The 264,620-nt window shown below is 39.4% G+C and overlaps 3 protein-coding genes, 1 long non-coding RNA gene and 1 other non-coding gene across 17 annotated transcripts; 3 read left to right on the top strand and 2 right to left on the bottom strand.

Moving 5' to 3' along the window:
* The first annotated feature begins 8,246 nt into the window (after positions 1–8,246).
* On the top strand, positions 8,247–8,385 carry LOC123628983. Its single transcript, XR_006731858.1, has one exon. It is a non-coding gene; the product is annotated as a small nucleolar RNA SNORA7 (small nucleolar RNA).
* A 21,355-nt stretch (positions 8,386–29,740) lies between these two features.
* On the top strand, positions 29,741–64,594 carry CA5B (carbonic anhydrase 5B). 3 transcript variants are annotated; one of them, XM_045538330.1, is made up of 8 exons: positions 29,741–29,801; positions 40,579–40,770; positions 49,170–49,367; positions 56,195–56,313; positions 57,512–57,607; positions 58,143–58,205; positions 59,358–59,513; positions 63,546–64,594. In XM_045538330.1, the coding sequence occupies exons 2-8, from the start codon at positions 40,638–40,640 to the stop codon at positions 63,723–63,725; spliced, it is 945 nt and encodes a 314-aa protein (XP_045394286.1). In that variant the 5' UTR covers positions 29,741–29,801; positions 40,579–40,637; the 3' UTR covers positions 63,726–64,594. The 3 variants fall into 3 exon arrangements, with proteins under 3 accessions (XP_045394286.1, XP_045394285.1, XP_045394287.1); XM_045538329.1 differs by lacking the exon at positions 29,741–29,801 and adding an exon at positions 29,860–29,943; XM_045538331.1 differs by lacking the exons at positions 29,741–29,801; positions 40,579–40,770 and adding an exon at positions 46,271–46,319.
* LOC123628557 lies at positions 38,727–56,453 on the bottom strand. The gene is made up of 3 exons (XR_006731696.1): positions 56,424–56,453; positions 54,553–54,677; positions 38,727–38,858 (listed from the first exon to the last, which is right to left on the bottom strand). It is a non-coding gene; the product is annotated as an uncharacterized LOC123628557 (long non-coding RNA).
* Positions 64,595–69,274: 4,680 nt separating the features above from the next.
* ZRSR2 (zinc finger CCCH-type, RNA binding motif and serine/arginine rich 2) lies at positions 69,275–95,884 on the top strand. Of its 4 annotated transcripts, none has more exons than XM_045538325.1 (11): positions 69,275–69,438; positions 70,100–70,179; positions 74,596–74,677; positions 77,818–77,926; positions 78,141–78,227; positions 81,796–81,834; positions 82,727–82,845; positions 88,290–88,503; positions 91,540–91,595; positions 92,731–92,840; positions 95,358–95,884. In XM_045538325.1, the coding sequence occupies exons 1-11, from the start codon at positions 69,368–69,370 to the stop codon at positions 95,864–95,866; spliced, it is 1,476 nt and encodes a 491-aa protein (XP_045394281.1). In that variant the 5' UTR covers positions 69,275–69,367; the 3' UTR covers positions 95,867–95,884. The 4 variants fall into 4 exon arrangements, with proteins under 4 accessions (XP_045394281.1, XP_045394283.1, XP_045394282.1 ...); XM_045538326.1 differs by lacking the exon at positions 69,275–69,438 and adding an exon at positions 69,623–69,693; XM_045538328.1 differs by lacking the exon at positions 69,275–69,438 and adding an exon at positions 69,700–69,944.
* Positions 95,885–98,485: 2,601 nt separating this feature from the next.
* AP1S2 (adaptor related protein complex 1 subunit sigma 2) lies at positions 98,486–140,015 on the bottom strand. Of its 8 annotated transcripts, none has more exons than XM_045538318.1 (5): positions 139,679–140,006; positions 124,352–124,530; positions 117,274–117,382; positions 116,506–116,643; positions 98,486–99,816 (listed from the first exon to the last, which is right to left on the bottom strand). In XM_045538318.1, exons 1-5 carry the CDS (start codon positions 139,763–139,765, stop codon positions 99,769–99,771), a joined length of 561 nt encoding a protein of 186 aa, XP_045394274.1. In that variant the 5' UTR covers positions 139,766–140,006; the 3' UTR covers positions 98,486–99,768. The 8 variants fall into 8 exon arrangements, with proteins under 8 accessions (XP_045394274.1, XP_045394278.1, XP_045394276.1 ...); XM_045538322.1 differs by lacking the exon at positions 139,679–140,006 and adding an exon at positions 126,609–126,875; XM_045538320.1 differs by lacking the exon at positions 98,486–99,816 and adding an exon at positions 102,662–104,205 and having other exon boundaries at positions 139,679–140,011.
* Between the last annotated feature and the right edge of the window lie 124,605 nt (positions 140,016–264,620).

Genomic DNA, 264,620 nt, shown 5'->3' with positions numbered 1-264,620 from the left:
CTGAGCTCAAGGAATCCTCCAATCTTAGCCTCCCAAATATCTGGGATTACAGGCTCACACCACCACACCTGGCTTCAAAAATTTTATATCTAACAACCATATATAATTACTTTAAGCAAAAGTTGGTAATAATTCATCCATTTATTTGGACTTTGTATTACTTTCTTCTTGCAAATTATTTTACCTTTAGAACTGTTATTCTTTGTATAGCTTTAGAGTTTACAAAACGATTAGTTCTTTGAAATGCTGTCCTGTTTATTGGATGTTGGTTTTTGCAGGCATTAACCCCAAAGCTACTTTCCACAAGACTTACATCTCAGCTGTCAATTAATACTATCCAGTTGTATTAAAATGTAATTGTGTGATAACATAGGTCCACAAATTGTTTGACACTCCTCCCTCCAGGAGTGAAGCTTAATTTCCATCCCCTGAATGTAAGGGTTCAGAGTATTGATTCCAACAGCCGCAATTGGGAAAGGGAAGCTTGACATATGCCACCTGATCCAAGGGATCAAGGTAAACATACAGTGATGTCATGTGCACATCATGCACCCCGACATCATATGCTAAGAAGGGCACTTCACCTCTCATTTCCTTCTCCAACAATCCCTATGCTCTGGCTAAATTATGAGAAAACATCAAATAATATCAAATTGAGGACTTTTACAAGCATCAAGGTCATGAAAAACAAGGAAAGAGTGAGAAACTCTCAGAGTAGGGGAGACTAAGGAGGAGTAGATAGATACTGGGGCAGAAAAAGGACATTAGCAGAAAAACTGGGGAAATCTGAAGAAAGGCTGATGTTTAGTATTGATCCAACATTATTAATCTTAGTTTTGATGACTGCATCCTGGTTAGATAATAGTATTAGGGGAGCTGAGGGGAAGGATCCAGAGCAGGCTTTCTCAACCTCGGCACTGTTGACATTTGGGGCCAGATCGTTGCTGTGGGAACATCCTGTGCTCTTAGAAAGTTTATAAGCATCCCTGGCCTCTACCCACCACATGCCAGCAGCACCTCCCTTTCACTGTACCCTCCTACCTTCCTAAGTATTGAAACCCAACAATGCCTTCATACAGTTCCAAATGTTCTAGGGTGGGGAGTGGGGCACAAAATTGCTCCAGGTTTTGAGAACTGTTGTTACACAGGAACTCCCTGTATCTCTGCAACGTTTTTTAAAATCTAAAATTATTTCAAACATATGTATGTATATGTAACTATGTATAAATAGTTACATGGATGCATTTTAGCAAGAGCTAAGCAGTTATTGAAAAAGTTGCGAGGGCACTGTAAAATGAACTACATATATGATACAAAACAAAGCATTGGATGAATTACAAGTTTTGATAGGCATCACTGATAACAACATAACAGATAGAAATGTACTTTGAAAATAGTAATGAGATGTATTCAAATGCAAGATATTGACACTCACACATTTTAAGAGTGATCTTAATTCAAAATTTTGAAAACAGCTTTTTTTCTATATTCACATGTATCATATGTTTATTGTTTGCCACACACTGTACTAGTATCTTAAATAGCACCATTTCCATCATTTCTTGTAGGATTGATATTAGGAAAAAGGTAAAAGTTTTAGTTGCTTAGGGTTTTCTTTAACAGAATACTAACTATCCCTCCTACATTATGGTGTTGCCAAGAGAAGTGAAGTATAAAATTTCAAGCAAACAAAAAAGTAAACTTGTGCTCAATAAATATCAACCATAGAATGTAACTGTAGAGATGTGTTTATGTTTTCTTCACACACATAGGCAGTTGAACTAAGAATTAATAAGCCCACTATCTAAAGTAGCAATATGGTGGAAAAGCACACCCCTGCTCTGAAGATAGACAAGGCAAAGGCTGTATATGAACATGGAGACTCACTCATGGGCTGGGCTTCTTACTTGCTCAGATGATACTTTGAGAAATTAACCGATGTCTTGGCCTCCCCAAGGGTAAGAAACTGAGGTCCAACAAGAGCTAAAACCCAGGCAATGGGGAGCTACTTCTACCATGGCCATTGTGTGCCACGTCCAGCATGGGAGCATCCTCCCCCAGGACTAAGGTGGAAGAAGAGGAAGAAATGGGTGGGTGAGGGCACTGCTTCCTCGCGTCCACTGCACCTCAACAGACAGGCCTCTGGCTTAAGAGCCAGGATGTTAAACATGCTTCATTCACTCAGTTATTTACGAAGCACTAACCTTGGTTAGCCAATATGGTTAGGGATGGTTAGGAAGAGAGTTCCTACTGCAAGGGCATTTAGATTCCATGACTTTTCCCATAGTAATGGATGCAGGAATTTAGTGAGGTCAGTCAGTGTCTTGAGAACATTAAAAACCAAAGCAGAAGCCAATAACTCCCAAGATGCCAGAATGTGCACATAGTTTCATTCTCTGTCCAAGAATAGACCTAGGACATGGGGACTTTGCTTTGTTTACAGCTGTATTCTCTGACTCTAATGGGGAATACTATGATACACATTTCATGTGGCTTGTCTGCAATCTTTGTCAGGAGGATCTCTAATCCCTGCCCTGATTTGAACTTCATGGTCTCCAAGCACAGAACACCTGTTTTAATTCTATCAGTTGTAGGGTCACTAGGGACACTATCAAATTCTTTGTCCGTCTGCAACAAGTAGATTTCTCTGAGCTCTGGGATATGAGGACAAGGCCCAAGTCTGTCCTATGCTGTGAGTCCCTATATTCCTGAAGCATGATCCACGTGGGGCATTCAGTAAGTGATTGTGAAACAAATGGATGGATGAAAGAAGGTTAATCTATCTCTAACTGTTTCTGGAATTTTTCCCTGAAAGACCCTGTGAAAAATTAAACTGGATAGGAGCTGCAATAATAAATTGGGGGAGAGGGGAAGGAGGGAGAGAGATTACTTCTCTTTAACTTTGCCTACCCAGATACAAATATTGAGAGACACAGTATAACACACACACACACACACACACACACACACACACACTAACAAAACCATAGTGAAAGAAGAATCCTGAATACACTGTAGATGGGAGTAGCAAAAAGGAATTGTAAATGTAAGGAGAAATAGTTGGTGCTTAAAAGGAAGTAACATGAAAAATAATTGTGCAAAATTCAGTGGTTAATTTATATAGCAGCCAAAGGACACAAGTTTCTTCTAATTACAGATCTTGTACAACTAGTGTGGCTTTTCCATGGTCTTTCTTCCAAATGTGACTACCCTGAATGTCCAAGATTTGCACAGAATAGAAAACTAATCAGCCAACAAGCATTTACTAAGCTAACCATGTCTTTTTAAAGTATGTTTTGATGTAATAAATAAACAAATGGCATTAGCACAACTAAATAGAAATCCTACATTTTCAAGATGGTAAATGTAGATGGGTCTGATGAATTCACTTCAGTAATCATTTTGATCAGTTGTTCTTACCAAGAAATTGTATTAACACATGCACAAGTGGCTCCTTTAAGCAAATCACTAAAAATAGGTAAAACTGTTTATTCCCTTTCCTCAAGGGTAGGAAGCCATGGTCTGAAAGTAATTCTCTAAGAATTGGCTCCACTGTGATTTTTTGTTAGTGGCACCAGACAGCCAACTGCTTCCAAGGGGTGGTAAGAATCAGACTGTTGTTTCTGGAAATCAAAAGGACTAAATGGGAGCTGGGCTGCTGTTTTACAAGCACAAGACCGTTAATCCCCTTGCCATGGATACAACAGCACCTTGTTCCTTTTTAGATCACACAATTCATCCTTGAATAATTAGGCAGAGGAAGAAATCGTTACACACTCTATGCCATTTAACGCCATTTAATGCAGAAAGAGAAAGCCATGCCTGAATTAGACTTCTACCACTCTTGCTAGAAATGATAAGTTATCTGAAAGCTGATATTTGAGTAAACATGACAGATGAATTTTCCAGTTGACCTGGGAAATAGGGCCTGTAATAATAAATAAGGGAGGAAAGGAGGGAGAGAACTTCCCAGTTGATCTGGGAAATTAAAGTTTAAAGTTAGATTTTCGCTTGCTTAGAAACTACTTTCAACATTTTAAAAGTCCTAGAACATCATTTTAGTAGATCTGGCCTAAATTTTACTGTAATTAGTTGAAAACACCTGATTGACATTTTCAGTCCAAATCCTAAGAAAACCTCAAGTAGCCATGACCTATAGAAGTCAGAGCCTTCTGTCAACTAAGTTTTTTCATCCACCTTCCATTCTGCTCTTAAGAAAAACCAGGAAATAACAAGAAAGCCATTTGATATCAAGATGTGTAAATAACTACTTCAAAGGAATTGCCTTGTTTCTGTCATGTTTATTCCATCTTCCTATAATTTCCATCTGGACCAATTTCTTGGGCTTGGGACCTGTACTCACACAAGCCTCTGTCCTCAAGAGGGTCCTACCCTTGGTTTAATGTTCTGCTTTTGCAGTCCTGAAATTCTTAATCATTTTTGAGCAAGGGGCCCTCTGTTTTCTTTTTGCACTGGGCCCTAAAACTTACATAGCCCATGCTGCCTTCTAGCTTTACAACTATAGAATAGCACAGTGGGAATTCCGTACAAATTAATAATATATGGCACTCATGGTTTTTTCTATATGCTTCAAAGTACTTCACATATATTACTTAATTTCATTTGATGGCAGAATTCATAGATGCTTAGCTTTTGATGAAAGACAAATTCAGATTCACTCTAAGGACTAAAAAATATATAATATTACATTTTAGATTTTCAAAAGTACATTACAATTTGTTGTGGAAGTGAATTATTTTCATGAGGTATACCCTCAATAGACTGACTTCCTTTAGGATCCGAGGCCATGGTCTTCTGTAGGGGTCAGCAAGCTTTTCTGAAAGGGCCAGGTAGTAAACATCCCAGGCTTTGCAGGCATGCAGCATCTGTCAGTACTACCCAACTCTGCCATTGTAGCAGGAAAGCAGCCTGCAGACACTAGATACACAAATGACCAAGGCTGTATTCCCATGAAACTTGATGTGCGGACTCTGAAATTGGAATTTCAGATAATTTTCAGGCATAACACATCTTCTTTTTCATTTTCCAACCCTTTAAAAAATGCAAAAATCATTGTTAGCTTGTGACCCATATGAAAGGAGGCATCAGGCTGCATTTGGCCCACAGGCCGTGATTTGCCGAGCGCTGGCCTTATACCTCATTTTAATCTCAGTGCCCAACACACAGCAGGCTTTCAGAAGAGGTCACTTAATTCTGTGGACCCAGCCACAGCAATGCAGCTCCTCCGGCTGGCCTCGTGGACCGCAATGAAGGGAGAGGCTGCTGTTTCTCACGCCATTGCCTTTGGGCACTGGGTCAGCTGCTTCTTCCTCGCCTCCTGGCAGCACCTGGAGTGGATGGTGTAGCTTTCCTGTAGCTTTCCTGCCGCTTCCCTCAAGGAAAGCGTCCCAGCCAGTCTAACCCAAACTGCCCTCCTGCCTCTAATCTACGTCTGTGCTCCTTCCAGCAAGTCTGGCAGGAGCAGAGGCCCTGAGTGGGGGCTCCAGCCCTTTCCCCCCAGGCTCCCCTCCCTCCATGCATGTGCTCCCCACCCCCAGGCTTCATTCTCCTCGTTTAGGGGCAAGAAAGGGAGATGGGGATGAGGTAGATAAGAAAAGGCAAAGTTCTCTTTCCTGGACCAGGGTCCTCTGTGGTTCCTGCTGCTGTCAGTGGTCCACTGCCCTGGCTGCTCTCCCGTCACACCATCTTCCCCTGACATGGGCAAGGGGCTCTGAACGACTTCTTACACACACACACACACACACACACGCACGCACGCACGCACGCACAGGCTCTGCTTCCAGTGGTCCACCTACAGCCTCGCTCACTGCCTTGTGCTGCCCTGCAGTTGGTTCTGGGCCAATAGGCAGTGACTCCATCCTGTTCCTTGGCCCCAGGAATGTATTCAGGTTGCTGTCCCAGGTATGAGCTCAGTGACTGAGGACACCATCCTATTCTCTAGAACTCCCTGAGAATGTCTGCAAGTTGGGGAGCATCCAGCCAGGAAATAGTATGCCAGTCTCCCCTCTTACAGACAGCTCCACCCTCTAAGAGCAGTTCTCCACGTGACTTGAGGTAGGCAGGGAAACAAGCAAGACTATTACTCCAAACCCATCACTAGCGTGGAGTGGCATTCTGATCAGAATGGAGCCAGTTGTCAACACCTCGAGGGGCTGCACTGGTGAATCTGCACGGGAACAACTTCCACCCCCGTCCTATGGGGAAGGGGGTGGACATGCCACAGCCCTCTCCGCAGGGCCACACCCTCTGCCGGTCTGACCCTCTCAGGGAATCCCTGCCTCCTCCTCCACTGCCCACCTGGGCAACGGCCACTGGACCAGAGCAGCTCTCCAGTAAGTCCTGCGTGGAGGCAGCCAGGACCTCTCTTTAGAAATCACATCCTCTACCGTAGCCAGTGAGGGTCACACTGTCAGTGTGTGCCAACGGCAGCTTCCAGATATGAAGAGGCATCCTCAGGAAATAATGAGCTCTGTATCACTGGTGGTGGCCAGACTTGATATAAGAGATATTATAGTAAGGAGCGGGTAAAAGGTGGGATGAAAGTGAGTGTATTCGTCATTCTGTTAATCACTGGAATGTCTTTATTTTCAGTTCATGTGATTTGTTTTATTCTTTGTGCTTCACAATATCTTCAACATCTTCGCAATCTTAGTGGATAAACAATGAGAGGGAAAAAAACAACAAACAGCCAATGCCCAAGATTTGGATCCTGAAGCCATCTCGGAAAGGGATACTTGCCATGCTCCAGAATTCATTCTGCCCACATTGGCACCCAAAGACCTCTGGAAGGCGGAAGGTTTAAAACTGACTCATTTGCCACGCTACTAGTGTCTTCCATCCCCCTGCCACACTGGAGAGGGGCAGCCCCTCTGCGAAGCTGTGTGGTGCCCTTTCCCATAGGAGAAGGCTGTTCACGTAGGGATGCAGCCTTCTTTGTGGCAGTGCGTGTAGAATCCGGCACAGCACGTGGATTGCATCTTAAACACATGCCGCTTCATTAAGCCGCCCTCATCACTCACCTCCCTGACAGCAGTATTGCTGGGACCCCTGCCGCCTGGCAGAAAGATCAGCATGTCCTTCCATGCAGGGCACCCGGCCAAGAGCCAACTCTTCCTGCCTGGAACATTCCCCCGCCCCTGCCATTCGCAGGCTCCTCTTAGTTAATCCAGTCTCAGCTTAAATGGCTTTTCCTCAGAGAGGTCTTCCTCTGACCACCCAAAGTAAAGAAGCCTCCACCGCATCCCACCATATCATATCATATCATTATCAAGGTAGTTAGTCATTCATTTCCTCTGTAACACATACCACCAATATCCCCATTGTTCTATAGACACCATGAACAGCATTTCCTAAGGGCACCCACAGTGGTCAACCATGTGTCCCAATTTTGATTTGGGAAATTTTTCACACCATAGCATCAGCTGCCATTTATACCGCTGTGCCTTATGCAGTTTGTTGCTGCTTTTTTGTGCAACTTCGCACAAGTAAAGGTGCAAGTATGTAGACAGTGGTGGCCCCAAGGGATGGTTTGGGGAGAATTCAGCCCACGATAATTTCCATCAGTACTTCTCTCACAGCACTCTGTATAAATGTGAGATCTCAGTGAAACGAGAGCTTGCTGTCAAAATGGAATTTTAACGCAAGTCCCCCATAGGCTTTCCACCTGGCGACAGAGAAAATCTTAAGTCACCACTGTCTCTGAGGCTGGGCATGCTCATTGACTACTGAAAACTAGAAGGAATGTTGCATATGTCATTAATGACTATTTTGCTCTGAGGATGGATTCTTAAAACTAATTTACATTGCAGTAAAACAACTCCCTTGAGCATGAAGGAAGAGCTAGCTTTAGACAGGCCCCCTTGTACTATCTGTAATAACTTCAGAGAGGAAAAGAATGACTTGCTGAAATACAAATAAAATCCAAATCCTCATTTTGGTGAATAAATTTATGGTTCTTTTTCCTCAAAGCTACTTTCATAAATATAAGGAAAAATAAGTTTGAGTTTCATTCTCCTCTTGGTTCCTTTCCCTGCTAAAGTAGCAGAAGTGCAGAAAGACCTCAGATCTACAAACTTGAAAATAAGAAAGATCATTGTTGACCAGGGGTTGGCACACACTATTAAGGCAGGGAAGGCTTCTTAACACAATGCAGAGATGGGGGCTGAGCCCGCTCCAGTGTAGATGAGAATGACAAGCTCAGTGCAGCAGATAAAAAGGAAGACACTCCCCTCCAGAATCACGTCTGGAGAGTGGCTTGTATTCTGGCGGCTTTGGAAATGGGAGGGCAAGCAAGCCTGGCAAAGGCACCCATTCCATTCCCAGCTTGCTCAGCAGCTGGCAATTGGGAGACACTCTGCAACTGTGTTCAATCCCGGGACAGGAAACCCTCCCTCCAGGATTCTCCTTTAGCTTGGATCTGAGAAAAAGAGAAATAAAATAAAATTTAAAAAAGAAGATGCTAAGGCCGGGCGCGGTGGCTCACGCCTGTAATCCTAGCACTCTGGGAGGCCGAGGCGGGTGGATCGCTCGAGGTCAGGAGTTCAAGACCAGCCTGAGCAAGAGCGAGACCCCATCTCTACTAAAAATAGAAAGAAATTATCTGGCCAACTAAAATATATATAGAGAAAAAATTAGCCGGGCATGGTGGCACATGCCTGTAGTCCCAGCTACTGGGGAGGCTGAGGCAGTAGGATCGCTTAAGCCCAGGAGTTTGAGGTTGCTGTGAGCTAGGCTGATGCCACAGCACTCACTCTAGCCAGGGCAACACAGCGAGATTCTGTCTCAAAAAAAAAAAAAAAAAAAAAAAAAGATGCTAGCCAGCTCTCACCAGAACATGAATTTAAATTGTTTTTCAAATCTAGGGGATGATTTGACCTGATCTCCTGTCCTTGCATTGGTTCCTCTTAAAACCTAAACCGTGAGCTGGCTGGGTAGGGGTTCAGTTTTGGTCACAGAACAAAGCCCCAAGCTATTTAGATCAGAACAGGATTGACACAGTTCTACATTGGGTTGGCTATCCTGCCAGTTGAATCAACTTATCTTGGGTAATTATGGAAAGATTGAAAGCTTGTGCATTTGACGTAGCATATTTTAGCTATGGCACTCAAAACATTTCAAAGAGACAGGCTTCACTCATATAAGGAATTGAGCACATGTAGTAATGGGATAACGTACAACTTAAGAGAAGATAAGGAAAGAGATACTAAAGCTAAATGTATGTATACTTTGTGACCCGAATTTTTACTCTTGGGTAAATACTCAAGAAAAAGCATATGGAAAATACATGTACAAGAGTGTTCATAGCAGCTTAGCTGCCTGCTGTGCTTATACCTGACATATAATAGGTGCTCAATAAATCTGTAAAATTGAATTGAACATATCTTTATATCCCACATGTGGCTTCACAGGCCAAGTGACATATATTAGTTGTGTCGTCACTTAAAATTTCTAGCATATACTATAGATTAAGCAAAACCATTTTATTAATAATTTCCATTGTAATCTATACTTAGATGCTAAATTAATAAAATATAATATTAATAAAATAATCAGATTGAGGTCTTTAGGAATAATTTATTCAAGCTGAAGATAACTATGCAAAAGTGCCCATTAACAAAGAAAGCACAGAGTTATAAGAAAATAAATTTTAAAAATGAACACTCAGCTGCTCCACTTACTGCCTTAGCTCCCAGAGCTGTTCTGATACTGTCTCACTTTAAAAGCACTTTCTTGCAAAGGTATTGGTTTTGGTCAGCCCAAAGTCTGGTAGTTGTGAAAATGAAGTTAATGATATAGAACAGCCCTCTCCAATGGAACATTCTGTGATGATGGAAATGTTCTATATCTGCGCTGTCCAACGTGGCAGCCAACAGACATAGGTGGCTATTGAGCACTTGAAAAAGCAGCAGATGATGACAAAATGTGCCCAACAGAGCCCAGTAAGTCCTAATATTTCATGCAACTGGAAGGAACAGAAAACAGATCTACAATTAAATGGCCCCAAATATTCCTGAACGTTTGCCCTCAGTCATTTTAGGTGGTCTAATATTTTCTTTCAAAACTCGTAAAGCAGTCAGAGGCTCAAATTTCAAACCTCAACACGTCTGCAGATTTAGAGAAGTAACAAGTCCTTTAAGCCAAAGACTGTACTCAAACAACAGAAAACTATGTTTTTGTGTTTGTTTTTTCTTTTTCCTTAGAACAGAGCTGGGCACAAAATTAGGTTTTTTATTGCTGTTTCACAATGGTTATTGTCCAGACTTTTCTTACTGGCCCCATGTTAACCTATTTTTAAGTTTCAAGGCTACATACCGTGTTGACAGAGTTCAGCATGAATAGCAGTCACCAGGAAAAGAGGTCACAACATTCTTTCAGAGTGGAAAACAAAAGACAAACAAAAAGAAAAAAATCCACCCTGCACTTAAAGCTGCCTTAGCCATTCTGTGACCCAGATTAGAATATAAGAGAAACAAGTGAGCCACCACCTAAAAGATTTAATGATTAACACCCATCAATTGGGCTAATACTTTCATAGTAGCCGCCCATCTCCTGTCAGTTATTTATGGAAATCTACAGAGTAGTTGTTTTTTCCCAGACTCTACCTCAAAAGAATGTTTCCTCTGCTGTCTCAAAGTTGGAATCCTCCCCCCACCCCTTCTGTGGTTGTCTGGTTAAGCGCACGGTGGAAAGCACTGAGTCCTTTCTGGAAGTTTTCCTCGGCATGAACTTTCCACCTTTTCGGGGCTAAAATATCTGGTTCATAGATAGGCTATCTTAATTTAGGAAACAAACGTGACTCCTTCCTGTCTCTGGGAAACAAAGGATGTCTTCCAAGAAGGGCCTCACCTGACTCTCACCACAGCAGGTAAACATCCAGGAGAGCTTCCACTTCAAACAAAGGGAATGGTTTTGTTCAGTGCTAAGGTCTGGCACTTGTGTAAATCAAAGCTAATGATATAGAGCAGTGCTGTCCAATGCAACATTCTGTGATGATGGGAATGTTCTATGTCTGTGCTATCCAATATGGTAGCCACTAGATACAGGTGGCTATTGAGCACTTGAAATGGGACTAGTGCTACTGAGAAACTGAATTTTTGTTTAGTTTAATTTACTTTACTTTAAGTAGGCACGCGTGGCTAGTGACCACATTGGTCAGTGCAGCAATACAACGGCGATTAAGGGCTACCTACCCTGAACTAGGCTCACACTGGATTATTTCTCTAATCCTCAAAACAACACTTCACAGTCGTTGTTGTTACAATCACCTCACATGGGAGGGAACTGAGGCTCGCGGGTTGAAGTCTTTGGCAGCAATGGCTGAGTGGAACGGGTGTCACTTTACCAGTCAGCTGACTTACACTTCAGCCCTGTCTCCACCACACCAAACTGCGTGATGTCTCTGGTCATCATTGGTAAAAACTGAAATCTCAACAAAACCTCAGAGGTGCTCTGAGGATTAAGCTGATGAGTGTAAAAGAATCTTCCTCCTGCTGGGCATTCCACAGATGCCAATAGACACCCCCCTCCAGAAGGTGGGTGTCAGGGCTTTGCTCACTACCATGCTGCCTCTTCATGAATTCAGTCCCCAGATTCCACCTGGTTCCTGGAAAATCATGAATGCCAGAATTACACTGGGTGAGCCTGATGTTACATATTTAATAGAAAAATTGGATATTTTAAGCGACCATGAGGAGAATATCAACAATGACACTTCTGCAGCACTTTGAGAGACATCATTTCCCCTTCCTAGTAAAGATGGTATTTTGTGGTAAAGGACCCATTTCTGTTAGCTAAATCCACCTATGGAACCTTTTTCTCATCTCCTTTACATTGGTTGTAAAAACACCGAGTCAGGAAAAGCTGTACTAGAGGGAGAGGCAGCCAGAAGTTAGCCCAGCCATTCTAGCAATTTCACTATTAGGTGAATGGAAATTTCCAGAAGAGAGAGCTCACTTAACTAACCCCTAAAAAAACTGTCAGACTAGATCTTCATGGGAAGGAAAAGCCAATACATGTAGAGATAGAGATTGTAACAAAGTATTTTATTTGCCTTAAGGAACAAAGGCACAGAAATCTGATTCAGCATTTTTTTAGCCTTACACTTTGCAAAAGTATCAAATGTCTCTCTCTTGCATTTACTTATTTATTTATGTGACAAAGATCAAAGACAATAAATTTTGGTCAGTGTAAACCATTCATTTGAGAAGAGAAGAAAATCTCTTCTCTTTTGAATTATGATTTTTTAATGTTTGTTGTATCATCTTTTTAAAAAGAACAATGGAAATTCTGTATAAAAAAAAAATACAAAAGGGCCGGGCGTGGTAGCTCAGGCCTGTAATCCTAGCACTCTGGGAGGCCAAGGCAGGCCGATCATTTGAGCTCAGGAGTTCGAGACCAGCCTGAGCAAGAGTGAGACCCCCCCCCATCTCTACTGAAAAAATAGAAAGAAATTAACAGGACAACTAAAAACATATATATATAAAAAAATTAGCTGGGCATGGTGGCACATGCTTGTAGTCCCAGGTACTTGGGAGGCTGAGGCAGTAGGATTGCTTGAGCCCAGGAGTTTGAGGTTGCTGTGAGCTAGGCTAACACCATGGCACTCTAGTCCGGGCAACAGAGTGAGACTCTGTCTCAAAAAAAAAAAAATACACAGGAACAAAAAGAGAAAAGTAGAAATCACCTGTAATTCCACCAGCATCAATGAATGACCAATATTAGTGTTTTCTAAATATTTAGAACATACCATTCTTAGCCTTGTGTTTTCTTTTGTGTATATGTGTGTAAATACCAATACATTTCTTCTTAAAAAAAAAACTGGGATCATACTAGTATGCAGCTTTGTCATCTTATTTCTTGAACTTAATGTATTTTGAATGTGTTTCCACCTCTTCCTCTATAATATAGTTTTTAATGATTGTCTAATATTACATTCATTTTATGGAATCTATCATATGCTTTTAAATTTAATTTCTTATTTTCTTTACTGTAACAAGCAATGCTATAATAAATATTCTGGGACCTAACAATTTTTATTCATTTTCATTAATATCTTTGGTATAAACGTAGATTTTAGAGTCAAAGGGTATGCAAAAATGTAAGGTTTTAATACATGTTCATTTCCTTTCAAAGAGGTTATGTCAGTGTACATACTTTTTGCAGTATATGAGTGTCTGTTTTCCAGAATCCTGCACCAGATATTATTGGTTCTGAAAACTCTTTTGGCAAAGCAAATGGTACAGCAGTATATAAATACTGCTTTGTTGTTTTGTTTCATGGTAAAGCTGGCTGTTTGTATTTTGTGTTTTTGTAAATTGCTTATTTGATCCTTTGCCCTTTTCTCTGCCTTGAAGTGTTCATTGTTCTCAAATTTGTGTGTGCACATTCTTTGCCAGTTTATAGTTCTCCTTTCAATTTGATAAATGATTATTCTCTTGCATTTTCCCGGAAAGCAATCCTGTATTTCATGTCATCTATACATAATTATAAGTTTATCTCCTACTTTTCAACAGTAATACCTAGCTGTTGCTGTTGTTTTGTCTCATTGTAGTGGCACTGTCAGAACAGGGTGACATAATGGTGGAATAACATGGACATTTGTCTTCTTCCTTACTCTAATGAGAAGGTTTCTACTCTACAGAATCTGGTGAGTCACTATAAAATATGGTGTGTTTTGTGATAAAAGTATCCTTCTATTCCTAGTTTTATTATTTTTTTAAGAGAAAAAATTTTTATCAATTATTGATTTGAAATTTAACTATCTTGTCAATATCTATTACTGTGATCATTGGGGTTTTATATCATTTGGTGCTTTATACTAATCAACTTCTTTACATTGATCCAACTCTTAGATAAACTATTTTTATTTTGATTATTCTTTATTTTTATTTTGGCTATTTTGATTATTTTATATTATTTTTAACAAGTTACTGGACTTATTTTGCCACTTTTTTCCCTAGAATTTTTAGATCTTTCTTCCTTCCTTCCTTTCTTTCTTTTCTCTCTCTCTCTTTCTTTCTTTCCTTTTATTTATTTTTTTGAGACGGTCTCGCTCTGTCACCTGGGCTAGAATGCAGTGGCATTATCATAGCTCACTCCAACCTCAAAATCCTGGGCTCCAGCCATCCTCTTGCTTCAGCCTCCCAAGTAGCTGGGACTACAGGCACGTGCTACCATGCCCGGCTAATTTTTCTATTTTTAGTAGAGATGGGGTCTCACTCTTGCTCAGGCAGGTCTCGAACTCCTGAGCTCAAGCAAACCTCCCACCTTGGCCTCCCAGAGTGCTAGGATTACTAGTATTACAGGCTTGAGCCACCGCACTCTGGCTTTTTTTTTTCTTTTTAGCTCACTGTAGCTTCAAACTCTTGGGCTCAAGAGATACTCCTGCCTCAGCCTCCCAAAGTGCTGGGATTACAGGTGTGAGCCACCATGCTCAGTTAGATCTATTAATACTTTCATTTGAAGAATTGCATGTAGGTTTCTTTTCAGGAGCTAAATCTTGAAGTTTTTTTTTCCATTATATTACCTTAAACATGGTATAGAAATATTTCTAGCATTTTCTGTTTTGAAATACTTTAGAAAGCATAAGAAATAAAAACTTTATACGTAAATAATCTGGACCATGCATATTTGGGGAGAAGATTTCTCTGAAAACTTTCCGTTTCTTCCACTGTTATTGATTTCAGATTTCATGTTTCTTTCTAAACCCATTTAGACTCTTTACAGTTTCTAAGAGAATCATTTAATTCATTCATATTTTCCAGTATTCTCATGAGCATTATAGAATATCTCCCATAAAATACTTACAGTTGTTGCTATGTTCTCTTTATATTTCCTAGTGAGTACATTAATTTTTTTCGTTTTCCATTTTTCAGAGAACATGCTCTTGGATTAATTTTCATTCCTATTCTTTCTATTTTCTGATTCATCTATCTTAGTTACATGTAGTAAGTCCTTTTTACAGTTGTTGTTATACTTGTTTTCCTGGTCTTTTTATAATTCTTGAGTTGACTAAGGAGCTCATTTATAAAATTCTTAATAGTGAAAACATCTGTGGCTATGAATTTTCTTCTGGGTACCACTCTAGCCACATGACATGAGAAATATAGATATACAATGATCTCATTATCATTAATTTTCAGGTAGTGTATAATTACAGTTTTCATTTTTTTCTATAACCCAATAATTACTTTAAAAAGTATTTTCTAAATTTCTAAGTCCTTTTCAGATTTAACTATAAATATATATGTATACATCATACTTTAAGTAGTATTCTTGTTAATCTCAAGCACATTAATGTGTTTTTAGTCTTAGAATTTATAAGAGGAAGTTTATACAGTTTACCCATTAATCTCCAAATATATTTTATAAATAACTTCGAATAAGCATCTGACAATACTCTTTTTAAAGGAATTATGAAAGTATACTGAACTGTCAAATTTCTGTTTTTATAATAAAAGTATTATCTGTGACTTTCATATTGTTTTAAAGCAGATATAGCATACTATTAAAAGGTATGAAATAGAAACCTTCTTAAGGTAATAAGATTTTGATATCAGGATACAGTAAATTCCTGCCCTTGGGTTGATGTGCTCATATGTTTACATGTGTTTGACAACAGCAAAAGAAATTGCTTAATGTGCTGCCCAAAGTGGCAAGATTCAAAATAATGACTTTTTATAAGTCCTGTCAGGTGAATAAAAAGACAAAAGCTGAAATAACAAAGATGAGACACTGCCAACAACTTGACTTCAAATATGAAGACGCCACAAGTCTCATGTCACATAGAAGGTGCTGAAAATGAGGCCGGGCACAGTGGCTCACGCCTGTAATCCTCAATCCTAGCAGTCTTTGAGGCTGAGGCGGGAGGATTGCTTGAGCTCAGGAGTTCGAGACCAGCCTGAGCAAGAGTGAGACCCCATCTCCACTAAAAAAGAAAAAATATATAAAAAATTAGCCGGGCGTCGTGGCACATTCCTGTAGTCCTGGCTGCTTGGGAGGCTGAGACAGGAGGATGGCTTGAGCCCAGGAGTTTGAGGTTGCTGTGAGCCATGATGAAGCTACTACACTCTAGCCAGGGTGACAGAGGAAGGCTCTGTCTCAAAAAAGAAAAGAAAAAAAGGGTTCTGAAAACGAATTCATTGTTGAATAGCTTGATGGAGATCTCAATAAAATAGATGGAAAACAGAACTAGATACAAGGGTTCTTGCCTCTCAACATGTTATCTTTATTTTCTCACACTTTTCAAAATCTTGCACAAATTTAGCGTTTGTCTTGATGTGCAAGTTTTAAGTAGTAAACTTCCAGAGGGTTTATATCCATGTAACTTGCTTCATAAACTGCTCATTTCAGCAGTTTCACATATGGGGAGCTTAATAACTTATTAGTAACCATGGTAATGATGACAAATAAAGCAGTTTCAATCATTGTGAATATGTTACTATTTACTTCCAAATGTTCAGAGTTTAGAGAATGTAGATAAAAAGTTCAGATTACTGTTGCCATGAGCAACACAAAAGGGCACCAAGTCTCCTGAGACAGAAAAAAGAAAGTGATTTCTTTGTGTTTTTTATACTCCGCGACACTTTTGAAAAGCAGTTTCTGGGCACATAGTTATTGATCTACTGCTATGGAGTAAATAAAATACAAGATCACATGAAAAGAAAACACATGTGTTGTTCTTTTGATTCATGCAAGATGCCTTTTAAAGTTCATCAGAGTCATAAAAGCATATGAGGATATGTAGGCTCCATTTATCTGCAATAAAGCATGAGGTAGAGAAGGTGGATGTTCCTTTTAAATTTTTATCCCGATTATTGTTTGATTGTCACAAACAGGAATTTAGTAAACATATAGCACCTGTAAGTAGTATAGTAAACCATGAAACCAGTTCAAATGTGACATTACTCTGTACATTTTTATTGGGTTTTGGGAAATGTATCTGGCTGTGACACATTAAAAGAAATCAAATAAAACCTTTAATGGCTGAATATGGAAACCTTTTATAAGATTGAAAACCTTGCACTTTTAAAACTAGCATCTAAATTATTTAGCACTACTCAGTAATTTTCCAGAATAGAAGTTGTAGATTTTTAATCAAATGTGACCCTTCATAGTTTAATTTGAATGAAATTGATATGTCTACAGAATAAACAACTTCAAGAGGTTTATAATAATTAGCCCAATATTTTCTGAATAATTAAGAGGTAAAGAAATGGTTCTACTCTCTTTAAGCTATCATCAGGTTAAGATATATATGGAGATAAAAGATTTTTACCTCATTTGCAAATCTATTCTATTTTAACCCAGTGGTTCTCAATCAGGGGCAATTTTGCCCCCCAGAGAACATTTGGCAATGTCTGGAGACATTTTTGGTTGTCAAAACTACAGTGGGCAGGGATGGGGTGCTACAGGCATCTAGTGGGTAGACACCAGAGAAGCTGCTAAACATCCTGCAATGTACAGGACAGCGCCCATGACAAAAAGTTACCCAGCCCCAAACGTCAATAGTGCTGAGGTGGAGAAACCCTGTTTTACCTAATGGTGCCACTTTCATTGTGTAGATTGTTTTGGATAACGGAGACAATGTATTCCTTCCTAGCTTCCCAAAAATAGTTGTTAGAAATAACAACTTAGGATCTGGTATATTTGGTGCTGACACCATGGTTAATTGGGATCACTACTTTTATTGTTCACATGTATAAATAAATAAGTCATATTCTGAGGAAAACTTCTTAACTGTAGGTGTAGTGAGTTTTCTCTGCTTAGTGAGTTTTCTACCTGCTTAGGTGACAATGATCAAGTTCAGTCTTGACTGCTGCATTGAAGCTTCTCGTCTCAGGACTGCACAGTCTACCTTGAAGAGTTCTCAACTTGGACATTTTTGGCTTACATTGAAGAGAATGCAGAGTTTGCTTTTAACCTTTTACACTGCTCATACAAAATGAGGTTTACTTTTTTTTGGTGACAGTCTTGCTCTGTCACCCCAGGTAGAGTGCAATGGCACCATCATAGCTCACTGCAACCTCAAATGCCTGGGCTCAAGCAATTGTCCTGTCTCAGCCTTCCGAGTAGCTGGGACTACAGGCGTGTGCCACCATGCCTGGCTAATTTTTCTATGTTTACTAGAGATGGGGGTCTCGCCCTTGCTCAGGCTGGTCTCGAACTCCTGAGCTCAAGTGATCCTCCCGCCTCCACCTTCCAGAATACTAGGATTACAGGCGTGAGCCACTGCGCCCGGCCTGAAGTTTTACTTTGATTTGAGTCTTTTCTCTTTTAAAACTCTCTTTTCCTCTATGGTTAGCACAGCATTTTGGTATATTCTTATGAAGCTTCTCCCAGTATTATCACCATCAGCCTAACTTATCAATTTACAAATTTCCTCTCTTTTTGTCTCCTTTTATTAACTTCCATTCTTTTTATTTGGGGTTATTTCTGTTAATGCAACTAATAAAGAGGAAGAAATTGCTAGTTAAAGGCCTAGATAATCTTTCTCTAGAGATTATTATTTAATAAACTCATGGGATACTGGTTAAAATGAGAGATCAGCCTAATATATATAATATATATCATAAGATTATAATTTATCATTTGCTCTCTATTCTGAATTTACCGTTACAAAAAGCTCCTTTATCTTCTTTTTTTTTTTTTTTTTTTTTTTTTTGAGACAGAGTTTCGCTTTGTTGCCTGGGCTAGAGTGAGTGCCATGGCGTTAGCCTAGCTCACAGCAACCTCAGACTCCTGGGCTCAAGTGATCCTCCTGCCTCAGCCTCCCGAGTAGCTGGGACTACAGGCATGAGCCACCATGCCCAGCTAATTTTTTCTATATATATTTTTAGTTGGCCAGATAATTTCTTTCTATTTTTAGTAGAGACAGGGTCTTGCTCTTGCTCAGGCTGGTCTCAAACTCCTGACCTCGAGCGATCCACCCGCCTCGGCCTCCCAGAGGGCTAGGATTACAGGCGTGAGCCACCACGCCCGGCCTCCTTTATCTTCTTAAGATGGCTAATGAGAAAGTAGAATAATCAAACCTATGATACCTGTTTCCAATCAAATTTCAATTAATGCCATCGTTACTATAACTGATTGACTTTACCCTCTCTCATCTACTTTATCTGACTTGCGTAATCAAAATTTCATTTTCTTTGTCTCCTTAAGGCTAGTGAGGAAAGATCTATCTTGCCTCAATTTTTAATAGAAAATTTTTAATATAAATTTTGTACTTAGATTTTATGCTCTAAATATCCCCTTGTTATGTGAATACTTAACTGTTAGTATTGAGTAACAAGGTGGAATTTTTTTTTTTTTTTTGAGACAGAGTCTCACTTTGTTGCCTGGGCTAGAGTGAGTGCCGTGGCGTCAGCCTAGCTCACAGCAACCTCAAACTCCTGGGCTTAAGCGATCCTACTGCCTCAGCCTCCCGAGTAGCTGGGACTACAGGCATGCACCACCATGCCCGGCTAATTTTTTCTATATATATATTTTTAGTTGTCCAGATAATTTATTTCTATTTTTAGTAGAGACGGGGTCTCGCTCAGGCTGGTCTCGAACTCCTGACCTCGAGCAATCCACCCGCCTCGGCCTCCCAGAGTGCTAGGATTACAGGCGTGAGCCACTGCGCCCGGCCAAGGTGGAAAATTTTTTATGAGAAGAGTCTACATGTTTGCGGTACCTTCCTCTTGAGACCAGCGGGTTGATGCCCACAAATGCTGTTTGGGGAGGAAGCCACCTCTCCCCTCCTAATTTCACCATTAGGGTCCTGTCGGCCCTCAACATCCTCCCATTTATTACAGTGGGGCTGTTTGAAAACACCTTTAACTAAAATGCATGGGTCCTGCCAGGATCACCATGCATTGCACTCACCATCTTGCACTAGTACCTATTATTTGGTCCTTTCATGTGACAAGTGCTCAAAGGTTGTTTATAATAATAATGTTAAGTTACAGATTTTTGATGAAAAATTGGAGTTTGTGTAGCTTTGGATGTATTACATGGTTCCAAAAGGTCTAGCTGGAAAATAATAATAACTGATTCTGGGCTTTAAAAAATTCTTAGTAAGAATTAGGATCTTCTTAACCACTTTTTATTTTAAATGAGATTTGAGCAGTAGCAACATTTATTAAATTTATTAAGGGCTAGATGACATAATCAAAGTAAAAGGCATGGGTGTGCTATGTAAGAGCTGTCACAATAACTTCAAGGGTTAGTAGCATCTGGGCACAGAACTGGTCATCTCAGCCTCATCCTGGTGAGCTGAGGACTAGCCCTTCTTGCAAAATCTCACTGAGTGTTACTCTACCTGTAATATTGGGCTAATGACAATAGCTACCTCATCAGATTTTGTGAGTATCAAATGAGGTCTGTATGCTATGTGATAGTTCCTGGCACATCGTAGGCATTCAGTGAAAGCCAATTATAATAATATTATTAATAAATTATATCACATGTTCCCAGTTTGAGGAAAAAATGGAGCACATGTTGGTGAGGAGTAGAATTCAAAGGCAGACCAGTGAAAGTGAAATTTCTAATCTGCATGTAAACCATCGAGGCAGAGCAGTCTGGGCTGAAGATCCGGATATGTGTAAGGAAACCAGCCCAGGGCAGGGTGACCCCCAAGAGCAAACTTCGGTTAGCCCACCACAGGTAACGTGCTCCTGCCAGAACCCAAGGGCTGGCAGCCTTCTCTTCTGCAGTGATACTCCTGGGACTGGGGTATGGGCTAGTCATGGGCTGTGTCCTTTTCAGTTTTGGCTGCTTCTGTGAGGGCAGGAAGCTATTCACAATGCAAGAAATATTCTGCTGCATGTGGGGGGAAAAGTTTAGGGATACAGATGACACACAGTAACTACAGACAGGCTTCTCCTTAGATAAACTGTCCTGATGACGGTGACTTGTTCATTGTGTCCTTAGGCTTCTACTACTTAAAGTTTCACTCTAAGGCCAAAGGTTCACGCTGAGCCTCCATTATTAAGTCTCTGACGCGGTGTCTTGTACTTACCAGGGATATTACACAGGTTAGCTGAATTGGATCTGAAATATCCATCGAGTGTCTACTATATGGTCAGCACCATTGTAGCCAGGGGCCCACGTGTCCTTGAGAAGTACAATGTATGAAACTCACAAATAGATAAGCACAGTACAATGCTTTATTTTTAACAATCTGCGAAGGGTTAAAGGGACACAGAAAATGTAGCGACTACATTGGTTTCTGGAGCATAGGTGAGAGTTTCTGGAGGAAGTGCTGCCCAGACTGGGTCTTGCAAGACAGACCAACATGGGAGAGGAGAAAGACAACCCCAGGAAGAGCCTGTATGGAGACACAAAGCAGAAAGTCTGTATATTGTTTGGGGGTGGCCATGGGGTGGGACTGGAGTGAAGGGATGGAGAGAAGCTGGAGAAGCAGGTTGAGACCAGACAGTAAGAGCTTTCACAGGCTCTGCTAAGGAGTTCGGACTTCATCTGGAGACCCGAGACAGGCCAGTTGAGATTTCTACGTAAAGACACTCAGGTTTGCTTGTAGGACCCTGACAGTGCATGGGTGTGGGAGACACGCCAAGATGCCAGCCGTGACCACTTGTGGGGAGTCAGGGAGGAGACTGGTGCCTCAGTCATGGCAGTGGCAGGTGACGAAGGGAGGACAGACTGGAGAAACCTTCAGGAGGCAGAACCCACAGGGCTTCCCAGCCACTGCTCACGGAGAGGAAGAGAGAGCAGTTGAGGGCCATCGAGGCTTCCAGCCCGGAAACTGAGCGGCCAGAGACACTCGTGCTCTGTTGGCGGGATGCAGAAGCAGGGGCGGGAGGGAAAGGGCTGCGCCGAGGTCAGCTGGACACACGCGAAGCCGAGGGACCCGCAGGACAGCGCGGTGGAGGGAGGCAGCTGAGTGCTCACTGCTTCCCGCGGCCCTCGGATCCGCTCATCTGTTCCACGTCAAAGCTTGTTCCAGGGTCCCCTGCATTTAAGACCCCCTGGGTCTAATCTACTGCCGCTTCCGCCACCTCGTTCTCACCCCATCCCAAGACAGCTTTCCTTCTCAGCGCTTTTTCCGTCACTTCACCCCTGAGGTTTTCTTTTTCTCCCAACTCTCTGGCATCCGTCCGGCCAGGAGCTGCTTTTGAGGTCCCCGCGTGCCCACGTCCAGCCCCGGGGTTCTTCCCTCTCGTTTGCTCGTGATTTGAGACTCCACAGAGCAGCGTGTGATTGGTAACCCCGAAAGAAACCTGCCGGGCCCTCCGGTCCAGGGTGTCACTTTACACGCGGAAACAACCGAGGGCCAGAAAGGGCGGCAAGAAGTCCACGTGGCCTGTCGCCTGACTTTATTTCCCGGCCTCTTCTCCGGCTCTCATTCACTCGTTTTAGGACTTCCCTGTCCCCTTGGTGCCTCCAGAGCCGTCCTGGCCCTGCCCCGGTAGGTCGAAGCCCCTGTGGGCGGCCAGTGCAACGGCCCTAGATCGGGAAGGACAGGACACGGGAAACTCACTGTCACGGATGCCCTTCCTGCCTCCCACCGCCCTTCTCCTTGTCGTTTACACGGAAGCCATTTCCATGTAGAAATTGTCATTAGCCACCACCAGGGTCAATGTCAGAGAATCCAAACTCTCTGTCCTCTAAGATCTGAACCCAACTTGGCTTCTCAGATGCGGCTACACGGACGCTTTCTCCCCCCTTCGCCTGAGCCGTTCCTCCAGCCAGGCCCTGCAGTCACCCTGTCCTTCCTCTGTCCTTTGTGTTTGTTTTCATGCGATTTCCTGAACTAGAATCCTGTGAGCTTTCATGGTTTACCTTTAAATGTCTTAGCCATTGTTCCAGGTCTATCTTGATCATCACCTCCTTTGAGAATCCTTTCCTTTCTTCTGCTTTTGTTGGAGAGTTTTAGGATTGACTTGTCCAATCTACTTACTTTTCATTCTCTCCTCCTGTGTTCCCATAGGATTTTGTTCACATTCATCCACACTTTTATTGCCAACATGATTTACTTTTGTGTCCTACAAAATTGTAAGTTTCTGAAGCACAGAACTATATTTGGTTCATTTTGTATTTCCCATGGCCCAAGAATGTAACTGTTGAATAAAACTAAATTGACCAATTGCAATCACAAACTGGAGTTCTAAGAAGCGCAAAAGTGTTGGGAATGAAATGTCCTGAAGTATATTACATTTTCCCCCCTCATTCCTAGTCAAGAAAAAAACAAAAACTAAAAGAATAAGAACAACAAAAAAAAAAAAACCAACTTCCAGGATCTATCATAAACAAAGAATCCTAGTTGTTGGAATATTTTTGTCTCCATCCTGATATTTTATGCCCTATTTTAAGATGAGAAAATCTTATGAAACTAGCATATTCAAAAGGCTCATCAAATTTTGTAGGTTAATTAACAGCCATAACTATTATGAACTTTGACTTATTTTTCACAGGCTATCATTTTCTTTTTACTTCAGGGAATGTTATTTACTACTGTTTGAAAATAAAAATTAACTGAGACAATCTGAGTGAATGTAATTTTGCCAATATTATATTTCTAAAGTGGGAATTTATTCTTTTAAATTATTTTTAATTTCAAAAAATTTAAGGGGTACAAATGTTTTTTGTTACATGCATGAACTGTATCATGCTGAAGTCAGGGCTTTCAGTGTACCCATCACCAGAATAGGTACATTGTACCCAATAGGTAGATTTTTATCCCTCACCCCCCTCCCAGTTTCCTTGCTTCCAGTTCCCCCCTTCTTAGTTTTCAATGTTCATTACCCCTCTTTGTGACCATATATATCCCTCATTTAGCTCCCACTGATAAGTGAGAGCACATGGTATTTGTTTTTCCTTTCCTGAGATACTTTCCTTAGGATAATGGTCTCTAGTTCCATCCAAGTTGCTGCAAAAGACATTATTTCATTCCTTTTTATGACTGAGTAGTACTCCATGGTGTGTGTGTGTGTGTGTGTGTGTGTGTGTATATGTATATATATGTATACATATATATATATATCACATTTTCTTTATCCACTCATCAGTTGATGAGCACTTAGGTTGGTTCTGTATCTTTGCAATTGTGAATTGTGCTGCAATAAATATTCAGGTGCAGGGTTTCTTTTTTTAATAAAATGACTTCTTTTCCTTTGGGTAGATACTCAGTAGTGGGATTGCTGAATCTAATGGTAGATCTACTTCTAGTCCTTTGAGGAATCTCTGTACTGCTTTCCATAGCAGTTGTACCAGTTTACATTCCCACCAACAGTGTTTAAGTATTCCCTTTTCACCACATCCATGCCAACATTTGTTGTTTTTTTACTTTTTAATAATGGCTATTCTGACAGAGGTAAGATAGCATCTCATCGTGTTTTTAATTTGCATTTCCCTGATGATTAGTGATGTACATTTTTTAATATATTTCTTGCCCATTTGTTTGCTTCTTTTCAGAAAAATTTGTGTCTTTTGCCCACTTTTTGATGGGGTTATTTGGGTTTTTTTTTCTTGCTGGTTCCTATGAGTTCTTTATAGATTCTGAATATTAGCCCTTGGTTGGATGTATAGTTTGTAAATATTTTCTTCCATTCTGTAGGATGTCTATTTACTCTGTTGATTACTTCCTTTACTGTGCAGAAACTCTTTAGTTTAATTAAGTCCGATTTATTTATTTTTGTTTGTATATTTACTTTTGGGGTCTTACTCATAAATTCTTTGCCTAGGCCAATGTCTAGAAGAGTTTTTCCTATGTTTTCTTCTAGAATTTTTATGGTTTCAGGTCTTACGTTTAAATCTTTAATCCATTTTGAGTTAATTTTTTGTATATGGTAAAAGACAGAGATCCAGTTTCATTCTTCTGCATGTGGCTATCCAGTTTTCCCAGCACTATTTATCAAATAGGGTGTCCTTTCCCCAGTGTACATTTTTGTCTGCTTTGTCAAAAATCAGTTGGTCATAGCTATGTGATTTTATTTCTGGGTTCTCTATTCTGTTCCAATGGTCTGTGTGTCTACCTTTATACCAGTACCATGCCGTTTTGATTACTATAGCCTTGTAATATAATTTGAAGTCAGGAAATGTGATGTCTCTGGATTTGCTCTTTTTGCTTAAGATTGCTTTGGCTATTTAGGCTCTTTTTTTGGTTCCATATGAAATTTAGGATTATTTTTTCTAGATCTGTAAAAAATGACATTGGTATTTTGATGGGAATTGCATTGAATCAGTAAATCACTCTGGGCAGTATGAATATTTTACCAGTGTTGATTCTTCTTCCAATCCATGAACATGGGATGTTTTTCCATTTTTTTGTGTCATCTATGATTTCTTTCATCAGTGTTTTATAGTTATTTTTGTAGCGATTTTTTACCTCCTTGGAAAAGTATATTCCTAGGTATTTTATTTTCTTTGCAGCTATTATAAATGATATTGAGTTCTTGATTTGACTCTCAGCTTGACCATTATTAATATATAGAAATGTTACTGATTTGTGTACATTGATTTTGTAACCTGAGACTTTACTGAATTTATTTATCAATTCTAGGAATCTTTTGGTGGAGTCTTTAGTGTTTTCTAGATACAAGATTATATTGTCAGCACACAGGGATAGTTTGGTCTTTTCTTTCTTGATTTGGATGCCCTTTATTTCTTTCTCTTGCTTGATTGCTCTGGCTAGGACTTCCAGCACTATGCTGAAGAAAAGTGGTGACAGCCGGCATCCTTGTTTTGTTCCAGTTCTTAGTGGGAATGCTTTCAGCTTTTCCCCATTAAGTATGATGTTGGCTGTGGGTTTGTCATATATGGATTTTATAATATTATTTTGAGGTATATTCCTTCTGTGTCTAGTTTGTTGAGGGTTTTTATCATGAAAGGGTACTAGATTTCATTGAATGTTTTTTTCTGCATTTATTGAGATGATCATATGGTTTTGTTTTTATTAATAATTATGTTTATGTGGTGTATCATATTTTTTGATTTGCATATGTTGAATCATCCTTGCATCCCTACGAGGCAGTGGCAATTGTTGGCTGCCTGGCTTGAGCACAGCCCTGCTCATGTCCACCAGTGTCAGGGATTATTGGCCTGCAGGGGCTGGAGAGTGCACCCAGCCCAGATCCCCTAGTGGCAGTGGGAGTACATGGCTCCTGCCCACGTGTTTGTGAGAGTGCCTGGTCTCCCCACTGCCTCCCTGGTCCAGCAGGGGTGATGAGGAGGCAGTAGCAACTGATCTGATCCCTGGATAGACGCCGTGCTCTGGGGCTTGGATCTCAAAATGGCATCAGCCAATCACAGCACCCAGGGTTCCTCTTGCCTCAGCTTCCCGAGTAGCTGGGACTACAGGCGAGCACCACCCACCACACCCAGCTAATTTATTCTATTTTTAGTAGAGATGGGGTCTCGCTCTTGCTCAGGCTGGTCTCGAACTCCTGAGCTCAAGTGATCCTCCCACCTCGGCCTCCCAGAGTGCTAGGATTACAGGTGTGAGCCACTGCCTCCCACCTGTAATTATTCTCTTAAATATATGTTTCTCTTACCTGCCTATGAGTTTTCTGAAGATGGAAAATATATCTTATTAAGCTTTCTAGTCTCTATATCAGTGCTACTCAAAATGTGTCACACCAGAGGGGCCCAGTTCATACACTCATCAGTCTAGGATTAGAAGACGACCCTTCCTCAGAAAGGGAAGCAACTCATTGCTTCCTTCGTCTCTAGGAAGCCTTGCTATGAAAAAAGAAAGTCATCCTAAATAAGCATTGTGCTTAGTGAAATATCAGATTTACATTCTAGTTCAAGCTTCTTATCTCAGCTTGTACCAATAACTAGCAGTTCACAGACTGGCACTTGAGTGGCACTGCCTTCTATCATTTATAGTAAGCAGGCACTGAAGGGATAACAGAATTAATCTTGAACAACATCATTCATTCAACAATGATTACAGAGCATCTACTGATGTGCCAGGTACTGTGTTCAGTGCTGAGAATACAAAGTTGGACAAACTGGTCAAAATCCCTGCTCTTAGGGAATTTACATTCTAGTAAACAACCAACCAACAATCCAATACACTAATAATTTCAAATAGTGAGAAACACCATGAAGAAGATGAAACAGGTGACAGAGATGGAGAGGTGAAGCTATTACTCAGAGTCTTTTATGGAACATTAGGTTTTCATCTCCTGGGAGCTTGCTTAAAATTCAGAGTCTCAGGCCACATCCCAGAACAGCTGAGTCAGAGTGTGCATTGGAACATGGTCCTCAGGTGATCCTTATGCACAGATACAACTTCACATATGGTTGTCAGGAAAGATGTCTCTAAATAGGTGACATTTTAGCTGAGAACTGAATGATGAGAAAAAACAGCCATGTAACATGTGGGAAAAGAGTGGTCCAAACAATGGGAACAGCAAAGAAAAATGTTCTGAGACAGGAATGAACAGGGGAAGGCCAGTGTGGGTGGAACAGAGTGAGAAAGGGACCTTGAATCCTCTACTGTTAGACATTTATCAAAAACCCTATAATGAGGATTGATGATTTAGAGTGACTGCACGGAAGTCCTGCATGTAAAGACCTCTATTTCTACAAAACAGAGGTACCAGATAAGTTTTTGCACTGACAACATTAATCGATCACAGAACTTTTTCCTTCTGAGCATGGACAAAGCCCCAAACCTTCTCAACAGAGTTATTCAGGCAGCTACTACGAATAGTTCAGAGTTGATATGTGAGTTGAAACCTCTTTGCCATCTGGATAAAGACTATCTAAATGCTACCCTGAATCAAGCCAGACCATTGAGGGCCTGTGTACTCCAATGAACGAAAAAGTTTTGATGGTTCATAGAATTAATTTAGTGTACTGTGCTTTGTGACTGTGCCCATTGTTTCCATTGAGGGGATCTGGAAGTAACTCCTCATGACACTTGGTTCCCACTCAGCTCACTACATCATCTTCACAAGAAAATGGGATTCCTCTCAGGACTAAAATTCAAGAAAAACTGTGCTTCTATAAAAGCAAAACAGAGAAAACCAGTTTTTGTCATGTGAATACTGGAAACCTAAAAATGATTGCTACTTCCTCTTTTCTTTGGCTACTCAAAAGCTTAGGGTCAGATTTCTGGCTTGCCTCTGACAACTGTTCTGGATGTAATGGATTGCATCCTTGAATGTTAATCTTATCATTAGCCACATTATTCTCTGTCCATTAAGCTCTCCTTTCCCTTGTTCATTTTACTATTTCTTTTATCTAGTAATGTCTGTATTTTAGTAAGCTGCCTCGAATCATTTGGGGAAGAAGGTGAGGTAGAACTACCTGCATAAAAATTAACTCAGTAATTTCTACAGGCTGAATTTGAACCAATTTCTTTGAGTTTATTTTTCAGGCAAAAAAAAAATGACTGACAGTTGAAACATTTTATAAATGAGGCAGAGTTCTCAGGGTCGGGGGAGCTTAATAAAATTGTTCTGTTGAAACTTGTTCTTTTCTCTGTGTTCCTTCTAGCGCAACATTTTGAATATTCTCACTGTCTTCGAGCCAGCAATGGAATGGAGGGTGGGAAGAGAAGAAAAAAGAACTAATATGTAATCATAAAATCTTTATCATTGGCATACAAAGAAATAATGTAAGTAGCAAATATAAGTAGCAAATTTTACCGCTCCAAAGGGAGGAAATGATATCTTTCTATACATGAGGAAAGGGTAGATATTCAGTGAAGATTTATTGAGAATGTATTGTGTAAAGAAGTGTACTAAATACTATAGAAGTGGCTTCCTATGTGTGCTACCCTAATATTCCTACTAGTGGGATCAAGAAGACCTGTGATTACCAAGTCCTTTTCCACCCTTACCATATCTTCCCTAACTTCCTTGTCATTTCTTGTCACATCCAAACCCAGGTTGGGGCAACTTCAGACTGTAAGTTCCTTGAGGTTTGTTTTATTTGTCAGAAGAGCATATACTCAATAAATGAGACTCGAATGAATGGGCCAGAGATTTATGTACAGGGGAAGAAAACTGGTTATAACCTCTTTGCATGTTTCACGTGGAGCCAGAGTTGTAAATGGAAGGAGCAAGGACAGCAGAGCAATCTCAGAGCACAGGACTGCAACCGGAGTTTCAGGCTAAGTGGGGGCAATGTCGCGACAGGCCCTAGACAGCAAGAGGGCATTGGGTGCCCAGGAAATGTCATGGAGAGGAGGCATCAGGAAGTGGAGGGATTCTGTTTACTCCTCTCATCTGCCTAGCATTTCAGGTCAGCTAAAGGGCTAGAAGAAGTCCATCCACGGTTCTGGTTTAGAGGGTATGAAAACTGGCTGGAAGGAACATGGGTCCATAGCTCGAGTTCAGAGAACACAAAAACTAGCTCGAAGAAACTGGGGTAAATTGGACATGAAAACTACCAGGAAAAGGACACATCCAGTGTTTGTTTCCCTGCTGAGTGTAACTGTTCTCAGAACATCAAGTCGTGGTGTTTGGAAGTGGGAGAATCCTGAGGAAAGTAATTTTTTAGATGAGGCTCTTAAGCCTGCAGTCTGATTTCACTCCACCAATGCCGCCAGCTTCGGGCGCGGGGACAAAGAGGGGGTTGCACCGGGGAAGCGGTGGCGGCGGGACCACAGCGGAGCAAAGCTGTGGCCCAGGAGGGTGGGGAGAGCAGAGGCGGAGCGCAAAGGCGTGGCTACGACGGAGAAAGGGGCGAGGCCCGGATGGAAGGGGCGTGGCTGTGGCGAAAGGGGTGTGGCCAGGATGGAGGGCAGAGTCTGGCGCTGTGCTGTGGGGCGTGACCAGGGCGGTGGTACGTACAGACCCGGACGTACGGCAGGGCACGGATGCCAGGTGGGGGCGTGGCTTCAAACGGGGGCGTGGTCTGGGTTGTGGTCCGGGGCGTGAAGGGGCGGGGCTGCGATGGCCGGGCGCGTGGGCAGCGGGTCCGGAGAGGGGAGCTAGCGGCTGGTTTGTGATCTGAGGAAACTCTCAGGTAAGGACCAGCGGCCGAATGGGGTGGGGGCGACAGTAGGGGTGGGCCGACCCAGAGAGTCCAGGCCCTCCCAAGACCCGCCGCCCCGGGTTCTGGAGTCCGGACAGCTGTTAGTCTTGCGAGCGCTGCCTGGGTCCCCGCGGGGCGCCCCGGAGGACTGGGTGGGGCCCAAATGGGGCATTGGCCTCTCTTACCCCACCCCTATTCCTCCACTATGGGAGTCAGACGGATGCACCTCCTTTAGGGTTTTTTGCACTTGACGGGAGAACAGCTGTTCCAGACAGTTTGTCTGGGGCGGGAGGGGGTGTTGGCAGGGTTGGTTGAATCTAAATGAAGTCAAGGAAGTCCAGCCTGTTGTGAAATAGCTGGAGACAGGAGTAAGGGCTACAAACCTAAGGTTGTAGTTCCAGAAACCGAGGTGCAGTAAACTGGAACTCCCTCGGATCTACATCATATCTCTCCCCACCCCTCTAACTATGCCTAGGGCTGTGGACAGACTCACAGCCACTCGCAGGGCAGGGTATCAGCATCGTAGCTGTGCCGTGTAGACAAATGTGAGCCTTCACTTCGCAATTCCTTATTCTGGCATTCTTGTTTTGTGCTCCGCCCTAAAGCTGGAGGAAAGTAGCCTCGAATACAATGTGGATGGCTGTGATTCTTTGTGGCATTTATTGTTAAATGCTTCTGTCCTGAGGCTGGTGGCAGCTTGTTAGTATTAATGTTAGTGCCCTCCCTTCCGGTGCATTTTCACTGGGAAAGTTTGAGAAATAGGGGGAGTTAATGTTACACCTTCCCTTGGCTAGAACCTGTTCTCTCAGCCACTGAAAACCACATTGCTTTCTGCTTCCCTCTTCCTTTACTGGTAATCTGGGCCCATCTCCACTCAGCTGTTTAAAAACCTTGTTGGAGGCCAGGCTTGATGGCTCACGCCTGTAATCCTAGCACTCTGGGAGGCCGAGGCAGGAGGATCGCTCGAGGTCAGGAGCTCGAGACGAGCCAGAGCAAGAGCAAGAGCGAGACCCCGTCTCTACTAAAATTAGAAAGAAATTAGCTGGACAACTAAAAATATATAGAAAAAATTAGCCAGGCATGATGGTGCATGCCTGTAGTCCCAGCTACTCGGGAGGCTGAGGCAGAAGAATTGCTTAAGCCCAGGAGTTTGAGGGTGCTGTGAGCTAGGCTGACGCCACGGCACTCTAGCCCGGGCAACAGACCGAGACTCTGTCTCAAAAAAACAAACAAACAAAAAGCCTTGCTGGAATATGGAGAGGAGAAGCCCATTCTCTGGCTAGAGAAACTGCCTACCCTACCCCTGAGCTGTCCCTGCACATCTCTTAAAGTGACCACTGTTCTCAGATATGTTGGAAATGGAAAACCTTTCAGCTTTCTAGGATTTTCCACTTTTACTGAGTTATTTTTTTACCTCAGTACCTGAGAGACCCAAAGCAGGAAGGGCACCATTCTTTGTGCCTGTACATACCTACCCTGTTCTCCTTGGAGCCGCTCAGGCAAAAGGCTACAATCACTCACAGTAGGAAGGAAATAAAAGTTGAGTGAATTGTGAGGGAATGAATGAATATGAATAATTTGGAAATCTAATGGAAAGGAGAAAATGCATTTCAACTCATTGGCCACACTAGGCGATTGATTAGTTGCAGCACACAAAGCAGTTATTAGAAATAAATTTTGAAACCTTTGGCTACATCAGATTGGGATCATGCTCCCAGGGAAGAAGTGGGTGAGAGGAGGAAGCTAAGTTTTCTCAGTCAAGATATGGCAACCTAACCTCTAATTTAGATTTCAGGGAATTGCAAAAGTCTTGTTTCCTTTTGAAATCAGAGAAAACAAAGGGTCAATCTGTTGAGAATCAAAGAGTTTTTTTCAATATAATTGTAACCTTTGGTCAAAGTACATTTTTTTGCTCTCTATTTCACATAAATATAAATGGCTTAGTCAGGCAGAGTTCAAACTCCTTGCCATTTAATAAATATGTGATTTATGAATAATTCATTAAGGGTTTTTCAGAATCTTTTCTTTTTCCACACATTTCTAAGTCTGCAAAAGAGCAGATAAGGGGCGTGTTAATAAAATCCAAGGATATACATAAATAATCAGTGAGAGCAAAGGACATATAGCACAGAAAGCTCTGCTTTGGCCCATGGAGCCCATGGACCCATCTCTATGGAAAACTTAAGTATGGACAGATTCCCAAGGAAATACAGTAATGTAGTATTTCATCATTGTGTGCTGTGTTTGATGGTTAAACATTATTTTTGGTTTCACAAGCTTGGATTTTGTGAATTCAGTGAGTAAGTTTAAATAACCAACTCTTAACAAATTATTTACTTGTAATTTAACACAGGGAATTGGCCTTAGGCCTGAGCATAAATAACCTCATGTATTGTTAGAGATAGCATAGCCTAGCATTAGCTAAAGTGAGTTTCCATTTATTCGAATTTTCCTGGAACCCTCCTCACCTCACCTTCCATGCGCCTTCCTTCCTTCCTTCCTTGATTGCCTTTGACTGTTCTTCTCCGTCTTTTGGGATCCTAATTGCTCCTTTTGGTCAGCCTCCTTCCATACACCTGTAACTCCTTGGGGGAGGGGATTTTCCTTCTGTCTCTAGCTTCCTAACTGCTCCTGAGCACCAGAGCTACATTTCCACCTTTCTTTTAGACAGGTTCTCTGAGTTGTCCCATTGCCACCTCACATCCAATATGATTAGCGGTAAGACTGCCATCTTTCCCCTTCCTGTTTCTCATGCTGGGTTCTGTTTCTCTGTTCAGGGATTCATCCCCATTCTGCCACCAGTATCACTCCAGCCATAAAATCATGACTCCTTCTTCCACTTCTTCTTTTTTACTCCTTTGGTCGAGTGCTAAACCCTATGTTTTTTTTTTAAATCAAAATGGCTATCTCTTGTAAAAAATGGCTATTTCTTGAAGACAAAATACCCTATCCATCTCTACTGTTCCTGCCAGTTCAGCGATTCATATTCTCTCACTTAGATTATTGGATTTCATTTCAAACTCCACATGGCCAAAACTGAGCTACTGATTTCCCACCTAAAAACCTGTTTTACCCACTGTCTTCGCTATCTCAGTTCATGACAACTCTATTTGTCTCGTTGCTTAGGCCAAGAATCTTCCAGTAATCCTTAACTCCTTTCACTTCTTACTGGCTGTATCTCCAAGATATCCAAATCCAACCACTTCTTACCAGCTACACTGTGACATCCTTAGTTCAAGTCCCTGGATTATCCTGAAGGATCTGCCTACTTCTTTCCTGTCTCTCCCCCTCTATACTCCTCAAGGTGATTTTTCAATAGGACAAGTTGAGTGATCATTTAAAAATATAAATCAGATTGTTATCCTCTGCTCAAAAATCCCCATTGTCTCCCCATTGCACTTTAAGCAGTGGTTCTCAACCTGGGACAACCCTCCCCCTTCTCCCTCAGAGGACCGCTAGCAATGTCTGGAGACATTTTTTGTTATCACAGATCTTATATAGGGTGCTACTGGCATTTTATGGATGCCAGCCAGTAGGGATGCTGCTAAATACCCTACAGTGCACAGGACAGCTCCCCAACAACCAAGAATCATCTGGGCAAAAATGTCAATAGTGCCAAGGTTGAGAAACTGACTTAGAGAAAGAACTCTTATAATAGCCTAGAAGTCTACTCGATCTGGCACCCGTTACCCCTGGACTTCATCTCCTACTCCCTTCTACCTGGTTCACTCCACTTCTGACATATTGGCCTTATTATCCCTTGAATGTGCCAGACATGCTCCCACTTCGGAGTCTTTGCCCAGCCAGTTGCCCCACCTGGAATGTCCTTCCTCCAGATAGCCATGTAACTAACTAATTCCCTACCTCCTTCAATCCTTTGCTCAGATTTCACCTTCTCAATGAAGCCTCCCCTGAGCAACATATTTCAAAATACAATACCCTTTCTCCAGTGGCACTCCAAATTCACCTTATCCTCCTCTAATTTTCACTGGACATATTCTAATTGTCTCTGCAACTAACTTATTTATTGTATTTGTTGTATATTATCTGTATCCCCCTACTAGAATGTAAACTCCACAAGGGTAGGGACTGTTCCCCAGTGAGCCTAGAACAGTATCTGGTATTTAACAGATGTTCAATTGATATCTTGATGAAAGAAAGAATAAAAGAGTGATGGATTGAATGAAGGGTGGTTGAAGGAATCACCTTCTCCTTGACTTCCCTGGCTTCATTTTTTGCCCATTCCCATCCATCCCGTGCTCTGCTCTCAGTCATCAGAAACCATCAGTGCTTCTTCCTGCACAAATGGAATAATAGCTGAAAGCCTTCTAGTCTCTTGGAAATTCATATTCCCCAAATTAATCTCAAATCCTCATCCACCCCCACCTTCCACTGCATCCCCTGGGCATGTGCATTGACAAATATTAATAGCAGACTTGGCATGATGGGAAGTTCAGACATACTCTTGGCCTTGTTTCAAAAAATAGGTTTGGGCCAGCATTGTGGCTGATGCCTCTAGTCCCAGCTATTTGGGAGGCTGAGACAGGAGGATTGTTGGAGACCGGGAGTTCAAAACCAGCCTGGGGCCACATAGTAAGACCCCATCTCTAAAAAAAATAGGTTTGGGATTTTTTTGTTTGTTTATCTAAGGGACACAAAGGAAATCTTCAGAGTCAGGGTCCCCTGCAGTGAGATCAGCAACATTCTTGGGGACAGACAGAGGTTCAGACTTCTGGACCACTGCAGGCAGTCCACCACGAGTGATGGGGGCTTTGTGGAGGACAGTGACCGAGAGGGTGAGGGTAAAGTCAGGCCCTCTGGAGCCCTCCTGATCCTTAGGCCTAGAGAGCCAATCTGGCTGTGTACAGAAGAAAATTCCTCTGGGCCAGGTGTTATTGGCCGCCAGCCTCCGTGTTGTGCACAAACAGTATGACTGCAGAGTGTAAGGCAGTCCCCAAGGCATGGCCATGACCCTGGCAGTCAGGCCCCAGCCTGTCTAACCTCAGTGCTTTCCTGATGGCTTTCTGTGGAACAAAGCCTAGGGTCACTTCCCAGACTTCTCTGGGTGCCATGCTAACAGGTCTCAGACCGTCACATAGCCTTTTGTGCAGGACCCTGTGCCCTGGCCCTGTGCGTGTCTGCTCATCTGTTGGTACAACTCTCCTGGATGGTGGGCATGCTCTGGGCCTTGTCTTATCACAACCTTCCCTTTGAAGGCCAAGCCAGCACATCCTTTCTGTTGAGAGTACATTGTACTTGGCATCATCTTCCTGAAAATTACTAAGTCTCTCTTTCAACTAGATTGTAAGCAAGAAAGGAGGCCTTTTCCACTTGTTTGCCCATATTTCCCTGACACTGGAACTGTTAATTGAGTAAACCTAAGATTCTGCCCATTTCCACCCCAATTGTACTCTATAAGCTTGAGGCCTAATCATTGCCCCCTCTGTGCTCATCATCCCTAAAGTTTCCCCATCCATCCCTCTGCCTCTGACCCCCATTGAAATTGTCTCTCTCCTGTGACACATGGGTCAGATATCACCCCTTCCTGAAACTTAGAGCCTCTGCCCCATATGTTCTCATTACTAAATCAAAGCTGTCATCGCATCCGGCTTTGATTAAGAAATACATGTTTAATTATGCTATGTAAAATAAGCCAGCCACAGAAAGACAAATATTGTATGATTCCATTTATATGAGATACCTAGAATAGGCAAATGCACAGAGACATAAAGTAGAGGAGAGGTTACCAGGGCCTGGGGGGGATGGAGGAGGAGTTGTTAGAGTACAGAGTTTATACTGGGGAGGATGGAAAATTTCGGGTATAGATGGTGATGATAGTTATACAACACTATGACTATATTTAATGCCACCGAATTTGTACGCTTACAATTGGTTAAAATAGTAACTATTATGTATATTTTACCACAACTTTAAAAAGGTAACAAGAAGAGAGAGAAAGAGAGGTATTTGTTTAAATAGTTTTTCCTTGTAGATTTTGAGCTTGTGGGAATGGGGAAAGAGCGTGACTTTTTCATCTTTACACAAGCAAGTGCTTGACATGAGATAATCATGCACTATTGCTTCAATTCAGGAATGGAAGCCAGTGGAAAGGAAACACCAGTTATGGCAAAGTGTCCCCATATCAGTTAGCAGTTTTTAAAATTTCATTTTAGCTCAAATCAGTTTTATCAGGGGGAATGTTGATTAGTTGCAATTGTTTGATGCTATTGGCTTTTAAATAAAAAGGAAAAAAAAAGATATTAAAAGTCATCCAAAACTACTTTCTGTTTTCTTAGTTTTTTTTTTTTTTTTTTTTGCATTTATATCTTGGGTAGCATTTTAGCAAATTCAATTTGAGTAATAATAACTTGCATGTATATAACACTTATTGGCTTTTTAAGAGAGTTTTGTCATAGTCTGCACCATTTGAAGTCACAGTTAATTTCTTGTACAGTGTTCCTGAACAACTATTTTTCCTGCTCCTCAGGTTCTATATTCTTGCATAAATTTAAGGGTGTACATTAAGCTTTAATCTTAAATATTTCAGTTCATATAATCCTTTTACTCTGTTGAACTGCAGTTATAAATGATGCAGTTTTATGCTGAACGTGGTCTTCCACATTAGAAAGAACATAAAGTTCCTAATCTGAGCTCTCATCTAAGATGAGGGTGGACATATCAGGAGAGAAGTATCTAAATGTTTATGTTAAAGGTTTGATTGATACCGAGAAAGTTTATTGGGTTACTGGGCTTTTTTGCTATTTTTTTAATTTTGAAAAGTTGATAGTTTTCATATTCTGTAATACACTATCACCAAAGGCTATTTAGTACAGATAATTTTTATGGAGAAAAAGCTATGAATTAGTAGACTATTTTTTCTGTGAAAAATACAATCATGGATAAGTTGATAGGGTGTCTGGGGTTTGCTTCAAAATAATCAGGGGAGGGAAAGAAGTCGGGTGGGGAGGAACAGTAGAAATAAAACATGATTGACCATGAATAGACAATTGTTGAAGTTAAATATTGGAGACATAGGTGGTTTTATGATAGTATTCTCACTATATTTGTGTAAATTTAAAGTTTTTTCATACTAAAAAGTTAAGAAAAACCAAGCAGAATCAGATTTTGAATTGAGGTCATTGATGGTATATTATTCTAGAAGCCTGCTCAGTTAATTCAGTTAAGAAAGGCATTTGAAAACAAGGTGCTATTATTGGCTCAAGGCACTACGAAGATAATCCCTTGAAAGTTTGTTACTAGTCTATGTTTGAAATTGAGTCAAACTTTTGCATATCTTAAATAAGATACCTTTTGATTACAAGCCCCCTTAAAAAATGTATATACACAAACACACAAAACTATAAACAAAACTGATTTTAACTTTGGTTTGAGAATTTCAAACACCTTTGGGCAATGCAGATGACTTTAGATGTCACTAGCCTAAAGACCCCAGGTAGGGAGTCAGGCCTGGAGGTGAGGAGCCTCATGGTAATCACTGACTTCCTCCCCTTTCTTGTGATTTCAGTTCATTGCATACATTGGCAAAGTGACGCATTAGCAAAGTGATACATACCACAATACTTGTCTGGGCAGATGGCTTGTTGATAACTCTGCCTGGAGCCCTCCATGGTTTCTTGAAGAATAGTGACAGGAAATAACTCTGCTTCCTGCTTTCATTGGACATGGCTTGCCAGGTGTGATTTTTCTCTCCTTTCACCTACACATAGCCTTCTCCCCTCTAGCTCAGACAGAGCAGGGCCAAGGACAGCAGTGCAGAGGAGAGGAACGAGTTCCCTGGCCAATTACTAGCAGAGGTGTGCACAGAGAGGGGAGGATGAAAGCACAATGTTGCCTCTTAGCTCAGAATCACTGGGATCACGATGTGGGTGTTGTATCTTACAGTCTTCTCGGAAAGATGGTATGAAGAAATAAAGTTCAGGTGTGTAAGTGAACTGTATCAAAGTCAAAATGAAAATGTAGAGAAGAATGTAAATTCAATGTTTTATCTGGGAAGCAAGAATTGCAATTCAGGGCATACACACAGACTGGGTGGTCTTCAGCATGTCCAAAGAACAAAGAGAAGGTTGCAGGTTTTATAAAAATGAGAAATGTATTGCTTTGAAAGAAAGTTCATTGGCACTAGTAAAGTTTTGGGGAGCTTGCAAGCTCAGATTGGTGTATGATGGCCGTGGGTAAAACTAGTCTTAGAATTGCAGCAGGTTGTTTCGGTAGTTATTAGAAAAACTGGTTTCAGGTTACAGCAGGCAGTTTCAGCAACTGGGCTTGTGGAACAATTCTTGGAGCAGGTGCTATGTGTTCTGAGTGCTCGAGTACTTTTCCCCAGCCCTTGACTCTAATTTATTTGGGTGTGACAAGAATGACCCAATCTGTATAATCAGCTTTCACAAATGTGTCTTTTGTGCCCCTCAATTTCTCTTTTTTGTGCCTTTTGGCACCCTTCCCCTTTCTGTGAGCATGGCCATACTGCCGAATGCCCTACTTTGAACTGGTTTGCTCAAGTAAAATTCACATAATATAAAATTAACCTTTGTTAAGTGTGCAATTCAGTGGCATTTACAACATTACAATGTTGTGCCACCACCACTTCCATCTAGTTCCAAAACTTTTTCATCACCCCGAAAAGAAACCCCGTACCCAGTAGGGAGTCACTCCCCATTTTCACCTTCTCTCAACTCCTAGCAACCACGAATCTGCCTTCTGTCTCTATAGATTTCCCTATTCTGAGTATTTCATGTGAATGGAATCATGTACTATGTGACTTTTGTGTCTGGCTTCTTTCACTTAGCACCATGTTTTCAAGGCACATTCACATTATAGCATGTGACAGGACTTCACTCCTTTTTATGCTCTTGGTCACCTTTGCACCACAGCACCCAAAACAGTTCCTGGAGTAATGGAAATGACAAGAAATGTTGAAATGAAAATGCTTACTGGCAGAGTCCCAGCCCTATAAGACTAGGTAAGGCTCATATTCAGGCAGGTTCCTCTTTAGAACAGGCAGGACTTTGAGGGTCTTTTCAGATCTTACAGGTAGGGATATGAGACCCTCTTCTTAAAGGATAAGCATTGAAAAATGTTTTGAAAGTATAAATAACCTTACAAATGGGTGATGGTGGCATTTGAGAAAAGGAAAGTCCCTTAGTACTGTCCCAGAACATGCTGGCAGTCATGGCACAGTTGTGGGTTCTTGAAATTAGATCAACATCTTTTTTGTCACCAAGGGAGCCTACTGAGGTTATTCAACTTACTCCCCCAACACCCATCAGGAGCCGGGTGCTGTGTTCCTTAGAGATGCAGCTCTGACAGGGACAGACATGGTCCCTGCCACCGTGGGGCTTAGATGCTGGGGAGGATGGTGTCGGGAAGGACATTCCTGGTTAGGTATTTTATTCCACTGTGATAAGCACTGTAGCCAGGAAGAGGGTGCTGGGCTGACCTGGTGAGCACATGGTCAGGGGAGCTTTGAGGAAGAGACACAGGACTCAGTCACCTGGAGGGAGGGTAGGAATTCACCAGACCCAGATGGAGGGAGAGGGGTCCTGGGAAGGAAGCACATCTGCACAGGCGCGAGGGAGGCCGGAGTTGGAAGAAGTAAAGTCCACGTGGCTGGCGGGCAGGCAGGAGTGCAAATAGACATGAGGCTGAGACCTCAGCAGAGCCAGGGCACATGGCCTGGCAGCCACTCCTCAGTCACAGTTGCTCAAATGGTGTCCCCAACAGCTGCCTGCATGCCTCTAAAGTACAGTACACATTTCGAAATCTATAGTGAAATGAATGTGTAATTAAGAAAAAAGGTGTTTTCTTCATTTCAGAATGTGTTTGTTCACTTGGTACAGGGATGGGAGTTTTCAGGGAATGTGGATGAAGCAATTTAGGCATGGGGGTGGAGGGGGGGAGTGTTCAAAGTTAGTATTACAGTATTTCAGAACACTGTAGTGAATACCTTGAAATCATCACCTCAGTCTCAGAAGAGACTTTCACTGTGAACATGTGAGAGGTGAAAGAGAATTCAGGATTAATTAAGTGTCCATTTTTCCCATATTCAAGGGCCTTTGCCAGTTTTAGTGTTATTGGCAAAGAATCACAGATTACATTTAAGCTTAGATTTCAAAACCGCCCGGGACTATTTTGGCAGGATGCATCTTGGGTTCTTTTTAAGCAATCCAGACACAAACGATTGTTTTTATTCGGGCTGCCTGTAGACAGCTTTAATCTTGGGCTTCTTCCTACATGTAAGTACCATGCTGGATAACTAGTCGAGAATTCAGGGAGCAAATTTTTTTATTTTTTAATTTTAAGAAGCTGTACAGGAAACAGTTTTTTCTTTCCTGTGGCTAAAGAAAATCTTTTCTCTGGACCTGTAGTATTTGCCAACCCTGAGGGAAAGGCAGAGCACATGAGTCAGTGGGCAGGATCCTCACTTCCCTCCACTGAGGGGACCAATGAGTTTAGGGAACAAGAGTGAATAAACTATTGACTTCCATTCGCCCTCCCCCACCTCAGGGTGTGTACTATGAGTCTGAATGTTGTCCTACTTAGAGGTTTCCCCAAGATCTTAACTCTCTATTGTTTATAGCTTTTCCTCCTCTGCCCTCCTCCCTCTAGGTTATTAGGTTCCTGCAAGTTATTTGGGGACTGATCAAGATTTCAAGCTAAAGGTGGTGATGAACAACCTGAGGGTCATTCTTCAAGCGGCTCCATATAAATTGCTGTGGAGAAAGTTCCAGATTCCGAGGTCCATGCCAGCAAGGCCCTGCAGCCTGTATACTTGCACTTTTAAAACTCGGAACCGAACCTGTGAGTACACCACTTCTTTAAAGAGAGTGAAAGGCTTCTTGGCTTTATAACAATCATGTGTGTTAAGAATTTATAGCTGTGGTGTCATTGGCATCTCAGCATGGGATTATATATGCCTTATGAGCTGTGAGAATAACTGTTTCTCTGAGAAGATGGGAAAGGATAATGTGTGTATTTGTGGAGAGATAAGTTTGAGTTTATGGAGTGACGAAGTGGCCAAGTGTATCATTAAAGAGGAATCTTTCATGTTTTCTATTATTTAAAAGACATTGACAGAGAGTTTTCAAATTTGGGGCCATTTGAAGTCTGTTTCTCCACTTTTTGTGTTTACTGTCTTTGATCCCATATGCACATAATAAAAAGAATGTGTAAGAATGGAATGCTTATAAATTAGTAATGCTAATCTAGCTAAATCCAAGGGCTTGAAACTGCTCTATAAATATATTTTTATTGTAAGTTTATTTTGTTTCCTTAAACATTGACTGTGTTGTTATTAAAATAAACTAGCCAGAGACATAATGATTTCTGGTTGCTGGGTGTGACTTCCTACATGCAGGCCCACATCCTATCAGGACTGGCTTATTCTGAACACTGGTACATTGTGGTCTAAGGTTTAAACTGGAAAATATTAGTCATATCTATCTAGTTATTAAAGTTTTGCTTTTTTTTAACAAAGTTGAAATTAAGCATCCAGTATGCTTATGTTATTAGGATAGTTTTGCTGCTTTTAGTGCTGACAATAAAACAAACAATAGTGGCTTGTGGAGGCTGAAGCTTCAGTTAATGAATTTCCCTCATCATATGACATGTTCTTGTTTCTCAGTTACTGGGAAAAGCAGGTGACAGTTACCATTTGATTTTGCTTCTGGCATATTGCACTGTCCTCCTGACCTGCTTTCACTCAGGAGAATATTATGGTCTCTGGTGCCCTGGGCCATTGAACATGTCCTATTCCTATATCTTGGACCCTCATCTGATCAATTATAAAAACAATATTCATTGTTTCTGGCACCTTATTACCCCAGCAGAAGGCCCAGTGTGCACTTGTGACCAAGAATGACCTGAGATTCTTAAGAGTTAGAAAAGATAACTTGTTAGCTGAGGGTGGCACATGCCTGTAGTCCCAGCTACTTGGGAGGCTGAGGCAGGATGATCACTTGAGCCTAGGAGTTTGAGGATGCAGTGAGCTATAATGACACCACTGCACTCTAGCCTTGGCACCAGAGCAAGACTCTGTCTCAACATCCCCCCACAACCACCAAAAAAGAAACCAAAAAAGAAAAGATAATGTGCAAAGTCCTTAGCTAGTGCCTGCCACACAGTGGACTCAGTGTTGGCAGCTACTTCTACTAAGATGATTGTTTTCATCATCATCATCTTTATCATCATTATAGGCTCAGTGCCTGCCTCAGATGTTTAAATCTGACTGCTTTTAAGATGAGGTGGAGCAGAATGAATGAATGAAAGTAGGAGGTTGTAGGAAATTCAGAAAGCAGCATTTCAGGACATTCCTTTGCTCCGTGCTCCTACCTTTGCTCTTAGTGCTCCTCCCAGGTCATCTGTGGCTGTCAACGCAGATTGCTGTTTGCTATTATCTCAAGCAGCAGACAGCAACTTAACAGTCCTAACTTTGGGGACCTGTAGGCTATTCATCTGTTACCCAAGATGAAAATAAAATCAATTTCAGTTAGTGTATCATCTAGTGAAATTTAGCCTAATTGTCACATAATAAGATTTAGGCATGAGATCTTAGACAATAGGAAAATGAATTTAATAATTCTTAATTTAATGAAATGTAAGGAATATCATCTAGAATGGAAATGGTACAGGTTTGTTATTCCAATGATTCTTAATGTTCATGATCTCCCTACTTTTAGAAGGAATATAAACCTTTTAGGATAACTGGGACTAGAATGGCAACGTATAAAATGTAGCCACTAGCTCCATGTGGATGTTTACATGTAAATTTAAATTCATTAACATTTTATAGCCACATGTGCCTACCACTTACTATACTGGACATCAGTATAGTAATGTCCATCATCAGAGAAAGTTCTATTTGATAGCATCAATCTATGTTCTAACTGAACTGTGTTAGAAAGTTGTTCTGTTATTTTTCCAGTTAATTTTGACCAATACAAATAAAGCCTGTGATAATGGAAAAAAATCTAAATTCTATAAAATAATTTAAAGAGGTTTATTTTAAGTCGAACATGAGTGACCATGGCCTAGGGATATAGCCTCAAGAGGTCTTGAGAAAAAGTGTCTGAGGTGGCCAAGTTATAGTTTGGTTTTATATATTTATGGAGACAGGTATTATAGGTAAAATCATAAATCAATATATAGAAGGTTTGGTACAAAAAGGCAGGACATTTTGAAGTAGGGGCTTATAGGTTATAGGAGGGTTTAAAGATGTTTTGATTTGTAATTGGTTAAAGAAATAAAGCTTTGTCTAAAGGCTTAGAATGTTTTAAGTTAAGGAAGTCTGTTAATTAGAGACAAGTCACACTATACAGACTCAAGTGATCTGTCAAGCAAATTGGTGGCCTGTAGATGTGATTTAACTTTTGTTTTCTATGGCCTTAGGTCTTGTTAATAATTTAGTATTTTATTGTCACAAAGAGTCTGGTCAGTCTTATGATTTTTGTTTTAATATTAATGTTGCTCAGACAGTGGGTGTGAGGTAAGCGTAGAGAGCCTTGATGTCAACTTGTTTGGTTTTCTCTATCAGCAAAATAAGTCTTTAGTGCCGTCTCTGTGCCTGGTACCACATTTAGCCCTGGAAGCTGTAGAAAAAAATGTAGGACACAGGCCTCATGAACTTGGAGTTGACATAGGCCCTTTGAGCAGATAAACCAAATACACACTACATGAGGAATGGTAAAGTACTAAATGGTGTGAAAGTGAATTCAGGGTGAGTTCAGAGAAAGTAAAGATCAGAGTGGGTGGAGAAAATGTCATCAGAGAGATAAGACTTGAGCTGGAAAAGATGTCCATAAGTGGTAGGAGAACAAATGACATTCAAGCACAAGCAAAAACGGGGATAAGTCTGTGTGAGTGGGCAATTGTAAGAAGAGTAGCAAGCTAAGAAAAGCAGCATGAGAAGACCAAAATTTGAGAAGAATGAGAAATGGGATTAGATAAGTGAGGTGGGTACTAATAGGAAAACCAGGCACTTGGACACAGAAGTTACAACTTGATGTACAATTTTTAGCACAGGAGCAACAAGATGGAGGTGATAATGTAGGAGAACTGCCGAGTGGCAGAACTCAGCAGTAGAGGGGAGTGAGAGAGGAGGAAAAGCCACAGAGGCTTTGTATGAAGTCTGGGGTGTAGGGGCCTGAACTAGGCTGGTGGTCACAGGCAAGCTGAGAAAGACATAAACCTGAACAATTCTTAAAGAAAAAATCATGTGATTAGTGGGGTAATAGGACATAAAGCAAAAGGAGAGGCAAACTGTCTTAATCCATTCAGGCTGCTATAACAAACTACCTTAGACTGGGTAATTTATAAACAACAAAAATTTATTGCTTGCAGTTCTGGAGGCTGGGAAGTTCAAAATCAAGGTGCTGGCAGATTCAGCTCTCTGCTTCAAAGATGGTGCCTTGTTCCTGCATCCTCACATGGCAGAAGGAGCTGGGGAGCTTTCTCAAGCCTCTTTTATAAGGGAACTAATCCCCTTCATGAAGGCTCCAGCTTCATGACCTAGTTCACCTCGCAAAGGCCTCACCTCTTAATACCATCACCTTGGGGTTAGGATTTCAACATATGAATTTTGGGGAGACACATACATTCACACCATAGCACAAACCTTCCCAGCGAGGCTCTTTATCGTACTCATTCCATCCACAATAGTGATTGAAAGCCAGCTGGCTTGTAGAGCAATGGGGGAGGCAGACATTTAAGCACATATGCATATAATTAGAACTATACCCATGTAAAGTGCTGTGATTAAAAAATTATAATACAAGGGGATCATAAGAGAGTAGCCAGAGAAAATTTTGCTGAGGAGGTGGCAGTTAGGCCCAAGACCTAAAGATAATGGGAGCCAGCCCTGAGCTGAATGAGGGGGAACTGATTTTCATGGAGGAGGAGAAGCAGGAACAAAGGGGCTAAGGCAGGAATGAGCTTTCCATGTTTCAAGAGCTGAAACAACACTCGAGGCTGGAGAAATAGGTGGTGGCAATGAACTGAATGTTTTATGTCCCCCTAAAATTCATGTTGAAATCCTAACCCTCAAGATGATGTGGTATTAAAGAGGTAGGGCTTTTAAGAGGTGATTAGGTCATAAGGGCAGAGCCCTCAAGAATAGGATTAGTTTCCAATATATTAATAATAAAAGAGACCCCAAAGAGCTCCCTCGAACCTCCCACCATGTGAAGACATTGAGAAGAAGGCTGAACATGAACAAGAAACCTAGCCCTTGCCAGACACCAAATCTGTTGTTGCCTTGATCTTGGACTTCCCAGACTCCAGAACTGTGAGAAATGAATTTCTCTTTGTGTATAAGCCACCTAGTCTATGGTAAAGCCTGACCAGACTAAGATAGTGCTAAAACACAAAATAAATCAAACCTAAGATTACTCATATAAATAAGAACTAAAACCAAGCTTGTTTTCAACGGAGAATCTCCTAAAGGACTTTTATTGCTCATCCGCTAGGAGATTAATGACAGCTTCTTAATGGCAGTGTGACTTCGCTCACATAAACCATGGTTGACACCATCACTATCTTCATTTATTTTGTTTTCCCTGTACAAGAAAAACCTCAAAATGAAGCCTCTGTTAGGCAGAACACTTATTTGGCTTCTTATTTTTGAAGGAAAATATGAGCAATTATGAGGAATTATTTTAATCTGCTTTTTGCTTAAATAGAGGAAGAGGAGGGGAGAGCAGAACAAAAGTGTGAGTTTATCTTTAGCAAGCAAGTCTTTGGCAAAAGGCTGGCTTCACTAAGAGAACAGTGACCAGCACTGATCCCCCACCCCACCCCTGCCATGGGAGGTTGGATGGTCTGGGTTAATAAAGGAATAGGTGAGTAGGGGGGAAAAAAAACCTTCTGAAAGCTGAACTTGTAAATTGAAGGGCATACATTGAACGTGGCATGATGGTCCTAAAAGAGTAATTAGGGGCCGGGCATGGCATGGTGGCTCACGCCTGTAATCCTAGCATTCTGGAATGCCAAGGCGGGAGGCTTGCTTGAGGTCAGGAGTTCAAGAGTAATGGAAGGAATACAAGGCTGTCCAGAAAGTAGCCAGCCATGTAGCCGTTATCATTATATTAACAATGGCTGGCTACCTTCCGGACAGCCCAGGTAGGCCCATTTTTCTTGGGCTGGTATTTGCATGGATGTGAGAGTTGAGACTTTCCATTTCCTAAATGAAATGGGGGACAATTAAGGCTGGCCGAGGGCTTGAGGGCATGGTCTTTAGGGACCTAACCATCATTCCAGCTCTTCCCTCCTATTCACAGGAGACCCTCATTAATTGGCTTTGAAGAGTGTGAATTCTCAAATGATCACCCACAGTCTGAGTATCTCAGAGGAGAAAGGTATGGTCTCTTTGTGCCAGGAATCTTTTAAACTGAATGAGGGCTATTCTAGGGTTTTATAGAAGTTTAAAAATTAACACAATTTGAATAAAGTATAGCTTCCCCCCCAACAATGGCAGTTGGATAATCAATATTCACTGGGCATATTTTTTTTGTTATTATTTTTGAGACAGAGTGTCGCTTTGTTGCCCTGGCTAGAGTGAGTGCTGTGGCATCATCCTAGCTCACAGCAACCTCAAACTCCTGGGCTTAAGCGATCCTACTGCCTCAGCCTCCCGAGTAGCTGGGACTACAGGCATGCGCCACCATGCCCGGCTAAATTTTTTTTTTCTATATATATTTTAGTTGGCTAGATAATTTCTTTCTATTTTTAATAGAGACGGGGTCTTGCTCTTGCTCAGGCTGGTCTTGAACTCCTGACCTCGAGCGATCCATTTGCCTCGGCCTCCCAGAGTGCTAGGATTACAGGTGTGAGCCACCGCTCCTGGCCTTGGGCATATGTTTAATAAGACACCACAGGGCAACAAAAAAGGGGGAAGACGTGACTCCTGCCCATAAGGAATTTGCATTCTAATCAGATTATAATATAATGATATTGTGCTACTTCATATGCATTTTCCCTTTTAGATTTCTGAAACAGAAAGTTCTTGTTCTTAAAGTTCTTGTTCATCACAAGTTCTTTTGTACTTAAGGAAAAAAAAAAAAAACATTGGGTTGAGACCTCTCCCAAGATGAGAGTGCTGCATTATAGGAAAAAATAGGAAAAAATACGTGATTTTGCATACACCTTTTATCTCCAGACCCAGATTTCTCAACTTTGGCACTATTGACATTTTGGGCGAGATAATTCTTTATGTCCGGGGCTGTCCTCTGCATGGTAGGATGTTTAACAGCAATCCTGGCCTCTATCCACTAGATGTCAGTAGCATCCTCCCCCAGTTTTGCCATCCCAAAATGTCTCCAGACGTTGCCAAATGTTTTGGGGGGCTGAGTCCCTCCTTCTGTTGAGACTCACTGATCTGGACGCTCTCAGGAGAACTCTGTGTCTAAATTGCTGGGGCACTTTTGCAAAAAAACAAACCAAAAAACACCAAGGCTAAGATCTTGACTTCCAGCTTTGGACAACTACCAAAGGAAGAGTAATGTCTCCTCTGTCAGAGTAAAACAGAGGCAGATTTCTGTTTTTTATGGAAATAGGAAGATGACCCTTCCATACATGGGGGATTTGACTGGATAATGAGACAGCTACCTTAGTCAAATCCTTAGACTCATTCTTAGCTGTGGGCCAAGATGCAGAGGGTTGTTGGTAGTGATTTCTCTCAGTGCATGTTTCTCCTGGTTTTCATTTTGATCTTGATTCTACCCATCCATGGTGCTTCTAAAGGTCAGAGAACTGGACCACACCAAACTGATACATGGGGTTCTGTTCATCATGCATGGCTGTCTCAACAGGTCTATCTGTGTTAGCAGGAAGTCTGCTGATACTTATCAGGGACTTGCTACAAAGACCCAGCGCTTGACTCTGTAGAAGAAAATCAGCATCAGTGATGTCATCAGTGCCTCTGTGGGACAGACTATATGTATACACATTAATAGATAATGTCCACATTTACCTGACATACTGTGAACTGCAGGGACCTTGGCAATGCTGATGTTCTACGCAGGTTTGCAGGACGGCTGCCTAGTCCTCGGTTTGCTTACATAAGAGGTGAACTCAGCATGCACATTTATGTGGGGTGAGCATTTTACAGGATGCAGGCCACACAAGCCTTTCTGTCTACCAGCCAACCGTTAAAAACTGACAATATTTGACTAAAAGTTTGCTTTCCAAAAATTCTTCCCTATTCTTTTTATTGAGAATAAGTCTGTCATTGAAAACTAAATTACTTTGTCTTTGTATTTAAAGCTAGTTTTGGGGGTTGGGGCTCAGGAAATTATCAGTGAAGAAAAGAAACTCATTTGTGAATACCGTATTTCCACCTGACACTGATCTCTATGCGTTTTACTGTCATCACAGGACTGATTGCTCTTGGTTTAGGTGAACTTAGTAGCAGACTGAGATGTGTTGGTTTTTCCAGATGGCAGAGTGCCGTTCCTCTGCAAGATGCTCTCTGACCTGCCTTTATCCTCTGCTTTAGTCACTCGATTAAGGCCCTAAGTGGCTAACATTATTTAGGATTCTCCAGGGAGACAGAATCAATAGGATGTATAGATATATGAGAGCGGATTTATTAGGGGAATTGACTCACGCAATCATACAGGATGAGAAGTCTCACGACAGGTTGTCTGCAAGTTGGAGACTCTGGGATACTGGCGGTGTGGCTCACTCCAAGTCTGAAGGCATCAGAATCATGGAAGCTGATGGTATAAGCCTGAGTTCTAAGGCCAAAGGCCTGAGAGCCCTGGGGGCCACTCGTGTGAGTCCTGGAGTCCAAAGGCCAGGGAGCCTGGAGTTGTCCAAGGACAGGAGTGGAAGAGTGTATCCTAGCTCCAGCAGTTAGATGGATATATTCGCCTTTCCTCTGTTTTGGTTCTCCCTGGGCCACCAGCAGATTGGACAATGCCTGCCCACATTGAGGGCAGATCTTCCCCACCTAGTCCAGTCAGACTCACATGCTAATCTCCTCTGGAAACACCCTCACAAACATACCCCAAAATATTGCTTTGCCCGATTTCTAGGTATTCCTTAATCCAGTCAAGTTGACACCTAAAATTAACCATCGCAGTGGCTAATTCCTAAGACTTTAAGTTTCCATTAGCCTCGACAGGTTCTCCAGAAGTGGGATTGCCTCATGTGTGATGCTAGGTAGTGGATGGTCTTGATAATATCCCCGGCCTGCTTTCTCCTAGTGCACCCACTCTGGGAGAGTGTGGACCTGGCTCCGGCAGGCGATCGACAGTCGCCCATCAACATCCGGTGGAGAGACAGTGTTTATGACCCTGGCTTAAAACCGCTCACCATCTCTTATGACCCGACCACCTGCCTCCACGTCTGGAATAATGGGTACTCTTTCCTCGTGGAATTTGAAGATTCTACAGATAAATCAGGTGAGGGAAAGATCTGGTGTTGTTGGTCTTGTCTGAAGTTAAAGAAACAGTGCCATGACAACACAGGCCACATCAAACTCCCTCCATGAGAGTATTGAGCTCTGTTAACAATGGCATGGAACTCATTGATCTTACTTTTTGAATGTATGAAAAAAGTCCCTTCTAGTTTTTATTTACATTTTATTGAACTAATATGGGTAGTATTTTTATTAATAAATACATATCTCTATGTGTAGATTCTACAACTGGTATAGAAGATAGAGTATGAAACTGAAGTTTTGCCAGAAATTCATTTTGTATGTGTATATTGAGTATGTACTATTTTTTCCTCTGCTTGCTGACTTTACAAAAACTTTTATATTAAATAGTTACACCATTTAATCAGATTTAACTTACCAGATTGTGATACATTGTCAGAAATGGAAACTTCCATTAATTTTGTTAAATAAACAATGTTACCTAGTTTAAAAGAAACACAGTTTAGAAGAATTTCTTAAAGCCAAATATTATATTGCTTTTTGAATCTTCTTCTCCTTTTTTTTAACCTACCTGGATATAAACTAATGGGAATGATTTCAAAGTTTACCTGAAACTTTTGGTGTCTATAGAAGACAGAATGTGAGTAATTCCATGCAGGTTTCTTCTTTTTCTTTCTTTACTGAATTTTATGGTATCAAATAGTCCTAATTAGTCTGAAATAATTATTATTTGAAATAGCATATCTAAAGTAGTTCCCAATCAATGGCAATTCTGCCACCTGTCTTCCTGCCACCACCCCATGCCAGGACTGCAGACATTTGGCACCATCTGGATGTAGTTTTTGGTTGTCACAACTGGGGTAGGGGAGTGAAACTGACATCTAGTGGGTCAAGGATGCTGCCAAAGATCCTATAGTGCACAGAACAGCTTTAAGGAAGAGTTATCTAGCCTCAAATATTAATAGAGCTGAGGTTGAGCAATCTTGATCTAAAAGAAGTTTGTTTTCTCTCATGAATATTAGGAAACGAGTCCATAAAAATGATAATGAATGGAGTAAAAAGGGTAACTTAAAGCATAAATAGAAATGGTCATGACTGTATTTATCCTGGCTCTGGGATTCTTAATCGTGTCTTTGTTTTCTTTGCATTTTCCTTAGTGATGCTCAGATACTTAGGCATGGCCCTCTGGCCCAGCTACAAACAGATTGCTCCTTCAATGGTCTTAATCTCTCTCCGGTTCTCTTCCCTCTGACATACTTCTCTGCTGTGATTCAATAAGTATTTGAGTCTTTCCTTAAGGGCTTAAGAGTTTCCACGTCTCCCATTTTCCTCTTTCTCCCCTATGGTATGACATAGCCCCCAGATCCTGAACATCTTACTTACATATCTCAAACTAAGAAGGAATAGCTCTTTTCCTCCAAGATTCATGGGCATCTTTCTTAATTTTCCCAAAACTCTGCAGTGTGCCCCCATCTCAACTGGAATCCCATAATGTTACATTGCATATAAGGATTGCAGAAATCTTCAAAACAGAGAGCTAAATTTATGTGTTTCAGATGACTCTCTTGCACTCTGATGAGCTCTGCTTGCCCCACTTAAAGCTCTACCATTATCCCTGCCAGAACTAAACTAATGGACAGACCCAATCTTTAGGGCACCAACTCTCACCCATTCATTCTGGATGCATAGAAGTTCTTTCAAGACTCAATCCCATCAAGGTTCCTGGCAACCTTCTTTCTTCTGAGGATTCTAGGTGTTGGTCAGCTTTCTAAAGCCCTTGACAGTCTAGGGACTGTTTGTTGCCAATATAATATTATTGCTTCATTGAGCTATAAGTCTTAGAAAGTTGCTTAATGGGTTTCTTAAGCCCAAGATTTTTCAGGACAAATAGCTGTTTGTTTTATTTTTTAGTCATCTATTTTTCTTTTGAACAATAGATTCAAGAATTCTTATCCTTCCATTTTGCATGGGTAATCTCAGATGGAAAACAAACAACCCATGTTTTCATCATAATAGCTCTTTAGGTACCTACAAACCCAACTGACTAAATCATCCCTTGATCCTGTCTTCCCAAGGTGAGTCAGTCTCACACTGTTTTTACAAAATACAGAAGAAAAATTGTAGAAAGGCTGTTAATTTTGCACTTGTTTGGTTGGGAATAACTAAAACTGATAGCTACTTTTTCATTACGCTTTAACAATTATTTTCTTTAAGAGACCATTAATATTTAATAAGTACCTAACTTTCTCTGTCTCTCTCTCTTTCCACATTTTAGTGACTGCCTCTTATTTCCTGCTTATTCTTCACTGCTATTTCTCCATGCTGTTGCAAAATAATCACTAGCATTCAAAGAGGAAAAAAACAGTAAGTGAACATAAAAAAGAAAAAGTAAAAGAAAGCAAAGATATCATAGAAATGAAGAAAGGCAAGAATCAATTCTAGAAAAGTAATGATCTTATTAATAGCAATGTCTAGATATTTTAAAATACAAAAAAAAGAAAACCAAGGAATGCTACTACATGGTGCTTTATAGAGATCTGGAGTAAAGTGCAAGGCAAAGGAGCTGGGGAAGGTATGTGACAAAAAAATCATAACAAACCTTATGGAATATAGCTAAAGCAGTGCTTAAAGGGAAATTCATAGATGAAAATGCCTTTAATAAAGAAGGACTTTCTCAAATCAATAACCTAGCTTTCCACCTTAAGAAACTAGAAAGAGAAGAGCAAACTAAACCCACAGCTAGCAACAAGAAGGACATAATAAAGAACAGAGCAGAAATCAATGAAATCAAGGTTGGTTCTTTGGGAAGATCAACAAAGTTGACAAACTTTTAATTAGGGAGACCAAGAAAAAAATAAGAGAAGACTCAAATGGCTAAAATCTGGAATGAAAGAGGAGACATCATGACACACGTTACAGAAATTAAAAGAGATGTGTGAGCATCTCATCCCACCATCCTCTGCTGGATGTCGTTTTGTTACTGGGTTCCCCTGAGTAGCACACAGTGACTGAGTTTAATGAGTGCATGTGAGAGATAGGAACTATTGTGGGGAAGGGCACTAAATTATCCCTGGGCTGACATGGATAGTCCCTTTAAATTATTGCCTTCTCTGGCTGGAATTCCGCTTTTTGGCAATGTCAACAGGCATTAAAGAAAAGGAGAGGTAAGTCCTTTGTTCTCCTCCTCAGGGTGCTTCCTGCCCCATCCTGCTTCACTTTAAGCTTTCATGGGGCAGCACCAGCGAACCCAGTAAGAATGCTTTCACAAACATTTGAAGTTTTCCTTCCCTATTTGTAGTCCTACATTTACTTCTTTAAAAAAAAAATTTTTAAAGAATTTTTAGGAAATTTACAGAGTTGCACAACCATCAGTGCAATCCAATTTTAGAATGTTTCCATCACCCCAGAGAAATTGCTCATGCCCACTTCCTGCATTTACTTTTTTAGTGTGCGTTCTGTGTGTTACCTTTCTCTTCATCATCCTTTTCTCTGCTAGTGCCTTCATTTTTACATTGAAAAGCAAAAGAAAGGAGTGAATATTACAGAGATTGCTTACTGTAAGCCAAACTCTATGCTAGATGTTTTATATTTGTTGTCTAATTTTCTACAAGTTTAATCCTTTCTTGTCTTAGAGCACAGAAGGAACAAAATATCAGCAACCTCAAATACATAAGTATATATTTATTTGCTATATCTTATGATTGTTCTGCAATCTAATTTACTATCTCCTTTCTCCCTTCTCTGCCCCATTTCTTGAGGACTGTACTTCCTTCTACCCTCTATTCATTTGCCCCACCCAACCCCACCCTTTTCCTTTAGTCTTGCTGAGGTTACCAGTTACATCCCTGTTAACTAATCGGACAGCCACTTGGCAGTCTGTTTCTTTAGTTCCTGGTTTCACTGCAGATCTACTAAGTGCCAGGCACCATGCTGGGTGCTCAGAATAGAAAGAGGAAGAAGGAATGGTCTCTGCCTTTAAGGAGCTTAGAGTGTGGTGGGGAGACAGACCCTAGAAGAGATAAGAGATGATGCTAATACAGAGTATGTACATAGCGCTGGTGGGAGAAGGCTTCCTGGTGGAGGTGACACCTGGGCCATCTATGCGGAGGTTGGAGGAGTGAGGCAGTGTGATGCTTGTGTTAGGTATTACTGTGTATAAAATGTAAGAAGGTAGCATAGAAGCAAGTCCAGAGGTAAGCAAGAGCTGATTCATGGAGAGTTTTGCAGAGCATGCTCAAGGACTGGGAATTTGGGTACAGCTTAGCTGGGCCCTGTGGCTCTGGGTCTCTCAAAAGACGGTGATCAAGGTGTCAGTCTCATCTCAAGGCTCCTTTGGCAAAGGATCCTCTTCCAAACTCAAGTGGCTGTTAGCAGGATTCAGTTTCTCTGGGGGCCTTCATTCCTGGGTAGCTGATGGCCAGAGGCCACCCTTGTTTCCTTGCCATGGGCCTCTCCATAGGGCAGCTCATGCATGGCAGCTGGCTGCATCAGACCAAGCAAGTGAGTGGACTCAGAGAGGGCAAGCAGGGTAGAAGCCAGTGTCTCTTTGTATCCTAATCCCAAAAGTGACATCCCATCACTTTGCCTCAGGGGAGGGGATTATACAAGTTTTTTGAACACCAGGAGATGGCAATCATTGGGTACCAACTTAGAAGCCGCCAGCACACATGGCTAATGACATGTAGTCAGTTGATTCAAACTGAGGGCCTTTTCCTACAAAGTATAGTGCATGCTCTTAATCACATTTTACAGTAGAATACCTCCCCGTCTCACCTCTCCCCATGTACGACTTATATACGTATGGTGCCCAGCACATGGTAGGGAATTAATGATTTTCCAGCTAGCAAGCACCCAAGTCAGATTCCTGGGCCTCTAACCTCTTCTCTCCCAGGGGTCAAAAAGGGAGATGCACCTATAGGCCGGGGAGGTAATGAGAGTGAGGCTAGGGGTATTTGAGGGGAATGGCAGCAGTGGCAATGGTGAAGAACTGGCATGCCCCTCTAAAGGGGGCAGCCATTTCTCCCACGCAGCCTGTTGTCACCCAGTGGGACTGTGCACCCATCGTAGCCAGGGTGTCTCATTTTCACAAGTTAAGTTGGAAATGTAGATTTTTATATGAAATTGTCTAGCTTTAAGTGTTGACAACTAATTCAAAAATGTGTTTAGTATTATGTGAATCAATGGAGTATGGGTGAATCAAAACATACCTGAAGACCAATTCTGCATCCCCCTTCCCTTGCATCCACCTATGGCTGACATCTCCTTCCTGCTGTGCTCATCATCTTTGGAGGAGACATACAATAAGCGTCCAGGAAATGTTGCCAGTGTTGTTCTAGGGATAGGAGAGAAAAGTTGGCTTTTTCCTCTGTCATGATCACTTAACTTGGGACCAGAGCTTCAATTTCCTTCAAAAGACTGTATTTAGCATTTGGCAAAATCATGCTATAATATGGAGCTGGCATAGAAAAATAAGATTTTTTGGAAGATATTTTTATTTCTGTGCATTTTAGTACCTTCCTCCTATTAACTTAGCAAATCAGGTAGTATTATTCTCTGAACCTCCCCTGTCCCCCAAAGAGAAGTGGTCATTGGTTTCTTCATTCACCTTTTACAAAACTTTTACTGGAGGAAATTATGTAAGAATTTCTCAAAAGTTGGTAAAATACATAGCAGACCATTGCATGATGTATGTCCAGTATATTTGGTTTTGGGGATTGCTGTATTCCATCATTGTACACACAAAATTCAACTAATGATGCAATAAACTCTAAAGATTGTTAAGATGGATGAGATGGATGGATTTAGTGTTACTATATTGACGTGACCATGTATAGGCATCGCCAGGGCTGATCAGATAGAAGAAAAGACAAATTAATATGCCCCAGCAAATTCAAGGAAAAAAAGTCAACACAACTCAAAACCTGAAAAAAGGGTGACTGTAAAAACTTTCCTTATCTGAATATTTTGCCTATAATGTATTGATTTCACTAGTACCAGAGAAGTCTAGTCTAAACAAAAGGTATTTATTATCCAACATGGCGAGACCGGAGGTAAAGTGTGTGGATGGCTCATGTTATTCATTCTTCCCAAAGAGAGGTGATAATTTTTGCATTATTAAATTGGCAATAATTGTATATATTTATGGGGTATAATGTGATGTTTTGATATATGTATACATTCCAGAATGATTATATCAAGCAATTCACATATCCGTCACCTCACATACCATTCTTTCGTAGTGAGAACATTTAAAATCTACTCTTTTAGCAATTTTGAAATATGGAATATGTTTTTATTAACTATGATCACCATGTTGTGTAATAAATCTGGAAAACTTATTTCCCTTGTCTAAGTGAAACTTTGTGCCCTTTGGCCAATATCTCCCAGGTGGTAATTTTTGACTTGCAAATTTCCTATTCCATTTCAATGAAAGGGAAAGAAACCACTAGTATCGTTAAAAATTGAAAAGCAAAGTGTCCATGTATAAAAAAGAAAGAATCGTTTGCACCCATATTTTAGTATTATGCAACTGGCTTGGGTAAATATGCTGAGAGAAATTTGCATTTAATTGCACACAAAAGAAAACTGGACATAATAAATATGGAATATAAAAATAAGTCAAGAATTGTCCTTTAACAATTGCATGTAGCTTGGTATGTGTTTAAATCTTGGTGTCATTCACTCTTGCCCTTATACATGCATTGACCACATGGAAATCAAATTTATAAACACTCATATGTAATACAGCATACTCCATTTAAGACAGTTCACATAGAGATTTGGCCTTTCACTCACATTCCCCCACAGTATAAATAACCATGCCCTGAATTGTTGGATGTGCCATTTTAGTGATCGAGGGAGGACCCCTGGAACACAACTACCGATTGAAGCAGTTCCATTTTCACTGGGGGGCCATTGATGCCTGGGGCTCCGAGCACACCGTGGACAGCAAATGTTACCCAGCAGAGGTATGTTGAGAAGGTCAGGAACAGCAACAACTGTACAGAAGTAGAGATAATTCTGAGGTTTTCTAGTTGTAAGAAATTACCAGGAAGAGACTGGATGCGGTGGCTCACACCTGTAATCCCAGCGCTTTGGAATGCCAAGGTGGGAGGGTCACTTGAGGCAAGGAGTTCAAGACGAGCCTGAGCAACATAGCAAGACCTCATCTCTACAAAAAATTGAAAAATAAAAAAACAAGGAAATTATCAGGAAGAATCCAGTGATTCCTATAAATGCTAAATAGCTCTCTCAGGGGTGTATTTGATCATTCTCGGCTTAGACATGTAAAAATGATAACGTCTGTCATCTCAAATAATATAGCTGAAATGAACCTTGAGATTCTGAAACTGACTCTTCCAGAATTCTAAGGTAGACTCAAATGATAGCCTAAGGTAATAATGCAGGGCCACGGGTCGGATTAACCCAAGTGAGAGATGGTGGGAGCCGGAATAAAGGTTATGGCAATAGAAATAGAGAAAAAGAATAAGATATATTAAGCATTTCTGAAATTAAAGCAACAAGACTTGGAGGTAGGATCCCCCTGCAGGAGAGGAGAAGGCAAAATTAACCATGACCTTTAAGTGTCTCACTCGGAAGGCTGGGTGATAATGCATTCATGAATGATGGATGAGGAATGATTTGTGGGGAAATAGAATTCCTGCTTACAACATTTTCTCTAATTTAGTTTTAAATGTTATGTTAAAAATAAAAGCACGTTTTAAGTGATTATTCCTTAAAGAAGAAATTTATCTTTAACTCCTACCTGATTTCCATAGGGAGAATCTATTTCTCTCGGTATAAATATATTCTCTCCTTCAGATACAAATAGTTTTGGATGTTAGTATTTTATGCAAATCAGGAAGGGAATGGACAAACATTGATCCCTCACTGAAATGCTACTCACTTTGTTACGTGCATTTTCTTTTATTTTCCTCCCAAGTAAAACCCTCTGTTCCAAAGTAATATTAATTGCTGCTCTTGCATAAATTTCTTCCTGTTCTTTATTTCTATCTCATTTGGCACCAGATTGTCCTGTGCTTTTCTCAGTGGCTTTATTTTGAGTGAGAAAATGTGTTTAAATATCATAGGATGAATAAAGCTGTCATTTTGTTTTGGCACAATCCCACATGGTCATGTGTTAACCCTCTGTTAATGGTGTTTCAGCTGCACTTGGTGCATTGGAATGCAGTCAAATTTGAAAGCTTCGAGGATGCAGCACTGGAAGAAAATGGTTTGGCTGTGATAGGAGTATTTTTAAAGGTAAAAACAAATCTCAACAACTTTAAATGATGCGTTGTATGCATTACAATATTATTTACTTTAAGAATGTTGGGATCAATAGAATCAATACATTGGTAAGATCAACAATGCTTGAAATACAAGACTGTTAAGAATACATTTTAAATGGTATAAAAATGCACAGTCCAAAAGAGTAGTCACAGGCCACATGTGGCAATTGAGCACTTGAAATGTGGCTACTGCAATAACCATTTTTAATTTTATTTAAATTTTAATTAATTTTAATTCAGTTTAAGAACTGATGCTTAAGTGGAGCAGGGACACCTTTTCCTGCAGGCATGCTGACCTTGTCAGCCAACAGCCTACTCTTTTGTTCTCTGTCTGATTTAATTCAGTGATGTTTATAAAATTCTAAATTACCACTTTAAGTGTAGTTTCACTCTTGTGGTTTGTTTTTATGTAACCACCGGGTGGTTAATTTTAATTCATATTCTGTTACAGTTTCTACAGTGAGATGTCCATTGTTTATAATATGTTCTCATTGATTGCTCTTTAGCTAGGCAAACATCATAAAGAGCTACAGAAATTGGTGAATACTCTGCCATCAATTAAGCACAAGGTAATATATTTGTTTTCCTAAATCACTTGAAATATATTTTATGCTTCAATCTCCGAGTGGAGACATTACCAAGGCACTTTGAATCAGGAGGTGTAATTAGGTGAAATGTATTCAGGTTCTCTTTGAAACGTTGCCTTAGAAAGAAAGAAAGTTGTCATTTATGATGCTTGTGTTAAGAGAACCGCTACAGCCTGGTGCACTGGCATATACCTGTAGTCCCAGCTACTCTAGAGGCTGAGGCAGGAGGATCGCATAAGCCCAGGAGTTTAAGTCCAGCCTGGGCAACAGAATGAGATTGTCATCTCTTAAAAAAAAAAAAAAAACAACCTCTGGGTCACATTACAGGGGACAGAAGCGATTGCATTGGTGGGCACTGAGCTTTCTGGTTTTGCTTACATGTTGCTGAGGACTCGGGGACTCAGGAACATACTGCTGTCCCCTCTTCTCTCCCCAACACTGGCTCCTTCTAGGTCCTGTGAACACACTCAGAGCAGCCTTCTTTTCTCCAGCTACCCTCTGCAGGGAGCAGAGAAAAGTTTTACAGAAACTTGTCCAGCAGTAAAGAGCAATGACCCATATCCTTCAGGTTGGATACCTTTGTCCTGCCCCCAAGAGCAATCCCTCAATATTCCGAATCCCCAAGGGGCTGCTCCCTGGAGGTCCATGTATTCTCCCCTCACCCCCACTCTATCCCTCTGCACCCACCTCTTTCCATCTCCTTGCCTCCCCGTTTCCCTGTCTCCCCTTTTAGTCCAGGATTCTGGCTCCTTCTGATTTGCGTTTCCTTTTCAAAGGACAGTTCTATGTCAGTCTGTCTTGAAAAGGGAAGCCTCCTTCTTTATGTGCCAGCCACTAAGGCCTCCCAACAATGCCAGAGACCACTTGCTGTAAACTCACTAGAATTGAAGGAGAAAATAGTTTTGGCCGTTTTCCCACTGAGGAGTATCAAAAATACACAGTTAATTGCAGAAACAAAGCCTGGCATGGTTCTGTCCTAAGCAGTGATGCTTCAGGCAGCTGCCCAGAGGTACCTGGAGCTCCCCTGGGACACTGCTGTCCCCGGATACCCCCTGAGAAGCATCACCTCGTCATCAGATTCCACAATGGGTTTCACCACTAAATAATGACTCACTGACCCCTTCTCTTGGCCAGGACGCCCTTGTGGAATTTGGGTCATTTGACCCTTCCTGTCTGATGCCCACCTGCCCGGATTACTGGACCTACTCGGGCTCTCTGACTACCCCGCCCCTCTCCGAGTCCGTCACCTGGATCATTAAGAAGCAGCCAGTAGAGGTTGATCATGATCAGGTAGGTTCTTTCCACTTTCCTTCTGAGGAAATCTAGTCTGCCCGTTTAAAACAAGTCTGAGCTCAAACTGTGGTGTCAGTTTTAACATCTTGTAATGCCTATACCTTTTCATTGAAGAGTGTTAATGTCTGTCTCAGTTTGGACATGAATTTGGGGATGCTTCACAGTAACTAGAAAGAAGAGTTCAAAACACAGAAGGATGTAAGCTTTTTACTTCCATACTTGACAATGGCATATGTTTTATTATACATGCATTGTGTAGATTTTCTGTAACAATTAAGACCCCTTTAAAGGGAAGAATGAAGGCTGGAAATGGATGTGTTCAGAACGCTTTAACATCCTAAAGAATGTTTCATTGTAGAATCTCAGGATAAAGACAATCCAACAATGTCTGTCCAGAAATTTTAATATAAGTCAGTTGTTTTGAACTTGAGGTTTATTTTTCCCTTAGAAGCTAAGTCTAGATGGTGATTACTATGTCAATATGCAAAATCTTATTTAATTTATAATATAACTAAACTATAATAATATTTGCTCATACTTGTTTTATGGGATTTTTATTGCTCATAAAGCATTTTCACAAGAACAGAAGCTTCCAAATTCTTTTTATGAAGCCAGGATAACTGATGCCAACACCCATCAAAGAGTGAAACCCCCCAAAAAAGTAAACTATAGACTGATAGCTGTGAAGAGAATAAAAGGAAAAAAAGCTAAAAGAAAATCTTAGAAACAGAATCCAGCAGTACCTTAGAAGAAATGTATACTTTGTCCAGTAATGCAAGGATGGTTCATTGTTAAGAATGATGTTAATGTTATTCATTATATCAGCAGACCTAAATAGAAAAATCATATAATCATTTCCATAGATTCCTAAAAGACATTTGCAAAACTTAACATTCAGGTCTTACACATTTTTAATAAAAGAGAGATGAATACCCTAACTTGGTAGAAAAGATTGATCTTAGTACAAAAGTAAATAGTATGCTTAATATGGAAAGCATTATTATCATTTTAATTTTATATTAAATTATATTCTGGAAGTAGCCAATACAATTAGACTAGAAAACAGAAAATAAATTAGAGAAACCATAAAAAGCTGCTACAAAAACAAGGTAATTTGCTAATCAGTGGAGTACAATATTAATTTACAAAAATCAATATATTTGACATATATAAATCACAATTAGTTTAAAGATATAATGATGTAAATGTATAATAGAAGAAAGAACCCTATTTATAAAGGAAACAAAAATATAAAATACTTTGGTATAAATTTAACAAGAAAAGATAGTAAGAAAACTGAAAATGTTTCTGAAGGACAGAAAAGAAGACTTGAATTAATAAAATTAATAACATATTATTTGATAGGAACACATCATAATGACACCTTTGATTGTCAATTCTCCTTAGTTTGTTATTTTCCATGAATTGTGTATTCTCCACATATTTATTGTGGTCCCAATACATATACCAACAGGATGTTTAAATAGGTATGCTACTTCTAAACTCATGAGAAAAAAAAAAACAAATGTAAATAGCCAGGGAAAATTCTAAAATGGAAAAATGAGGATATGATTAGACTCACAAGGTTATAAAGCCTCAATAATGAAGTAGCATGGTGCTGGACCATGAATAAAGAGATCAATCAAGGGAAATGCATTAGTTAGGGTTCTCCTGAGAAACAGCCAATAGGATAGATAATGCTTAGATGTAGAAAAAGATTTATTATAAGGTATTGGCTCACACAGTTATGGATGGTGTAGTTCAAAGGCCCGAGAGCCGGAGAGCCAGTGGTATAGGTTCCAGTCATAGTCTGAACGCCTGAGAACCAAGAGCTCTGAAGGCAAGGGAAGATCCATGTCCCCACTCAAGCAGTCAGGCAGAGAGCAGATTCACTCTTCCTCTGCCTTTCTCTTCTATTCAGGCCCTCAATGGATTGGATGATGCCCACTTGCTTTGGGGAGGGCCATTGGTTTTACTCAGTCCACCATTCAAATGCTAATCTCTTCCAGAAACCCCCTGACAGACACATCCAGAAATAGTGTTTAACCATCTATGTGGGCATCCCATGGCCCCATCAGGTTGACACATAAAATTAACCATCACAGGAAGAAAACAGTAAGTTCAGAAATATGTCCAAATACATATGAGAATTTATTTTATGATAAAGGTAGCATCTCAGCTCAGTGGGGGGAAAAGATAGAATATTTAGTACATGCTATTGGGGAACAACTGAGCAGATGTTTGGGGGAACATATTGGACCCACCATTCAAACCTTACACAAGGATATATTCCAGATATATTAATTGTAAAAACTACCACCATAAAAGTACTAGGATAAGCATAGGAAAATCCTTTCATACTTCCATATGGAGGAAGCTTTTCTAACTATAAATCAAAACCAGAAGTCTTAAAGAAAGCAACTAGTAAATTAGATTACATAATTTTTTTAAATCAGTATGATGAAAACCACTATAAACAGTAACAAAATACAGAGCTTGACGGCTCATAAGACTGGGCTTTGTGACCATACATTTAGTCTGCCACTATCCTTCATATTAAAAAATTGACATAACACTGAAACATAAATAAATAAATAAATAAATCAGAAGGTCAGTGGCCTGTGTGAAGACTTAGCAAATAAAATTTCAACACACAAAATTTAGTAAGAAAAAAATGCAACCTGTCATCTATAATCCTAGTCACCTATAATCTTACCACTTGGTGTTAATCATTGTTTGGGTAAATCCTTGTTTTTTAATCTATATAAATATGCATAATTTTGTAACAAAGTAGAATCATTCTGTATATTTTGTTGCTCTTTTCACTCAGTGATGCATGGAATGTTCTGTAGATAATAAACATTATATTCAGTATTATTTTTAAGGACAATATACTAGTTCATTTCATAGCTCTAATGTCATTTATTATTGGTCTGGGGCTATTTCTAATCTTTTGCAATTAGCTGAATAAAAATACACATTAACTACTTGTGCAGCTTCCTAATTGGGGAGGGCATATGTATCATTTGCAAGTACAGCCCTGCGTCTGGTGCTTGCCTCCCATCCTAGTCCTGCCTTTTCAGCGCCACTTTGTCTGATGTCTTTGTTCCAGACAATTCTTCCCATGCTTGCCTGCCGCACCCCAGGCTGTCTTCTGAGCTCCAGTGAGCCGGATTGACTCAGGGGAGATGTCGTGAACAGTTTTCCGGCTGGCTTGAAGTGAAATGTCGCATAACATGGTTGCTCAGAAAGCCAAGGGGCTATGATTGATGCTCTCTCGCCACGTCAGAGAAAAAGCTCTTGGTGCTCTGGGTTGCTCCTTTTGCATTGAGCCACACTGTCCAATACGTTAGTCTCTAGCCATACGTGAGCATTTAAATAAATAAAAGTAAATTTAAATTTAATTAAATTAAAAATACAGTTCCTCAGTCTCACTGCCACATTTCAAGTGCTCAGTAGGCATATGTAGCTTTTGGTTACTATAGTGGACTGTGCAGAGGACATTTCCATCAGTGCAGAAAGTTCTGTTGGACAGCATCAGCATGGAGCATCCCACTGCCAGCTAAAACAGCTATTTGCATTGCTTTGCCCACAATGCCCAGGCACAGTGAGCAATCAATAATATACTTTTTATGTTAATAATTTAGTTAAAGAAAAACACACATTTTTCGTGCTGTTACTTCCTGCATCAGGCCTTCCCTTGATTATCCTACAAGCTGGCTATTTTTCTCATCTTGAGAACCAAAGTGAAGAAGTAACTTATCCTTGCTGAATGGCCAGTATGTGAGGAACAGGGCCTTTGCCCCTAGTCTTTGGATGCCACGTGCCCCGTTGGTTTCACCACCTGCTGCAACCACCGGGCATTTTATTCCCTGTCAAGTGGTGAAGGCATTTTGACTCAGAAATAAGTTCTCCTTCTATATCCAACTTGTGATGAGTGTTTCAGAACTGTAAAAATGAAAGGCATTTATTCTCAAGGGAAGCTGGTTCTCTATTGAACTAATTTATGCTTTCTGTTTCTATTTCTAGCTTGAGCAATTTCGGACCCTGCTTTTCACTTCTGAGGGAGAGAAAGAGAAAAGAATGGTGGACAACTTCCGGCCCCTTCAGCCCCTGATGAATCGCACTGTCCGCTCATCCTTCCGTCACGATTATGTGCTGAATATACAAGTAAAACCCAAGCCTGCAACCAGCCAAGCAACCCCCTGAAACATTCATATCTAGGCAGTATTTTGCTTTAATACATACTAGCTTTTAAAAAAATTGTTAACTAGACTATTCTAAATGCCTGCATTCATGCCAATGTTTATAGATGTGCATTTCTTGGTATGGGAGTGCTTCAGCAGTCTTTGCGGAGAGCTATTTGGTAAACAAATTCTTACTTTGGCTGATAATGATGTTTATCAGTAAAGTACTAGCAAGAGACACAAGTTTCTCTTACAGCAACCTGTTGGTAATTGTAATGTCTTTTCATGTCTGACATTCTTGAGCTATCTTTTTATGTTTATATCAATTAGCAGTTCTATAGAGTTATAAGCAGGGATTATAAACGAAATGTTTAGCAGCTGGTAAGGCACAAACACTGACAATCCAGAACTCAGGCCTTTCAGAAACTGCCGCAGGGTCCAGACTGGTACTTCCTGACTGAACATAGGCATGTTTTGAAATAAAATATACTTATTTTATTTCAAAACATGACTGTATATTCTTTTATAAGGGCTTCTCAATGAGTATGTTCGCCCTAGTCTTTAGTTGTCATTACTAGTATATGATATGCTTACTATCAATTTATGATATAGAAAATATATTTTATAGTCATAAGAAAACAAAGATTTTTACTATATCTAGAAATTCTTTTGCATTTCTGAAGATCAAATATTTTACTTAATGGCTTGATCATATAGAAAGCATATGCAGAACATTTTAAGGAATATGTTTAAAGGGCCTAGAACTTAGAATTCATTCATATTCTTTAAGAAATATTGTTCAAAGGACTAATAATCTAATAGTCTATAGTTTATAGTATTATTTTGCATTATTTGTATACCATTACATATAATAAAATAACATTTTCTACACTGACAGAGCTATTTTGGCTTCCCTTTACAACTGTCTGAACTTTATTTTATTTACTCATTAGTCAAGGTTTTTTGCAAAACAGGTGGTCAACTTAAATCTCCCAACTTATACAGTGGTTTAGAAGACATTTGTTATGGTAATAGGGAGAGAAACTTGTCAGATAAGCTAAAATCTAAACTCTAGATAATTCTACATACTCTGCTGAATCTGTGCCACTATTGCTCTTGCTTTTAAATATCTTGGAGCGTATCCAAATGCCTCTAAGCCTATGTTGAAACTCAACGTTGCATCGATAACTGGTAGTATTTCTTTCATTAATATACCGGTCATCTGGTTGTCAAGATAGGATTGAATATACTTAACGCTACTGAATGTGCACTTAAAGATGGTTAAGATGGAAATGGGACTACTTCACACTTAAAAACTTCTGTGTATCAAAGGAAGCAATTAACAAAATGAAAAGGCAGCCTATAGAATGGGAAAAAATACTCACAAATTGCATATCTGATAAGGAGTTCATATCCAGAATATATAAGGACCTTCTATAACTCAACAACAACAAAAAACAAATAACCTGATTAAAAAATGAGCAAGGACTTGCATAGACATTTCTCAAAAGAAGATATGCAAATGACCAATAAGAACATGAAAAGATGCTCAACATAACTAATTATTAGGGAAAGGAAAATCAAAACCACAATGAGATATCACCTCACACACATCATGATGGCCACTATCAAAAGAACAAACAATAACAAGTGTTGGGGAGGGTGCAGAGGAGTTGGAACCCTTGTGCACTATTGGTAAGAATGTAAAATAATGGAGTTGTTATGGAAAACAGTACAGAGCTTCCTTGAAGAACTGCAAAAAATTACCATATGATCCCGCAATCTAACTTCAGGGTATATATCCAGCAGAATTCAAAGCAGGATCTTGAAGAGATATTTGTACATCTATGTTCACAGCAGCATTATTTGCAATAGTCAGGAGGTAGAAGCAACCCAAATGTCCATCAGCATATGAATAGATAAAGAAAATGTGGTATATACATATGATGGAATATTATACAGCCTTTAAAAAGAAGGAAATCCTGTCAAATGTACAATGTGGATGAACCTTGACATCATGCTAAGCAAAATAAGCCAGTCACAAAAGAACAAATAATGTACGATTCCTCTCATGTGAAGTATCTACAGTAGTAAAATTCATAAAACAGAAAGTAGAAAGGTGGTTGCCAATGGCTGGAGGGAGGTGGGGGGAAGTTTTGTTTAGTGGATACAGTTTCTTTGTTTTTTTTTTTTTTCTTTTGAGACAGTTTCACTCTGTTCCCCGGGCTAGAGTGCCGTGGCATCAGCCTAGCTCACAGCAACCTCAAACTCCTGGGCTCAAGTGATCCTTCTGCCTCAGCCTCCCAAGTAGCTGGGACTACAGGCATGCGCTACCATGCCCGGCTAATTTTTTCTATGTATATTTTTAGTTGTCCATCTAATTTCTTTCTATTTTTAGTAGATACGGGGTCTCACTCTTGCTCAGGCTGGTCTCGAACTCCTGACCTCGAGCGATCCACCCGCCTCAGCCTCTCAGAGTGCTAGGATTACAGGCGTGAGCCACCGCGCCTAGCCTGGTGTAATTATTAAGAGCACCCTCTTTTACTCTCAGCCATGTCCTGGTTTGCATAATAAATTCTTGGTCACCTTCCCTGCAAAGGTTATGGAAACTGCCTTAGTCATATGACCCTCAAAGGGGCACTGTAGATTCCCTGGCTACTGATATACCTTAACAAGAATTTTTTGTTGTTGTCTTTTATGCCCTCAAAAGTGTTTTACTTGTACTTTCCTAGACATGAAGGTGGAAAATGGGTTTAAGGTCTATCAAAGGTCTTGGGAAAGAAGTTTGTAGTAAAATTGATGCTCATCTTCATTAAATAATACTAGACCAATAAAACTCTTTATGTGCAATATTGATGGTTGGTGAAAGACTTTCCTTCCTCTTGTTTTGGTATATAAGATGTCTGTAAAATTAGTGAGACACATCCTTTAACATACAGATCATAAAGCATCTAGAAAACTCCTAAGTCATTTACTATAAATGCAGTAGTGGGAAGAAGCAGCCAATCCTCCTCAGCTCACCTCTTTCAGTCGCACTGATATCACCATGTAGGGCAAGCTGCAAGCCCCTTTCTCCTTTCCTGGGGCTACATGGTATGAAGCAGGTTCACTGTGCACTGGTTACCAACTTGTCTAAGTCCAGTGAGACAGAACACACCCAATATGTTACATGAAGCAGGTTTATTACTTGCAGACAGGCAGCAAGGGACAAAAGCAGCTAAGGATCCATTGTGAGTTGGAAACCCAACACTCAAGAAAGCTGCCTTGGGTGGTGGGGTAGATGGAGTCTCGACTGCACGTGCCCCACTTGCACTACAGCTGAGGGAACACAAAAGTTATATACCCCAGTGGCCACACATAACTCACTGGGCAAAGCTTTGAAGGACATCCTGCTTCCAGAGGAAAGAGGAACCAAAGCCTGGGCTGTGCTAGGCAGTTCTTCCCTAACTCAAGATGTTACATTTCCTAGGAGGGACAGAAACAAGGCCCAGCTGTTTCAGGTAATTCCTCCCTATCTCAGGATATTGCATTCCCAGTGCAGTCTACAGTTAAGAATGACAAGCAAGAAAGGGGGAGAGAACTGGGTTGGTCCAAGGCCACCTGGAGAACTGTCTTGGACATGGGTTAGGGTAAAGTTGCCTGCTTTAAAACCAGGCATCCACCCAAAAAAAAGTCTAGGAAGATGTCTTTCTCTATTAAATTAAAATGATGATAATTATAGTTTGGAAGTGGAATTGGCTTTTAGAGTTACTTCTGTAATGAAATTAAGCAATTCAAGCCTGTTCCTGAAAATGAATTCAGTGGTTAATTGTTGAAAATAAATGTCTAACTCCTATAAAAGAAAATTTACATTCACTTCTGACTCATAATAAAACAAAATCTACATCTGTATCTTTTTTATAATTAGCAGTATCTTCCTAGAAGATATTCTTACTTATTGTTCTGAAGTGAAAGTCTGGTCTGATTCATAAGAAATGTTATAGCAACTCAAACACTGATGTTTTCAGAATGGCAGCAATTCTTAGCATAAGTTCTGATTATAGGGACCAGCAAAATTGATGACTTGCACAGCAACCACATTCTGTGCCATCCAGGACATCCTCTAGTTTGGGGGTACAACTGCCAAATCTCTGCCTTCAAAGAGTTTAAGATTTAGTGCAAGAAGCTAACAGGCGAAGGCACAAAGTGCAGTATACGGTGATAGGTGTTACAAAAGGTAAAATAGTTACGCTGGGAGCACATGCAGTACCTAACCCAGTCGAGGGGGTTGGGAAGTTTTCTCACCAATGATGATGATGATGGTGATGATGATATAACAGCTAAAGTTTGGGGGATATTCAGTATTGCCAGACACTGTGCTAACATATAGTATGTGTTATCTTATTCAGTATTCACAATAAAAGCCTTCTAAGATGAAAACTATTACTACTATCTTGATTCTTACAAATGAGAAAACAGGACTAGACATGAAGGAATTTACTCAAGATCAGAGAGTCAACTGATGCACTGAACTGGAAAAGGTCAACTTGGAGGTGAAGGGAAACGTGTTGCTCCAAGTGTCTCGGTAAGAGGTAGTAGGGCGAGGCTTTATGCAGGGTTTGGGCTTCAGCTGAATGATTCTGATGAGGGATTAGGGGAAGCAGGAGAAGTGTAGTAATTGGGTATCTCGGCAATTTTAATTTGGAGAAGAAAGGAAGAAAGGGAGGCCAGGGAAGTTATTAAGTCACTCAAAAGATAGAGGCTGTTAGTCATTTTGCAGGTGTACTGTGTCCTCGAAAGAAACATCTTTTTCTTGGCCTTGTTGTTGGCCTTGTATGAGTATATCACAGTCTGATTATTAGCAGGGACGATTTTTACGTTCTCAATCCCTACTGTCATTGCCCCAACCTAATTCCTCATCACGTCTCACCTAGATTATTGTGATAGTCTAGCTTTATCTTTTAATCCTTTATATTGCGAACCAGAGTGATTTACCTAAAACGAAAATATGACTGCAACAAGCCTCTATTTGAAGGCTTTCAATGGTTTCACCATTGCCTATAGAACGTAATTTTAGAGTCTTAGCATGGCGTACCAGGCCCTCCTCCATAACCTAGCCCCCGCAGCCCGCTACTGCCACTGTATTCCGTGATACTCTCGAATTACACTTTAAATTCGATCGCCAAAATTCTTGCTGTGCCAGACGCATTCCAATTTCACCTCTCAGTGCCTTTGCTTATGCTGATCTGGCTGTAATTCCATTCCCACCCTCTCCCTCTAGGTAAATGTCATCTCCCTTCAAAACTCAACTCAAGCATCAGAAAGCTCTCTCTGAATACCCAGTTGGACTATGTTAAGAAAACTTTCTCTTTCCCTGCACCATTATTATCTTATTTATGGATTGGTCCTTCTCTGCCTCTCAACTGTAAAGTCCTCAGGGGCAGATGACACACCTTTACAGCCCCAGGAGTTAGGTTCCCTTATGAAGCCCAGACGAGCGAGAACGGCAGGGGGCGGAGTCCGGAGCTTTGTCTGAGGCGCTGATAGGTGGAGCCGCGGAAGGAGGCGGAGCCTGGAGAAGTTGGAAGGGCAGCGAGGCGCGCAGCTGTGTGTCATTAGCCTTCCTGTGGACGAGACAAGGGGGAGAAGTCTGACTTTAACCTCCCGGCCACAAGACGTCCCAGCATGGCGTGGAGAGAGATAGTGATAATGCACGGGGGAAGCGCTGAGGCGGGAAGTATTACTTTCAGGGCGGGGTAAGAGCCACCAAAAGGATTTTTCAGGAAGGAGACGACTAGCTTGTCAGAGGGAACCTCCCGCCTTGTGGTTTTGGTATGGCTCGGGTGGGGCCCGCGGGACACTTGCGCCTGCGCGCGCCCGCCCTTTCCGGCCGGATCCTGGGGGGAGGAGGGGGAGGAGGGGGGAGGAGAGGGGAGGGGAGGGGTGGGGCGGTAGAGCAGCGCCGCTGAGATGGCGGCGCCCGAGAGGCTGGTGTTTCAAGAGAAACCGAGGTAAGCTCCGCTGAGGGAGATGGGCAGGCGAGAAGAGGGCACGGGGCGGTCCGATCCTGGGCATGCAGGATGTGCAGGAAGGGAAGGGAAAGGAACCGGGGCCAAGCACGTGAGCCACCGCGGCAGCTCGAGCCCTTCCCAGTGCGCGCCCACAGGCTGTCACCGGCGGCTGTGGGCTGAGGGAGGCGAGGAGAGGAACAGGTGGCCAGCGAAGAATACCTGCCGTCTGGACGTGGAAAGATGAGGCCACGGTAGATGCATGTCTTGTATTTAAGACAAGGGAGGCAAGGTATCTCTCCCGAGCACTTGAGCGATTTCCTGTCACTGGGCGCTGAGGAGAGGGGAGCTCGGGCAGCGCTGCAGGTGGAGCCGCTGACGCCGGTGTGTCTGTGTCTTCATCTTCCAGCCACAAAAAGTACCGGGCCGCCCTGAAGAAGGAGAAACGAAAGAAACGTCGGCAGGAACTCGCTCGATTGAGGGACGCGGGTAATGGATTACTCATCCTGTTTTCTGTGTACGAAATTGCTCCCTCCACTCCCGCGCTAACGGGAGGCCCCAGTGTCAGGAGGAAGTTAAGTACTGTATGGGGTGACTTGCTGTGGCCGCTGCCTCCCGAGTCAAGTTATGTCAGATCGATGTCAGAAACAATGTTAAATGTTGCAAAAGAAGTAAAAAGCAGTCTTGAATAATCGGAACCCTTCTGCCAGATTAGCTAATGTCAGTTTGTTTTCTGGCACTGCTACTTCTACATCTTCTTTCTCATCATCTGGCACTGGTTCTAAAGCACATATTTCCATCAAGTTGTCTTCTGTTAATTCCTCTGGTGTGGTGTCTGTTAGCTCTTGAATTTTTCCAAGATCCATATGTTGAAACCTTTCACCCCCTACCTATTTTTTTCCCCCTATCTACAATCTCTTTCATGATTTCCTTGACTGGTTCTGTTGTAAATTCTGTGCAGTTATGCACAACATCTGGACACAATTTTCTCCAGCAGGAATTTTGGTGGCTTTCATGGCTTTTTCTGTAACAATGATGAGATCCAGACTTTCATGATGCCCTATCAGGATTCTCTGTGTAATGAGCCTTAAAGGTCCTTATGACCCCTTGATCTAGAGGTTGAATTAGAGATGTTGTGTTTGGGGGCAAACAGACCACTTTGATGCCTTTAGTGTTGAACTCATGGGGTTCTGGGTGGCAGGGGCATTGTGCAATATCAAAACCTTAAAAGGCAGTCCCTTCCTGGCAAAGTACTTCCAGACTTCAGGGACAAAGCATCAATGAAATCAGTCCAGAAAAAGAGTTTTCATTGTGCAGGCCCTCTTGTTGTACAACCAAAAGACTGGCAGCTGGTGTGTCTTTTCCCTTTAAGGCTTGAGGTTAGCAGCTTTATAGATAAGGGCAGTCCTGATCATAAACCCAACTTCATTTGCACAAAACAATAGAGTTAGCCTATCCTTTCCTGCCTTAAATCTTGGTGCTCACTTTTCTTTCTTACTACTAAATGTCCTTTGTGGCAAATTTTTCCAGAATGAGACAATTTTGTCTAGAGACCTGTTCAGGCAGATATCCTTTCTTCTCGGTGATTTTCTTAGTAGCATCTGGGAACTCATCTGCTGCCTCTTGGTCAACAGAAGCTGCTTCTCCTGTTATCTTGACATTTTTTAAGCCAAACCTCTTTCTAAAATTATCAAATAATTCTTTGCTGGCATTAAATTCTCCAGCTTTAGACCCTTCATCTTCCTTTTGTTTTACATTGTCATATAATGATTTCACTTTTTCTTGACTCATAGCAGAGTCTATAGATGTGCTTTCTTTTTTTTTTTTTTTTTTTTTGAGACAGAGTCTCGCTCTGTTGCCCGGGCTAGAGTGAGTGCCGTGGCGTCAGCCTAGCTCACAGCAACCTCAAACTCCTGGGCTCAAGCGATCCTCCTGCCTCAGCCTCCCGAGTAGCTGGGACTACAGGCATGTGCCACCATGCCCGGCTAACTTTATATATTTTTAGTTGTCCAGCTAATTTCTTTCTATTTTTAGTAGAAACGGGGGGTCTCGCTCTTGCTCAGGCTGGTCTCGAACTCCTGACCTGAGCGATCTGCCCGCCTCGGCCTCCCAGAGTGCTAGGATTACAGGCGTGAGGGATTACAGGCGTGAGCACCGCGCCCGGCCTAGATATGCTTTCTTATAGCAATCTTGCACTGACATAAAAACTACATTTTCAATATGAGATAAAAGGTACTTTGCAAAAAGTGCAAGGTTTTCACTTCTGCAGGAATAGCTGCAGTAACTTCATAAATTTCCTTTTTTTTTTTAAACAATGGTCCTTACACTGGATTTGTTTATCTTGAAATGGCAGCTACCTGCAGCAGCAGACCTCAATCTATGGTACATATCAAACGATTCAACTTTTTCTTGTAATGTCATGACTTTGCTTCTTGTGAGCACTTCCAGCATCACTAGTGGGACTTTGTATAGGTCCCATGGTGTTGGTCAGGGTTTACAGTATCACACTAAATACAACGCAAAATACTCCAGAAATCACTTTTTACTGCAATACACAATTTACTGGAAAGGCAAACTGCTCCCATGGAGTTCATGTGACATTTTAAGCGGATACTCGCAACATTTGAACTCACCACAATAGCAGCAGGAGGTGGCTATGATACTGTTAACGATATGTCTAGTATGTACTATACTAGACTGTTAATTTTATGCAGTTACAATTTAATACTGCATGTTTACATTTGTTTACATTTCTCTTGACTGTGAGTGGCACCATGTGCTGTCTACAAAGTGTAATTAAAATTTTAACTTCTTATAATAGATTTGTGTATATTTGATGGTAGTAAATGATAAAATAGACTATTATCTACATATATTTTGTGCATTCATGACATACCTAAATTTTTCTTAATTTTTTCGATGCTCCTAGCCTGCAAGCTTCATCTGTGAGTGTTTTCAAATTGTCACAAATCTCCAGAAACTTTTGTAATATACTTATTGGAAAAAATCTACATAGACCCATGTGGTTCAAACCTGTGTTGTTCAGGGATCAACTGTATTGTATTTGTGAATATCAGCTGTGTCCGTGCCATGTCTAATCTATGGCATAACTCTAAGTTAGTCATATCCTCTGTTCTAGGTTTATGGGCCTTTATGTATATTAGATCATTTAATTATCTGAGTAATTAGATATTATTTTATATGACTTTGAACTTATCCCAAATTTTTGCCTATTTTAACTTTAGGTGTTGAAATAATAAAGTTTACTTAGTTAAGAAAAGTAAACTATTATAATTATCTAGGACTAGATGAGCCTTTGGTTAGTGCCATACTCGATATATGTGACAGACATGAATCTTTTTCCTTTAAGCCTGAGATCTTATATCTCCTTGGGATCACTTCAGTTGTCCCCGATTTCACTTCCACTTTCACTGCTTTTTTTCCCCTCAAATTTAAATTTTGAAGAGGATATAATATAAATTTCTAGTCTATTAAAAGTTATTTTACCATGTTTTTATTTTGAAAATGTTCCAATCTACATGAAGTTGGAAAAAATAGTACTATAAGTCCGGGCATGGTGGCTCATACCTGTAATCCTAGCATTTTGGGAGGCTGAGGCAGGAGGATCGCTTAAGGCCAGGAGTTGGAGACCAGCCTGGACAACATAGCAAGACCGCATCTCTACAAAAAAATTAAAAAATTATCCTGTGTAGCAGGCCATAACAGAAAAAAAAAATTATCTGGGTATGGTGGTGTGTGCCTGTAGTCCCAGTTACTTGGGAGGCTGAGGCGGGAGGATTGCTTGAACGTAGGAGTTTGAGGTTGCAATGAGTTATGATGAGCCACTATACTCTAGCCCAGGCAACAGAGCAAAACCCTGTCTCCAAAAAAAAAAAAAGTACAATAGATATCCATGAACCCTTGAGCTAGATTTGCCAGTTGCCAACATTTGCCCTTACTTTCTTTCTCTCTCTTTATATAGAAAGATACATACATACAAAATTTTTTCTGAACCCTTTGCACATCAGTTGCAGATATCAGTCACAGCACCTCACCCCTAAATCCTTCAGCCTGTGACTCCTAAGAATGAGGAAATTCTCCTGCAGAACCACAATACCAAACATGCACCTGAGTAAACAAATAGTAATTCAATAGTATGATATACAGGCTGTATTTAAACTTCCTCAAACCAGGATTGATTGTTTTAAAAAGCTCAAGCCAGTTATCTTGTGGAATGCCCTGCATTCTGCATTAGTCTATCATCTCATGATTAGCTTCAGATGACACTTTCTATGAAAAAAGATTACAGAGTGGATGTTGTAAATTTCTTAATTGCATACATCACAAGACCTATCCTATCAGGTTGTTCCACTCCTAATGATGCTAAGTGTGGTTAAAATGTTACTCATTAGATTGTTCCATTGTAAAGGTACATTTTTCCCCATTTGTAATTAGTCCTCATCTGTGGAGTGATATTTTGAAATAGTATAAATGTCCTCTTCCCAACAAGCTTTCATCCGGTGTTTTTAACATCTTTGTCTAAGTTTTTACAGTGAGGGATTACAAAAGTGATGATTTCGCTACAATAAGTGTTTCTACATTTTTAAGTTACCATGCTTCTGTAAAGATAGATGTTCCTTCCCATACCTCCACCACCTTTTTGTGTGTCTTTGAAACCATTGATTAATTTTTTAGTTTAATATGTTGTCCACTACCATTATTGTACTTTTTGATGCTTACATTGTACCAAATAAGGTTGGTTAGAGCTCTTAATATTAGAAAGTTTTAGAAATGGGTTTTTAACCATAATAGTAAAGATTAAAGATTGTATGTATTTTTTTCCTGAATTTTTGACCAAGGATTTGCAATGCTCAGATAGTTTAATAACCATCTTAATTTCCTCAGTACTCTCACAGAAGGAGGAGGAGGAGGATGCTTTCACTGAAGAACAGCAACTGGAAGAAGAGAAATTGTTGGAGAGAGAGAGGTCAGTGCTAATTGAGACACTTAAAGTGAATAAAGTTATTTTGGAATATTATCAACCTTTACTAACTAGTTATGGGTTTTCTGTATAAAGTCTTGTACAAAATAGGTCTTATAAAATATCATGTGTAAACTATTTAAATCCCTAGCTGATGGGCTAAAACTAGGTGTTATCATTTTTTAAGGGAAATATTCTTCACTGTTTTTGCTAATTTGTAAATGTTTTTGAAATAGAAAAACCCAAATAATTAACAAGTGTAAAAAACAAAAGGGCTGTAATAAATGCAACACACCCAAAGACAGCCACTCTTAAGAAAGAAAGAAAGAAAGTGTAAATGTACATGTGTATTTCTATAATGGGATGATATTTATACATATGTTTCTATGAATTGCTTTCTTGCTAAGTATATGGTGCATATATCTCAGTGTTGATGCTGAGATCTAATTCAACCATTTTAATGGCAGTATGGTATCCACTGTATGGATCTAGCATAATTTATTCTTTATTCATAATTCATTCATTCATAATTTATTCTCTACTGATGGACTTTTGGGTTATAATGATTTTTTAGTTTTATATAAGAAGTTGCAGTGAGCATCCATGCTTATATATCCTTGATAATTGTCCTATTATTTCCTTAGGAAAATGACTAGAAATAAAATTGGTAGGATCAAAGGATAAGTCCATGTAAAATGTTGATGGCCATGTAGAAAGGGCATCCCAGTTTGCAGTTTGCAGCCCTTATGGCAGTGAATAAAAGTGCCTCTCCCTGTACCTTCACTCACACTAGGCATTATCAAATTTTGAAACTCATATAGTGAAAAGCTATATTTCATTGTTTCAAACATACATTTCTGAACTAGTAAGGTTGAGTATCTTTTTATGTGTTTTATTACCTATTAATAGATTGCTTAAGTCTTACACCTTTCTCTTTTTGGATACATGTTTTTTAATTTGTTTTGTAAGCAATTTTATTACTTGATTAAGGGTGTTAATTCTTTATCTGTCATATATGTGATGCATATTTTTCTTATTTGTCATTCATCCTAACTTGGCTTACAGCATTATTTACTGTGATTTGATTTTCATGATATCTTTTTTCATGATATCTGGCCTTGGTGTCTGACTGAAAAGGTCTCCCCTATCCCAAGATGATGAAAATATTCTGCTGTTTTTTCTGTTAATATTTTTTCAGGGGGTAGTTTCTTTCTTTTTTTTAATGTGGCACATACCAATGTGAATATATTTAATGCCACTCAACTATATACTTAAAAATGGTAAAACTAGTAAATTTTGTGCTATGTCTATTTTACCATAATTAAAATTTTTAAAAAAGGAGAAAAAAACTTTATAGACATTCTCTAGCTATTTACTATGTTCACTGGAAATGTTGCTTCTTTTCTTGTAATTGATTCTTGTTATCTACCTAAGCACATAAATAGGTAGAATTATCAAAATGCCAAAAAATTAAAAGAGCAGTAGTGATTGAGAATATGGAATTGGATTCAGCTAGACCTGAGTTCCAGACCTGGCCCTGCTACTTACTAGCTGTGTTCCAGTTTCTTAATCTCTCTAAGCTTCAATTTCCTTGTCTTTAAAGTGGAGGTAAAATCAATCATAGTGTCTACCTCATAGAATTGTGGAGATTAAATGAGGTGATACATGTATAGTGCTTAAAACAGTGTCAGCAGATAGGTGTTGTAATAACTCTAATTATTATAGATTTCTGTTAGGATGCAGATGATGTATATGGTAAGAAATAGGGAAGTAATTTTTGTTTTCCCATTGTTTTAGATCACATACATGTATCTTTGTGTATTTTTATCTTTATTTTATATTACTGTGAGTTCCATACTGCTTTATTAAAAAACAGGAAAATTACTTATGTGAAAATACTGTATGGCTTTATGTCCTATTTTAAAACAGATGTATAATACATTCAAGTTATTAATTTTTAAAGTTCATAGCATTTTACTTTTTTGTGGTCTTAAGTTATATACCATTTGGTTCAGTTATATACAATTAATATGTTCCTCAAATGATTTGTAAGTCAGAGTTCTGAACACTGAAACATCTATATAGTACCCTCAAACATGCATAGGAACATTGATGTATGTAATACATCAGCCTCTACCATGGCTAAAATATGTGTTCCTGGAATCTGGGGTTGGAAATGTAATATATTTTCTCGTAGAATATTTAAAATTGTGGTTAGGTCCCTAGGCTAGACACAAAACCTTATTTAACTCCTAATGTTATAGAATAATTTAGTAATATAGAATAATTTCTCATATTTCATTTTCCTTTTACAAATTCAGTGGAAAAATGAAATCTAGGTTCTAAGAACTTGATTGGCAAATAAACTTGGGAAATCTGACCCCCCTTTAAATTAGCAACTTGTTATGTTGGATGTCTGAGGCACTTGCCACTTTAAGATAACATCACTCTTTATAATTGGTCAATTTAAAGAATAGACTAGATGCTTGCTAATTTATTTTTATAACTTTATCTTTTCTTAAAACCTATAGCTTTCTTCTCTCCTCTGGAGTGTTCAGAATTAAAAAAAAAAAAAAACTCTGTAGCTTCCTTTATTTTAAAGACATAATCACAATGTAGCTTTATTTTCCATCATTCAGCAGTTTAGGTGTTTAGAGGCAACTGTGTGGAGTAGTACTCCAAAGGTTTATGGCAGAAGTTGCTGGGTTTTCAGAGTGCGACTGTCATGGAATTGCCACTTCTAAATGCATAGAATAGGAAGGGTAATTCTTTCTGAGTGTAAAAAGCTAGATGTTACTTTGAAACTTGCTACCCACTTTATTGGCACCCAAAATAACTGTGATCAGCATAGAGGGAATGTCATAGTGTCCTTTTTTTTTTTTGTAAAAGATGTCACAGCCATACACACCTATGAAATGTAAAACAAGTAGGATTTTAAGTTATTACCATGTAGGAAGATATTTGCTAACACTTAGTGCTTTTCTAGAAGCTCTACTCTTCTCATTCTCTTACCCACACTTGACTGCTTTATCCTTCATGGTATTTTAATGAGTCCCAAAACATGTCATTTTGCTACCATATGTGTATGTATGTATTTGTAAATTAATGCCCATTCCTTTTAATTGATTGTGTCATTATATTCATAGGCAAAAGTTGCATGAGGAGTGGTTGCTGAGGGAGCAGAAGGCACAAGAAGAATTCAGAATAAAGAAGGAAAAGGAAGAGGCAGCTAAGAAACGGCAGGAAGAGCAAGAGGTATAGTATTAATCACATAACCAGTGAACCAATTAATTAGTTAACCAAAATAACCCTCATTAAGAGTTCCTCACCTGGAACTTAAAAAAAAACTGTTATTCATTTTACCAAGGCTTTTAAAGTTTTTTTATTTATTTTCCCTGTATATTAAATATTTTTAAAAAGTGAGTCCTAAAAAAAATGACCTTTCCTTCTCTGTTTTTTTCCTTTAAAGAGAAAGTTAAAGGAAGAATGGGAAGAACAGCAGAGAAAAGAGAGAGAAGAGGAGGAGCAGAAACTACAAGAGAAGAAAGAAAGAGAGGTGATTCCTGCTGTGGGAGGATAGAGGCACAGCATATCCTCTGAGTGTGCACATGTGCTGTGTGATGCGATTGAAGAATAAGCTGTAGTCATGTCTGGGTTTGGGTTTGCTTTCCTTTTTTGTTGTTGCTTCATTTGTTTGTTTGAAAACAGTCATATTTTCAGTCTATATGTACCCTGGAGTTGCCTTATGATGCTCTTCTTTGGGTCTGTGCAGAAGCATATTCCTTAAATTAAGGTTTTCTTCAACTTCACCCAATTTACCTTTTATACCAGGGATTGGCAAACTTTGTCTAGAAAGTGCCAGGTAATATTTTTATGCTTTGTGGTTTGTCTGATCTCTGTGGCAAACATCTATCTCTGCCAGTATACCCTGAAAGCAGCCGTAGATGATATGTAAATGAATGGTGGTGGCCATGTACCAATAAAACTTTATTTATAAAACAGGCAGCTGGCCCTTGCTTTACACTCTCTACTACTCTATAGCAAGTGATGTTTTTCTGAGGTTCTGCTGTATGTGGGTTGACTTCTTTAGAAAATAATATTTTGTTTGGTTTCTACATTTATTTAGTTCATAAGAGATCTAACTGCTTGTGATATGTCAGCAAGAATTAGTGGATTTAAAGAAATCAGGTACTTAATATTGAGGAATTAGGAAATACTTTTTGTTTTTATTAAATCTCGACTTCCTTTCCAACTTGAGCTATAAAGGCAATTGTAGCTAACACAGTTGCTCACTAAGAAAAAAAAATATATAAGGTATATGTTTATATCTTCTGTATCTTCCAGGATTCTTTTTAAAAGATTGATTTGATATATTTTGCTGCTATTCCTTAATAGTATATTAATTTCAAAGATATCACCTTTCATCTTTCCTTGACTGATTCATCAGGATGTATCTTTTCTATAATATTGCTAAATTTGATTAGCACAAAATTGGGTAGTTAATTACTTATAATGGGGAAGAATGCATGTGTTTACATCCTAGTCATGATGGGGTAGAAGCAGCCTCCACAACCTTTGTTTTCTGTGTCTCAGGCCATCAGTCAGTTTCAATGTCAATTCTAGACGCCCTTATTTAAGCACTGCTTTCCAAATGAGGCAAGATCACACTAGCTCACTAGATTTTTAGGGGACAGAAAAATTGTTTGGAGCTTGTCATTTTTATAGAGAGGAATCCAGTCCCATTCTAACAATAGAGTGTTCTTCAACTGAGGTCTTTTAGGAATCAGGTAAAAGGTAAAGCTTCTTTTTATTTATTTATTTATTTATTTATTTATTTATTTATTTATTTATTTATATTTTTTTGAGACAGAGTTTCACTCTGTTGCCCGGGCTAGAGTGCCGTGGCATCAGCCTAGCTCACAGCAACCTCAAACTCCTGGGCTCAAGCGATCCTCCTGCCTCAGCCTCCTGAGTAGCAGGGACTACAGGCATGCGCCACCATGCCCGGCTAATTTTTCTATATATATATATTTTTAGTTGTCCATATGATTTCTTTCTATTTTTAGTAGAAACAGGGTCTCGCTCTTGCTCAGGCTGGCCTCGAACTCCTAAGCTCAAACAATCCGCCCGCCTCGACTTCCCAGAGTGCTAGGATTACAGGCGTGAGCCACCGCACCCGGCCTAAGGCTTGTTTTAAATGCTTTTTATTCAAAAGAAGTCTGGTGAGATATTAAGGAGAAGTGGGTAAAATGAAATAGAATCTAAGCATATATAAAGGAATATGCAATATGTGTTTCTGCTGTGTGCTAGACACTTCTATAGTGGACAGAGATAGAACAGTGAAAAGCACAGTCCCTGTTCTCATTGAGTTATTTTTTTAGATAGGAGTCTCAGACCATAAATAAAAACAATCATTTTAAATGTTATAAGATAATATTAAGTGCTATAAAGAAATAAAGGAGATAATGATGTAATAGAGTAATGGTGATAGAGGAGTACTTCTTTCAATCTCCCAGTCAAGGAAATCTCTGAGGAGTTGATATTTGAGCTGACACCTGAATACAGAGATCTCAGGGAGAAGAGGCCTGAAGCCTGGAGGCTGAAAGAAGACCAGAGTGCCTGCAACCTACAGACCGAAGGAGAGGGACAGGGGAGGAGGTCAGGAGGATAGACGGTGTCAGATCATACAGGGCCTCCTGGATATGAAGGAGGAGTTTGGATTTTATGTTGCATGTAATGGGAAGCCACTGAAGGGTATTTAAGCAAGGAGTGACCTCATCTTATTTATATCTTTACCTTTTTCTTTTTTTTTTTGAGACAAGGTCTCACTTTGTTGCCCGGGCTAGAGTGCAGTGGCATCATCATAGCTCACTACAACCTCAAACTCTTGGTATCAAACAATCCTCCTGCCTCAGCCTCCTGAGTAGCTGGGACTACAGGCACATGCCACCATGCCTGGCTAATTTTTCTATTTTTTTGTAGGAGACGGGGTCTCACTATTAGCAATCCTTCCGCCTTGGCCTCCCAAAATGCTAGGATTACAGTTGTGAGCCACAGTTGTGGTCCCCAGCCTTTTGGCACCAGGGACTGGTTTCATGGAAGACAATTTTTCCTCGGATGCAGGGTAGGGGGTGGGGAGATGGTGAGCTATGGGGAATGGACCGGTACTGGCAGACCGGCCTGGGGCTTGGGGATCGCAGCTATATAGAATGGGGGATAGGAAGCAGTGACCAAGGAGGCCAGAGTGGAAATACGGTGACCAGTTAGAAGGCTGCTGTTCCAGGCAGGAGATGATGGTGGTCTGGATGAGGGTAGTGCTTAATAAAGATAAGTCACACATTTGGGGTATGTTGAGCAGAGTCAGTGGGACTCTAGCTAGTAGATTGAATGGGAGGGAGGGGAAGGAAAGGGAGGGGAATTCAAGTCATACTTTCAGGTTTTTAGTTCCAACAGGCAGACAAATGGCAGCACTATTTACTGAGAGGGGTGTTTATATGTGTTGGGGTCGGGGAGGGGTTTGAGCACATTAAATTACTGAGGACTCTACATGACAAGGTGGAGTTATCAAACAGCTAGACATATGAGTCTTATGTGATGCTTTAAGGGGCTGGGGAAGAGAAGTCTGTGGTACACAATTTAAAACTTGTTCAAATGCCAGTAAAGCACAAATTTACTGGAATATTGCAGAACTTCCTTTGACTTATTAAAAAGTTTGAAATTTCTCCTAAGTGCTAATTACTACTGGTCATGTCATATTTAGCTTCTGTTAAATGTTTATGTTTCAGCTAGCATTGTGTTTTATATTCATGAACAGCTCCTCTTAAAAACTAGAATATGGTATATATATGCTCAAATATACTAAATATTACTGTTAATGAAATTATTATGACTACTTGAAGTATTTTGCAATGTGATTTATTAAATTTTCTATTTGAATAGAAAGTCTCAGCTATATATCCTTTGAAAGCTTTTCAGAAGATCTATACTTAGAAAGAAAATAAGAACCTGAAGTACGCACTTATGTGTGTTTTAATTGTTACACGTGAGATTCTTAACCAGAGAAACCAGATGTGACTTACCTGACTTCTAGGTTTTCATTAGTCCTATGTTTACACCATTTGTAGGAAGCTGTGCAGAAGATGCTGGATCAGGCTGAAAATGAGGTATTTTCAAAACCTTTCATTAAGAATTTGAGACCAAGTATTGTTTCACTAGAAACAATAGTTCCAGTGATGTCAGTTTTGCGGTAAGCTATTTAGATCACATCTGGATACCTGGAATCACCTTTGTAGCTCTTTTTTCTTTTTTTTTTGAGACAGTCTCACTCTGTCACCCAGGCTAGAGTGCAGTGGCATCATCATAGCTCACTGCAGCCTCCAGCTCCTGGGCTCAAACAATCCTGCTGTCTCAGCCTCCTGAGTAGCTGGGACTACAGGTGCGTGCCACCATGCCCGGCTAATTTTTCTATTTTTGGTAGAGATGGAGTCTCGCTCTTGTTCAAGCTGGTCTCGAACTCCTGACCTCAAGTGATCCTTCTGCCTCGGCCTACCAGAGTGCTAGGATTACAGGCGTGAACCACCACACCCAGCCCATGGCTCTACTATTTACACAGCAACAACAAAAGTTTATTGATGAACAAAAACAAATGGTGTGGAGTCACCCTCGTGGACTGTACTTGTCTAGAGTCCTTTCAGTGTGTGTAAGCAACACCACATGGACAGTTTACCTTGATTCAGAGTAACTTCTATTTCTGTCTGTGATGGTTCTCTAATAAGTCCTTGGACCCTTTTCAGAATGGCTGGAGACCTTGATGACTGCCCTGGTAGCAGTAGTGATGCCAAATAAAGGAAAGTGACTGGGAGCTAAGAGGGAAATAGAGCTCATTCCAGCATAATTGTTTGTGAAGTTTTCATTGGCTACTGTAATACATTGTAAATGTTTGTGTTCTTAAATGAAACAGTTTTCTTTTTGAGGAGAAGATTGTGATACATTTTGAAACATTTAGTCTTTCATGGGTTTTTACACTGCCAGTAAAGGTATGGTTATTTTCAACAGTTGGAAAATGGTGCTACATGGCAAAACCCAGAACCACCCTTGGATTTAAGAATAATGGAGAAGGATCGAGCTAATTGTCCGTTCTACAGTAAAACAGGAGCTTGCAGATTTGGAGATAGGTAACTGACTTTGTTTTATAATGTCAGAATGAAGTGATTCAAAATGTTGAAGTCTTTGAGTTCTGCTTTTGGGAGAGGCCCGGGCTTCAATTTAGAATGTTTGTCATCAGGTGTCTGCTGTGTTCTTGTTGCTACTCTGTTTCCCCAGCTTGTCTTCCTCTGCTTCTACCATTCTTGTTTCCTCCATCCTTGTACCCTGGGTAGGCTTAGCCTAGTTCTCTTCCTGTGCATTCCACAGCTTTAGGAAGACCTTTTGCTTGTGGCTTGTCTTGTGCTGGTATTAGTCCACAATGGCTAACTGGGATGGGGAAGTAATATATTTGAAGAGATTGGAGCAGCCTGACTTTATTTTTTGAATCACAAACACTGTGCCCCAAACAGGCTTTTAAAATGTGGCATGTGTAAAGGGATATCTGTGAAAGACAGGATCCCAGTGAGTAGAGGAAAAGCATTTTAATTCCCATCATCAGTGTGCGCAGACTCAGGAACACACCCCTGGGTTCAAAATCTGCCTTCAGTGGCTATCACTTTGGGAAAGTTACTTGCGCTGTGTGTCTTAATTCTCTCATGTGTGAAATGGGATTAAACATAGCCGCATCTCTCTGAGGAGGCTAAGAGGCTGAAATGAGCCAATGCCTGGGAAGCCTGTAATGGGGCCAGGTGCACAGGGAATGCTATCTGGTTTGCTGGTGTTTTCATTATTGTTATTGTCACCGTTATTCTCTGAGACACTCTTGTCCCCTGCCTCTTTTGGATTAATGTTTTTGAAACAGGACATTCATGTGGAAACCTAGTGCTGATCCCTTTAGTCATTTAGCAAACATTTGAACACCTACTACATACCAGGTAATGGTGATTTTTATAATTTGGCTTGTTTATGAATGAACAACTTAAAGTAGGTAAATAATTCCTAATGGCGAATGAATCCATTTGAGGCAAAAGTTAATTATCACTGTATATTCTGCAGAAGAGAAGATCTAATCATAATCTTAATGTGCTATTTATCCTAAAAAGGGATATGAATAGGAAAATTCATGTGTATTTAATGAGAAACCATATGTCTTTCAGGTTTATTTTATTCATAAACTATCCATGCTGTGAGTTTTTTTCTTTATTTGAAAATATAGCCTTTTCTCTCTTTCTCTTGTTTTTCTTTTTTAATTTAAGCCTTCTTACCATTTTTTATTTTTTAAGAACAGTGGTTCTCAACCCTAGATGCACATTAGAATCATCTAGAAAGGCTTAAAAAAATTATGTTCCACCTCAAATTGAATAAGTCAAAATCATGGGGACTTGGTTGTCTTAGTTTTGAAATGTCCTCAGGTGTTTCTAATGTGCCCCAGTATTGAGAATCACTAATGTAGAGTATTTATCCTCCTTTTGTATTTCTTATTTCTTTCTGGGATTGTAGATGCTCAGAGTATCTGTGAAAGCATTTGCAGGATCTGGTAACTAGTAGAAAGCCTCCTCTTGAGGAATTAGGAACTAAGGGAAGAAAGGAGACTTCATTCCCTTTGGTACCTTTAGAAGTGCTTTTCAAATGTACACTCAGTCTCAGCAAGAAGCAGTAATTAGTTGATTGTTGTAAAACACTCACCACCAAAGAAAAATGCACCAGAAACTACCTTTCAGGGACAACTGAGACTCAATATGAGTTCTCATTTGCCTGGATAGTTGAACCAAATTGCATTTAAGGTTTTCCGGCTGTGGGATCCCTCGTGTATGGTGCATCTCGAACATTTCCTTGAAATTTAAGACTTGGGGTAGCCTGATTCTGGATTCTCCTTCTGTTGGGCATAAGAGAGAGAGGGGGAGATGTCCTAAATGGTTTCAAAAACTTGGTAGACAGGCACTGGCTTCTGGGAAGGAGAGTGGCCCATCAGGCTCTGAGACCCCATCTCCAAGAATCATTTCAAGGAAATATGGACAGCGGTCAAAGCAGTTTGTGAACATTTCTTGCTGTTTTTATAGGCATATGAAATTTCACCATCACAACTATCGAACTATGAGAGTAGTTTCATCATTCAAGTGATAAATTGTGACATAAAATACTGTGAAATTAGCAGTTAGGAAATCCAGCCCCATCCCTTCAGACAAGTGTGCTGTTCTGTTCTCCTTTTATGGAAAGCCTTGGTGACTTGCTCCAGATTGTACAGCTATTCTGTTGTTAATGTTTGTCAGGTCATTAGAGAAACACTTCCCTAACCTAAGCATTTCCTCGGTTGTTTATTTTTGTAATTAATACAGAGTTCAATTCTAGAGCCTTTCTGGAATTGGTATTTCTTAGAATCACAGCTTTGAGTAAGGTTCTATTTTTTTCCTCTGAAAGATCATAATTACTGATGGAAGGTAAAACTTATTTGTCTGAGTATCTATTTATACCTCACCTACTTCCAAAAGTGATTTAAAGAATGCTCACAATCTACTGCATTAAGTTAAATAAAATAGAGGAAATTGAAAGCAAGCAAAGGAAGAGAAAGTGAATTATTGTGAATGTGCAATACTTTTGATTCTAAATTTTAATGTATTCCAAGCAGACAATAAGCTATTGTTCTTACCAAAAAGGAAGAATGAGTGCTATCTCTGGAAAGACAAAAGATTTTCCTGGCACTAGATTCTAAAGGTTTCTCCCATGGAATGTTATATAATAAGACCATTTAAATAGGAAGGTGGACAAGAACTTTGATAGGTATTTTATAACAGTCACATATATAATTTTCATGAGAATGTTTCTTATAGTGACCTTTGATAAATGCAGCCTAACTTTAGCATGTAATGCAGGGATTCTATGTAGAACAAAGACAGTGGGTACCAGGAGTGCTCCTTTGAGGAGATGACAAAGAGGAGTAGTCAGTTAGCTATACCTAAGGGGGCATTTGGATACTCACACCATTTATTGGCCATCCTCAGTCGAAGGTAATGTCTACCAATGTGTTTCTGTAGCAGCCTGCCTTGATTCAAGTATTAGAGTAATGGGCAACTGGTATGCCCTAAATCAGTGGTTCCCAAACACAGCAGATCTTCAGGACCACGTAGGGAACTACTTTGAGAACATGGGTCTCCCATCCCTTGAGGTCTGCTCAGATGATTTGGGGCAGGACTGAGAAATCTCCATTCTTCCCAGGTAATTCTGATACCCACACAGCTTTAGACTGATACCCACAGCTTTAGACTGCCTTCCTAAGTATTACTTCTTTTAGCTGACTTTTCAGTAGGAGCTGTAGGGCTGGCCTTTTGTATACATGCAGATTGTAAGGATGGTCTCCAGGTCAAGTAGGGTTTTCCCCTAAACAGGGACGTGGGCTTTATTCCAAAATTGACAAATACTCATTTGATACCCTTGGCAACTAGGGCCAAGTTCATTCAGATCTAAGAATCCTGTGAGCAGAATTTTAACCTCAATAAATTAATTCCTCATTTAATTCTGTATGTTCTTCTTATTTGTAAAGTTTTGATTTGCTGCTAATGTTGCCAGCCAGGTTGAATCCTCACTCTTTATTCTTTTTTTTTTTTTTTTCTTTTTTGAGACAGAGTCTTGCTCTGTTGCCTGGGCTAGAGTGAGTGCCGTGGGGTCAGCCTAGCTCACAGCAACCTCAAACTCCTGGGCTTAAGCAATCCTCCTGCCTCAGCCTCCCGAGCAGCTGGGACTACAGGCATGCGCTACCATGCCCAGCTAAATTTTTCTATATATATTTTTAATTGTCCAGCTAATTTCTTTCTATTTTTAGTAGAGATGGGGTCTCACTCTTGCTCAGGCTGGTCTCGAACTCCTGAGCTCAAACGATCCTCCTGGCTCGGCCTCCCAGAATGCTAGGATTACAGCCGTGAGCCACCGCGCCCGGCCCTCACTCTTTGTTCTGTTGGTAGTTGGGAAGATGGAGCTAATTATAAGGTCTCTAACTGAATAATCTAGGAGATCATTTGGAAAATAGAAACTTTTACATTAGTGAACATTGATTGAACATTTTTGAGCTGGCCACAGTGTATGCTGGGCATTCTGTTTGCATGATCTCAATATGTGCCTGTGTGTATATTACAGACATAGAAGGTAAGTATGATTAAACATTTAGTCATTTCAGGGCCATGTTTTTTTTCCAACACATGTCCTGTTGTTCAACTTTCTTTTTCCCTAAGTTCTGTGGATTTGTTTTTTTCCTTAAAAATTTTGCCTTACTATCCTAGCACTCTGGGATGCCGAGGCGGGTGGATCGTTTGAGCTCAGGAGTTCAAGACCAGCCTGAGCAAGAGTGAGACCCCGTCTCTACTAAAAATAGAAAGAAATTATCTGGCCAACTAAAATATATATATAGAAAAAATTAGCCGGGCATGGTGGCACATGCCTGTAGTCCCAGCTACTCGGGAGGCTGAGGCAGTAGGATCGCTTGAGCCCAGGAGTTTGAGGTTGCTGTGAGCTAGGCTAATGCCACGGCACTCACTCTAGCCTGGGCAACAGAGTGAGACTCTGTCTCCAAAAAAAAAAAAATTTTTGCCTTACTGATTTTTAACTAAGAACTAACCAGGGAAATTTATTTATTTGGAACCTCAAACTACATTTTTTTTTCTCATTTTATTTTAGGAGAAGGAAGTAAATAAGAAAGTAAACTCATATAAAGGATTTTTGAAACATTACTCAGGCACAGTTTGGTCGGATTAGCCTTGGCCCAATTTAAACAATGAAAAGAAAATTGTTCTTCATAATGGTTAGCCACCTTCATTAAATGACAACTGAAGTATATTTATTATGCCCTATAATGAACAGGCACCAGATTGTAGGTTAATGCAGATCTCTTGGGTCCATCTCTTTCTTCCCAGCTGCATGGCTTGGGCAAGTGTGCTTCTCTAGGCCTCAGCTTCCTTCTTTGCAAAGTGGGTAAAATACTAGCACCAACTGTCCTGACAGGTTACAAGGATTAGAAGGAAAAAAATATAAAAATGACATGAGCACTATAAAATGCTGTACATAGCTGAGACTGAAATACTCCATTAACTGGAAATTCTTAAATGACCCTATTCTCTAAGCATTTGAGTTCATCGAAGATTGCACAGAACCAGGATTGCATTGTGACTTCCCGTCTTCCTCTCAGGAGTCCCATGTGTGGCATCTTCGTGCCTTGTCACCACACCCTGTCACGCCAATGGGCCTTCTTTTGCCCCCATGGCTTAACATATATAAGGCTTCCTGAACTTCATTCAAAGGCAACTGAATGGCATATTAACTTAGAAATCATTCCCAACTTGACATTTTAATGAGAGCCAATATATTGGTCAGTCTTAAACCAGTTTTCTTAAGTGCTGAAACTTGGCATTTGAGTGGGATTTATTATCTTACAGTTAAGTCAAAACAACTAAGTTACTTGAATCTTTATCTCAAAGTTTAGAGCACATTTTTTATGTGTAATTTTTAACATTGGACTAGTGAATTCAAGTTTTTCTTTCATATGCAGGTGTTCACGTAAACACAATTTCCCAGCATCGAGTCCCACCCTGCTTATTAAAAGCATGTTTACAACATTTGGAATGGAGCAGTGCAGGAGAGACGACTATGACCCCGACTCAAGCCTGGAGTACAGCGAAGAGGAAACCTACCAGCAGTTCCTAGATTTCTATCATGATGTGCTCCCCGAGTTTAAGAATGTGGGGAAGGTGATTCAGTTCAAGGTGGGCATGCATGTAGAGGAGGGGACTGGTTTGCTTCAGCCTGCAGCACTCAATGGCATGAGAGAGCCAGGCCATAGGCTGTTCGCCTGGGTGGTGCCATGTGCAATAGTACGTGCCTGGCCCGGGGTTGGGCACCCAGGCACTTGGAAATGTGACTTTCCTCTCTCCCTTTCCACCCCACCCCCACCCCCACCCCATTATTTCCTGAATGCTAGGGTCTAGACTGAAAAGGACCTTTCATTTATTTGATACCTTTGTGTTCCAGCTCTTTTCCATCAGATGAATTCTCTGCAGCAGGTCCTCTGCACATAGCCATCCAACCTTTCACTTAAAGGCCGCATGTGATGGACGGTGCACTCCGTTCCTTCTTCTGCAGGCGTCTCCCCTGCAGCTGCAGTGTACACAGTGTGACACAACTCCACTCACTGAGTCTGTTGGTGCACTGAGTCGGCAGTGCCTGCTTGCAGTGTTTACCAAGGTGCATGTTCTTTCTTCTGGAGCTGCACAAGAGCATAAAGCTAGATTCCTTTTTTTTTAACCTTTTTTTTTATTCATTGGATACTTTCAGTACTGAACATCGTACCTTTTTTTTTTTAAACCTTGTTTTTATTCATTGGATACTTTTTTAACCTTGTTTTTATTCATTGGATACTTTCAGTACTGAACATCGTACCTTTTTTTTTTTAACCTTGTTTTTATTCATTGGATACTTTTTTTTTTAACCTTGTTGTTATTCATTGGATACTTTCAGTACTGAACATCATATGCCAAAAACCATGGTTTGTGATGCACCATACTGGGCTAAAAAAAGCATTAAGATGACAAATAATTTTTTAAAAAATATTCCTTAAGGTGAGAAGGGTAAGGCCAGATGTAATCCCTGCTGCTCCCGGGATCCATTAATTGAATCCTAGCATAGTGAAGCTTTCTACCTTGTCTGTGATTTCATCAGATCTGAACCTGAATGACCTTATGTTAGGAAAGGGAAAATGTGTCCCATAATTTGGGACAAGACAGGAATAAATCTATATATTTTTTCTGCTAGTTGGAAATGGCAGTGGAGAGTTCCTTCCAAGGAACAGAGATATTCATGAAATTCAAGGCTATACTTTTAGCAACTGATTTCAAGATTTTTAAAAATGCTTTTTAAATTTCTTTCCCCCCTTAACCTTTTGTTTCTGTGGTGTGTACCTTCCTGTCTTTGCACTACTCAGCACAAGCACTAACCACTAAAGTGGAAATGCTTGGTCACACCCACACAATCCACATTGGCAGTGCTGGCTTGCCAGGGGGGCAGCGTGGTTTGACTAGCCCTATGCTCTCGAACATGGCACTTTACCTCTTCAGGCTTTTTCCTTATCCCCAAAATGAGGGGACTAGATCACAACAGTGGTTTCCCTCACAGGGTCCTTGGATTATACTGCTTCTGTGAAGGGGTAGCAGTGGAGAAGCTTCTAAAACTTCAGACTGGTTAATGGAAATGGCACTGTTACCTGCAACAAGCTGCACCCACTAACCACAAACTAATTTGTGTAGAATTCTATCAGCCAAGCTCATGCTAGTCACACTGGCAGTTACAAATGGAAAGCTATTTAGTAAATTTTTAGTAGGAAACTTTTCAGAGCATCAAATTCATCATGGAAAATGAATGAGTCTTTGGGAACCACTGGATTAAATGATCTGTAAGGTCCCTTGCACACTGACATGGACTCCCAAGGCCTTTTATTCTTCCTTCTAAGGATGGTGATACAAACTGTCATTGAGTCTGGATCCTGTCCCTTTTTAGACACCCTAATAAAAATACTCTGGAACAAATTCGTAAAAGTATAGATTCATTTTGAAGATAAAAGCTAAACACTAGCATGCATGTTTGAGGACCTTCTTGTATACTATCATATGAAAACAAATCAGGTCTCATTTTTGTAAGCAAATGATCAAGTAGTCAACTAGTAATAGGAACATTGCATATGAAAATGAGATATTATTCACACCTATCAGGCAAAAAATTATAAATTCTATTAATACCAAGAATAGGTGAGGATGCGTACATTAGAAAAACCACTTCAGAGAGCAGTTCATCAATATCTAGTAAAGTAGAAGGCACACCTAACATACGGATCGGCATGCTCCTCCTGGGTCTGCACATTTGAGAGATCTTTACACCCACAGAGACCTGTCCAAGAATGCTGACCACAGCACTATTTGTGGTTGAAAAATTGGAAGCACTTTGGACAGCCATCATTAGAAGAGTGGAAAAATAAATTTGATAACGATATATCTAGTATACAAAGGTTAAGATGAGTCATTAAGTTTTCGTGATTACATTTTGAAAAAAAATGTGGAATACTATTTATATAAAATTTTAAAACACGCAAAGCAATACTGTATGTTGCTTATCAATACATATGTGTTTCTTTGCATGTGTATACACAAATATGTATATACCCATTCTACATGATAGACATACACTTATATGTATGATATATATATGTTTTGGGCATGCATATGATACATGTGTATATGCCTGTGTGTCTACATTTGCATCTGTAGATCTCGGTACGTATATGTGCGTATGTATTTGTGTTTGGAATGTGAAGGCTCCACTCAGCATCTGGATAGTGCTCACCTGTGTGATAGAGAGTGGTAAAGAATAGGATGGAAGGGCTTCAACTGGGTCTTTAATATTTTACTTATTTAAACATTCTCAGCCAAAAATAGAAAATGCTAGTGTTAAATCTGGATAGTATATATACAGGCTGATTGATAGTCTCTGTATTGTTATCCATATGTGAAACATTTCATATTTGTGAAAAAAAAAGCAACCCTGGATTAACAGAGATGAGATGATTAGGGCCTGCAGCACTGCTGTGTGCTGAAGTATGCCTTAAATAGATGCAAGAGTGGGCTAGTATCCCTATTTTGGAATCATTGATTGGTAACTACTTCTGGGAGTGTTAGTCTGGACAGAGTGCATTTGATAGCTGACTGATTTCTTTTCCTGAGTTTTTTATGACAGCATTCTTCACTGCTCCTTAGGTCAGCTGCAACTTGGAGCCTCACCTGAGGGGTAACGTGTATGTTCAGTACCAGTCGTAAGTATTCTGAACAGGAACGTCTTCCTGTCTTGTCATAGCATGGTGTTTTCTTTCTGTTGACATCTGGAATTTTTCCACTGGGTATATAGCTTTCATATGCATGGTATATTAAAAAATGTAAGTATTAAGAGTTGATGGGCGGGGCAGGGGGAAAAAAGTTGATGCAGAAATATAGAAGGGATATGAAAGTAGTACATTTGTATTCCATTCTTTATATACTTACATAGTTTTGAATCTTTTAAAGTATGGTTATATTATTATATAATTTTAATAATTAAAATACAAACTGAAAAGTGATAACTAGAGTAGAGAATATAAAAGTATAAATCAAAAGAGCCAGAGATTGATGTGCAAAAATCATCCTAGTGTACCTTTGAGCAGCTAAGAGAGCAGTTACTGAGTCATTTCTGTGTGTTGTACAGTTTGCCTAGACTGTACCGTGGCTAATGGGTTAAGTTAACCATTTTACAGAAGAACAGCAATCCTAGCTGGGAAACAATGGAAGACACTTCTGCATTTTTAAGGGTCCAATCTTTTAGATTAAGAAGCTTTGACCCAAGCCAATTTGCATGTATCAAAACCCCTCAAAAGGCCGGGCGCGGTGGCTCACGCCTGTAATCCTAGCACTCTGGGAGGCCGAGGCCAGTGGATCGCTGGAGGTCAGGAGTTCGAGACCAGCCTGAGCAAGAGCAAGACCCCGTCTCTACTAAAAATAGAAAGAAATTATATGGACAGCTAAAAATATATATATAGAAAAATTAGCCGGGCATGGTGGCGCATGCCTGTAGTCCCAGCTACTCGGGAGGCTGAGGCAGGAGGATCTCTTGAGCCCAGGAGTTTGAGGTTGCTGTGAGCTAGGCTGATGCCACGGCACTCTAGCCTGGGCAACAGAGTGAGACTCTTGTCTCAAAAAAAAAAAAAACCCTCAAAGTGTTAGCAAAAAGGGTTCCTAAATAAATTGTGAGCTTTGGGAGCTAGAATACTCTAATGAGGACTCCCTAGGTAATACAAAAACAGTGAACTTGGTGGTCTTACAATAAAGTAATAAAAGGGTTAATTGATAATAAGGTTAATCTAGGAATAATACTAAGAAGTAACTGGAAAGCACATCCTTTGATTTTTTTGTTTAAAGGGAAGAAGAATGCCAAGCAGCCCTTTCTCTGTTTAATGGGCGTTGGTATGCAGGACGACAGCTTCAGTGCGAATTCTGCCCAGTGACCCGGTGGAAAATGGCAATTTGTGGTAAGACAATGTGATTATTTTTTTCCCCAGTTGTTCCACTGTTTATATAAAGGGATATTCTTCAGGAAAAAACAATCTTTTAAACGGGTGAAGCATAGCTTTTGCCTCATGCAGTAAGTAGGTGAGCAGAGATTTTTATATAAAGAACACCACACTTTAGATCTGTAACTGACTTTGTGGGTCATTTTATGGATGAGGTGACTGAGGTCACAACATATCAGCGACAGAGTTGGGACTAGAATTCCAGTCTTCTGATCCTCAGTCCTGGGCTCTGTGTCTGACAGTTCAGGAAGCCTGAGAAGTTGTGTCTATAGGAAGCCACATTTTCCTTGTCGCAGTTGCGTGGTGTTTTCCATTCCTTGGCTCTCCTCACTTGAGCTGTATTTGTTTCTTTCTTTTTGCCTTTATTCCTAATGAATCTTCTGCCATCATTGCCACCTACGTTACCTTACCTATAGCATTTCCCGCCTTACTTGAAAATACATGCTTTTGTGCGTTGGGGGCTGACCGTAGGCATGGGATCAGTTACACGTGCATTCAGTCAGACTGACTCATTGGACGGTGGCAGCCAAATCAGGAAATGATTCAGTCCTGTGTGGAGAGTAGCCAGCAGCTTTGAAGGCTTGGTTATTTTTTGATTTCTACCACTGGGCTTAGCTAAACTGTTGTGGAAGTTCCCCAAGTAAAGAGATGAACCTCTAAATGCCTCAGTGGAACACTTACCTTAGCCTTTACTTGTGTTTCTTTGCTCTACGCTCACCTGCTTAAAACCATCTACTAAAGAACATAATTTATCAAGTCTGAATCTTTGGCAGCCTTGTCTCCATGAATGTTGACATTTTAAAGGAAGATTTTAGGATTCCTGCTTAGAAAAATCAGAAGAATCATTGTACTTTAAGTTTAAAGGCTTGGGGGATGAGAGAGATAGCTTTTTTTTTTCTCCATAAAAGCAGTTACTTTTGTCAGTTCCTGACAATTTAGTGTGATTTCAGTGAGGTGCTTCTGAGTATGGCTTTGACTTCCCCAAAGCAGGAGACTATTTCATGTTTTTAAAAAAAATTTACAGCTTTGTTAATTTCCTTAGCAACTAATGAGCATCTTTCCATATTCTTATTATTAGCTATTTGTATATCTTCCTTGGAGAGATATCTATTCAGATCCTTTGCCCATTTCTTAAGTTATTTGTCTTTTTATTGAGTTGTAAGAGTTCTTGATATATGCTGCATGCAAGAACGTGATCACAAACGTGACCTGCAAAATATTTTCTCCTATTTTGTGGGTTGTCTTTTCACTTTGTGTCCTTTGAAGCACAAGTTTTAAATTTTGATAAAGTCCAATTTACCTTTTTTGGGTTTTTTTGCTTGTGCTTTTGGTATCACATCTAGGATGCCATTGCTTAGCCCAGTGTCATGACGATTTACTTACATGTTTTCTTCAGAGTTATAGTTTCATCTCATACATTTAGGTCTCTGATCCAGTTTGAGTTAATTTTTGTATATACTGTTTGTTATGGAGGTATTTTACTTTTAACTGTTATACATATTTGGGGAATTTATTGCTTTAAAAAAAAGGAGTTTGAAAACCCCAAAAAGATTTCAAAGTTGTTGAATGAGATTTCACGTTTGACAAGAATCTTCCATATTAAAAGCACTTGGTAAATTTAAGGCATTAGGCCAATGTTTATCATCTTATTCACAAAGTATAAAGAAAATACAAAGGCTGGGCGCGGTGGCTCATGCCTGCAATCCTAGCACTCGGGGAGGCTGAGGCGGGCAGATGGTTTGAGCTCAGGAGTTCGAGACCAGCCTGAGCAAGAGCCAGACCCCGTCTCTACTAAAAATAGAAAGAAATTAGCTGGACAACTAAAAATATATAGAAAAAATCAGCCGGGCATGGTGGCGCATGCCTGTAGTCCCAGCTACTGGGGAGGCTGAGGCAGGACGATCACTTGAGCCCAGGAGTTTGAGGTTGCTGTGAGCTAGGCTAATGCCATGGCACTCTAGCCCGGGCAACAGAGTGTGACTCTGTCTCAAAAAAAAAAAAAACAAGAAAATACAGGCTTCTCCAGCTATAATGGGCCTTCTCTTTTGACCAATGGTTCCATCCTGCCACCACCATATCTCAAAGCACACGACCACAGGGACCCCAGAGGCTGGCTCTTCAATGTTAATTAGGGGTCCTAAATTGGCAGTCAGTGGGATAGTGAAACCTTAGGAAAGACAATGTGGTCACCATTTGTCCAGTTTCACTCTGCGCCATAATCCAATAGGGGCACGGGATAGTCTGGTTAATTAAAACTTCTGAATTGTTGCCTTTCAGAGTGCCATTTGTTGGAGCATTTTTGAAATTCTGGAAACAAAACCGTAACATCAATTTATATAAGCCCCTTTTAAATAATACACAGTGGGAAATAGTTCTAGCACATCCAAACATCAGAAATGTACCTTCCGAAAAGGATAAAGAACCATCTTCACAGTACACAGTAATAAGTGCTGTTTCATCACTGTGCCATTGCAGGTTTATTTGAGATACAGCAATGTCCAAGAGGAAAACACTGCAACTTTCTTCATGTGTTCAGAAATCCCAATAATGAATTTTGGGAAGCTAATAGAGACAAGTACCTGTCTCCAGATCAGACTAGCTCCTCGTTTGGTAAGAACTTGGAGAGGAGAGAGAGGATGGGCCACCGCGACGAATACTACGGCAGGCTGAGGAGGAGGAGGAGCCCCAGTCCAGACCACCCCTATAAGAGAAATGGGGAATCGGAGAGGAAAAGGAGAAGTAGTCACAGGGGGAAGAAATCTCACAAACACACGTCAAAGAGTCGTGAGAGGCGCAGTTCACGAAGTAGAGGAAGAAAAAGGGGCCGGAGCCGGGACTGGGACAGCCGGAGCCAGAGTCGCAGGAGCCGCAGGAGCCGGAGCCGGAGCCAGAGCCGGAGCCAGAGCTCATCTAGGTCCAGGAGTCGTGGCAGGAGGAGGTCAGACAGTAGAGACAGAACTACTCAGAGTCCCAAATCCAAATAAACCTGTTTTGTTCTTAAATGATTGTATATCTTATTTATTGTGCTTGCTACATACTCTGATAAAGGGCTATGACTTCAAATGGGTTCTCAAGTCTGGCTGAACCCTATATAGCCTTGAAATCTGTTCAAAAATACTTCTATTCTCTGATAATCAGAAAGTATGGTTAGAATAGAAAACCTAGAAAACATAAAATATATAAATAACAACCTTAAAATGACTTGTGATTGTAGCCCTGAGAGAGAACCACTTAACACTGGAGCATTGCTTTAATCTTTTCTTTTTTGCTTGTGGCTGTATATACATTTTTTTTACACAAAGGTCATATGACTGCAGTTGAATATGCTTTTTTCCACAAGAAACATTGTCATATTTCAGCAAGCCCTGTTCTTATTTTTACTCACTGCATAGTGTGGATCTACCAATTTATTCAACCATATCCTTACTGGTGAATTTTAAATTTTGTACTATTAAAGAATACTGTACTGAAAACAATTCTTTGATGGATTTCCTTAAGTATTTCCACATATTTCTGATCATTTCCTTAGGATAAATTACATCGAGGGAGATGAATACTATTTGCAAATTGCTCTCTGGAAGATTACAGAAAATTTGCTATATCAATAATAAACTTTGCTGCTCTCATGATACAAAGTTATTTTAATCTTTGCCAATTTCATAAATTTTATGTGTTTGTATATTTAATGGCCATTGATTCTTGTTTCCCTATTTTTTTTTTTTTTCATTTAAGAGACAGGGCCTCACTATGTTACCCAGGCTACAGCACAGTGGCTATTCACAGGTGCAGTCATAGCACACTATAGCCTTGAACCCCTGGGCTCAAGTGATTCTCCTGGCTCAGCCTCCCAAGTAGCTGTGGGACTATGGGTGTGTACCACTGCACCCAGCTTATATGTACTTAACAATATATTGGATTTTTCTACATGCAATAGCTGAAGAGTTTTCACTTTAAAATTCATTTTCTGTTTTAAAATACTAAAGGATAGAGTCAATTTTTTTCCACTTACCCTCTATCTACAGTACCCCTTGAGCTGGGAGCTGTCGTGGTGTACCTTTTTTAGCTTGGTAGAAAGTTTTCTATATGGGGTAAAGATAACTTGTCATGTCCAGGAAGATTAGGATCATTGCCACTGAATATGCCTAGTGTTAAAGCAATTCTGGTATAAAAATCATAGAAGAGTGGTTAGAGAATAAAACATAACGTAGAAAAAGTTTCAGGCAAAATATCATCCCCAGATTTCAGATCATAAATAAGATGTTCCCCAGCTTTCCTATACATTTTTTATACTTTTCTTTCCATTGACATACTTGGGCTCTTGAATTTCGGAGTATGTGACATTTGTCAATTGAGATTTGGGAACATAAGGACTTAAAGATTTACAAAATACTGAAAACTTAATAAAAATGAAATAGGAAAAAAATTTCCTAAAGATTGAGATTTCTGTGTGATACCAGTTAAAGTTCTTTAATCTGTAGTCAATAAAAGAAATGAAGTATGTGATTCAGAATAATTGTACTTTAAAAATTCTGATTTGTTTCCAGACTCTAAATGCCTGCTTCACCCTAAAAATGGTTGAAAATTTCTGGAACGATCTACTGGGTTCACTAATGCTGAATTATTATCACTAAGTTTTTTCCAATACTTTTCTAATACAGTCAAACATGCAATTAAATGTGGTATGCAAAGCTGAACAGTCTTAATGGATCAGGGATAACAAAACCACTATCTTGAGCTCAGGACAATTGAGATATTGATGATTTTTCCCTCGAATGTTAATAGGCAGAGGTAGGGAGGGAGGGCAGGAAGTTTTTGAACCACCGACTGGTTCATTATCATGATAAATATCCATTTTGAACTTAAATTTATTAATGTGTCTTTATACATATTGCCTGATTACTATTTATGATTCAAAAATTCCATCTCTACATTGCTATTAGAAGCCCACAGGCCCACAGCCCACAGGCTGTTTTCAGTGAATAGCTGCACGTCCAAGGCTCTTTAAGCCTATAAATTACTTTTTTTTCTTTTCGTAGGTCAGCAACTTGATGGTAGTCCTTTCCTCATTGTTAAATATCCCAGTTTTAGAATGTAACATTTCCTATCTGTAGTAATAGGAGGCCCCTTAATATGATAACCAGAGTGTTGATTTGTTGTACATTGAGCAGTATAGTGTGCAAATATTAGTCCATTTCCGTTGCATATGCTAGCACCTCTAGTTGATGGTGGATAGGGGGGAGAGGAATCCAGTTGATTTGGAATACCTTTTGGTTACCTAGGATAATCTGAGTTGTTCATCCAGAAAGAGTAGAAAAGTCAACTGCATCAAGGTTTTTAAAGCGGCATTTATTGAGTGAAAAATAAATGTGTAGATAAGCTCTCAGTAGCATGAAATCCACGTTATCTTTTAATGAACGTGAAGTACATGAAGACTCCTTAGATTCTTCCACCATTTATCTTGTGTGTGCTTATATAATAACAACCACCATATTTGAATGGAGGGGAATTTTCAACATTTTACTGAAAACAATTAAAAATTCTTCCTTCAGCAGCTTTCCATAGTTCGACAAACTTTTGGAAAGAGAGATAAGAACACACTCCAGTGTTTGTACATTGAACGTTTATTACAACTAATTGGCGATGTGGTAAGACAGTGCTCACGTGGCCTGAATATTGGTCACAATCACAACAAAGCTTAATCCAGCCCAGCATGTACAAGTGAAAGTATAAACTATGAAGACATGTTTAGATATGTATAAGGACTTAGAAAAGGTGATGCTGAATAATTGTGTAGCTTTAAAAAATATAGGGCCAACTAATGCCATTTTACCTCATTCAACTCTCACTTTTTTATATGAAAGGTGTCTTTTTATATTCTTATAAGACTTCTGTTAACTAGGCAGTGCCATGGAAAGAAAGGAAGCTGCCGGAGAGTTTGCAGCACTTTTAAGTGGAGGGAAGCAAAATAAATTTGGTTTTAACAACCACCTCAGAAGGAACATTCGTGCTTTAAACCAATGACTTTACTTAAACACAATACTGTGACAAGAACAACATGTTTTCTGTAAGATACTGTTATGAAGAATTCCTGGTAAAATTAATATTCCCACTTTAGTTTGGGGCATCAAAAACAATCCAACTCAATAAATGATTATGACCATAAAGAATTCATCTCAGGAGTCAAATGTGCCAAGGCCTTAAAAATTATGTGCTCACTATTACGAAACAATCTCTGTTCCTCATCCCAGGTTCAGAATGCCTAAGAAATAATTTTTAGTGTAAAACAGCATCATTTCAATTTAGTCATTTAAATTTTGTATTCCCTTTATTTTAAGCTATGTAGTTTCCAATAGGAGTCTTTGGTATAAATTTGGTTGTTTGTTTTTTTAAGTTTTAATAGAGTTAAATTTCCATTCATTTGCTATGTGACACATCAATTCCCTTTATTCTTATATATACTGAAATGCTGAACTAGTCTTTGGTTTCATAAAACCGGGTTTCACCTTATAATTCAGTTTCCTTTGTCAAATACAGTAATTAATAAATGTATATTGCCTGATTATTTGATTTTACATGTATATAGATGTGTCATTTTCATATATGCCATAATCAGATTAAGGGAAACTAACCTATAAACTTTAGAATATCCAGAAAAGTTATCTTTCTGTATCATTCTATTACTAATTCATATTTAAGTCCCTTACTTTATCACTTGATTAAGCAAAGTTCCCTTTAAAAAAAATCGTGTAGGCCTGAATGAAGCAGCTTAGCAAAACAGTAATACTGACAAGACATCATCTTACACCATTAGCTAACATGGACATGAAGGCAGTGACCATCTACAGTGTGTGAAATGCCACAAGAAGTCATCAACAAGGGAGGAGAGTTATGTCAGTCCAATTTCTTCAAGAACACTACGTGGGGTTTCAGCTTCCTGTGGAGGGAAAATGTGAGACTCTGGTAAGCAGATCCAGGGAGTCTTGAGAATGTGAAAAATTGACATGGAAGGACATGCTCGTTTTAGAGAATAAAGGAAGCAATTTAGTGTCATAGGTACATTCTACTAGTGACAGCCAGTGGTTATTTAGGGGTTTGTGCCCAAAACTTTGGAGACCACAGAAGGACGTTTTCAGCATTCATTAAACACATACTGATTACCTACCGATGTGCTGGATATCTGTGCTGTAACACAAAAAGCAGTCAGGCCCAATGCAATTTCACTGGCAGTTTATGAAATCACTGCTACTCAATTATATGTAGGAAAGATAAGTTATCTTAGTGGTTAAATTCAAAACCTCTTCCAGATAAAAAGCAGGAAGCCACCACCACCACCACCCACCAAGTTCCCAAATGTTTTCCATGCTCCTTTTTGTCACATGCATTTACAGAGATGTCTTCCCTCTTGAAGTTTCTACTTGACTGTCCACAGTGACAAGGATTCAGAAACAGCCAGCCACCTTCCCAGACCTCCCCAGGGCAACCGGTAGTGCCAGTGGAGGCCACATATAGAAAGAATGCTCTGCAACAAAAGGCATTTTTGTCCTATCTAGGAACCGATACTTGTTTTTAAGTGTCAAAGGAAGACAAAACAAAGCAGGCATATCTAGAAAAAATTGTTTTAAAATTTTCCAAAGTGGCTGATATTGTATATCACAAAATAAAAAAAGTCAACTTCCAGGTATTACTAGCAACAATTCTGTAATTAAATGGCACACTATATTTTAATGAGGGAAACAATGTAAATTTTTGGTATCCAATAATAAACTTACTTTTGCATCCTAATTGTGGTACAGCACAAAACAAGAAGAAAAATCGTATTAAACCATAAATCCTTAGAACATTAGATTTAATTGTATGTAAAGCACTTCATGGTGTAATCTTAAATAAATTGCTGAAACTCTATGGTCTGTTTCCTTATTCGGAAAACAAGGATAAAAGTACTTACCGTCATAGGTTCAGATTAAGTGAGTTAAGATTCAGTGCCTGATTTATAGAAAGTGCTCAAAAAATGTTAGCTGATATATAATAGTTACACAAGTGAAATCTAAATGAAGGTATTTAGCATTTAGTACTAAATTGAAGTACTACTAAACCAACTCTACAGTTTATATGATGACCTTTTAGTATGTTTGTGTAGTAATGAAAATAGGTAAAGATAAGCTTTAGTGAAAAAAGACATTTTTTAAAAGACAGTCTAATCTATGAATTTTTTCCCCTCAAACTGGACCTCAGTCTAGTTAGGTTACAGATCTAAATACAGATGGAGGATAAAAGAGCAAGCTAAACATTGCCACAAGAATACAATCAGCCAAATACATAATGTAGGATATTCTATAACATAAAACTTGGTTTAAAAAAAATGGCAAGGGGGGAAAAAGCAGACAACTTGTTAAAGATTAAGAGAGAACTTAAGAGACACATCAACCAGATACAATGTGGGCCTTGTTTGGAAACCAATTCTAACAAACCAAATAGAAAAAGGCATTTTTCAGATAATTAGGGAAAACTGAGCAAGGCATAAGATATTAATAAGGAATTAATTAGTGTTAATTTTGTTGGGCATAGTACTTATCTATTAGGGATACATGCTTAAGTATTAAAAATAAAATGACAAGATTTCTAGGGCTTGCTCTAAAGTAATGAGGCAAAAATGGGGGTGGGGTGGTTGGGGAAACAGGTAGGTAAGTTGACGGTTGTTCAAGCTGAGTGATGTGTACATGAAGGTTTTTTTATACTATTCTCTATATTTGTGTATCTTGAAGTTTTTATATTAAATTAAAAAATTTTTTATTTATTTTTATTTTTAAAAATTGAGATGGGGCCTCACTATGTATGCTGCCTAGGCTGGACATGAACTCCTAGGCTCAAGGGAGCCTCCCAAGTAGCTGGGACTACAGGTGCATGCCACCACGCCCAGCTTCATGATAAAGTTTTTTAAGAAAGTCTAATGGAAATGATGCAACACTCCCAAGAGTGATGTAAGCCAATCTCTTTCATCTATAATGTTTAGCCTTAAACATTAAATACATTGAGAGGATGACATCTGAATCACATAAATATTAAATAAAACAATTTTTAAATATTTCCATTTAATGTTAGTTTTTTAAAACTTCACGCAACCTTTAATGTATTAAAGGATGGCTACATCTTTACACTCTCAGTTTATCCATGTAAAAATGTCCCACAACTACTCCCTGGAGCTCGTCAGATGTCCCCTGTGTGCTCACTGCCTGCAATCTTATATATCATTTCCTGAAAAGAATCATGTTGCTTATCAAACAGGCATTATTTAAAATATTTGTCCTTTCTAAAAGGCCTAGTTTCAAAGACTCATTCACATGTTTTATTCCTTGAGACTTGTATGAATATTTTTTTACAGATTGTATTGATAAAAATAAAATGTACCTTTCACGTTTGCACTGAAATCATAGCTCAAAATTACCCAGAAAAACTATTATCTAAAGTAGTCAAATTCATAGAAACAGAAAATAGAATGGTGGCTACCAGTGGCTGAGGGAGAGGAGGAAATGGAGAGTTGCTGATTAATGAGTATAGAGTTTCAGTTTTACAAGATGAAAAACTTCTGGAGATCTGTTACAACACTGTGAATATACTTAACACTACTGAACTGTCCACTTAAAATTGGTTAAGATGGTGAATTCTGTGTTATGTGTTTTTTACCACAACTAAAAAAATATTTACCTGGAAAAATGAAAATATAAAACGTTATTTTATGAGGGATGGAGAAGAAAAAAGTCATTCACATGAGACAAAGGAAGTACATGCAATACTTTTATTTTAGACATGCAAGGAAAGCTATTTCAGAATCTATTAACTTAAAGCAAGCAGCTGTATACAGATAACAAAAGAAGCAACATTTGGTTACAGCTCAGCACACAGCATCCAAAGCAGAACAGGCATGAGACAATGCATATTTGTGTAGCATTAAAACCAGATGGATAACATATTGTGGGGCAGAGGAAGGGATGGAGGAAACAAATGGAAATGAAAGACCAATGTTTCTCAACGCTTCAAATGTATAATGCTAAATTTCTCATTTGATAGCACATCCAGGTGCTTCAAATGTAGTACATTACAGCAAGAATGGTTAGAATGGAAATAACTCATCCACCTGCCCAGCACTAAGTTTAGTCAAAACACATTTTCATAGGTCTTCTTTCAGTGGTAAACCCATTTGATCCTGTTCTGAAGTTATTGTTTAATAACTTACTAAACTCAGGCTTTAAGCTCTCTGGATATAAACAATGAATTATTTGGTATTTTTCCTTTTATAATAAAACATGCTATATGTTTTATTAAAATATACAATAGAGATCAATATTAAAAGTTTTAATATTCAGAAATATAAAGCCATAGTTAATAAAGCATTAAGTATTTAAATGCAGACTTAATATATTAGAAAGCCATAACTAGTAAAATGTCTTTAGGTATTAAAACTTAACATTAGGATGTTTTCTTTTTCCTTTTTTTTAAGAATAGATTCCTTTCAAAATAGGATTTTTTAACTATAAAATAAACTCAGCATTAATATTTTGGAAAAGCTACTATTAAGCCATAGATATTGCAGAAGAGACTTTTCAGACATAGCTTTCTATAAATTCTTAAAGGGATTGTTTGATATTATTACATAGCAGAAATGTGATTCAATAAATGTGGTGCTCAAAGTTTCCTAAAAACTGAAAGTTTTAACTTTAAATATTATACAATAGTACAGATTAATTTTGCTTTCTTATTTCCACATACACTTTTATATGATACATTAGAACACATTAGCTCATACAGATTGTAAGATAGTCACACAAAATCATTCCCCCTTGCCTCTCAATATTTGAAGACCAAACTACACTATATATTATGGCACTGCTTATTTTGAACTAGCACTTCAGCTATATTTTCTTTGGTAAACATTTTAATGATTGTCAGGTTTTCTTCCTATAAGATTAGTCACAGATGGTTCATTAATGATAACATGCAGATGTTTAAAATGAAATATTACTCAAAACACTCATAGGCCATATTTTGTCAAAATGAGATAAAATCAGTTTCAGACAGGAATAAGCTATATCAAGATCACATATAGAATGAAAATAAAATGGAAAAGAATTAGGAATGAGAATAGGAAAAAAAAATACAATCATAAAGGTACTGGTTCTGAAATATTCTGTTATACAAGATAATCAGTCACCAAGCTGAGGACATTTTCTTTCATATGTACATCAGCACTCTATTTCCTCTGTGAAATTCTGCATACTCGATGAGTAGTCATTTAGTACACAGGGACATTAAAATATTCATGACGTGGCTACAAAAGAAATACATATATTCTTATACACAGTGTACAAACTGACATAGATACAATCAGATTTCTAGAACATTTAGTTCACAGTACCTAAAGTTACCAAAAGCTTAAGTTTTTGTTTGCTTTTGTTCTTTGGTTTATAACTGAATATTTAACTTCTAGACATTGCCCAGGAGTTCAGATTTATCTTTTATAATTTTACTGTATATGATGGTAAACAAAATGATGACCCATGTCCTCCAAAAATCCTACAAAATCCTGAAACACTGTATTTACTAAAAATATTCTGAAAAGATTTTCAGTGCAAAAAAAGAAAAAAAAATCCTCCAGATAGATTTTAAAGAACTCTCCAGATTTGTCAAATGTATATGCCTACAAATATATCTAACAAGATGTTTCTCACATCCACATGGAAGAAAATGTAACCTGAGGTGAGGTTTGTAAAGTCACCCTAGAGTGTCTACAGATGGACTTCTATGGGCTCCAAGAATTCCCTGAAATCTGAGGCAAAATTACATACAAATTTTCCTGGGGAGAGGGCTCATCACCCTTGAGACTCTCAAAGGGATTATTGCCCCACCAGAAGGTTTGTGACTCCAAAAGTTTAAAACTGCTTATTTGAGTGTTTTAAAAGTATCCTCATTTTAATATTTATTCAAGTTGGAACTTTTAAATTTTGAGCTACAAAATCATATAAACTGTTCCAAAAAAAAAATCTAATAGATCCCTAAACTTATACAACCATTAAATACAAAAGTATCCGAGGAGGAAAGTCAGTTAAATTTTAATCCTCAGATAACTGTTAGGGTGAGTACCCTTTCAATAATTCCCAAACATTTTAAAGAGACAGTTGCCCTTTTTCTTCCCTACTCAGAATAAATTATAGTGGAATGAAGAAGCAAATTTAAATAATACTATTAATAATAAATTAAACTCCCAAATGCTTCATTTTCTTACAGAAGCTCTCATTTTCATAGGAAAATTCTACTTCTGTACCAATGGTATTAGCAATTCACAGTATTTAATGAGTACTTTTTTGTCAATGAACCTCTGAACATATTTCAATATTGCGTGCAAAAAATAAATTATAAGCCCTGATGATGGATCATTATCAGAGCAAAATTCCCTATGAAAATATCAGTTTAATGATGTAATTGGGACAATCCCTTGGAATTTAATATAATTATAGACTTTCCAGGTAATGCTAAAACATAAATAACAAACTTGACAAAATAATAATTACAAACTGAATTCACATATCCTACTACATTTTGATGCATGTCAGTACTCCAGCACGTATTCTAGTACGCTTTCTTAGACCCAATGAAACTCTTGCTGTGAAACATATTCTCTGTTTTCTGGAGAGAGAACAAGAAAAGTTTAAGTCTGTCAAATAACCTTTCACCTAAATAACACCAGTTCTTTGAGCTTTTATATTACAGTTTCTAATCTTTTTGTTTTCTCTCTTAATTTTATATCGCACCATGTAAAAAGCAACCATGGAAAGCTTATGCTCATTAAAAGAAAAGAGAAAGGTGGTGTCCCAAATAGAGCTGGGTATGCAGCCTTTCCTCCCAGAAGACTTATTATGAACCAGAACAAACAATTCTACAGGAACAATTCTCAAATGTGATCGCCCCAGGTATTTCCACCACTCTTTATCTGACAGACCTTTTATGACCTTCAGGAAAGGAAAGAGCTGATGGTAGGCCAAACTATTCTTTACAGGCAATGATCCATATTACTGTACTTAAACAAGAAATTAGCATTCATCAATTGTGAACAATACTCTTCATAGGGAGAAAACCCCCTTCATTGGGAAAATATCCTTCAAGAAGAAAAGAAATCCTAAAATTCATGAAAGTAAATGTATTCTTTTACCACTTTTAAGTTGCTATAACATGTTTTAAATAATTTCCCAGCTAGGACTGCTAGGGTCTGAAAAATTTCTGCTATAAATAAATGCCTTAAGGACCATTTAACATTTAAGGCTGATTTTTAGCTAAATGACAGAGATTTACCCATAATTAACTAAGATATTTTTCTCTCATATACAAAGAAAATACAGTGATTCAACATAAACTCCAGTATTCCGAGCCCTCATTAACACCAGTACATTTTGTGAGTTATAAGAAAATTATATTAATTAAGAATTAGGGAGGGTAAGAATAAAGTCTGTCACAGCATACAAGGGACCCTGTGCAGGCCTAGGCCTCCTATCTTGCTTTTCCCCTGGGCGCCTGTTGGAAACAATCATATATAGAACTCAGCAATCTATTAGTTTCTTAATACACTGAAATGCCTGTCATTTAAATTAAGTGGGAATAAAGGCCAAAATGAAAATAATAAGAAAAAACACTTTCTAATCTAGTTGTATTACACAAATATAAGCCACATGGTGCCCTCAGTACAGATTCTTTGGAGACCTATTCTTTGAATAAAGATTACAACGTATTGTTTTCAACCTGAAATGGACCTTCCATCCTGGGCAAGCCTTTCTGCTCGTAACTAATTTGCTCCCCACTAAGTCTATTGCCAAATCTTCACCACACTGTCCTCAGTTATACACCCCTCTGCTCCTCCTCAGGCCCCAATGGTTCTTTTCTCTAGATGATGTCATTTCCCAGGGCAAAAAAATGACAACTCAATTTTGCTCATCTAACTCACGAAGAAAAGAAAAAAAGATCTACAGCTTTACCCCATTATCGCCTCATAACAAAGGAGAGAGACTCTTACCCAAGACCAATTTTTTTTTTTTGCTTTCCTTTTTTTCAGAGACTAAGACTGGGTCTTGCTCTGTCTGTCACCTAGGCAGGAGCACAGGGATGCAATCATAGCTCACTGCAGCCTCCAACTCCTGGCCTCAAGTGATCCTCCCACCTCTGCCTCCCAAAGTGCTGGGATTACAGGCGTGAGCCACTGCGCCGGCCAAGGCCAATGCTTTTGATTCCATTTCCATTCTCCCTTCTAATATGCTTTTCCCTTTATCCTATTTCTGATTGTCATTACTCTCTACATTACTTAACTTTCCCCTTAGAACACATGCGTCTTCACCTTTCCTCTGCATTAACAATAATTTTGTTCTCAATCTCCTACAAAAAGGCCCAGATGTAGTGGGAAGAAGTGTAGGATGACAATTAACACACAGTAGAGACAAGTCAAGCTACACCTGTTCTCAAAACCACCTACCTTCCTAAGAAAAGACAAACCTTATTACCATAAAATTTCCTAGATATTCACCATACTGGGCTTATGTTTCACAAGAGCAAAACCAACTGGGGAGTTATGACAAACACTGGTAAACTAACAATTATCTCTGGGCTTTAAGTCTTGTTGAAATAAGAAGTGCTTAAGTAAATGGTATTGTATATCCAAGACTGACCGCCTGTCTCCTGATTCTCTATTAATAGTAGTACACAATGTGGTAAAAGAAGATAATTTTCATTTAATGAAAAGTAAGTATAAATAAGTGTCATTTCAAGTTACTACTCTATTGCAATTTTTCTTGTAAAGGGGCTTCTTCACTTATTCTTTGCACTATAAAGTAGTATGCTTTGTCTTTCATGTTCTAGAACACAATGGTCCTTTTCATTGCCCCAAATTGAATTCTGTGACAAAGGATGCAAAGTCCTTACTCTCAACTCTGGAACCCTATTCCTTGTGTTAGAGACCAAGTGGGTCTGAGAGCATCTAATCTCATTAAGATCTATTTTGAGCAATGAATAAAGAAAAGAGAAGAATTGAAAGCACTCTATAAGGCACCTTTCAGATGACACAGCTCATGGTGTCAGTCTTATTTCACAAGCATTTGTGACTAAGAAAGTCAAATGATTTTTTTTTGCATTAAGTTAGCGATGAGTGGCAAGAGATATATGGTTGTTCCAGATGGTTAGTGTCTAAAATGGCCAAGAGCAGACAAGTGCTTTATTTTACGTGCCGAAACTTTATTTTAGTAAATTCTACTCTAGTTTTACCATCTGGAGCAACAGTGTATACTCTTTCATTCATACAGCAGCATTTTTCCATTATTAAAAAATTTATAATACTAAATACATGCTTGTTTTATACTTCTGAAAAAGGGAGGGGGGAACTTAAAACATTTTCAGAGGTAACACTTAAGTTAGTTAATATCCTGCTCCTAGATATTTTCTCACTTGATATACCCCGAATAACTTTTCATACAATTACATAGAAATGGATCTCATTTCTTTTACAGCTATGTACCAGTTTCATGTATTGTTGTATTGTAATTTTCTTAACTTATTTCCCGTTGATGGAAGTTTGGGTAAGTTTCAATGGTTTATTATACTGAGCATGTGTCTTGGTACATTTGTATATTTCTGTTGGATAAATTCCCTGAAGTATAACTGATGGGTCAAAAGGTGTACACATTTAATCATTAGTAGATATTGCCCAAGTAATCCTTCAAAACAAAATACAACTCTAAGTGTTCACAAGCACCAACAAGGGTGTCGCTCATCTTTGCCAATGCAAGAAAAAACAAACCAAGAAAAGTCTAGTTGATATTTTAATTTGCATTACCTTAATGAAAGGACCATTTGTTTTTCTTTCATCTGTAAATTACTTATTCTGTCTTCTACTGTCTTTTTCTATTGTGCTGTTGGTCTATTTCTATTAGATTTGTCTTATAAATTTGTCTTAAAAATAATGATGGGAGTAAATTTACTACACCTTATAAACCATGCTTTAAAATCCGTTAGTTATCAAATACTAAGGACAAATTACTTCCTCTGGCAGTTAATTGTACTTTTAAAATAAAAAAGCAGAATGATTAACTTAGCAAATATAACTTTAGACTCTAAAGAAATATTTCATGTGTATTTTAGGGTAACTGCATTGTATTTGCCTTGAAATACCCTAAATTTAATCAGAGTTTTCTAAACATAAAAGATTTCTTGGAATCATAGAATTCCAAATTCTCAAACTCTAAATAGCTTTACTAAGTAAAATCTTTAAGGCTAAGACAGTGCAAGAGAACAACAACAAAAAAGTCTCTCTATATGCAACAAAAGTCTATATATGTAAATTGTGGTTCAATTAAACTATTCCTCTTTTAAGAATTAGCAAATCCCTAAAGTGGATAGGGAAACTGGCAGAAAATTCAAAAGTGTTTTAACTGCCTACAGGGTATACTCAATTTGGTTTCAACATAAAAACTCAATTACCTTGATAGAAGTTAAAAGACCTGGCTGTTGTTGAGGAAATTAAATTATATAGTGACATCCCACAAGCTCTGCTGCAGGTTCTAAGTCAACCATAGATTATCTGATTATCTCCCCAGTCGCTGGTTACCAAGTAAAAAGGTAGTTTTTGTGAATCATAGCGATGATTTTTATAACTATTTATGTGTTCTTAAGCACATTTAATCCTTCTTTCACAATTTTTAGGGGTTATTTCCCCTCCTCCTTTTGCGTTTTTGATTAATTTTCAGCCAGTTGTTTATACTGTGGACTACATATAATATTGAAAAGATGTAGCAGTCTATGAATGTAAATGGAATCTTTATTCCATGGTGTTAAATTAAACCAGGGTTTCTCAACGTGGGCACAACTGACATTTGAGACCAGATAACACCTTATTCTGGGGGAGCTGTCCTGTGCACTCTAGGATATTCAGCAGCAACCCTGGTCTTTACCCATTATTATGAATGTCAGCAGCATTGCTTCCCCAATGTGACAACCAAAAATGTCCCCAGACATTGCCCAATTCTTCTGGGGGGGGCACAATCATGCCACCCCCACCCAATGAGAACCATGGAGTTAATCTCATTGGCTCTGGTTGGTGGGTAAGACTATATTCTAGTGTGCTTGCCTATATTTGCTAATTTTTCCATAATGGGAATTTTTATTTTTAAAAAAAGGCACCAGAGGAAACAAAAGAAAATGTCAGTAGGGGGAAAAAGAACTCAAACCTGAAATTTTTCAGAAAGTACCTTTTAATTTAAAAAATCACCACTGACACCTTAGAATATATGCTCTTTGCAGGCCCCTCTGCAAATTCCAACCCTAGGGCTCATGAAATCAGTTGCTGGTAAGGATCGCCATTTAAAAAAAGAAAAATAGAATAGAATAGAAAATGTGAGATTGCAAAACAAGAAATGAGAGTATTAGTCAATAAATTTGTTTTTCAGTTTCTGTTTACATATCATGATATAAAAATGTATTTATTACTATGACTTCTAGTCAAAATCCGCTAAAGATCAGATTTATAGTTACTGGATATTTTAAGGTACTCTGACTCTTCATCATTACAAACAGTGTAGAATAGCAAGAGATGGCTCAAAATGAGTTAGAAATGAAACAGAAAGGGAGAAAATCCTCAAAATTCTGAAAAGCAGACAAAGAAAACAGCTCAAAACCACAAACATACAGCAAAATGGTTACAACTTGAAAACCAGTGACCAAAGACATTGGCCAAATTGTTTCTTATTAAATATTAAGTAAAAGGCAAGATTTGTTATGTTTTCTAAATTTTCTCTATCTGCTCTTCTGTACTTTCCATTTCAAGCAGGGGTCCCCAACCTATGGTGAGTTGTATAATTATTTCATTATGTATTACAATATAATAATAATAGAAATGAAGTGCACAATAAATGTAATGCTATTGAATCATCCTGAAACAATCCACCCCCCCCCCCAGTCCATGGAAAAATGGTCTTCCATGAAAATGGTCCCTGGTGCCAAAAAGGTTGGGGACCGCTGATTTCAAGCACTAATATAACTAAAGCTCATTTATCCAGAATTTGGTCTAGGAGACTCTAATTACATTTATCTATAAAAAACTAAAATATGCTGGCATAAAAGACTACAGCTTTGTTAACTTTTAGCCCAATTTAAAAGAAAGAGGTTTAGGCTTAAAGGTTTTTACATAAACTGTGGTAATTACACAAAGGAATTACAGGACTTTGTCTTATTAAAGCAAATTTTAAGAGGATTTATATCAAAATGCTTTTTTCTCTTGAATAACATTATTATATATATTTGAAAGCATCTAACTCTTTTAAAATAATTTAAGATATTCTTGAGTTTGACTAGTATGCCCAAATATTCTTAGTTATGGCAAGACTTGACTTTCAAAAAACCTAAAAACATCATATTAAAAGGCATGTTATTAAATACTTCAAAAAGTACTTATTTACTTAAAATAATTTAAAGTTACAAAAGCTTCTTTTTAAAAAGAAATCACATTTTCTCCTAAGAGTCTTACCGTTCCATTTTTATGCCATCCCACAGACTTATTATTACTTTCACAAAGATATAGCATAGTACTAAGATATATCATGCAGCCCCCAGAACTAAAATCAATTTTAGCAGCACTAATTCTCCATTGAGTACCACTTTCTAGACAAGGCAGATAAACAACTGTAAATCCAGTAAATCTATTCATAAAGTGGATCATCTCAAAAGTAGAAGCAAATTCATGAGTGTAATGCTTGCTTTTGGTACCTCACTTATTTTGCATTTCACAGATTAGTGAGAAACAATACCAACAGCAAACAAAGCTCAAAAGAAAAAAAAACACCACAAATTTCAAAATGATGCTGTTAGTATAAAAAAGAAAGGCTGACACATCTCAAAGCGCTGATCAACACCATCATGCATCTACCACTAAGGGTTAAAGCCCACCTCCCGGTATTTAACTATTTGATCTTCACGGATCAAGCAAGGACTTGAAATCATCTCACGTGCAACGGTCTTTGCATAGCACCCCATTTTATCCATGCCACAAAAATGGTAAATTTAGTAGTTACCAATAAATAAGTTGGGGGTCAAAGGGACTAAAGCCTTAGACTGCTCTTTATCATAAGATATCCTCAGACAAACCTCCCCATTCTTCATTCTGGCTCTATAAAATTAAGGAGCAGAGAAAAACTGGTAAGTTCCTGACTTTACAGAAAAAATGCCACTCTATTATTTCCTTTGTCATTACATGTGTATTTAAGTAAATCCAATTGCATCACCACCCTCCACCCTACTCCCTCAAAAATCTAGCTTAAAATAGGTGGTGGGGAAAAATATTCCAAGTATTGCAAAGAATAGCAATATATAATAATCTCAGCATGTTGATTTAAGAATCAACTTTAGTGCCAGTGGCATGTTAAGAAGACATGTTTTAAATTCCAATAGTGAAACATTAAAATTTGGATAAATGGCCAATTTCTGGGCTTTACCCCCAAATCTAACTATAAATTCATATAACCAAACACCAAAAGGGATTAACATAAAGTTCAGTCTAGAAATGTCAAAACTGATCCCTTGTTTACCAAGTAATCAAGTCAAATATAAAAGCTATCTTGACTGGTCCACAGGCAGTGAGTTATCTCAATTAACTTCACAGTTACAGATAGAATTCCTTATTCTACTCTTGCCTTCCTTCTCACTATTGCACTTGACTAGTATTAAAAAATAAAAATATTTTATTATTTAAGCACAATGCTGATATTTTGGCAATTATTATTCAAATACACATCTATCTTAAGTTATTTACTGACTGTAATACGCTAACAGAAAATCTTTATCCACTGACCCCCTTCCCTGTTTGCCTATAAAATGAAAGACTACCCTAAACTACATGATGTTTATACAAATTGGATACAAGGGAAAATTTTAAGAAGTTTTCTGAAGAAAATAAGCATTCTTAAGTATAGAAATGTATATTTCAAAAATTAAAAAAAAACTAATATCAAAATCATTGAGATTTGCATATACCTTTAAGCCAACAGATATAAGTTCATTATAAGTTCAAAGTCATCTTTGGTGCTTAGAAATAATCAATTCAAGTAAAAGACCTGACACTAAATAGAAAAATCATGACACATGAAAAATTAAAGTCAACTAAATAGGACTTCTACTACAAATTTGAGGCTGAATTTAGATAAGTATCTTCACAGCTGTATTTATAATTTTGGAAGCAAAATCATTTCATGATATTGACTAAGGTAATGCTATATCCCAAATAACAGGACCAAAAAAGCTATTATAGATCCAGGCATTTTGATCAATCCAATGAGAAATAAATTGAAAATTATTATTTATATCTACATATTCAATAAAAATTCCAACTACTGATAATTTGGACATTGGAAATTCCCAGCCTAAGAAGTCAAAGATGGCATTGGTCTTAGGAAATCTATTCTGTTCCATACAGAAAAACCTCTGGGAGAATTTTGAATTTTTCACTATATGACTGAGAAACACAGAAGATGGTATCTAAGCCAAAACATTTAAAATATACATACCAAGACAACACATGAATGGGGGGACAGAGCACAGTGGTTAAGATTTCACACAGCTCTGGAGTCTAGCAGATTTGAGTTTGGAATCCTGGTTTTTCCAGTTGCTAACCAGGTGGTCTCAGACCAGTCACTGGACCCTCACTGAGCTTCTACTTTCTCATTTGTTAAAAAGGGCTACCTCTAACCCTTAACAGGGTGTCCTCAGGATTAGCACAGGATGCTTAAAGCAAACTGCTGAGCCCAGGGCCTCACATACAAGCACTCAATAAGCATGGGTTACTGTCATAGTTATTTTTGTTGTCATGCTATCCAGAACAAAAACTTTTTTAGCAGTTTACGGAGTGCTTTTGCTCATTTTACTCCACCTTCTATTTTATGAACATAATATTCAAATACTCTCCCACAGATGTAAACCTGTATCATGTAACAACATATAAAAGAAACTATTTCAGGAAACACACATCTTGCCATCCCTGAATTTCTTCTGAAAGTATGTTGATGAAGTAAAAGAATAACCTGAAGCCTTACTGCCCCATATAGACTTGTGCTTGGCTTCATAAAGGCCTTAACCTGCAACGTAGTCAAACTCACTCTAAGTTCAGAATAGACCACCACCTTCTGCTTCCTCAAGACCTGAATGGCTAAGAAAAATGGTTCACCTACAGCCCTAAATTGACAATGTATTAATGTACTCTTCAGTTTGGATTGTGTACAAACAATGTAAAAGTAGTCACAGAGTCACAGAAGGGAAACAGGGACATAGCTCTCTTCTAAAGACAAGGAATTAACAGTAGTCAATTTTTTTTTTTAAACAAGGATGAGGAGGGGGTAAAGAAAATTTTACATAGGATCATAGCAAATCCTATACCTTTCTCCCTATTCCTACTTTCCTCAATTAAAGACATAAAAATAGTATTTTAAAAAGGGAGACAAGAGGCCAGGCACAGCAGCTTAGGCCTGCAATCACAGCCCTTTGGTAGGCTGACGTGGGAGGATCGCTGGAGGCCAGGAGTTCAAGACCAGCCTGGGCAACATAGCGAGAGCTCCTCTCTACAAAAAATAAAAAGAATATTAGCCAGGTGTGGTGGTGCATGCCTGTAGTCCCAGCTACTTGGGAGGCTGAGGCAGGAGGATCGCTTGAGCCCAGGAGTTCAAGGTTACAGTAAGCTATGATCCAGCCACTGCACTCCAGCCTGGGTGACAGAGATATCAGAACCTTAAACATTACTCTCCAGGAAAAACATTAAAATTAAAAGCTGAACTTTAATAAGTTTTAAAACACTTTAAAGCAAATGTAATCAATCATAAAATGATGAAAAACTTGGAGGAAATACTAGGTTCTAATAGAACATAGATCCATAATAACAAAATACAAAAGTGATCAAAGGAACAGACAAATATGAAAAATTCCTAATTCCTAATCCTGGTTTTGACCTAATTTTTTAAGAAGTCTGATTAGTGAACAGCAAAATAAGAAGATGCTAACTTTAAAAAACCAGTTTTATAAGCTTGTAGTCAGCACACCTGATATTTAAAAAAGAATCTCTAAAATGATGTTTCCAGTCAATTAATAAACCACCAAGGCAAAGCGTACACACAAGGCAAAAGGCTGGTGCTCATTTCACTACTGAATTATCAGGTGGCAGCAGGACTGCCAATCAAATGCCTCACCTTTGCAGGCACCTGAACCACTCTTTTGATAATGCCAACATCATTAAATACACAATGCACTGTTTCACATTTAATAGATGTATATTCAAATGATGTCATGTCAACTTCAAGCAATCCCCACAACCCACTCAGTCAGTGACTGATGCAGTGGGACTCCTGAGTAGTTTTACCCTCCCCAGAGGCCAAGAGTTAAGAAGTTACAATGGAAAAAGTAAGTTACTCTTCTTCCCTTATTTCATTCCCTCAAAACTTGACATTTCTGTTATAATAGAAATGCTCAAAAACTGTATTTAAAGTCTTCTTAATAATTAAAAAAAGAGAGGAACAAACTCATAAACGAATACGTAACAAACAAGAAGGGATTAAAATAAAATGGAAATACAAAATCATACTTTCAGTGCCTCTGGAAAATGAACCAGTGGCCCAAAAATATTCAAGACCTTTTATATATATGCACACACACAAACTTAACTACCTTAATGAAAACAGTATATTTTTTTATATTTACTAACTCCTTCTCATGCTGTAAATGAAAATATAAGATAGTTTTTCTATATGATAAAAATCACAATTAGCTCTAAAGCATAATTCAATTTGGTATCTGTTTTAAGGTATCATTAAGTTTTCAGGAAAAGGTAGCCTTATCTATGAAATTTTACACTTCAGAAACAGAAGGTATATCAGCACCAAATACACAATTAACCCACGATGACTGTGGTAATTAGAAAGGAAAGGGAGTTATGGTTCTGGGAATATGGAGGTAAGAAAAAAAATGCAGAATTTGACAGAACATGGTTTGTTATTTAAGAGCAAAGAGAAGCACAAATACTGTTTATTTAGTTTTGCTAACACAAAACCCAAGAGTGCTACAAAAAGTATAATTAGAAAACACTATCATATGCTTGGCTACATGTGCATTTAAGAGACATGAGATGAAAATATGAACTAATTTGGAATGAATATGACATAATCTCACTGTCAACTCCTGATTATCCACCCTAATGAAAAAGGGGATTATCTTAAATAATTCCAAGCAATGGATGGAGAGTTCTCAACTTACTGCTAATTTTCAGCCAATCTTTTCCCTTCTTAAAGTAGTCTGTCCTCTAAAAGTTCTGACTCCAGTGTTTTGGGACCCAAAAATGAGCCATCAAAAAGAGGCCAGACCGACAGGCCATCTCCAAAGTGAACCATCCATCCATAGATAACTGAGTTGACATGACTGACACATATTCCAATCAATAAATTGCACATGGATGAACACTACATGCCAAGCATGCTTCAGAGTAATTTGTGAAACTATAAGAGTGATGACTGAGACTTCCCCAGTAAAAGCAAAACATGCTATTGCCTAGTCAAGAGACCAAGTATCTTACCTCCTGCAGTAGGTCGGCCTGCTCAATTGCTTTAAGGACATTTTTCTTGGATGTTTCCTGAACTTCTCCTCCCAAAAGAAACTCATCTAAAATAAAATAAGCCTTCTCAAAATTAAAGATGATATCAAGTTCACACACCTGAAAAGACAAAGAAAATACTATTAAAACTTAAGAAAGCTCTCTTCACTGATTAGGGGTTAAAAAAAAAAACTTAAGGAAGCAAAAGATGTTTATTCACCACGAGGCAGCGAATAAAATTTGACCAGAATGAATCAATCTTAATTCTTTCTAAAAACGGCAATCATGCTAACTGGTTTATCTAATCTTAATTTTCACATCTCATATCTCAAGTACTTGAAAACATAATGCCTACAAGCTAAATGAGACCTGGCTTTGCATGTTCCCAATGCGGGCAACTTTCCTACTAAAAACTGGTCTTTAAACACATATTTCCTGGGCAATGTGATTAGAACTGCTAAACCAAATCTAAATGCTATACGAAGCACTTCCAGAATATTAATGGTTATGTTGGACTCCTTTCTACTTCACTGTTTTAAACCCCATTGTCACCATCGTAATTAAATCAGTTAGGTCTATAGAGCTAGCAATTCTAGAAGTTAACTGTTTAGGCCCACTGACAAGAAATAGTCATTACTATCCACTCCTGCAGTTAGAATCCCTAAAACAACCAAATAATAAACTTCTTAGAGAAAAGATTTAAAACAAAATACTATGGGATCCAATTTCTTAAAATAAAATACTACTCACACTGCCAAAATACTTGTCAAGTAATTCCACATAACGATGAATTATTTCCAGGGTAATTAATTCATTGTCCTGATCCTCGATAGCACAGCAAAAATACAGACTAGCATATCTGTAACAAAATACAAACGTGGAAAATAAGTTACACTGTAATCATGTTTTCTAAATATATTTTCATACCCTATTGTGAAAGACCCCATGATTATACAGTTTTCTTCTTTTACAATAGTACAGATTATTTTTCTCTCAGACTAAAAAAGTAATAAATGCATAAGAGAAATTTTGAAAAGCACAGGCAAGCAAACTGAAAAAAAAAATAATCATACCACCTAGAAAGAATAACTGACTTTGCTCTTCTTCCTTTCAGGTTCCTTTCTATGAACATTTTAAAACATAGCTGACCCAGATTTTTCTTAAGTTAACTTAATTAAAACAAAATATACTATGGATTCATTCAAACAAGTTGTTTAAATAGGGAAGAAAATAAACCTTCCAGTTGAAGGACTTATTGAAGATATTGTCAAGGTGAAGCCAATGTTGGGGGACATTTTATTGGAGTATGTATAATATACATACAGAGAAGACCTCACGTCACACAAGCTCAATGAATTTTCAAAGTGAACCCATCTATGTTACCCAGATCAAGAAACAGAACACTATTGAACCCTGAAACGCCTCTCCTAGTCACAGCCTCCCACCCCTAAGGTGACTTTTAACATCACAGAATTGTTTCTAAAAAGGAGGTTTCTAGGATTGTGGAAACCCCAAGAAAAGAACAACATTCCAAGTTATGACAGAAGTTAGAGGAAGAGAACAGAAAGTTCCTGCCACTTAAGGGAAACTGAGACCTGTCCTCAAAATTTTCAAGTTCTACAACTGTTGAACTGACGTGTAGTAGTTTATTTACCCGAGAGGAAGGAATTAAATTGGGAAACTCAAATTCTTCTCCAAATTAGGATCCTAGCACATGGGACCAGATTATGGTTGAACTAAGGAAACCAAACTTATTAATGAACAACACTGAGGCATAGCAAGTCCTTTGAGGAAGATTAGAGAGCATTTTTAAATGGTTTAAGTGTATTTAAGGCTTTTGAAAAGAAAGAAAATAAATACCTAAGACATTCTAAACAAGTCTCAGTTGAGATTATAATTTCCACAAAGGAGCACTAAAATGATTTTTAGAAAACACAATGGGCAATTACTGCTCATAGCGTTAATGTAAAATAATATTATATACAGAAAAATACACACAACCTCAGTTTTGGGATTCAATGAATCCCTGTTCCTCTTTATGAAAATAACTAGTATTCATACAACACTATTACTTTCAATATTATTAAAATCATCACATCTTATTTGATCTTTCCAATAGTAAGTACTATCATCCTTGATTACAGATTAAAAAAAAAAAAACAGTAACAAGAAAAAAAAAAGATGCCCAAGAGTACAGGCCCCACAAGTGGTGGTACCGGGACAAGAAACCCAATCTTCTGACCTTAACTCCAAGCCTTTTTCCACTCTACCATACCAACTCCCTTGTCATACATATCATGACTTTTTTACGTCTACTCTACCTGACTTCCACATTCGGTGGTAAGTTATTTAAAATGGTGAGTCTCCTGTAGTCTTATCAAGAGTAGGCATTCGAATGTGTGCATTTATCATCATGAAGGGAATAAATCATGGATATACCAGAGCACTGCCTCCAACTTTAACAAAATATTTCCTCTCTTTCCCATCACTACTCTGTTTTTGTTTATCTGTTTAAAAGGCAATGAGATATTTGGCTGGGTGTGGTGGCTCACACCTGTAATCCTAGTACTCTGGGAGGCTGTGGTGGGAGTATCACTTGAGCTCAGGAGTTCGAGACCAGCCTAAGCAAAAGCAACATCCTGTCTCTATAAAAAATAGAAAAATTAGACAGGCGTTGTGGCTGGCAGGTGCCTGTAGTCCCAGCTACTCAGGAGGCTAAGGCAGGAGGATTGCTTTAGCTCAGGAGTTGGAAGTTGCAGTGAGCTATGATGATGCCACTGTACTCTACCTGGGGCAACAGAGTGAGACAATGTCTCAAAAAAAAAAAAAGGCAGTGGGATATTCCAACTTATTTTGAATTTGGGGAAATTGATACAAACAATACATAAGATTCCCTGAATTAAGAAAACTAAAGATTAAAGGAACTGACATAAAAATGATAGATTAAAACCAGATGTAGGCTGGGCACGGTGGCCCACGCCTGTAATCCTAGCACTCTGGGAGGCCAAGGCGGGTGGATTGTTTGAGCTCAGGAGTTCCAGACCAGCCTGAGCAAGAGTGAGACTCTGTCTCTACTAAAAAAATAGAAAGAAATTATATAGACAACTAAAAATATATATAGAAAAAATTAGCCGGGCATGGTGGCGCATGCCTGTAGTCCCAGCTACTTGGGAGGATGAGGCAGGAGGATCGCTTGAGCCCAGGACTTTGAGGTTGCTGTGAGCTAGGCTGATGCCATGGCACTCTACTCTAGCCTGGGCAGGAGAGTGAGACTCTGTCTCAAAAAAAAAAAAAAAAAAAAAAGCAACCCAGATGTAACTAGCTGATATGAACAGAATGTTAAATAATTTCATTATAGAGTTTACTGATACTCAATTTCAAGTAACATTCCTTTTACTCTTATTTTCAATATTTCCTCAGTGCTACTATTAAACAATATAATGTTATAATGTTTCCATACTTGCTTCTTATCCACAGTACTGCCTCTTTACTTCCAAATAAATGCCACTTAAACACTAGTCAAAGGTCCTAAACTGTATGAATCAATTGGAAGTATTAATTTAAAAGTCATCAGGATCAATGTGTCTAAGCACCAACCAGTAATATTAAAAAAAAAATCCACAACACTCTCTAAATGTTTACTTTCACTCAGAATGGAAAAAGAGCCATCAAATTAATGAATTCTTCATTGTAGGTGAACAGATAGCTATCACAATTAAGAATGCAACTCTTTCCAGAAAGCTTAGGGAAAGAAGAAACAAGCATAATAATGAATGTCATTCACTGAGTCCTCACCCTACATGAGGCACTAAATGTCAGCCAAGGCGTTTGCATATTTTACCATTCAAATCCTCACAACAACCCTACCAGAGAGATACCATTATTACTTGCATTTATAGGAGACCCAGGTTTGAGTAACCTGCCGGGAACAACAATTTGATTCCAGAGCCCAAGTTTTATATTAAAAACTATAGCCAGCAACTGTATTAAAGTAATCCTGCACCTGGCAAAAATTAAAATATGCTCAAAACAATATTTTATGAGCTTTGAAGAAGAGAAATAAAAAATGTCATACTGATTTAGTAAAAGATTACCAAGAGAATCTGAAGTGTACTCCCTATATTTAGGACCAAATGGTTTTTAAAAATTCAATAATGAGCTCATTTTGTTCTCTTAGTGCATATTTGTAAGTCTAAATCTGAAGTAAAATTAATAATAGACTAGTAAGAAGAAAGGTATGTTTGGCTATTTTTAGCACAGTGGATTAAGGCTTACTCTAATTACTGGCACTCGGAGAACATCTGAAAGTGCCTATTCTTATATTCGAAACACATGACTTCTCTGCAGTCAGCTAAATATCAGCTGACTATGGGTGAATGTAGCTAAACTGTTCTCAACACTCACTGGTATGCCATTAAAAATTCTTTTGTTAGTAAAGAAAATCAATAAGTACTCTTTGACAAATTCTCAAGCTAGTAATTTGGAGATGTATGTGCTTTTAAATTAATTTTGAAAGACTTTAATCCAGTGCTTCTTCCATAAAATGCTGCACAGAATAGGAATCAAAGAAGCATACAGTGTTCTGTCTTCAAGGGATTATCAAGAGCATTTTGAGATGAGAAAACAAAGACAAAGTGACTTGTTCAAAGTCACAAAACTAGCTAATGGCACAAAGGGAACAGAATTCAAGTCCCCAGATTTTCAGTCTGTCTTTTCAGGTAATATTGTTCTTATCCCCCTACCTCTCCCTCCCCAAAAGGGGCATTTGTATGCCAAATACTCAGGATGAAGAATGTAGATGAGCCAATTGAACAAAACAACAAAATGCATTTGCTGATATGAACAGCAAAAGTGCTAGTTCAGAATTTCTCAGTAGCTAAGCAGCAATTCTCTTCCTTAAAAGGTCTTGTCTTCCGGCTGGAGCAGGAAAAACAAATCATCTGTTTATATCAACAAAAAATAAGTTCTTAAGTGGTACAGTAGATGATGTTTTCAGCATGAAATGTTTGGGGGGAGTGTATAGAGAAACACCTTTTGAATATAAATGATATCTCAATAAAGCTGCTTTTTAAAAAAATCTACCTTTTATTTAAAGGGGTTTGATGTATTAATCAGTATCCGAGTCAGGTTAGATTACCTTTTATAGCTTTTAAAAGAAAAGGAGATGGCCCAGCATGGGACAGGAACACCAACCAGTGCTTTCCTTTCTTCCCTTAACAGCTCTTTCCTGGGATTGATTCCCTTGCTGGTATTTTCCTCCTCCACACGGGGGACTCCTTCTCCTATCTAGAAATAAGCTTAAGCCTCTCACATATTTTTTTTAAATCACATCCCCCACTCCTACGTCTATAGGTGGTTACCACCTCTTCTCCTGTCCTTCACAGCAAAGCTCCCCAAAATAGTCTACAAACGTGCTGTTTAAATTTCTCCACCTCTTCACACTTCGCCCCATTACATCGGGAATTCTGTTTCCACTATTCCACTGAAAATGTTCTGGCAAAAGGCATCTTATGAAATGCTCACTGTAAAATCTAACAGATTCTTTCTTCACTTTCATTGAACTTTATGCATCTGGCACTGGTGATCTTATTTTCTTATTTCTAAAATTCTCTGCTTCCCTGACTTTGCAGACCCAATACTTTCTCTCTTTGGTTCTCATTCTACTCTGAAGGTCCCTTCTTCATCCCCTCTGCCTGCTGCTTGAATGCTGGCTTTCTGGCTTATTTTCCCCAGACTTCCGGCTATGCCAACCACACCCCATCAAGAAAACCAGGCATCTTTTAATGGAAGTCACATAGACATCCCAAAATCAACTTGCCCCCAAATGAGCTGAATTCTCTAGCTCACCATTCACCCCATTAGCCAAATCAGAAGTGTGGAATCACTCCCACCCCTCCCTTTCCTTTGCCTCCTTCCCCATTTCTAGAGGTGACCAAGTCTTATAAGCTCTCCTTTCCAGCATCTGGGTTCAACAACTCATTACTATGCAGTCTCCTACTGATCCCACAGGTGCCAGTCTCAGCCCCTCCCCCCACCCATTATCCTGTTTCAATCTTTTAAGAAATGCAAATCTGATCTTTTTTTCAGCTCTGTTTAAAACCTTTGCCTCCAAGCTTAAGGTTTGAGTTGCAGCCCCTTGTCAATCACTAAGTAGCATATGAACTTGGACAAATCACTTCTCCCAAATCCTCACTTTTTACAAAATTGAAGTTTGAGCAACAACAGAGGTTTTGAACTGTCTCCAGTACAAAAGGTAGAGGCCAAGTGAGCAAGGGTACAGGATCCCCATTCCTAATTTCACAAGAGCAACTCCACTTCCACTTGTTTTATTTAAGGTTCTACCCCTAGAGTAAAAAGCTTTAAAAAAAGAATAAAAGACTAGATTATTGTAAGGTTTCTCCCACCTCTCAAATGTTATGATTTTTCTATGATCTTTAGCAAGTATTAAACCAAACACTACACGCAAAATCACCCAAAGATGACTAAACTCATTCTATAGTAAAGAGGAGTCTATAATATTTAAGAAACTCTCTCTGTACTATAATCTCCATTTCTTCCCCCGCCATCTCCCCCACAAAAAAACCCAATCTATACTTGGAGTGCAATAAAGGAAAGCCGAGAAGAAAATCAGACTTCTCTTCCATCCCCTTGCAACCCATACTGTTACCTCCATGCATAGTATTCATACAAGAGGATTTTTATATGCAAAAATGCTCTTATCTTAAATTCAAGAAATTATTCAAAAAGGAACAGGAATGGGGAACAAATTAAATGTTCCCTCAAAGAAAGTATATTCTTTTAACCTACTTAGAACAATTTTGATAATTTTAAAGAGTTTCAGATATTAATAAAGATACATAGCATTTAAAAAAAACTCAGTGTTCAAATGAGTCACTTTGCAAAATCAAATTTTTAAAAATCTTCGGCAAAATTATCATATCTAATCATACCTCTGCCACAGCAACGTGTACTTCAAATTAATAAACACTGCTTACAAACAGATCCTGTATATACACAAAGTTGTTTGTTTTTTTTTGAGACAGGGTCTTGCTCTGTTGCCTAGGTCATCCTAGCTCACTGCAACCTCAAACTCCTGGGCTCAAGCCATCCTCCTGTCCCAGCCTTCCAATTAGCTGGGACTACAGGTACATATCACCATGCCTGGCTAATTTTTCTATTTTTTTGTAGAGACGGGGTCTCCCTCTTGCTCAGGCTGGTCTTGAATTCCTGATCTCAAGCGATCCACCTGCCTCACCCTCCCAAAGTGCTGTGATAATAGGCATGAGCCACCGTGCCCAACCTATACACAAAGTTTTTAAACATTTATATGATTGAAATGGTCTCTGTACCCAAGGTATTTATAAGTGAGTAAAAGTAAGATTCTAAAAATCACATAAAAGGTATGTCAAATATTTATTAGTCATTACTTTATAGATTTTCAGGGAGAGGCGATTATTAGACTCTGCATCTGTGCTTGCCTAAATTCAGAGAATTACTCACCCAATTTAAAATACTGACCCTATCTTCCTCTGCAATGAAATGAATTCACTGAACTCTTCTAAAAAGATGATTAAGCATGAATAACCATTTATGCCTTTAATTATATAATTAGTTTTCAAATGATTTCTCTGCCTTTATCATTTCAGCCTGAGTAATCAATCAAAACAACAGTTACTTTAAAAACGCAAAGCTTTATCTCTTAAAACTATTTCATCTAAATCTTTACTAATCGTGATTTGTAAATGTCATCACTGAAAAGTCTGCAATTTCCTAAATGACCTAACATTTGATTCTGCTATTTCACCCTTCTGATAAATAAAAATTATACCTTTTGTAAACAATCTTCAGATCGCGCCACTCCAGGAAGCTGCACATTTTCGGTTTCCTTGCTAAAACGGTTTGAACAAGTTCTCTTGTAATCTTTTTCTTTTCTTTGTCTGATAGCGGGACATACCATTTCTGCAGTCGAAGCTTTCCCTGACGACTAAAAAGCAACATAAACTGCATCTGTTAAGATAAATAAAATCAAGATTACATGCAATACTTCGAATCAATAAAGTTAAGATTAAGATTACATGTTTCACAGAGATGCTTTGGGGGGTGGGGAGTTTAACTGACAAATGATTAGTAGCCATCAACATTTCTATGCCAGTTGAAATACCAGGAAATTCTTTTAGACAAATCTTCCTACTAGATGCAAACCTTCCCACCCCACCCTGTTCCATATAAGTTTGGAGGAAAGTGTGGGGGAAAAAGGAAAAACAGGTAATAATTTGGAGTGAAGAAAAATATAGATAACTCTCACTATACGTTCTACACTCTCTATATGCATCAAAAGAGAATTGCAGACATCAATTGATTTAGGTCCATTTAAAAGAAACAAGAGACCTACTATTTATTTTTCACCGAGGCCATTCTAGTTCCAGGCAGAATTACTTGTAGACAGACTACTTAACACTTAGAATGCTCTCTTCAGTTTATGCTATCATATTTTAAGCAAAACAGAATGATCTACAATACTAACCAAAAAAAGGATCCCATTAAAAATTCCAACATAAATATGCACACCATTAACAACTGAGTTAATGTAACATTATGAAAGACAATACAAATGCTAAAAAGGCCGTAACAGTTACAAACATTCAGAGACATTATACAAAATACTTCATTTAAAACAATGAAAAACATCATCTAAGATGGACTGGATGCTGAATCTAGTGTATTTTACACTTAAACTGATTTGTATGTATTTATTTGGAATCTGCAAATCTGTTGATTAGTCTGCATGTTTAATTTTTAAAGCAGGCTTCTTGTAATTTAATTGGTCATCACAACTGCAAACAGGTAAATATTGTTCCTACAAAGGTAATTTAAAGGTAGAATTAGATAGGTATTCTTTTTTTCTTTTAACCCTTTTAAGTTCCTTTAACGGTGTTACTGCAAGCAAGATTCAAGCCTGATTCTCAATATTCACCACACCATCTTGAATTCGAACATGGGGAGGAGAAATTTACACAACCGTTGTAGAATAAAACAGGCTCTAAATTTCGACCAAGAAATTATTGTCGTTTTTTTTTTTTTTTGCAATAACCCCAAAAGGCATCAACAAGATTTCTGGAAATTCATGACGTGGCAGTTTAACTTTATTAAAGTTAAAACTGCCTTATTACCTCACTTAAGATGCTTCAGGGACACAAAAATCTACGGACATTATTAGGTGATATCAAAGTGCCTCCCATGTAAGTCCTGAAGATAGCGGCATTCGAAGGGGACAGCAAATGAAGCATCAACTGGACAACGTTTAATGCAAACCCGCTACCAGAACTTGGAAAAGAATGGACCCCGTATTCCTAGATCTTGGTGAACAGAAGGGGTGGAGGTTTGCTATGGGCTCAAGACTGTCTGTAGCAGAGTCCGGTATTCACCCTACCACTTTGCAGGACGAAAACATAATGTATTCTCCTTAAAATAAATGATGTGCTAACATGGGACAAAACCCAGCTGCAAGGCATAAGTATTCCTTCCCTCTCGTTAAAAACCAACGCTTTGACTTTGCCGCAAATCACAGGACACAATTCCTCGAGATTGGTATTAAAAACAATGGGTTCAGCCGCGGAGCGGGCTCGGGGCCAGCGTTCCTCGGGTCCGGCCGTCTCCAGTGCCTCCCTCCCTCCCGATGCCACACTCCATCACTGACCAAGCCCGGGCGAGGTGACAGGCAAGGAGCGGAGCAGACAATGGCATCCGCCGCCGCGCAGGGGGCGCCAAGAGTCCTCGGCCGCCACCGCCCCCGGCCGCCGGCCCCTCCCGAAAACGCCCCGCAAAACTTGAGGCGATTCCCGAACCACAGGTGCCGCGGGGCCGTCGCGGAGCCCGGGACTGGACCCCTCATCCCGGGGCGCGGCGCGGAGTGGCGCGCTGGGCGCGGACGCCGAGAGAAGTGAGTTGCGGGGCGCGGCGCCCCAGTGGCGGGCCAGGCGGGCGCGGGGTGGGGTCGTCGGGGCGCGCCGGGGTGGCAGGGGGCGCGCCCGGCCCTCCCTCTCCCTCCCCACGCCCAACCGCCCCGCTCACCCCCCGGGACTTACGGCGGCCGCGGGCCGCTGGAGCGGCTGGGCTTGGCCGGCGGCTGCGGCTGAGGGGAAGCCCCCGTCGCTGTGCTCGGGAAGAGAAGCCGTGTTGCTGTGGGGAGGGGACCCGCTCGGCAGAGGGCAGGCTTCAGCGGCTAGGGGAGGGCGATCCCACAGACCCCGCCCCGGGGGCCGGACGAGGGAGGAGCCGGGGCTGCGGCGAGCGGAGGGGCGGGCTGGGCGACGCGCGGGAAGCGGCTCAGCCCTCACCAATGGCGCCAGAGGCAGCGCAGGTGACCGCGCAGCCCCAGCAAGCCGATTGGCCGTTTCTCCACCAGGGGTGGTGCGGACCGGAAGCCGGGCCACGTGACCCGGAAGCGCCGCGTGCGGGGGCCGGCGCGCCCGCGCACTCATGCGCGTGCCTGTGGGACGCGCGCGGGCGGCTGCTCTGACTCTTTAGTGACAGGAGGACGGGGTTCTGCGGCGCCTTTAGCCTACCCTGTGGTGCGGGACAGGGAAGGTCCAGACCGCGGAGAGCCGAGTACGAGCTCCGATGACTCTCGGTGCCCCAGGAGGGTGGGACGGGGAGGTGTGACGGCCGATGATGATGGTGAAAGGAGAGAGGGAGTGCTGCAACTATGGGAAAAACAAGTCAGCTTTTTCGTAGAGCTCGTCACGCGTTCACAGGGCTTTTTGCTATCATTCTCCCTCAAAATTGCTGGGAATCCGGCCCCTCCTTCCATTGCTGCAGCCCTAGTCCAGACACCTTTCGCCCCGAGCTTGCCTTGCCCATCCTCAGTGCTGCGGACTAAATGAGTTGAGTTACCGTCCGTTCGGCTGAAAAGCCCAGACAGCACCTCATCTTCGAGATCCCGCTTCCTTCACGCGGGGACGCCCCCACTTGCCGCCTGGTTTCTAGTTGAGCCTTGCGGACGACTTGCTCTGCCTGGCATACCCTCTCAAATGTCACATCTCCTACGAAGCCTCACCCTAAAACCCTGTAAGAACGATTCCCTCTTTCACCCATGTGCCCATTAGCCTCTATTTAGCACATTTTGGATTTTATTCATTTTGCATCCCAACCTAGTTCACTGCCTGGTATATAGCACAACTAATAAATGTGAGTTGACTGATAAAGCATATAAAATGATCAATTTGTTAAGAACCGTAATGCTGAGCATAAGGCTGGCCACATAATGGATGTTCATATTTTTTTTCTGAATGCTGGAATGGATGAATCATCTAGTCCAAACCATCTTTTACAGATAAGGAAAGGGGAGCCCCATGGGATTACGTGACCTTCCTTGAACAGCCACGGGTTTCCCATGCCGAATGCTATTCATTACTCTAGTCACCTAGGTTCTTACAAAGGAAGCTAGAAAATTGCTTTTGTTGGGCCATTCCCCTTTTGCAGAGGTTCCTACACATAGTGGTCGGAATTTTTTAGTGGCCCAAAGTAAAAAAGAAATGCTAAATTTTTCATGAAGCTAAATTTAGCGAATTTAAAGGAATCCTTTATTAGGGATTATGTTCTTTTTGTATATTACAGTGTATAAAACTAAGATAGTTTGGGGGGCATTTTTAATGCTCTTGTTTGGAAAAATAAAAAAATGTATAATACCTCCTCTTTTCAGCACTACTATGCTGCTTGGAAAGTTTCCTATTAACATGTAGATTTATACATATTGGAATATTAAAGGAAGGTCCTGCCACAAAGCACAGAGCTGGGGCCCCTGCCCAAATTTCTCCCTGCTCCCTGCCCAGTCATGCCCCAATGGCACTTGCCAATGTCCCATTTCTCTCTTACTACATGACACAGATGCCATTAGCCAGTTCAAAGATAGTTCTAATACTACGCAGTGAAAACTTGCCCTCTGATTCCAAATGCTGCTTTTCTCTTTTTCTGTACAAAGCACATACGTCCTCAAGGTTCCTGAGATAGCCACCTCCAAGTTTAAACTCATTAGTTATGCTCCTGATGTTGCTCTGTGGCTCTGAAAATGAGGACGGGAGACTTGCTGATGACATATTGGCAGTCTCCTCTGGGTGTTCCTAGCCAAAAAAAGGTGGGGGTGGGGGTAGGAAGGGGAGGGAATTATGGGAAAAATAATTAGCAGCTGAAAGTAGCTATTACATAATCTTGGCTGCTTATTAATTTAGCAGAAGGAATGGCTTATTATATTCTAATAGCAACAGCACAACTGCAAACAACCTAGCAATTAACAGTGCAGGGCCCATTATTTAGTTAATATGTTCTCTTCTTCTGGCAAATGTATAAGAACAAAATTTATAGCAGCAGATGGTCTTTTTCAGTAGATTATAGATGGTTTATTTCCCAGTCTTAGTATTAAGTGCTAATTGTGCATTCACTGTGAAAGACAAAAGAAACAAGATTGCCATTTTTGTTAGTAATTAACTGCTTGACTTTGATTCCCACAATTTCCAAATTGTGGGCTTTGTTATATACATGTTTCTTTTCACCTGGTATCTTCTTCATCTGTCATGTCAGTAGGGTATCTTTTTTAATCCTCTTTGTTTTGTAGATGGTCCTGATTTCTTGGTGTTAATAATGATACAAAAATTATAATACAAAAGTAATTTTTATAAACAATTAAAAATCAGATTTTATACTTGTTTTTTTAATTTGAGAAAAGTGCCTTGCTATCATTTATGCTGAATGCAAGAGATGAGGGTAAAATAGAGACTTTACCTTCTAACAGTAATATGTTGAGACTTTTTATGTAATCCTTCAAACATTTTCAAAAGTGCTTTTAGTTTCCTGATAAATGTGTGTGGGCTATATACTTTTATCCCCTCTCCCTCCCTAAACAGTAGGGACTGTTTAAAACATATACCCACATGGACAATAAGAAAGGGGATATTAACGTGAAGATGTAAATAAGGATGTCAGAATACACTGTCAGCTCATCATTTAAACACTAATGATTTAAAGAGAAACTGTGATATATTGAGATTATGGAGGAGCAGAAGTGAGGGGAGGTTGAACTAATGCTAAATCCTCATGCACTAATAGGAAGAAAACAGATAACATCTAAAATAAATCAAGAAATAGAATTATTAGCGTATTCTTTAGATACCAGCAAGTTCCCGAAGCAATGGTGAATTTCTTTCCAGAGACAGAATCTTGAGGTAGGATGTAATAAAGGACATTATTATATTTTGCTTAGGTTTTTACTTAAATAATTTTTTAAAATATTGTAATGAAGTAGATAAAAACCATTCAGTTAGTTGGTAACTCTATGTTATGGACTCCTGCAGAGTTCCTTTAGCCAGTCTGTAGATTATTTAGAAATTATTAAATAAAAATGCCCAGTAATGGAATTCAGTGCTGAAGCAGCGTAGAAGATCACAGTAAGTGTAAAAAAAAAAATGCTTAGAGTTTGTGAATTTGCATCTCCAAAGATAAAGTTGTTCCGAGGAGAAAAATGGCCTAAAATAATGAGAATTTGTGAACCAAATCATTTCAAAATAGATAGAGCTGTCACTGCCAAAGTCCTCAACAAGGAACTAAAGAGAAATGTGGAACATATGCTCTTTCATGAAGCCTGCTTCCATAGCTTTGAATAAAATGCAGGAAAATTACTATTCTCCCATTAATATTAGGTTAGAGCAGTGATTCTCAACCTGGGCAATTTTGCCCCCAGGGGACACTTAGCAGTGTCTGGAGACATTTTGGTTGTCACGACTGGTGATGTTACTGACATCGAGTGGGTAGAGGTCAGGGATGCTCCTCAGAATCCTACGATGTACAGTACAGATCCCACAACAAAGAATGATCCAGCCCCAAATGCCACTGGTGCCAAGGTTGAGAAACCCTGGGTTAGTCACTGAAAAGATTAGCATGCAGTAAGATCTTTTATAGACATTCTGAGAAATGAAACAAGCACTATCTTTATATAAGTTTTTTTCCCTCTCTCTCTTGGAGGAGTTGGAGGCACTATTCTTAATATTTGGTAGATAAAATCCTAAGCTTCCGAAAAGACTGGCTGCATACATAAGGCAATCAGTATTCTTTAATAGCAACTGGCATAAACTATCCAAATGAAATTTTTTAAAAAGGTGACCCCAGAATATTAGTGGAAGTTACTTAAGAGCCTGAATCCATGAGACGACTGTTCTCTCCATCCATTCATCAATCATAAATGTTTATCATGTATCTACTCTATGCTGGGCACTTTGGAAGGTAATGAGGATACAAAGATGAAGAAAATAGTGACTTGGTCCTAAATCTCCAAAACATTTTCTCCTGATGTAGAAGTCCAAGTCTTTTGGCGACCAACCCTGGATGGTCAAAGGAGCAGTCGCCAATCAAACACATGAACATTTTCTTTTAGGATATCCTTAGAGATGCTTCATAGAACCTTAGATTTCCATGACTGACACCTGTTGAAAACTATTTGCCTTCGTGACCTCCCAGGCTCTTAGCAATCTTTTCATTCTGTACATTTTCTACATCACTCTTAATTCACAGCAATATGAGAGAGATTCTGTGGTTTTTTTTTTTTTGTTTTTTTTTTTTTTTTTTTTTGAGACAGTCTCACTTTTGCCCGGGCTAGAGTGCCGTGGCGTCAGCCTAGCTCACAGCAACCTCAAACTCCTGGGCTCGAGCAATTCTCCTGCCTCAGCCTCCCAAGTAGCTGGGACTACAGGTATGTGCCACCAAGCCCGGCTAATTTTTTCTATATATATATTTTTAGCTATCCATATAATTTCTTTCTATTTTTAGTAGAGGCGGGGTCTCGCTCTTGCTCAGGCTGGTCTCAAACTCCTGACCTTGAGCAATCCTCCCGCCCTGGCCTCCCAGAGTTCTAGTATTACAGGCATGAGCCACCGTGCCTGGCCAAGATTCTGTATTTTAAACAGACTATTTCAAGTAGTATCTTTACCTGGTCCTTGAAATGAGATGCTTCAGTAATAACTTAACTCAACTCTAAATCACTAGACTAGTAGTTCTAGAATATTGTCTTAGAGGACTTGTGAAAACACAGATTGCTAGTCCTCATACCCAGAGTTTCTGATTCAGCAGGTCTGAGGTGAGGCCTGAGAATCTGCATTTCTAACAAGTTCCCAGGTGAGGCTTATGCTGCTGGTCTGGAGACCACACTTCGAGAACCACTGCCCTATACCAAAAAAAGCTATGATACCCAACTGGAACATTCTTAAGGCCAGCAATTGTGATATAATTTTCCCAGACAAATGATTAAAGGGAACTTGAGATCTGAATATTTTTATCGCTGACGTCATTAAGCCCGATAACATTAGGAGAGTAATATTCCCAGTTATATGAACCTGAAGCTAAATCTATATATGTCCAGCCCAGAATGACATATGATCATTGTATACCTTGTACAAACTAATGTACTATAATATTCTAAGGCAGAAATTAGAGTGCTTAGAGAAACCTGAAGGTTACACCATAAAAATCACATGCTTACTTGATGACTATCACTACTTTAAAAATATTTTCCAACTACTCACAGCAAGTTGGAATCACTTCTGAAATAGTCTGTCAGCAACTAAAGACATGGGATAGAAAGGAGACGTCGAGAGGGAACAGCTAGACAGAATCAATATCCCTGGGTAAGGCCGAGCCCAGAGATCACTCAGTCAGTATGTAGTTACCCAAATCTGCCCTTTCTATTCCTTATCACACAGCTAAACCATGATCCTCAGTCTCCTGTCCCCGTGGAGCTAAGATTGGGCTGATGAATGTGGATGGAAGTGATATCAGGCCTGGCTCACAGAAACCTCCCTCCCCTCCCTCTCCTCCTCCCTCCCCATCCCTGCTTTTGCCACTGGATTCTGACATCCAGGGTATCCCTGGAAGTCACGAATTGCAGACGCTTGAGTCTCTGTCAGCCTGGGTTCCTGAATGACTGCACGGAACAGACATACACAGACCACTAATACCATCATGACTCCTACCACCCATGGTACTTTAAGTGAATGAGAAATAACTTCCTGTTAAGCCACTGATTTTCCCAGGTTCATCTGTGACAGCTGCTAACATTACTGGCCATTCTTGAAAGCTGTTGCCACTTAGTTACAAAGAGAAGGAGCCCTGGTGATGGGGAGAGCAGGTGAATTTTCAAGTGGCTAGCTCCTTTTCTTGATTCTAATCCTGCTTTCTGTGCTCCTTTGTATGTCTCCTTTCCATTGAAATTTTGAAGAGAATCATTAAACAGTCTGAGCCCAAAATTTAAAACTACTCATATATCAAAGAAGCAAAAAAGACGGATTTGAGACTCTTTACATTCCTCTGACAAAACTTAGCATTTATACTAGGCAATAGATACGGCAAAATTAAAAATAAAATCATAAGGCTGAAAGGGCCAAGGAAGTGGAAGAAGAGGAAAAAAGCACATTTTGGTAAACTGTCCCAAATTGGCAAATATGAATACAGTATTATTATATCATCAATCTCTTAGAATCAAGAAACCAAAGCTTCATGTTTATTTATGACCATATTATGTCCTTATCTTATAAATACTATAGAAAAAGTTAAAACATTTATCCTAAAGCACTATTGAGAATTTATGAACATTTTAGTTACATGATTTGAAAATGTTTTAGAAATACTACATACATTTTAAATATAACAAATATATAAGATAATAGAATTTCAAAGGTCATTTCATTCAAAAACTCCATTTTACAAATGAAGAAATTAAGTCCCAGAGAAGTTAAGCAAGTGTTCAAGATCATACTACCAGGTAATAGAAGGTGAGGAACTAAGACTCCTATGTTCTGTCTCTAGGCAATTTTCTTGCCATAACTGGCAAGACAGTTCACTGTCTAGTGCCCATTATCTTTAGGCAAGAACAAACAAGCAAACACATGAAAAAATCAACTGCAAAACCACACTCGCTCACCCTCAAAACAAAAATTTTTCAATTCTGTGTCCTCTTACTTCTCTGCCTGTTATTATAGTATTTATGTCTCCACTGGCCCACTGAAACTCTTGCAGTCTCCAAAGTTGGGATAATATGTTAACAATTGCATTATGGTATAACCTAATACAATGCTTTGCATAGAGTAGGTACTCAGGAACATGTTAATTAAATTGAATTGAAATGCCAAAAGATTTAATAAGGCTTTGTCTCATTATTTCAGTTTTTCTAAGGTATTCCCCTCCTTTCCAGCCCCACAAATGGTGCACTAGGTCAGACCCACAAACTGGACTTTATGTCTCACTGCTTCCCTCCACCTGATGCCATTACACTTCCTTCTGTGCATGGCCATGTTGAGTGTTTTTCTAAAACATAAATCCAATGGAGATTAGACCCTCTGCTTAAAATGCTTCCACTTCTTTATTATGGCATTCAATTTGCACACCTAAATCTGGGCCAAGTACTCACTGAAGGCTGAGGATGAAATAGAAAACAACTTAGACATAGAAACTTCCACCAGGCTCTTATGGTATAATGGTGGGGGAGCACAGTTTACTATAGGCAGTCCCCATACAATGGAGTAAGTGTTTCAAACGGGGAAGGCCCAGGTGCTCTGGGAGCACATAGGAAATGCCTAATCCAGAGTTTTGGTGGTAATGATGGGTGGTAGGGTTAGAGAAGGTTTTTTGCAGGACACAGCCTTTAGGCCAAGATTGAAAAAAATGGGTATTAGCCATGAGAAGACAGGGTAAGAGTGTTCCAGGCAGGGATAACAGCATGTGCAAAGACAAAGAAATAGGTGCATGACTGTCTTAGGCACTTGAATGGAAGGTCAGTGTGGCCAGACGGTACCTGGGTAAAGACAAGCCTGCAGAAGATAGGAGGACCAGATCATGCAGGACCTTTCAAATAAGATTAAAGCATTTGGACTTTATATAAGGATATTGGGGAGCATTGAAAGATTTTAATCAAGGACAGTGCCATTATTGGATTTGAGTTCTAGAGTTTCAGAAAGCTTGCCCTGGATGAAATGTGAGTTTAGTTGCAGATAAAATAAACCATTCTGATACCAACAGAAGCAGTCTAAAAATGATTGAAATTGTTGGAGGAGCAAAATCTAGGCTGAACTTCCAGGAAAACCTTCCAGAATAATACTGCTGAACTTGACTGCCAGAGAGTTGCTGTCTCTGCTGTGATCAGTGAGCTGGAATATTAAGACGCTGCTTCCATATGACTGCTGGCTGCAGGACTGTCACTTCTCTGCTATGATCTGGAAATCAGAAAGCTGCTGACAGCAAAGTAGATACTTTGGGTCCTGCCTCTTTTCACTCTTGTAGCTAGGAACTGGAGACTGGACTCCCTCTACAAACTGTTGCTGAAAGCCAAATGCCTCCATAACCCTACTTGCTAGCAGAAATGACAGAAGCAAAGCCCTTCTTCATGACATATCACTTCCACCGTCCAAATCTTACACAGATGCACCTGATTGCTGGAATCTATATCACAACCAGAAACCTAGCTAAGAAATATATAATAGTTTTTAGTTTTCTGAAAGGAGCACAAGGAGGGTGGAATAGATATCGAATAAGCAGATCTACAATGTTCACTGCAAAGGTCAAGAATGATGGCCAGGAGACCAATTTGGAGACTGTTGAATAATTCATGTGAGAGATGAAGGTAGCCTGAACAGGGAATTAAGAAAAGGAGGTAGATTGGAGAGACTTTAGGAGGAAGGATTGATTGGTGTAGGTTGTTTTAATATGGCAGCAGGGGGAGTGGGCATAAAGGCAAAGATGACACTGAGGGATGATTCCCTGAGAGAAGGAACCCGAGAAGAAGGCAAACTGATGGTGAAAGGATGAATTCATTTTTCACCCTTCCAAATCAGGTATCTGTGAGGCCTTCAAGCGAACAGTGGGAGTTGTTGATATAGGTCTAAAGGCTTGGGCGTGAGGTTGGAGCTGGCTAGAGATTTGTGAGTCATCAGCATAGAGCTGGTAAATAAAGCTGAGTAGGAGGATGAGATCACTCCAGGAGAATGGATACAATAATAATCATGTTTTTAAAACTATGGAAGGCAGAATTATGAGATGGTTTCCATGAGGTTCCCTACCTTGTGTTACTTCCATGATTATGTTAAGTTACCTGGCAAAAGGGAATTTGCAGATATAATTTAAGGTTACTAACTAGTTGACCTTAAAACAGAGAGATTATCCAAGTGGGCCCAACTTAATCATATGGGGCTCTTGAAAATAAGAGAATTTTCTCTGGCTTGTAGAAAAAGAACTCAGAGAGATTTGAAGCCTAAGAGGGATTCAACAGGAAGGAGTTACTTTATTGCTGGGATGGAGGGGATCACATGGAAGGACCTGAGAATAGCCTCTGTGGGTGAGAACAGCCCAGCCAATAGCCAACAAAAAAACAGGGACCTCAGTCCTATAACCACAAGGAACTGAATTCTGCCAACAACCTGAATGAGCTTGGAAGGGGACCCTGAGGTCTAGATGAGAACACAGCTCCAGCCAACACCTTGATTTCAGCCTTGTGAAACCTGAGCAGAAGACCCAATTAACCCATGCCTGGACTCCTGACCCTCAGAAACTGAGTGATAATAAATGAATGGTGTTTTAAACTGCTAAGTTTGTGATAACTTGTTACACATTAATAGATCATTTATACAAATATCCAGGATGTGGCCAGGCATGGTGTTCACGCCTATAATCCCAGCACTTTGGGAGGCTCAAGCAGGAGGGTCGCTTGAGGTCAGGAGTTTGAGACCAGCCTGGGAAACATAGTGAAACCCTGTCTCTACAGAAAATTTAAAAATTAGCCGATCATTTTATCAAAAAAGACACATGCACTCGAATGTTTATCGCAGCACGGTTCATAATCACAAAGATGTGGAATCCACCCAAGTGCCCATCAATACATGAGTGGATGAATAAAATGTATATGTATACCATGGAGTACTACTCAGCTATAAAGAAATGGTGCACTAATACCTTTTATAACAACCTGGATGGAACTGGAGACCATTCTTCTAAGCAAAGTATTGCAAGAATGGAAAAACAAATACCACATGTACTCACTATTAAATTGGAACTAATTGATCAATGTCCATGTGCACATACAGTAGTAAAACTCAACAGAAACCAAGCAGGTGGGAGGGGTAAATTCACACCTCATGGGTACAATGCAAGATATCTTGGTGAGGGGCACACATATAACTTTGACTCAAACTACACAGAAGCAAATCATATAACCAAAATGTTTGTACCCCCGTAATATTCTGAAATTAAAAAAAAAAATAGCCAGACATGGTGGTGTGCACCTGTCGTCCCAGCTGCTCGGGAGACTGAGGCAGGAGGATCGCTTGAGCTCAAGAGTTTGAGGCCGCAGTGAATTATGATGATGCCACTGCACGACAGCCTGGGCAACAGAGCAAGACTCTGTCTCTAAAACAACAATGACAACCACAAAATACCCAGGATGCAACTCAGAAACACTAACTTTTAGGGGACAGGCAGCATAAGAGCCTCAAAAGAAGATACGAGAGGAGATCCAGAAGTATGTAGAGTCATGAAACTAAAGGAAGAGACCCTGATAAGCAGGAGAAAGTTGTTAAATGGGCCAAGTATTGGTGAGAATTCAAGTAGGAACCAAAAGGGCTCATTGGATCTTTTAAAAATGCCATTTGAATGAAGTGATGTGTAGAAATACTGATTGTAGCATATGAAGGAAAAAGTGGAAAGGGAGAAGTGGAGACAGCACTTTTAGTAGGTTTGGATTTAAAGAGGAGAAAAAAAATAGAGAGGTAGCTGGATAGAGGGGTGTGGCATCAAATTAGAGGTGCTGTTGTTGCCTAAGAAAGGAGAGGCATGCTGATGGGAAGGAGTCAGTAGAAGCAGAAAAGCTGAAGTTATGCGGGAAAGGTGTAAATAATACTGCAGGGACACTGAGTAGTGAGGAGATGATGCAAGCCAGGATACAGGTGGAGAAACTTTAAATAAACAAAGGGACATTTCTGCCATTTTGCTCAGAACAGCAAGTGGTAGGGGAGGAAGAAAGGATTTAGGTAAACATATAGTTTGCTTAAAGAGAAACATATCAACCAAATGTATTAAAATGCTGAGCCTTTATTCCCGTGCTGGTAGCCCTGTCTCTGGAGTCTAGGTGACAGCCCTGCCTGGGTAAGGGGAAATGTTGACTAAAACTTCTTGGTAAGGAAGGAGTTTCTTCCTGTCTGCCATAGAGGAGCATGAAAGATCATCTGCTGGGCATGAAGAGGGAGGTGGAGGTGAAGATGGGTTGAAAAGTGTGGAGTGGGTTTCTCTACTAGAGACCTTGGAGAACTGTATAGAAGTTTCTGGAGCAATATGGAAGGATAAATGAGGGCACTGAGAGTACAGTTGAGATGAGATCTGTGACAAGGTCACTCTGTAATTAGTTACACTGATGGAGGGTTGAGATTTGCCAGATAATTGAGACAGAAGGACAAGAGAGGAAATGATAAGCATGGAATTCAAGCCAGACAAAGAAAGCAGTGAAAATGAAATTGGGGAGTTGCAGGGCAGGCAGGGAGGTTGTGGATGCTGATTGAGCAGAAAGAAAGTGGTGGAGTTGAGGAAGAAGAAGGCCCTGTGCCTTCAAAATCCAGGTTATAATTGGAGCAACTGAGCCAGACATCTGGAAGTATGGGAAGTTGTGTTCTGAGAGATGTAGATTCATTGTTTCAGAGGTAGGGAGGGTGAGCGGTTCAGGTGAGGCATGCAGCCAATCAAGAGTGGAGCGGGTGGCCGAGAGGAAAGGAGCTAAAAGTCATTGGAGAAGCAAAGATCAAAGAAGGAGACTTGCTGGGGTGTTGAGTGGTTAGTCATCCATGTGGATGTCACAGTCATTCAGGATGTTATTGAGACCTGATAGAAAGACTGGATCACCCAGTTGCTAAAGATTCCAAGAAAAGAGGGGGAGTATGTGATGGCAATAGGAAGAGTAGAGTGGAATTTTTTGAAAAACAGCTTTATAGAGATAAAATTCACACACCATCCAATTCACCCTTTTATAGTGTACAATTCAGTGGCCTTTAGTATATGCACAGAGTTGTGTATCCATCACCACAACCACTCTAAAAAGAAACGCTATACCCCTTAGCCATCACCCCACAATCTCCCTATTCCCTCCAATCCCTGGCATCCACTAATGTTTCCTGCCTATGGATTTGCCTGTTCTGGCCATTCTATATAAATGGAATCATACAATATGTGGTCTTTTGTATCTGGCTTCTTTCACTTTGCATAATGTTTTCAGGGTTCATTCACGTTGTAGCATGTATTAGTACTTCATTTCAGATTTTAATGGATGGAAAGAACCTCAAAGGATCTTAGGGAAGGATGCAAGGCCAAACATTTCTCTTGGTCACCAAATCAGCTCTGGTCATTCATATTCAGCACTGAAATTGTTATCAGTACCTCTTTCTCTTGGGAGAATCTAAAATAAGTCAATATTAAATGCTAATGCTGCTTCTTCTCTCCCTTCCCCCAGCAAATATAACTGACACCCTTGCTTAATTACAAAAACTGAGTCAGTCATTGTTGCTTCATGCTAACTACTTGCCTAAGAAACATATTCATCTTGCAGAGGAGATAATGAGCAAAACTGGCAATGGCCTAATAAGCTCTAAATTAAGTGTACATAATGGTGAACAAAATATAAGAATCAGCAAAAAAATTTTTTTCTACTTATTGATCATTAGTGTTAATGAGAATAGCAGCAAGTAGCTTTGTTCCTGTTCACTTAGAAAGTATAAAAACAAGGTAAGCACACAATTAGGAAAGTTAATGTGAGGATTCAGTTTTCATCCTAATAATGGAATAATTTATTTCCTAGCCTGTTGACCTTGGAAGCCCACAATGGCTTCGTCTTCTCTGGTCTCTGGCTAATTTTCAATCACGTTGGTAATAGAAACCATGGAAATGGGATCAGGGTCTACTAAAAGCAATACAACTGAATGAATACATTTACCTCCAGGAAATGTCAATTATAAACAAGCATAAGGGACTGTCGTATGTATGAAGGGACTAGAGCCCCTTATTAATAACAGTGGAGTATCCTAGTTTGGGCAGCTGTAACAGAATACCTTAGGTTAGGTGGCTTAAACAACAAATATTTATTTCTCACAGTTCTGGAGGCTGGGAAGTTCAAGATCAAGGATTCGGTAGATCCAGTGTCTGGCGAGAGCTCTCTTCTTGGTTTGTGGACAGCCATCTTCTCACTGTATTCTCACAAGGTGAGGAGATGGAGCGAGGGGAAGCAAGCTGTCTCAAGTCTCTTCTTATAAGGGAATTATTACAATTCCATCATGAGGGCTCTACTTCCAAATATCATCACATTGGGGATTAAGGTTTCAACATATGAATTTTAGAGGGGACACAAACATTAAGTCCACAGCATGGGGGAAGTTATCCAAGACACTAAATTTGCTAGTGAGAAAGGCTGAGGCTCTCCCAGGAGCTCAGATTATAAAAGGCACATAAAAACCCTAGGGGGGGAGATAGCAATCAAAGACTCAAACCGCAAGAACAGCACAGACCTGTAATGGTAATGCAAGAGACTAGCTGGAGAGAACTGAGTCTTGATGAAGGCTATTTGAATTTGAAGGATCACTACCTCAATGGAATCTGTTTGTTTGCCCAGTATCCCTCACTCGTTTTGAAAACAGTACCCCTATTCTTTGGAGAAATTGTTCTCTCCCCCTACCACCATCATTCCCATTCCAACAAAGCAGAGTAAAGGAATGCAAGCCTTTAGCTTTGGACAAACCATATCTGAGAATGTGAAACAATTTTCAAAAGATATCTGTAAAATATCATCTGCAATCTGTGGGAAATGGAAGTACTTCCTGAAGACAGGAGTTGGGTAAATGTTCTGCTTTTCAAAAATGGGGAGAAGGTAGATGATGCCGATGTTAACCAGGGATTTCAGTGTTAATTCTCTGGTTTTTTGTTGTTGTTGTTTGAGACAGACCCTCACTCTTTTGCCCTGGCTAGAGTGCCGTGGCGTCAGCCTAGCTCACAGCAACCTCAAACTCCTGGGCTTAAGCAATCCTTCTGCCTCAGCCTCCCGAGCAGCTGGGACTACAGGCATGTGCCACCATGCCTGGCTAATTTTTTTCTATATGTATTTTTAGCTGTCTGGCTAATTTCTTTCTATTTTTAGTAGAGACGGGGTCTCGCTCTTGCTCAGGCTGGTCTCGAACTCCTGACCTTGAGCGATCCTCCCATCTCGGCCTCCCAGAGTGCTAGGATTACAGGCGTGAGCCACTGCGCCTGGCCACAGTGTTAATTCTCTGTTAAGAATATCAAATGAGTAGTATGTGATCTTCCAGAGAGAGAAGAGTTGATCCTTAAAGAAAACAACATGAATTTACTAAGAAAAGACAGCAAGATAGACAAGTCTTGGTTTCTTTTGTTTATTAGACTAGTAGATCAAAGGAATCCTGTGGACATAGAGTTTCTGTGTATCTGCAAGGCATTTTTTAATCTTTAATGGCATCCTTGTGGGAGAGGTTGAAAAACTGGATGGATGATAAGATAATTTAGCAACATAACCAACCTATCGTAAGAATGCTGATTTGTGGATCTATCTTTGTCAAATCTGGCAAATTGTGCCAAAGATCTGTATTGAACAGGGCTGTTTTCCTAACATGTTTTTTTTTCAACACTTCTTTAAGCAAACTAAGTGTGGGCTGAGCAGGCCTGGTTATCAGTGTATGGAGAATAAGAAGCTGAGACGGAATGTGAATAAATCAGATGACAAAGCAGGATCCAAGCTGGCGTGGGCCCAGGGATGATGTATGAGCCACCTAGGATCTTTTGGAATAAGGCAGGATAAATGCATAAATAAATGCATAAATGGCCATGTCTATTATAATGAAATTTAAATAGGATGAGTTTTAGTGTTCTATCCTTGGAACCAAAGTTAAGGATGTAGGGAAAGCTTGCTAAATAGCAGCATGTGGAAAAGAAGACTTGAGGATTTTAGTGGCCTGAATCCAGTAAGAGCCAAGGGCATGATGAGGCTGCAGAACAGAAGGGGGAAGGAACCAAAGGATTCCTGGGCTGTTTAAACGGAACTGACTGCTCCATACTTTGATAATCAATCTTACCATACTTTGATTTATTATGTTCAATTCCGGGAAACATATTTCATGAGGTAACATAGACCAACTTCAATTCCTTCATAGGAGCCACATTATATAGTGCTATAAATCATGACGTATGAGCAACAGCCAAAATTATTGAGGAGAGTTAGCTCAGGAAATAAAATATTTACAGGCAAAAGGATGGCTCTCTTACAGTATTTAAAGAGGTGGGATGTAAGCTAGAATTCTGTTTAGTTCCAAGAGGAAAACAAAGATCGATGGATGAAAGTTACAGGGTGGTAGATTTCCGATAAAATATAAACATTATGTAATAATTACGAATCTGGAATCAAAGTAGGCGCGCTCCCAGTTGGAGATGTTCAGTGAAGGGCTGGACAGTCAGAACCTTAAGGGTCCTCTCAATTCAGTGATCCTGAAAAGCCCAGTTCAAATCTGCTGTTGTTCTGGGATGTGTGTGTGTGTGTGTGTCCACTCTAAACAGAAATGAAGTGTTTCATGAGTTATGTGTCAGAAGTCTTGAAATAGTCAGGTACAATGGGCTAGAAGACCAATGTCTAGAATCTCCTTTGAATTGCCCCCCTAACACCTAACACACACGCCCTCAAGGAAGAGGCTCTTTTCTTAAGGCTCTGTGTGTTTCTCGTAAAGATGCTTTCTTATTTTATGCCTCATTTCTATTCATGACTTAACCTTAAATGAAGGTGGTTTGCTTCCTCTCAAGTGGCAGTCTTTCCTTCAGCTGCTTTCTTTGCACTTATGGATATCTCCTAATTTAAGAGTGGGGAATCAGGACTTTTCACAACTACTAGAGAAACTATAGCTCTTCACTGTGATTTCCATCATTGCAAATTCACAGTAAGGAAAAATACTTTCCTAATTTCCACTTGTTCTTTCTCTAACAGGACTTTGTTTTAGAAGGTGCTTGGTGTTTGCCACAAAAGCCTGAAAGAGCTTTTCAGGGCACCACACAAAACAGTATGTCCTCCAAATCAGGCAGACCTAGGCTTTAAATCTTGGCTTTTCCTTAGTCAGCTTGCTTACTATCTCAGAACCTCAGATTCCTCATCTGTTAAATGAGGTTAAGAATATATATATATTTCATGCGGGTGTGGGTGGCTCACACCTTAATCCCAGCACTTTGGCAGGATGAAGGGGAGGATCTGTGGAGCCTAGGAGTTTGAGACCAGCCTGGGCAACATAGTGAGACCCCCATCTCTACAAAAAATTTAAAAATTAGCTGGGTGTGTTGGCACACTCCTATAGTCCTAGCTACTCTCGAGGCTCAGGTGGGAGGATCACCTGAGTGGGAAATTGGAGGTTACAGTGAACTATGATCAGGCCACTGTACTCTAGCCTGGGCAACAGAACAAGAGCAGCAGAGCAAGACCTTGTCTTAAATATATATATATATATATATATATATATATATATATATATGTATGTACATACACACACACCCATGCATATTTCAGAAAGTTATTTTGAAGATGAAATAAAGTATGCCAAGGACCTATCATAATGCTTAGTACATAGTAGGTATACAACGGAATGTGAATATTATTATAAATATTAATTCCCTACACAGTAGCTTTCCAATAATTCTCAGCTCTCCTTAAAGAATTGAAGATCAAATATAATTTCTTAATACTATAATATTTACATTTAAAATATTTAGTGCCAATTGTCTGTTTCTTTCTCTAACCTAACAATTTAACTATAGCTAAAATGTCCTAACTTCATAATTACTTTTAGGTTTGTTTAAAAAAATTGGCACGATGGTAACCAAGTCCAAGGTATGTGTTTATTAGTAGCCTAGACTTTTTCTACTACCTGTTCTCTGTCTAGGTCTGAAGCTGTAGTTTTCCTACAACACCTTTCCCAGAGAACAGCAATTGCAGGATCCCTGCCTCTGTAGCCTGCCCTAACCAAGCCGAGAGCACTGACTATTTCCTTCCTATACTTTGCAGAAATTGGCCTCCTCTGTTTGATTTGAAGACATGAGTCTGGATCGCAATGAGCGGTACACTCTGCTTAATGAATCATTAGTAGAACAGAGAAAAGAACATACTCGATTACATGCTGGGTTGGTTAACCAGCCTTTCCCTGAACATAGCCCTACTTCAACCTATGCTGAAACAGGGAGGCTTTTGTATAGCAATGACTCCCTCGCTAGTAGTTCTGTCTGTTGAACTTAAGACCCATATTCTACATTCTTGATTGATTTTAATCTGACTTGGCAGCTTTCTTAAGTACCATAGCCATCTGCAAGCAGAAATAATGAGAGGTTTGTACCAATAGCATAGCTACTAGGCTCCCTACTTTGTTTTTCCCTTTCTGTCTTCTTGACCACGTGCTCCGCCACCTGCAGGTATCAAACTCCAAATGGTGACCCTTCAGGGTCAGGCTTTGGGGGCTTGCTCAGAAGGTGATAAGCCCAAGAGGTAGGGGGAAAGGGAGAGGGGACAGATCAACAGATAAACAAATAATTAGGTGATGAAGTGCCACCCTTCTCTCCTACATATCCGAGGCTCTAGCCTCAGAATATTGAAGTTCCCTGAACAAGTTATGTTCTCTTATACCTCGGTGACTTCGAACACCTGTGGAACCCTTCATCGGCCTTCAGAAAAAAATCTCAGTCCTTTTCAGCTCTTCAGTGAAGCCTCCTCGACGTTCCCCATATCTTGGCCCCTCCTATGACAAATTGTTGTCTATCCATTCCTACTAGTCTGGAGGATTTTAACAAGCAAGGACCATGTCTTTTCATTTTCTACATCCTTGCAGTGCCTGGAAAATAAAGATTGCTCAATAATTCTTGGTTGATTGTGTGAGTGGAAGCCCAACCTTGATTTATTACCTAAATATTTACTGAGCACCCGTGACATGCCAGGGGAGCCAGACAACCCAAAAATAAACACATAAATATGTCAGGTAGTGAGAAGTGCCAAGAGGTAAGAGGAAGGGAGTAATTGCAAGAGACACACAATAAGAAGATAAACAAATAGGTCAGGAGGGGATAAACAGCAAGAGAGAAATGCCAGAGAAGGGCCGTGGGGTTTGCCATAGAGTGGTCAGGGAAGGCCTCCCTGCCAAAATGATATTTGAGCACAGATCTGAAGAAAGTGAAGGAATGAACCAGGTAAAATTGGGGGTGGGACGGGGGTGGGGTGAGCGGTGGGGAGGGATACACTTTCCAGGCCAAAGGAACAGAGAGTGCTAAATCTTAGAGCTTAGCGGAAGGAAGCATAGCATATTTGATGTAAGGAATGGGAAGGAAGCTAATATGGCTGGAGTAGAGTGCACAAAGAAGAGGGTTGTGGGAGGTGAGATCAGAAACAAAGAAAAAACACAGACCAAGGATGCAGTCCCTATTGGCTATAAGTATGGGTTTGGGCCCAGGTGAATACAATAAACAGAAAAAACTTATAAATGAGACCCTAAATGTCTGTGGTTGGAAACTAGGAGAAACTCCAGAGGAATGGAGGAGAGGGGTCCTAATTCTGAAAAAGGAGGCAATACCAAAAATAACAGTCTATTTTACTTGATGTTATCCCCAAGTAATGGATTACAATGTTCAAAGAATGACTTGCAAGCACCCACTCAGGAAATTAGTGAGCTGTAGGAGCCAGGACAGAGGGGAACACAAAGAACATCATGTCAGGTCATTAGATTCTCTTTTACTTGTACCTTCACTAATGATGTTAGGCTGGTTGATCAAAGTAATGTGGTAAAAAATAGTGTGCAGAGAGATTTCTGCAAGGCATTTGGCAAGGTCTTGGTCTCATTTTGTACAAGATGGACAGACATGCTCTGCTTAGTCACTCTGTTAGATGGCTTTGTTCTTTTTTATTTTTAAATTCTTTCTTTTAATTATGGGAAAATACATATAACATAAAATTTACCATTTTAATGATTTCAAAGTGTACAATTCAGTGGTATCTAGTACATTCACAATGTTCTGCAACCATCACCCTTATCTAGTTCCAGAACTTTCTCATCACCCCAAAAGGAAACTTCATTCCCACTAACAGTTACTCCTCATTCCTCTCTCCCTTTAGCCCCTGGCAACCACCAATCTGCCTTTTATCTCTGATTTGCCTATACTGGACATTTCATATAAATGGAATCATACATTATATGAGCTTTTTTCTGGCTTCTTTCACTGAGCATAATATTTTCAAAATTTATCCACATTGTAGCCTGTAGCAGGATTTCATTCCTTTTTATGGATGAATAATTTTCCATTGTATGGATAAAACAGTTTGCTTATCCATTCCATTCATTTGTTGATGGGCATTTAAGTTGTTTCCAGCTTTTGGCTGTTGTGAATAGTACTGCTGTGAACATTTGTGTACAAGTTTTTGTTTGAACATGTGTTTTTAATTCTTTTGGGTATATACCTAGGAGCAGAACTGCTGGGTCATATGGTAATTCTATGTTTAACCTTTTGAGGAACTGCCAAACTGTTTTTCACAGCAGCTACACCATTTTTCATTCCCATCAGCAATGTATGAGGGTTCCAATATCTCCACATTTTCATCAACACTTGTTATTTTCTGGTTTTGGGGTTTTTTTTTTTATAGCTATCCTAGTGGATGTGAAATGGTATCTCATAGTGGTTTTGATTGGTATTTGCCTAATAACTAATGACATTGAACTGGTTGGCCATCTCCATATCTTCTTTGGAGAAATGTCTCTTCAATTCCTTTGTGCATTTTTAATTGGGTTGTTTGTCTTTTTATTGTTAAGTAGTAAGAGTTCTTTTCATATTCTTGATATTAGACCTTTATCAGATAGATGATTTGAAAATATTTTTCCCATTCTGTAGGTTGATTTTTCACTTTACAAAAGTTTTTAATTTTGATGAAGTCCAAAATATCTATTTTTTTTCTTTCATTGCTTGTGCTTTTGGTGTCATGTCTAAGAATCCATTGCCAAATCCAAAGTCATGACGATTGATCCCTAGGTTTTCTTATGAGTTTTGGAGTTTTAGAATCCTTCTCCTGCTGTTACTCTGCATATTCGTGGAGAAGCTGGAAAGGGCAAGGTGCGCCCTATCTATCATATAACAGTGAGAACTGTGAAGGTCTTGGGCAGTCAGTCAGAGGAAGGGTCTCCTGGTCAGAGGAACATCCTCCTGTCTGAAGCCCACCATGGGAGTTGGCTTCCCAGCATCCATTCAGCCTGAAGACTTTTCAGACCTTCCTCCAGGGACATTAAACATAAGCTTCCTTTCCCAGGCAGAAATTAACTGGACCTTACATAGGGTTTCTACAATTAAATCAGAGATCAGAGAAGATGCTGTGTGAATAGGCAGACTTCAAAAAGTAATCCAGAGACAATCATGCAGCTCTGCAGAGTTCTCTCAGTGCGCACATGGGCAAGGAGTCCTGAGACAAAATCCCAAGAGGTGATCAGGAGCCACTTGGCTGCTTTCCCAGGCCTTGCAAGGAACTGCTTGAACTTGGCCTGGGGTGATGACCAGATGGAACAGGGAGCATTAGCCTCTGCATACCTCTCCTGGCTATGTGATTTTCCAACACACTCTAACTCTTCTGCCTCCCTTTTCCACTTTTAAGAACTCTTGTGATTACATCAGGCTCACCCAATAGTCCAGGATAAACTCCCTATCTTAAAGTCAGCTGGTTAGTAATTTTTATTCCCCGTTGCCATTTAAGATAACATATTCACAGGTTCTAGGGATTAGGACATATACCTAGACGTCTTTGGGAGGGGACGTGATTCTGCCTATCCCAACATCTTTGTCATCTTTAGGGCTTAAAAGGATCCCCAAACTGCTGAGGAGGAGCCAGGGAGTGGAATTACGGGCAGCTTTATCCTGCCACATCTTTCTTTCATTGCAGGCAGCCTGCTCCAGGGCTTCTGCAGTGTTTGGGCATAAGCATTGTGACCACCTAGTCATTGGTCATTCCAGCTTAGCCAGGTGACTTGCCTACAACCCCAAGGAAGATGTATCCCATGTCCAGATGAACCTTTCTGTTTTTGCAAAAGACTATAGCATTCGGTTAAGTGGTATTTGCCCCACACTGAGCGCAAGCGATTACATCCTGGAACAGGGACAAATACTATATACACAGTACATAATGCAAGGGTAAAGCAGATTTGTTGAGGAAAGTTAGAGATGGAGGCTCAATGAAATGTATCACACACAATATTGTACAGTGTCCCCCTCCCACCCACAAACTCTTCTCTTTCTATAGAGAAATGTTTTGGAGTGGGGAACCACTGGAAGCACCAAGGATTGGATCCAGGAAAAAGACTCTGCTCCCCTATACTGATAGAAAAGTTGGGATGGGGCAACGGACACCTGCCTGGGAATGTGTCATTGGGAATTAGAAGGACATGCATTAATGATCAGTGGAATAGCTTTGCCAAGGCTAAGTATCATCCTAATCTTGGATGTGAACCGCTTGGAATTTGCATACAGTAACCACCCTTCTTAGCTGAAAATCTTGAAGGCATTGCTGCTGCTAGGCTCCCTGAGGAGAGGGGCGGGGGTGGTCCAGCAGACTGGCTGTTTCTCTTGACATGGCAAACTGATCAAATTTTCAGATGACATTGGAATGGAAGGGGTACCAAATTCAGAATCAGGATTTTGGAAAATGGCAGCAGGCCAGAAAGATGAGTGAAAACTTAACTAGATGATATTTATTAGTGATTTCTTTCTCATTTTTTTTTCTTTTCTCTTCTTTTCTTTTGCAAATGTGTCTAAATAGCCCGAAGTTTAAGTTATAGAGGGTAAAATGGGTCACCTGTGGGAAAAACACAGAGGCTTTCTAGGCCAGTTAATACATTAATTGTACCAATCAGAAATTAATTTTAAGGACTTGGCTTTTCCTTCAAAGAATAACAAAGAACTAGAAAGAATAAATGCCTGCTTGAGAAAAATCAACATGAAAATATTATAGCTACTCGTGTTCTTAGCAAGAGCCCAGAGGCTACCCAAATAGTAATAAACCAAGGAATGTACTAAAAGTGCTTGGATTTATTTCCAACATTCCATAACAGGTGAATGCTAAAATTTTAGCAATATGTCTCCTTCTAAATTAGCAAACTCAAAAGCCACTGATTACCAAACATTTTGCTTGATGTACTGATATCTCTCCACTCTTAGGAGCAGCTTTCCCTAAGAATCCTCCCCCAACCCAGGTGCCATATGTAATGCAGCTAATGAATGGAGTGTGTACATGAGGGTGGGAGTGGAGGTAGAAAACGTACAATTTAGACACTGAAGGAAGCTATGGGAGCCAAGGCTCTTGGATCCCTGGAGGTTAGCTCAAAACCACGTGTGTGAGGCAGATAGATTAATAGGGGAAAAAGCATATACATTTTATTTATTCAGCAGAGCCTTCAGAATGAAAACCCAACCCCACAACAAGGCACAGAAGCTAATACACCATCTTGAGGTTACAGAAAGAATGGGGGCTTGGATCCTGGCAAACAGGCTATGGGAGGAGGGAAAAAAAGAATTCTGTTTAGGGGCAATAAATGATTAGTAGAGAGAATGAATGGGTGGAGAACAGAAATTAACTGGCAAATAGTTCTCTTTGGAATTTGAATGAGAGACAGACATTATCTTGTAAAAGAGTCTGTGCAGGTGTGGTTACATTCTTGGTCTCCTTTTCTGCAGTAGATGATGAGATAACAGAGAGGGGAAGAAAAAACAAATAGTTCTCCTTGGTGCTTCCTACTGTCAATGGAAAAGAAGCCAAACTCTGTAAAATAATTTTGAAGAGATTTATTCTGAGCCAACTTTGAGGACCATGACCTGGAGCCACGCCCAAGAGGCCTCGGGCAAGTGGACTTGCTGTGGCTGGGTTACAGTTTAGTTTTATACATTTCAGGGAGACAGGGGTCACACGTAAAGTCATAAATCAGTACATGGAAGGCATACCTTGGTTTGGCCCAAAAAGGTGGGCCATCCCAAAGGGGGGGGGAGGGCGGTGCGGCTTACAGGTTATAGATGGGTTTAAAGATTTTTTGACTTGTAATTGGTTTAAGATATGAGCTTTGTCTAAAGGCTTGGAATGTTAAGATAAGTAAGCCTGCAAATCAGAGACAAGCCATGGGGACATATATTTGTTGTGTAAATTGAGGACCTGCAGGTTTGTTATGCATAGCCTTAGGCCTGTTAATGAGTTGCAAGTCTGACCTCCCTCCTTGTGGCAGGCAATTTAGTTTTAGGATATCTCCTTGGCCAAGAGGGGGCCCATTCAGTCAGCTGGTGGCAGAGGTTGTGGGGGAGGCTTAAGATTTTATTTCAGTTCACACTACTTTAGGCAGATAAAGGAACTTCAGAAAACAACTTTATCCTGTTGTTTGGAAGAGACAGTTGGGGGTGGGAAGACCAGAGAGACCTTGAGGCTTCTTCAGTCTAGCATGTGAAAACGCTATATTTTGGGGTATTGGCTTTTGAGCCCCAACAAAACCAAAACATTTCACCCCAAAATATGGCTCCCTGGTACAATGAGTATTTTGAACTAAAGGCCCTTAAAGATGGACAGATGCTGGAAAAGACTTGTCCCTTATCTACATAAAGACTGAACAGACCCACTAAGGAGAACAACTGTTTTTCCTTCCTCTCCTTGGAAGGGGGAGGGGGAGGAGACTGAAGGAGGTAATCACACCTGAAGGGACTTCTTTCAGTTTCCAAAGAGAGCCATTTAATCTCTGTTCCCCATCCATTCATTCTCCCTAATAATCGTTTATTGCCCCTAAACAGAATTACCTATATTCCCTGTCTCTCCCTTCCCCTCTGAAAAAAGGCTATATAAATGTCTGGGCAACTTTTGGATATTTGGGGTAATCACATTAATCTGCCTTGTGAGTTGATTTTTCAGGGAACTTTCAGAAGGCAAAGGGGAAATTTTCCCTTGGCCCCTACAATACCAAATCAGAAACCGTATTATTTTAGAGTCAACGTCCCCAGCACAAATTTTTTTAAAATCTCAAAGTCCATCAAAATGCTTATATACCATTTTTCATCTTTAAAATCATGAAAGCACCAAAGAACAAGCCAATTACTTTCTAAAATATTTATGAAAAAGTAAATCATAGAATTCCATTCATTTTTTAACTATGTATAATATTTATGAGTCCACAAATTATGAATGAAAAATATGAAAAAGGTAATAAAAATGATTTGTTTTCAACCGGGAAACATGCATTAGAAAATTTGAATCTGCTCTTGCAAAGTCTTGTTCACCACATTTTTCTCCTGGGGGCCTGGATAGTTAGCATCATATTTATAGATTTTCAGATAAAGAATGCCTCCTAAGGCTTGTATTTTCACAACTGACTTTAAAGACAGTTTTAGCTGATATTGAAGGATCTAATTCTTAGGCAGACATAGAAAAAAATCTGCCCAGGAATATCTGTACAACCTGTTCAAGTCCAATACCCCCATTGATATCATTTGCATGAGTTCAACTTAAATCTTTTGGCTTACCCTGTTCTTCGACATGCAAACAGCAATAAGAGAAAGGGAGCTGATACATAAAACATGCAAGAATATAATTTCCAAGTGTTGAAAGGAAACTCATCTAAACATTACAGCAGGCATAATTTTAAAGTAATATTTGATGTTTGAAAACACAAACAAGTATTATGTGTAATGTGGTAGTGTTTGAACTTAAGTTAACTGATTACTTAAAACTTTTCAAAAATACAAATTCCTATTTTAAAAACAAATCTATGTCCCAGCAAAGAGGAAAACAGGAATCCTTCTAAAACCCAGGATACAATGTAAGTGCTAGTGCTATATCTGGAGAAAGATAACATCATCAGGAGCAACACACATAGCATTTCAGCCAGCATGGGGCTATTGGATGATTCTACAATAACTAAGCTGAATCTTAAACAGTGCTCAGGTAGGAAGCACCAAAGTTGCCCTCTATTTACCTTAGTACTATTCATTTCAAACCTGTTTTTCTCTTGAAGTTGCTTTCAGACCAGAGTGTTGGTATTTGATAAATTACAAAAACAAGCACAGATGAGGGCAATAATTCTAATAAACATTTTTGGAGTACTGAATAATAAATAATCGCCTTTCTTAGTTAAATATCAGCCTCAAAGATGAAATGGACGTATCTAACATTTCCCTCTCAAACTGATTTCCATCCACAACCCAAAACCCATGATAAAGATATAACATCCCAAAGAAAAATGTTGAAAAGGTCATTATTATATCTTCTCATCTCCCCAAGAAAATGTCATATTAATTTAGCACCAGAAAACAGGTGAATATGGATTTTTTTTTACATCCTACCCTTCTGCAATCTATTCTTAAGACTGCAAGAGTAATTAGTGTCACGATCTGAAATAGGACTACAGTTTTAACTAATATGTGAACATCTCCATATTATTATTATCAGCAATGAAAATGTTAGACTACAGACCAAGCCCAGTTCACTGGTCTCCCCATTTCTGTGTGGAATGTTCTGGTATAAGTGGACTGATGGCTAAAACAAGAATAGTTTGTATATTTTAAAAATGATGAATATACTGAGAAAGTCAAATATGCAGTCACTAGGAAATCCAGTCACTTTCCGGGGGCTCCACTGATTCCCAGTGTTTATCTAGTTCTACATACCTGTTTCTCTCCTCTTTTCTGAAACAACCCTGTACAATTACTTCTCTCTCTTTCTTTTAGGAGATGGGGTCTCACTATGTTGCCCAGGCTGGAGTGCTGTGACTATTCACAGGCTTGATCATCATAGTTCATTGCAACCTCCAACTCTTAACCTCAAGCCATCCTCTTGCCTCAGCCTACTGAGTAGAGTAGCTGGGACTAAGGGTACGGCACCACTGCACCTGACTCTGCTTCCTTCCCTTCAAATTTCTTTGTGTTCCCAAATTCCTACCTTTTCAGTTTGCATGTGTTTCTGTTTCATGAATCTAGAAGAGGTGGCCACAAAGAATGTTTCAGATGTTGCTTCTGTGTCTAGCCTGCCTCCTGCCTCACTCATGAATTAGGATCAGCACTTTTTCCAGTTTTCTTCTTTTTTTCCCCCCTCAGAAGCAATTTGTCCCTTTTCACTGTCATACTCTATCAGCAATCACCCAGCTTCATACCCTACTTCGTCATGACCACTGTGACCCAATCCTGACTCCAAAAGGTGAATGAAATTGTGTGTTTTAATTAAAGTCAGGTGCCAATGGATTAACAGGAAAGAATTCGGGGAGATCAAGGCTTCATTTGTGGATGTTATCACTTAGACATTTTAAGAAATCATGTAGGTTTTCTTGAAAGTAAATAGAAAACTAAAAGAACCTTAACTACTACATGGTTAGTATGATACTCTCCTATATAAACTTCAAACTTCTAATCTTGTTTTTAAGGAGATCCTTTAATGTTCTTTCAGTTGTGAATGATAGAAATGCAACCAGCAGTAAAAGGGTCCAAACTGTAGAGAAAAGATGGCAATTGTACTAAGAAGGAGTCTTACTTTCTGGGAAGAAAAGTGTGAGGTGGCCAGCCCTGACTCAGCACAGTTGGGACAATAATAGCTTAAATCAAATTCTTCTACTGCAGGATTATCCATTTCGTTAGGGATTTGAACTTGAGAGAGAGCTGTGCATTTTTCTCATTCTTATTCTCAAAATAATAATATCCTTTCCTTGAGCCAGTCAATTTTATTTCAAATTCTCTATAGCTAAGACTGCTATAAGCTATAATACCCAGCAGAGTCTTTTGTATGTTGCAAAGAAATGGCAAAGTATATTCCTTTTTATGGTGCAACCCCAATAATTCCCTCTTTGTATGTCATTTCTATTTAAATTGTAGCAGGACAGAAAAAAAAAAGAATTTCTCTGTTACCCCTAGTCAGTGACCCATGTCAAATGATTTTTATATCAGTGAAAAATGTTCCCAGGACACATATTTTTAATATATAATTTTACATAATGAAGCATGAATGACTATTCATGATAAAACTTGGGGGAAAAAAAAGGACTGACATTGGATTAATTGCTTGAGCACCCCCTGTATAAACAATAGAATTATTTCTCATATTTGCTTGAATAGACTATTTTTCTTGTGACAAACCCACTAATAGAGTCAGCAGCATACATGCAAACCGGGAAAAATCAATCTATGCCTGTCTTTATTATGATAACAGAGTACTTTTCTCTCAAGAAATTAAAGCCCATTGCATCTATCCTAAAAGCCCCTTGTGACGGTGTTAGAAGATGCTATCCTCCTTAAGTGATCCAAATGATAGTGTTTGTGAAAGCTCTGTAAGCTAGAAAGTATTATTCATATTTAAATCGGTGTCTTTGTTAGCTTAATGCTTATTTATATCTGAAATGAGACACCTGGTGGTTGCTCTACTTTGATTCCCCCAAAGCAGACACTGAGACTAGGGTTTAGGTGCAGGAAGTTATCTGGGGAGGTGATCCCAGCAAGTCTAGTGAGGGACTGGGGAGGGTTAGACAGGTAAGGAAGTTACCAAAAACGGTGAGTTACTGCGTAATTGCAACTGTGGGCAAATGAAACTCAGGAGAACCAAGCAGCTGCTGAATTGCCCCCCTGAGAATGGGGAAGCTGCGGTGTTTTGTCACTGACTTCTGTCCCTCATTTGGTTAAGGGCTACCCCTGGGGGTGATAAATCCCTGGTACTTGCTGGACACCCTGGGCATGGGCTGAGCCAGCTCCAGTGGTGCTAGAGAGAGCTCTTGGGCAGAGATGCAAAGAGACAGGAGTGATTGCTTGAGGTGAGGAGCTGCCAGCGTGTGTGTGCAGGACTGCCTTCCCCCGTAGCTGCAGGTGACCCCGCACGTGGGGCAGGGCATTTGTGGTGTGTGCTGAGAGGCCAACCACCGCATGCAGGCTCTAAAGCAAAGCTAACAACAGGCTTCCGGGATCTTATTTGTGCTGTCTTGGACTCAGGCTTATCACAAACAGAGTGAGTGAAGCATCCTACATGACATTACCTTGAGTTTCCTTTAATACTGTGTATTGGTGCCACTGGTCACTATTTTTAGATATCAAGATTGAGGTGCTGTTCAGCCTCTCCTATGTTTCACGAAATTTATTGGTATGGTTTGAGAGGCAGCACATTCTAGTGCCATGTGTTCTAACCCTGGGTTTTCATTAGAATCATCCAAAAGGCTTCGAAGAAAAATACTGATGCTTGAACTCCACTCATTTAAAATAGGATCTCTAGGAGAAGGGCCAAGGTCGTGTGTGTGTGTGTGTGTGTGTGTGTGTGTGTGTGTGTGTGTGTGTGTGTTTTAACTCTCCGAATGATTCTTATGTGCAGCTGAAATTGAAATCACCAGGGAATGAGAAAGCATAACTTTGGAAAGACTTTGAAATCAGGTGGCCCTGAGTATAGATTTCTGTGACTCCTCTAAGCAACACTGTAACTTTCTATGAGTAACATACCTTCTCTGGGGCTCAGTTTCCCCATCTGTAAAAGAGGGACACTATAGCTATATCACAGACTTCTTTGAGAATTAAATAAATGCAAAAAAAGAAGTCTACTCTCATGCCAGGCACACAGTTGGTGCCTAATAATGTCATTTCTCACCTTCCTGGCACTGACTGGCTTGCTCAGAAAAGTGCTACTGTGTCTCAATACACTGGAAAATGAAAATTAAGTTTTCCCATGTAGGTGGAGAGGGTGGAGCTGTAAGAACAAAGGGGGGAGGTCAGGATAGGATTGTCACTCTGGTAGAAGTTAATGAAAGAGAATATAACAAGAGAACAAACAACTGATTGAAAATGGAAACAAGAAAACCACTAACTGGCTAAAATGCGATTGTGCAAAGGCTTCCCCTGGAACAAATGTAGGATGGCGTGAAAGCCAGTCTCTGCCAGGGATAAGTGGATACTGTAGAGTTAGCCCTTACCCTCGTGGAGTGTCTATACAGAATTTAAGTCCCAATTGGGCATACCTTCAAGCACAGGTAAAATATTTACCAGGGAGCCTTGACAACACCCTAGGTTAGGCTAAGTACCCTTCTCTGGGTTTGTCCGACTACCTTTCAATTAACATTTAATATTACATTCAAAGTAACTAGTTATGCATTGGCTAGAAGACTGAGTGTCTTTTGGGCAGGACTGTGTTCATGTATCAGCAATAACTGGTACACAGTAGAAGCTCAACAATTATCAAACTAAACTAAGCAAAAACAGTGGCTGAGTCATTGTGGTAGACCTTGAGATTGCCTCTGCCAACAAGTGGCAGCCTTTTTGCTTCATGAATGCTGAGTTTGTCCAATTAGAGAAGAGTCCAGTGACAGGGGAAACAAAATTCTATAACTATTTTGCCTCCATAAGAAATGTGAGTCTTACTGTTAAGGTGGCTTTTATCAAAAAGATAAGAAATAATAAGTGTTGGCCAGGGTGTGGAGAAAAGGGAACCCTTGTACATTGTTGGTGGGAATGTAGACTGGTACAGCCACTGTGGAAAACAGTATGGAGGTTCCTAAAGAAATTAAAAATAGAACTACCATATGACCCAGCAAACTCTCTTCTGGGTATACACCCAAAGGAAATGAATCAATACCTTGTAAAGAGATCTGCAGTCCCATGTTCACTGCAGCATTATTCACAATAGCCACAACATGGAAACAACCTAAATGTCCACTGGCAGATGAATGGATAAAGAAACTGTGGTGTGTATATATTCCTATACATAATATAGGAATATTATATTATATATAGTAATATATAGGAATATTATTCACCCTTAAAAAAGGAGATCCTGCCATTTGCCGCAACACAGACATTGTGCTAAGTGAAATAAGCCAGACACAGAAAGAAAAATACCACATGATCTCACTTACATGTGGAATCTAAAAGAAAAATAAGGGCACTATGCAATATATACGTGTAACAGAATTCAACTTGTACCCCCTAAATCTATTAAAATAAAAAAACCCTTTATTTTATTTTATTTTATTTTATTTATTTATTTATTTTTTTGAGACAGAGTCTCGCTTTGTTGCCCGGGCTAGAGTGCTGTTGCGTCAAGCTCGCAGCAACCTCAAACTCCTGGGCTCAAGCGATCCTTCTGCCTCAGCCTCCCGAGTAGCTGGGACTACAGGCATGTGCCACCATGCCCGGCTAATTTTTTTCTCTCTATATTTTTAGCTGTCCAGATCATTTCTTTCTATTTTTAGTAGCGATGGGGTCTCATTTTTGCTTAGGCTGGTCTCGAATTCTTGACCTCGAGTGATCCTCCCACCTCGGCCTCCCAGAGTGCTAGGATTACAGGCGTAAGCCACCATGCCCAGCCAAAAAAAAAAAAAAAACCTTTAATTAAAAAAAATAATAAGACCAGGTGGGGTGGCTTATGCCTGTAATCCCAGCACTTTGAGATGCCAAGGTGGGAGGATCACTTAAAGCCAGGAGTTTGAGACCAGCCTGGACAGCATAGTGAGACCCCATCTCTACAAAAAAAAATTTAAGTGCAGTGGCACGATCATAGCTCGCTGCAGCCTCCAACTCCTGGGATTAAGGGTTCCTCCCACCTCAGCCTCCTGAGTAGCTAGGACTACAGGTATGCGCCACCACACCTGGTTAATTTTTAAAAAATGTTTTTGTTACTCTTTACTCTTTCAGTAATATCAAAGAGCCTGGCTACCTGCTTGCTTACTCACCAGGTATAAAAAATGGAAACAAAACAACCCCTAGTACATTCCCCCTGTTTACCACAAGGCTGGTGACATTGAATTTTAATCTACTACCAGTTTCTGGGGCTGAGCCTTCAGGCCTGCCTGTGGTCCATTCCACACTCCCAGAATGGAGGGTAGGATCAACACACTAAGTCTTGGGGAAATAAAAAACCAGGGCCACCTTGGGAACCTCAGAGACAAGATGGGGATCCCCCTGTCATCAAGACTCTGTCTCCCTCCTACCTTTGCTTCTGTCTGTAGGTTTCAACCAAAATGTTGAAACCTTGGGTGACATGTAGCTCAAGAGGTCGCATCCTCCCAGCATAGACATCAGAAAAGAAATAGTTCCCTTAGGGCTGATTTTAAAATGTCCAGGGCAGACCTCTGACAGAGCAGCCTTGGGTCATGTATCCTCTCTTATGAATTGAGGGGGTTGGTGATGAGAGTTGGGAGAAGGTATTGTGATTAGCTGTCATTAAAACCACACAGTTGGAGCTGTGAAGATACATCCTCCAAAAGAAAGGGTGGCCATTCTCGGAAGGCAGGGTGTAAAATAAGCACATCTTACCACAACAGTGAGTAGTAAACCTTTGAAATCCAAATAACTTTCACCACTGATGCCACTGACCCTGTTCAGGAGAAGATGTCATGCTGAGCACCTCAGTGTGCTCTTAAAAATGGTGGCCGACAGAGCCATTTTTCTAATCGTGTATGACAAATATTGCTCTGCTCCTCTCCCTTCAAGAAAACACTTAAGAACAGGGGGTGATTCTATGGTTTCACTCTTATGAAATGTCTAGAAGAGGCAAATTCATAGAGACAGGAAGTAGATTAGTGGTTGCCAGGGGTTGGGGAACTGGGGGACCTAGGGGCAGGGATGTGATAGCTAAAGGATATAGGGTTTCTTTTTTGAGGTAATGAAAATACTCTAAAATTGTGGTGATGGTTGGTGCCTTGGTCTGTTTGTGCTGCTATAACATAATACCACAGACTGGGTAATTTACAAAGGAACAGCAATTAATTTTTTCAGTTCTGGAGGCTGGGAAGTCCAAGATCAAGGTGCCAGCAGGTTCAGTTGTCTGGTTAGGACTAGATCCTCCAGAGGGGAGGAACACTGTGTCCTCATATGGCAGATGGCTGCAGGGCAAGAGGGCCAAATGCTTTGTGAAGCCGCTTTTATAAAGGTCTTAATCTCGTTCATGAGGGAGGAGCCCTCGTGGCCTAACAACCTCTTACAAGCCCCACCTCTTAATCCTATCACATTGGCCATTAAGTTTCAACACTGGACTTTTGGAGGGGACACATTCAAACCATAACAGTTGCACAACTTTGTGGATATACTAAAAACCATTGAATTGTACCCTTAAAATGGATGAATGATGTGGTATGTGAATTATATCTCAATAAAGCTGTTCAAAAGAAAAGAACAGAGAGCTGAATGGTTTCCTTGACAAGAAGCTTAGAAACTGGAAAAATAAGAAAAGCTGACAAACACCCCTTCAGTAAACCAGACACACAACTGAAGAGAGTGGGTGGGGACAAAGTCATTTTTTAACTCAGTTATTCCAAGTAGTGTGAGCTCCTCGCCAGAAGCTGCATCTCCTGATAACACATTAGAAATGCAAATTCTTGGCCAGGCGTGGTGGCTCACGCCTGTAATCCTAGCACTCTGGGAGGCTGAGGTGGGAGGATTGCTTGAGCTCAGGAGTTCAAGACCCCATCTCTACTAAAAATAGAAAAATTAGCCAGGCATCCTGGCAGACACCTGTAGTCCCAGCTACTTGAGAGGCTGAGGCAGGCAAATTGCTTGAGCCCAGGAGTTGGAGGTTGCAGTGGGCTATCTTGATGCCATTGTACTCTAGCCAGGGTAACTGAGTAAGACTCTGTCTCAAAAAAAAAAAAAAAAAAGCAAATTCTTAGTCTTACCTCAAGTTACTAAATCAGGATCTCTGGGGATCACTAAAGTTTAGAAAGCACTAATTTAACTCATTGCTGCTTTTAATAAACAATAAACTCCTTCCCTAACAGTGTGCAAGGTGCTGCTAGAAGTACTCTTCAAACTGCAAGCCAAACAAGATGTAAAAGCAGCAATAACTGATTTTTTAAAAATATTACTTAGACAAAGGAGCTTTAATTCCGTACTTTGCAGATAATGATTCCAACATAGCTGGGCTTATTAACAACCAATGGTTACTTGCAGTGAAGGTAGTTTATTTGCTGGAAACTGCTGAAGCAGTTAACCAGACTGATGTGCCTTGAAGCTGCAAGTATTTCCTCTATATGACCTGCTGGAAAGATCTCGCTGTCATTTTTCTCCAGTGAAGACGCTAAAACTGGTGTGAGTGCAATGAAAAGCTGAGATGCAGGTGGAAATTCAGAGATAGTTTTGTCATCTTGAAAGCCAATTACTTGCTCCAATGCCGCATTTCTAGATCCAAGGTTTGGGGACAAATTTATCTCCTGTGATCATGTGAAGCATTGTAAGTGTAGTACACATATTAGAAATAAAAAGAAAGAGCAGGAAAAACAATCTTAAGGCTGCTCCTGAAAATATTCAGAAATTATCTTCCTTAAGCCCTGCACAAAGCTAGGTTGGTGAGACCACTTCAGTGAAACGGCACTGTCCCGGTCCACCTAATCTTTGACTCAGGAAGGTAAATGTTGATCTTGGTGAGTTACTATTAGGGAGGAAACTTTAAAAATCAGTGGCAACATAACCAGCAGCAGAATCTATGCTGCCAGTGCTGGCCAAAACCATTGGGCACCTTCTTTGACTTCAACTGAAAGAATGTCCATTTGGTGTAAAATTGCAAATGTGTGGTGCAGTGGTTGAAAGCTGTCCAGCAGCTGTTCAAGCTCAGATATTCTTGTAGCTACAGTGAAATGTCATACTTTAAAAAATGATGGCCATAACTCAATAATAAAACTGTAATAGTTTCTAATAAAGCTTTATGTATGGGAGTTCATTCTAGGATAGAATATTTGGTTCTGGCTTTGGCTTGGGCCATTGGGCACGTGGCTAAAATGTGTATTTTGTGCAACCCGGGTTTACAGGGGATAAAATGTAAAAATTAACATTGGATATCTAGGTTCTTAAAACAATTCTTTGGCCCCTTCTGCAACTCAGCATCAGCTTCTTGTTTTTTTTATTCAGGTCTCCCTCTCTTCTTTCCCTTCTCTGGTTTGTCTCTCTTAGGAGCCAAACACAAATTCCTGCCATTTTTGGAGGAGGGCAATTTAGCCCTCATTCACCTCTACCTTCAAACTCAGCTAGGGCCTTTTTTCCCCATAACTAAGCCCTTAAACTAAGTACTGAAACCTAGAGCAACACCTTCCCCAGACACTTACAGAGACAAAAATTTATACTGGAAAATATGTATCATATACATAATATATGCAAACAACAGAGAATACTGAATATTCAACTGAATAAAAATTTCCAGGGGAGAAATGAGTGGTGTATAGGAACTCTCTACACATTTTTTTCCAAGAACTCCAAAATGTTTTTTTACTATTTTATATGATTTAGCCATTGCTGTCATTATAATTTTTGATGTTCAAATTGTCCCATGTTTTTGGCCGGTGAGAACCCTTCCAGGTTGGCTTCTGTGTTCTTTTTCAAAAAGTTGTGGTAAAAAAACACATAGCATTAAATTTATCGTCTTAACCATGTTTAAGGCAATAGTTTAGTAGTGTTATGTATATTCACGTAGTTGTGCAACAGATCTCTAGAATTTTTTTATCTGACAAAACTGAAACTGTATACCTGTTAAACACTATTTCCCTCTCCTCCCCCTAGCCCTTGGAAACCACCTTTCTACTTTCTGTTCTATGATTTTGATGACTTTAGATACTTCATATGAGTGAAATCATATAGTATTTGTTTTTTGTGACTAGCTTATTTTGCTTAGCATAATATCCTTGATGTTCATCTATGTTGTAACATATGTCAGTATTTCCTTCCTTTTTAAGGCTGCATAGTATTCCATTGCATGAATATACCACATTTTGTTTATCCATCCATCCACCAATGGACATTTGTATTGTTTCCACCTCTTGGCTATTGTGACTAATGGTGCAATGAACATGGATGTGCTAATATCTCTTGGAGATCCTGCTTTGAATTCTTTTTGATATATACCCAGAAATGAGATTGCTAGATCATACGGTAATTCTATTTTTTAATTTTTTGAAGAACCTCCATACTGTTTTTCATAATGATTGCACTATTCTTTCTATACTATCTTTATAATTTTTCTGCAAACCTAAAATTATTCCAGTTTTTTTAAAGTTTGTTGTCAAAATAGATAGAATAATAATGTGCTGTGGAAGCCAAACAATCTTGCCAACAAGACCCCCTCCATACCAACATAGAAGACAGGAAAACACAATTTATTACTGAGTTTACAATCAAAACACATATATATAGGTAATCCACTCAAAAGACTGGAAGTAAGAACAAAATGTCACATAATTTATAGAGCAAAACAGAGCAAAGAACAATGACTTAACTCCTGGAGAGACAAAGGACTGTGCCTCCTGAAGGTCTTCCATACACGGTGAGAGAGTCCCCTGAGCTCACACATTTACATACTAGAACCTATTTGACATACATAATAGCATTGTAAAAATTGGAGATTGGGTTTAATTCCTAGACAGAATTATCTCTATTCCAAATGTTAAAGTAAGGACTCAGATTCACTATGTTGCTATGTCTTAGGAAACACTGTAAGAAAAACTTGGGGGCTGGGGGTCTCTTTGCCCTCTGTAAACAGAGAAAATCATTTTCTAAAAAAGTGTTGGAAACATTTTATTCTTTTTAAAGAATATTTTTATTTATTTTAATGGGAAAACAAAAATTGTATATATTTATTGTATATAACATGTTTTGAAATATGTATGCTTTGTGGAATGGCTAAATTGAGGTAATTAGCATATTCATTACTCTCACATACTTATTTTTTTGTGGTGAGAGCCTTAAAATCTACTCTTTGAGTGATTTTTTTCAAGAATATGATACATTGTTACTGATTGTAGTCACCATGTTTTGTACATTATATCTCTTGAACTTACTCCTCTTGTCTAATTGAAAGTTTGTACTCTTTGACTAACATCTCTCCAACACCCCAGCACCACCCTTCTACTTTCTACTTTTATGAGTTAAACTTTTCTAGATTCTACATATAAGTAAGATAATGTGGTATTTGTCTTTCTCTTCCTGGCTTATTTCACTTAACATAACGCTCTCCAGGTTCATCCATGTTGTCACAAATGACAGGATTTCATTTTTTAAGGCTGAATAGTATTCCATTTTGTATATATACCATATTTTCTTTATCTGTTCATCTGTTGATGGATATTTAGGTTGATTCCATATCTTGGCTATTGTGGATAGTGCTACAATGAAGAAAATTATTTTAATTTATCCTCACAATACCCAGGGTGGAAGATGTACAGCAAGGACAACTCTGACACTCTGCTGGCATGGATATGAACTGGTAAACCCATTTGAAAAATAATTTGACATCATCTAGAAAAGTGAAGATGCACATAACCCATGGAATTACTTCTATACTCTAAAGAAACTCTGGTCTCTGTGCACCAGGGGACATAAAAAAATACCTACCATAGTATTATTCAAAATAGCAGTATACTAGTCACAAACCAATGGTCCATTGACAGAATAAATGGGTAAATAAATGGTGATATATTCGCACAATGGAATACTGTAGAACAATGATCATGACTGAACTAGAATTTCACCCATCAACATGGATGAGTCTCACAAATAACTATTGAATGAAAAGTCACAGAATATAGATTATGAAAACACATATATGTAGCATGTATATATAACATTCAAAATCAAGTAACTCTAAAGAAATATTCTTTGGGAATACATACATATATTCTAAAACTATTAAGAAAATGAGTAATAAAAAGAAAATAATTCATAAAATTCAAGATAGTGGTTACTGCTGAGGGTGAGTAGAATGCAATGAGGACCTTAAAAACATTGGTATCATGTTATTTCTTAGATTGAGTGGTAGACACAAATATTTGTTTTATTAACCTATATTCCTTATGTAGATAATATAATCTTTTAAATGTGTGAAGTAATTCATGATAGATTGTTTTGGACACCCTTTTAAATTTCTTTAATTTATTGTTATAACAAAGTGAGCTTTTCTTTTCAGTAATTCTCTAACAAATTTTTTTTACTGTGCTTTTTAAAAAAATATTTAATTGACACAAAGTTTATATATATTCAAGGTATGTTTCATTTTGTATTAAGGATAGTAAAAGCTAAGGAGCAGATTAGTGCTGGCAGGATTTTCAGAGCAGAGACCTTCAAGAGGAGGTAAGACTTCAGCTGGAACTTTGAAGGGAAAAGTCACATAATTTTTCAAAGTTATAATGGGTATTAAAGTTCATCTTCCCCAACTTTTCCTTTTACAGATGAAGAAATAGAGATCTAGGGAAGTACCTTTTGTTTTTAAAAAGCTTAATATATTTTCCACATTGTCAGACCAGTTGCAAGGTAGAAAATTGGAGTGGAAAATTCACTCAAATTTTCAGATGAGTGTCAGGCTACCTTTCTCTTTTTCTTGGTCTCTGCCTGCCTCTCTGCCCAGCACATCCAGCTATTTGGTCAGGCATGACAGGCAGGGACTAGTGGGCAGCAACCTCAGATCTCTGCTTTTCCCCTTTGATCTCAGCAGGTGTTGCCTGGAGCCCGTCAGATTACATCTGGGGCAGTGTGTGCCAGCCGGTGTGCTGTCCCTTGTGGTCTAGAAACAATATGTACTGCTCATTGTCTTTAAAAAGCTACTTTAATTTATCATACAAATCACATTACAGTGACATAGTAAGAAAATTATAATCCCTTCTCCCACCCCCAATCCCCACCATTTTTCAAAAAATAGAAGATGAAGTGGAGACTCAGAGAAGTTAACTTGCTCAAGGTCACACCTTCAAAACTGGTGGTCAGGTTCCACCTCACAGCTACCTGGCTCCAAAGTATGTGCTGTTTTTACTATAACTCACCGATTGCGAACTGTGTCATTCTGTTTAGTTCTGTTTTCCTCTGTCATGAGTTAGGAATTAATTTATAGTAATTTATTTATGGTATTAGCACTTCACCGAAGATAAGGCTGCCAGATTAAACACTGAGAGATATTTGGGACCTGTTTATACTAAAAAATTATTTGTTGCTTATCTGAAATTCAAATTTAACTGGACATCCTCTATTTTTAATTTTTTAAATCTGGCAACGCTCACCAAACATCTTTGAGAAAAATACTTTATTATTTCTAGTGAGGCTCTCTCCCCGCAAAGGTAAAAAGAAACATATGGGATAGATTGGATACTGAGTAAGGACCTTAAAGAAGTCTTCTTGGCCAGGCCGGTGGCTCACGCCTGTAATCCTAGCACTCTGGGAGGCCGAGGGAGGAGGATCGCTTGAGGTCAAGAGTTTGAGACCAGCCTGAGTAACAGCGAGACCTCGTCTCTATTAAAAATAGAAAAATTAGCCAAGTGCAGTGGCACCCCTGTAGTCTCAGCTACTCGGGAGACTGAAGCAGGAGGATGACTTGAGCCCAGGAGTTTGAGGTTGCAGCGAGACTTTTTGAAAACAAAAAGTCTTCTCAAGTCTTAACTGTGGGTTAAGACATTGCCCCTTCCCTAGGGGACATTTGGCAATGTGTAAGACATTTTTGACTGTCCTAACTGGAGGACAGTTAGGACAACCAGTAAAGAGAATCCTAACTTCAATTTGTAGCCTTTAAAAATCTGTATTCAGATTTATCTCAGGGTCCTGAAGTATAAAAGGAATAGTATATTTTAAGCTTACCACATCTAGTGGGCATAGGCCAGGGACGCTGCCAAACATCCTACAATACCCTACAACAAAGGATGATCTGGTCTAAAATGCCAGTAGTACCAAAGTTAAGCAACCTTGCCTTAAAAAAAAAAATCACTCTTCAACCAGTAAAGAGAACTCTAACTTCAATTTGCCTTAAAAATCACTTAGTATGGCCAGGCGCGGTGGCTCACGCCTGTAATCCTAGCACTCTGGGAGGCCGAGGCGGGTGGACTGCTCGAGGTCAGGAGTTCGAGACCAGCCTGAGTGAGACCCCCGTCTCTACTAAAAATGGAAATAAATTATCTGGCCAACTAAAAATATATATAGAAAAAATTAGCCGGGCATGGTGGCACATGCCTGTAGTCCCAGCTACTCGGGTGGCTGAGGCAGAAGGATCGCTTAAGCCCAGGAGTTTGAGGTTGCTGTGAGCTAGGCTGACACCATGGCACTCACTCTAGCCTGGGCAACAAAGTGAGACTCTGTCTCAAAAAAAAAAAAAAAAAAGAAGGTTAAAAAAAAAATCACTTAGTATAAAAAAAATTTATATTAATATAGTATACATCCAGGAACATTATATATATGTATATATATATATATTTCTTTTTTAGATCCCTTTAAGGCTATCAATATATTTCCATACAGAGTTTGGCCTTTTTCTATTTCCCAGGAAAATAATGCCAAAGTTGTTTATTAATCTGAACTAGTTAACTCACAATTATGGATGCTGGTGGCAGCAGCAATAGACCCAATTTTTTAAAATACTTTAGCCTGTATTACAATAGACTATGGATATGAGATTTGCATTTTTAATTTTGTTTATTGAATAATGGTCTTGACTTGTACCAGGGGCAGGGTTAGAAATAAAGTGGTCTTGGGAAGCAGCCTAGATGTTAGATTGAACCATATGGTGGTCAAAACTGGCTGAATACTGGCAATTTAACGTGGTCTGAGCTGATGTACACTGCGTGGTTAGATGGCACAAGAGGAAAATTCACTCTAATCCAATCCATGCTTCGAATTATAGTTAAAGCCTTCGTTGGTCCCCAGAGTTGCTGTAGCTCTTGGTCCAGGTTAGAACTTTCACTGAGCAGTTGGAGGGACTGCTTTAATTTTTTGTTTTAATTACTAATGAAAGTTGGGAAACTTGTCTTTCAGCTCTTTGCTGTGCCAGCCCTTTGCTCCTTTATCTGCATCCATGCATTTCACTGAAGTTGGCCATATAGAACTCGGATCCTCGGGCGCACAAAATGTGCCCAAGCCTTTAATAGCAAATAAATCAACCAGTAAAGAGAATCCTAACTTCAATTTATAGCCTTTAAAAATTTGTATTCAGATTTATCTCAGAGTTCTGAAGTATAAAAGGAATAGTATATTTTATTTCCTGTCAAAATCCCCTAGAGATAGGGGACACAAGAGAAATGCCAACTGCCTCTTGTTCAACATCCTTGAAAATAAATATCTGCTATATTTTGGTGTAATGGATTTACAAAAAGAAACTTTTGTTTTTAAAAAATGTCCAAAGACAACATATACCAAAATGATTTGAATATTACAGATGATACCCTACTAATATTTTTAGTTTAGCACCATCTGTTTATCTGAAATTAAATTTCTAGCAAATGGTCATGCCAGGAGATGCTGTTTTTATTTTTATGTGCAACTGAAACATAGAATAATAAAAATCTGCTTGAGTTGAAGAAATATGTTCATAAAATGTTTCTTTTTTAATCCGAGTTGGCTGAGAAAATGACTTTTTAATCTAGTGGCAGCTGCTTTCATTTGGCTGGTTTTCAGTCTAAATAGTTTATGTTGGAGACAGATCATTTGTTTTATATTTGGATGCAGTATAACAAACAGTGCCTTTTGAGCTATGAGGAAGAGCGAGATATCGCAAACATCTTATTCTCCCTATTAGTCTACCTTTCTAATGATTTCTTGTTTCTTTGACTGACACAGTGGTGTGCAATAGGTCTGTAAATTGAAAGTACACATGGCAAATTGCAAATCACCCGGTTGCTGTGTTATTTTTATTCGACTCTAAGAAAGTCACCTCCTACACATTAATTGGCATTTGTTTACAGGAGAGGAAAACGATGGCTTTTGAAAATATGATTCAGTGGAACCACTTCTCATCACACTGGCTTGCAAATAGAATCACTGCACTCCCTTTGGGGACCATGGATGATTCCACTGGGAGCCTGGGATTCTTCCCAACAGAGTGTTAATTAAAGAGAGCCACCTTTTGGCACCTCTCTCACCCCAGCTACACTTCAAAATCCTTCAGGCACCTCTTTAATCACCAGCATGTGTTGGATGTCTACTTTTAGTGTGAGGCACTGCAGCTACCACCTTGATTTCAAAGGCAATGGCAAAGACAGGGTTTTGTTACATAACTTTAAAGTCAGGACACCTAAACTTACATTAGAGATGCCATTAATACCTGCCATTGATGTGGAATTATTGAAACTTTCCAAACAAAGTGTGAATTTCATAGAAGAGAGAGATCTTGCACTCTTCTTTGCACTCCAGCACTTAGCTCACAGTTTTCATTAGGTTTCTCTAACAAAACTACTTTTCTTACTGGATAGTATTAAATTAATTTTGTGTGCCAACTTCTCTTAATACTGACAAAAAACAATGCATTATTTTCAAATGCAGAGGCTGGTCTTTGGTGATAAACTTTGCTCAAAAGTCTTTACTCAAAAAAGTGAAATACATTTCTAAGAAAATAGGTGTATTAGTCAACTTGGGCTGCCATAGCAAAATGCTACAGACTAGGTGGCTTAAACAACAGAAATTTATTTCTCATAGTTCTGGAGGCTAGGAAGTCCAAGATCCAGGCTCCTGCATATTCCGTTCTTGGTGAGGGCTCCCTTCCTGGCTTGCACACAGCTGCCTTCTCCCTGTGTCCTCACATGGGTGGTGGGGTGCGCAGGGTGTATGGAAAGAAATCTCATTCTCTTCATATAAGGTCACAGTCCTGTCTGATTAGGGTTCCACATATATTATCTCATCTAACCTTAATTTCCTCCTTAAAGCCCTAACTCCAAATACAGTCACATTGGGGGTTGGGGATTCAGCATATAAATTTTGGGGGGACACAATTCACTCCACAGTAGTTGGACTGGACTAAAAGAGACAGAACCCTCAAATTACTGTGAGAAAACACAACTTTCAAAAATCTGGTATTACTAATTTAAAGTTTGAAAATAAGCTAACCTAATCTATGGAGTGTTAATAGTCAGGATAGTTATTTCCCTGGGGAATAGTGACTGGCAGGGGACACAAAGGGGCTTCTGGGATGCTGCAGTGCTCCATTTCCTGTTTGTGTGCTTATTCAAAGGATATGATCAATTTGTGAATATACATTGAGCTGTTCATGTTCATATAGAATTTGTGCACTTTCCTATATGTGTGTTATAGGTCAACCAAAAGTTAAAGCAGAAATAAACCTGAGTGATGCATTTGATACCAGAGATAAACTATAGGGTTATCCGATTGTCTCAGCCTAGACAATGAACAGGCTACTCCTCCTTTGTCCTTTCTACTTCAAAAAGTCACAAGAGGCTAAAATCTAATGAGTTGAGTATATGAAGAAGACTAGCTTTCTGGTTGAGGGTAATATTATGTTCCCAAAGGCACAGGCAGTACTGCAGACACAGTTAAAATTTCTGGCTAATATTGTTTGATGCTGTTTTTCTCAGCCTGGTAGCTTGGCAGCTGGAGGCTAAAAAGCCACGTTCCCAGGGAGAGGAGGAAGGCTTTCTGGGAAAGGGGCAATGTGGAGTCCAGGCCAGGGGCATAGCTGGGGTCCTCTCAAGAGTGGTGGCAGTGTTACCAAGAGTTCTGCACTTGCCCCAGAGGCTGCATCAGAAGGACAAATGGTTCAAGGAGAAGGAAATGGAGGTTTATTAATTTGCCAGCAAATGAGAAAAAGGCAGACTTGTGTCTTAAAGTAGCATTTTCCAAACTATAGGCAGACATACAGAGCTTTTAAAGGGAGGGTTTTCAGCTTTATGCTGTTGCTGTTTCACTGTAGTTGATGGTTTTGATCTGTCCCATCTCTGGCAAAGACCTCTGCCTGCCCAGACCTCGGCCCAGACAATTCCATTGAGCCATCTCCTGTGCTACAAAGAACAAAGGACACCCCCCTGCCCCTCTGATTACTGGCTTCAGGCAGGGATGTAGGTTTTAATTCCCAAAAAGAGTGGGGTAAGTTTTAAAGAGACAGTTGGTAAAACATTGTACCCTTTTTTAGGCCATTCCCTCTGTTACAGCAGTTTTAAATGGGTTGTAAGCAAACACTGCCATGTTGTTCTGGAAGGTTCCAGCTGCCCTGGGCAGAGACTTTCGATCTGTGTAAGTGCCAAAGCTGGCTTTCATAGATATGGGCAGAGCCAAAGGGTCAGTTAAGACATTTGTGATCCTGGATATCAGTATCCCTTGAAGCTTCACATTCACACACCCAAGGTGGAGCTCATCTTCCTAAAGATAGTCACAGCGAAGGAGTTTGCACCATGTAACATTTTAGACGGGCCAGTGGCTTTTTAGAGACCTTCCAGATTTATAAAGTGGTTACTGCTCAAATTCCATAATGCCAGGACTATAGTCCATTGTTCCCAGCTCTTGCATGCAGCATTTTATTGTTTCACATGTGCTTTAACTTCCTACAGAACATTAACAGTCGTAGCCAGTAGTTGAGTATTTTCAAAACCTTTTAAATTTGTGGAGCTGACTGTGCCACACTAGCAAATGGAAATTTCACGTTACCAGGAGTGCTGGCTTTGTCAACAATTATCTTGGTGATCTTGTACAGTCTATGGTGTGTAAAACAGCACATTTACATCTACTTACCTTTTATGATTGCTGAGATATAATTTTTAAAAATTACTGCATAAAATGCTTTTAAAATAAATTTCGAAGCTCTTTGCCATCAATACCCTGCCTTGTGGAAAGTAACGATTTTTAAGCTGTTCAGATTGTTGAAATGTTCTGATTTTACTGTAGAATCTGCAAGGGGGTTTCAGTCTAGGTCCACTTGCTCATTGTACAAATATCCACTTATCGAGACAATGAGGATTGCCAAGGACGAAAGACATTTTTAATAGGACAGACATCTTGCTGGAAAGACAGGAAAAGCTGCATCAAGTCTGTCTCTCCAAGGGAGATCATGGCTTTTAAAGAAGGGGCCACATGCATTAGGGCAGATTATGGGGAATGGTGAGTCATAAGGATATCTGCCCAGGGGCATCTAGAATCTCATTTCCTTTGTCTTGCAGAAAATCCACCATTCTGGGAAACAACCCAAAAAAGTCAGGTAGTTAATTACGGGAGAGGATTATATAGGGGTTATTGAAATTTTTTCAATGGGTGGCTGTTGACAATTTGGTGTTTGTCGGTTGTGTGTGTGTGTGTGTACTGGGAATAGGTCTATCTCTTGGTGCTTTACTAAATTAATAGACTGTAGACATTAAGGCAAATCAAAAACATTTCACCACAAAATATGAGGGCCTGCAGACAGGAGTAGCTCAGCAAAGCTGCCTTTTGTAGTGGAGATTTGCATCTATAGGAGAATCTACATTGGTGAAATAAATAGCCAAGCTTTCTCCCCCAGGAGGCTTTCTGTCCAAAGCTAGGAAAGATTTACTGAGAGTCCAACACCTTTAAAGTTTAGACAGAAACATTTACCAGAGGCTACCATCTATTCTTTCCCAAGGCTGCTACCTGTGAGGTGTCATTTGCATAACAAGAGGGCCTTTGCATCATGCCTTTCCTCCCCTTCCTGCTTTAACTTGTCTTGACACCATAACCTGTTTTGCCACACTCCAAGCCTCTATTCTTTCTGAAGCCTCAAGATGGTATAAAAGTGTCAACTGTAAGGCTGGTGGTGGGCACCCCTCCCCTCCCTAATGGAAAAAGAGGAAGCCCCTCCTATTCCTCCATACCTGCCCTAAAGCTGAAACAAAGAAATTCCTCACTCTTCCCGCGGAAACCTTCCCTCCAGAGAAACTCCCATCCCCCACCCCTAAAAAGGTATATAAGCCCACCCAGACTTCTGGGCGGGGCAGCTTCTCTGGTTCCACTCGTGGGACCATGAGGCTCGCCTGGGCCCCTCTCTTGGGACTCGTTACCCCCACCCGGGAGCACCCCAATAAAGCCTCTTTACTTATTCCTTTTAACTCTGCTTGCCTTTCTTTCTCTGGCGCCGGCCACTCTAGTCTTAAAACCTTACATGAACCATCTGGCCATTTCTTTGCATTTTCATATTTTGTATGCCTTTTTTTCCCTGTTAATCTATTATTAATTTGTTTTGTAGACTGAAATTATGGAACCTTCAGGGGAAAAATTTAAACTTCCCTACAACATTAATGATTACTGTAGGCTCTAGGTGTTGGTAAGTTTCTAAGCATTTGGGGACATAGCGCTCTTTGCTTCACCATTAACCATCCCTTGACACTCAAAATGTCCTTGAACAACCAACATTGTATTACCCAGGAGCTTGTTAGAAATGCAGAGTCTCAGAACCCCAGCTTAAGTATAGTGATGCATAGTAGCAGAATCTGCATTTTAACAAGTGATTCCTACACATATGCAAATGATCAGCAAGTAGGCAATGGAAGGTATTGGTATTGAGAGATCTTTTTTCTGAAAACATCTCCCACTGGGCCAGGACTGTCATTATGTGGAATGAATTTCTCTAGTTTATGCCACTTCTTATGAAATATCCCTGGCCTGCATATATAACTCAGCAAGTCCTTTTTAGTTCAGAGCCGTCATGTGAATCCAGCCACTCGGGCCTTTTCAACTTGACAGATGGCAGAGAGCAGGTTGACTGGGGGTGAGGGTGGGAGGAAGGAAGTGGAGTAGAAAATGCAGTGCCTTTGGCGGAAGAAAGTGGGAAGATTCCATCACCATGGCCCCCTACGGGGGAGCTGTGCCATTGGGATGGGCAGGAAGTAACAAAATAGCTGTGACAATGGTCACAATAATGGTAAATAACTGTGGGAAGGGGGAGATCCTAAGCTTCTTTGACAATAAGAATCACTTGGGAGAGAAGAGAAACTTCCTATAAAATATAGATTCCCCAGAGGCAAGGACCCACCATGGGTTTATGCCATCCTAATCTGTAGGGGAGAAATGTGAGCATCTGTATTTTTAACAAGTGCCTCAGATATTCACATCCACAGGCAGGACCAAGTAAATGAAGAGCCTGGGTCCTGTGCCTGATGTGCCATAAATATCGTCTCCAGTGCTCACAATAAGCCTCAAAGATACTATGACATTTTACTAACTGCATTTTATGACAAGGAAGTTGGGTAGCTTGCCCAGTGTCCCAGAGGCCATGGGCAGGAGATGGAGAATTCCTTCCCAGATCTGCCTGACTCCAGAGCCTTTGTTCTTTCTACTTTGTCATATCACTTTCCATAAAGCCATCATGGCCCAAGGGTTATTTTACTCAGGGCACACTCTGGTCGCCCCAACCCCACTCTTTGGGAGTGACAGCTTCTGCAGAATTCCCTAGTCTGATCTCAAATTATTACATCAATGTCCAGGTTTGGGTGGAATTGTGCAAGGAAACCAGCCTTCCTCCCCTTCTGCTGTGGTTAATAACCAGTAACCCAGAGCTGGGATATTGGTCCACATAAGGATGAGAAACAGGGCTCTCTCTTGGATAATTGAAAATTTCTGATTGCCTTGGTAGTAAGGCAGTTTCCAAAAGGGGTAGAAGCAGGCACATATTGAAACCTGCCCTCTGAAACCTTATTTTGTTTCAAGAAATCCCTAGAAAGAAAATACAGTAATTTAATACAGCAATGTTAAATAGTGATAGTAGCAAGAACAGGGCACCATCTGGTACATTTGAATAATTGTCAAGGTTGGCTTTTCTTTAAATGCTGCTTATTGCTCAGTCCACCCATATTAAATTACTAGAGCTAGAAGTCATCTGGTGGTGATGTCTTGGTATTACAAGAGTGTACTTGCATGTTAAATTCCTCAACTTGGGCTCAGTCTGGGAATTTAAATGTAGCATTTGATATTCGTCTGTATTTAATCTCCTGCTGTCAGTTACAGCTCCTTTTAGAGGTTTGTTTCAAAAACTTCTGATTCTGATACTGTTATCTATAACAGTGGTTTCCCATGCAGGGTATACAAACACCCAAATAGTATCTTTTTCATGGCAACATTAAAAAGTTTTAATTTATGTGTATGTTCATGTATATAGCATTGGACTGTAGTACTAGAAGATGTATAAAATGTATAAATAAATACATATAAACATGGGAGGGTACATGACTCAAAAGTTTTGGCCCTTTGAAATGCTGGCTCAAAGAAATTTACAAACTTTTCATCCAATATATTACCTCTTCCTACCAGCTTCATGTTATCTGCTCATTTGATAAGAGTGCCTTCATCGTTGTCAATTCAGCTCGTGTTTACTGAATTATGTGGGATCATGTGCTAAATGTTCCAGCATATATTTGAGGATAAGACATACTTGCTGTTCTTAAGATGTTTGCTGTCTGGAATGGAGATGGTGATAACTTGGTGGTGATTCTGGAGGATGTGACGATGATAATGGTGGTGATGATGCTGACATTGCCGGTGATAATGATGGTGGTGGCCAAGAAAGAGATTAAGGAGAAGAAAGTCTTATTTATGATTGAGATTAAAGCAAAATGGGAATTGAAGGCTTCTCTTCCCTGCTATCTGGTAACGTGACATCTTTCCTTTGCAGTGATTGCTCTTCCCTTCTTCCCTGCTTGTTTATCTTGCTTCCAATATAACTTAAAAATAAATACATTTTAGCCATCCTCAGCATGTACTATAAATCTCAGCTTCCTAGGATTCGAGCCTTGGGAGCAGGAGGTTTTTCTAGGCCCCTTCCACTCTTCTGTATTCCAGTCCTCAGTGCTCAGCAAGCTGTGAAAGCTGAGTCATGATTCCCATATGGTGGGATTCCCTCCCCGCCCCTCCACCCACATGCCTGCCCTGCCATCTGCCTCCACTCTCAAGGTTATGGAGCAAGAGATGACACAGGGAAGGCAAAGGAAAACACCAGGAAAACAAACACTGTTTTATAAGTGAAGTAGAAAAAAAAAAGATGTATTTTTCTTATTACAAAAACAGTTTGTATTCATTACAGAAGAATCTGAAACTGAAGCACAAAAAATGAAACGAAACCAGAACAAAACAGTCTCCCTCAGAGCATCATTAATCACTCTACCATCTCTATGTGTGTTTTTCCAGACCTGCACCTTGTATCTATGTTGCTAGCTATCAAACAAAATGGAATCATTTTGTGACCTGTTTCTTTTTTAACCAGATCGTGAACATCTTTCCATATCAGTAAATATAACCCCATGCTAACATTTTTAATGTTTAATGAGTATTTTCTATGCAAGGCACTATTCCAATTGCTGTAGTTTATATACAAAAATAGATAAGATAGTCTGTGCCCTAATGTGGAATATCAAATCACTTTTTCCCCAATCTAATATTTAGGTCATTTCCATGTATTTGCTTTTACCAATAATGCTGTGAGGAATATCCTTTAGCTAAGTCCTTGCATATACTCATAATTTTATTTTTTAAAATTTGTTTTATTTTTTATTTTTTTAGAGATGGAGTCTCACTCTCTCACCCAGGTTGGTGTGCAGTGGTGCGATCATAGCTCACTACAGCCTCCAACTTCTGGGCTCAAGAGATCCTCCTGCCTCAGCCTCCTGAGTAGCTGGGACTACAGGCATACGCCACCATGCCCGGCTAATTTTTTAATTTTTCTATAGAGACAGGGTCTCGTTATATTGCCCAGGCTGGTCTGAAACTCCTGGCCTCAAGCAATCCTCTTGCCCTGGCCTCCCAAAGTGCTGGGATTACAGACATGAGCCACTGTGCCTGGCCTACTCATAATTTTAGAACAATTGTGCTGACTACTCTTTTTGCTTCTCCAGGTCTGCTCGCCATCTTTCTCTGCCTTGCTCCATGGGCCACATCGCTGGGCTCATTTGCCCTCTGGCAATGAGAAGCTCAAGCAAGACTTGGAGGAGGGTAGTAGATAAGGGTGGGTGATATTCTGACTCCCACCCTGCCTCCCTGTGGTTTGTCATAGCTGCATTCTTGTCTTGATGGCCATGGTGCCTGGGCAGCCTTCTCCCAGAGCTCAGTTCTCAGGAAGTTGCTAACCCCAGGGTAATGTACCATTCCTTGTTAGTTTCTCTTACCCTTGTCCTTGCCCTTACAGAGAGTCCTTCATTAAGCCCTTCTCACTTACCCCATGTGAATGTGTCATCTGTTTCCTGGCAGGATGCTGGATAATAAAAGCATCCTTCTATTCCTAGCATATTCTAACTGCTCACTTGCATTGGGAACCTGGAATAGATTATACAGAAAGGTCAAGAGCTCCCTTTTCTTCTTTGACTTAAGGCCTGGACACTCATGACCACTCCTGGCCTCAAGTGATGCTCCCACCTTGGCCTCCCAGAGTGCTAGGTCCCAATTCTTTAGAAGCAAGTGTGAGTTCCATTTCTTTTGTCTACCTTCTGTTCAATGAAATCATTAGCAAGACTAGTAAAGAATGATCAAATGCTCTTCTTTTTAGTGAGATGAGACTTTTTGATGTCCATGTATTTGGGGTCCCCATCTTATTGCTGTGCTCCAGGCTGCTGCTCCTTAATGCATTACTGCCTTCTGGGGTTCTGATTCCCAGAAGAGCTTGGCTTCAGAGTCAGAAAGATCTGGAGTTAAATCCCATCACTTGTTGACTGTGTGGCTCTAAGGCTTCTAGCTTTACTGAGTTACGAGCTTCCTGACCTACCTCACAAGGCTGTGAGAAGTAAATGAGATGGCCTATATGGAAATAATTGAGCATGGTATGTGGAACTGCAGCTGCTCAGTCTGTGACTTTATCCTCCCTTCCTCCCTCCCTCCCCACATCCTCTCCTCAGTCCTCTCCCCTCCTTTTCCTCCCCATTTCACTCTTTCTTTTCTCCCTTCTACATTTCCCCTTCTCCCTCTCCACTCCCCATCTTTCTTAACATGACGGTAAGAGGGATTAAAAACCAAGCCAGGAACATGTCAGATGATTCCATTTCTCCTTGAAAACAGTTCATAAATGTGCAGGGTATTGTACTGAGAAGGCAAACTCCCAAACATAAATCCTGGCCCAGAAGGCTTTTCCAGTACTCCCCACTTAGTTCATGAGCTCTCACCTTGGAACATCAAGGACACAAAGAATGGTGGGAAGTTGCCGATAATGTTCATTATTTTCCCAGTCTTTGAAAAATGCCTGTCTGATGTTCCAGACTGAAGATTTGTCCTGGTGAATCAAAAGATAAACTGTCAAAGTGGTTACATAATATGTCAAATGGTCTTATCTGGTGGAAAGGAGCCAGTTCAGTAATTCTGAGGTGTTTGGAGTGGAAATAGGAGGGTGATCTTGCGTATCAGCGGATAGAGGCTGCTCTAAAGGTTAGCTGGAGAAATGTATTATGGGTTCTTCGCATCAAACCTTAGACTCTACTTGGTCTCTCTTCTCAATTCTTATAAATCCTTAACTTATCAAGGAAAATAGATTGATCTTAAGATCTTTCAAGAATTTGCCCCACAATATTATGATAGCAAATATATTTTTATCTTAAATTTTATTACATATTATATTTATATAAAATGATAAATGTAATATATAATATATATGCAAGTTGTGAAGAATATTGAAACATAAACACACGGGCTGGAGCATTAATATCTGGGTTCTCCTCCACAATTTCTGCCTCTCCGACCAGAAATAACTGGTCTCCTAAATTTTACATTCCTCTTCTTTAAAAATAAAATACTTTTACCACACATAGATGCATTTCTAAGCAATTTGTTTAGTTTTGCTTGTTTCTGAGCTTTAGACAAATGGCATCATAATGTATATAGTGTTTTTTTCCTTCAGGTTTCTAACATTCATTGGCTCATCCATATCATTGTCTGTGGTTGACATTCATTCCTTTTTACTAGTGCTCTTGTATTCCATTTGGTAAATTACACAATTCATATATCCATAGTCCTGTCTATGAATATTTTGGTTGTTTATAGTTTCTGAGTGTTTGCATAATAGTCTTGTTAACGTAGATGAGAAATATACTAATAAGAGAGCCAAGAGCTGGGCATGGTGGCATGCACCTGTAGTCCCAGCTGCTCTGGAGGCTGAGACAGGAGGATCCCTTGAGCCCAGGAGTTTGAGGTTGCTGTGAGCTATGATGGTGCCTATGAATAGCCACTGCACTCCAGCCTGGGTGATATAGCGAGACTTCATCTTTTTAAAAAAAAAAAAGAAAAAGAAATATACTATTAATAATAAGAATTTTCAGTATTCCTTTGCCAAGTTGTCATAAACACTAAATTAATTTGTCTAGTGTCTCTTTGCTCTTTTTCTGTTTCATCATTCCTGTTTTGTTTATCACCTAAAGACACTTAGATGCTAGAAAAAAAATAAATGATTTACCCAATTCTCTGTTGTCACTGCTGCTATTTCCACTGTTGTCAACTCCAAGAACCAGTTAAGTCCTCTCTTGATTCTTCTTGTCCAAACAAAAAGAACACCTTCCATTCTGATACCAGAATTAGAAGGATGTTTATTCTAATTGCACAAACTTATGATCCAGAAGGCAGTGTGTTATAGGGAAAATAAAAGAAGCTCCAGAGGCAGGAAGATTTGGGTTTTAAAATGCTGACATCAGCACTTGTACTAGGGCTAATCTTGTGCAAATGACTTTATTCTCCTAATTCTCATTTTCTCATCTGCAAAATGGAGGTAGTGATGCCTTTCTCAAAAAATGACATACTGGCTGGGTGCGGTGGCTCACGCCTGTAATCCTAGCACTTTGGGAGGCCAGCCTGGGAGGATTGCTTCTGGCCAAGAGTTCAGGCCAGCCTGGGCAACATAGTGAGACCCCATCTCTAGAAAAAAAAAAATTAGCCTAGTGTGGTGGTACGTGTCTGTAGTCCCAGCTACTTGGGAGGCTGAGGCAGGAAGATGGCTTGAGCCCAGGAGTTGGAGGCTGCAGTGAGCTGTGACGATGCCATTGCACTCTAGCCTGGGTGACAGAGTGAGACCCTGTCTCAAAAAAATGAAAAAATAAAAAAATAAAAACGGCACACTGATTATATCAGGGAAGATGTATGAAAGGCCCAGTTATCACATTATAAAATAAGGAACAGAGAGGGCTCACAACCTGATCAACGGAATTCATGATCCCATCCTACGACCAACTCAGATAGTCTAGAAAGAGGTCAGTTCTGGCTTGTGCAATTTCTCACCCTCCCCCAGATGGTTGTGGCTTAGAACAGATATAAGTGAGGTCCTTTGTGGACTTAATGGTCATGTAATGTCTTGGCTTTGCTTAGGATATCAGGTTTTTCATCCCAAATCTCTGTGGGTTATTTTAACAGTCCTTTCAATCTGGGCTAATAGCATAAAATTCCTTTGTATTTTCTGTTTGGCCAGTGAAGGAAACCAGAATGTGTAGCCCCAAAATATACCTCTTTGACATAAATATTTTTGAGCTAAAAGGAATTAAGAAGCAGCAAACAGAGGAAGAGCTCTTTCTGTCCCCTCCCACCCCTCTTTCCACCTAAAGACAGGATATAAATTCTCCTTTACTGGAGACAGCTCTCATCAGCTCAGAGACGGCACCAGAGGAATCTGCAAACAAATCTTGCTCCATTAGTTTACTTCCATGTATTTACCTTCCCACAGTTTCCTGCCTCTGGAAGTCTGAAACTGTTCTTTGTCTTGTCACTTTTCTAAAATTTATTGTTCTTTGTTGAAGATCTTACATAAGCCAGAGTTTTGAGTCATTGCTTTGAGTTACCTTTCATTGAGGTTTCTCCCATGTGATGTGTGTTAATAAACTTGCTCGTTTTTCTCTTGTTAATCTGTCTTTTGTTCCGGCGGTCTGTCCCAACTATGAACTTAATGATGGTTGAGGAGAAATTATATTTTCCCCATGACACTAGCAAAGAAACAAAAGTAAATGATCACAGTGTCTAATAATTAAGGAGAGCATGCATGCTGGATTTTTTCAGAGAAAAGTTTAAATTAATTAATGAGAATTTATGGTAAGGCCATTACATAAAGCATTTAAAGCCAGATATTGAACTGCAGTTGCATGAGGATTGTGACCCCTGTCTGTCTTGTTCTCCACTCTCACCCCAACGCCTAGCAGAATGTTTGCATATTATACTTGCTAATAAAAATGTGGTGAATGAATGAATAGGTGAAAGGACTACCTCTTTTTGTTGACCAAACTGGAGTGCAGTGGTGTATCATAGCTCACTGCAACCTCAAACTCCTGGGCTACAGTGATCCTCCTGCCTCAGCCTCCCGGGTAGCTGGGACTACAGGTGTGAACAATCACACCCTGCTAATTTCTTAAAAAGTTTCTTGTAGGGATGAGGTCTCACTATGTTGCTCAGGCTGATCTCAAATGCCTGGCCTCAAGAGATCCTCCTGCCTCAGCCTCCCAAAGTGCTGGGATTACAGGTGTGAGCCACTACGCCCAGGCTTTTTATCTTTTCTTATTTCTAAAACCATATTTTCTGTAAAAATCTTGAATAATGGAGGCTTGGGATATCATGAGAGTTTCTTAATAAGTAAACATTTTTAGTTTGATGTAGTCCCACTTGTTTATTTTTTATTTTGAGCATTTATTTTTGAAATGCAAATATTCCTAGGAGTAATTTTTTGTATATATTTAAGGTATACAACTTGATGATTTTATATATGTATACATTGTGAAACAATCACCACAATCAAGATAATTAACATATTTATTACCTCACATAGTTTTTTTTTTTTTTTTGCAGTGAAAACACTTGGGATCTACCCTCTTAGCAAATTTCAAGTATACGGTACAGTATTGTTATCTGCAGTCGCCGTGCTATACATTAGATCTCCAGAATTTATTCATCTTGCACAACTGAAACTTAGTACTCCTTGACCAACATCACCCCATAGCCCCCTCCTCCCAGCCTCTGGTAACCACCATTCTACTCTCTGCTTCTATGGGTCTATTTTAGATTCCACGCATAAATGAGATCATATAGTATTTGTATTTCTGTGTTTATGCCCTCCAGGTCCATCCATGTTGTTGGCAGGATTTCTTTCTTTTTAATAGCTGAATCATATTCCATTGTATATATATGCCACATTTTCTTTATCCATTCATCCACTGATGGACACTTAGGTTGATTCCACATCTTGGCTTTTGTGAATAGTGCTGCAAGGAACATAGGAGGGCAGGTTATCTCTTTGAGATCTTGATTTCAATTCCTTTGGATAAATACCCAGAAGTGAGATTGCTGGGTCATACAGTATTTCTATTTTTAATTTTTTGAGGCACCTCCCTCTATACTGTTTTCCATAATAGCTTCACCAATTTAACTTTTCACCAACAGTGTACCAGGGTTCCCTTTTCTCCACATTCTCGCCAGCATTTGTTAGCTATTTTTTAAGATCATAGCCATTTTAACAAGTGTGAGTTGATATCTCATTGTGGTTTTGATTTATATTTCCCTGATTAGTGATGTTGAGGACCTTTTCATATACCTGCTGGTCATTTATATGTCTTCTTTGAAAAAAATGTCTATTTAAGTCCTTTGACCATGTTTTCATTGAGTTATTTGTTTTTTTGCTATTGAGTTTTATGAGTTCTTTATATATTTTGGATGTTAACCCCTTATCAGATATATGGTTTGCAAATATTCTTTTATTCTGAGGTTGCCTTTTCATTTTGGTGATTGTTTCTTTTGCTATGCAGAAGCCTTTTAGTTTGATGTAGTCTCACTTGTTTATTTTTTAAATTTTGTTTCCTGTGCTTCTTGTGTCATAGCCAAAAAATCATTGCCAAGATCAGTGTCAAGGAGCTTTTGCCCTATGTTTTCTTCAGGTCTTATATTTAAATCTTTAGTCTATTTTAAGTTGATTTTTGTGTATGGTGTAAGATAAGGGTCCAATTTTATTCTTTTGCATGTGGATATCCAGTTTTCCCAGCACCATTTATGGAAAAGACTGTCTTTTCCCTATTGTATATTCTTGGTGCCCTTGTCCAAGATTAGTTTGCCATATATAGGAGTTTATTTCTGGGCTCTCTATTCTGTTTTATTGGTCTGTGTGTCTGATTTTATGACAGTACCATGCTGGGTTTTCTTTGTTGGAAGATTTTTTGGATCATGAGGCAACCTTGAGGATTGTAGTCATATTCTAAGAATGAAGGAATATAAATACAGGAGGTGTCTGGGTCCAGAAGGCCACCATAGAGCTATTATTACTATCACTGCACTGCTAAACCACAGACTTATATGAGAGGGAAATAAAACCTTCCTTTTGGGCCAGGCACGGTAGCTCACGCCTGTAATCCTAGCACTCTGGGAGGCTGAGGGAGGAGGATCATTTGAGCTCAGGAGTTCAAGACCAGCCTGAGCAAGAGTGAGACCCCCGTCTCTACTAAAAATAGAAAGAAATTACGTGGAAAACTAAAAATATATACAGAAAAAATTAGCCTGGCGTGGTGGCACATGCCTGTAGTCCCAGCTACTCGGGAGGATGAGGCAGAAGGATCGCTTGAGCCCAGGAGTTTGAGGGTGCTGTGAGCTAGGCTGACGCCATGGCACTGTAGCCCGGGCAACAGAGTGAGACTCTGTCTGAAAAAAAAAATAAAAACAAACAAAAAAACAAAAAACTTTCCTTTTGGTTAAACCATTTTTATCTCTAATCTCCAAGACTAACAAAGAAAGTGGTTTCTTGAGATAGAATCTACTCGCAATGAAGATGTTATGAACATTGTTGAAATGAAATCAAAGAATTTAGACTGTTACATAAACTTAACTGATAAAGTAGGGGTAGGGTTTGAGAGGATTGAATCCAATTTTGAAAGTTGTTCTACTGTGGGTAAAATGCTATCAAGCAGCATCACATGCTACAGAGAAATCTCTCATGAAAGGAAGAGTCAATCAGTGTGGCAAACTTCACTGTTGTCTTATTTTAAGAAGTTGCCACAGCCACCCCAGCCTTCAGCGACCACCACCCTGATCAGTCAGCAGCCTTCAACATTGAGGCAAGACCCTCCACCAGCAAAAAGATTACAACTTGCTGAAGGCTCAGATTATTGTTAGCATTTTTAGCAATAAAATATTTTTATATTAAGGTATGTACATTTTTAAGACATAATGCTATTGCACATTTAATAGACTACAGTATAGTGTAAATATAACTTTTATGTGCACTGGGAAACCAAAAAATTTGTTTGACTTTCTTTACTGTAATATTGCTTTATTGCAGTGGTCTGAAACTGAACCCTTAGTATCTCTGAGGCATACCTGCATTTCCTTTTTTCTGCTGCCTTTGGCCTTAGTTTGTTCTTTTTTTTCAAGTTCCTTGAGGTGTAAAGTTAGGTTGTTTATTGGAGATCTTTCTTTTTCCTTATGTAGGCATTTATTGCTATAAACTTAGAACTGTTTTTGCTACATCCCGTAAGTTTTAGTATGTTGTATTTCCATTTTTGTTTGTGTCAAGATATTTTTTGATTTCTTCTTTGACCCATTGGTTGTTCAAGAGTGTGTTGTTTAATTTCCACCTATTTATGAAATTTTCAATTTTCCTCCACTTGCTGATTTCTAATTTCATACCATTGTGGTCAAAAAAGATATTTAATATGATATTGACCTTCTAAAATTTGTTGAGACTTGTTTTGTGGCCTACCACATGATCTATTCTGGAGAATGTTCCATGTGTGCTTAAGAAGAATGTGTATTCTGTTGTTGGATGGAATATTCTGTATATGTCTGTTAGATCCATTTAGTCTATAGCATTGTTCAAGTCTGCTGTTTCTTTATTGATTTTCTGTCTGGATGATCTATCCAATGTGGAAAGTGGGGTGTTGAAGTCTCCAGGGAGTAAAATTGTGATACTAAAGAGCTAACGGATAAAGTGACTTTGGCTAAGCCTATGGCTTGCCTATCAACCTGGGGGCTCAGGGAGGGGACATGAAAAAGGGAATAGGACATCATAAAGAACTTTAACTGGAATTAGTTTAACTTGAAGCTTTTCTGCTTGCTTGAAGCTTGCTGATATTCATAGGCAGAAGCAGGAGGGGAGAAAGACTTAATCTTTAAGCCCAGAGCAACCAACGTGACAGAAGGGAAGCCTGAGTGGAGGGTCCCTCAGAAACCTAAAGGAAAACTAGAGGATGGTCCACCCTGCATGAGGAAGTGGAAGGTCAAGCAGACAAACCTTATCTACATGTCCTTTTTGTAAAGGGTAGGTAAACAGAGTTGTGGTATCTTCCCATGGAGGCCACAGAGGTTTCAAGGTGAGGAGTAATAGCCTTAATTCATTCATTCACTCACTCACTAATTCATTCATTCACTCAACAAACATGCAGCAAGTGCTTTCATTATGCCAGGGACTCTTCTAGGTTCTTGGGATACATGAATGAAGAAAACAAACAGAGATCCCTGTCCTCATGGAGCTTATATTCTAGCAGGAAGAGACAGACAATAAAAGACACAATAAATAAGCAAACCGTACAACTAACGTTAAAAAGGGATACTATGCTGAGCATGGTGGTGTGCACCTGTATAGTCCCAGCTACTTGGGAGGCTGAGGCAGGAGGATCGCTTGAGCTGAGGAGTTAGTTTTAGGCTGCAGTAAGCTATGATGACACCACTGCACTCTACCCAGGGTGACAGAATGAAACTCTGTCACAGAAAAAAAAAAAAGGAAACAACCTAAGTGTTCAATAGAAGAGAGGTTAAAATCAATTTTTTCATGGACTGTTGGTGAAATAGGTAATGATTACTGGAGATGTTAAGTGAAAAAGAAAACAGGCTATAAAACCAAGTAATAGGGTTATTTTAATTATGTTGACAAGGGAATAATATGTTACACTGTATTTCTCCACGCCTTTCTGTTAGGTCCATAGCTGAAAGGGAGAGATACACAAAGCCTTATGTGTGGCAAAATGCTGCTTTATTTTGAGCATCTGCATGTAGATGGGTGGAGGCCAAAGAGCATCCACCACGAGGGAGGGGAAAGCCTTGGGTTTCAAGAGGGTTTTGGGGGGGGAGTGAGCAACACCTGCAGAGATAAGGGAGGGGGCAGCTCCATCCTTCTCAGGGGGGATAGGAATGCCAGTGGCATAGCTGCAGCTATCTATGGTCAGAGTTAGATTTACAACCTCTCAGCTCTCCAGACTCCTGCGGCTTTTGTTTTACAGGCTTTATGATATTTTTCGGGTTCCCACTCTAAGTAAACCTAAAACTTTCCTCTCTGCTTATACAAATAGAGTTAGAACAAAACTAATGCAAATATCATTGGCTCTTGTTCCCACCGACATCTAGGGAGTCAGCTCCCTATGAAGAGCCTCTTAAGAGATTCTGAGAGTTCCTCAGGTGGTTCTCTCTTGGCCTTGGGAACTGTCATTCCTACTGGGTGCTGTCAAGTTCACTGTGCGTTTTCAACGACTGGGCCTATGAGATCCCGGAGCAGCAGGATGGTCTGTGGTGGAGGGAGGAGATTTTTGGTCTCATATTGCTCTTGTCTTGCTCTGGGTTTGAGGGCACCAGGCAAAGCTCCTTATTTTCAGAGTCCTATAGAGCTTTGGGCTTTACAGCCCCTTGCTCCCAGTTGGGGGCTGAGCCAGGAGCTGAATCTGAGTGGTGGAGCCTGGGCCCTTGAACCAAATTTTTCTGACTCTGCCACATACTGTCTGCCTGGATGTGGACAAGTTACTTCCCCTTTTGCTGCCTTCATGTCCTCATGTAAAAATGGGGATAAATTGTTCCAGTTACCATTTAATGGCTTAAAATAACATCAATTTTGCTGATAAATCTGCAGTTTGGACATGGGTCAGTGGGGACAGCTTGTCTTTGTTCTACTTGGCATTAATTGGGGTGGCTGGAAGGCTTGGGGCTGGAGTCATCCAAATGGTCACTCACTCAATTATCTGGTGGTTGATGCTGGCTGTTGGGAGCCCTCAGATGGGGCAATAGCTGGAACAACCTACTCATGCCTGTCCATGTGGCTCAGGCTTTCTCATAGCATGGTGGCTGAGTTCCCAGGGCAAGAGAGCCAGGTGAAAGCTGCATGCCAGGATCATCTGGGAGGCTTTTGAAAAATGTCTGGCTGTAACCCCTAGAAATTCCGATTTCACTGGTCTGGGAAGGATCCCGGTATTGGTACTTTCATAAGCTCCCCAGTGATTCTGTGTGGCCAGCGTTAAGAACCGCTGCTCTCATGGAGAGCACACGAAATAGGAGATTTGGCTTCCCAGTCAACTGCTACCAGCGGTGAATTTTATTCATCGTCTGTTGGGCTCCAGAGGTTCCAGTCATGTCATGTGACATTCAAAGGGCCGCCAAAGAAATAAGATCAAGAAAATGCCCCAGGCCGGGCATGGTGGCTCACACCTGTAATCCTAGCACTCTGGGAGGCCGAGGCAGGTGGATCGCTCGAAGTCAGGAGTTTGAGACCAGCCTCAGCAAGAGCGAGACTGCGTCTCTACTGAAAATAGAAAGAAATTATCTGGACAACTAAAAATATATGTAGAAAAAATTAGCCGGGCATGGTGGTGCATGCCTGTAGTCCCAGCTACTCGGGAGGCTGAGGCAGTAGGATCGCTTAAGCCCAGGAGTTTGAGGTTGCTGTGAGCTAGGCTGACGCCATGGCACTCACTCTAGCCCGGGCAACAAAGTGAGACTCTGTCTCAAAAAAAAAAAAGAAAAGAAAAGAAAAGAAAATGCCCCAAACATTAGGAGAAATAAGTGCAATGACTACAGAGTCCCCCAGCTACCCTCTGGCTGCTTCGGATTGATGGCAGATGAGCCCAGAGCCTGTGTGTTTTACTGGGGACATCCTGGCAAATTGGAAAGGCTGAGTTGCAGAACTAGACTGGGATTCCTAGTTGCACTATCCTTGAGGTGGCAGTTAGATGAGTCAAATGCCGTGTGGACTCTTCCCCATCATTCCTGCAAGTATTAATCTCTGCCTCTGAGAAAGCTTCTGTTTTATTATTTGAGCAGCAGCTAAAAGGAACAGATAAAGATGAATTGTAGCCAGGGCTCATGCTAGGTGCTCCCAGTAGATGCCACAAGGAATTAAGATCCTGTTACTTTTTAACCTGACACAAGATGTCACCATTGCTCCTGTGCTTTTAGCAATAACAGTATAAAGTTAAACAGCCAGGAGAGGTTGACTCCCTGATCACACAAGTTGTTTTTTACCCCCTCCCAGGGAGAAGAGTGTGTGCATGCTGTCAATGAGGCTCATTAATCTGTAGTTCATTCCATCCGTTCAAGTTAAAGTATTTATTGTATAAACACTTATTTGATTTTTCTGCCTCATACCAGCTATGGATGAAAATTAATATCTGTTTGTGAACATTTCACAAGGAGACTTTGGTGAAGGTAACTGTAAAACGAGATAAGCTGACATTTTAATAGGATAACTGAAAAATTGCATATCGTGCTTTTATTTGGCTTCACCACTGTTGACGGTGTTGAAGTGATCTCCCGTTGCCATTTTACTTGGGTGCTAAGGTAGAAAACAGGTGTGGACATCAGTCCAGGATACCAATGGCTGAGAAGCAAAGTGAGTAAAAGGTCATTCATTGGGGCACATTGGAACATCATTGGAAATGTTGTCAAGATGGAGAAAAGTGTATTTGCAGAATTTCTCTCACACATGGCACTGTGCATGGTTGGAAGGAATATTTTGCAAAGTTGGTTGGAGGCGGGGATGGTGAACTCAGAGTATAGCTGAGTGACGTCTGGGATTTTGGAGGTGGTGTTGCATTACTGGGAACATTAAGAGAGGCTGGGACCACCAAGCATCCTTGTGCTCTGCCTACACTCCTTTTCCTCTCTATAAATACTGAACACCCTCTAGAGAATATCTGCCTGAGGGAGTGCCAAGTAATAACTCTGCTGTAGGTTTCTACACCAACATATTAAATATCAATTGACCGAGGCTTGTGGAATTATACTGATTAATTTCTTTATTTTCTAATTTTTCTATAATGAGTATATAACTAGGAAAAAAACCCCTCAAAACAATGTGATTCCAGAGATTTATAATGAAGAGAGATGTTCAGGTGCTACTAGTTAAGAAAATATGATTATCATCTACTTTGTAGTCCAGCTAGACTAAGACATAGCTAAAGCTTTGGATCAATCAGGATCCTGGGAGGAAGTACACGACACATTGAAACTAGGCAGTCTGATGAGAATTTAATAAAGGGACTGTTTCCAAAGGTGTGGGCAGAGTGTGGGAAACTGTAATGGGGAATGCAGAACCCAAGGGTGGATCAGTGGGACTGTTAGCACCACTAGCTCTGGAGGGCAAGAAGAGTGAGAGGTTTGTGGACCACCCAGCAAGAGTGATGATCTTCATTGGAGGGTTGTAGACAGCCTGTGATGCCAACATATGGAGGGAGCTGGGACATTAATGCCCTGATCTAGATCTTCTCTCTCACTCCAATCCCTGCTGTTAGCCAATTCCACTAAGACTGTTTATGTGGTCCATATGAGCCAACTCCCCAGGACACTGATTAGAGACAAGCCAGGCAGAGTGGATCTCAGGGAGGGAAATGAGAGATGTACCAGCAATGCTTTTGTTTTTTTTCTTTTTAAAGAAGCACTACATTTTATTCAACTCAGATTGGACTCAGAAATAAAACAGAGCACCCAGTACATACTCTTTCCATAAATAAGTAGCAATATAGTTTAAGGAGGCTCACTAGTACTCCAGAGGGAAGCCAAGAGGTGTTGTGGTTAGAACAGCTCACATTCCCATTCTTCCACTTATAGGCTAGGTGACCTTGGAAAGATAATTTATTTGAGCCTTTGTTTCTTTATCTGTGACTGGAGATAATAATACAAATTTGATGGATTTATTTTGAGGATTAAATGATATAATGTATACAATGTGCTTAACACATACCTGGTGCTTAGCAAGGACTCAATGAAAACTTAGTTTAGTGGGAACAATGTGTACATGGGTAGACCTCATTATAAGAGGGAGCCTGAATGTTTCATTGGGGATCCCCATATGTTAGTATCTGTAGGTATTTTCTCAGGGATCACTCTCTTATCTGGAAAATAAATGAGTGGCTGCTCATGTTCTTAGAGCCATGTTGGGGAAGGGGTTGGGAAGGATATAACTATTTGGGATATAATAACTTTGAATTAATTCCTCTGTTTGTAGTATAACACCCCAGCTCTGAGCTGGGGTCTCTGAGAGGTCTCTGGTGTCTCCAACACTTGAGCATCCCTGGGATTTTGCAGCTCAAATTGGCTTTTTCTTGCCACTGCTACCTGACCCTGAATCCTTGTAGAAACTTTATGCTAAATCAGTTACCACTTAGCCATCTGCTTCCCAGCTTTCAAAATTGTATGGCCATCTCTCATTTGTTGCCATCTACCCTCTCATTCTTTTTGACTTTACGGCCTTTCTAAAAAAATAATTGCTCTTTCCTGCCATATTTAATCCAAGATCCTCCAATCGTCTTTTTGTTTTGCATTTAAAACTGAATGAGTGCTCAGGAGAAATGATAAGTAGCTCAAGGTTGTTCAGCTTCTCAGGGTCATTATTCCCCAAGCAGTCACCTGCTAGAGATCTTAAAGATCTCCATTTTCCCCTTATAAACTTACTTTCTTCTTTGCTGTGTTGACACTTCCTCAGACATCTGGCCCATTACACTCAGTGCATTACATATCCACAATACCCTTCAGAGTCCACTTCCTTTATTCCTGAGTAGAGTGGAGTTTTGCACATTAGAGTTGAAATGAATGAATTTATACTTTATTTATAGAAGTGCAGTTACATGTCTCCCAAGGTATAAATAGAACAATGGGTGTTGACAAGAATTTCAACCATGTATTTGAAATTTAACAAACAGGGCTCTTGCTGCTAACTCAGGAATTTTCCAGTGAAAACATATCTCCCATTGTTATCCTCTTCTCATGAGTCAGGCTCCATCTTTCAAGTTCAAATTCAACCATATACATTTGAGAGAACTGAATCAATCATTCTTCTTGGATAATGGCTAAAAATTTACAGTGAGAATAGTAAAAATGGCAATAATGATGATGACAGTGTTGTAATAAAGACCAAATATTCTGACAGAGTAGTTTAGAAAGCAGCTGACACTAGATCCACCAGCTATCCATGGTCCTTCCAGTTTAGCTACTTGTATGTAACATTTGGGAGAATATCTACAGAAAGCATTGATCCACGTAGCTTTACATGCTTCGGGATTGTTTTCAAAATTTATGTATTTCACAACAGCTCTCTCCAGAGTATGTAACACCATATTACCAGTTCAGCGAATATTCCATTTGATATACTTAAACTGGTTGACCACTCAGCAATTCACTTGATTTCACACTCCATTTCTTCATTTGTAAAATAGTGTACCACAGGCATTTGAAGTACAACTTAAATTTTTTTTTAAGCTTCTGAATTTGTAACAAACTACATATTTTTCTTGAATATTTCTTTACTCTGGAGTTCTGGTATCCCCTGAGTTAGCTACACTCCATTTATAATGATCCATTTGAATATAGCTAAAATCTGTCATATCACTGAGTCTCAAATAACTGAAATGCATCTCTGAAAAATATTCTGGAATGTTTTTCTCATGCCAGGAGTCAGATGTGAATTATTCTTGTTCAAATACATGTAAAAGCCACTGATTTTTTAATCCAGCTCTCTCTCTTCTTTTTACTAGTCCCATAATTCTACAGAATATGTGTATAATACTTAAGATATTAAATTAATGTAATAAACAATGAAGTCTTCAAAATGTTTAGGTTCACTCAAAGAATGAATATAAAACTACAGGTTGGGGAGGTGTTCCCTCACCTCTTCTGGATGCAGAATCATATTGGATTTGATTTCTGTGTGGTTTTATGGTTTCTCTGGAGCAAGTCAAGTGCCCTGGGAACTGTGACAACAATGGAGTTATGTCATTTCAAGGAGCAAAGGGAGCAGTCTTCACTGGGGAGAACTTCCACTGGGGATAGGGAGTGTTGGACCAATAGTTCAAAGTACTAATGGGAAAAGGATGTGTGAAATTTCAATCTGGCACCAAAACTCTCTTGGAAACCAACTTCTAGGTTGGGATGGACCTACATGGTGCTTAGTAAGGGCTCAATAAATAAATTTATTAGCAAGTTCTCAGTAAAAGCTTGGTTTAGTGGAAACGATGTGTACATGGGTGGGGTTGCCAGTTGGTGGGCACCTGTGAACAAAGGCATTCCTCTTGTCCTGAGCCACTCAGGAGTTTGTATCTGGTGCTGGCTCACACCTACCATGAAGAAGCATTGCTCAGGCGAATGCTCCTACAATTCCTTATGGAGCATAATATTGGCTTTTACTGATAATTGTACCCATAAAACATTTGCCTTTTCCATCAAAGAATAACAGGTAATGTTCCTGATCTTGCTTATTCTGTGTTCTGTATTAAAAAAAAATCACTCTGGAAGATGCCTGGCTTCAAATCACCAGCTAATGTGAAATTCATAAGAATTTTGTTATGATAGAAAAATATTAAATTGGACATAAGCATTCAGAATAGCTTTTTTTATTCTCACTGGTATTCTCATGGCAGAAGATAAACTTTTTTTTTCCTCCAAGGAAAATATGTAGTAACTTTGCCCCAGAAGCCTACATTCTAATTGTGTTAGACAGACTATGTCCCTACCATTGTCATTCCATTAGAGAATTTGCAATAAATCTTAATGATACATGCAAATACACCAATCTAATGGTCCATTTTAAAAGAAATGACTGACTGTTATCACTTGTTTCCAGCAATTTATATGATTTCTCACCTCCTGCTGGTAAAAAGTTCCATAAGCCAGGGAACTCAATGTTTTTTTTTTTTTTTTTAACAGCAAGGCATATTAGAGTGAAAAGGGAAGACTCAGAAAAAGTATTGCTCTTTTCTTGCATCTGTATTAAAATTTTTATTGACTTTCATAACCTGGCATAATTCTGGGCTTTTGATTTGAAAGCCACCTACAAGTAGTTATGTGTAGATGTTTTTGTTGTTTCCCTTGTGTTGACATTCTTTTTTATCCCCTCCTCAGTGGAGCTATCTCTATACAATGAGTGCAGAAAAATAGAGGGGAGTGGATAAAATCCAGATCAGAGAGAAAAAAACCTTTGAATGGGTTTCCTTCTTCTAAAAAATAATAGCTGCCCCCCTCTGCCTCTAGGCTGTTGAGTCATCTTCCAACTGAGAAATCTTAACTCTTTCTTGCTAGGTATGGCTTGATGTGCATACATGAAACCGGAGTTTGAGAATCACTTATGATACCAAATTGTAAGTTCCTGGGCAGGGTGCATGTATTATTCATCTGTGCAGTCTCCAGAACTGGCACAGTGTAGAATTCCGATTAAACTCAGTTTTTCAAATTGAATCCAATAAGCCAAGCCAATTGCCCAAACTCTTATCACAACCTTTATCCCTTAATACCTGTGGTAACATATGGCAGGCAGGATGGCTCCATTGGCAGAAAGTAACAGATACCCACTCAAAGTCATATGCACTGGGTGGGGGCTGGAGAAAACATACAACAATCACCAAATTTCATGCTGGTTCCAGTGTACCACATAGGAGGACCACAGAGGGAAAGGTTTGGGAGTGTATCGGTTAGGTCATACTAATAAAGGTAGTTTGGAAAGCACCTGACACTAGCTATAGCAGCTATTTAGGGTCCTTCCAGTTCACCTAATAAGATATAGCATTGGGGAAAAATCTGTGGAAAGCGCCGATCCACATAACTACAGCAATACAAGGGCTATACCGTGTCTGCTTTCCTCTCCTCTGTCTGAAGACTGGCTCTCTTACGTGTCCCCTAAACATGGCAGAATGGTCCCTATTGTTTCTGAATTTACATCCCCTTTGTTTAAATGACCAGTGGGGCCTGATTTGTGATTCTGATGAAAAAAGTCTGCTCAGCTTGGATTACTTTCTATCTCTGGCTCAATATTTGAGGACCAGAGAGAGGAATAGGTGGTTATAAATATGACTCTCAGAGACCACTCTTGGTTGGAAGAGGAGTTCTCAGAGAAGGGAGCTAGTGGGCTAGGCAGATAGCCTAGAAGATCACTAATAGAATGAAACAAAAAAAAAAAGAAAAAGAAAAAGAAAAAAGAAAAGGAAAGTTTACTTTTGCCCAGAGACGAAAGTATAAAATGAATAGGTATATAGATGAGACAACCAATAAACAATATGTGCAAATTTATGGACAGCAGCTGAACTGGATCAATGGCTCTTATAAATATTCATTCGTCTGCCAGCACCGGAAAAAAATCTCATCAGTCTTTTTTAATTAAAACCTTTTTAGAACCAAGCCCAAGAAATGGCTGTGATAAAGAATACTCGCCCAGTATTTATTCTCCTCTTCCTCTATGAAAACAGTTTGGACAGTTTCATGCATAGCTAAAAGAGTACATTTCCCAGCCTCCTTGTGTGGCAAGGTGCCACCAATGAATTGTATGCTGAAATTGTCTGCAAGCAGTGGGACTTCTCAGGAAATGTTTTTTTTTTCAAAAAGGGACACACAGCTAGCAAATGTCCTTTGTGCTTTCTATTCCTTATTTTTTAATCCTGCCTGGAACATAGTTGTGATGACTAGATCCCCAGCATCTATTTTGGATCATGAGGCAACCTTGAGGATCGTAGTAATACTCTAAGAATGAAGGAATATAAATACAGGAGGTGTCTGGGTCCAGAAGGCCACCATAGAGCTATCATTACTATCACTGCACTGCTAAACCACAGACTTATATGAGAGGGAAATAAAACCTCCCTTTTGGTTAAACCATTTTTTCCTCTAATCTCCATGACTAGCACCTGAATGTAAATCCAGACTAGGTTAAGAAATTTCTGTTCAATGGGGAGCATTATGTGATTGACTGATGGTGACCGATAAAAACAAAATTCATGACATGACCCGTCACTGAAACTAGTTTGTTCTGATCCTGACTGATTTCCATAGTCGCTAAAATCTATTAAAACAAAATGATGTACAGATAAGGTAGATGAAGTCACGTTGCCTTTTAAAAAGCCTTCCATAGAGGTTATTAGAATGTGCCTTGAAGAATTGCAGGGAGCAAAATTGGCTGATGGCCTCAGCTGCTGGGCTGCAAAATTCATCTCCACAATTGAGCCAATGCCCTGCCTCCCAAGCGCTGCTCCCAGCCAATGACAGAAGAGTGTGGCAGGGATACATGGCAGGTTTGTTCTGGAGGGATATGAAACTCCTCTGGTGTCCGACTTTGGCTTGAGGACTCCCTGATGGCCTTACCAAACCTTCCTTAAACTACATGGCAGCCTAGGACACTTCCACCCAACCGTTTCTCACTCTCTTCTTTATTCGGGGTCAGACTTGCATTGTGGTCTGATGACTCTAGCCTTCCTGGCTCGCTCTCCATTTTTCTCTCACAGGCATTTCTCTTAGGAACATCTTTGCATGATTAATCCCATCCTGGGATCTGCTTCTACAAGGACCTGGACTAACACACTCATTTGAAGCAGGGGTTTGTTATAAGTAAAAAGACTACTGCAGTTAAACATTTTCTCTGTTCCTGCAGCCGATCTATTTTCTGGGTCCAATTTATGCAAAGATAGATGATTCTTAGGCAAAAATATCATAGAATGTCAGGCTCTCACTTCTTTTCTCTTCTTTCTTTAAAATGAAGAAAAAATTGGAAAAAGGAACTAATTATCTGTAGCAAATTTTTAGTGGAAGTGTTTGGTAGCGTGCTATGCCTGAAATACTAAGAAGAATGAGGGATGAGATAATGTAGTCTCTCTTCTACTAGATCATAATTTGGTTGGAGATATAAGAAGGTGGAAAGGGGCTCTGCTTCCCATGGTGTTCATGACACAAGGCTGACCAACCTTTGCCATCTTCAACATGTGGGAGGAAAGAGGGTGGAAAATTACATGACAGATTTTTACAGGCCAAGCCCCAAACTGGGATACCTCACTTCCTGCCTACATTCCATCGGCCAGGAATCTGTCACATGGGAGGCTGGGACATGTAGTCTACCTGGGAGCCAAGGAGGAAATGGAAATGGGTTTGGGGAATAGTTAGCCACTTTCTTTCCCAGTCACTTAGAAGAGGAAATTTAAGAAACAATTAGGCTTTGGTTTCCTCAACAAAAGTAGTTTCTTTTAATAAGGACCATTCCATATAGCGCTTTCTTTTTATCAATACTCTGGCTGCATCACTTCATTAAAAAGTATCAATTTTTAAGGGGATATAGATGTAATAAAATATTTTATGGTAGTTAAACTGTCTTAACATCACTTAATTTACTTGGAGATTTGTTATGCCATCAAGTATTCCCAGACTACTTTGAACAGATTGCAAAGTTGCCTGATCAAAATTCTCATTTCTTATTTATAGGCAGATTATAGTTCAAATCCAGATGTTGAATGGGGGAGCAGATAGGGAATTTTATCTTGTGTTTCATAGGCATGGCAAGTGAAAAGATGCATTGTATTTCCTTTTTAAAAGCACAAATAGATGGCAAGCCCTGGCCATGAGTTGGACCCTGAATAAAAATATATTTAGGATCTAATCAAATTTCCATGAGTTTGAATACAACAAGGCTATTTTGTAGATTCAAAATAAAACTATTTCAATATGATAATAATCCTCTGTATTAAACATCACCCAAAGATGTAAATTTTATTTTTATTTTTATTTTTTATTTTTTTATTTTTTTATTTCAGCTCAACATGGGGGTATATAAGCTCAGGTTATATACATTGACCATGTCCCGCCCATCCCCCTGAGTCAGAGCCTCAAGCGTGTCCATTCTCCAGACAGTGCGCCTGGCACTCACCATGTAGTCATACCTCCATCCCCTCCCCCCACCCCCAGTCTCAGTCTGATATCCAATTGGTATCCTTCCCCGATGTGCATTTAGGTGATGATCAGGGAAACCAATTTTCTGGTGAGTACATGTGATGCTTGTTTTTCTATTCTTTGGATACATCACTGAATATAATGGGTTCCAACTCTCTCCAGGAGAACGAAAGAGATGTTGTATCATCGTTATTTCTGATAGCTGAGTAATACTCCATGGTATACATATACCACAATTCACTAATCCATTCGTGGATTGATGGGCATTTGGGTTGTTTCTACATCTTTGCAATTGTGAATTGTGCTGCTATAAACATTCGGGTACAGGTGTCTTTGTTATAGAATGACTTTTGTTCTTCTGGGTAGATGCCCAATAAAGGGATTGCTGGATCGAATGGTAGGTCTACTTGAATCTGTTTAAGGTATCTCCATAATGCTTTCCACAGGGGTTGCACTAGTTTGCAGTCCCACCAGCAGTGTATGAGTGTTCCTGTCTCTCTGCCTCCACGCCACCATGTGTTGTTTTGGGACTTTTTGATAAAGGCCATTCTCACCAGAGTTAAGTGATATCTCATTGTGGTTTTGATTTGCATTTCCCTGATGATTAGGGATGTTGAGCATTTTTTCATATGTTTGTTAGCCATTCTTCTATCTTCTTTTGAAAAATTTCTATTCATGTCATTTGCCCACTTTTTGATAGGGTTGTTTGATTTTTTCTTGCTGATTTTCCTGAGTTCTAAATAGATTCTTGTTATCAGTCCTATATCTGATGTGTAGTATGCGAAAATTTTTTCCCATTCTGTAGGCTGTCTGTTTATTTTTGTGACTGTTTCTTTGGCTGTGCAGAAGCTTTTTAATTTAATCAGGTCCCATTCGTTTATTTTTGTTGTTGCTACGATTGCCTTAGGGGTTTTCTCCATAAATTCTTTGCCTAGACCAATGTCTGTAAGAGTCTTTCCTACATTTTCTTCTAGAATTCTAATAGTTTCCCACCTAAGATTTAAGTCTGTTAGCCACTGTGATTTGATTTTTGTGAGAGGTGAAAGCTGTGGGTCCTGTTTTAGTCTTCTACATGTGGCTATCCAGTTTTCCCAGCTCCATTTATTAAATAAGGAATCTTTTCCCCAGAGTATGTTTTTGTCTGTTTTGTCAAAGATTAGATGGCTATATGAGGATGGTTTTATATTTGGATTTTCTGTTCTGTTCCATTGGTCTGTGTCCCTGCACTTGTGCCAATACCAAGCAGTTTTAATAATCACAGCTTTGTAGTATAGTTTGAAGTCTGGTAAATTAATACCTCCCATTTTGTTTTTGTTGCTTAGAATTGCTTTTGCTAAATGGGATCTTCTCTGGTTCCATACAAAGCATAGAATTATTCTTTCTATATCTGTGAAAAATGATGTTGGTAATTTAATAGGGATTGCATTGAATCTGTAGATAACTTTGGGCAGTATAGTCATTTTAACAATGTTCATTCTTCCGATCCACGAGCATGGTATGGTTTTCCACCTATTTACATGTTCTGCGATTTCCTTCCTCAGTGTTTCGTAGTTCTCCCTGTAGAGGTCCTTTACCTCCTTAGTTAAATATATTCCTAGGTATTTTATTTTCCTTGTTGCTATTTTGAAGGGTATTGAGTCCTTAATTTGGTTCTCCGTTTGACTGTTATTGGCATATATGAATGCCTCTGATTTGTGTGTATTGATTTTGTATCCCGAGACTTTACTGAATTCATTGATCAATTCCAGGAGTCTCTTGGTGGAATCCTTGGGGTTTTCTAGATATAACATCATATCATCAGCAAAGAGTGAGAGTTTGATCTCTTCTTTCCCTATTTGGACTCCCTTTATTCTGCTCTCTTGCCTGATAGCTCTCGCAAGGACTTCCAATACTATGTTGAAAAGTAAGGGGGACAGTGGGCAGCCTTGTCTGGTTCCAGTTTGAAGTGGGAATGCTTTCAATTTTTCCCCATTCAGTATGATGGTGGCTGTGGGTTTGTCATATATGGCTTGTATCATTTTTAGATAGGCCCCGTCTATGCCTATTTTGTTAAGTGTTCTTATCATAAAAGGGTGTTGAATTTTGTCAAATGCTTTTTGTGCATCTATTGAGAGGATCATATGATCTTTATTTTTGCTTCTATTTATGTGGTGAATTACATTTATAGATTTGCGTATGTTAAACCATCCCTGCATCTCTGGGATGAAGCCCACTTGGTCATGATGGATTATTTTTTTGATAAGCACTTGGATTCTATTTGCTAGGATTTTATTGAGAATTTTTGCATCTATATTCATAAGGGATATTGGTCTGTAGTTTTCTTTTTTTGTTGCATCCTTTCCTGGTTTTGGTATTAAAATTATGTTGGCTTGGTAAAATGTGTTGGGGAGAATTCCATCCTTCTTGATATTGGAGAATAGTTTATGTATGATGGGCACCAGTTCTTCTTTGTATGTGTGCTAAAATTCAGGTGTGAACCCATCTGGTCCAGGGCTTTTCTTTTTGGGGAGGTTTTTTTTGCTGTTTCGATTTCAGATCTAGATATTGGTCTATTCAGGAATTCTATTTCTTCCTGGTTGAGCCTGGGAAGGCTGTGTGTTTCTAAAAATTGGTCCATTTCCTCCTCATTTTCCAATTTGTGTGCATAAAGATTTTTGTAAAATTCATAGATGATGTCATGTATCTCTGTGGCATCGGTCGTGATTTCTCCTTTCTTGTTCCTGATGGAGGTAATTAGAGTTTTTTCTTTTCTGCTCTTGGTTAGCCTAGCCAGAGGTGTGTGAATGTTGTTTATGTTTTCAAAGAACCAACTTTTTGATTTATCAATCTCCCTTATGGTTTGTTTGTTGTCCTTTTCATTCAGTTCTGATTTGATCTTAATAATTTCTCTCCTTCTGCTGGGTTTGGGGTCGGTCTGTTCTTCCTTCTCCAGCTCTTTGAATATATTCATTAGATTGTCTATTTGTAAGTTTTCTGTCTTTTTGATATAGGCATTTATGGAAATAAATTATCCTCTCAGGACTGCTTTAGCTGTGTCCCACAGATTTTGATAAGTTGTGTCTCCATTGTCGTTTAATCAAAGAATCTTTTGATTTCTGTCTTGATTTCTTCATTTATAAAATAATCATTCAGGAGAAGGTTGTTTAGCTTCCATGACGTTGAGTAGGAATGAGAGTTTCTGTTATGATTCATTATTACTTTTATTCTGCTGTGATCTGAGAAGATGCATGGTATAATTTCTATTTTTTAAAATTTTTTAAGACATGCTTTATGTCCTAGGATATGGTCAATCTTGGAGAATGTCTCATGGGCTGATGAGAAGAAAGCATATTCAGTGGATTTTGGGTAGAACGTCCTGTGGATGTCTGTCAGGCCCAATTGTTCTAGCATTCTATTTAAGTCCATTATTTCTTTGTTTATTTTTTGTTTGGAGGATCTGTCCTGTACTGTCAGAGGTGTGTTAAAGTCTCCGAGTATCAACGTGCTGTTATCTATCATTTTGTTCAAATCAAGTAGGGTTTGCTTTATGAATCTGGGTGCACCTAAGTTGGGTGCATATATATTAAGTATAGTTATGTCTTCTTGTTCAATTGTACCCTTCACCAGTATATAGTAACCATCTTTGTCTTTCATTACTTTTATTGATTTAAAAACTAAGTTATCGGAGATTAAAACCGCCACACCAGCTTTCTTTTGGCTTCCATTTGCTTGAAATATCGATTTCCACCCTTTTATTTTTAGTCTAAATGCATCCTTGCAGGTTAGATGAGTTTCCTGAAGACAGCAGATACTTGGCTTGTATTTTTTTAACCATTGGGCCAATCTATGTCTCTTGAGTGGGGAATTCAATCCATTCACATTTAATGAGAGAATTGATAAGTGAGACTGATTTCTGTTCCTCATGTTGGCTTGAATTTCATTATTCTGTTTTCTCACTTGAGCCATTGTGATAACTGAGTTTTTATCTTCTCTTGAGTAGTTTTATGTTCGTGGGTCTTTCTTTTGCTGGTCCGTGTGTAGCCCTGTTTTGAGTACTTCTTGGAGAGCTGGTCTTGTCTTGGTGAATTCTCTGAGTTTTTGTTTATCTGAGAATGTCTTAATTTCACCTTCATATATAAAGCTGAGCTTAGCTGGGTATAAGATTCTAGGCTGGGCATTATTTTGTTTCAGAAGAGTGAGAATGGGGCCCCAGTCTCTTCTTGCTGTAAGGTTTCAGTTGAGAAATCTGGTGTAATTCAGATGGATTTTCCTTTGTATGTAACTTGCTTCTTTCTCCTAACAGCTCATAGAATGGCCTCTTTAGTGGAAATTTTTGTCAATCTAATAACTGCATGATGTGGTGTCTTCCTATTTTGTATGAATCTGCCAGGGGTTCTTTGAGCTTCTTGAACCTGTATATCTAGAGTTTTGGCAAGGCCTGGGAAATTTTCCTCAATTATGTCTTCAAATAGCTTATCTAACCCTTGCTTATTGTCTTCTTCACCCTCAGGAATGCCGATAACTCTCACGTTATTCTTCTTCACATAATCCCACATTTCTTGTAGACTCTGGTCTTTACTCTTATTTCTTTGCTCCATCTCTGTGACTGCCTTATTTAATTGGAAAGTGTTATCTTCGATTTCTGAGATTCTTTCTTCTGTTTGATCTACCCTGCTCTTGAGACTTTCCACTGTGTTTTGTAGCTCCCTGAATAAATTCTTCATTTCCAGGAGTTCAGTTTGATTTTTCTTCAATATTTCAATTTCTTTAGTGAATTTTTCTTCCAAGTCCTGGATCTTTTTTGTGGTATCTTTGTGTTGGTTATCCATTTTTTCTTGCATAATATTCAGCTTATTTATGATCCATGATTGTAATTCTTCCTGTGACATATTGCTATTTCAAGTTTGATTTGTGTCAATTGGTGGAGAATTAGTAATCCTCTTCGAAGGCGAGGTTTCAGCTTGATTCTTTATACTCCCAGAGTTCTTTCGCTGAGCCCTTCCCATCTGGATCAATCCTTAGGTCTCTTCTTTCAGCTAGCTTTAGGCTGGACAGAGGCACTCAGTGCGCGCTGATCTTGGGCTGTGCAGCAGCCCAGGTAAGCTGCCTCCTCTGTCACTAGGGGGAGCCCTTCGCATGTTGTTCAGGATTTTGCTGCCTCAGCTGGGGGGCTGCTGCTGTTGGGTCCAGCCCCAGAGAATTAATTTGGCCCTAAACCGGTTTGAGAGTCCCGTCCCTGGGCTGATTTAATTGCAGATGGAAAGCGACTTTTTCCTTGCCTGTTCCTCTCCCGGGGTGGTTTCTGCCTCTCTCTGCGCGAAAGACAGCAGCTGGGGGGCAGGGGGTGCCTGCGTTTGCCCAGTACCCCAGATGCTGCACCTCCCGGGGCCACGGTCTGCCTGCCCCACTCTCCGCAAGGTCCATGCTCCGCTCCCTCGCAACCGGGGAAGCACTCAGTGTTCACGCAAAGGCGGAGCTGCTAGTGGGCCCGCGGACCAGGGGATGGAGTCGCCCGGTTCCCAGTCGCTCTGCAGCGGCCAGGCTGGGGACCCCGACAATGGCGGCTGTCCGCGCGCTGGTGGCTGGCGCTGGGGGCGAATGTTCAGGGTCTGGCAGGGGCCGGGGGAGCCGGGATTGCCAGAGCCCAGCCGCCCGCGTAAAGGAGACAGTTCGGCGTCCCCCAGGTGTCTGTCGCTGCAGCCCAGCACGAACCCTCTCCCGTGGGTCGCAGTCTGCCCACAGGGCTCCGGGGTCCAAAATGCCCCCCCCGCCCCCCTGCTATTGTCTCCTCTCCACGGAACCCCGCGTCTCCCACGGTGACTCTGCACCGGCGTCAGGCAGATCCCTAATTGAGTGGGTGTGGAGGTCAGTGGGGGAACAGGCCGCTTTCCTGTGGGGCTGAACCCCCCCCACTCGCTGGTGAGGCGGGTGCAGCCGGCCCACGTTCCCCTCTCTATTGTCCGTCCCGCACTCTCCAAATTTTTCCGATAAGATTTTCCGCTCACCTCAGTCTTTTCTTGCTCTCTGTGTCCCACGCTGATTCTCCGTGGATTCACACGGCTGTTCTGGTGGGGCAGCGATCCTCTAGCGTTGTGGCAGACTGAGATCCAGGCCTTCCTCTCCGGGAGCACGAATCCAGGAGGTCACCACCACTCCACCATCTTTTCCTCCTAAATTTTATTTTTAGCAGTGCATTGAACAAAATCAAGCCTTTACTTTGAATATTGTGATTTTGAGGAGTGGGGTGGGGTGGGGGAGGGCACAGGAAATGTGTAACATTTTCTCCATAACATTTCATTTAACATCTTCCTAGACCATCAGCATATATTTTTCTAACTTGTATTAGCTAGTTGGCAATTCCATCTGCATGGTAACAATTGTATACCCCAATTTCTCTAGATTGCTAACTACTAATGAGACCATACATAGTCAGAATTTGATTAAAAAATGACGTTTGCAAAAGGATAGCAGAGTAACCAAAAACATCACTTTTTAGTTTAGTTCCATAATATTTGCAGTTAAAGAAATTCACTCACCAGTACACTTTATGAATTTGGCACTTTAAATTCAGAAAGGATCTTAAAGGTCAACTAGTCCAACCTTTTCATTTCACAGTTGAGAGAACTGAATCTCCAAAAAGCTGAAGGTTATATAGCTAATTAGTTACATGGTAAAATTTAAAAACCAAGTTCATCCATCCATCCATCCATTCATTCATTCACCCATCCATCCACCTACCCAACCAACAAATGTTTATTGAGTGCTCACTATGCAGGCACTTGCTTGATGCTGAGGGTACAATGCTGATCAAAAGGAGACATAGTTTCTCTCCTTCTGGAAGAGACAAACATCAATTGAATGGTTATATCAACATATTGCTATGAAAAAGAGCTGCATTATGTTTTGAGAGCATAAAGCAAGGGCTGACCTTGTCTAATAGGTCATGATGTTTAAGTTGGGAGCTGAAATTTGAGTGTGCGTTAACTAGGCAAACAGGAATGCACCAGTAAAACCCATGTACTGTGAGAGAGGTAAGAATAGCACATTTGATGAACTTGAAATAGGCCAATGGAGTTGGAGTGTAGAGAGCAAGTGAGAACATGATTTCAGATGGGGCTGAAAGATAGACAGGGGCTATAGAAAGAGACCATCTCTCATCCTATTGAGTTGGTATTGATATAATGATGTGAGGTTTGGACCTGAGCTGCCATTTTGCTACAAAGAAAGGCCAATCAAAAGATCAACATGAAAGCCCATGGTGCCAATACCGTGGAAGGCTAAGAAGATACCAGTGAGAAACCAGATCCTTGGTGGCACTGCATGAGCTACAAGGTCAAGTCTCACCTGAATAAAGAAATAATGGGGAGGACACTCAGCTGTGGTTTTTATTTGAGTGAGTTTAAATTGGATTTCTTGTTACTTGTAACAAAAAATGTCTCCCTCAAATAGGGAGTCAGCCAGATTGAAATGGCAACCACTGTATACTTGATGTGATGTTTGTCCTTTGGTTACGAATTAATGACTCTTTGCTGAATCAAATGCTCATTTACATCACTGTGTAGATGTGTGGAATGCCTTCCATGTCCATTTCAATCCTACTCATCCTTGAAGCTTTGGTTAGCCTCCTTATCTCCCAAGAGGTTCATCCTGTTTTCAACTGCTTCTGCCCTTCCTGTTTGTCCATTGATAGTGTGACTCAATCTGTGTGATCTTGTATTTTAATGTCAGTGCTTCACCTATGTCTTTTTCTTTTTTGTATCTTTTCTCAAGTATTATTTCTCAAATTTTGAGATGCATACGAATCAACTGTAGACTTATTAAAAGAGCAGATTCTCTCATATGTCTTAAGTGAACATGTGGAGAAACTGCATATAATGTACCACATAATATAGGTGCTCAGTGTATATTTCATGTGTTAAATTGAATTACAAGTCCAAAAGGGTTCTGGGGATTATCAAGAAAAGTTTCTCCTATAAGACTGTAAGAATGGGCACCTCCTTCAACTTGTCCCCAGTGATCTCATAACTATGCTGAGTATCCAAGGGTGAGATACTGTATGCTTAAAAGGCAGCCAAAATTTTTGATGACCCTAGCTAAAACTTGCAAGAGAAACCAACTCTCATTCCTCAAATTCTGCATGAATAAGAATCACAGTGGTAGGATTTCTTGATGAATAATGGTTATTTCACCTGCTCTTTATTCATTTTTCATTTCTGCTCAAGTGCTTTCATTTCCTTCACCTTTGAGCTCTGGTCTGTTCCCACTGATTTTTGTTTTTTGTTCCAGTGGAAAGCACCCTGGTTTCAAGGTGAACAGTGATGCTTCTACCAAGGCCACAGCTTTGTGTCAGCAACAAGATGTTCATTTCTTCCTCTCTCCCTCTGGCCCAAGTTGAAGCCTGCCTTATTCACCCCCACCTCTTATACACAGACAGAACCTTTCTCTTGTGTCTGCTACAGAGAAAGACAGTCTTCCAACTTCTTTCTTGACTTTGTTTCTTTGACATACACACACATATACATGTGCACACACAAACACACTTGGCTTTTCTCAATTTCATGTATGAATATAGGCGAGTTTAACAAAATAAAGGAGAAGTTAACAGACTATAAGAATTCTTTCAATCCCTGATAATAATGGTCTTTTAAAAAAAATAATGGTCTGTTTTAATTGTCCTGTCTTTATCTTGTTGGTGATAATGGGATTCCCACCCTAGGGTTATGGGGCTGGCTGAACACACACTTGACACTGGACAGCTGAGATGGATAGCAGTTTATTAATTATTAATACATATACTCACAGTCTAGGGGAGAAGGACTGCATGCCATGTAGGCCTGTGGGAGGCAGGCCTAGTAGTATCAAGAGGATGAGGTGGCCCCTGGTTCCTGTGGGAGGATGTGATTGGCTCATTTGAATAGTTCTGCAAGCTGGTGGGGAGCTGAAACCCAATACTCAGGGATAAGCAGGATTTGTGCTTAGTCCCTGTGATAAGGAGGTTTGTTTGGCTAGGGGGCCTTATGCTCCGTAGCACAATGGGGAGGGGAACTTGCAGTTAGGCCATTCGAAGCCCTCCCCTAATTTTCCCAGATGTCAAGGTAGTGTTGCCAAATGCAGGTTTGGCTGCCTGACACCCGAGAACCAAACACAAGAGGCAAGTGTTGGTGAAGGGAAAGTGGTTTATTCAAGTGCCAGCAGCTTGAGGAAATGGTGGACTATTGTCTCAAAGACCATCTCATCTCCTCTGCTTACCAAGCAACTTATAAAGGGAGGGGGTAAAGGGGGTTCTTGGCAGAAAGCAAGCTTTGTGCAAGTCATCATGACTTGTTTGATGGTTATCAGTGAACAGTAGGTTATCTGGTGGATGTTGTCATCAGCAGGCTGCAATCGGCTTGTTCTAGACTCTTGATCTGTTTTTCCTCAAAATTGTTTTCTAATCTTGTGCCCCGCAGCTGTGTAAGCAAGCAGCAGGTTAATTCTAACCTTTTAAGACAGAACAAACCAAAAGCATACTGGAAGCAAAATGGCTTCCCTTTAGCTAGCCTAGCGTTATAGTCTGAATGGTCCTTGGGGTACCCTTACAGTAGCACATAATATTAATTTGAGGCCTTACACTACAGGGTCTCTATTATTTGTTTTTTAAAAATCTAAATAGGGCTAGTCTGGCTCTCTCTGGCTCCTGGCTTTTCACCTTAGTGTTACCTTGGGACTAAGACTCACCCAAGTAATTTTCTTTCTTTTCAGGTTTTGTATCTTCACTTTATCTCTGTAAGCCTTCTGGGTTGGATTAGATTTTATCAAAGGTCCTTTGGTTTTGTGCTTGCCCTAGATTTGACTGATTAATAACAATGTAAATGGTTTTGCTGTTTATACACTTAATTTTTAAGCTCTTTAGCTACTTCTTGGGTTGAGTTCCTTACAAGGCTGTATGCAGGAAGAACCTATGAGGGAGGGAGGGAGCAGGACAGGAAAGGGGTTGAGAAAGCTGAGTAAGGAAGTGGTTTTACTTCTTTAGAGAGAGGCTCTGGAATATAAACCATGCCTTGGAGTTATCCCTGCCTTGAGGGGAGGGGTCTCTTTTGTACCCCCTTATTAGTCAGTCATATGCTATGGGCCATAGGGTGGGGTAACTTCCTGGGGGAAATGGCTGCCATCAGCCCAAGACAATTCTGCAGAGGAGGGCAGCTGCGGGATCGGTGCCTTGGTACATGGGATCTGGGAAGGACACCAATTGCATCTGCTACATATTTTTCACCTTGTTTAACCTCCTCAGCAACCCTAAAAGGCAGATATTATTATTATCCCCATTTTTCAGATGAGAAAACTGAGGCATAGAAAAAGCATGGCTAAAGGGAAGTCAGCATTCCAGCCCAGACAACCTGGTGCCCATTCTTAGAGCATTGCTGGGGAAGCATGCCTGATAATTCCAAAGTCTCTTGTAGCTCTTCATTTTATGCTTTTAATCTAATTCAATTCATGAAATATGCATTGATCACTAATATTGTGAAGAGTTGTCTTATGGGAGTGTTTTACTGAAGGGCCTGAGTTACACTGTGTCCCTCTCCACTGGAGGCTTTGATGTTAAAAGACCCTTAGGCCCATTTTGTCCAACACTTCAAATTCAATTACTTCATAATTAACTATGCATACCTTTTTGGATTCAGTCTCAAACTGTCTGATGAGTTTGTTCTTCTTAAATCATCCATGCAAAGTAATATGCTCATAAAATATGTCTTTTAATGAGGAAATGTGACAATGGATCTTCATTTAAATCAGTAATTAAGGATTATTGTGGATAGGAGCATTATCTCAGCTTTCAGTGGTTTTTTTTTTTTCCTCATGAGTATTTTTATCTTTAAGCAAGTAGCTTAAAGGAAAGAGGCAGATGACTAAAGATTTTTCTGGATAAGACAGGACATTTAGTCTTTTCCAGTTTTTTGGTCCAAAAGGGAAATGGCTGTGAACCATGGGGCCTCTGTAAAGGGGAGAGGTCCATCTTCTTGTAACTTTACCTCCTTGTTTAAAAAAATGGGATGGGCATCCATCAGCGGTGATCCCTGGGGAGAAGGGGAAGACTGCTGGGTAGGTTGAGTTTGAGCCTAAGATTTTCTAAATTTTAATTTTATTTGTTTTTAAAAATAGATAATATATTACATGGTTTAACACATTGACTGCCATGCTAGGAAAAAATTTTTTTTTCCTTGGGGCCACAGTGTTGTGTCACGAAAATAGAATAAAAACTTTGAAAACAAAACGATCCTAATTTAATGAAAAATTTGTTATTTTTTTGTTGTTTTCTGTGCATGAGTTATATGCAATTAAATTGTCAATATTAATTGTAACAATAAGAATATCAAGAAGTAAGATTTTCACCAACCAACTGCAGGGTTTTGCCCAGGGGGCCACCCATCGGATAACATGTATGCTACAGCATGGCAGAGTGAGTTGCCTGCACACCATGCGGCTCCCAAGGTAAAGAGATGTGTGAGTTACATATGCTTCACGAGGCCCCAGGCTCAAAACTAGCATGAGTTAAATACAACTCACATGGCAGTTAATGTGTTAAAATTCAAAAGGGTATTATAGTAAAGAGTCTTCCTCCCTTATCCTGCAGGTACCCAGTTCCCTTTCCCAAAGGCAACCAATGTTGTCCATTCTTGATTATCTTTTCAGAGATGTTTTATGAATATTCAAGTGAGTACATTTAAATACTTCCCAAGATCTTTGAAAATTCTGTGGTGAGGGTAGAGGTAGGAAAACTCATGTATTAGTTTCCTACAGCTACTGTAACAAATGACCACAAACTGGATGGCTTAAAGCAACAGAAATTTATTCCCTAACACTTCTGGAGGCTAGAAGTCCAAATTCAAGGTGTCCACAGGGCCATGCTCTCTCAAGTCTCTAGAGAAGAATCCTTCCCTGCCACACTTCCCAGCTTGTGACAGTTGTTGGCAATCCTTGGCATTCCTTGGCTTGTAGATGTATCACTCCAATATCTGCCTCTGTTGTCATATGGTATTCTACCTGGGTTTCTCTGTGTCCAATTTTTCTTCTTCCCATAAGGACATCAGTCATTGGATTAGGGATCACCTTAATCCAGTATGGCCTCATTTTAACTTGATTACATCTGCAAAGACCCTATTTCCAAGTAAGGTCACATTCACAGGTATTGGGGGTGAGGACTGCAACATACCTCTTTATGGGACACAATTCTACCCATTTCAATTCATAATGTTATAGTTTCAAAGTTTTAAGCAGGCTTTGTAGAGAGGTAGGGTTCAATTCACCTTTGGGCTATGGAATGGGGTTGAAATTTCCTTCGTTTTGGAGAAAACATACACTCAAACAGGTCTTTCCTTTTCATAGACATAAAACAAAGATCCACAGCAGTAAATGGAAATTTATGAACCTCCAACAACATCAAGAAACCAAGCTGTTCTGGACGAAAATGAAAGAGGTTATCTGTGTAGTAAAAAGTGTTTAGTCAGTGGAGTTTTTCCCAACTTTTTTTGACACCTACCTGTAGTAAGAAATACATCATGACCCCAAACATACAAATGTTTGAATATACATATATGAATAGATTTAATGGAAACAAAACTTGCTCCATGAAATAATGTGTACCTTTATTATTTGAAATGAATTCTGGTATTTTCTATTCTACTCTCTTTCATTATTTTTTTCTCAAGACCACTAATGGGTTGCCACTTGCAGTAGGAATACCACTTCTCGGTGATGTTTCTTCCCTAAGAAGGGGAGTATTGATTTCAGTGCTTGCGTGTTACTACTTATTCTCTTGGAGGTGTTTGTGGATGGCAGGAATGAAGGAGAGGACTAATCTTCAACTCCTTAAGGAAGAGTAAAAGGCTGCAAAAGGGAATGGAACCCAGCTAATCACCTCTGTACAGTGTAGATTGGACTGTTGGTGCCATACATGCATGCTACTCAAATTTATGTGTCAGACTTGGAAAAATATACTAATGTTGGGCTGTTGTGTTCTGATGTCTTCTTGGAGTCCTGGGACCAAGATTGGGGAATGGGGGTTGTCAATCATCTGAGAAAACTCTGGAACTGAAATAAAGTTTGGGTGATGACTTTAAGGGAGAAAGAAATGTCTCTGGGACGTCTGACTTCAGGGAAAAGAGAGCTCGAGGACATTTTTACTGGTGTAGGGAAAAGAAGGGGGGAAAATGAAGAATAAGGTTAACTCTTTCAAGCAGCAGTGAGGCCAGGGAGATGGGAGGAGGTGCTCTTCAGGGGACTAGCTGTGAGCTCTGTTTTAGGTCGCTGTAATGAATGCTCTTAGTGTCCATCCAGATCCCTAAGGGCCATGCACCCATCCCTCAGCTGCTATGAGTGTTGCCTGTTAACAGCTCAGAGCTACCTCTTTCTCTGGGGAATTGCCCTGGGTAAAACGGAGGTGTGTTACCCCACCCCCTGAGTGGTTGTGGCCACGACTGACATAGAGGTACAAAATGTTGACCTCCTTGCCTTCAAAATGGTACTATCCTCTAGTGCAAGTTGTACTTCAGAATTTTCCACGGGACCAGGTTGAAACTCAGGAGAGCCCAGGAAAGTCTCAGATCCTTCCCCTGCCCCATCATGCTTCCTTCTCTCCTCTTCTTCTGAGAGCTCTCCCCCAGTAAACCACAGGCACAAGAATTCTCAAGCCCGACCTAAGACAACTGTAGCTTCTTCAATCCATAGTTTTATTCTTACTCATTATTATTTTTTTGTTATTACCTATTATTATTTTCTTATTACTATAGGCTGCAGCCTTGCATTTCACTTTGGTAATTGAGAACCATGTTTTGGGCAAAGCAACACCAGGGAATGAAGCAGGAATGCCAAGGAAGTGAGTCCTGGGAGTGGGTGTGGCCAGCAGCAGGGTCCCCAGTGGCCCCATGGGTGGAGGGATGGAGTGGCCTGGAACCAGGAGGGAACTGGTCAGCAGGAAACAACCAAGGCAAGTTTGTAGAAGGAGGAGTCACAACAAAGCCTGGACTTCCACTGGCAAGGAATAGACTTAAGTCATTGTAATTTGGGGTCTAGGAGGAAATTGATCTCATCTTCTCTGCATAGGCTGTTGGCATATTATTAATAGTTTCCAATTGCTGCTGTAACAAATTACCACAAACTTGTGGCTTAAAGCAACACAAATTTATTATTTTTCAATTCTGGAGGTCAGAAGTCCAAAATAAGTTTGCAGGGCTATGTTCCTTCTGGGTGCTCTAAGAGACGATCCATTTCCTTGCCTTTTCCAGCTTTTAACGGCCACCTGGCTCTTTCCTCTGTCTTCAAAGCCAGCAGCAATAGTTCCCATTTCTCTCTGTGTCCCTCTACTCCTGTCATCACATCTCCCTGACTCTGATTCCTCTCGTGTCCCTTTTACAAGGCCCCTTGAGAATACATTGGGCACATCCACACAATCTGGGATAATCTCCCGATCTCAAGAGTCTTTATTTAATAATATCACAAAATTCCTTTTGCCATATAAGGTCACACATTCATAGGTTCCTGGTATTAGTTCAGGGGCATCTTTCTGGGAGTGGGGGGCATTACTCAGCTTATCACAGCTGGGGAGACTCAGACACAAAAGTTATACTTGCCTTTCAACATGTGGCCTCATGTTCAATGCCCAGAATCAATTTTGCTGAGTTAACAGTATCTTAAAGATTTCCCTTGTAATGCTGTCTGCATCTACTCCTCACTCTTTTAAAATAAGATTTAGTTTCAACCAGGACTTGGAGCTGGACCAAGGTAGGCGCTTCCCCCATTACCAAGGCCATGGTTATCGGTCACATAAGCCCGGAGAATACAGGGGCTGTGTGACACAGCTGTGCCCATTCACTAACAACTTTTCTTTTGGGATGATTTGACAAGGGGAGAACAATGAGCACTATCTCTACTAGGTTGGTCCAACACCAACTCTTCGACTAGATCTTTTGGGAACTCAGCAAAGCCACAAAGAATAGGATGAAATGACTCTTCTCTGGCCACTAAGTGTGTCTATGTACATTTGGCTGATAATTTATAGCCACTAATGAAGCAAGGGGAGTTGGAAAATAAGCACCATCAGCTCCACTTCAACCTCACTCTCAATTTCTCTCTCTTCCCTGATTTGTTATGCATTACATCTCTTTACAGTCTTTTCAACATCAAAATCAGGTTCAGGGCTCCAGACACAGTCTGTAGGCCATGCAAATGAATCCTGGAGATACTGTTTAGTAAGGCACTAAGAAAAGTAGCATATGCTTTCTTTCTCTGTTACATAAAAATGCTTTATGGACAGCAACTCAGGATTAATATCAGCCAAGGGAGGAATGGTGTCAGAGGGTGCCACCATTGATATCAGTAATTTTTCCTTTGCATTCCTCAAATTACTGTCAAAGGTCATTTAGAGTGAAGTTAGCTAGGCATTGTTTGGCCCAGTAAAGTATATCTGGCTGAAATATTTGCTGTTTTCTGTTTGTGCATTGCTGTCCTGATATGAAAGAAATAATGTGACCTCTCAGCAAGGGCTGTGTGATGTCTTCTGCTCCTCATACCTTGAGTTCATGCTTTTCAGTTCTCTCTCATTAATCTCCCTGGTCTTCTCTCTGTCTCTCCATCTATCCTGTTCAGATTATTCATCCACTGTATTCCTTATGTTCTTCATTCTAGTGCATCTTACCTGAACAGGAGCCTGCAGATCAGTGGATGCTTTGGTAAGAGCTAAAGCTGGAAAGTTAGACTGCTCTACTTTTAAGATACATAGGCTGGGCACAGTGCCTTGTGCCTATAATCTCAGCACTTTGGAAGGGTGAGGTGGGAGGACTTCTTGAGGCCAGGTGTTCGAGACTAGCCTGGCCAAGATAGCAAGATCCCTGTCTTTACAAAAAATTTTTTTGAAAAATTAGCTGGGCATGTGGCATGTGCCTATAGTCCCAGCTACTTAGGAGGCTGATGCAGGGGGATTGCTTGAGCCCAGGAGTTTGAGGCTACAGTGAGCTATGATCATGCCACTGTACTCCAACCTGGGTGGCAGAGTGAGACCCTGTCTCTAAATAAAAAAAAAAAGAAAAGAAAAAATACATAGAGTATCTTTAAAAATTATCTGAAGGTTTTGAGTTGCTTACCATTTAATTTCTAAAACCCACTAGCTATTTTTTCAGAATAACATTGGTTTGAGCCCCATGCTGTTTATGACAATTCATTATTCCTAATATAATACAGAAAAAGAGATATTGATTAAAGGCCAAAATCAGGCACATTGCCTAGTAGCTTTTCACCATCCAAGATGAATTTGATGAATTCTGGGTATCACTGACATGCTTCAGGAAACCAAGAGGCTGCTTCAAAGCTATTTCTTTAGTCTTCAATCTTTCTTGCTAGCTGACTGTGACGATTTTGTACAGGGCAAGAATATCCTTTCTTAATATGTTTCCCTCAATCCCAAAGAATATAAATGAGTTGATGATTAGGGCTATGAAGCATACAGGAGTTCATATCACTCTAATAGGTTTCTGAGATTTGAGCTATTTATTTTGCTAGCTCAATGTTTTTTCAGTGCCAAGAAGAAATTTAGCAAGATTGGAAACTCTATGATATTCTTTACTTGGGCATCACTGTGGAGAGGACTAGATAGAATCCAATCTGCAGCGAACTTGTCTTAAGTAATAATAATAAAAAAAGGAAATAAAAAGATACTTAGTTTCAACAAGAAGCAGTAATGCACTGTTAGGGGAAATAAGCAAAATTATTTCAGAACTTGACCAACCTATGTGACAGGCATTTTAAAAAGCATTAGACAGAGGATTTTATGGATACATTTGAATTGATTGAACTTTTATTTAGGACAGTAATAGGTATGAGATGAATAGAAAATCCTTTCTCCATTGAGAACCATTGACCTAAGGGAAACATTTTTATTGACAACCCACAAATAAAAATGTGAAGTTATTAGTTTCTTCTAAAAGAAAACAGAGAAAATAAGTATATTATTCAATAGGTTTTTGAGATTCAAAATACTTTATGATGAAAATTTCAAATATGCATAATATTAGTGAGAACAGTACAATAAATTCCTCAATTCCCATGTATCCACCACCAGCATCATCAACAGTCATCCTTTTGCCAATCTTTCAACTATTTGTTTCAAATAAGGAGTATATGACTCATACCTGACAGATTTCCTATTCAATTTTTTGCTTTGTTATTTCTATTCCTTATGGACCTTAAGACATCTCATAATAATTTCAGTAGATTCTTTTTACCTTTTACTTCCTTGAGAAGATAAACTATTCAGCTTAAGAGCTGCCATTTTCCCTTCTTTCCACTTGCAATTGTCTTCCCTGTCTCAGAATTCTGTTCTATTCCTCTCACCCTCTCCTTTTTATTTCCTCTTGTTGTAGAGAAATAAGGTTTCTCCTTGCGAAGTTAAACCTTTACCTGAGTATTTGGTCCCATCTGTCTCCTACGAAATCATGCCCTATCAATTTTCCTTCCTTGATTTTCTATCTTTAGTCTTCCTCTCGGCTCCTTTATCTCTGCCAATGAATACAGTCAGATGTTCTCCAAACTCAAAGGGCAGAGCTACTGGGAACATCTTTTGAAATAATCTTTCTCACCAAAGTAGGTCTGACTCAAGTCTATCCTTTTGTAGTTATTCTTTTTTCCACCCAGACTTTAAATCTGAGAAAATTCTTGGGTTTATTACTCATTACAGGGAACCACGGGGTGTCTCAGTAAGAGGGTGTTAGAAAGAACATATTATAGGATTTGAGTTCCAGTTGGGTGAGGGAGGGGAAGCAGGAGTTTGGTCTAGATTAGATGCTGACAGAAAGTGAGAGCAATTGTATGATTGGGTATTTAGTGGGTAGCAGTGACCGTTTTGTGCTTAAATAAAGTTATGAAGTGGCCTTTTTTTTTTTCATTCTATCACTAATCTTGAGCTGGTGGTCTGTGAGTTTATGTCCAATGTGAAAACAAAAATGACGTGGCTGTGACCACCAGATGAGTTTATACAAATATCAAGGTCTAGTTGTGAACATCAGATTACATTTGGACCTCAGAGGCTACTTTTTTTTTTCTCAGAGGTCATTAGTCTTAATCAGGTCAGGTATTAAAGAGCAAAGCAGATCTCTTTGTGGCCAAGACTCATCTAGGGAGCATGACCTTATTTGGGGTGGGGTCTTTACTGCTGAGTCATAAGAGACAATTATAGCAAAGAAATCTCACAAGAAGATGGCCAAGAGACTTTGTGAGTACTATCAGATTCATATCGTATAAAATCTTCAATAGAGTAAAAGAGCTCTGTTAAAAAAAAAACAGCACAAACCCTTCTAACCAATGTCTTTTAGAATTCTGAACCTTTCAATCACTGCCTTATGGGAAGAAACAGATCCTCTCAATTTGGGCCAAGGACAATCAAGAGGCATACTTACAGAATTGCATTAGAATGGAGAGAGAACATTTGTGAACTCAAAACCTGGCCCAGGCTGAGTGCAGTAGCTCAGAGATCCTAGATCCCAGCACTTTCCCAGGCAGAGGTGGGAGGTTTGCTTGAGGTCAGGAGTTTGAGACCAGCCTGAGCAAGAGCGAGACCCATCTCTACAAAAAATAGAAAAAATTAGCCAGGTGTGATAGTGTGCACCTATAGTCCCAGCTACTCAGGAGGCTGAAGCAGGAGGATCGCTTGAGCCCAGGAGTTGGAGGTTGCAGTGAGCTATGATGAAGCCAATGCACTCTAACCCGGGTGATAGAGAGAGACCCTATCTAAACAAACAAAAACACTCCCAAAAACAAACAAAAAACCCCAAAATATTGGCCCATAGAGCAACACTTGCTCATTTCACACAACTGGTTGTGTTAGAGTTAGGACTAGAACTCAGGCCTCTGACTCCCAGTTCAGTGCAATTAAATCCCCAGTGCCTAGGGCATGGCCTAGAACACAGTACGTATACCTGGAATGGTTATTCAGTAGATAAATGAATCCATCACTGATATTTAGTTAGAAATGGATTTGTCTCCATTGAATTAGCTGCTTTGACTGGCCTCCTGACCTGCCCTGCCCCACCTGCCACTCTTAGCTCAGCCCTTCTACCCGTGATTCTTAGTCTTGAAAAATGAAGCACAGGCTTGTGTTGTTCCTATTTCTTTTACAGCCATGCATCTGTGTTTTGGTTCTCTGGCAATAGATTTCAGCAATAATCAGTCATCAAAGAAAACCCTTTGAAGGGTTCTTTAAGTAGAGAAGTAAGTTTTCTTTTCTTTTCTTTCTTTCTTTCTTTTTTTTTTTTTTATTGAGACAGGGTCTCACTCTGTTGTCTTGGTTCGCTAGAGTGCAGTGGTGTCGTAACTCTCTGCAACCTCAAACTCCTGGGCTCAAGCAATTGAGAGGTGAATTTTCAGAATGTAAAAATGTTACAACATTAATTTTTCAACGTGAATCAAATTAGCACTCATGTGCATAGGAGTTGACCTTATTCATAACAGCATGTAGGGCCAATTGTATTTGTCCCTTTATGGCCCTTAATAGGTATGTTTTCCATGGAAATGGTTAATCACATTTTAAATGACTACTGAGAACTTATAAGATGTGATAATCATTCCTGTATTTGATAATACAGCCCCAATGTTTTTGAAGGATAAGAAGACTGTGAGAGGGAAGGGAATACTTTCTCCTTATAGCAGTGCAGCTCATAATTAATCGATCATCATCTATTAGTAAGATATCTTTGATCCTGCTAATTGAAAGTGAGACTATTTTCCTTAGCACAGAATGAAAGCAATATTAAACTGCTTAGTCTTTGTTCACTTAAGGGCCAATTATTAGTCAAGCGAATTTATAGGAACAATTAATCAAAAAGTTTAACCACTTGATATTTGTAACGATTTGCTGGCCGCACTGGTTGAAGAAACCTCTTACTTAACAGATTGGCTTTCCTAGTAGCAGAGAAATTATTTTAGTGAACTTGAGGGAATGGAAGGGAAGGAGCCAGAAGATATTATAGAGCGAACCATATCATCATCGTCATAACACAAACATGATACTTTCACATAATTAATACTACTCCACAGAAGTCCCACAAGATTTTTATTCCCATTTTACAGATAAGGACATCAGGGCCATAACGATGTTAAGAAATTTATCCAATGTAAGTGCTAGAACCAAAATTGAAATGCAAATGTTTGGATTCTAAATCCTATTCTAGTCCCAGCACTCTTTTTTGTTGTATCATTTGACCTCTTAATCAGTTTAGCATCAAAAGATAATATGAGCAATGCTAGAATATAAACAGGTGAGTAGACAAATGCTCAGAATCAGTAGAATGTGTCATCACAGCTCAGGAGACGATTGTTACAGTTTTACTTATACATATTCAAAACACAGTGTAACTTGCAGAGTTAATGAATTGGTAAAACGTTCTTCCAATGACTGGATATTGTGAAGTAATATTTAGTGAATGGTTACTGTTTTGGACATTACAAATTTCCTATAAGAGTGTATGGGACTGTGGAATACTTAAGTGAATAGTTTCAGAAACAAGGTATCCACTGTTTTCTTCAAATGATTTCTTTTCCTACTGCGATGCTAAATGTCTTTATTCTGCTTAGCAGCGGTGAAAAATACTGTGCAAGAGCATGAGTTGTTATGATGTCACAGAGACATGATCTAGTGTGTAGAGGATGCTGTAGGGCCTTGCCTTTTTATAAATTTATAGTCTAGACATCAACATAGAGGCAACCGGATGAAAATGCTTAAATCAGGGGACAGCAATTTTTTTCCTGCAAATGGCCAAAGAGTAAATATTTTAGGCTTTGCGAGTCACTTGGTCTCTGCTGCAGCTTCTCAGCTCTGCGGCTGTAGTGCTAACGTAGTCAGAGACAATTACAGAAATGAATGGGTGGGGCTGTGTTCCACTAAAACTCTATTTATGGACAGTGCAATTTAAATACTATATAATTTTCACATCTCTTGAAATATTATTCTTCTTTTGATTTTTTCCAACCATTTAAAAATGTAAGAAACCACTTCTCACTCACTGGTCGCACAAACATACAGCAAACTGGATTTGGCTTGTGGGCCGCAGTTTGCACACCTGCCTAATTGGGTAGGGTATGGAATGGGCAGTAAGGCATTGGTGCCGGATGGAGAAGAGATGTGGGCTTGACTGGGGGAGAGGAGGAGGACGTTAGGACAAGAACATAGCTGATGTCAGGTTTAGAGGGAGACAGAGGAGAAAGCGCTTCTTCTGAGTGGGCGGGCAACCCTTCCCAGCCACTGTAATGAGTGATGCTTGTTGCCCCTGAGGAATTGTTGTTCTGAACAGATTCATCCAAAATGACTCACTGGCTTGAACAAAGCTGGGGAAGACTTCCTGCCTTCTATTCAAAGGGAGTAATCGGCCCACCTGTGTCTCTTAAATTAAGATTTCCAGAGCTCAGGCCTTTAAGCCTCTTAACATGGTTTACTTCTTACCCCTTTCATTAGTATAGAAGAATAGCTGCTTTTCTCATCTTTTCTTGTAAAACCCTGTTCCAAATGTACAGAATGCTTTATCCACATGATGTTTCATGGCTATTTCAGGGCCTACAATCACAGTAACACAAAAGGAATAATCATCATTATAGATAAATAAATATGATAGTTATAGAAAATTTAAATGGCTTCCTGTTAAGTGTAGTGGGCAGCCTTTGACAAAACATGGTTAATCTGGATTGCAGTTTCAGAAGTGTGATTGGAATTTTTTGTCTGCCTTACTGCCTACTTCTCTTTTTTTCTTTTTTACTGAGGAATAAATTATATATAGGAAAATTCATTCTTTTGGTATATTAGTCTATGATATTTGACAAGCACATGTGACATGTTAACATCTAATAGTTATGTAACCACCATGACAAACATGATATAGAACATTTCCATCAACCCAAAAGGTTCCCTACTGGCCCTTTCTAATTATCTTCTCCCCTAACCCCCAGGCCCTGGTAAACACTGGGCTGGTTTCTGTCTTTATATTTTTGCCTTTTCTGGAATGTCATGTAAATATTAATAGAATCGGATAGAACGCAGCCTTTGCATCTAGCTCCTTTTATCTAGCATGATACATCTGAGATTCATCCATGTTGTTGCATGTGTCAGTAGTCTGTTCCATTTTATTGCTAAGGAGTATTTCATTGTATGGGTGTACCACAGTTTGTTTATATTAATATACTCTCAAATGGAGAATATTTGGGTTGTTTTCAGCTTGCTTTTGATGATTATGAGTCATACACATATGCATGACAGGTTTTTGTGTGCACATAAGTTTGTATTGCTCTTGGGTAAATTCCTAGAAGTGAGATTATTGAGTTATATGTTAAGTGTTTATTTAACTTTATAAGAAACCACCAAATTGTTTTCCATGCCATTTTGCAGCCCCACCAAGCAGACTATGAGAGTTCTAGTTGCTCTACCTCCTTATCAATGCTTGGTAGTGTCAGGTTTTATTTCTGAGCATCTTTTCATATGCTCCTTTGCCACCCATGTATCCTCTTTGGGGAAGGCTGTTCAAATTCTTTGCCCATTTTTTAATAGGTTGTTTTATTTTTTCTCCCCCCACTCCCCACTTTTTTTTTTTTTAGGCAGGGTCTCACTCTGTTGCCTGCTAGAGTACAGTGGCATCATGATAGCTCACAGCAACCTCAGACTCCTGGGTTCAAGCAATCCTCCTACCTCAGCCTCCCAAGTAGCTGGGACTACAGTGGCACACCACCATACGTGGCTCATTTTTAAAATTTTTATAGAAACAGGGTCTCACTATGTTGCCTAGGCTGGTCTTGAAGTCCTGGCATCAAACAATCCTCCTGCCTTGGCTTTCCAAATTGCTGGAATTACAGGTCTGTTTTCTTACTTTTGAGTTCTGAGAGTTTTAAAAACTATATATTATCAGTACAAGTCCTTTATCAGATATGTATTCTGTGAATATTTTCTCCTAGCCTGTGGCTTATCTTTTCATTTTCTTAACAGTGTCTTTTGCAGAACAAAAGAAATTAATTTTTATAAAGTTCAATGACATTCCAGTAGCAAAGAGTACACATAGTGCCCAAATCTTGGTTTAATATTACCATTCTCCAATAAAAGGAACCAGGACTCCTTGGAGAAATGAGTAATTTTGGGACTGGGGCAGGGAAAATACAAGAAGAGCCCAGAACAGCTTGTGGTGTCAGGAAATAAAAGTCCTAAAAAATTGTGGAGACATGTTGAAAGGACATGGGAGCCAAGTCAAAGGAGCTCTCAGTGGTCAAATCTGAGATGGTATGAGCAAAAAAACAAATAATGATAGTAATGGAATAAGATAAATATCCACAAGTTTGACTATAACTAAATAATTGAATTAAGTAATAAATGGAAATAGAAGAAAAAGTCTTTTTTTCAGTAGAATTTCCATTAACAGGCTGGATGTGGTGGCTTGCCCCTATAATTCCAGTTACTTGGGAGGCTAAGGCAGGAGGATCGCTTGAGCTCAGGAGTTCAAGGCCACAGTGAGCTATGATCGTGCCACTTGCACTCCAGCCTGGGAGACAGAGTGAGACCCTGCCTCTGCCTCAAAAAAAAAAAAGAAAGAAAAGAAAAAGAATTTCCATTAATAAATATAGAAGGAATGATGGAAATAGAAAATTACCATTTAGCAAACACTACAGTAATAAATATTTCAGGCAAGAATTATTAATTGATGTTAAAATTACTGGGTGAAAGTTTAAGTAAAAATAAGATATTTGCATAGCTTAAATGTATCTCCTTCAAAGTATTTAGTAAAAATAGTAACTTTACAGTGAAGGAAGCTGGCTGACATCACCTTAACTAAGTTAACCTCATTGGTAATGAGGTAAATTGACATCATGTGCCTCCTGATATGATGCACTGAGAAGGGCACAGTACCACTTCTGTGGTTTTCTTGCCAAAAATGCATTACCTGAATTTAATCATGAAGAACTCAAATTCAAACTCAAATTGAGGACTATTGTACAATATAACTGGCCAGTACTTCACACAGGTGTCAAATTCATGAAAGACCAAGAAATATTGACAACCTGTGTCAGATTGGATAAGACTAAGGAGTTACGACAACTAAATGTCATGCAGTATCCTAGATGGGATCCTGGCCCAGAAAAAGGACATTAGTGTCACAAAAACAATGTGACAATGAAATCTAAATAAAGTTTGTAGCCTAGTTAATAGTATTGTGCCAATGTTAATGGCTTAGTTTTGACAAATGTACCATGGTTAAGTAAGATGTAGTGCTAAGGGAAGTTGGGTGGAGAATATACGGGAACTCTGTGTACTATCTTTGCAATTTTCTGAAAAATCTAAACTTAATTAAATCTAACAATTTTTAAAAATGGGAAAATAATCCAAAAGCTTTAAAAATGGCTACATATAGGAAGAAGGAGGAAAATGGGTAGAGGAGATAGGGATAGGAACTGGGTCTTCTGATATACCTGGTTTTATAGATTTAACTTTGGAATCATGTAAATATTTTACATAACTCTAAATAAGATTAAATTGAAAAATCATATCCTAAAAATCAAAACCAAAATAAAATAAACAAAACTGAATGTATAGTTAGTGGCAAAAGTACAGAATCGAAAGATTTCAAATGACTTTAAAATCACAGTAGTTTAACTGTATATTCCTAGTGAGATATACTCTACGGACAAAAAAAAAAAAAAGCTAAAAAATTCAGTTGTATTTTATGGGCCAGAGCTGGGTCATACAGCAATTCTCAGCTGCAAAGAATATGGGAAAACTTTTGACTTTTTACTCTCTGTAGTGCGAGGCAGCAAGGGAGAATGTGCTTGGGAATGGCTTTGGGGCAGCTGATTGGCAGTGCCAGCCATTGATATCTATTTAAGCCACTTCTTTTCTGTTTTCACTCATCTTGGATTGGAGTAGGTGAAATCTTTTCCCAATAGCAGATAAAATGGTGGTGGCAACAAAACTTGAGCAAGTATTCTACCACATTACTGAGGTTGGGGTAGCTCCCATGACAGAGTTGGGCAGCAAATCTGGGACCATCTCTTCTCTCTCTGACCAATGGAAGTGAAATTCCAAGTTTGTTATCAATGTTTACTAAGCTGTCACCTACAAGCTAACAGTGGAATACTGCTTCCGTCATGTATTTTTTTTTTTTTTTTGCCAGCGACTACGCTCTGCATTGCCAAAGGCGGTGGCACAGAGAACAGCCTCCATCACGTATTTTTATGCTGAGGAAAATGGTAACCATGCCTAGAGACTCTTTCATTTTACAAAAGGCTGGAGATTTTAAAAGAAAGAGTAATGTAAGCCTAAAGTCTGGAAAGATGCACGATGTGTAAATTCAGTCATCATTATGTAAATTCATATGCATGTAATAAATCTCGAGATGGCTGACTATATTTTAGAAATATTATAGGCCAATTATTTTGACATCCTACAGGAGGTTGATAAATTGTGAAATATATGTTATAGTATACAGAGTAGCTTGTTAACAAGATGTCTTTTGCTAGAAAATATTTTAGTGGAGAAACCATCCATCAGCACATTTCCAGCTTTGTTCTCTTCCCTTGACTTCACAGGCACATTTAGTAGCAGGCAAAAAAAGGGAGGAAGCTTTGTGCTTTGGGGATAAACATTGCCTCATTGGATACTTACAATAGTCAGTGAAATATTTCAACCATGGCTCATATTCCCATTTCATAGATTAGTAAACAGAGGCTCTTAGACTTTTCATGATTTGCTCAAGATTAGGTGGGAGGCAAATTTGGACTAGAATCCTATATCCGTTTAGTGCACTCTGTAACACTTCTACCCTTCTTTCACTCTCTTCACTTTCCAGATTGGGTTAGTTTGGGGCAATTTAGCACCCTCAAATAAATGACCAGGAGCATACAAGGGCGCCATGCCATGTCAACAGACAGTGCGTAATACTAAAGATAAACGGACATTTTTAGCTAATACCTGGGTAGAAAAATGTTAAATGAACAAAAATCAAATCTCCCAAGGACTCTGCTGTCACTACCAATGTTTCCCCAGGTGACTGGGGGCAGTGCTTCTATTGAGAAATGCATGTTTTCGGCAAAGTGTCAGAACATCAACGTAATGAGAGCATCAGGAGATTACTGATTTGTTGGGTGACATAGGACAAATTACTTCACCTGTCTGGGCCTCAGAGTGGATTATTTCTCAGATTTATGCATAGTTCCAATATTCCATAACTCCTTGCTTGGACTTGCAATGCATATAAGAAAATTCTAAACCAAGGGACTGTTAAGAACTCAGCTCAGTTGTTTATGCCATAGATTTCTTTCTGGACATACAGACATTGCTTGCAGAGTTTAAGAATTCTGAGGTCCCATTAGTAATTGGTGAGTGCAGAAAAGCTGAATTAATGAAGCTAATGTCTTGCTAAGAATTTTAAATAATGCACTTAGTGCTTTCTCTGTTGGCCTCTCTGAAGTGTTGTGAATGGTTTTGTAATCATAAAGTATGACATAGTGAAATCTGCTATCAAAGGGTAAAACTGGGTGTGGGTAGGAGAGCAATACTCTGGAAAACACGGTGGCCACGTGTAAGAATCACTTGAGGCACTTTTTATTTGTAATTGAGATTTTAAATAGATAAATAAATGCACACACATGCACACACATAGCAAAAATCTTGTGTACAACATAATGAATTTTATATATGCATCCACCTGTGTTAGGTTACCTAGGTCAAGACACAGATCATTCTCAGCATCCTGGAAAAACACTTCCCATTCAGTGCCCTCCTCCAAGGGTTACCACTGTTCTGACCTCTGTCATGTTGAAAAGTCCTGCCTGTTTCTGAACTTCATATAAGTAGAATCATATAGTAGGTACTCTTGTATCTGATTTCTTTCCCTCAGCATTATGAGATTCATTCATGCTGTTGCATGTATCAGAGGTTTATTCTTTTTCCATTGCTGTTTATTATTCCATGGCATGAATCTATTACATTTTATTTGCCCATTCTACTGCACATGGACATTTAGATCATTTATAATTTTTGTATTACTGTGAAGGAAACTGCCGTGAACATTCTTGTGCATGTGTTGAGGTGGACATGAGCACTCATTTTAGTTGGGTGTGGATTGTTTGGGTCACAGGGCAGATGTCTGTCTACTCTGTAATAAACTAACAAAGAGTTCTGCACAGTGGTTGTGCCTATTTACACCCCTACATCTCACATGCACCTGCAGAACAACAGAGTTTTAGTAGCTCCATATTCTTGCCAACATTTGGTATTGCCAGTCAATCTCTCTCTCTCCCTGTCTTTTAATTGTTGCCATTTGGTTGGTGTGTAGTTGACTCTGGGAACTATTAATAATATTGATGTTTGAGCCCTACTCTGGCCAATTGCCTCAGAATCTTTGAGGGTGGGGCCCAGGCATACATATCATTCAGACTCTCACTTGGTGATTCTGATGAGCAGTGAGGGTGAGGGCCTCTGCGTCTCAGCCTTAAGGCCAGGCTTGTTTCTTTGTTATCATCTCAGCCCCAAAGAGGAAAATCCATTTATCATCCAAAGTGGTAAATCATTCCTTGCCCATAGGTTTGAGAAGGAGCTGAGATTTGTAGTCTGGGTTTTTGCCTCTTAGCTCTTTTCTTTTATTTTCCAGAAGCCAGAGAGTACACTGCCTCTCCCTTTCCCTTTGGCAAACCCAGTTGATGGAAAGAAATTTTTATCAGTTCAACTCAGTGAGGATCAAATTAACTGCCTTACTCCTCCCTCAATCCTTGAACATTGGCATGGAAGGCTTTGTCCTATACTAATTGATTTTATGCATTAGGAAATGTGAAGTGTGAGCATGAGGCAGAGAGCTCTTTCAGGGTTCCTGACAGCATCTTACCACATGAACAGCTGCAATCTTAACTTTTCACACTACAGAAATGCACCGCTTTCTAGTGTTTCTCTACCTAATTATGCTGAGGGACTGTCATTCTCTCTCCCATCTGTTAGTGTTTTGAATCGACCTTGCTTAAAATAAATTTTACAAACAACGTAGCCCATTTCATTATGATTCATCTGAATTAATAAGACCAGCTAATATTTATTTAACAGTTAGTTACTATGGGCAAGGCGCTCTGCTATGTGCTATGCATGCATTCTCTCTGAAAAGAAACCAATGAGTTCAGGAGCTATTATCAAGCTCATTTTATAGATGAGGAAACTGAGGATTTGAGAGCTTAAGTGACTTGCCCAAGTTCATGTGCTGGTATATTATGGAACTGGGATTCAAACTCTTGCATTCTGACTTCAGAGATGGAACTCTTAATCACTAATTTTGCAACCTGAGGTTTTGAGAGATATTTATGGCCTAGCATATGAAGAACAGGCTATGGACTTCTCTGAGTTACAGGTCTCCTGGAAAGAGAAATGCCAAATAACGGTAGTATCTTAAATAATGGAACAGCAAAGTATGGCAGAAGGGTCAAACTTGGTCTTTATGTATCCTTAAAGAGTTGTCAGTCAGCCTGCTGAATTTTTAGAAGAGAAGAAAGCAAAGGGAACAGCAAAAGCAGTTGGGAAGTCACACAACTTTTCATTATCTACTCTAGGTAGATAATCTTATCCACAACTGGAGCTAAACCCCTAAGTGGGGACAAATCCAGAATTTTTACCTAGCATGATTCTTCTGAGCTTCTCCAACTGCTTACTTAATCCCTCCACTTGGATGTCTCACAGGTACCTCAAAAGTAGCTGTAGGATAAGAATAACCCCCATAGGTTCTTAGTTGGAATGGACCCCTTTAATGAAAGATAGGTCAACTAGAAAAAAACACTGAAGTTCATTGGCATGTATATTTCACATATACATAGCAGTCACCCAGGGAATGAGTAGTTCTCAAAGAGGTGGTTTTGAATTCCAGTTTATATAACATCTTCAACAAAGAACAGGAAATTTTTAGAGAGTGAAAAGATAAAGGAAAAAGACTTTGAATCTCTTGGGGTAGCAACTTGGGTCAAAGCGAATAACTGGCAGATAAAGGGTAGTTAATGAAACTTGTTAATGAATATTCCTCTGGTACCATCTACAAGCTAATAAGGATCTTGAGTTGTCTTCAGAGGTTAACCTTTGTTCCCCCTGGTAGACAGAGGAGGGGGGATGCCTTTTGTCTTTGTAAATTTACATCCTACTTTTAGGCAAAAAGAGGGAAGGCAGAGGCCGGGCGCAGTGGCTCACGCCTGTAATCCTAGCACTCTGGGAGGCCGAGGCGGGAGGATCACTCGAGGTCAGGGTTCGAGACCAGCCTGAGCAAGAGCAAGACCGCATCTCTACTAAAAATAGAAAGAAATTATATGGACAGCTAAAAAATATATATAGAAAAAATTAGCCGGGCATGGCGGTGCATGCCTGTAGTCCCAGCTACTCGGGAGGCTGAGGCAGTAGGATCACTTGAGCCCAGGAGTTTGAGGTTGCTGTGAGCTAGGCTGACGCCATGGCACTCACTCTAGCCCGGGCAACAGAACAAGACTCTGTCTCAAAAAAAAAAAAAAAAAGAGGGAAGGCAGAGAGCTTTCCTGTATCTGCTTCTTCTTAATTGTCTTCAGCTCAATAATCCCTCAAATTTTGAGGCAGCATATTCTGGCCTCCCACAGTCCTCCCTTTGAAACTTGATTTTTAGAAAGTTTGTACATATTAGGATTGGTATCTATGGAAAGATTTATGTTAAAAGTTTCAAAATAAGAAATTGGCAAAGGAGGAGAAAACCATAGATCGAAACAAGCAGAAACGTACAAATTTGAGTACATTGCCCTATATCTTATTCAATCAGTCACTTAGTCCTGAGAATAGGTCAGTTCAGTTAAATAGTTGTGTTGCATCAGTAGGTGGTGTTGCATGTCGGCACCCATCAAAGTTAGGCTTCTATCTGGTGTGAGCAAACAGGTATTTAATAAGAGGCATTTCTATGGAAACAAAAGAAAAACAAAGATTAATAGCATAAATTATAAACTCAGTTTTTGAGTCCAGAGGGCAGCCAGTTGAGATTTCTAGATCTGAGCTCAAAGCATCTTTAGTTGGACTTAGGGTGGGCAGTGGCAATTTGATGGATTTTCCTGGTTTGAAGTTTGCATGAGATGTTCTGGTGAACTTTCTGCATAGCCCATAAGAGCAACAAGCATGAAGGTTGTCCATACATAAGTTGTTGAAGTGATTTCTCTGAAGTCTGTATTAAGTCATCCAGCTTCAGGTTGCAGGGCTTCAAAAACAGGGCACTTTTTGTTCTTAGTGATTCCAAGTTAGAAAGGTGGAAGAAAATTTGAAACAGTTTGGAGAGTTGTAATGAGATATTGGAGGAAACTAAAAGGATTCAAGATCCAGTCCCATTTACAGGGAGATAATAACACCTCAAAAACAATGAACAGGTCTAGAATCTACAACAGGTGCACTATAGTTTTCCTCTGAAACATATTTTTTTCTCTCTACAATCACCCCCATTTTTACTGAAGATAATCACAGTAAGACTAAGTTGTTTGCAAAATAAGTCTAGTCTTATTAAACTTGGCCTGAACATAAGTTCAGCAAAAATAGTGATCGACCACCTAGGCTCTTTTTAAATCTGCTTTCCTGGAACTTTTCATAAGGAATCTCAGATTAGACTTTTAAAAGCCTCTTAAGGCTAGGAATCCAAGCCAAAACTTGCCATCAGACTTTGCCTGCAATACCTATAGATTTGGGGGAATTCTTGTCTTTTCCAGGTTTTCAAGACATCCTGAGGTTCATGGACCTTCCAGGAAGTGACATCCCTTCCCATTTGTAAGGCTGGAAACTTGTTTAAATTAGGCACCCAAGGCAGTTTTTCCAGGGGGGCTTTATTGGCTCCATAAAGTTGACTTGAGTTCCTTAAAATTGTCTGGTCACATCTAGTTCTATGCACATTCTCAAATATGACATTCTAGTCAAATGCCTTGGTAATATAATCAATGTTTCCAATTATGTCCTGTTATGAAGAAAACAGATTCTTATTGAACTTCTGCAAGTAACTATATTGCCATAAAAATAAGAATACTCACTAAGAGCTTCTGAATTCTAGAGGGATCAGGTAGGGAGAAAAAATAAATGTTTCAATTCCATTTACAAAAGTATAATTTACCATATTGCTGTAAGCTATAGATAGCTTAAAAGAAAAGAAAATAGTTTCCTTAAATCTGGAAAACAAAACATTAAAGAACAAGCAAAGTTTCAAACAAAAAGGCCATAAAAAACATAATTCTTTTTCATTCGTTCACTCAGTCCCATGTAATTAATTTATGTTCTGCTTGATGTTGGGTTAGTAGTTTTATGAATCAATCAGTTTTTTCATTAGAGTTCTGGAAATTTTTCCCAGTTCAATGGTATGATTTTAAAGGTATCAGAAACCTGTACTTGTCGGAGTCATTTCCATGAATCTCCTTGAAGACTAAACAATTTAGGATTACAGTTGCTTGCAAAAGTTTTCATAAAAGTACCAAAGTAACAGAATTAACTTTCTGTGGATGACAAGAGTTAAAATGGCAATGGTTAAGCATCTGATGAGAAAAAAATAACAAAAGGATCTGATGAGATGGCTTGAGCCTATGAGTTTGAAGCTACAGTGCATTATGATTGCACCTGGGAATAGCTATTGCGTTCCAGCCTGGGCAACATAGTGAGACCTCTCTCTCTCTAAAATAAAAGATCTCATTATAGAGCAATTGACAAGGAATTTTTTTATTTCTATGAAATATAATATTTAGATAATAACTGAAATGACTGATAACATTATGCCAGGACATATTAGATTTCTAGGAATTTCATACAATTTCTGAATCCTCATATTAGTAATATTATAGAAGGTTTAGCATCACTTGTTATTTGACAATAACACCCTTATGATTTAACACCCTTTCTGGAGGTAGAAAAATGTCATACATACATAACATACAAATGTATATACATATGTGTATACACACACACACACACACACACACACACACACACACACATATACATAACCATCCAGACAGGCACAAAGATCTTATAGTTTTCATTATAAAACTTTAGCCACAGAGCAGGTAAATTAATACAGAACTCACTAGTTTATAAAAGAATAGCTGGATCCAAATTATGTTTTTGGAAGATGGTGTAAGTTAAGGTTATGTGCTCAGACAGCCAAAGTGTTTTGCTGATATTTGTGAAAAATATTTTTAAGATTTTTCATTTGTCCAATTTCCAAAAAGCTTTTTTCCTTCTGATGAGTCATCTCACTGAAGTTTGCACTTTAAAAGAGATGGCTCTCAGGTAAGACAGGGTAGAAAATTTATATCTCAAAGGCACAGAGAAAGGGCACAAGTTTTTCACCAAGAAGAAGTCTTGGGGCAAATTGCTTAACATCAGAGGTCGATCTCATGGAGGCTGTGGACTAAATTTTAGGTGCCAGTTGATTTCTAATTAATCTTTTTCCTCTTCAGCCTCAGATAGTTGCTTTTGGGGACCCCAAGTCCTTTAAGAGTAGGACCCTAAAGTCCAAGTGACTGAGGCTTAGAGGAGCCAATTTGGGGAGATCTTAAGTTTCCTAAAAGAGCCAATGAGGTTCCACATTATCCTTAGCAAAACTCATGCCAACAAGAAAGAAGGTGGACAGAGGGCTCAGAGCATATAGTCAGCAGGGGTTCAAGAAGAGGGGTTTCAGTCCATTGAGAAGTCCTCATGGGAGAAGCAGGATTGAGTGGAGAGAACAGAGAAGTCTTAAAAAAAATAGCTCCTATTAGGCTCTGATTATCAGAAACCAAACTTTTTAAACTAAAAGTATATCTACTAAATGACTCAAGATTAAAACCAATAAGCCTTTTGTGGATTAACCAAGGACACGTGAGCCATCTCCAAAGGGGTGTAAAGATGCAGCCCTCTCAACATCCAGAGCCACTCCCAAAGATGGTCAAAAGAAAGACTTAGACAACTCTTTGAGAGTTGTCTCAAATGGGACACAACCCACATTTCTGTTCGGCTATGTTTTTGGGTGCCCCCTGCCTTTTGGTTGGCTGCCTGTGCATGCAGGACTGATAACCCATGTGCCCTCAACAGGTGGAAAGCTAAGCCAAGTTCTCGGGAACTAAAACAAGACAAACCGAAAAACAACAGCTGTCCATGGGAGAGAAAGGGTCAATAACAAATGAGCACCCAAAGACCAAGAGTCACAATTCAAACTAATTCTTACAAATGTTTTTCTCCTGCCAATCTGAATTTGAAAAGGAAGGGACAAGGAGAATTTTCTACCTTCCTCTCTCAGTTGGGCACTACGGACAGATCAGAGAGACTTGACTTTGATAAAAATTCTTACCTTTTACCAGCTTCAGCCAGTTTTCCCAGGATCCCATCTGCAGGCTCTGGAATGAGTAGGATGTCCCAGAAAATCTCACCTTCATCATCAGAACTGTAGGGGAAGAATAACCCCCACAGGTTCTTAGTTGGAAAGGACCCCTTTAACAAAAGATAGATTAACAAGAGAAAAACAGATAGAAGTTTATTAACATGTACATTTCATATATACGCGGGAGATACCCAGGGAGTGATTAGTTCTCAAAGAGGTGGTTTTGAATTCCAGCTTACATAGCATCTTAACAAAGAACAGTAAATTTTTAGAGCAGTGATAAAACTAAGGAAAGGGACTTTAAGTCTCTAGGGGTAGCAACTTGAGGGAAGGCAAATAATTGGCACATAAAGGCTAATTAATGAAGCTTGTTAATGAATATTCCTCTGGTACCATGTACATGTTAATAAGGGTCTTGAGTTGTCTTCAGCGGTTAACCTTTGTTCCCCCTGGTAGAGACAGGAAGGGGGATGCCTTTTGTTTTCGTAAATTTACATCCTACATTCAGGCAAAAAGAGGGAAGGCAGAGAGCTTTCCTGCATCTGCTTCTTCTTAATTGTCTTCTGCTCAATAATCCTTCCTATTTTGGGGTGGCATACTCTGGTCTCCCATAGAACATTGCCTGAAATGGAATTTTTGACTCCCTCCCTTCTCACAATTTGTTCCTCTTACAGCATTCTTTACTCAGTAAATGTCACTTTCATCTACCATTCCTTAAGCCACAAACTGGAGTAATTTTGTCATTTCCTCTTTCCTTCTCCCTCTTTATGCCATCACTAAGTCCTGTTGGTTCTGGTTCTAAAATATATGCCAATTCTATCCTGATTGCCCGTGCTTGAATCTTGGCTCTCTCATCATGGGCAAGTTTCTTAAACTCTCTGTTCCTCAATTTTCTCATCTGTAAAATGGAACCAATAATGCCTACCAAATAGCTTGTCATGAAGAAGGTTAGCTACTATGATTATTCTCCTTCCTCAGAACCACACACTAGTCCAAGTCACGATTATCTCTTCCCTGGGCTTCTGTGATCACCTCCTGACTGGTCTCTCTACAATCACTGGTGTCCTTTGGACCCATCCTCTAAAGCAGTGGACCTGAACTGGGGCAATTCTGAGCCCTAAGGGACACTTGGACACGTCCGGAGACAATTTTGCTTGTCACAAGCTAGACTTCCCTAAAAGACCTTGCCTGGAGGTGGTAAATGGGAAGCCTGATGGAAAAATCATTTCTTCAGACTGGTCTCAGAGTATTAAAAAAAATTAAATTAGTTATCAACATAGAGATCCAGGAAATTACCATGAACATCAGGATTCCGTTTATGTCCTTCACTGGAAGATCTGGCAGCACATCCTTACTTCCTTGTGTCGCAATAGGCAGCAAGTGCTGATACTGGTTCCCCTTTAGATGGGGCTCCCACAGCCCCCGCCCAGCCTGCTTCACACTTTACCTGCCTGCCCTTACTTTGCCATCCTGAATCTAAACCCTATGTCAGTCCAGAGCCTCTAGTGCTAGAGGACTTTGTCTCCTCAGGGCTGCCACTGAGCCCTTGCTACTCACACTTAGGGAGAGTATAAGCAGACCAGAGCCAGGGCCTGTGTCTTCTACTTCTTGGAATGTTCTGCGTCTCCCATCTAGCTGGGGTTAATTTCCTGAGCCTCATTATGAAGACACTCTACTTAAAGTCACTAAGACACTTATTTGAGACTGGCTGGAAAACATATTTATACTGCCACATAAGCCCAGGTGTGCACACCTGCACAGGACAACCTGACCTATCCTTCCAAAACTGTCTGGGTCTCATGCAAACATTTTGCAAATCACAGCATCATTATTTCTAGCAAACGTTAGTGTCCACCAGCTATGTATCCCTAAGTGATACTCCATGGGTCAAATTCCTTTAACTTCTCTGGGTTCTAGATTCTTGACCTCCAGGTCAATTTTAATGCTGCATTCTGCTTTGTGGCAGGTCCTCTGCTCCCCAGGCAGGTAGAAGATGAAGTCATGGGTGTCAGATCACCTGGAGCCACCTCCTGCTCTGGGAAGGTGTAGCTGAGACCCCCAATTGCATAGCTTGAGCAAATGCAGGGTTCTTCCCACTGTATTGTCAGTTCTAGGTTTGACTTCCATGAGGTCTTTTCCATCTCTGTTGCTGAATTCACATTGATCACTTTGATTCTCCCATGAGCTTACCAGAGTTCAAGCCCCCTTCACCACTTTTAAAAAAACAACTATGCAACCTGCTTGGCTTGGGGATTTAATACAGCTTTGGGGATCTCATAGAGGAGGGCTTTACACTGCCTCCTGTACAACCTATCATTGTCTCAGCAGCTCTTAGCTGATTTCCTTTCTCTCTGTGCCCCGCCCCCCCAACTCTCCCCTCATGTTTGGCCGCCTTCCAAATTCTCTAACAAGGAGCAGGCTTTCGGGTCTTTCCATCACTTGCGGCTTCCCTAGGAATTTTCATGATTAAAATTTTCTCTATCTCATATTATGTACTGAAAGACAAATAGCATGGGAGGTGACATCACCTTTCAGCTCAGGTATTAAGTCTTTCTGAAAATCACTGACTTGTACCAAGCTACAGATTTCATCAGGTCCAAGACAAACATTTCCACCCCCACCCCATGACATTTGATGTCTTTGAAACTGGATGAGCATCATGATTAATAGTAGGTCAGGATTTAATTGTCAGTGTGTTTTTCTTTCTTAGTGGTATATGAAATAATTGTGGGTCTTACAGTTCATGACATCTTAGATTTTCTGAATTACAGTATCATGAACATCTTGCTTAGAAAATGTTTTCTTAAGATAGAAACAAAAGGGCCGATGTCTGAAGGTTGTATAGGGATGAACTATGGGGCCCAGGGAGAGGCAATAGTATTTGTAATGCGCTTGAAGTGGGAAGAGAATGGCCTGTCCAAGAAGCTAAAAATGGTTTAGGGGGACAGGAGTATAGGGAGCAAAGAGGATAATGTGCTACTTTAAATGGATGTGAAGATGGTCACAAAAATTTGTGGAAAGTCTTTGGGACTTACAGGTACTCTACAAATGGTATTTTGCTTTGGTTTGTTACTTGGACAAATGAGCAAATTTTGATATTTCATCAACATTCACTTTTTTCACATTTTAACAGCTCTGAAATTGGGATACATCTTATAGTCTAGGGTGTTTTATTGTTTAATTGGCAGTATTCCCCCCATAAATGACATCTCAGAGTTGATGAAACATGGTATATAAAATCACTTGCTAAAACTGATACACTGTCCCTTTGTTCCTGAGTTCTTAACCTGAGTTTCTGATCTCCCACAAATTCTGATCTGTCTACTTGGAATATTTTTACTTTTCTTAATCTGGGCTGATTCCCTTAGACTATAGGTCACATGGCTTGATTCCTTTGTGCCTAGGCCCTTGATATCCACAAGGCTCTGTGGGACTGACATGAATGTCTGTTGGGGCTTCTCCAAACCTGTGTGAAAGGGAATGGTTGAGCATTTGAGGGAATGAAAGTTCACACAAGTATTTATTTATAATTTTTTCTTTAAATTCCAGCCTTTAAAAATCTACCCATTTAGCTGGGTGCAGTGGCATGCACCTGTAGTCCCAGCTACTTGGGAGGCTGAACGTGGGAGGATGGCTTGAGGTCAGGAGTTCAAGGCTGCAGTGTGTTATGATTGTACCTGTGAATAGCTACTGCACTCCAGCTTGGGCAATATAGCAAGACCCCATCTGAAAAAAATCCATCCATTCAATCCATATTTATTTAAGCACCTACTATCCGATAGGCCAGGGGTTGGCAAACTATGGTTTGCAAACCAAATATGAATGAATGTCTGTTTTTATAAATACAGTTTTATCCCATTTATTTACATATAGTCTATGACTGCTTTGGGGCTATAAACAATAGAGTTGAGTAGTTGCAACAGAGATCATATGGCCTGCAAAGCCCAAACTATTTACTATTTGCCCCTTTATAGGGTCAGTTTATCCTTTTGGGGGAGTAAGGAGGGCCCTATTTTAAATGAACAAAGAAAATATATAATCCCATAAGAAAAAGTTTCCATTTTATCTTGAAAAGCACATACCTAACCCAGGAGAATAGGGACCTTGTATGTTCTTGTCTCTGCAATTCTCCATTGACTGGTATAATGCTTGACACAGAGTAGGTGCTTGCAGTAGATTAAAGATGACCACCTTCTTTGTTACTCCTCTCACTGACAGGTGGAGTCTATCTTCCCTTCCCCTGAATTGGGGCTAGACTTAGTGTCTTAGTCCATTTTGTGTTGCTATAACAGAATACCTGAGACTAGGTAATTTATAATGAACAGAAATTTATTGGTTTGCAGTTCTGCAGGCTGGGAAGTCCAATATCAAGGTGTCAGCATCTGTCAAGGGCCTTCTTGCTGTGTCATCACATGGCAGAAGGTAAGAATGCAAGAGAGAACAAGAGGGGGCTGAACTCACCCCTTTTTGTTTCTTTTGAGACAGAGACAGGGTCTTGCTCTGTCACCTGGGCTAGAGTACAGTGGCATCACCATAGCTCTCTGCAACCTTAAACTCCTGAGCTCAAGCCATCCTCTTGCCTTCGCCTCCCAAGGAGATGGGACTACAGGTGTGCACCACCATGCTCCACTAATTTTTTAAGTGTTTTGTAGAGATGGGGTCTTGCTATTGCCTAGGCTGGTCTTGAACTCCCAGCCTCAAGTGACCCTCCCAGCATGGCCTCCCAGACTATTAGGATCACAGGCGTGAGCCACCATGCCTGGCCTGATTTGTTTTGCTTCTTCTAATGTTTCCCCTAGTCCTTTGTGGAAAGCCTTTACTCCAACCAAACTGGCCCTACTCATTGTTTTCTTTCTACCTCATGTTTAGGTCCACATCTAGGCCTTTGATAGCAATAAGTCCATTGATTGAGATCTACGTTGACAATTTTACATCTTTTTGTTTGTTTGTTTTTGGGTAGTTTTAGGACAACACTTCAAGAGAATATTATTACATCTCCTTCAAAGATGAGGAAATTGAGGCCTCTAGATCAATGAAATATCTTGCACAATTCACACATCTAGGCAATAGCTTCAAACCCAGATCTGTCTGACCCCAAAACCCATGTTGTTTTCACTGTATCTCACTACTTCCTTAGCTTCTGATGTTCCCCTCCTTGGAATCCTGTCTCTAGAAGTTTCTTGCAGTTATGTTCTCTCTTTCTTGCAAGGTCATGTCCTCTCTGAGGCCCAGTATTTGAGGATAACTTCCCCCTCTACAGTCACTCTGCACTGATGCTTTGTGCCTCCCATTTAATGCTTGACTTCTTACAATTTGTGTCCTCAGCACAGTACCCTGCACAGAGCATACACTCAAAAGTCTGCAGCTGGGGTTGGTTTGCAGGGAAACTTAGGAGCCGTGGCTGCAGTTGAAAAGCTAAGTTAGATCAAGAAGACGGAACAGTGAGAGATGGCTATATGCCCTGGTCCTTATTCTCAGGCTTCTCATGGGAAAGGGCAAAGAATCTAAATTTGTTGGCAGGCAAAATTAGGTTCTGGAAAGAGTGTAAAACCAGAAATCCCTGAGAGTGCTAAAGTCTGCAAATGTTTGAAGGAATAGAGGCAATCATGAAAGTCTATTGTGGGGGCCTATGGGTTGTTAGCTCAGCGGGCTGGGTAATGGTAAAAGAAGGTCAAGGTCTTAGATGTGATTCCCATAAGGACTAAGGAGCTTTGCTCTGGTCTCCGTTTTGTGTATTTCCATGAAGCCTGACCAGGCTTGGTTATTTAACTCAGGCTGGCTGTCTTGTCCCACTCACTGAGACTCTGGGCACAATGGGCAGTGGATGTGAAACTGGGGAATTAGGTGGATCCATCTCCCCTAGGAGGTTAACAAAGCATGTCTTAAATCATGTAGCTACTACGGCAGAAGGATTATTTTGACCAGTTTCTGGGAAGTGAGCCAAAGCCGACCAAATATTAGACCTGGAAAATGGCAGATTTGATTTTTTAAAGGATGGCTTTTTTGATAGACTTTTGAAGCATGTCGTTTGGGAGGTGGGTACAAGCTGTGAGTATAGGGCAACACGTGGGTGTGATAGAAGCTTTTCTCTCTACCCTCGTGTAAAATTCAACTGTGTGTTGTTCTAACAGACAAAGAAAGGCTTCTGTGCACTAGGCTTTCCAACTCACTCCAGCGAAGTTTAGTTTTTGAGTGAATCACATGCTTTGAGACTCGAGGTAGCAGGAGCAGAGGTGGGGAAGAGGAAGAGACAGGAAATTCCATTTCTTTCATAGTATGCTAACTTGAGGATGCTTCTCAGGGCCAGCTTATCAGTAACCACTTTAAATTGACCATGATTTTATCCTTGCCTCTCTTTGTAAAGGTTTCTTTTTCAGAATTTTCAGCCACCAGCTTCCAAACTGTCATTTACAATTTATGGAAGGACAGAAAGTAGAATAGTTGTCAGCAAGCAGCATAATTATGTGCCAGGAAGTGACATGGCAAATAGTCTAGCCTGGCAAGTGCTAGACGGCTCCTTCCCTATCTTTTAGCTTCAGGCAGGAGCAGAACTATAATATCTGCTGATCTTTTTGCGACTTATTTTACACTTTAAGTGTAGGTTACTAAGGAGTATTTGATCTGGAGATCAGAACGGGGGCAGAATTTATTTTTTAAAAAGCAAAGCAATAGGGGAATAGGAACTGGAGAAGTAGGATGTTTATGTTATACAGTCATGCACTGCATAACAATTTTCCAGTGAATGACAGACTGCATATATGATGGTGGTCCCATAAGATGATAATGGAGCTGAAAAACTCCTGTAGCCTAGTGACATCTTGATGATCCTGACCCTGTGTAGGCCTAGGCTAATGTGTCTGTTTGTGTCTAAGTTTTAACTTTTTTTGTTAAAAAAAGTGTAAAAATTTAAAAAAAAAGTGTAAAAATTAAAAAAAAATTTAAGAATCGAAAACACTTATAGAATAAGGATATAAAAATATTTTTGTGTAGCTGTACAATGCATTTTAAACTTTATTAGAAGAGCCAAATTTAAAAAAAAAATAAAAAGTTTCTAATGTAAAAAAGTTACAGCAAGCTAAGGTTAATTTATTATTGAAGAAAGAATTTTTTCATCAATTTAGTGTAGCCTAAGTGTCCAATGTTTATAAAGTCTATGGTAGTGCACAGTAACGTCCTAGGCCTTCACATTCACTCACCACTCACTCACTGACTCACCCAGAGCAACTTCTATTCCTGTAAGCTCCATTCATGGGAAGTACCCTATACAGGTGTACCATTTTTTATTTTTTATACCATATTTTTACTGTACCTTTTTTATGTTTAGGTATGTTTAGATATACAAATACTTACCATTGTGTTACAGTTGCCTACAGTATTCAGTAGAGTAACATGCTGTACAGTTGTGTAGCCTGGGACAAATAAGCCATACCATATAGCCTAGGTGTGCAGTAGGCTATACCAGCTAGGTTTGGTAAGTACACTCTATGATGTTTGCACAATGACGAAACTGACTAACAGCACATTTCTCAGAACGTATCCCTGTCATTAAGCAATATATGACTATATTGTGTTGTGGTGTGCTATGTTATGCTATGCTATATTATGTAGTGTTATGTTTTATGTTATGAAATGCTATTGTATGATCCAGTAGGTCTTAAAGCAACAGCAGCATCACCTGGGCACTTGTTTGAAATGCAATTTTTTGTGAGCCTTCCAAGACCTACTGAATCAGAAACTTTGAGGCTGGAGCCCAGCGATCTGAATTTTGATAAATCTTATAGGTGATTCTTATCCATGCTCTAGTTTGAGAACCATTAATACTAGTGTGTAATAGACAGCAAGTAAATCCTACTTTGTTTTACTTGTTTATTAATTACAAATGCAATTAGCTATAAAAACAAAAAAACAACAAATCCAGAAAACCCAGCAAATAGTGACTGTGTAAGTAAGAAAGCATTTTTCTTATTCTCACAAAACAAGAAATACCAAGGAAGGCAGGCCAGGCTGTTGTCCGGAGCTCAGGCATGACATCTAGGGATTCTGGAGTTTTCTAGCTTCCTATTCTGCCACTCCTAGGAAGTGGCTTTTGTCCCCCCAGTTACATGATGGCTGCTGTACCTCCAGGCATTACATCTATGTTCCAGACAGGGAGAAGAGGGAGGGACAAAGGGCTTCTCCTATTTTTATTCAAGTAAAGTAACTCTGCTCAGGAATTTCTGCCTTTATCTCATGGCCAGAACCATGTCATATGCCCAGCTCTAACACTGGAAGTGAAATCAGCTTTAGCTTTTCAGTCTTTATGATAGAGAAAGTCAACGGAAAAGGGATGGGACAATAATAGTTTGGGGGAGGCCAATCCATACTATCTCCTTCAACTTGCAACTTGTAGCCAATTCTGTTGCTTTCTTATTTTGGGTTGAAATTCTTGGGCTAAGTTGTTACGGCAGAGGTCATCACCTTAATGTTTAATAGGGAAGTAGGATCAACAACTTATTTTCCCATTTACATACTAACTCTGAAAGCTGATTCACCAAGGAAAACTCAGGTTTTATGTCCAAATAGCTATTTTACATTAGGTTAGGGGTTTGGCTGAGTTTGCTTTCTTGAGATTTAATGGAAGATTTGTGAAATAATGTAAAACAAAACAAAATAAGAAATAATGTGAAATACTGCACAAACTATACATATTTGGGCTAATTGTAGTGGGGAGTCTGAAAATTTGAATATTTCAAGATATTTCTATTATTTCTTTAAAACATAAACAATAATTAGAATGAGGCTCTGGGGTTGTCACATTCAATTTTCTTTTATTGTGCTGCATAGATTAATAATAATTGACTTATTTATAGTAAGAACTGTTTTCAAATTAGTATAGCAGTGTCAAAACTATTTATAAGTCTCTGCAATCGTATGTATTTCTCAACAAAGCCATTTCTCTTGTATTTTAAATGGTAAATTTGCCAAGATTTTGTTTAAAATATTGATAATTTTGATTTAATGTGGTGCAAGTATATGAGCTATTGTTTGACTCATTAAGGTTGCCATGGTAATCATCTAGCTGGCAGGAGGAAGCCGAGGGCCAGAGATGAATGATATGACTGGGATATAAGAACTTACTCCTGTCAGAACTAGTCTCAAAACAGAGATGGCTAGACACTACATCCTGTGTTCTCTTCACTTTTTCTTTCCCTAGATTTCAAAGTTCTAGTTTTTAATCTTCAACAACTGTCCTTATATGAAAACAAAAATAATTTTTTCATCAAACCCCATAGGTTCTTAGTTGGAATGAACTCCTGTACAAAAGATGGATTAATAAGAGAGAAAGAAACAGAAGTTTATTAACATGTATATTTCACATGTACGTGGGAGACACCCAGAGAAAGAGGAGTTCTCAAAGAGGTGGCTTGGATTTCCAGCTTATATAGCATCCTCAACAAGGAACAGGAAATTTTTAGAGTAGTGACAAGACAAAGGAAAGGGACATTGAGTCTCTAGGGGTAGCACCTCGGGAGAAGGCAAATAAATGGTAGATAAACGCTAGTTAGTAAAGCTTGTTAACGTAGATTCCTCTGGTACCATCTCCAGACCATAAGAGTCTGCTGTTTTCCTCTGCGGTTAATCTTTGTGTTCTTGGGTGGGGGCAGGATACCTTTTATTTTTGTAAATCTATATCCTATTTTTAGGTAAATAGAGGAGGGCAGAAAAAAGCTTTGCAGCATCTGCTTCTTAATTGCCTTTAGCTCAACAATGCATATTTTGGGGTAACATATTTTGGTCTCCCACATCCTGTAATAAAACACTCTTAACACTCCCTTAATCCCCATCCTCTAGGGATTGGCAAACAATAGCCAATGGGCCAAATCTAACCCACAACCTGTTTTGGTAGGCCTCGTGAGCTCAGAATGGTTTTTACATTTTAAAATGTTTGAAAAAAATTTTATGATGTGAAAATCATAGAAAATTCAAATTTCAATGTCTGTAAATAGAGTTTTATTGAAACATAACCATGCTCACTTGATTAATGTGTTGTCTATGGCTGTTTTTATGCTGCAACAGCAGAACTGATTAGTTGTCTCAGAGACTGTGTGGTCTGTGATGCCTAAAATGTTTACTATTTGGCCATTTAGGGAAAAAGTTTGCTGATTGCTAATAGAGGTCAATGCTGGTCAACAGGACTTTTGGACTTAGAGAGAAAGGGAAGCCCTCTTGTCTGAAATGCTAACTGAGGCACACCTGATCAGTCTTTCCTGCTTTTCTGATATGTTCCATAGTAAATTCTCTTTCTTCAATTTTGAGTCTTCCTTGGATATAAAAGGTGATAATTTGTACCTGTGCTCTGGAATATGGCAGACTCTAAGCACCTATGTGGTTTTTGAACATTTGAAATGTGACTAGTGAAAATTGAGATGTGCTGTTAAGTGTAAAATATATATCAGATTTTGAAGAATTCATACCAAAAAATGTAAAGTGTCTCATTAATTTTTTATTAATTACATCAGGGGTCTGCAACCTATGGTGAGTTGTATAATTATTTCATTATTATTATATGTTACAATATAATAATAATAGAAATAAAGTGCACAATGAGTGTAATGTGCCTCAATCATCCTGAAACCATCCCCCCACTCCCTAGTCCATGGAAAAATTGTCTTCTTTGAAAATGGTCCCTGGTGCCAAAAAGGTTGGGGACTGTTGGATTACATGGTGAAATGATAATATTTGGGATATATTGGATTAAATCAAATGTGACATTAAAATTAAGTTCACCTGTTTCTTTTTAATGTGAATGCCTTAAAAATTAAAATTCCATATATGGCTCACATTATATTTCTTTTGGATAGTGATGCTTTGAACTTTTTCACTTCTTGACCAGTTTCCCATTTATAAACCTCTAGCAAGTCCCTAGGAAAAGCATAACAGGTGCTTTATCAGAGTTTACCACCTTGTTTCTCCATCAGCCACTCTGCCAATATGGGCAGAAAGTTGTCTTCTTAACCAGGCAGTTAGACAACAATTTAATGGACAGTTGTCTCCAAATGTGTCACAATACCAGTAAAATTAATTATTTACTGCTGTAATTAGAAACCATGTTATTTTTCTAAAGGGAGAAAATTTTTTTCTTTTTTTCTTTTGAGATAGGGTCTTGCTTTTTTGCCCCAGCTAGAGTGCAGTGGCATCATCATAGCTCACAGCAACCTCAAACTCTTGGACTCGAGTGATCCTCCTGCCTCAGCCTCCCAAGTAGCTGGGAATTACAGGTGTGCACCACAATGTATGGCTAATTTTTCTTTTTTCTTTTCTTTTTTTTTTTTTGTAGTGACGGGAGTCTCACTCTTGCTCAGGCTGATCTTGAACCCTGGCCTCAAGTGATCCCCCTGCCTCCCAAAGTGCTAGGATTACAGGAGTGAGCCACTATACCCAGCCAAGAGAAAAATATTTTTTTAAAAAGAATAACATTTTCCAAATTACAGTAGTTAAAAATATTGAGCCATTTTATTTACATAAGTTTTCCCACTAGTGCTTCTACACTTTGCAAACTTTATAAATTACAGCAGGGGATACAGAAACAAATGTAGGTTACGGGTGTCTTTTTACAAACTTCAACATAGCAAAATAATGGTCGAAGATTCATAGTTAGCAACAATTTTGAATTGACTGCAAGTACCTAGACAATGTCATTTAACCTTATTATAGTTTCAAATCACGACTGGGGTAATATTCTAATTTTTATCTGATATTTTTTTAGAGACAGGGTCTCACTGTGTTATCCAGGCTCGAGTGCAGTGGCTATTTACTGGGCCAGTTATAGCACACTACAGCCTCGAACTCTTAACCTCAAGTGATCCTCCTGTCTCAGCCTTCCAAGTAGCTAGGACTACAGGCATGTACCACCATGTCCTGCTCGTTATTTGAATTTTAAATCTGCACATTTCTTCTCAACAGTTTCATTTCCACTCACTCTTTTTTATAATTTAGTTTTTCTTTTGTATGAGTTATTCCTGTGCATAATTTAAAGAGTCAAATGCCTTCCAAGACTTATCGTGAATAAATATTGGTTCCCAGCTCCTCTCCCTGTCCCCACTAAATCTCTTTCCCTTCTTTAGAGTCAACATTTTTAACTTCTTAATTTTTAATTTTTTGGTGTTTATAGCTTTAAATAACATGTTTATATTGCTACCTTCATTTCTTTAAGTTATGGCAATATCTAATTATTATCCACTATCCTAGATCAGGATTTACCTCTCTTTTAGATATCTTCACCTCCTCTACACACATGAACAATTCCTATACACTCATTTTCTCTGGATAGTTTCATTGCAATTTTAGCTCAATAATTTGACTATATAAATTTTATTCATAGCTGAGCCAAGTCTAGCCACTGACAACGAATAACTAAAGAAATAATTAGGGAATTGGAATATAGGTTTAAATATTTACCCAGAATTCAGCTCACATAGATAAAAAGAAGAGAAATTGTGAAACAGAGATTAAAGGGACATGAAGGATAAAATAAGAATACTCAACACCTGCCACTGTGGGTTCAGGAAGGATGAAATTAATAGAATAAGGGAGAATTAAGTGTCAAAGGGATAATGTAGATTAAGGAAGAACAATCAAATGACTAGCCAGAAAATCTTTTTAAATAATAGTACTGCTATCTATAAAGACTAAAGGTGAAATAAAGATTTTCCCTGATAATGTCTAAGAGAGTTGACTGTTCACAAACCCTTCACACTAAAGGATGTACTTCTATAACAAGGAAATCAAGCCTAAAAGGAAGGATCTACGAAGCCATGTTGAGCAAAGGATTGGTAGACAGGTTGGTAAATTTAAATAACCAATGACAGTTTAAAAAACCCCACTATAAAACGAGGAATGGCTATTTTTTTGGGGGGTGGGGTGGGGTATGGGGCTTAAAATAAAATGGAATTAAATATTGTATGACCTGTTATGGAACATCGGGATGGGTCTATATGGAGTGAAAGGGTTCTAAGTACCTTGAATTGTTGAGGAGGAGTCTAAACATGTGATTTTACCCAAAATAGTAAAGTCAAGTAGATATATTAAAATCTTTTACCAGAAGAATAGAAATAAGATGTATATCTTCCAAATAAATGGAAAATAAAAAAAGATGAAAAAAAGAAAAAGATAGGGAGATAGAACATTCAAAATAATGAAAAGAAATCCACATATATCTGTAGTAACAATAAATATAAATGGTTCAAAAGTTCTCATTAAAGACAGAGCCTCTGAAGTTAGATAAAAACCAAAATCTAGCTATGTGCTGTTTATAAGAGACATGTATAAAGCATAAAGACACAGAAAGGTGGAAAGTAAAAGGATGGAAAAAGAAAAACTAGGTGACTAGCTGTTGAACAAATAATTAAGGTTTCTGGATGGCAGAGACTATTTCCTGTTCTTATTAATAGACTTTAATTTTTTGAGCAGTTTTGGGTTCACAGCAAAATTGAATGGAAAGTATAGAGTTCCCATGTCCCCCCTTCCCTTCCCACTGCCTCTTCACCATCCACATGGCTCACCAGAGTGATACATTTGTTACAATAGAAGAACCAACACATCATTATCACCCAAAGTCTGTAGTTTACACTAGGTGCAACTCTGTGTAGTACATTCTATGGGTTTTGACATGACAAGTATTTACCATTATAGTACAGCATGTAGTATATTCATACAGAACAGTTTCATGGCCCTAAAAATTCTCTGTGTTCCACCTGTTCATTCAGACTCTGTTTTGTATTTATCTTTTTAATATTTTTTCACAGAGCCATGCCTATTTTAGGGGTTCAAAAGTCTATGCTTGGATTTAACTGTTTTACTGAGTCTTTTCTGATTGAATTAATGATAAAGAAAATGAAAGAATTTTTGGTAGTTCCAAATGATCTTTAATGGCAATGGTGCCACCACCGCTACCCATTACCCTAAGTCTTTTCCAGACAACTTTTAGAAAATGGTATTTCTTGCATAAATGAAATATAAACCTTAATTTTATCATCTACAACAAGGAATGCTTAGTCCAGCTATAGGAAAACCTCTCTAATACCATACTATTTGTGGTAATAAAACAATTGGAATGCTCTGTGAAGGATTATCAAAGAATTCTGTTTTTGTTTTGAAGTTGTAACTGTTCTTAAAAGGACTTTCATAAACTAGAGCCCTATGTGACAACCATCAAAGATACCTGGACAGAGAGAACATCATCTGTCTAGTTAACAATTCATCAATTGATTTTAACAAAAGATTTCTATGCCGTTTATAGACCTAAACTATACTGAAATCCTCTGTATTAGTTTTCTATTATGCATAACAAATTACTCCAAAATTTAGTGACTTAAAACAACAAACATTTATTATCTCATAATTTCTGTGAGTTGAGAATTTGGGAGCATCTTGGCTGTATAGTTCTGCCTCAGGGCCTCTCATAAGATTTCAGTGAAGATGTCAGTTGGGGCTGCAGCCATCTGAAGTCTTAACTGTGGCTAGAAGATTCACTTCCAAGAGAGTTCACTGACATGGCTATTGGCAGCAGGCCTCTGTTCCTTGCCACATGGGCCCCTCCAATTGCTACGTTGAGTGTTGTGATAACATGGCAGCTGGCTTTCCCCAGAGTGAGCGATCCAAGAGAGTGCAAGAAAGAAGCCACAATGTCTTTATGACCCAGCCTTTCAATGTCTCCATCATTTCTGCAATATCTTCTTGGTTACACAGGTCAGCCCTATTCAGTGTGAACTAGGACACAGGGATTACTGGGGGATCATTTTAGAGACTGGCTATCACATTCTCATATATGGACATCAAACCAGTGTTTAGGAAGGATAGAGGAAATATTTTTAGGAAATAAAAGAATTTAGAATCTTATCCTTATTTTCATTTTCTCTGTCTTATATGATGACAATTCTTGTTTAAATCAACATTTTGACTTTCCCTCAATTTCTACCTTTTTTGAATTTATTAAGCCTGAGGCTCTTCAACGTTATGAAAATGGGTGAAATTTAGAGGTTAGTTTCCTCTCATTGTTTAGAAATAATGAGTTTTTAATGGTCACTCTAATATGAATATCTCAATATATGTATAACTTGATAAGTATATATGTTTTATTTGAAGCAAAAACTGTCTTTCACTCCTACAATAATTATCTTTATTTTATATGTAGCTTTTCCTAAAGACAGAGGTTATCTCTTTTGTCAAAATTTTAGCTGTTTCAATGCACTTGAGCCCGCGATAAGCGGGAGACAAATGTCTCATTTTTCTTATCTTATTATCATCTTCTCATCTGAAATTTTCTTGTAGTTCAATGAAATTAATGCCTTTAACATTTCCCACCCATACTAGAACCGTACTAGAAAGTGCTTTTATAATATTTTAAGGGAATGATGTATGAAAACCTGCGTATAATTGGCTAAATGGAGACATTAGAGAATCCAAAATACCTCATTCCTTTTCAAAGGGCTGCTTCCATGTGGCAATATAAGGTTTGCAAAATGGATGCAATTTTATGAAATTGGTGGCTTATAATGCATTAAAATCTAGAAGGTGTGCATTTCATTTTAAATTGAGGTCTTGAAAGTAATGCTCCTTACTTACAGCTGCATTATTTTAATAAAATTTCAGGGATAATTATTTTAAAACCAACATCCTATGTTTAAATGAAAATCACAAAATTTGATTCAGAAATTTAGAACTTAAAACAAAGCATAAAAGAGATTTGAATTAAATAAATAACTCCTGCCATCATCAAACCTCATTCCAGATAATCTTGTGTGGGTACCTTTTCTCTCTGACTGCTTGCGTGGTGTAACCTGGGAGAACTGCAAGTCCCCAGGGGCTTGCACACAGTCATTTTTGCTGTGTCTGAAATCTTCATGGCTACTCACTCCTCTGGGTTAGAGAACAAAGGAGAGGCCATTGTTTACAGAAAGTCACAGTTTTTTGCACCAATGTTCGCTAGATCTCACCATTGTGAGGGTTCATCCCTGGACTCCTCAATTGGAACCTGCCCATTGCTAGAGCAGTAGGATTTTTTGTGTGTGTCTTCCCAAAAGCAGGCTGGTGGGATGAAGTGGGTCCCACAGGAAGTCAGAGCTGATATCTTTGAACCTACTATCCTTCTAGCTACAGTATTCTCCCTGGCCTGACTTAACACTCAGCTGCTCTGCTGAGGCCAGATGAAGAAATGCAGAGTGTAGGGCTATTGTCTGGGGCATAGGGACCACAGGCAACCCTTGCCTGCTGATCTCCATTACTTTCCTTGGGTCTGTTGCTGGGCAATTGGAAATGCATGTCTCTTTCACATGGTAGGGCTAAGCAGGTAGGATTTGATCTTGGAACTGTTGGTGATCATTTTTGTCACCACATGGAGAGTGTGGGGAAGGGACTGCTAGGGAATAAAACCAACACAGAAGAAGAAAGGGCCAGGAAATGGAAAGAGACTCATTTTTTGCCTTTTGCCAGATGACTCTTGGATTTGTCAATGAAAGAAACCAAAAAAATTCCTTATCATGCTTAAGTAAATTTGAGCTAGATTTTGGTCACTTGAGACAGAAAAGAATCCTTATTAAAGCAGCAATTATGAGATGAAAGTATTGTTTGTAAAAACAAATGTTGTCTCTTGAATTTTTAACCAATAGTGAGGGAAGGATTTGATTGTTTTTCTCATTGAGTGGTGGCTAACAAAAACCCATAGATTTCCAAAGTAAATCGTTAGTATGGCTTTTTGAGGTGCTACAAAAAGAATAGAAATGAGTTCATACATAAAAATTGGAAAAACATTAAGAATAGTTTGGGAGGAAAGACAGCAGAGTAAGCAAGAACTAAGGGTAATATAAAGAGTTTTGGATTGACTCAATAGCTGAATTAAGATTGGGGAGAAAGCTAGTGAATTTAGTCCACACCTGTTTTGAGGTAATACTGAATAGGAGAGATGCTTTCTTCCTGTTAACGGAATTTCAAGAGAGCCATCAGGAGAAATGAAAGCAGTGGATAAAGTAAGGACCAGTCGCTTGGGTCAATTTCAGGATATGAATTGTAGGGTGGGGACTGATAGGAATGAAGGGCATTTGTCCTATGACTTTGTCCTATGTCCTGTTGTCCTGTGACTTGAGACACAAAGTGTCAACACTTTGTGAGCTACCAGACCAGATAGAGATTTAAGAACCACATTAAAATAAATGGAACTTTTAAGTTCTGACCTGATTTTTGCTTTTGTGTCATGGAGCAACATCTTAGTTTATGGTTTCTACTTACATTCTAGAACCAGTGATGTGGTGATGCCCTTGGAATGAATATAGGAAAAGCATCTTTGCATGTGTGTGTGTGTGTGTGTGTGTGAGAGAGAGAGAGAGAGAGAGAGAGAGAGAGAGAGAGAGAGAGAGAGAGAGAGAGAGATGCATTGGGGAGTGGTCAGGGTACAACTCTATAGTGTACTTTTTTTTTGATACAGGGTCTCTGTCACCCAGGCTGCAGTGCAGTGGCATGATCATAGCTCACTGCAGCCTCAAACTCCTAGGCTCAAGCGATCCTCCAACCTCAGCTTCTGGAGCAGCTAGGACTACAGGCACACACCACCATGCCTGACTAATTTTTCTATTTTTTGTAGAGACAGAGTCTTACTCTGTTGCCCAGGCTGGTCTTGAACTCCTGGCCTCAAGTGATCCTCCTGCCTCGACCTCCCAAAGTGCTGGGATTACAGGCATGAGCCATTGCACCCAGCTATAGTGTACTTTTAATTATTATTCCCTTTGTTGGCAGGCACCTTGATGAACTGAGAGAGATAAAGCTGATTTCTGGGCTCATACTGTGTAGACACTGGGCAGTATTTTGCAGAAGTGGCAGGGAGAGGAGAAGGACATTTAGTGGCTTCAGCCCCTACAAGATGAAAATACTCAAAGTTCAAATTTAGAGAATCCAGAATTGTCACTCTCCCTCACACCTGCTTCACCTCTGAAGCAAACGCTGACAAGTGTCTCTCCCCAGTTCCATTTCTATCTATAAAATAGCTATTTTTGGGACTTCTTTCCCCTTCAAAGCTTCCCTCTTACTTGGAGAAGAGAGGAGAGATTAAAGGAAAGATGAAGAAGATAAAATTCAAGAGAATCCTCCTCCAGGCCCTTGAAGGAAAAGAAGATGTTTTGGCAAGGCTTGCGAATAGTAGAAGTTTTGATGGCTAATTTGGACAAAACAGGAAGTAGGATAATCCCCAGGGCAAAAGAGAGGAAAGTGAGTCATGAAGTCTAAGTACATTTCAAAGCCTTCAGTGCTGCTTGAGAGTGAGAGCATGAGGCAGCGCTTCAAGTTCTCTGGTGGGCAGATTCTCAGCCTCTGTCTCACTGTTACGTATTTTCTAACATTTAAATTACTCAGAGCCACATTTAGTGTCGTAATGTGAATTAGATCAGTACATTACCGGCATTGTTTCTGATTCCCATCTTAAAACGTTGCTTTTGTGTCCAAGAGAAGCAATAGATTCATAGACCAGATTATATTTCTATACAGAAACACAGTGTTTGTGTTCCACCTTAAGATGTAACTTGAATTACACTGGAAAATCATGTGTTTAAAAGCATGTATCTAATAAATCCAATGTCACTCAAGGAAACAAGACCTATTATTAGGCGGAGGCGTTGGCTGGCTCTCATTTTCTTGGTCAAGACCCTGAGGCGTGGCAATTTAAGGTTCAGCTCTGAAATAAGCAGCCCTTTCGCCTTGGAAACCTTTTTTCCCCCTTGTGTTGCTAGTTCCTCCAGCCCTGTGCAAGCACTGTGCATAATAGCTTCTTGTGAGGAAATGACATTTAGAGCCCTCTCAATCTGTCAGTGTAATACCAACGTTTTAAAAATCACATGTTATGTTAGTGAGGCCCTCTCCTTACGTCTGAATTTTTCTGCTTCCAAGGCTGAAAATAAATTCAAGGAACAATTTAAAATTGACACAAGCATTTGTGCAATTATTTCTGATTTAACAGCATTGATTTTCCATGTTGAAAATGGCTTCTTTAATCGGAAAAATATAACATTAAAAAATAGCTGTGAATGAAGGGCTTTCTCATCATCATCTGTCAGTTCCCCAAAGCATTCCTTTCCAAGTGAGTGACTGTGGTGAAAGTAGATAATTATGTATTGAGTGGACTCTTTTGCATTTTTGCTTTCTTTCAAGTGCGTGGCAAGTAATAGATGCTGAATAAATGTGAAATGTTTGAATGAATTAATGAGTGCCTGATGAACTAGACCTGCTTAATTATTTTATATTGAGTTTCAGATCAATATACAAGTATTGTACTTGTTGGGGAAAATCCCTTTTAATTATCTCAAAGGGATATCAACATTGCTATGTATGTAATTTTAATTTTTAAAATGGCTTTATCACGAAAAATTTCAAACATTCAGCAAAGTTGAAAGAATTTTATGGTGAATTATTTGTATACCATAGCCTAGATTCTAAAATTTATATTTTACTATACTTATTTTATCACCTATATCAACCCATCTTATTTTTTGATGCATTTCAAAGTAAATTCAAGACACCTGTACACTACCTCTGTATACTTTGGCATGTATATTACTACTTAGAATTCAGCATTTGTCTAAAGCTTTTTTTTCGTTGTAAAATTAACACACAATGAAACGCACAAATCCTAAGTATGGATCTGCTGAGTTTTGATGAATGCAAACCGCCATCAAGGTATAGAATATTGCCATCACTCCAAAAGTTCCTTTATGCTTCCTCCCAGGCAAACTCAGTCCCCATCTCTCACTTTTCCCTCCAACAGAAAACCAGTGTTCTGATTATTTTCCACTATAGACGATATTTGCCCATTCTAGAACTTTATATAAATGGAATCATACAATATGTACTCTTTTATGTGAGGCTTCTTTCACTCAACATGTTTTTGAGATTCGTTCATTTTGTAGTGTGTATTAGTAGCTCAATCCTTCTGTTGTTAAGTTGTATTCCATTATATGAATAAATAGTTTGCTTATCCATTCTCTTATTGATAGACACTTGGGCTGTTTCAAGTTTGCACTATTAAAAACAAAGCTGCCATGAACATTTGCATACAAGTCTTTTTGTGGACATATATTTTCATTTCTCTTGGGCAATATCTAGAAAGACTTGCTGGATCATAGGGTAGGTGTACATTTAGTTTTATAAGAAACTGCCAGACCTTTTGCTAAAGTGGTTGTACAATTTTACAGTCACACCAACAATATATGAGAGTTCTGATTGCCCCAAATCCTTGTCAACATTGGGTTATTGTCAGTCTTTTTAATTTTAGCCATACCAGTGAATATGTATTATTTCACTGTTTCTTAAATTTTCATTTCCCTGATGACTAATAATAAGTACTTTTTCATGTGCTTTTTGACATTGGTACATGTTCTTTTGTGAAGTGTCTAAGCAAATATTTGCCTATATATATTTGTATATATGCATTTTATTATTAAATTTCAGGAGTTCTTCATATATCCTGGAGCCCAGTCCTTTGTCAGATATATGTTTTCTGAAGCTTTAGGGCTTTAATTTTTATATTTTAGTCTAGGATCAATCTCAAATTAGTTTTTGTGTATGGTATGAGGTAAGGACTGATGTTCTTTTTTCCTCCCTTCCATATGGATATCCAATTATTCTATTCAATTATTCTATTACTATTTATTGAAAAGACTATTCTTTTCCTATTAGATTCCTTTGACATCATTATAAAAAATTAGATGGCTGTATGCTTTGGTTTGAATGTGTCCTCCCAGATTCATGTGTTGGAAATGTAATCCCCAATGTAGCAGTGTTGGGAGGTGGGGCTTTTAAGAGATAATTAGGTTGTGAGGACTCTGCCTTCACTAATGGATTAATGCTGTTATTGTGGGAGTAGGTTAGTTATCATGCAAGTGAGTTCCTGATAAAACCATGAGTTCAGCCCTTCCCTTCCCTCTCTCTTACCCTTCCACCTTCTGCTATAGGATGATGAAGCATAAAGGCCCTCGCCTGATGTAGGCCCCTTGACCTTGGGCTTCCCAGACTCTAGAACTACCAGCAAAATAAACTTCTATCATTTGTAAATTACCTAGTCTGTGGAATTATGTTATAGAAACACAAAATGGACTGAGACACTGTATAACTGGGGGTCAATTTCTGGATTCTAGTCTGTTCTATTGATCTATTTGCCAATCATTATGTTAGGACCACACTGCCTTGATAACTTTAGTGTTATAGTGAGTCATAAAGTCAGGTAGTGTAAGTTCTTAACTTTGTTCCTTTTGTTCAAAGTTGTTTTGGCTATTCTATGTCCCTTGGTTTTTCATGTAATTTTAGACCTAGTGGATCAATTTTTACAAAAACCTGCTGAGGATTTGAATGGAATTGCATTGTTTCTACACATCAATTTATGAGAGAACTGACATCTTAATAATATTGAGTCTTCCAATCTATGAAATGGTATATCTCTACATTTATTTAGATCTTCTTTAATTTCTTTCAGCAATGCTTTATTTGTTTTAGTGTAGAGATCTTAGAAGCCTTTTGTTATATTTATTATATGTTACATTATAGGTATGTATGTGTTCATTGGATGTTAAGTCCAATGCCTTAACCACTTGGCCATCCCAGTGATTATAGGTATGTATGTTAATAATATGTTATATACATGTTATATGTTACATTACATTATATGTTTGAATTATTCCATGATTTTTGATGCTGTAAATGGAATCAGTTTTTAAAATTGTTTCCAATTGTTTGTGACTGTAATTACTCTTTTATATTAACTTTGTATCCTATGACTTTACTAAATTCACTTGCCAGTTCTAGCATTTGTTTTGTAGATTCTTCTGGCTTTTGTGTATAAATAATCCATGTCATCAATCTTTTTTTTTTTTTTTTTGAGACAGAGTCTCACTCTGTTGCCCGGGCTAGAGTGAGTGCCGTGGCGTCAGCCCAGCTCACAGCAACCTCAAACTCCTGGGCTCAAGCAATCCTCCTGCCTTAGCCTCCCGAGTAGCTGGGACTACAGGCATGTGCCACCATGCCCGGCTAATTTTTTCTATATATATTTTTAGTAGGCCAGATAATTCTTTCTATTTTTAGTAGAGACGGGGTCTCGCTTTTGCTCAGGCTGGTCTCGAACTCCTGAGCTCAAACGATCCGCCCGCCTTGGCCTCCCAGCATGCTAGGATTACAGGTGTGAGCCACCACGCCCGGCCCATGTCATCAATCTTTTTTCAATCCTTTTGCCTTTTATTTCTTTTTATTTTTCATTTTGCCTTATTGAACTGGTTAAGACCTTCTGTAAAATACTGAATAGAACTGATGACTGTGCGCAACCTTGCCTTTTAATAGTCTTAGGAGAAAACATTGAGACTTTTACTACTAAGTATGAAGTTAGCTGCAGGTTTTTAAAAGATGTTCTTTATTAGGTTGAAGGAGTTCCCATTTATTCTTAGTTTGCTAACAGTTTGAATGATGAGTGAATGTTGAACTTTTTTCTGTGTCTATTCAAATTATCATATAGTTTTTCTCCATTATTCTGTTAATATGGTGAATAACACTGATTGATCTTTAAATATTAAATAACCTTACATTACTGAAATAAACCCTATTTGGTCATTGTATATTATCTTTTTAATATATGGTTAAATTCAATTAGCTAATATTTTGTTAAGAATTTTTTGCATCTATATTCATGAAGGAGATTAGTTTGTAAATTTCTTTTTGGACTGCCTTTATTAGGTCTTGGAATTCGGGTGATGCTGGCCACACAAAATGAATTGGGTAGTGGTCTCTCATCCTTTATTTTCTGAAGGAATTTTGGTAAGATTGGTGCAATTCTTCCATAAACATCTGATAGAGTTTCCAAGTGAAACCACTGGAGTTTCCTTTCTGGGACAGTTTTTAACTTTGAATTTAATTTCTCTAAGATGTCGGACTATTCTGTCCCACATTCTACATCCAGTCCATCAGCATATCCTATGGGCTTGACCTTCAGAATATGTCCAGAATCTCACCTCTTCTTATCACCTCCTTGGCTACTATCTTGGACCAAACATCCATGGTCTCTTTCTGGATTATGGCAGTAACTGTTTTACTGGACTTTTTGATTTGTGATTGCTCTCTATAGTCTATTCCCAATAGAGTGGCTAGTGTGCCTGTTAATACAAGTCAGAATTTGTCACTACCAAAACCCTCACCCAGAGTAAAAGTCAAAATCTTTGCAGTAACCTATAAGGTTCCACATGGTCTAGCACTGCATTACCCCTCTCGCCTCTCATTCTTCTACTTTTCCTCTCACTTACTCCTCTCTGCACTGCCCTTTTTGCTGTCCTTTGAGCAGGCCACACATGCTTTGTCCCAGGGCCTTTACACATGCTTCCCCTTTGGCTTAGCATACTTTCTCCCCAAACAGCTACAAGTCTGGCTCCCTTATCTCCTTCCAGTTTTGCACAAATGTCATCTTCTAAATGGAGCCATCCCTGAGCACCTTGTTTAAAATTCCAAGTGCCCCCTTACATTCCCTGTCCTTCTCTTTTTTCTTACTCTCTATATACTCATGACTTTCTAATATTTATATACCATTTATTTAATTTGTTTGCCTCTTGTCTCTATAAGTTCCATGAGAACATTGAATTTTGTTAATTTTATTCACTATCGCATCTGAGAATCTAAACTAGTGTCTGGCAAATATTTATTTTACTCACTAAATATTTGTGAAAGAATGAATTATGCACCTGGAATCAGTATTTTCAAGAGAGGAAAACTAATATAAATAAGGCTTCCAAGCCAACTTTGATGACAGCACCTTTTTACTAATACCCTTAGCTTTCCTCATTTAAAAATTGAGGGGTTTTTAGTTTGAATCTTTTATAAATAAATGGCATTGTAAGACAGTGATTTCATGTCATTGTTCAGTACTAGTCTCAAGGGGCTTATTCTCAGAAGCAATACATTATTTTACAACAGTTGGCAGAACTGAGAGATGCGGTTGCTAAATGAAAATTCTTTGTTATCAATCCCAATAATCCCTTCCCCATGTTATAATAGTTTTCATTATAGTATATTCCAACACAAGTTCTGTGCTTCTCATTGAATAAAAACATGTGTGAGATAGGAAAGAGAGAAGTCCTTCTGTGAGTTTATTGTGATTTGAATAAATGAAGTTTGCAAATACTGATACTTTAAACTATTCCTCTATTTGGTGCCCTTGAGGTTTTTACGCTCTGTTGCAAGAAACAATAAGATTTGGAATTCCAGAGAAATATGCCTTCCTTGTGAAAGGGGAGGTTGGGAAGAAGACCAGGTAAAATGCCTGCTATGGTTTGAATGTATGTGTCTTTTTGAAATTCATACACTGGAACTTAAACTCCAAGGTGATGGTATTAACATGTGTGCCTTTGGGGAATTCATTAAGTCATGAGGACCTCATGAATGGATTAGTGCTCCACAAGGGAGCATTCTAGTGCCTTTTGACTTTTGCCTTCCATCTTTTCAGCCATGTGAGGACACAGCAAGAAGGCGCCATATGACGGACAGGCCCTCACCAGACACTGAATTTGCCAGTACCTTGGTCTTGAACTTCCCAGCCTCCAGAACTGTGAGAAATACATTTATGTACTTTATAAATTACCCAGTTTAAGGTATTTTGTTATAGCAGCAGGAATGGACTAAGACAATGCAAATCCCAGGCAGACAGATTTTAGCAGATTGCGTATGTGTGGAAGTTGAGTTGAAATTGATTCCTCAAAACTATTTATGGCCATACACCCCTTGGAAAGCCTTTAAAAGTATAACCCAAGTTTGAAGATTGTGGCTATAGTTTTAACTTGTTTTTCTGTGGCTTTAGTCCTCTTAAATGATTTTGGTAAACATGCATTTTATGGAGGGGATGGGCTATTTATGATATAGATTTTTTACAACTGTTATCTTACCTAAGATTTTCTTTAAATCTGAAATGATGAAGGTAGAAGCAGAAGTTAGGGATGCTTGTGAAATGTACTCATGTGTATGAGCAGTCTCTATCTAGTGAGTTGCTTCATCTTCCCTCACAGGGTCTTTAGGATATAGAATCTTCATTGGAACTGATGGAAAATTCCAGCTTCTTCTAAGTGCTTTGTAACCCAGAATATGTAGAAACTTTAAAAGAATTTTATTGTAAATTTCTAAATCAAAACTCATTTTTATTTCTAAATTTACTTGGAAAATTTTCATGTATACTTAAAAAGAAGAGTCATATTGTACTTTTGTTTGTAGCTGTGCTTTTCCTGTTAGACCATTGTATTGGCTATCTATTTCTGCATAACAGTTATCCCAAACTTTCTGACCTAAAACAAGAAACGTTTATCATTCCACAGTTTCTGGAGATCAGAAATTCAGTAGTTGGGTGGGTTTGACTTTTTAATTTACAAAAGTGATTTACTTTACTCACTGATTTGCATATGCTTTTTCATTTAATGATATACCTTGGAGACCCATCTATATTGGAACATGAAGATCTACTACTGCTTAATATCTACAGTAAAAATACTCCATAATTTGTTTAACTATAGCTCCCCTATTGATGCACACTTTGGATGTTGTTAGGTTTTTGCTATTACAAAGAAGGTTGTAATTAACATCTTGACACATATACATTTGTGGTTGACCTACCCAGCATCCACTCCCAGCTTCTCCCTTCTCAGCAGTACCCAGCTTTTCTATGTGTCTTTAGGGGAGACAGCCTACATCCTTATCTCTGGGAGTAGACATGAATTGATTTAAGCCATGTAGCAAAGTCATTGGTTCAAAGGTATGTCTCTGCCTCAATCCAGTCCAGTTAGATTAAATAGAAGCATATTTGCTTGGAACCTTGACACTGAAGTGCTTTCTATATCCCACAATATATGTGGCCCCAATTGGGACTGACACTCATTTAATGACCACCATGGAAAGAATTATTTGGATGACATTAACACTGGATATCAGAGTGGAGAGGAGAGAATCCTGATGACATTGTTGACACCCACCTGAAGTCCGTCTGAGGCAGGTGTTGTCGGTGCCTCACCCATATTCATATGTCTTGACCACTTCAGTGCACACAGCCTGACTTCTGTAAGTTCTAAATTTTTTGTCTGAGGGGTTTTTCTTACTACTGCAGTCCTCTTTGGCTCCCACTCAGCAGAATGGAATTAATGTCCCTCAAGGGCTGCTCTCAACCCTGTGCCCTGGGATAGATTACCTCTGAGCCATATGTTTTTACACTGGTTCTCAGGGTTTCCCCAGTGGAATTAAACTCTAGTTGTCCCCAGTGAAAATTAGTTTTATAATGCATCCTATATTAGCTGCCATCTCATTCTGTATCACTTTTCCACTCTCTTGTCAGTATTTTCTTCATCTCTTCCAAAACAGCCCAAATTATGAACAATCTTATCCCTGAATTTTCCAAGTCTGTAAGCCAGCAAACTCCTTTTATTGTTTAAGCTGGATTGCATTGATTTTCAGTTTTTTTCTGGAAAAAAAGGTTCTAAATGATACATATCTTTTTGGGGACATGTATAAGGGATTGATTTTGTGGACGTATCTGAGCATGAGTATTTTGGGGCTAAAAGTACACACATTTTACATTTGGATAGACATTGTCCTCCAGAATGATTATATCAATCTGCAAGAGATTTATCTCTATAAAAATAATCCTTGCTATCATTACACAGATATTTCTCTTTTCTTTAAAAAATTGCCCAATGGCACTGAGTGCTAAAGCGAATTTGAATAAGTTGAAGCATTTTTGGATCTTCATAACCTGTTCCAGGAACTGTCACACAATCAATTATGCTCTGTACATACCTGAGGATTTTCTATGGCAACCCAACACAGAAACAGTCGTTTTTCTTTTCATGATGTTTCTTGTTTGCTTACTATCAATGCAACGCTGTGGGAGTTATCTCCCCATTAATAGCTTTGATTTTACAGCTAATCATTGATTCGACATCATAGCCATGTTGAATTGTACTATTGATTGATTTCATGTGGGGAGAGCAAGTCCAGTTATACAGCATTATCTTTTTTTTTTTTCTTTGAGACAGAGTCTCGCTTTGTTGCCCGGGCTAGAGTGAGGGCCATGGCGTCAGCCTAGCTCACAGCAACCTCAAACTCCTGGGCTCAAGTGATCCTCCTGCCTCAGCCTCCCGAGTAGCTGGGACTACAGGCATGCGCCACCATGCCCGGCTAATTTTTTCTATATATATTTTTAGTTGGCCAGATAATTCTTTCTATTTTTAGTGGAGACAGGGTCTCACTCTTGCTCAGGCTGGTCTCGAACTCCTGACCTCAAGCGATCCACCTGCCTCGGCCTCCCAGAGGGCTAGGATTACAGGCGTGAGCCACCGCGCCCGGCCAGCATTATCTTAAATTCTTTTGGAGGCTGTTTTTTTTCTCCCCTGTGCACAGTAATGTCACCATAAAAAGTATTGATGGAAATATTTTCCCCAGTGAGATATTGGGTTTCTTGGCTTTTTTTATTACCTTGTAGTATTACTGATGATCTAAAGGCCATCTTATGCAAATAAACTTTGATAATATATATGATGTCTTTGAGTCAAAAGTAACTGGACCTCAACCTTTTGGATAACGAAAGACTGTTTTGAGCATCCATTAATCCAGACCCATGGGGTGTCATTTAGAACACACTATGTTTAAAGCCTCTAATTCAGCTGACCCTTGGAGCTCTGGAGAAAGTGAACTAGTATCTTCCCTCCCTCAACCTTTCTGCCTCTTTGAAATCTTCCTTCCCAAAGCAATCACTTGGTACACTTTGTATTAGAGGTTTGTCGTGCTCATCCTTCCCCTGAGATCCCATTGACAATTTCAGTGAGGTTAAAGGTAGAGATTGTGGTTTTAGCACCTTTAATTTAAGAATACCGCAGGGAAAAAGAGACAAAAGATTTGTTTTATGGGCCAGAAGATGCTCTATTTTGGTAAATGTTTTCTGTGCAATTGAAAAGAATGTATATTTTGCAATTTTTTGAAGTGTTGCATAAATGTTAATTAGATCAACTTGTTTAATAGTTTTGTTCAAGTCTTCTATGTCCTTATTGATTTTCAGTTTATTTGTTCTTTCAATTATTGAGAAAAGGATGGGGGGGAATCTCTGAGTATAATGATAGATTAGTCTGTTTCTCCTTATACCTCTGTCAGTTTTTAATTAATGTAATAATTCTGTTATTAGGTGCATAGAACTTTAGGATTGTCATGTCTTCTTGCTGAATTGGACTCTTTATGAAATGGCCCTCTTTACTCTTATTGATATTATTTACAATGAAATATACTTTGTCTGATATTAATATAGCAAATCCTGCTTCTTTTTTTTAAAGATTAGAATTAGCATGGGATAGCTTTTCTTATATTTTTTATTTTTAAACTACTTATATCTTTATATTTAAATTAGGTTTCTTAAAAGTAACATGTGGTTGGGTCTTGGGTGTTTTTTAATCCAGTATGATAATCTCCATTTTAATTGGGTGTTTAAACCATTTAAATTTAATGTTTTATTAGTTATCTATTGCTGCAAAATAATATTCCTACAAACTTAACAGCTTAAAACAATACCCATTTATTATCTCACTGTTTCTGTGGGTCAGGAATTCAGGCACAGTTTAGCTGGGTCCTCTGCTTTAGGATATCTCACAAGTTTGCAATCAAGGTATCAGGAAGGGCTGAGGGTCTCATCTGAGGCTCAACTGAGGAATAATCTATTTCCAAGCTAATGTGGTTGTTAGCAGGATGGAGTTTCTTGCATCCTATCAGAATGAGGGCCACCCTTACTTCCTTGCCATGTGGGCTTCTTCAAAGCTTCATCAAAGCTAGCAAGGGAGACAGTCAGTAGAGAAAGTCTACTCACAAGATGGAAGTTATAATCTTATATAACAATCATGAAGGTGATATCCCATCACTTTGACCATATTCTATTGGTTAGAAGGAAGTCACAAGTCACACCTACACACAAACTCATGAATATAAGAAGATGGGGATAACTGGGGGCCATGATAGAGTCTGTCCACTACAAATGTGATTATAGATATGGCTGGAATTATATCTACCATTTTACCATTTATTTTCTACTTTTCCCATCTGTTATTTGCTCTCTTTTCCTCTTTTGCTCCCACCTTTGGGATTAATTGAATAATTTTTATGATTCTATTTTATCTCCTATATGGCTTTTTATCCATAATTTTTATTGTGTTATTATAATAGTGGCTTTACAATTTATAGTATATATCTTTAACTTACCACAGTCTACCTTCAAGTGACATCATACTACTCCCTATGTAGTATAAGGACTTTACACCACTATACCATTTCTACCCTCCTGGGCCTTGTTCTATTATTGTCACGCATTTTACTTCTACACATGTTATAAACCTCAGAATACATTGTTGTTATTTTTGCTTTAAATGGTTGATTATCTTTTAAGGAGACTTACATAATAAGAAAATTTCTTTAAATTTATTCATATATTTATCATTTCTGGTGTTCTTTTTTGTATGTGTGTAGATGAAGATAGTCATCTGTTATAATTTTCCTTCTTTAATATTTCTTGTAATGTTCTTGGTCTGCTTGTGATGAATTCTTTCCTCTTTTGTATGTCTGAAAAAGTTTTTATTTTGCATCCATTTTAAAAGATGCTTTTTCTGTATTCTAGGTTGACAGTTTTTTTCTTCTGGTACTTTAGAGATGTTGCTTCATTGTCCTCTGGTTTGCATTGTTTTGATGTAAGTCCTGCTGTCATCCTTATCTTTGTTTCCCTGTACTTATTAGGTGTTTTTTTCTTCTGGCTACTTTTAATATTTTATCCTTATCACTGGTTTTAAACAATTTGACTATGATGTGTTACTGTGATTTTCTTCATGTTTCTTGCACTTCGGGTTTGTTCAGCTTCTTGAATCTGTGGGCTTATAGTTTTCATCAAATTTGAAAATTTTTGTCCACTATTTCTTCAAATATGTTTTCTGTCCTCCTCATTCCCCTCCACCTTCAGCAATGACAATTGCATGTGCATTTGTCCACTTGAAATTGTTTCACAGACCACTAATACTCTATTTTCCTTCCGCTTCTGTTTGTTTCATTTTGGATAGTTTGTATTGCTAAATGTTTAAATTTACTAACATTCTGTTTTGCAATATCTAACCTGCCATTAATTCCATCAAGTGTATTTTTCATCTCAGACATTGCAGTGTTAATCTGTAGTTTAAATTGGGTCTTTTTCAAATCTTCCGTGTCTCTATTTAGTATGTTCAATCTTTCCTCTATATTTTGAACATAGGGAATACAGTTATAATTTTTTAAAAATCCTCGCATTTGTGTCATCTCTGGGTGAGTTTTCATTGATTGGATTTTTTTTCATTTTGAGTCCTTTTTTGCTTCTTTATATGCCTAGTAATTTTTTACTGGATGCCAAACATCTTGAACCTTACCTTGTAGGATGCTGTATATTTCTGAATTCCTATAAATATTCTTGAGCTTTATTCTGGGGTGTGGTTAAGTTACTTAGAAATATCTTGATGCTTTTGAGTCTTTATTTTAAATATTGTTATGTGAGATCAGAGCACTGTGTAGTCTAGTGATATTTTTTCCCCACTACTCACGCAAGACTCTTTTTAGTATTCTACCCAATGCCCTATGAGTTACACGTTTTCCACTCAACCTGCTAGGAATGGGCACTATTCTTGGCTCTGTGTGATCTCCAGGGATTTCGCCCTTTAAACTTCTCTAGGGTTCCTTTCCTCATGTTCGTGTGCTGACCCGTGCTCAGCTGAATACGCAAGAGGAACACTTTGCAGATCTTCAAAGTTTTCTTTCTGTACAACCTTCTCCTCTTTGGTATTCTGTCCAACTCTTGCTTCCTTAGCCTCCCTGGCCTTCCAGCTCTATATTCTCAATGTGTAAGTCTGCCAGAAATGTCCTGGGTTCCTTTATCCATGCAGTAAGCTGAGACAATCATAAAAATCATCTCATTTGTATTTTGTCTAAGGTTATTGCCTTTCTTTGTCTGATGTCCAGTGTAATGAAAAAATTTTTTCACACATTTTGTCCATTTTTAGGCATTTCTGGCAAGAAACGAAATCTGGTGCATATTATTGTATCTTAGCTGGTAATGGACATGTCTAAATCCCTTTCCATTTTAAACCTTCTGCATGCAGTGTTCCATTAATAATCGTGTTGACTTTTATATATGGCTTATATTCTTGAGAGAAAAGTCTAAGTCTGTCTTAGTTTGGGTATTTTAGAAGTAAACTCTGAGATGTGGATTCTTTTTCAAATGCCTATGGGGGAAGTTTTCTCAGGAGAAGGGGATTTAGGGAAGCAGGACAGGACAGGAGTCAAGCTAGGATGTGATCTCAGATAGAGACCATCTCAGCCAGATTTTGTTGGGGAGCTCTGGAGTACAAATTGCACTACAAAGTTGGTTCTACCAACAGGCAGGGGTAGGGGATAGAAGAGCTTTTGTACACACTTGTCACTTAGTGGAAACAAGCCGCCCCTTTCAGGAGATGACTTCCCTAGCAACACAACTCCCAGTAAGACAATGATAATTTTCTAGAAAAGGGAGCAGCTGTGAGTCATTAACAGCCAACATTCACAGCATCTGGAGGATGGATGCATGGACTGAGTAAAGGGATCTGGGCAGAAAAACAACATTTCCTATATTGTTTTATGAGTGTTTATCCCGAAAATGTCTTGTACTTAGTAGGTATTCTATATGTCAGTCCCTTAAAATACAGAGCTATAGCAATATCACACTTCTAAGGAATAAATTATTTCATTTGGGTACATTTTCTAGGTATTGAAGACTGCACTTTTAAATACTTTTTGATGGAAATGATTTAAAAATGTATCATATATTGTCCTTACACATCACACAGAAGGTAACAAGACCAAAATGATTTTTTCCATGATTACTCAGGGTGATAATTTAGAAAACTTAAATGCTTTGCTGGGGTACAAATCAGTAGGGTTTTCCTTTCTAAATCTTTAGGTGGATATTGGGAGCCACTGTACAAGATAGCATGCTGGGCTGTCAGATATCAGCTGTCACAACTCTTGATAGTACACTGACTTCTTGCAAGTTTCTTCAACTTCAACTCTCTGAGGTCTGAAAAGTTCGATGATCAAAGATGTCAGGTTTGTGAGAAAATAAGCTCCCAAGTTATGTTCTGAGGGCCTCTCCTAGAGTGGATTATAGGGATTTAGTGCTTTGGCAATCAACACATGATGTATCAGGTGCTAAAACATGTTTGTGCTTGGTTTTTATCTGTGGCTCTGCTCTGCATCCTGGGGTGCTCTAAACTTCAGCATCTGTCTTTCATGGTCTCCAAGACATTATTTCTTTTTTCCATAATGGCAGTGAAGTCAGTGGTACATACTATGTGGTAAACAGGGCCTTATTTATGTCTTTGCCTTAACTGAAGCTGAAAATAGAAAGTATCCTAATACCCAGAGTCGTTGTTCTATGTGATGTAAGAACTTCTTAGGAACTGAATGGGGAAAAGTTGAAAGCATTTCCCCTAAGAACTAGAACAAGACAAGGGTGCCCACTGTCACCACTTCTATTCATCATAGTGCTGGAAGTCCTAGCCAGAAAAATCAGGCAAGAGAAAGAAATAAAGGGCATACAAATTAGGAAAGAGGAGGTGAAACTATCCCTGTTTGCTGATGATATGATCTTATATCTCGAAAAGCCTGTAGACTCCACCAAAAGACTCTTAGAATTGATAAATAAATTCAGCAAAGTCTCAGGTTACAAAATCAGTAGAATTTCTATATACTAATAACAGTCAAGCTGAGAGTCAAGTCAAGGACTCAATACCATTCACAATAGCTACAAAGAAAATAAAATACCTAGGAATATTCTTAACCAAGGAGATGAAAGGTCTCTACATGGATAACTACAAAACACCGATGTACAAAATCACAGATCACTAAAACAAATTGAAAAGCATCCCTTTCTTATGGATTGAAAAAATAAACATTATTAAAATGCCCATGCTGCCCAAAGTGATCTACATATTTAATATAATCCCCATCAAAATACCAACATCATATTTCACAGATCTAGAAAAAATAATCCTAAACTTCATTTGGAACCAAGAAAGAGCCTAAATAGCCAAAGCAATCTTAAACAAAAAGAACAAATCTGGAGGCATCACATTACCTGACTTCAATTTATACTACAAGTAAGCAAAGCAGCATGGTACTGGTATAAAAGTAGAGACATATACCAATGGAACAGAATAGAGAACCCAGAAATAAAACCATCTACCTACAATGAACTGATCTTCAATGAAGCAGACAACAACACACACTGGGGAAAGGAAACCCTATTCAGTAATTGGTACTGGCAAAACTGGATAGCCACATGCAGAAGAATGAAACAGGACCCCTATCTCTCACCATATACAAACATTAATTCAAGATGCATAAAAGACTCAAATGGGCCAGGTGCAGTGGCTCACGCCTATAATCCTAGCCCTCTGGGAGGCCGAGGTGGGAGGATTGCTCGAGGTCAGGAGTTCAAGACCAGCCTGAGCGAGACCCCGTCTCTACTAAAAATAGAAATAAAAATTATCTGGACAACTAAAAATATATATAGAAAAAATTAGCTGGGCATGGTGGTGCATGCCTGTAGTCCCAGCTATTCGGGAGGCTGAGGCAGTAGGATCACTTAAGCCCAGGAGTTTGAGGTTGCTGTGAGCTAGGCTGACGCCACGGCACTCTAGCCCAGGCAACAAAGTGAGACTCTGTCTCAAAAAAAAAAAAGACTCAAATGTAAGGCATTAAACCATAAAAATTGTAGAAGAAAATGTAGGATGAATTCTTCTAGACATCGGCCCAGGCAAAAAATACATGACTAAAAACACAAAGGCAAATACTACAACAACAGCAAAAATAAATAAATGGGAGTTAATTCAATTAAAAAACTTCTGCACAGCAAAGGAAATAATCAACAGAGTGAATAGACAACCTACAGAATGGGAGAAAATATTCACAAACTGTAAATTAACAAAGGACTAATATCCAGAATCTACAAACAACTCAAACAAATCAGCAAGAAAAAAAACAAACGATCCCATCAAAAAATGAGTAAAAGACATGAACAAAAGTTTTTTGAAAGAAGATAGATAAATAGCTAACAAACATATGAAAAAATGTTCAACATCACTAATCATCAGGGAAATGCAAATTGAAATTACAAACAGATATCACCTTACCCCTATGAGAATGGCCATTATTAAAAAGTCACAAAGCAACAGATGCTGGCATGGATACTGAGAGAAAGGAATGCTTATACACTGTTGGTGGGACTGCAAATTAGTACAATCTCTATGGAAAACAGTATGGAGATTCCTCAAAGAAATAAATGTAGGCCTACCATTTGATTCAGCAATCCCACTGCTGGGTATGTACCCAAGTAAAAAGAAGACATTTTATAAAACAGACACCTGTACTCAAATGTTTATTGCAGCACAAATCACAATTGCAAAGATGTGGAATCAACCTAAGCATCCATCAATTCATGCGTGAATAAAGAAAATGTGTTATATATATATATATATATATATATATATATATATATACATATATATATATATATATATATATACACCACATAGTTCTACTTAGCCATAAAAGGTAATGAAATAATGTCATTTATAGCAACTTGGATGGAACTGGAGATGAATATCCTAAGTGAAGTATCCCAGGAATGGAAAACCAAACACCATATGATCTCACTAATAAGTGGGAGCTAAAAGATGGGTACACATGGGCAACAAAACAATATAAAGGACATAAGAAACCCAGAAGGCTGGTGCTGAGGTACAAAATCTCACCCATGGGGTACAATGGACATTGTTCTGGTGACAAGCCCACCAAAATCCCTGACTTCAGCATTATACAAGGTATCCATGTAACAAAAACACCGTGTTTTGAAATAAAACAAAAATTGAGAAAAAAATATTTTGAAATAAACAAACAAAAGTTGGGAAAAAAAGAATGAAAAATAAGAGGGGTTACATAACTTGTATGGGTAGCAGAAGCTGGGATTTGAACAAGGCCCTCTGTCTGTAAAGCCTCTTATTCTCCAGGTGCCAGATTGACTTTAGAAATATGACATTAGTAGGCTGTCATTGCACCCCAATGGGGGAAACATTTATTTAATTTTAAAACACTTTGGGGAAAAAAGCTAAGCAAAAAACCGACTTTCCTCTTAATGTACAGTGCTTCTTTTTATAGCATTGTCCCCCATGTCCTCATAGAGACCTATACAAGAAAACAACCTGCCATTTACAGCAGTTAGCTTCATGCCTCTGCAATGCTCACTTCAGATTGCCGGGTTCCTACTGTGTCACATTGGATTGGTCCTGCTGGGAAAATTTACTGATCAAGCCTTGATTGCTCCACTGATAACCCACCATTTATCAATTTGGTTAATGTGTGTCTTATTCGTTTATGTGTCTTACTGGAGAGAAATTTGACACAGCCTCTGTTTGCCTTATAGGAAAGCAAGTTTTCTTTTTTGCTAAGTTTTGTCCACAAGTATGTTTGTGTGTGTGTGTGTGTGTCTGTATGTGTATGTGCACATGTGCTTGTGTGTTTAATCCCCTAGTTTATAACAGAAATTCTTCTCTGAATCAAAAGTAATTCTTTATGGATACAATGCAACCTTAAGGTCTCACAGCATACATGAACACTTTCTTGAATCTGAGAAATACACTTCCTTGAACTAGCTGATTAATTTTTAATTTGGAATGTTTTCTTAAAAGATTAAGTATTCTGCATTTTTTGGGGTGAAATAATAGTTTTATTAATAGAATGTGTTCCCAAATTGCATTGCCAGTTCAAACCTGGCACTAGTTTAAGTAGGCTGTAATAAGCAGACAAAAAGGTGTGGGAGCATGTGTTCTCGCTAAGGGCATGGGGTTGGGAGGATTGTAATTGGAAGATATTTCAGAACAGCTGTATGTCTGGGAGTAAAATCTTGGAATCCAAGGTGAAGTGCAGACTAAACTGCTCATGTGATGCTATATTGGATAAACACAGGCACCCATGTATTTGGGCAGGTGAGCACAGCTACATTCATCTTTAACCCGAGAACAGTCCTGGTCTCTCTGACAAGGTTGCCCTGGTTGGCTCAATGTGCAGCCAAAGCAGGAATATACA

This window comes from Lemur catta, chromosome X (assembly GCF_020740605.2).
Source record: "Lemur catta isolate mLemCat1 chromosome X, mLemCat1.pri, whole genome shotgun sequence".
NCBI classification, from domain to species: Eukaryota; Metazoa; Chordata; class Mammalia; order Primates; family Lemuridae; genus Lemur; species Lemur catta.
The sequence above is the reverse complement of the archived record's forward strand: the minus strand, read 5'-3'. Positions and strand labels throughout refer to the sequence as shown.

Bases quoted from the DNA above. Each gene is read 5' to 3' on its own strand.
- ZRSR2 (XM_045538325.1), top strand. From the start codon at position 69,368: ATGGCGTGGAGAGAGATAGTGATAATGCACGGGGGAAGCGCTGAGGCG. The intron at 77,927-78,140 runs GTATAGTATTAA...TTTCCTTTAAAG, and splicing joins AACGGCAGGAAGAGCAAGAG to AGAAAGTTAAAGGAAGAATG. The intron at 92,841-95,357 runs GTAAGACAATGT...GTGCCATTGCAG, and splicing joins GTGGAAAATGGCAATTTGTG to GTTTATTTGAGATACAGCAA.
- CA5B (XM_045538330.1), top strand. From the start codon at position 40,638: ATGAACAACCTGAGGGTCATTCTTCAAGCGGCTCCATATAAATTGCTG. The intron at 56,314-57,511 runs GTATGTTGAGAA...ATGGTGTTTCAG, and splicing joins GCAAATGTTACCCAGCAGAG to CTGCACTTGGTGCATTGGAA. The intron at 59,514-63,545 runs GTAGGTTCTTTC...TTCTATTTCTAG, and splicing joins TAGAGGTTGATCATGATCAG to CTTGAGCAATTTCGGACCCT.
- AP1S2 (XM_045538317.1), bottom strand. From the start codon at position 139,765: ATGGCTGTCCACAAACCAAGAAGAGAGCTCTCGCCAGACACTGGATCT. The intron at 124,531-139,678 runs GTGAGAAATAAA...TTATCTTAACAG, and splicing joins ACTTCCCAGCCTCCAGAACT to ATGCAGTTTATGTTGCTTTT. The intron at 116,644-117,273 runs GTGAGTAGTATT...TTGTCTTTTCAG, and splicing joins TTGACAAGTATTTTGGCAGT to GTGTGTGAACTTGATATCAT.